Source organism: Lytechinus pictus, chromosome 15, assembly GCF_037042905.1.
Source record: "Lytechinus pictus isolate F3 Inbred chromosome 15, Lp3.0, whole genome shotgun sequence".
NCBI classification, from domain to species: Eukaryota; Metazoa; Echinodermata; class Echinoidea; order Temnopleuroida; family Toxopneustidae; genus Lytechinus; species Lytechinus pictus.
This window is the reverse complement of record NC_087259.1, coordinates 10,821,668-11,093,968: the sequence shown is the minus strand read 5'-3', so window position 1 is coordinate 11,093,968 and position 272,301 is coordinate 10,821,668. Positions and strand designations below refer to the sequence as shown.

Here is a 272,301-nt window from a genome sequence, read left to right as displayed (position 1 = left end):
TGAGGTATTAAAAAAAAAATCAAATTTAACGTTAGAGGACGCGAAATTCCCTAGAAAGCCAACAGCTCAAATAATATTCACATAAACCTAATCAATTCCCATACCGCGCATGCGTTACCTATAAATTTCTCCGTTGTCTGCACTTACATATTGGTGGCGTCATTCAGACAAAATAGTGTCCGGAACGAGGACGCACAGCCCTCGTTCACCTTGTGTGCGATGAATAATATCAAGAAATAAAATTCGAATGCATTCATTAATTATTCGAATTACTACGTTCGTGTAATAGAGAGAGTGAGTACATGTAAATAAAAATGATTAGATAACAAAGAAGGTCTGAGACATGCATGGTAAAAAAGCCGGTTGTTTGGCCTTCCATCGTCGTCGCCCCCTCTGGTTTCCGTGAGCCCCATCGCCAATTTTCTCGTCAAACTCGGCGAGGTTGAGCGTGAAAATGAAGAGAGTGCGGACCACCTGCCCCAGCCGAGCCCTCAAACGAGCGCCGACAAATTGGGGACGGTTACCATCTACCCAAGACCGATAATAGGGGAGGTTACTTTCACCTCTATCTCTGCATTCTCTTTCTATCTCTTTCGCCACATCCTGTATCTTTTTCTTCACCCCTCTCTTTCTTTCTCTCTCTCTCTCTACGCTTCTCTCACACACAAATTTACAATAATACGCACACACACTCTCTGATCCCGCTCCCATTCTCACTTCTTTAGTCAATCGTCCATCATTATTTTTTTATTTAGCTTGGCTCCTTATACTCTCTCCATCTCCATTACCCTCTCTCTGTCTCTCTCTCTCTCACTCACACGCACACACCACCCCCACACACCCACACTCTCTCTCTCACACACACACCCACACTCTCTATCTCTCCCACTCTCTCCGACTCCATCTTGCCTCAACCTCTTCTGTTTCTCGCCCCGTCCCAAACATGACAGAATGTTTGGGATGGCTATTAATTAGAGCACACCGCATGATTGCCCCGCATGCTAAGCTTGCTTGAACATCGCGATTGGCCTTTTCGCATTCAATGAAGTCATTTGGCACGCGACTCCCCACACCGATGATGTCTTAACGATCTTAAGTTTACCCTCCTTCCATTCTCTCCTAGGCTCCCACAAGGAGGGAGGACATGATGCAGAGTTTGGTAGGTGAGAGGGGTGTGACATCGTACCCCTCTTCACGCTCTTGATGCCGATCTCGTCAGTCACCCGTCTGTTCGAAATATTTACTCACATCAATTATTGTTTTCCACTTTATTTTACAAAATCTCAACTGGTTTGCTCCCATCCCAATAAATGCAACCATATCTACCAAATATGACTTTTAAATGATTTTCCCCTCTTATATCTTATGGCATTAAGTTCCATTTCAATTCTCGTATTACCAAATGTTCGTAAAAGGTTGAGTGAACACAATAATTCGCATCTGCATGTCTCCAAACACGTTTTTCTTATATACAAAGTCATTCAGATAGAGACAGAAACTGAATATAAAACATTCAAATAAATAAAAGAAACTAAAAATGAAAACCTATCAATAAATACTTAACCCTTTTACATAGCAAGAAGAGCAATATAATGATAATAATAACATAGGATTTGTATAGCGCACGTATCTACCTTGATAGGTGCTCAAGGGGCTCTTATATTACCCCGGCTAACATAACGTGGCTAAGCTAGACTACCGATTCCGGTGCTCACACACAGCTTCTTGAGGAAACATATGTGCCCATTTACCTCACCTGGATCGAGTGCAGCACAATGTGGATGAATGTACCCAGTCACATCAACGAAACTGCGACTCCAAACCGACGAAATTTGTTAGGTTATTACCAATGACATACCATCGGTCGGTTTGGAGTCGGTTTCGTTAGTGTGACTGTATAGCCGACGCACCCGTGACATTTGGTACGGCACGGGCCACCACCAAGTCTCTCGGAGGGGACCTGCATGGGGAGCATTCATCAACATTTTCGTCCCATAGGTTGTCAGATTTGACAATTTTCTTGATTTTGTTTGGCTGTGGAGCACGGTTACTATGGCAACTTTCGGAAAAAAAGGACTTGTCGTATAAAACGTCCGATAAGTCCTTTCTTGAATCGCTCCCAGAAGCTGTATCTCCCTACTTGGCTCTGTACTTGAGAACCAATTCATGGTCTTAGCAGAGGTAACCACTATTTTAATCTGCAATATTGCTTTGTAATATTCCATATTGGAAAGATAAAAGAAACTGAATTGAAAAATGAATAGATAATACGCTGCAAAAACGCAGGTGTTAAATTAACACCATTCTGGTATCTATATCGGTCCACACCAGAGAAGCGTTGAAACAACACCAGTTAAGAATCAAACCGATATTGGTTAAACACTAATTGGTGTTGCTAAAATGCCAAATTCGTGTTAGCCTAACGCCAAACCGGTGTTGTTTGAACATCTCTCTGGTGTGGACTGATATAGATACCAGGCTGGTGTTAAATTAACACCAGCATTTTTGCAGTGTACACAGGGGAGTATTGACTCGGTCTAATATACCCTTTTCGCCCCCTCTCTGCACCCCTAACTTGTCCCTTTCTGTATCTTTTTCCGTCAATGGAGAAAGCTTCCTCTCTACCAGTCCCCGATGTAGATGATGATGATGATGAGGGTCTGTGCTCTGGCTCTTGCTCGCTTGAATCAGGACCATTCATGCGCGGAGCCAATTAAGTTTGCCAAACGTTAAACTAATAACTTCGTGTTATCTGTCGCCTTTAAAGCCACCGTACATTTGTCTTTCCCTAACCTTTAATCGCCAACTTCGATGCACTTTTGCTCGCTTACATCATCATACCTCCGTAATTCACTAAAGTGTCGCTTAGCTTTGGCTCGTCTTCGTTTTTGGAGAGTCCTCTTTTTATCACAAATGACAGGAAATTAGAATACCATCCCGTGATGTTAAACCAGCAATTTGGCCGATAAAATCAGGTGCAAGTCACGGTAAGAAATATATTTACACCTAGCTCTTCCAAGGGGGAATGGTCTGAAAAATAAACCAAAAGAATATGTCGGAAATACAAGCCCCCTCCCACAGTCTAAACACAAAATATAGAAAGAAGTATACATACATATATATATATATATATATATATATATATATATATATATATATATATATATATATATATATATATATATATATATATATATATATATATATATGTATATATAGCTACATCAATAAATAATAGAAATAAACCCTGATGATAATTCTATTAATACATAATAGACTTAATATTATTAATATTGTAAATAATATTTAATATTTCCGTCGTTGTTCCCCCTTCCCCTCTCCATCCTTTTCTCTCTTCTCTCTCCTCGCATCTATCCCATTTAACATGTAATATGTTTCATTCGTTAAAAAAATAAATGAAATAATGAATAAATGTTACCGTCACGAGTTCATTTTCATGTTTAATTCAAATGTCTACAATGTTGTAGCTTGCATTTAGCATGTATAAATTTAAATCCAACGAATACACTGCCTTTCTTTGACTATTAAAGCGAATGTGTTTACCCTCAATCGCGAGCTAGCTGGGGCGAAGGTGCTCAAAAAGTGATCAAACTGACTCGATATATAAATCGAAATGCAATCATCATTCCGTCGAAAACGATTGACACCTTCTCAAATACTTCGCTTATACACGGCCCTATCCACATTTCGCGTTCCATTTATCTCTATGACTGACGACACCTTTCTCATTAACGCGGTCTATGTCAGTATCCGCTGTCCCAGCGGTGCGCAACACAATCGCCAACTTACACGCTATTAAAAGCAAGCGCGCAGGGCACACTTTTTGCTCTCGACGTTCATTCAAAATGGCAGTTGCAGCAGTGCGAACGCTCGTCTGAGGGTGAGCCTCAAAAGGCGCTAGCTCGGAAAGGGGTGAAATTGAAAAAGGCAACGGACCTTTTAAAAAAACTGGCGCTTGTTGGGGAGAAAATGAATTGAATTCTTTTAAGCATTGAAACCGAGGTGCTAGAATAATTTTAGAGCAATGGTATTAACATTTACACATCGCTGATGTCGGCTCAGATAGAATGGGAGATATACAGTCTGATTGCCACTATATATATATTTTTTCATAACTGTGCTAACACGAACTGTAGACGTCAACAAAATGTTTCAAAACGATTGAAATAAACGAACTTCGGTGCTCGATTAATCCAAATGTCATGCAAGGATGAAGCCTAATTATAAATGGAAGATTCATCACTTTTTTTTCATTTGTTTTGTCGTTAACAATTTAACCCGATGGGAACATGAATTCATCCAAGTCTATATATCCCCATTATAATTGTGCGCTTCTACTATATTACTATTCTAAAAAGTCATTTCCTAAATCTTTTTCTTATATTCTTCTTTCACAGTAACCATGGTAACAGCAAAATTAATCACCTTGTCTAAGTTGTATACCTATTGGATACATCCTTCTTCATTATAAGTGATGGATATTGTTAAAACTTTAGAAATATAATCAAATCATATAAATAAAAACAGAAAAGGTAAATTGTTTAGACAATAAAATACAGGAAATCGAACAGTGCTTTACAATGTAAAAACATTTGATTTGATTTTAAAACAATTGACGAACAATCCATACAGTGGATCAGATTGCATGATTTGCGTTGTCTTCTTCTTCTTCTTCTTCTTCTTCCGAGTTTCCTCCTTCTTCTTCTTCTTCCTCTTCTTCTTCTCCTCCTTCTTCTTCTCCTTCTTCTTCTCCTTCTCCTCCTTCTTTATTATTGTCTTTCTGCCCTGCCCCCCCCTCTTTCTCTCCCTTAATACTCGGTCTAACTCATAATACACCTTGGCAATTATCTGCTTTCGTAAACCACGATAAATAAACCCGGACAAAAATAGTAGTTAAGAAGTACAATTGCTATTACACACTGAGTAGTAACACATAACAGCATGCATTGACAATAGTACATCGCCTGCATCTTGACCTCTTTATTGCTAGTCATTTAAGGGTTATAATTACAGGTTACAAAACCAACCACATAACCGTTATTTGTTGCATTGTCCCTCCTCCAGAGTCGTAATGATCTGTTCTCTAAGTCTAAAGAGATCTATTTTATTTCCTCGTGTTTGGTTATTGGTCACAGCAAAAGCCTCATACGACAATACAAAACGTTTAAGAACAAGACAATTGAAATGGTTTGTGTAAAGCCTCGATACTCGTTTTATCGACGAAATTACCCCCCTTTCACCTACGATTCTGTATTCACTATTAGGCAACGATACACTTTATATATGAAAAGGGAGAATATTGAGTAGCTGGGATGAAGGGGGGGGGGGGGGTTGAGGGAGAGGGAGGGAATTTTGAAGGGATGGATAGGTAGGAATGGGAGGATACGGTGGCTATATAGGAGGGAACTCGAAGAGAGAGAGAGGGGGGGGGGTATTCAAATTGTAATCTCAGAGAGAACGGAACTGTCACAACATAGCGTTCCATGAGATGTGCTTCGGCGACAATTGCTCCGCTGGAAAATCTGCACGTTAAGCCAAACATACTAAAATCTAACCTCCAAAACTAAATAAACCTTATCTTTACATTATTCTGAACAAAAAAAATCGATCATAATCCTAACCTTAACCCACTATGCTCTCTGAGATATCAAGACCAGAGCAAATATCGCAGGAGGAAATGTCGTGTCTGTCGCAGGAGCAAATGTCGTGTCACGCAACATAGAGAACTATTTATGATATAGAGCAGACTAATGCACCAATACAATGCTGTGTCAGTGCCTCAGTTTTTTTCAAGTAGACCTAAATAGATTTTCCGTCAGATTCGAAATGGAAAGGGATTGATACAGAATTAAGCAATGAGAATAAGCCCGGGGGGGGGGGAGAAAAGAAACAACGGAACGCGTGCAATGTTGAAATTAGCGAGCAAAACACGTCAACTACTTGTATCTGGAATAATATTATTCGTGGAAAACTCAATTTTTATTAGTATATGTTCCATTTTAAAAGCAAGGTTCCCTGACAAACTGCCCAAATCTTAATTTTCATAATTGCGACTTAAACGAACAAAATACCGTAGTTATTGCCTCTTTTTTTTCAAGCAGAAGGCTATTTAGAAAACTTAGCATGGGGTACGAGCAGTCAAGATTCAGGGGGGTGTGGAGAAAATTAATGATTAAAAAATATTCAAGTTTATGAGCCGGTCATTATTTTGGTCGACTGAAATAAAAAGTCTATTGTGGTTTTTCCAATTTTCGATATCGTTATTCCATCAACCGCCCCATTCACTTATTACGAATCAGTCTGCCATTATGACATTAATGCGGATTAAAAACCAGCGAGGGTGACTCGATGTGGGCCCCCATGCTGCTTCGAGGGGACAATTTAAAATTCATAATCATTTTTTAAAAGTTACGATGAGTGCCCAATCAAACAGATCAATCATAAGAGCTTTGTAAGACACCCATAATCCGTGAAAATCTGTCTGAGACCAGCTTTATTCCAACTTTCGGCCATATGTTTCGAAATGATCCAAATAATTCGAAATACTGCGAAGTGAGAGATAGGGAGGTGGGGGCATGGGCGGGATGCCGAAATCTGTTCGTGTAGTGTTGCTTTATACCTTTTTTAGCGAGGCATTGGATAGAACGAGCGGGGAAGCGCCGGGGACGTCAGTCATCTCTGCGGGGCTTAAAACATATCATTTGCCAGTACGAAAGGCTTGCAATCGCTCTCGTTTAATTCTAATTACAGTTATAATCCTGGATTGTGATCCCTCTTCGTTTTACGCCTGCCAGCCTACACCGAAGCTCGTCCCAGCCTCCCTTGCCGTGTGCACCCCGATCCTCGGACAATAAACCAGTCAACAATAGCTACGCCGTCCATTGATCATTGGACGAGAGTAACAGCGCCCCGCCCGCTCCTTGCTCAGTCGGCCAATGGCAACACCAGATGGCAGCTCTTGCATATGCATGACCAGTAGCACTCGACCAATCGAATACCGAGCTCGTCAAAAAGTAATCAGCTCTATGATTGATACGGATGACAGCTATCGATGCAAGGGGCAATATGTCTCTGCTGTTTACACTATAGCATGGCTGCATACACAATAGAGGAGTGGTAGATATTTTGAAAGGGACCTAGACTCGTCCACTTCGGGTATTATCGTAAAGGGATTAATAAGAGAAGCAATGATTGGAGTGAATAGCTTTTTCGGTATAACGATCCACTCTCTCTTCGTATGACACAGACCACCGCCTCGTACAATCATAATTTGCGACACCTTACCTTGAGGTCACTTGGAGTGAGCCGGACGGACCCGCAACCCAGCCCAAAACCCCTCATCTTTCAAACCAATTCCTCATCCTACTCCCATCTCTCATTAATTCCCAAGAATTATCATTTGAATTATCGCCATCACCATCGTCACACCCCCTGCATCCAATCGCTGCAGCCTGGCACACATTAAGACTAAAGCCTTTCGACACCGACTCTCTCACTCTCCCACTCCAACATCGCCCGCTTCTTCAAGTATCGAAGCATTGATCTTCTCAATCGTATCGTGATCGAAGCTCATAACGATGTACGCAATCGTCTGCTGCACTGGGGATAATTGAATGCAACGCCCACTAATTCGCGGATAAAGGTATACGACGCGTGGAACCCTTCCATAACACTGCCGCAAGCCACGGAAAGACCCGGGCGCCCTCTCGTCAATCCAGTCCCACCATCACACCATACTTGGTTTTTTTTTCCTCTGAGAGGTATACTCATACTAGTGGTTGGCAGGGATTCTTTCGTGACGTTCTTGGAACCACTGAGAAGCTGAAAGCTTGCCAACAATCGTCTGCCCTTTCGCCATCTGTCCGAGAACATCGCTTCGAATTTAAACGGTGAGTTAAAAATCATTAATCACTTACATTACTAAAGCACACTGATTGTGAAATGAATTTCAACGTTGTTATGTTATATTCACGCAATGTTTTTATGTTCTTGTTGACTTCATTTGATTTCCTAAAGCAAAAAACAACGACACCTTATCTGATTGGTAAGCGAATAAGAACAATATGCTTTCATGAGATTTGTTTGCTCTGATTGATAATAACTAGTATAAACGAGGGTCGTGCCTATTACATTTGTAGAGCCGTTTTTTTTAAATATCATTGGACAATGAAGATGTGTCAAATTATCAATTGTATGAAATATTTTGTGATTATATTCTAATAAGTATTTATCTTCTGTTTCTTTTTATTTTTTCAGGCTTTACGCCGATGAATCTCTGGAAAAGCAGCATTTGGCTTTGAATTTGGTTATCTTTGGATATCAGAAGCCAGTGAGCACGTCGTCTCATTTTCATTTAGGCAACAATAAATGCTGCCTGATCCAATGGAATCATCTGCGGAGTCGCCACTCCGGGAGAATTTAGCAGCAACTTCACCGGGACTGAAACACAACGGGAATACCGCAATCGCCATGCCTCTGGCAAGCCCCACAACAGGAAATCTGAACAACAATAATAGCAACTCGACCCGGGACGAGTGCTCACGCTGCAGCTCGCCAGCCCCTTCGCCGAACTCTTGCCCCGCCAGCCCTGCGCACAGCAGCAGCAGCGACGCCGGCTCGGTGCCGCCCTCTCCCACGGCTGCACCAACACACGTCGGGTTCTCGCCAGCAACCACCCACCACTTACCACACCGGCAACACAAACACATCCACCACCACCACCATCACCTCAACCTCAACAACAACAATAACACTTTCAATCACATACGATCCAAGCACGACGCTGGGTCAGAACTGTTCCTTGGCAAGACCCTGGATTCGAATCCCTCTCATCAATTTGGACTACCCCCTCACATCCGACACCCGATGTTATCGCAGCCGAACCTACAGATCCCCTTACCGGTCCGTAACCCGGTGGCTGCACCCCCGTCATTTCTCATACGAGACATCCTAGGCGATATCAAAACGCGGGAAACGAACTCGAGAACTGAGGCAGAAATTCACGGATTCGACAGGCGATCGGCATTCCACTACAGACACAGTGATATCTCATTACAGCGTGCTGATAAAGACGATAAGGACATTGATGACGACGTGGATGACGAGGATAGGCATAGTGAGACGACGTCATTGAAACGATCGCTATCATCAGATGACCTCAACGATTCGAAGTCGAAAGACGATTACGACAAAGGTAAGTGTACAAACTTCAACTGATTGACCAAATCTCACTTCTATAATGTACACATTTCCCTTCTCCACTTTCTGTATAACGTCTACAGTATGAAATATTGAAGTTTATAAATCATTTGTATATCTGTGATTACGAACATGAGTGAGACCAGGGGATTGGAAGTGACACTAACAATTCACTGATAAAACTATGTACAATAACATGATATAATCTGATCGGCAATTATTAGACCAGTTAACAATTCCCTGAGTAAACCATTATGTTCACGTACTGTTTTTGTACACATTATACACTGGATGACAAGATGTTCTTATTAGAAGAAAAAAAACTAAGTTAATATATTGAAATTGACCGCAACAAACGTGCATCCAGAAAAAAAGTTAATGAACAGCAGTGTAACATATTGGATTTTAAAAATTATAGATATGTATTACACACAGACGAACAGAGGCCGCAAATATGGGATATTACTTTTAAAAGATCATGCATTGTTATGTATAGACATGGTAGACGTAAAAATGCTGAAATGCAACTGTTTTATGTTCAGCGGATTTATAAAATGACTTTATATTCATTATTATCATGTATATTACATGGAAATATATAAAAGCCATCGAGTGTGATCTTCATTGATTGCCTGTTTCTGAAATACGAGTCGGTTTGAAATTATAGATTTGTTGTCAGGAACTTCATCTTTATCGAAATGTATTTTAAGTGAATGCATATTAATCGTTGATATATGGTGCTTGTAACATGATTATAGGATTAATTGGGAAAATAATGCTATTGATTACAATTTCATTCATTAAACACCACATATTTTACTTATTTGAAAAAAGGCATATTGACTTCATAATTATTGATAAAGGAGAGAGTATAATTAAGATGGAGCAGAAAATGATCGACTGCTTATTGTAGATAACAACCAACCATATTTTTTTGTTCTTGAAAAGATATCCCTAATTGACTATGCGCAATTTAAAATGATAATTATTTATAACCTGCTATCTAAAAACCATGGTGAAGTTTATAGTTGAGTAGATGATCATCAGACAAAAATGTTTGTTAAGAATTTTAATTAGTATGTCCATAATTCAGATTTGTGGTCAGAGTTTGGGTTATCATATCAGAAGATGAAGTGAGAAAAATTTGCAGCCCTTTCTCGCTGCACAGACACACTTCACAACTTCCGGGAGCCGATGTGTTAACTCACAAATCCCAGGAGTGTGTTCGCATTTCACTCTCCATTATAAGCCGTTGTATACGGCGAGGGTAATGAGAAAAGTATATACACTTCCGCAGCACAATACTCACCGGGCATGCATTTTGTAGGAGGCCGGTCTCGCCTCAGCGGCCCGACCGCCCGCCTGCCACTTTTCGTGCCGGTGTATAGCCGGAAACCTTCAGTTATATATGATTGTATTATTGTGCGCAGTATTACAATGCAAATTTACGAGTTAAAATCCCGAATACCGACAATGCTTTGTGGCCAATTGACGTATATAGATTAACTTTTAGATTTATATCAAAGGATAAGCACATGAATGAAATGCCCTATCCAGTCCTATTTGTATTTCATTATAATAATGAAATGAGCATAACTATGAATATTCAAAGACTTTCCATATAGGCCGCAAGATGCTATTAAAATGAATGTCATATCTTTAGCACTCATTTGCTCGGATTTCGGTGTCTGTACATTATATTTCCCGACAAAAACTGATATTTATTTGAGTAAATTTCTTTTTACACTATCAATGCCCTCATCCAACGAACAAGGAACATTATATTCCCCCCCAACACGACCAATTTAGTTCAGTGTATTGCTTTTTAACTTGCTATAAAAGTTTGGAACTATATTGGCCTATCTTTAATAATTTTCCGCCTCAACTGCCCTTAAAGCAGCTTCCTTTCAGCTTTTTATTTCTGTTATCTTCATATGATCTTTCCTATAATTCTCCAATGGCAAAACGGTTGCACCCCTTGGTAACCCCGTTGATAATTAGTAGGGAATAATACAAAAAAAATACTAATAACAAAGTGATTTATTTTGTAATCAATTTATATTTGGAAAGTTTGCACGTATCATTACATAATTTTATATATTGTTGTATCATTATTGCACTATTACCACTGTGATGATGATGGTTATTATTATTATTATTATTATTCGTATTATTATTATTATTATTATTATCATGATTAACCATTATCACTATTAACACCATAATCATCATCATCATTATCATCATCATCATCACCATCGTCATTATATTGTGTAATTGTGCGACGTATAATAATGAACGAATAGATTTATGGTATATCATTTTATACAGTTGGTTGGTATGAAGTATTCATACATCGGTATGCTATTACATTATGACGTGGTATCACGGCTTTCAGTGAATATATCGCATTGCTTTAAAAGGCGTCGCCATCTGTCGTTTAATTTAATGTACTATCTTCCAATGCAGTCATTATACATTCAAAAATAAATTTAATCATTTACAAAAGCCTTCAAAATATATATCAAGGTGTTAAATGGGGTGCAAAGGCCTATGTAGTATGCTTAGCAATTGAGTCTTTGAACTCTTGTGGGAATGCTCCTCAGGGAGAGGAGAAAGTGCATAATTGTATGTGAGCATGGCATGATCATGCCGACGACCGGTGTACGTCTGTAAGACATGTTAGAGTCTTCACGATGTCGTTCCGCTGTATGTACATGATTAAGTGCATTATAAAAGTGGAATATTATCATTACACATTCGTCACAACTTGACAAATCGTTAACATACATAATTTGATTTGTGTACTATTTTTAAGACAAATCAAGGAAAATTAGTTTATAAAATTAACTGTTCTTTTAGGGAATAATCGAAAATTGTTCACAACTTTATTGCGAACCACCCCCCTAACAACCTGTTAGTCATTTTTCAGTTTTCTTTGTTTCTTCTTCATGTTGTTTTCCTCATTTTTCTTACACTTTTCTTTGTCAAGCATCTTGTTTTTCCTCATGGAGTTCAGTGAGTTTTTGGAGATACATACGTTAGTGTGACAAATAGAGGGTCTAAACGACAAAACACAATTCAACGGGTTATATTTCTAGTTTTATTACAAAAAAATATAAACTACCCAAAGACAACCGACTTTATTCGTATGTCAAATTCTTAATGACGATCAACCTGGCGATCGGGGGGGGGGGGGTGCTTGTAAAATGTCATGGACGGACGTAGACCTATTACATAGGTTTTGAACCAAGAACTAGTTTTTGCTATAACACTGAACCACGAAACCTTAGTCAATATTGTGAAAAAGTGTGATCCTGACAGTGTTTCGCAAATTCATTGAATATTACATCCATTATGGATATCTTCGTCAAAACATCTAATGTATATTGTTATTGGTTTATATCTGTATATGGAAATCTTGTGGTCATATTTCTTTATATTTTCCCAATTTAAAGAATAAAATAAAGGCAACAATATTTATCTACAGTTAGTGAGGATTTACTGTTTGGCATTATCGCATATTCATGAAATATTTCACCCATTATGGATCTTTTCGTTAAAACGTTTCAAATTATTGTTATTGGTTTATGTGGAAATCAAATCATAATCTATCGTTATCTTTGCCAAATTTAAAGAATAAGATAAAGACAATAATGTATCTACAGTGAGGATTTACTGTTTCGCATATTCATTGAATATTACATCCATTATGGATTTACTCTTAAAAAATCTAATTTATTGGTATTGATTTATTATGGAAATCTAATCATGATCTATCTTTATTTTTGCCCAGTTTAAAGAACAAAATAAAGACAATAAAACTCCAATTAGTGGGGATTGACTGTTTCGCATCAAGTTCATGAAATATTACATCCATTATGGATTTATTAGTTAAAAATCAAATTTCTTGTTGTTGGTTCGTTATGGAAATCTAATCACGATCTATCTTTGTCTCTGCCCAATTTAAAGACTAAATTGAAGACGATAACATATCAAACAATCAGTGAGAATTTTAATGACAACTCACACTCGTGAAACCGACTCCATATACCGACCAAAGATAATGGGTTATATCCAATGACATGCCATCGGTCGGTTTGGAGTCAGTTTCTTCGGTGTGACTGTACTACGGAAATTCCGTGGACTGTAGCATTGCTGAGTATCGTATCTTTTTATGTTGCTTCTTTGTCTTCTTATTGTCTCATTGTACATGTTCAAAGTTTCATCTCTTCTTTATTGCGCATTGTTTCTTCATAATTGGGACTCCTAATGATGGTTCCCTACCCACATTCATCTTCGACAGAGGATAAAATCAGATGAGATGAAACCGAGACCTTGGAAGTTTTTTTTTAATCAAAACTGCAACAAAACAACGCCCATTGTCGCATTTCGAGCATGAAAGCTCGCCATGCATAGTTCAGGCATGTCCCCCTTTTCAAAACTGTACTACCACACGTCATTACACATCATTAGAAATAACATGAAATAGCTAATAGCGCTGACGAAGCCGCGTTAGAAAGTTTTTTTTGATGATCGAACAATCTCCCCCATGCATGCATGGATCGCTACAAAATGTTGAGGATAATACGAACCAGCTTTCTCATCAACCATAATTACGTCCCAGCAATGTCGCTATTGTCCAAAGACTTATTCTTTTAAGTTTTGGGGAGTTGTACGGTCATTGTTTGCAGCGAAAGATGCGTGATATTCACATTTTTAATCATAATATTGAACAATATAAGTGTATATTATTCATGGTTTATGACATTAGGAGATATCTATACTGATCGTTTATTTGGGGGTTACCAACCATGTAAGAAAGCTAATCGGCACAGCAACAGTGTTTGATTGGTAACTTTTTATAGAATTCAAGTATAATTAAGTAGTATTTTGATTAATGAAAGAAGGGTTTGTTATCAAAAGGGCTTATTTTCTTAGGATACAATGGATTCGAAATTGAATTGTTATACATAATCATGATCTTACTCTGGGGGAATGATTGAATACACTAAACAATGCGCTGCGGCTTTGGAATAGATGTTTATATATATACCACGGCTAAATATAAAGATTTTTAAAAATTTAGAGTTAAGAGGTTTTTTTTCTACAGTATAAAACCTTGCCAAACATGGCAACACGAATGCAGAACCTGCAGATTCAGAGTCTCGTGGCGACTGGCAAATCCATTAACATTGATCCCGTTTCACAAATACTAACAATAATTATCACAACTTTATCATGATAGTATTACCATGGTAAACCTTATCGTGATTGGCTGCTGAGCCCTGTTACCATGGTAATTACCATAATTACAAAACATATCATAATTGTGTGGTATTTTCTTTTACAATACGGGTGCAATAGAACACCTTTCTACGTTATATAATTATTAGTCATGTTTGTGTGGTCGGGTAAAATCGCCCGCCCCCTTTTTTAACTGCCCAAATTGCCGCCCCATCTATTTATCAAACACGATGCAACCATATTATATAGTTGGTATGGTTGGATAAAGTTAAACATGCATACCGCTGAATTGTTGATTCCTTAATGAAACCTGTGCGTTTACCTTTTTCCAAATTATTCTCATCTTTTTTAATCATCATCTTTTAAGGTATAATAATGCTTGTATTGTCATTATTTTCAGAGAAAAAATAGGAAACACAGGGCATTGAAAAATAACAAACATACAAGCCTCTCCTTGTGTAATTTACCAGCCGTAACATCCCAGTACAATGGACGGGGGACATAAACAATAGGACTATATCATCAATATGATCAAGAAAATAAAATAATCGGAACAAAGACTCAACTAATGTGACCTTGTAATTTGCACAGTTTCTGCTTTTGGTCGCAATTAAAATTAATGTTGCCATTGAAATCGCATTCTAAAGGATTATTCGATACTGATTAAACCAATTAATAATGCCATGAGCGCAGTCTAGGAACGAAAGGCAAATTTTGCACCCCCCCCCCCCGATGATTTAACTTGTTATTTCCTGCCAAGGGATTTGTGTTTAGATATCCAAAAAACAGAGGGCTAGTAAAATATTCTGAGAGAGGGGAATAAGAGATTGAATAAAAGCGGTAGTTATTTTTATTTTTTCAAACGAAGTAATGAAATGATTACGGCATTTGGAATTAAGGGGGGGGGGGTTAAAGTAAGACGGTCGATGTATGTGATTGAAAAGATACATGCAGCGGTGATATTTTCCCCCATTTTTGGGCAGGGGGAGGGGGGCACTTTGCCACCTATCCCTTCCAACTGTTAATCATAAGGTTATTAACATGATTAATGACTTTACAAACATTGTAAATGAATTAGTTAAGAAACAGCTTACTAGTACCATAAAATAATCTTTCAAAAAATACGTGGATCAAATTTGAAAAGAAAAATCAAACTATGGCAGAAATGGCAAATCTGATAAAAGTTAATGACGATTGAGCAGTGACGTTTCAGTGACGTAACTATCCGTTATGAAACCATATAACATTGAATGAATATAGGTCTAACTAAAACAACAGCGGGCCTATTGTAAATTTATTCTTTAGATCATCGTGATTATAATGTCGTTTGATAGGTTTAAATTGGTAATTTCAGTGCTTATCCATGAAATTAAAACGATTTTCATGAAAAGGGTTTGTGTTGGATAACATCCGTGCATAATAGAAAATGTTCACTTATTACATAAATTGCAATCACCGCCTTGATGAAATTGATGTTGAAGAACAATCATCGCGCCGTGGGCTGTCGATAAGAGTGACAGAACCGAGAAAACGCGTTACAAAATATCACCAGCGGTGATTCTTACAGACCTAATATGTGAAATTGGTAGGCTAACACAATTAAAATTAGTGCTGCCTGCGTAAACTCTTCACTTCCAATAAATACAAAGTCATGGCGTAATCGTCGTGTATTAATATCGTTAACTGGGTTTAATCATCTCGAATCAATAAGCTTAATTCCTTCCTAATTCACTAATCACTCGTAATTAGATATGTTAAACGAGTGCAATCATTTCCTTCCATTCGAGATCTGTCCATTATTTGGAGCGCTGGGGCGTGTGTCAAAAGCATCGTGCCGCTCGGCGTGTCGTGTCCCGGCCGGACTGGCTGGGGCTGCTTCTCGCCAGTATGGTGTTAGGGTTCGCACGGCTTCGCACACTACTGCGTCGGATTAACGACCCACTTCTTACACCACGATGCACATCATACAGGTCCTTAAGTTAACATGGTATTCATATTTCGTTCAAACAGATTGAATAGGTTCCAGCCAATATTGCGAATGATTTTCTTTTAAAACCAACTTAATTAATCATGTGAATTAGGGTTGGAGCGTCGTCATTTATAATTCATTGTTCCTTCCCCATTTTTTTTCTACCGTATAATACGTAACAGGGAATTAAAGCTCTATTAAAGGACAAGTCCACCCCAAGAAAAAATTAATTTGAATAAAAAGAGAAAAATCCAACAAGCATATATAACCCTGAAAATTTCATCAAAATCGGATGTAAAATAAGAAAGTTATGACACTTTAAAATGTTGCTTAATTTCACAAAACAGTTATATGCACATCCTGGTGGGTATGCAAATGAGGAGACTAATTAATGACGTCATTCACTCCCCGTTTCTTTTGTATTTCACTATATGAAATAGGGAATATTCTATTTTTCTCCTCATTGTCAAGTGAAACAACGACTAATTCCTCCCTGAACATGCGGAATGAGCATTGTTTAATACTGTATGATTCAGTCAAGCTGGTCCTTATTGTCAAATCTATAAAAAAATGAAATATTGTATAATTCAAACAATAAAAAACAAAAGAAATAGTGAGCGAGGGACATCCTCGACTTTCTCATTTGAGTTGTGCATATCACTGTTTTGTGAAAAATAAGCAAAACTTTAAAGTGTCATAACTTTCTTATTTTACATCCGATTTTGATGAAATTTTCAGCGTTTTGCTAGTTTGGTTTTTTCTCTATTTATTCAAATCAACATTTCTCTGGGGTGGACTTGACCTTTAAAATGCAACATTATTAACAATCATCACTGCAACAATAATTGCTCGACAACAAATGTTGTGTAATGTCACCACTTTTATAAAAAACTTGTGTTTCAAAATACCAGTTGATATCAAGACATTATGTCACCGCAGTCATAAACTTAACTGATAACAAACTAGTAACGGGATCGGAAATGTTTTTTTTTTTAATAATTATGGGGACCGCTGCCAATTGGCGTATACATGGGTGATGGGGCACCTGCCTCCCCCATCGAAAATTTTCCCCAACAAACAAAAAATAAAGGAAAGTAAAAGCCTGAGCTATTATTAAAAAAAAACCTAGACAGTCCAAATCTATCACCAAGGTAGATGATCAAACATTTTTGCCTGCTTGCTGACTTTTGATAATATTTTGCCCCATACGCCGTTTCTTGCTCAGTACACCGATGAAGATGATCATGATTACGATGATGATAACTATTGTTTTTTCTATTACTATTATTATTCTTATTAATAAAATTTGATCGAAGCTACCTCAGTAAGTGTGACAGAATGAGAGTTTCATTCTTCGGTGATTAAACTGGAAGTGAAGACGATTGTTCTTCTTAGAAAAACCTTGCTTCCTTCATCAAAGAAATCATAGTATTTCGTGCTTGATATTCATTCAAACGGCATACGATATAGTCCCCATTGCCCCATGTTGTGTTCATTCCAATGCAAACATTCAATTCATAACACCAGCCCACAAACCACTCTTCAGAGACTAGCACACTCAACGCTCGTTAAAAACGCAAAAGGGGTCCCCATCATAAATTAACCTTTTAAAGACCAAGAAAAGAGATTTCTCCCCCCTTTACTCAAGACTGAAAATCGTGAGCCGACTCTTCAAGATGATTTCCGAGCCATGAGTGTATCTTATGACGATTAATACCAATTTGTGAATGCATTATTTACTGTCTAACGAGGCGGTGGGAGTCGGGTGCAGCGAGGGCGTACGGCGGTCGCAAAGCGCCAAAAGGAAAAGAGAATAAGAAGAAGAAGAGGAAAAAGTGAGAGATAATAAGTATATTGCGATCAGTCAGTCTGAGTGCTATGGGTACCTATGGGTGTCGTTCGGAAAGTAAACACCATCAAAATGATGACAAATCATAGTCGTTAGAGAAACGCTTTAAACTCTACAAATTCAAACGGGGGTGACGATAATGGGCGCTGTATAAGCCAATGAACGGCGCGGCGGGTGGGTGAAGTTATCGTTATAGAAAGCGTGACCCTCCGACAGATCACATCGGAATGCTAAATAGGATTATTAGAATCTGCTGAACTCTCCAAACGGTCCGACTGAACGTCTTAATTGCTTCGATAGATCAGACTGAGCATTATATCAGTGACTGAGAAACATACCTGTCTTTTCCCCCCTAAACGCAACCTGCAAGCCGAACCTCAAGACAATTCCCTCCTTGTGCCTTAATCACATTTATTTTTCGCGCCACAATTTTCTTTTGTCGTCACCTCAGCCAATTTTTAATGAACCTTATAAGATGCCAATTTGCTGATAGCAGTTTAACATGCCATGGTACTATCGCCTGTAAATGCCGCTAATTGCCGTGTAAATGATACCTCAATATTGTCAGGTAGTTGACTGCTCTAATCGTTGAGCAATTAAGTAATTATTGTTCTTTAAGATTGTTCATCGTGTCATGATGATGAAATTAATGACTGCCTAAGCCCCTTGCTTAATTAAGTGCGATGTACAACGCTTGTTAGACAGGTAAAGGCCTAATAATTAGACTGCGTCGAACGTTCAACCGCGTGCCTCGATATACCCCTCCCCCATCTCCGATTATTCCCACCGAATAAAGAGGGCCATGATTACATTATGGCCATGGTACAACGTAATCACAATATTTATTTTCCCATATAGTATAAACTATTTGATGACGAGAAATTATATCTCAAATCCTGAGTGATCACTGCAATTCGTCACAAATCTAGTAACATCAAATAACTTTTAGTCACAAGGGTTCATGACCACCCCACCGTCGGCCGCATAGCTACGTCACTCGAACGGTAGACACCTCGCGTGACAAAGTGTTACCTATCTCTTGACATCTTTAGAAATCAAAGGTTGTTAGGGTGGTGCCAAACAGGCAGGAAGCGGGGGTCATGGGGCGACCGCCCCTTCATTTTTTTTAGTAGTGACAAAATAGAAAAAGAGGAGAACATTAAGAAAAGGGCACCGCCCCTAAAGATTATGTTCTGTCTCACACATTTTAATCTACAACGTTGCAATTGTGTGAATAGCTTTCATTTATTCTCATCTATATTTGAACTACTTGTTTTAATTGTATTTATTAGTCTCGAGATTACGATCACATAAACTTAAATTCTGTTTAATTGTCGACAATGATAACAACAAGTGCGTGGGCTTTGCTGAATGACAGATAAAACTCTAAGATAATGACGAGGGAATCGATGAATAATAATTGATGAGTATTTACGATTCATTAAAGGTTAATTCGTATACATCTTGATGCTTCACGTAGTGTTATTGTATGTGAAGTTTGTATTGATACTCATTATAATAGCCTTAAAATGACATATTTCAATTTATGATAATTTTGATCATGACGAACAGTTGTATCATTATGTTACAAAAAAAATTGTACGAGTGAAAATAATGGTAGTGTGTTAACATTGTAAAGATAGCTACAATGCACTCTTTACCCTTTCTCATTTTGTCATTTTTTTTCTCACTCTCCCAACCTCTCTCCTTCTCTCTCCCTGACGTCCTCTCATCAAAATGATTATTTCCATTTTCCTTCTCTAACCCATTCTCACTCTTTCTTGTTTCTTTCTGACCCCTCTTTCGTCTCTTTCTCTCCCTCCTATCTCTCTTTGTCTTTCTTCCATCTAATCCCACATGCATTGTCCCCTCTCTGTCTGTCTGTCTATCTATGTCTCTCTCTCTCTCTCTCTACTCCATCTCCTTCACCTCCTCCTCCTCCTCTCCCAGATGGAGACGCAGATGACTCCGAAACCGACGGAACGTCTGGCAGCAAGACTAAGAAGCCCCGCAAAGCACGCACGGCGTTCACCGACCACCAACTCAACACACTCGAGCGAAGCTTCGAAAGACAGAAATATCTCTCAGTGCAGGACCGGATGGAGTTAGCAGCTAGTCTCAGTCTCACAGACACTCAAGTCAAAACGTGGTATCAGAATCGAAGGTGAGTTTCATTTGCGAGTAACATCATCCTAAACTCCTTTTAATCTCATTTTCAAGAAATAAAATCGCATCATTTGCATGATGACGAGAATAGTTTGTTTCATGTCTTCGACGCTTTATCCATCGAATCTCTATTTAGGGTCAATGTGAAGAATAAAAAATATTGAAATAAAACTATATATGTAATATGTAAAAAAAACAAAAAACCTAAGAACAAAATAACAGTCCATGATTTGACACATATCTATTGGGCACTGCATGTATAATGAAATCATCTAATGAAGACACGCACATTTAGGCTTAGGGATAGAAGAATTTGCACAAAAAGGACGATCAACAATTATAATGAGATAAGTCTATACAAATTTAATCTTGAAATAATTCTACAAAAAATACTTTGTATAAAACGCAATAACAGAAAGGGTTTGGTGATAGCAGCGGCGTCAAAATGGGTGATTAATGTAGGCCTACATTATTGTTTCGTATCGTCATATATTTTTGCGCAAAATCCCCATCCCTTCTCTTTTCACACTATAAGACTTTTCTCTCTAGCTTTTCTAAAAAAAAAGTATTGTACATCTCTAACTCTTCGTTTTAAAACCATGCATCCCCTAAATACTCCATTGAAAACCGTTGATCTGTTGTTTAACCACGCGTCTAGCTCCAATATGCAGCGATCATTATCTCTCTCGTTTAGTATTCATCATATTCATTTCTCTGGGAGACGGGGCACAAAACGATCCGATGAAGTTTTGGTTTGATATCGAACGATCGAGGTCCAACGGCGCGGATGTTATATGTGTTTACGCCTCTAAAGCGATTCGCCTCAACGGATATCTTATAATGCAAATTAACACAGAGTACGACAAAACAGTCAAGGAGAAAAATCATTCAACATGAAAAAGGGAAATCTTAGAAAGATTCCCTGTTTTTCAGTGATAAGAAATCATCAGCAAGAAACGATCCGTGGCAGCGGGTGTTCAGAAGATGCCCTATCTATAAATATTTGAGCTGAGGTGGCGCTCTTTAACTTAAACCTACAATGCACCACCATTATCATGATTATTCCTCAAAATCAGATAATTTATTATCCTGGGCGAAAAGGGTTTTTTAAAACAATGCAAATCAAACAGCATCAATCACTTTTGTGCTCGCTTACATAATTCGTTCTTGAGCAGTGCTATCATAGAGGAAATACAAACTAATTGTGGGGGGAGGGTATAAACGGATTTTTAAAATGAGTAAAAAAAATATTGGACAAAACAAATAAAAATATCAGAATCCCTGACGTTCAAAGGAATCGTTCGCTGCTACTGCAAATGAAACGGACAGGGGGGGGGGGTGAGATGGGGAACTAAAGGGTGAATTGAAGAACAAGGGTCATACATATAAGAGAAAGAAAAAGGATTACAAGTGATGGGGGAAAGGAATAAGCGTATATTTCTTAATGCTAATCATGGCAATCGGAAACACTTTCAGGCAAATGCTGTCATTGGTAAAACACTTTAAGTGAGTATCAATAAAACAACTCTGATTTTTATAAGAGAGTCCGTGGGATAATTATTTAAATATTCATATGCTCCATACACTCGCGATAGACGCTAGCATTTTATAAATCTTCTGGAGCTCGTCGTCTATCTTTCTCCCAGTGTGTCCTTAGCACAATCAATATGCCCTGAAACGGTTCTTAAGTCTTCGACTACCGGTTAAAGCCCGAAGCCGTTTGTAATCATGACCGCTTGACAGTGCGATCATCGTAATTCTTTATAATCCTTCCTGACTGCAAGGCAGGATCTTTCTTCTTATTAAATGAGGGTTTCGTTTTTTGTCTCGTTGTTGACGTAATAATTATGAAAATGCCCTTTCTGGATAGTTTCGTGAAGTTTTATTTTTGTCTTGACTCCTGGTTTTCACTTCGTTTTGCGATATCTGTATTTCCCTCCTGCCTACATCCCATTCCTTTTATATAATAATGATGATAATATTAATAATAATAATAATAATAATGATAAAAAACAACTTAATCCTAGTCACATCCTTGTTTTTTTTTTTAAATCCTTTTTTCATCTTTGTCTCTCCATCTATCTCTTTGCTATTTCTTCCTTTCTATCAATCTTCCTCTTCCTTTATCTCTCTTCCTTCTTTTCTTGTCATTCTCCTAAGCTTTCTATATTCTATCTTTCTCCTTCTTTGTCCCTCAATCTCTTTTCTGTTTCCATCTTTGGTCCATTCTCTCTCTAACCTTACTGTCATTATCTCTCTTCCTCCCGTTCTGCGCCCTTCTCCCAAGCCCCCGCCTCGGGGACCACGACCTTAAAGTTTCCGGATTATTTCTTTCCTCCATTCAAAAGTTACAAATATTTAATGAAATACTGAAAAGGAGAGATTTTACATCTAAACAAGCCATGAACATGTATTTTACTTTCTAACGCTACTGAAGCGGAAGTCTGTATTTAAACCATTCTAGAAAAAAAACTTATACTATTATCTTCTCTGATTCGATATGACCCTTCAGGCTATATTTAATACCCTTTTAAACAAGAAAGGTTATACACTTCATGTTGGAATACTTGGAAATGAACTTTTATTTACAAAAAAAACGGGAAAGAAGGAGGTGTCTTGTATCCGGATAATTGCTCATAACAGGCGTCATTTTTTACATCATAATGATAAAAAATCATACAAAGAAAAAGAAACAATATATAAAGATTACAAAGAAGCATTTTTTTTTTATTCATCATGTTTGCGAAGACAAAAATATAATGTATCTTGTACAATGTCTCTAATCGCATATTTCCGAAAACAAGTTATGATAACAAGGTTATGTGCTATACTTCGGTATAAAACACTTAATATTATTGGTTTCTGATAAAATCAATTTCAGGCCCTTAGTCTAAGCATGATTATGGAGATGGAAATTCGGGTTTTCTTTTCAAATTTTACTTTATGTTCTTTTCCTTCAAAAGGAAAATATGAGACTTAACATCCGTCCTTAACCCTCACTTAACATAAAAACAAAATGAATTCATGCTATAAAGAGTAAAGGCCCAGTATATCGAAGTAAGGAAATCTATATTGGTAAAGAGAATTCCACAATGAAGCATCACTTATTACGTGGATCCCTAAGTGGGAAAATTAATAAAAAGAAAAGAGACAAAAATGAAGCAGAAATCGTGATCATTGCCTGTTCTAATCGTCTTTACTTAGTTTCTTAAACATTGACACGATCAGCAACTTGACTTAGATGGCAATACGGCATTGGCAAATTCGCGTCAAGTTTAAATTCAACCTCTTGAATCAGGTTAATGTCACTAATACTAGAATTATGATAATTAATCATATTAAATATATATATAGCCACCTTTATGAAATATTTAATGCTGTTATAAAAAATATTCATATCCATTTCTCCAATTGCATTAAAGGGTGGTTGATAAACCTACCCTGTTAAAATGTGTAAATGCCAATTAATTTCCAACTACTGAGCACACGAAACGTTTATCAACGGGATACCCAATTAACAAACCAATCTATTCGTATAAAACTTCAAAATGAATCAACTAAAGTGCAAGACAGACAATTACATTGTTAGTATTTTGAATGCAGATCACAGCGTGTGTAATTTCAAAAGCTATACATGCTTATTTTCACCCATTTGATGAGCATTGTTACTCGTAATAATAAGTCGGTTAACCGTTTTACTGCCTTTTTGTTTTTCTGCCGGGCTGCACAATTTTGGGTCACAAAAATCGTTTCTTTCAAAAACAGGCAAGCGACAAAATTGAGGTTTATGCGATTAATGGAAACAGAGAAAGAGAAGGGGAGAAGAAAGGGAGGGGGGTACTCCCATACCGATTGCTGAGGATTTCAAGTGCAAAACGGGGGCGCAACAATTGTCAAAAACAGGGCTTAAGCGGGGAACAAAAAGGTGCTCCAAATCTTTTCTAAACCCGTTGGGGGTACAATTACTTTACGCCTCGATAACAATAACGGGTAACACAAACAAAAACAATGTACCCCCATAAGCATTTCCTGCACCTTTTCTTCTGCCGAATATTTTCGGGTATAAAGCGGGTGTTATAAGAAGGGAAAAAAGTGTTTTTGATTAAAATGAAAAATATGACAAGTCGATGTACTTTGGGGTCGGACTTTGGATCTTGCTCGGGTATCTCGATATAATAATGATCCTTAACGTCTTTCTTGCTGTTGTAGTATATCTCATTCTTATGTTTTTCATTGTTTCGCAGTAATTAAGGGTTGATTATGTATGGCTTCTTATTCCCGTTCTATTAGAACAAAAAATATAAATAAAATCACAAGTTTATATAAAAAAAAAATAATGGGGAAAATCAAAACATGGAATGGTGGCCTTACTGCATTCTATCGACATTGTTTTACAGAGGGTATGGGATAAATTATTAATTTTCTAATCGTTTTCATTATTTTGTTCCTACATTCTTCCAAATTGCCTTTTGTTGTGGGCTTAGGAAAGCGCATAATGTTGTATTTTATCAGATATTAAGCAATTAGATATTATTAAACAACGACTATTAAAAATATCCTTTAAAATAAATTATGAGATTATATTTTGAGGAAAGTTTCCGGAAATGGCAATTAACAATTCATCTCATTTTTTCTCTCTTTTTTTTGTTATCTAGAACGAAATGGAAGCGGCAGACGGCCGTTGGTCTGGAGCTCCTCGCCGAGGCCGGGAACTACTCGGCATCGATGCAACGCCTTTTCGCACCTCCGTTTTACTACCACCCAACGCAGGGCATCGTATCGAACCTTGATGGGCTGTACGGGTTACAGGCGGGCCAGCGCCCCGTACTCCCCCGCCTATTCTTACACGGGCTCCAACAGCACGTCAGTCATCTGCCACTCACCCCTCGCCCACTTCATCCTCATTCTCATTGACCTCCGCGTTGACGATGAGTCCAAACAAACGCGACGTCGATGTCAACGACATGACTTCGATGACGATCATGACTTCGATGACTTTTCACTTGCCGAGGCTCGTGGATACCGTTTCGCTATGTAGGCGATCGATGAAGAAACGAATACGGTTTTTAGAAGTGTCAAAGCGTTTCACTTTATATTTTAGGTCAAGACGTAAACTAATTTATTGACTGTCAGTCATTGTTTTGACGAAATGAACATCTCAACGTTTTGCGTCAGTGAAGAGATTGTGACGATTCATGGACAGGTACGGCAGCAATCATATCGTTTGTCTCCTTCATTCGTTTACAACTTTGATGCCGAAAATAGTCTGTCAATATCTGATTCAACAGGGGACTGGTGGCAATTATTTTGAGGCTAAAACGGGAGCCTTATCTAGTGCGTCTATTTTCGCCATAAACTGCTTCGTCATCATGCCATCCGCGGTGTCCAAATCAGCACAAGTGACTTAAATTGTGAATGAAAACAATCATGCATTATTAAAAAGTTGTGACCTCATCGATATGATTCGGAAAATGATAATGATAGTACTTTGATTGTTGATTGTGAAATCATGACTTTTTGACATTACATGTATCAGAAGGAAACAACATACATTCGCATTCAGACAAGAATAACGCAGGAAGTGGCAATAACAATTATAGAAAAGACAACAGTTTCAACGACTTGTAATATTTTGGATCAATAAAAATCATAATCAGGATTGCATTTTGATGCGATTTCGATTCCTACTTATTTCTACCATGAGAGTAAAAGTTCTGACATGATGACAGATGATAAATCCTATTTCGCTTCACATGTTCATCTAATTATCATTCCATTATTTCGGGCTACTGAACTAAATTAATCATAATGAAACAAACACGAACACCTTGATATTAATCGTTAACTCTTAGTTTGTTCAATCGAATTTGTTGTGTTGACTAGTTTTAATGTTGAAACTATAACAAATATAGTGTTTATCAGAATTAAGGAGATGGAAACCTCTTCTCTTCAAGGTGTTAGTGTACAACTGGCTCTTAGCATATCATGCTTTTTTTAAGTGTTTTTTTTATTTATTTGTGACTTATACCTCGGTCACATTTGCTATACGGCGGCCGTACGGCGATTCAAAAACAGCCGTTTTATTCAAACCACCTATATCATTATGTAGCTGGTACAAAAAATGTTAAAACGGCTGTTTTCAACTCACCGTACGGCCGCCGTCGAGCAAATGTGACCGATGTTTTACCCTCAGTGTAATTGGGTAATTACAAGTTAATTAATTCATAATTATCGCCTTATTCTTGGTACAAAGACAAAAAATTGTATTTTAATATTGTTCTTGGCCTGCCAAGCTGACACATATAGGCATGGCTGGTATTGAAGGAATGCACAAGCTTCAAATCTCGCCCAAACAAAAGAAGGAATGGGGTAGTGGGCGGGGATTCCGAGGGGGGGGGGGGGTGTACCACGCATAACTATTTTAACTTCTTTCAAACCAAGGCGCATAGCATGTGACAAATTAATGGATACTTAATGGATATATATTAATATGCTTTGAAGCCAGGGTTGCCACAACTCACTGTTTCTTAAAAGCAGCTTAAAATTGAAACCGCGTGATGAAATTGAAAACATTTTACTGAAGGACAAGGTCACACAAGGATTAAAGAGATTAATGATGAAGCGATGCTTCGAATGCCCCTAGATATTATCAAGGGTGAAAAATGTGAGATGAACAAGAAAGTTTTCCTGCTTTCAAACAAAGTAAAGTTAAATAGTTTTAATGATGAAAATACGCGACTGAGTGAGGTTTAAATCCTTACTATAAAACCGAATTCCCCTCTTCAACTTCCAGTTATTGTCACTTTTGTCGTTTAATTTGTACTTTCAGCCTTTTTAATTGTACGTAATTCCTTTCGGGAGAGAAGTCTCGCTATATTCGAAAATAACGAGCATTCCCCCACAATCTCGTCTATGGTTCTCTATTAAAGCAAAGAGCTAGCTGTTAAAACCCCATGATCGCATTTGGCCAGAGCTAATAGCATTAATAATGGCTCATATAACTTAACATTGGCGCTGTCTAATAACATGTTTCATTGACATTTCAGATCCCAGCCGGGCAGAAAATACCATGATTTCTGTTCGCCACGGCACAAGTTCTCCTAATACTTTTAATGTGATTAGGAACGTACGTTTTGAGAACGCTGGAAATACAGTTAAGCATGGCGCGTTTGAATGCATTGCGCCGTCAATGTAATTCCTAACAGCACATCAAAAAAAATATAATAATGCCCTTCTAATCCCCATCATCATCATTTACACCTAAAGTGATCTTTGGAACGAGTTTCACAGTCTTATGTGAAATCAGGCATGATGAAGCGATGGCGGCGTGGGCTAAGTGACTTGGACTTCACCAAATAGTGAAGGCCCTTTCCCACTGCTGGATTTTTTGTATTTTTTTTTAAAGGCGCGCAGACCCCTGATTTCATCGTAATAGTATATGAAACTTTTCATCATTATTTTGTAGGTAATGATTCTCAACGACTCAGTGCTGCGTATAAACCTTTTGAGTAACACTTGTAGAGGTATATCAGCGCCACTGGCAAATATTCATTAACCTTTTGTAAAGAGGGAAGTTATAGAAGTATGAAAATATCGAAGTGTTCTATAAACTATTGGGTGGCTCTGCGTGGCTTCTTTAGGGAAAACAAGAACAAAAACAAAAAGATTTCGTGTTCTGTGGTAATACTGGTGTTCATAACAAGGCATTACAGTGTTAAAGTTTAAGGACATTATATTTCCACGGCTTTTGTTTTATTGAGGAATTACTACATTTCATAAATCATATTTCATAGTTAACTCTTTGGAAATCTACACGGTATACGTGTACACATTTTCCATGTCATTTCGGTCCAACTTCTATTCTACATGACCCCCCAACATTCCTAATTTCATATTCCATTTCTTGCTGTAAAGAGGTCTTTCTTTGTGATTTTATGATCCGTGCAATTTTGGTCCTCATTTTAATCTGGTCAAAATATTGCCACGACGTCACTGTGAAAAGAAAACACAAAAAAACGGTTTATAGTGCGATCTTTAACAAGTACGAAAATATTAACAGATTAGAATCACACTTTCGGGTTTATAACAATCAGCATTATTTCCATGGTAACTACCAAAGCCCCAGTGGTTTTTGTTATTGAGTGCAATAGGCAGAACGAGGGTGTTCTACGCACAATCTATGACTTAAATATGTGTTTAGAATAACGAATCTCAATGTTCTGAAGTAATGGTGGAGTAAATGTATAGGCCTAAATGGGTTATTATTGAAAAAAAATTAACAAGCTAGGGTCTGGAAAAAATTATGAACTGGACATATAGACTCTTGATTTCAACCTATTATGTGGTGTTTCGCTTTGGAACTATTAACAACAATTATCTTATATAGGAACGTGTACTATTCTCTTATAGAGGATTCAGATGCTAACATTTCAATTCCTATTGAAGGTTTTTTTTCTAAATGGAAGATTAACCGATTATGCGTCACCATTCCAAGTTTACATTTCCATGTCGCTATCGATATCACTATCGATATATTGTTCGATATTTTTTTATACTTTCAGTTAATGGTTGGATAGTATTTAAGTATAAAAGTTATATTCTGTGACATGATGGTATTGATGAGTTTTACTTGTGTTTCTCCATTCATAGAATGGTTACGTGATATATTTATATGTGATGAACAACATATTGTATGTGTATATACTTTGCATTGTAAAGATAACATAGTGATCTAGTTCTGTACAAGGATTCGGAGAAGAGCCCGGTTTTTGTATAAAATTTTGTGATGGTATTATTCTTGGTTAAGTGTATAGAGAGATTCGCTGTTTTCTCCCCCACAATTTTACCAGCTGTACAGTACTAAATATCTAAATTAAAAACTAATTTAAATGAGAAATAAATTGCCCAAGAGGAGTGTGGTATTCTTTCGGGTTGACGAGCGACGAGTGTCATTGTGACGTCAGAGATGATGAAGGGTGATGTATACATGGATCAGGTGATAATGCTGGTGGTTGTCAGATGATGAAAATGACTATTGGTAATATTGGCATTGTTGATGATGATGTTGATGACGATGTTGATAAACGATGACGACGAAGGCGACGACGATAATGATGATAAACGATAAGTGATGATGGTGATGATGATGACGGTGATGATGGTGATAATGATGACGATTATGATGATGATGATAATGGTTGGTGATGAAAATGATGTTAATGATGATGGTGATAGTGATGAATATAATGGGGATGATGATGATGGTGAAGATGATGACGATGGTGGTCGTGGTGACGATTGCGACGATGATGATGACTGTGGCGAAGGAGACAAAATGAAGGACAGTGTTGAAGATGCTGGTCATGACTGTGGTGTCGATAATGATGATGGTGATAATAAATAAGGAGGAGGGGAGGAGGAAGGAGAAGAAGAAGAAAAGGAAGGAGGAGGAGAGAAAAATGTGAAGAAGGATCACGAGTGGAAAGGAAAGGATGGGAACGCGAGAAAAGTAAAAGGAGAAAAGCAGGAACTGGAGGAAGGACCAAGATCTAATGAAGATAATGGCAACCATTAAAAAGGTTACTCTTATCGATTTAAGCAAAAGCGCCATCTACGGTAATATATGGAAGAGGAGAAGAAGTCCAGCATCTTGAGGTAAAGATATAAACTCGAGAACAAGACAGGCAAAGATCAGCATCAGGGAAATCAAGAAAACAAGGAAGGAGTGCATATATGGATTTTAAAAGAAATTCTTGTTGAAATTAGTGAAAAAGAATAGATGTAATTGAATGCTATAAGAAAATGAAAGCAAGGATAAATTTATTTCATTTTCATATAAACTATTTCTGCAACTTTTCACATACAAATTAACAAAGAAAATACAAAATAACAATATATCTAACAATCAAAACAATAAACAAAGTTCTATTTTCTATAACATCACCATTTAAGATGGTTGCAGGCGTTGTCACTATACTAGAATAGAAGGAACACACAAATTGGAAAAAGAAAAAAAAAGAAGAAAGAAGGTAGTAGCCATATAAAACATATATCTAAGTATAAAATAATAACATCGATTTCGTAAATATACTACATGTCATGTGAAACAAATCAAGAAAATGGAGTGAGCATGTATACTCTGTAAGTACTTTTCTCAGCTTCATGTTACGTAATGAAGCACTTATTATTTTATCTATCCACTTGAAAATAAAACGAGGAGTGTCACTTATTAAAGAATAATAATAATTATAAAATAAATAATGTAGTCCGGTTAGATGACACCAAGGCCTCAATAAAAGACTACATATGTTATCTACCCGATCGACAAAATATCATACATGTACATATTAATACCGATTGTTTTCCCCCGTTCACAACGCTGAATAATATCTCACTAAGATCTCAAAACGACAAGACATGGAAATTTGTTTCAATTATCCCACCAAGAGGGGGATAAAGATCAGTAATTTCGCTTGGAAAATTAAAGATGGTTTGATAATGAATTACTAATATCTTGTTATACATCTAGGCATAATAGAATCTTGTATTTTCATGGCCAATTTACAAAGTAAAAGAGAATAATTGGTTCTCAAAAGAAATCGGGCTTGAAACGTGGGCCTAATGAGTTCTCCACGTGAGAACAAAATGGAATTAGATTACATTTCGGCCATTTGCTTCGATGATCGTTTGATAATCCATTTAATCTATATATCTATTGCTGCTGCTACTTCTACCTAGTACTACTACTACTACTACTACTACTACTGCTGCTGCTGCTGCTGCTGCTGCTGCTGCTGCTGCTGCTACTACTACTACTACTGCTACTACTACTTCTACTACTACTACTACTACTACTTCTACGACTATATACATCTACAAAATAACAATGGCAACAAAGAGGTCGGATTTACTTACTCATCCACTCATTAAATAATACAATCTTTTCCCCGTTTATTTCTTTTATTAATTCACTTGTACACCTGTCCCTTATTGCTCGCTCCATTCCTTGTTCACCCACTTGTTCATTCATCCATCCATCCACCCACCCATCCATTCATTCGTACATCCATTCATTCATTTTCAGTCATTCCTTCATTCATCCATCCATTCATCATCCACTTGTTCTTTTACTCTTTCATTCCATGCATTTGTTTATTCATTCTTCATTTATTCTTTGTTCATTCATTCATTCATTCCTTGTTCCTTGTTCATCCATTTGCTTATTCAATCATCCATCCATCCATTCATTCATACAATTCCCATTGTTTGTTTGTTCATTCATTCATTCCCTTATTGTCATCATGTATCCTTCTAATTCTAGTAGAATCCATGTTGACATCAATTATACACGACCATCAATTCTTCAATAACAATTTTTAATCAAAATCAATCTTTTCAAAAACTATTTATTAATCCATTCAAATTCTTCCAGTCTATCAACAGATCTTAAATGAAACTGAACAGACACATATTTTTATATGTTTATGCATGTAAAATTGTACTTATTTTTAAGTATTCAAATTCACAAGAAAAGAATATTGTAAGAATGGAAGACAATACATAAATTTCAATAAATAACAACATGGTCATGTTGTTTTTAATGGGATTATATGGTCTACAAGAATTTGGTCTCCTTTTAAGATTGTGAAATATCGCATGGATCTAAATGCCACTTGGTCTAATCATTACTTGGTCTATCATTTTGTTTAATGCCTAGATAGTCTAATGCCCAGATAGTCTAATTCCACTTTTCTACTTTTTTTTTGCACTTTCTCAATTTGATCACCAGTTCAATCAATCATATAGACTGAGTGGTATTAATTAGACCAAGTGGGTCAAAGATGAAATGGTTATAGCGCAACTGGAAATTAGACAAAGTGGTAATTGGGATATATAGCAATTAGACCAAATCAAGGGTAAAGTACCGAGTGGAGATAAAAGGAAATTAGAAAATCTCGGAGAAGACCAAATGGAAAAAAAGACAAAGTGCCAGTATACCAATCAGGAATATACCATCTTTAAGTTGACGAATTTGCGGCAGAGTCATAACAAAACTTGTGGCACTTAAACAGATCTATGATTGAATCAAAGTGATATTTTTGTTAGACTCTTAGTAATCAATCCAAACACTGTGACATTATCTACATATCTTTGATCCACATGTTATGTCACATGACCGGTAAATAGCATATATTATACCACTTACAGATAGTAACCTAATAATCCATAACCATTTGCTATCTCTTCATCAAAAGATAGGTTCATATATCATGTAAAAAATTGCACGATTTGTCCTGGATTTTGGGATTTATTTGTACAAAAAACATGTTTCCTTAATTCCAGTACGACTCACGTGGAATGACGCACTTGTATTCAGTAATACATCAAAGGCTTTTAACTTAAAATGAAGATAATTATACAGTTACCAAAGATAGTGATTTATCTCTTGATCGATATGATGGTTGATGACGTCTTTGCTGGATGTAAAGTGCTACAACGGCAATGGACATTGCATTTTGTCAAGAAGCTGCAATTATACTAAACGAAAAACATATTTATCACTGCTTATCATAAATGAAAGTGAACAAATCGTGTCTACAGGAATTATTTGTACAGTTTACATTAACAATGTTATAATAATTAGAAGAATTGTGCTGGAAAAAATTGTGTTGGCTCAGTTCGCAGAGCATCCGTCTCACAACCGGGAGGTCAGGGGTTCAAACCCGCTGCGTCAGAACAAAAGACGTTTCAAGATGGGAGTTGCTGCTACCCAGTTTGGCGTTTGACAATTAAAGGAATAGAGCCTCGTCAATCTGACGCTACACAGCAAATGAGTGAACCAATGATGCTACCCACTCACTTATTGTTGTTGTATTTACAAGTGGAGTTCCCAGCTTTTCAAGAAAACAAAATTCCCTGATAATTATTCAAACCAATTCCCAGTTTTGCATGTTTTCTAAGTTGTTGCAGTGAATTACATGTATTTTCACTATAAAAACAATCATGTAAAACTAATTAGTACCACCATAACCAGTCACTCAATGGATGTTGTTTTGATATGCAACAAAATATAACAGAGTCTGACTGACTACCATGCTTTAGACTTTTGGGCCGATCAAAATTCCCTGGTTTTTCCCTGATTTGAGGTATTTTTTTATCACATTTCCTGATTTTTCCCTGACTGAAAAAAAAGTAAAATAATTTCCCCTGATTTCCCTGATGGGCTGGGAACCCTGATTTATAACATGAAATATCTAGATCTTTTCCCCATTATATTGTATAACATGGTTTGACTCCTTCAATATGTGGCATTGCCACTATAGCAACCTTATTTTATTTAATGAAGATGGTTCCTAGTACCTCAGTCACATTCACGCTACGGTGGCCATATGGCGAGTCTAACACAGACGTTTCAACATTTTTTTTCCTACCAGCTACATATAGGTGGTTTGAATAAAACAGCTGTTTTCGACTAGCCCTACGGCTGACGTAGAGCAAATGTGACTGAGGTGTTAGTGTCAGATCTGCACAAATAAACAATTCTACACTTCATATAATACAAAGGAAATAGCGACATCATCAACTCGCTCATTTGCATATAATCCGTATTGAGCATACCGATAATAATTGTTTTGTGAAAAATAAGCAAAATTTCAAATTTCACCAATTTTCTATTTTTACATCTGGTTTTGACAAAATATTCAGTGTTAAGCTTAGTTCATTTTTCTCCCTTTAAAACCCACTATTTATTGGGGCTAACTTGCCCTTTTCCAGCCCTTTCTACTTCAATTAATATAACTTATTTCTCTTTTTTTCCCAAACAGAGTTGGTGTGGTTTGTGATTACTTTGAAAAAGAAATCTGTGATTGACATATTGGGCCTGTATTCTGAAGTATGGTTTAACGTAGGCCATGGTCCAACTCTACGTTATAATTATGGGAAGCCAACATGTTTGAAATTGCATTTGAATTATACCTTTCCTATTGTGGTCTAGTGGTTACGACTCTCGTCTTTCAATCAGAGGGACGTGGGTTCGAATCAAAGCCATGCCATGTTTTCCTTCAGCAAGAAATTGACCCACATTGTGCTGCGCTCGACCCAGGTGAGGCGAATGGGTACCCGGTAGGAAGGAATTCCTTGAATGCTCGAGCGCCCGGTCAAGGTAGCCGCGCTAATGCCGGGGTAATAATAACATTATCATGTTGAGCAGGCCCCGCTGGGAGAACAGTTTTTAGAACTGAAGTGGCTACCCTGGAGAAAATATGATGTTATTATTATCTTTACTTGGGTCTTTCCTCATATTTTAATGATGAGAACTATTTCAGTAATCATTCTCAGTTAGTTATGAATGATCTGAGTGTCAAATCAGCTGACAAATCAAACTTGTACTGTTGATCATAGGTTTCACGATCGGCTATCCATAGTTAAACCACAACTTTCAAGTGAAGTTTAAATCAAACCCAACTACAGAATACGGGCAATGGTGTTGAGTACACGGTTGTCAACCAATTTCTCGGAAAAATGCAAATGCGTGACATTGAAAAGAGGACGCAACTTTTGCACATGTACTAAGAAATGCGAGAATAAAGTCGCTTTCACTCTTGGTACTTGAGGTTTCTTGGAATCACTGTTTTGGGTGTGGTCGCTCCTATTTTCCACATTCTTTGGGCGTGGCAGTTTCTCATAAAGTTTGAATTTTTCTCAACTCATCATTATTTCCTTGGGTGTTATCATTACTCCAATATATTGAGATTTCTTAGAAACTTCATCACTGATTTTGCCACACCCATATTTCTTTGGGTGTGGCTATTTCTCCTGTAGTTTGAGTTTTTTCAACTCAAAATTATTTGGATGATCTGTGTAGGTTTGCATGGTGGAGTTTATAATGTGGAGAAGGTTTACGGTCACCATGTGTAATATGAAGAAGGGAAAACAAAATACAGGCAGAAAATTGAAATGGAAAGACGAGAAAGGAAGAAAAGTGGTAATTAGAGGTATTCTTTTTTTTTAAGTGACTTAAGTCCTGAAAAGGACTGTAAACCAGATGAGATGAGCTGAATATGGCTTGAGTAGCGATGATTTCAGTAGAAGTAGGTTGAAGTGAAGAGAGGTTACTCGACGTTTCGGGCAGGCTGACTGTCCGTCTTCAGGACAGGATAGAAGGACAGATTTCACAAAATCTTCATCACTGTTTTGGGTGGGGTCTCTCCTCTTTTCCATATTTCTTTGGGCATGGACGTTTTTCCTGTACTTTGAGTTTTCTTAACTCTTTCATATCTTTGGGTGTGGTTATTCCTCCTGTAGATTGAGATTTCTCAAAATGTTCATCACTGTTTTGGGTGGGGTCTGTCCTCTCTTCCATATTTCTTTGGGCATGGATGTTTATCCTGTACTTTGAGTTTTCTTAACTCTTTCATATCTTTGGGTGTGGTTATTCCTCCTGTAGATTGAGATTTCTCAGAATGTTCATCACTGTTTTGGGGTGGGGTCTGTCCTCTTTTCCATATTTCTTTGGGCATGGATGTTTATCCTGTACTTTGAGTTTTCTTAACTCTTTCATATCTTTGGGTGTGGTTATTCCTCCTGTAGATTGAGATTTCTCAGAATGATCATCACTGTTTTGGGGTGGGGTCTGTCCTCTTTTCCATATTTCTTTGGGCATGGATGTTTATCCTGTACTTTGAGTTTTCTTAACTCTTTCATATCTTTGGGTGTGGTTATTCCTCCTGTAGATTGAGATTTCTCAGAATGTTCATCACTGTTTTGGGGTGGGGTCTGTCCTCTTTTCCATATTTCTTTGGGCATGGATGTTTATCCTGTACTTTGAGTTTTCTTAACTCTTTCATATCTTTGGGTGTGGTTATTCCTCCTGTAGATTGAGATTTCTCAGAATGTTCATCACTGTTTTGGGGTGGGGTCTGTCCTCTTTTCCATATTTCTTTGGGCATGGATGTTTATCCTGTACTTTGAGTTTTCTTAACTCTTTCATATCTTTGGGTGTGGTTATTCCTCCTGTAGATTGAGATTTCTCAGAATGATCATCACTGTTTTGGGGTGGGGTCTGTCCTCTTTTCCATATTTCTTTGGGCATGGATGTTTATCCTGTACTTTGAGTTTTCTTAACTATTTCATATCTTTGGGTGCGGTTATTCCTCCTGTAGATTGAGATTTCTCAGAATGGTCATCACTGTTTTGGGTGGGGTCTCTCCTATTTTCCACATTTCTTTGGGCATGGATGTTTATCCTGTACTTTGAGTTTTCTTAACTATTTCATATCTTTGGGTGCGGTTATTCCTCTTGTAGATTGAGATTTCTCAGAATGGTCATCACTGTTTTGGGTGGGGTCTCTCCTATTTTCCACATTTCTTTGGGCATGGATGTTTATCCTGTACTTTGAGTTTTCTTAACTCTTTCATATCTTTGGGTGTGGTTTTTCCTTCTGTAGATTGAGATTTCTCAGAATGGTCATCACTGTTTTGGGTGGGGTCTCTCCTATTTTCCACATTTCTTTGGGCATGGATGTTTATCCTGTACTTTGAGTTTTCTTAACTCTTTCATATCTTTGGGTGTGGTTATTCCTCCTGTAGATTGAGATTTCTCAGAATGGTCATCACTGTTTTGGGTGGGGTCTGTCCTCTTTTCCACATTTCTTTGGGCATGGATGTTTATCCTGTACTTTGAGTTTTCTTAACTCTTTCATATCTTTGGGTGTGGTTTTTCCTTCTGTAGATTGAGATTTCTCAGAATGGTCATCACTGTTTTGGGTGGGGTCTGTCCTCTTTTCCACATTTCTTTGGGCATGGATGTTTATCCTGTACTTTGAGTTTTCTTAACTATTTCATATCTTTGGGTGCGGTTATTCCTCTTGTAGATTGAGATTTCTCAAAATGTTCATCACTGTTTTGGGTGGGGTCTGTCCTCTTTTCCACATTTCTTTGGGCATGGATGTTTATCCTGTACTTTGAGTTTTCTTAACTATTTCATATCTTTGGGTGCGGTTATTCCTCTTGTAGATTGAGATTTCTCAGAATGTTCATCACTGTTTTGGGTGGGGTCTGTCCTCTTTTCCATATTTCTTTGGGCATGGATGTTTATCCTGTACTTTGAGTTTTCTTAACTCTTTCATATCTTTGGGTGTGGTTATTCCTCCTGTAGATTGAGATTTCTCAAAATGTTCATCACTGTATTGGGTGGGGTCTGTCCTCTTTTCCACATTTCTTTGGGCATGGATGTTTATCCTGTACTTTGAGTTTTCTTAACTCTTTCATATCTTTGGGTGTGGTTATTCCTCCTGTAGATTGAGATTTCTCAAAATGTTCATCACTGTATTGGGTGGGGTCTGTCCTCTTTTCCACATTTCTTTGGGCATGGATGTTTATCCTGTACTTTGAGTTTTCTTAACTCTTTCATATCTTTGGGTGTGGTTATTCCCTCCTGTAGATTGAGATTTCTCAAAATGTTCATCACTGTTTTGGGTGGGGTCTGTCCTCTTTACCACATTTCTTTGGGCATGGATGTTTATCCTGTACTTTGAGTTTTCTTAACTCTTTCATATCTTTGGGTGTGGTTATTCCTCCTGTAGATTGAGATTTCTCAAAATGGTCATCACTGTTTTGGGTGGGGTCTGTCCTCTTTTCCACATTTCTTTGGGCATGGACGTTTTTCCTGTACTTTGAGTTTTCTCAACTCTTCTTTATTTCTTTGGGCGTGGTTATTATTCCTGTAGTTTGAGATTTCTCAGAATGGTCATCACTGGATTTGGGGAGGGGTCTCTCCTCTCACTCATGGGTGGGTCACTTCTCCAGAAGCTTAAGATTTCTTAGAATCTGAAATCAACATTTGGATGAAGTCTCTCTCCTCTTCGTTATTTCTTCGGGAGTGGTCGTTTCTCCTGGAGCTTGAGTTTTCTCCTCTTTTTCTTGGCATCAGCTCTCTGTTTCTTTGAAGGCATCAACATCGATTCATCCAGGCCGCTATCAAACTCTGAAACACTACTCGTCTTCATAGCATTCCTAATTTGGGGAAAGAAGAAAGGAGAAAAGATATGTAGATAAATGTTTTATTAACAAAAATCAAGTCATCATAGCAACAAGACTAAAACGAGGTGTTTGTACAAGGTAATAATGATTAATGATACAAAAATAATTGAAACAAATACAAATCATTAATGATTAGTAAAAAAAAATAATGGTAATATGGTGAATAAACAATATTAATACAGTAAATAAAAATCATTGGAAATAAAAACCACAAATAACCCGCATAATCAAGATAAACCCATTAGTAACGTGAACCCCCTTCAACACCAACCCTATACAATTTTTTTTTCATGCAAATTTCCAATCTTTTAAAGACATGCTTTATCCAACTTATATTCATATTCAATTTTTGATAAATGAATTTTTAAAGAATCAAAGAAGTAATGAAAATAAATACAAATGTTGCTGATGAGAAGTATAAAAGCTGAAGAATTCAGGCTTGAAATACTCCATTGTACCAAATGAATATCATTACAGGTTTTTTTTAAGTCTCCAAATATTGGCGCTGAAATATTAATCAATCATATTAAAATTCAAGTTTCGAATTTTAAATTTATAGGTTGCCCTTGCTTAATGAATGGTTGCCTTGTTGCTGTTACCAATGTAAGTTTGGTGCCCAGAAACAATTGTGATCAAATCCAATTCTGAAAACTGAACACAACTTTATTGTTGTATCTTCAGAAGCCAGCACTTGGGGCTTGTTTGACATTTTGAATAGCATTGAAACAAGCTCTTGCCGAGAAAGTTTGAGTGGAATAATCTCAAGTTCATAATTTTCTACAAATCCTTACTTCTCTCTCTCACTCTCTCAATCATAAAGTAAACTTGAATCAAACTTGCCCCTCCAATACAATCAAATTTCACAAACAAATCTATTTCCTTTCCACCTTAAACCAAAATTTTCACCAAGTATTGGAAAAATTCAAGAATCCCAAATGGATGCATCCCCTATCAAATGCTGCAATATGTGATCTTATACAGTATATCTGCCAAATACTCTTCCATCCCGGCCTCTCTATCTCTCTATTATCAGTTTGTCTATCTTTCTATCATTCTCTCTCCCTTCCATTCACTTGTCATGCAATATCAATATCTGTCTCTTTATCTTATTTCCTTCTCTCTCTCTCTCCCTCTCTGACCAGGCTATTCCCCCGAGTGACTTCCCACCCTCCGGCCACTGTTAACCTGAACCAGTGGTTACCGTTCACCGCGGTATTGGTGTCAATTGTTGCCCTTAGTCCCAGTCTCTCTCTCCCAAAGTGCGACAAAGGCAGCTCCTATTGTCCCTACCTTGTAAACCTAAACGCCACTCCACAAAGCCCGAGTAATCCTATGCATAAATGTAATGCGCACTTTTGTGAGGAATAAAAGTATGAAAGGCAAAAGAGGAAAAGCCCCTCCAGCAACCATCTCTTGTTATGGTTCAATTTCCACTTTTTTTTTCCTTTCCTTTTTTTTTAACGGAGAGGGAGTCATAACACGAATCAGGTGTGTTGGTAGTACACTTCAGAAAAACAGAAGGGAGAAAACTTCGGGCCGAAAGATGAAAAACCCCCGAAAACCGGACGAGAAATTTCTGCGTAGGCTATACCTGAAGAAGTTGGATTATCTCCCGTGCTGTGTCTTAGTATATTGCTTACAGCCTCCAGGCAGAATGCAGGAGAAGATAAAACTGCAATTGTGAGTTGCGTCAACGTTATTGTGAAATCTGAAGCACAGTTATACAGCAATCCTTTTGATCCAAACATCTACGCTACACAATGGATAGACAAAGGAGAAGGTATATATTATGACTTTATGTAAAAACTAATCTTCTTCGGCATCGAGCATCAAGTTTAGATTAAACAAAAGCAATCCTATACTCCTGGCGATGGCAAATAGAAAAGTTGATTTCAAAGCGCGAGAATGACAGTGAGTACACACTAATGATAGTGTTACACATGTTGCATTTCAAATCAAATATTTCCTCGGAAATGGATCAATTCTGAGGGATTTTTTTTTGGGGGGGGGGGGAGAGGGTAGTTACTAGTTAGATGGAAAGGGAGAAAAAAGAAAGGAAAAGTCTGTTTGCTTCAATTCAAATGTAGATGTGTTTCTTTTATTGTTGTTTGTCAGTTTCCTCCCCACCTCTCTCTCTCTGCTTCTCTTGCTCTCTTCCATGATACAGTGAATATCCCCCTTGAAGATTTATCATACATCAGTTTTGCAGTATTTTCGAGAAATGAGGAAGAAAAAGAGGTCGCACAAGAACAGTAAATACGTTTTTTGAGAATCTATAACTAATTAATTTGTTGCAGGTCAACTGACTTTTATAGATTAATTATCATATTAGTTTCAAAATTATTTAACTAATTAAACCAAATGTTTATTTGAAGTTCAAAAATTAAACACACACTACACACATATCAGACAGAAGAAAAGGCCTTCATAGTGGACGTTTTTCACAAATCATATGAAGAAATATCAGAAGTGCCAAAGTCTCCTTTTTATGATCTCGTATTTATTCAACAAAATAATTTTGAAAAGTACATTTATATGTCATTTTTGTACTTCACAAAAAAGAAAATCTGGTAAGTATTCATACTTTAGTAATATTTAAGGAGAATGGTGTTAGATAATACAGGAAAAAGAGAGACAACAAGAGATGGAGAAGATACATGTAGAAAAACAAGCATATGGGTACATATGAGAGGAAAAGCAATAGAGAGAAAAAAAGAGAGATATATGGAAAGAGAATTGTAAAGAGTTAACAATAATTATTTCAAATATTGAAATATTATCACAAGTATTAAGATATTTTATCCACATGTATGTAGAAAGGGTACCAAACTAAATGAAATACCAAAGAGTCAAAGCAATGCAGGGTGAAAGGTCAGATTTAATTACTTTGAATATCCATCCTATCACAATAATATTGAAAACATAAACAACATCATTTTGCCGAGAAACAGAGAATTACTTGCAATCACGGTTGAAGATGGTGATTTACCGGTTTGTGGATCTTTCAAACGGGTACTTGACAGGTCTTTCAATTGGAGGCCCTTATTCTCAATAGGAAAGGAGCGGGATTATGGGAGTTTGGGGGTAACAGACGAATAATTAGAAAAGTGACATGTGTGAGGGGTACGGCACACAGCTGTTCCAACCAGCCCCGTGTTGTTCTTGCGACTTTCTTGCGTCAGGTCTCGCTTGCGCCCTGGCAAATTGGAGACAACTCCAAGTTTCAACTGAAGAGGTGAAGTGAGACGTGGCTTTGGATTTTTTAGAAGCGGAAAAGGGACTTGCTTTGTCGGAGTTGGAGCTCTTAGACGTGGTCCTAAGCTAGCCTGAGGTTGTCCGTAGGTACGTGGGTTACGCAAACAAAAGAAGGGGGCTTGGACGTAGCGCAAAAACCACCGTGGTGAGGGGATACAATAGGAGAGGGGGAATATCAGGAGCTAATCTCTCGCAATCTGTTATCATTGAAAGTGACATTGATGGCAATAGAGGATGGGAGGGTGTGAGAGGAAAAGAGAGATATAGAGTGAGAGAGAGACAGAGATAAATAGAGACAGAGAGGGAAATAAGACAGAAAGAAAGGCAGAGATGGGGAAGATGCAGAAAGGGGAAAAGACAGAGGAGAGAGAGAGATTAAGATAGAGAGAGAGACAAACATACAGGCAGAGAGAAATACAGGGAGAGCGAGCAAGAGAGAAAGAGGGAGAGGGAGGCAGACAGACAGAGAAATATGGGGGGGGGGGAATGGAGAAAAAAATCTGAGATAAGGAAACTATATAAGAGAGATGAGAAAGGAAATAGAAGTAAATGGAGAAAGAAGGAAGGAAGGAAGGAAGACAGACAGACAGACAGACAGAAAGAAAGAAAGAGAAAGAGAGAGAGAAAGAAAGAAAGATGGAGAAAGACAGAGGTAAAGGGTAAGGAAAGAATGCAATTGGTGGAGGAGGGAGAGATAAAACTAGAAATTGACGGAAAGAAGGTAAAGGAATGGGAAAGCTATCTAGAAAAGGAGAAAGAGAAAAAAAGGGAGAACAGCACAAACGAAAAGAGGTATATTTACAATGTAGGAGCACTAGGAAACATAGAGAGAGGGGCGAGAGGGTCACAGCGATGTAGCGGGGTGGGGTGTAAAGTGATGGGATATTGGATGTAAAAGATCTTTGATTTTTTTTTTTTTAATACAAGATTATAAATTATAATTCACACTCATTAGAAATAATAAAAATGGTCAATCTACAGAACTTTACAAAGAGAGAACTAGGGATGAATGGGAAAAGAGACAAACAGTGGGAGAAAGAACAAGAGAAAGAGAGAGAGGGAGAAAGAGATGGAGAGAAAGGGGATGAGGGAGGGAAAGGGATATAGAGAGAAGAAGAGGGAAATGAAGAGAGAGAGAGGAAAGATATGCAGTGAGAAAAAAATTACTTACAGATACAGAAAATCAAGAGCATCAGGCAACAAAAGAGTGAAATAAATAAGAAAACATAAATTAAAGAATAAGTAGAGGTAATGAGTAAGGAATAATGGCATGATTGTTAGTTTCTCTATGGCAAGCGGTGGTTGAAAGGCTCCTAATCGGCAAATGATACCACGGCATAAGGGCACCGGGGAGTGTTGAATAGATGACTAATGGCATGATAACAACTCTCATTTGTCATGGGGATCAGAACTTAAACGCCGCTCTACCCCTCCGACGACGTCTCCACCAAGACCCAGCAGGAATCGCATTGAATGGCCAAACCCCGCGATTAGAAATGACTTCATGAATACACCGCACGCAGTTCCCACAAAACACAAATCCCCGCCACGGAGCAATTCCCGTTGCTATACCCCAAAATTGGAGACAAAATAGCAACGCATCATCCCTCGAGAGCGCAAATCCGCTAAACTCGCTGAATTTGCTACATTCGTCCGACGGAGCAATTCTCGCTCTGTCAGAAAATTCTTGAAATACCTTTGAGCTATGATAAAGCAGATATTATCTGGTTATCACCGTCATCGCATTATGCCACTTAGTTCCTGCCCCGCATGCTGCTGCCGTCGACGACGACGGAAGAGAGAGAAACCACATGAAAAGAAAAATAAATCAAGTCGTTGATAATGAATATTGCACTTAAATACAAGCGCTCAAAGAGAGAAATACCACCAAGAAGGTGTGTATGGAAGCAGAATTTCAATGCCAAATTAAAGTGAGTGTTTTGACAAGTTGAATGCGGATGACAAACATGTATTGTGAACAAGAGCACCATATACTTCAATCTACTTTAATCAAATCAAACACACTATCAAATGAAATGAGACATATTACTCTTTACAACTATGCATGCAGGATCGCAGGGAGGCAGAGAAAAAAGGAAGAAATGGGATGTATTGGCCATCTAATTTCCTGAGGATCTATTCATTGCATTACAAAAAGGGCTATGTAACTAAAGTAAAGGTCTGTCCAAAATTTCCTAGACCAGGGCAGCATTGTCCTCTCCAATGTGATTCTTGACCTACTCAAATGCAGCTTTGAAAAATCCCAGCACAATGGTGTAATTTTTGTCAATCCAATTACAATAAAGTATATACATCAATTTCCCAACAACAAAAGTAGATTGATTACTATTGCATCTCATATTTTGGGGGGGTTCTTCTCCTCTTTTTTTTTCTTCTGCTTCTTACTACATGTACTATGCCCCTCCTCCTCCTTCTTTTTCTACTTCTTCCTCCTTTTATTTTTCTTCTTCTTCTCCTCCTCCTCTGCCTCCTCCTCCTCCTTCTTCTTCTTTCCCTTCTTCTTCTTCTTCTTCTCCTCCTCCTCTGCCTCCTCCTCCTTCTTCTTCTTTCCCTTCTTCTTCTTCTTCTTCTTCATCTTCTTCTCCTCCTTCTTCTCCTCCTCCTCCTTTTTCTTCTTTTACTTCCTTCTTCTTCTTCCCCTTCTCCTCCTTCTTCTTCTCCTTCATCCCCTTCTTCTTCTTTTACTACCTTCTTCTTTCCCTTCTCCTCCTTCTTCTTCTCCTCCTTCTCCATTCTCCTCCTCCTCTTCTTCTCCTTCTTCTTCTCCTCCTTCCTCCCTTCTTTTTCTTTTTTTTCTTCTTCTACAATGACTGCTTGATCAACTGGTGAGATATCTAGTTTTCAACATTAAAACTTAGGATGAATACCAGTTTTCAAATAATGGAGCACAAAAAAAATCTCTAAAGAAAATGTAATATTAGTGTTCATTTCCAATACAACTAGAAAAATCTAATACATCATCTTACTCTGTAATACCAAGTATTCAAACTTATTTGAGAGTGCAAGTGAAATTGGATAGGAATTAAGTTTCAGAGTATAACTGATACCAGAAGTTAACACGAAAAGGGTATTTTTCTTAAGCCTCAAAACAAAACAAAACAGAATTTGAAAAGCGGATTCAATGGAAAGTGAAAAAAATGCAACAGCAAGAACTATCCGATGCCTTGAAAATTGAAATGAAATACAGTACCTATCACTTTAAAAATTCACTAATGCATAAAAACGCTGTATCACTTTGTCAGCTCTCATTTCATACTTTTGTAAGGGGGAAAATACAGCATTGAACAGAAGGCATTTAACAAATTGAATTACGACATTCTAAACCGTTGCTCTTTGCGCAAGCTATCGTGTATGTGGTCGAGTGTGACTGCAAAAAAAAGAAAGAAAAACCCCAATCCTTTCCTGCTATAAAGTTTATTTAGATGGATATATTCATTGCTGCTTTCAACATGCTTAACGAATGAACGCACATGGAAAATTGCCTTTTGGATTAAACTTTTATTTACCATTCAGTATTCTGATGGTTTCATTCAAGGTAGAGCTATCATTATGTACCGGCTAATGGCTTGCTCTTGGGGAAATAATTGTCATGTAGATGAAAAATGAAAATAGTTTTTAAAGGTACATTCTAAATTTCTAGGATTTAAAATAAATCCATAATGGCTGTGAATGGCAACCAGCCGAAAATTAGATTTATTTTGAATCCTGGGGGATTTAACTTTTGATCTCAAAAGATTTAGATTCAACTCTTTTTATCAATTATTCTAATGCCAGAGCAAGAAGATGTGTATTACATGTTTTTAGAAGATAGTTTTGAAGATCTTAATTAATAGGCCATCCTCATCTCAAAACCTTGAATGGTCAAATTTAAGGTAGATATAGATCTTTCTATATCTTTTTTTAATATTTTTTTTTAGGTAGATATAGATCTAGCAATTTTCCATTGACAAATCATGGAAAAATCAAGGCTAATCTCAGAACAGAGAAGGGATTTAAGTCTTTCACTCGGATGCATACCTGGGGGTGTTATGTAATAGACGCCGGCATGTCTGGGAGGTCTGATATAGGAGAACAATAGTTAGTAGACTTCCAACCAGAAGTAAACTGCGTGTTTTCACTTTGAAACATGTAACTTCACAGTTATTTATTTTGGTTTAGTAATCAAGAGACCTGTTAAGAGTCTAGGAATGGGGATTGTTGGAAATTAGAACTGCGAAAACCCAAAGTAAATAACCATCACGAGTTCGGTCAAATTTGTGCTGTCTGAACTTTTATTGCATTAGTCCGACGGGCACTCATGACAGACGCAATATGCAAGTCAATTGGCCTTATAAATGCAAATTTCGTATTGATTCAATTTCCCCATGATTTGTCAATGGCAGGGTGCTTTAATATAGATCTAGATATATCTAGAACTAGATCTGGTACAAGTCATTAGAACCAGTTATAAGTAAATTTCCTGTCATCTAAAAACTGGTCACATGATACATTTCAGCCAATCACACATTTGATTTGGAGCCATCTGACCATTTTATAAAACTTCCTATATTTCATGTACAACTTATAGTAGCAACAATCTTTTACCGAGAAAGACCAAGTTCTCTACTGGAATCAGGAGACTGTTTTCAGACATGATTTTTTTTTGCCATCACTGCCAATAACAGCCTTTTAAAGCTGTCCTCAAATTTGTCAAATTTTGAGATAAAAAGTTTTATAATAGTATTGCTTTCTGGGAAGGGGGGGGGGGTGAGAGAAATAAATTGAGAGAGAAAGAGATGGAGGTAGTTCAATGCCTTGATTCTGATTTCAATGCACTTCAACAAAAACAAACAAACAAACAAACATGTAAAAGGAAACAAAATTTATTTTGAAGCAAGAATGGATTTGAAGATATCAAACAAAGTACTATAATTTGGCAACGATACCATATTAGCGTTGTTCCTTAATGATATGAGGCATCGCAATGAGAGTTGTTACTTTTAATATCAAATTTGGTCAATTAATAAAAATTGCATTATCCTGTCTGAACAAAGTGGAATTTTAAGCTTCCAGTAAACAACACGATTTCCTTTCCCTATGAAATTTGCTTGAGTGAAAATCATTTTCTTTTGTATCGATACAGGCTATCATCCTTCCCCAAAAGAAATTTTCCAATATGCATTATCCCCCTCCCCATCAATACAGAAAACCTGTGGGAGATTTACCCACCATCACAGCAAATTAACAAAGTAAAATGGTAGAGTAATTACATTCAAAGCCATTACTGAACGCACAAATTGACAACATCAAAAACATATCGCGACAAATACAAGCCTCCCGAGAATCTCTCAAAGGCACTAACACAATTAGGAATGGCTTGTAATTGTACACTTCTTCTGAAGTAATTTTTATCTCAACTTATATTCAGCAGCAATCGCAAGTAAATCTGAGAGGAAAGCTGTGAAAAAGAAAATTGGTCGTTGATTCTTTTGACAGTTGTATTCATTGCAATTATAATCCCCTTTGGAGAAAGCTTTCTCTATCTCTTTATCCATGTTATCAATTTTGTTGTTTGTTCGGTTGTAACATCACAGCCCCCCAAAAAGGAGTAACATATATCAAGTTGAAATCAGAGTTTGGGAATCGCATTAGGCTTGCCATAGTCTTGTGATTGAGGCCCTAATTAGACTTGCCATAGCCATGTGATCGAGGCTCACATTAAGCTTGCCTGAGTCATGTGACTGAGACAGAGTGTTTTATCAACATTTGTAGTCTGACAAGTTGACGACTTTCCCTGATTTCGATTGGCTGATAACGGAGTAAGAAATAATTTGTTGTATTTAAGGAGCTATTTTTTTTCTACACTTGATTAGAGCGACTGTGGAATTTTTTGTGCTATTTCTTTAAAATAAGGGCTACTTTTTAGGGGTAACATGCAATAACGCTGCAAAGCAAATATCATTATTCTGCCATTGTTATAATATTGATTGTCTCAACAATCTTGAATGCTGTTTGTGTCAGATCTTCGGATGACTCTAGAAAAGAAAGTCACCCAAAAGCAAGCATTTTGGGGGAATTTTAGGGGCGATTTGGGCTGTCATGAGGGCAAAATCACCTGTTGGCCTCAAGTATCTCCAACACTGGCTGATAAACACTATTACTATGGTAAGTGCCAGATGAAACAGACTTTTTTATAGCATCCAAAAATTAAGTCCTTTCATCACATACCCCCATCCTGACTGTTACATGACAAGGAAATTGACATTATCTGGCAGCTACTGGAAGACAGACACTTGTACTAATAGCCAATTGATATTGAATTTTTTTTAAACCAATGTGGCAGTGTAGTTGTCCACTTGTTTGATAATTTTGGTGTCACTGGCCTTCCATATTTGAAAACTTTATCGATAAAAACTCTTCCTAACATTGCAATCTAAGGAAGGTGGGGGGGGGGGGGTGGTAGGGCGCTCTCCAGCCTTTTCCCAGAGGAACCAATATGGCAGTGTAGTTGTCCACTTGTTTGATAATTTTGGTGTCATTGGCCTTCCATATTTGAAAACTTTATCGATAAAACTCTTCCTAACATTGCAATCTAAGGAAGGTGGAGGGGGGGGGGGTAGGGCACTCTCCAGCCTTTTCCCAGAGGAACCAATATGGCAGTGTAGTTGTCAACTTGTTTGATAATTTTGGTGTCATTGGCCTTCCATATTTGAAAACTTTATCGATAAAAACCTCTTCCTAACATTGCAATCTAAGGAAGGTGGGGGGGGGGGTAGGGCACTCTCAAGCCTTTTCCCAGAGGAACCAATATGGCAGTGTAGTTGTCCACTTGTTTGATAATTTTGGTGTCATTGGCCTTCCATATTTGAAAACTTTATCAATAAAAACTCTTCCTAACATTGCAATCTAAGGAAGGTAAAGGGGGGGGGGAGGGGAGGAGGGCGCTTTCCAGCCTTTTCCCAGAGGAATGACGGTAATCACAAATATTATTGTGGGTAAGTTCTTACTTTACACCTTGGTAGAGGAATGAAGAAGCTTCCATTGTTCCGGGTTTGTTTCAACTTGCCCCGGGCAACTGGGAACTATCCAATGCATCCATCCTCTTCTCCCAACGTACAGTAGATCACGAACATCATCCTCTTCCAAGCGTCTCCATTCCCCAAACATCCCATTCAATTTGCAACTTAAATCCTCAGGTGAATCCAGACTTCATTGATTAAAAAATACATATTCTTACTTGGCGCACAACATTGCATATTCACTTTGTTCTTTTTTCCTTTCTTTTTGGCTAAGTGCCCTTCATCGTCGCTGCTATTCCCCCTTGAAAACCACCTCATAAGGATGATGAAGCAAATTAGCAGATGGTTACACAAGTGTATTGAGATGAATTATATTCCTGTGTCATGTTTTCTTTGCCACTTTAAAGTGTATATTTCCATTTTAAGGCCTTCATTTCCCTTTCATTTTCCCCTAAATTCTCTGCCTCCCATCTCTCTGGATTTCATTGCATAATATATAGTTCTGAGAATACAGCAAAATATAAATATATATCCTACTGCAAGGCCCTAATTTCAACATAGAGATGTTCATGATAGTGTTATTAGACCTTTGTAAACTTTCTTCCTTTCCCTATCCTTTCTCAAATGCTTATTATGTCTTCTCCTCTCCCCCCCCCCCCCCTGCTCTGTCTGTATGTACATGTATGCCTTGTCTCTTTGTGCCACCCCCCCTCCCCGCTCCACCATTCTTCCCCTTCCCCCTTCTATTGTATATAAAATCTTTCTAAAGCCAACTTGTAAAATTGGGATCATTGGGTTCATTTTCAATTGGTCTAATGCTGATTGGTCCAATTACCAACTCGTCTACTATCATTTGGCCTGCCATCAGTACATCCACTATCCACTAGGTCTAATTGCCCTTTTGTCCATTCACTGTTTCATCTAACAACCAGTTGGTCAAAATAGCCAATTATTCCATATACCATTTGGTCTAATTGGACTAAGAGCTAATTGGGTGAAATTAATAAATAGAAAATTGGTATTAGACCAACTGGTTATGAGACAAAATGGTCATAGATGAACTGGTGATTAGACAAAATTATTATTGGGCCAAAGGGTTATTGGACCTAATGGTTGATAGATGAAATATTGATGGATAAAGTGACAGACTAAATGAACGTAGACTATGTAATCAATGGATGAATTGGCAATTTAGACAAATCTTCAATTTACCGATCATTGTGTATAATAATGATCCCATTCATCGAGTGCCTTTTCTTTCAATGCAAAGTTTCTCTGTTCAACTCCTTAGCTATAATGTTGTTTGACAAGATATTTAATCTCAACCAAAGTTACATGTAGTACCCCTAAAGGTCAAGTCCACCCCAGAAAAAGGTTGATTTGAACAAATAGAGAAAAATCAAACTAGCATTTATAACACTGAAAATTTCATCGACATTGGATAAAAAATGAGAAAGTTGTGACATTTTAAAGTTTCGCTTATCTTTCACAAAATAGTGATATGCAAAATTGACTGATATGCAATGAGACACTTGATGATGTCCTCCACTCACTATTCATTTTTGTTTTTTATTGTTTGAATTACACAATATTTCATTTTTTAACAGATTTGACAATAAGGATCAACTTGAGTGAACCATATAGTATTAAACAATCCTAATTCAACATGTTCAGGGAGGAGTTGATCATTGATTCACTTGACATTAAGGAGAAAATTAGAATATTTCCTATTTCATATAATAAAACACAAAAGAAATAGTGAGTTGATAATGTCATCAGTCTCCTCATTTGCATACTGACCAGGATGTGAATATAACCATTTTGTGAAATGAAGCAAAACTTTAAAATGCCATAACTTTCTTATTTTACACCCGATTTCATTGAAATTTTCAGTGTTAAGCTTGTTGGATTTTTCTCTTTTTATTCAAATCAACTTTTTGTTGGGGTGGACTTGTCCTTTAAAGAATACCACACACTATTTTAATTTTAATTTCAGGATAAGATACGCTCCCAAAACAAAGCTTTACTGGGATCTCAATTCTCAATTGCACTTTCTGAAACACTTTGGAAAAAAATAATCCATCAATCTACCACCAACTCTAAAAAAAGAAAAAGGGAGACAAAAAAAGCCATGAACATGTCCATGAATATATTAATTCCTTAATTATACTAATCCTCTACTTTCCTTTTCTCCTTTACCTCCATAAACAAACCATTTATATCCAAAGCTATTACTGTTATTGGTACGGACAATTTAGGGACGTCAGTGGCGGTTTCCGCACGAGCGCCAGTCCTATACCCTTGCCTGCACCACAAATGTGGGTGCGCTGCGCATGGGAGACCACTATTCAACGTTAAACAATGGCCACTGAGCACCAACAATAGAACACCAATCTGTAAATGTTTTTTGGCCATTCTCTCGTTCAACATCAGAGAATAACACACACTCCTCAACGGCACCCACTTACATCACCAGGGTCCCACAACACAAAGGTTAGCGATCAATCATACGCTTGATTTTCACGATTGACTGTACATTGTAGTCAATTGAATCAATCGTAGAAAAAATGTTCTACGATCATTGCTAAGCCTCGTGATACGGGCCCCTGAACAACCGGTACAGTCAATAAAAGAACCTGTAAAGGACGGGCCATTAGCATATTACTTGTTAAAACCAATCACAACTTGTCCCTCAAAAGCGATCCCCACATCGTTTCCAAATCAAATGAATTGCTTTCGAAGTGGATTGACCCTGAATGCCTTGCCTATGCATCTTTTAAGACTCAGCCGCTCGCATCGCGGACTCTCATCAACAAATCCCGTTCAATTTTAATAGGTGGTAATCTATCACCAGCAAACACACTTTCAAGAATCCTCGACAAGGCCGATACGACAATGCTCAATCAATCGTGTCGAATAATTTCAATTAGCCTCACTCCGATTTTCATTAATCTGTCCTGTCTTTGATTTGGCGTTTGTAGAGTTAATTGTTTGTAATCTGCCAGGCTCAATTAAAAGCAGCTCCACGCAGAAGGACATTCAAAACAATAACCATTGAGAAATTGTTGACAAATTATTTACGATATTAGTTGATGAGGATGTTTGGAGTAGGGAACAAAACAATCAGGGATTGGGATCAACAATAAACTATTCTATTAGCCTGAGTGTCTGTGGTCCTTATGTCTCTTATTGGAGGAATAATTAAAAGCAATAATGGCAAAAAGCATTCCATGGACAGTGTCTTGTTTCACAGAGAAAGATGAAAAGTCCATGGCAGGGTCCCTCTCTTTAGTTCACCACAAAACAAGTCACCTTGGAGCAGTGTTACTAAAACACCCCATCATCGATGCAAGGATGTGATAATTGATTGAGTCATTTTTATCCGTCACGTATAACACAAGAAATAAAAATACCAAATGAAAGGATAGTGCCTGAACCTAAAAATTGCTTCATTTCCAATCTATTTTGAACACAATATACTAATTTATTATTTGCATACTTAACTCCAGGCCCAAAGTACTCCTAAACCTCAGAAAATATCCTATACAAAATTAATAACTTTACCACACATATCTGAGGTGGCATTAGAACAAGATCAACAGGGAGAGGCTTAAACAAGCTATTCAAAATCATTATTCCAAAACATGACAGATATATATTTAAAAAAGTATTAATAACGACTTTTCATAAAGGAAGGGGGGGGGTAAAGCTTCAACCAAATACATATTTGCCCCTTGAATACTCTCAATGGGCACAATTCCAAAATATGACAGAAAAACATACAAAAACTATCAAAAAGGACATAATGAAGGTGGTGAACACACATACATGATTATTTGCCCTTTGAATCCTTCCCCATCTCCTTTTCTCTTCTGAATGTAAAAAAAAATTAAAGCATTAAAGTGGTTTGAAGGCCTTTGATAGTCTGATTTTTGTTTTCACTAAAGGGCACATTTTTACATTACACCAAATATTGGGCAAATAAATAAAGTACAACAAATCTCCAAGGCCAATGTAAAGGGCATCAAGGCCAATCAACAGGACATCCATGGTCAAGGCCTTTGATGGTTTAAAGGGATGGTCCGGGCTGAAAGTATTTATATCTTAATACATAGAGTAGAATTCACTGAGCAAAATGCCAAACATTTCATCAAAATCGGATAACAAATAACAAAGTTATTGAATTTTAAAGTTTAGCAATATTTGGGGAAAGCAGTCGTCATGAATATTCATTAGGTGGGCTGATGATGTCACATCTCCACTTGTTCTTTTGTATTTTATTATATGAAATGAGGTTTATTCAATTTTTTTCCTCCAAGAAGTAGAAAAATTGGAATGACAACTGATTTAGTGCATTAGATATTTATTGCTACAACTAATTTCATTATAAGGGAGACATATTATTCACACAAGTATGAAATAATGAAAAAATTATGATTTTATGTAATAACATAAGAAAACGGAAAGTGGAGATGTGACATCATCAGCCCACCTAATGAATATTCATGACGACTGTTTTCACAAATATTGCTAAACTTTAAACTTCAATAACTTTATTATTTGTTATCCGATTTTGATGAAATTTTCGGCATTTTGTTCCGTGAATTCTACTCTATGTATTAAGATATAAATATTTTCAGCCCGGACCATCCCTTTAAGATGACCTTGGATTATTTCAACCCCTGCATTTGATGATGATGCACAGCATTTGTATAGTGCCATATATCTGTCAAAGACATTCAAAGGAGCATTTTTGGAGGAGCCAGCCAATCTGGGTCGCCTAGAAGGGCGCGCACACAGAACTGTGACCAGCAGGTCTCTCCTCCCGATATAACTGATTGGGGGGGGGGGGGATGCAGGCGGACAACTACACCAGGGTTTCCCACTTCCCTTTTTTCGAATAGTGCAGTGGGTTCTTAATGTGCAAAGGCTTGCACACCTCCCTTAAAGTTTGCGCACCTCCCCTACATGTACATCTTGTCCTATTCTCTCCCTGTCTTCTTCATAATTTTTTTGGGTCTTTTTAAGCTTGAAAAAAAGAAGATCTTCAGTCTTATCTAATAAGGCCTCCTTCACCCTCCGACCCAAACCCCTTTTAAACTCTAGAATAAACATTTGAATGGAAAGAAAGAGAGGAGGATCACTTGCAAGACAAAGAGTTTTTTTCTCAAGAAATTATCAGATCATACATGCAACATGTATCTCTATTTATATATGATTTAATATCATTTTCATCAACAATAATGACATTCTAATACCATAGCAGGTAAGGGAGAAATAATAGAAAATGTTAAAGTATATTTGCCAACTGGCATTAGATTTATTAGATAAATTGAAATTTATAAATTTTACCGGGCATTCAAAAAGTTTATTAAAGGACAAGTCCACCCCAATAAAAAGTTAATTTGAATAAAAGGAGAAAGATCCAACAAACATAACACTAAAAATTTAATCAAAATCGGATGTAAATAAGAAAGTTATGACATTTTAAAGATTCGTTTAATTTCACAAAACAGTTATATGCACATCCTGGTCGGTGTGCAAATGAGTAGTCTGATGACGTCACCCACTCACTATTTCTTTTGTATTATGAAATATGAATTTTTTAAATTTTATCCTCATTGTCATGTAAAAAAAACAAGTGGAATGCCTCTGGCGGTCTCACCTGCATCACGCGATTCAATATAGTAGCAGTGCTAACTTTGAAAACTACTATAAAATATTTATTCACAAAAAACACCATTCATATAATGATACAATACTACGTTCATTGACATTTGACCTTGATCATGTGACCTAAAACTTGTCAGTGATACTTGATTACCCCTACATGTATATCCACATTTTATACACTCTATCTATAAACTTTGAAAGTTATGACAGCAATCTAATGATTACCTCCAAAATGGCCAAAGTTCAATGAACTTAAATGACCTTTGGCATTGGTCATGTGACCTGAAACTTTGACGGGATCTTCAAAGATACTTGATTACTCTTATGTCCAAGTTTCATGAATCAGATCCATAAACATTCAAAGTTATTATGGTAATTCAACAGATACCCCCCATATTGCCAAATTCATTGACCTTTGACGTTGGTCATGTGACCTGAAATTCGCAAAGGATGTTCAGTGATACTTGATTACTCTTATGTCCAAGTTTTATGAACTAGACCAATAAACTTTCAAAGTTATGATGGTAATCCAACAAATACCCCCAATTTGGCCAAAGTTCATTGACCCTAAATGACCTTTGACTTTAATCATGTGACCTGAAACTTGCACAGGATGTTCAGTGATACTTGATTACTCTTATGTCCAAGTTTCATGAATCAAATCCATAAACATTCAAAGTTATGATGGTAATTCAACAAATACCCCCAATTTGGCCAAAGTTCATTGACCCTAAATGACCTTTGACCAAGGTCATGTGACGTGAAACTCAGACAGGATGTTCAGTAATACTTGGTTAACCTTATGGCCGAGTTTAATGAACTAGGTCCCTATACTTTGTAAGTTATGCTGTCATTTCAAAAACTTAACCTTCGGTTAAGATTTGGTGTTGACGCCGCCGCCGCCGTCGGAAAAGCGGCGCCTAGAGATACATGTAGTCTCACTCTGCTATGCAGGTGAGACAAAAATCATTCCTCCCTGAACATGTAGAATGAGCATCATTTTAAAAATTTATGATTAATTCAGGTTGGTCCTTGTTGTCAAATCTGTAAAAATTGAAATATTGTATAATTCAAACAATTAAAAACAAAAGAAATAGCGAGGGACATCACCGATAATTGTTTTGTGAAAAATATAGCTAAACTTAAAAATGTCATAACTTTCTACATCCGAATTCGATGAAATTTTCAGTATTATGCTTGTTTGGTTTTTCTTTATCATTTCCAATCAACAATTTTCTGGGGTGGACTTGACCTTTAACATCATATAAATTTGTTCATTTATTTTCTTACCTTTTACTTTATTCTACTCCATTCAAAATCTTATTTTAAAAAGGGGAATTCAACCTTTATTGTTTGAAAGTAAGATGGTACAGGGAACAAGATTGTACAAGTCTGAGAAAAGAGTCGTAAATCTTTACAAATGTGGGAAAAACATAATGATATATCCTGATGCCTTAAGTGGGGATGTACAACCAAAACCTGTCACGACCTACATGTACCTAATAAAAAATTGGGATTTCAAGATTTACTCTGGACAGAAAACAACAAATTTTCAACAACATAATGCCATCATTGCTTGATTTTGTAATAAAATCTTTAATGTCTAACCTGCCAGAAAAAAAGGCATGTATTTAATATGTATATATTTCTCAGAAAGATCGTATATAAACATAGATGTACAGGTAAACGCACTACCCTCTGAATATATCAATCTGTCAACCTACTTTCACTCCTCGTAAATAAATAAAATACGTTAATGCAGCCATGATCAGGACCTTAATGATTAGAGGAATAATCTCTGATATATTTATGATCCCAAAGTGAACAATAAAATCGGTGGTTATTTATAAGCCCGTACAGTTTCACTTTAACTAATTGATGCTTTTAATAATGAAGCACTTTGTATGCAAAAGATGAAAGGACATGCATGCTCTAAAGTAAAAACCTTAACTCAAACAATAAGCTACAGTATTCATAACCTCTTAAACTTTTCATTAGTTTTGTAAAATTCTGGGAAAATAATGAGTTTCCTGGTTTGAAAAAGGTGGCGAATATTGAAGTGTACACGACAGTTATTATTTTCCTATTGCACTTTCTAGTGCTTATCACGTTGTCTCTCTAAAAGAACTTTAATATGGCTCATCTCTGGAAGCGTTTCATCAACATTTTTCATCTGATAAGTTGTGAACTCTGACAACTTTCCTCGATTTTGATTGGCCGAGACACTCAGTTCCTATGTTAACTGTCGGTAAAACAAGAATTGTTGGATGAAAAATCTGACAAGTCTTTTCATGAAACACTCCTCCGGTCGTCAGATTCTGGCTTGCACACATACAGTGCATACACATCTCCACTCCCTGGGGAGTACTCCAGTTTTCAGTATTTCAGTAATTCAGTATTCAATGGGTTAATACAGCTCATCACGGTCATCGGATTCTGACTTGCACACATACAGTGTATACACATCTCCACTCCCTGGGGAGTACTCCAGTTTTCAGTATTTCAGTAATTCAGTATTCAACAAGTTAATACAGCTCATCCCGGTCATCAGATTCTGACTTGCACACATACAGTGTATACACATCTCCACTCCCTGGGGAGTACTCCAGTTTTCAGTATTTTAGTAATTCAGTATTCAAAAGGTTAATACAGCTCATCCTGGTCATCAGATTCTGACTTGCACATACATGAATACAGTGTATACACATCTCCACTCCCTGGGGAGTACTCCAGTTTTCAGTAATTCAGTATTCAACGGGTTAATATAGCTCATCCCGGTCATCAGATTCTGACTTGCACACATACAGTGTACACACATCTCCACACCCTGGGGAGTATTCCAGCAATGGGCAGTCAAAAGCCAAAATTCAGAACCACTACAGCTCATACCAGGGGCGGATCCAGGATTTTCCAAAAGGGGGGGGGGCACATTTTTCAGAAAAAAAAGGGTCTTCACCTTCAAAAGGGGGGGGGGGCACACTTCTGTTTCAACAGCATTTTTACATTACAAATTTTAATTTTGCTTGTCAAAGGGGGGGGGGGGCACTGTCCCGCTGTGCCCCCCCCCCCCCCCAGATCGGCCAGTGCCTCATGGTACACATACAACACTGTAATTGCAAATGAGGGCTAATCGTGATTCAAGCAGTCCAAATTCTGTCATAAAATTCTTATTTTCAGTTCTGAGTAGATCACTAATCACAAGCGCATCAAAATTCAAACCAGTATGACTGAATAAGTTTGTAGAGAAACCAATAGTAGTTCATTCGACCGGAAGATCACATTCTGTGCCCCAGGGGTCGGTCCTTGGGCCACAACTCTTCAACATCTACACTCTTCCTCTTCAGGATATCATCAAAAGGCATAATCTCAATCACCATATGTATGCTGATGACACGCAAGTTTATTTTTCGTGCTCTCCTACACAAGAGGAAGTTGATGCCTGGATTGCTCGTGTTGAAGCCTGTTTAAGTGAAATTAGGAACTGGATGATGGAGAATTATTTGAAGCTAAATGATGACAAAACTCAGTTTCTTATGCTGGGTTCTAAGCTCCAACTCACCAAGCTGACAATTCCAAATTTGCATATTGGTTCCTTATCGATTATTCCAGTGGATAAAGTTCGAAATCTAGGAGTAATTTTTTACTCAAATATGACAATGGAATCGCAAGTATCATCGAGTGTTAAACTTGCGATATACAGTGTCCGCAATCTCCATATTGTTCGCAAATATCTCACTAAAAAAGCCGCTGAGCAGCTTGTTCATGCATTTGTTACTTCTCGCATTGATTGTTGTAACTCTTTGTTGTACGGCATTCCCTTGTCTCAAGTAAAGAGGCTCCAACTTGTTGAGAATGCCGCTGCACGTCTAGTTACCTATACGCGGAGGTCTTCCCATATCACACCAGTCCTTAAGTCCCTTCATTGGCTTCCTGTTCAACATCGTATCACCTATAAAATTCTTCTGATAGCATATCGTGCGCTGACCTTCTCTTCACCAGAATACATCTCATCTCTTCTTGATTTTCGCAAACCTGGTCGCTCTGGTCTTCGCTCTTCTAAGACTTCTTCTCTCGATCTCTCTATTCCCAAAATCAGACGGTCATGGGGAGATCGTGCATTTGCATCAGCAGCTCCCCGTCTATGGAACAATCTTCCAACTAAACTAAAAGACTGTAGATCAGTAGAACATTTCAAGGCCAGTTTGAAAACTTATCTAATGGCCAAATTGTAAGTTGTACCAGTAGTGAGTTAAGTTTATTGTAAGCGCCTTGAGCACCCCTAATAGGGTGGATATGTTTTGCGCATTATAAATGTCTTATTATTATTATTATTTACCTTTAATATTCGCTCGACAAAAGGGAAACACAAAACTTAAAGGTCAAGTCCACCCCAGGAAAATGCTGACTTGAATAATTAGAGAAAAATCAAACTAGCATAGTGCTGAAAATTTCATCAAAATCGGACGTAAAATAAGAAAGTTATGACATTTTAAAGTTTCGTTTATTTTTCGCAAAACAGTGATATGCACAACTAGGTGAGTCAGTCGATGATGTCCATCACTCACTATTTCTTTTGTTTTTTATTGTTTGAATTATACAACTTTTCATTTTTTATAGATTTGACAATAAGGACCAACTCGACTGAACCATATAGTATTAAAAAATGCTAATACCACATGTTCACGGAGGAATTAATCGTTGTATCTCTTGACAATGAGGAGAAAATTAGAATATTTCATATTTCATATAATGAAATACAAAAGAAATAGTGAGTGAGTGATCTCATCAGTTCCCTCATTTGCATACCAGCCAGGATGTGCATATAACTGTTTTGTGAAATTAAGCGAGATTTTAAAATGTCATAACTTTCTTATTTTACGTCCGATTTTGATAAAATTTTCAGTGTTATGCTTGTTGGATTTTTCTCTTTTTATTCAAATCAACTTTTTGTTGGGGTGGACTTGTCCTTTAAATACATGGCTATTTTCATATTTTGTACCACCTAACATATTTTGTACTACAAAAGATTCACTTTAATAAACAACTTCTTATTGTGAATTCAAATAGTCAATTCAACTCACTCAGATCAATTTTCAGTCGTAATCATTAATGCATCACCATTAGTTGATTAAAGGTCTGATTTCATCTAAGAGTCATTGAAATACTGAATGATAATTTTATGTCATACTTTTAACTTTAATTCATATAATACAGGGAATAATTCCCTGGTATTGTATCGCAATTTGCTCCACAATTTTTTTATGACTGATAAACAAAATTTCCTTTGTGTCTACAGATTTTTACATGGGACAGTACAGAACATAGTTTGAAAGCTTTTTTAAAGGCATGATAGCTCAGTTGGTAAAGCGGGGGTTTCGGATTCCAGTGACCCGGGTTCGATTCCCAACTGGTGCGCTAGTGCCCTTTGGTAAGGCATTTATCCTCATTATTAAGCCGTTGGTCCCCTGGTTGCTTGTTCACAGGCTTTCATGCTTTCTTAATAGCAGTCAGGTAAAAAACCTCGGTATATTTTCACAACTGCCGGTTTAAACCAGAAATGCTAATGAAATATGAGAAGTAATGTAATGTGTCCTTGCATTTTGTATGCAGATTTAAGTATGGCCTCTTGATGCTAAAGTGATTAAAAATCAGCAACTGCTATCAGGGGAAAGAGACCTATTGTATAAAACACATCAAATTTTCAGCACACATACTTTGCATGTACAAAATGCATGTGACAACGTCCAAGGATAATGGAATCATTCATATCAATACTTCTCGGCATTTTTCTTCTTTTTTTAGTCATTATTATTTGAAAAGTTTGTGATTCAATAAGTTGATCCCTCAATTCGAGAATGGAATTTGTGATTGATTGAACTTACCAGTAATGAATCTCCATTGAACATTGAAGATTCAAGACAGGTTTCTCTATAAATCCTGGTTCATATTATCTTTGGCATAGGGCTCAATTTGTTAAATTGAAAGTACTGAGTTAAATACCTGGGTTTTTATTTACAAGCATTGAAAATATGGCTTAATTGCTAGGAACTGTTTAAAGCAGAAAACACTGATATCAAAGTTTTTTACATATAATTTTTGAAAATAATACAAAATGAAAATGATTTGATGGCTGAACACTGAATAATAATGGCGGTCCTGCATCAGTTTCAAATGAAATAATAAAAGAAGAAATAAACAAAACAACTGTATATGAGACAAAAATAACACAGATTTTCAACTCTAGTTATGAAATTATGAATTCATCCAATCACGAGCATTGTAGTAACACAGTGCACAAAGCGTAAAGGAGAAAAGCAACATGCTAAAAGCTATATTCGACACTGTTTGGATAAAATGAAGAAATTCATTAGAGAGGTTTTGTATTTACTATGGGGAAACTCTCTACAACAAATCGATTCCTTTGAAAATGCAATTAAAATCATGGGCAATGGAGAGGCTTTCGTTGAAAGTTTGTGGACTAGGACAGCAGATCATCCGAAGACTTGCACCGGACAAACGATTACACATATGTCGCTGTCCAGAGTCTAGAGATTCCGGTGCTGTCCCAGTCCACCAACTTTCAACAAATGCCTCTTAGCTCTCCATTGTGATTTGACTAGCATTTTCAAAGGAATTGGTGCGTTGTAGAGAGTGTCTCCGTAGTAGAATGCGATAAGTCTGGAATAAGTATTTTAAAGGATGCAAAACCTGGCTGTTACTTGTGAATGTGCAGATTATGATCATGGTTTCATTTGAGTTGTATTTTCAATTCAAAACTCACCTCTTTCCTACCTCCTCCTCTTCTTTTCTTCTCATCCTTTTTCCCTCTATTCCTCCGTTTCTTTCTCCCTTTATTACACTTCTCATTCTCTTTCTTTTCCTCGTCTTCCTCCCCCTCCTTGTTTCTTCTTCTCTTTATCATTCTCTTCTTCCTTTCTCTCCATCTACTCTGTATTCTTCTCTATCGTCTCCTCCCATTCTCCTTCTTTTACTCTCCCCCTTTTCTAACCTTCTTCTTTTCCACCTCCTTTCCCCATCTTCTTCGCCTCCTGCACCGTATGTACAGTACATCTCCTTCTTTTCTTCCTCCATTTCCTCCCATTCTGCTTTTTCTTCCTCCTCCTCTCCAATCCTCCTCCCCTTCCTCCTCCTCCTCTCCAATCCTCCTCCCCTTCCTCCTTCTCCTCCCCTTCCACCTCCTCCTCTCCCATCCTCCTCCCCTTCCTCCTTCTCCTCCCCTTCCTCCTCCTCCTCCTCTCCCATCCTCCTCTTCCTCCTCCCCTTCCTCCTCCTCTCCCATCCTCCTCCTCTCCCATCCTCCTCTTCCTCCTCCTCCTCTCCCATCCTCCTCCCCTTCCTCCTCCTCCTCTTCTTCCTCCACTTCCTCCTCCTCTCCCATCCTCCTCTTCCTCCTCCTCCTCTCCCATCCTCCTCCCCTTCCTCCTCCTCCTCTTCCTCCTCCCCTTCCTCCTCCCCTTCCTCCTCTCCCATCCTCCTCCCCTTCCTCCTCCTCCTCCTCTCCCTCCTCCCCTTCCTCCTCCTCTCCCATCCTCCTCTTCTTCCTCCTCCTCCTCCCTTTCTCCTCCTCCTCTCCTCTCCCATCCCCTCCCCTTCCTCCTCCTTTCCCATCCTCCTCTTCCTCTCCCATCTCTTTAACCTCTTGCTCTTTTCATCCACTTTATGCCCCCCTTTCTCCCAAGGCATCCCCCTCCTCCCAAAAATGTTTGTTTACTGTAACCCGACTGGCCTTTATCAAACATGCCAATATTAATTTTTTCATTTAAATTTGCCCCCCCCCCCTAAAAAAGGTGCCAACCCACCATAATTTTCATTGTTTTGCTTACTTTTTTATTTTAAATGGTGAATCATCCATTACTTAGGAAGGGTAAAACACAACAGACCGATCTGGGTGTTTTCCCACCTCTGTTAAGGCAAACAAAAATTTTTATAGGCCTTAATATCATCAGTATCAATCAGAAATTTCAAATTTCAGTAGTACACAAGAAAAAAGAGATGATGAAAATTAAAAAAAATGTACATACACCAATATTAATTTCAAACAGAAAACAAAATCAATAAAATTCTAGTTTCACAGCTTTGTGAAAGCCCCAGAAAAACAATGTAGAGCTGCCGAACAGAACAAGAACGTTTTAGTATTTTTAATGGCAAAAAGAAGCTGCTGAAAACTGCTTATCTAATAAAATAGAGCCAATGGAGTAAATTACAAAGTCAAAAAGGGTCCTAAGCTTTCGATCCTAACAGAATCTTCGTCGGAGGCAAAATTTTGCCTCCGACGAAGATTCTGCTAGGATCGAAAGCTTAGGCCCCTTTTTGACTTTGTAGTTAGTATTTTAAAGAAATACCATAGCATATCACATAAAATTGAAACTTTAGAAATCAGTATTTTGCATATAACCATCAATATTCTCATTTTTCAGTACTTGATACCGAAAAATCAGTGCTACTTGGTAGCTCTGACAACGAAATAAAGCAATGTACACTTACTGTTTTCTCTTGGTACCCCTTGAATTGCTGTTGCCTATCCTCTCATTGATGTTAGAGGGCGCTTCACGTAGTCCAAAGCTCTTGGCAGCATGACCTAGATGAAGTTTCTTGATATGAAGGATGTGTTTGAGGGATGATGGATACGTAGCGTACGCTCGGATGAAAGAGTGGAATGCTGTAGAGGTAAACAAGAACATAATTTAACTTTTAATTTGATTTATCTTTTGATGATGTAAATATGAACATATATTTTGGTCAGCTCAAGACCAGAATTGCTATTCATTCAAGCTTTATGCTTATGATAGCTTCCCCTTACATTCAAATTATTTGTGCTTATTAATATGACTTTATCTGTTGTTACTAATATGTAAATATCACGTTTGTAATTTGACCAATAATATTGTCTGTTGTTTATTATCACTATTGTAAACTTGTAATTATAATTTATCAATAAATATAACTGCAAATAATTTTTCCTCTCTTTCTAGTGAAAAAAAACCTTCTAAAAAATAAATGGGATGAACATTTCAGGATATGATCTCTGTTCACACCTTTCTCATCTGTAATCCCTGGGTGTGTAAAGGGCTCTAAGGACCTTTTCAGAAGAAAAGTAAAAACTGAGAAAAAAGGCACTAAATATCAAAAGTAAAAGTAAATTTTCACACAAAATCATTAGATGAAACAAATGATATATGGTCCCTACACATTTGTAAGATCAGAATGTTGGATGATACTCGAATATTATCCACATTACTATACCTTTACCAAAGCATTAGATAGGCTTTAAATTTCATAGCAAAACAATACACCCACTTGTCCTCCCTCCCTTATCCCCATCCAGCGAGGGCAGTCTTCTTCTCTCCACAAACTTACCTTTCCTCGCTTGCTGGGTGTGGGCTGTACTACTCAGGACATGATTCTCATATCTGAGTTGCAGGTTGGTCGCTGCTTCCTCAACGGAGCGTTGCATCTGACCCTTGAACTGACCGTGGATGAAGTCCTGAGCTTCAGAGGTCATCAGGCTGGATAGGATATCATCCAGAGGCAGTTCGTTGATTCTAAAGATAGAAACAGAAACCATAAAGTTACTTATATGGGGTATCACCCTTATTTTCATGAGAGCAAATAATTATGAAATACTCTCTGGGTCCCGTGACACAGAGGTTAGCGAGTGATCGTACAATTGATTGTAATGATTCATTGTACACTGTGGAAACTGCAATCAGTCGTTGAGACATTGTCCTATGATGATGGCTATGCTCTGTGTTACGGGCCCCAGGAGACCATTTCATGGAAGTTGTTAGCACTGACAAGCCGTCATAATCTGACAGCTGCCATAGTAAAAGTTGGACAGCAGTGCTTCTCATCTAATCATGACCCAGAAAAGTTTTAGACCTGAAAACTCTCTGGAACTGGCTGGAAAATGCTTATGAACTTCACTGTATTTTTAAAAGCATGTGCTGAGGTATTGAGACATTTAACAATTAGTGGCCAGTAACACAAAGCTAAATTTTCATACTAAATTGCACACAATGATCAAATATACTGGCCCTATGATTAATGACTAAGCATTGTGTAACCGGGTCTAGGTGATGCAACGGTCCTTGCTATTATTTTGCCAGGGGAGCATTTCACGAACCAAATAGTCTGTGATTTTTAGCACTGACACCTGTTATAATCTACTAAAATGCTTGTATCTGATTGGCTCAGAACAAGTTAGCCAGTGATAATCACTGACAAAACGCTACATGATCAGTCCCCTGGGCTCCATAACACAAAGATTAGCAATCAATCGCTAAATGGACTGACAAATCAAGATCAATGTTAAATGCGATTTTGGTTCAAAATACTGACCAGGAACCAATCAGGAGTGTTCTTTTATATTTGCTATTCATCGCTGCGCTTTGTGTTGCGTAGCCCAGATCTCTCTTAGAACATAAAACATCCTACATTATTTGCAAAAGGTCAAGTTGGACTCCGCTATTTGGGAGAATATCCCTGAAATGTACAAAAGACTGGACTTTTTAACTCTGTGCTCAATCAAAATCATTTTGCAAACATAAAAGAGTCACATTCCTGATGCAAGGATCCAACTATTTTTATAGATGGTTGGATGCCTTACGGAAATAAAGGAATAAAATTTCACAAAATGATTGGTCACAAGACCACCCAGTCAGCTTGAGGTAAGAAGTTTGAGCAATTGTTGAGGCTTTGTTTTAAATGTCAAAGCATTCATCAAACAAAAACCATACTTATGAGTCATGACCGATGATATACAAATAATTAATGTTCTTTTCATTCGTGCAATGGACAAAATACTTCATGAGGTGAAAGATGAAACGATCCATTCAACGAGGCGTAGCCGAGTTGAATGGATCATTCATTTCATCTTTCACCGAATGAAGTATTCTGTCCATTGCACGAATGAAAAGAACATTCATTATTTGGTTTATACATGTATGACACCTAAAGAGAGATTATTTTCATATGAAATTTATCAATTTTGATTCAAAATATGCTTGGTCAGTTGATTGTCGCGTACATACAACATGCGCGCTGAAAACACCTTACTTGTAGTGCCTGTAGCAGTGCGTGCATGAAATGGACAAAATCGTATGGATCCAAAATTGCACGGTTGATGACGTCATTGCAAAATGGACTGAATGATCGATATCAAACAACCAATCAAATGATAAGGATCTACATGTATCTAGGTGTCATATAAAGCTAATTATTGACAAATCAAGAAAATACAGCTAACTACAGACAGATTCTCTGACAGAAATTGAGAATCATTATTATGAAGGGTGAAAGTTCTTCATTTTCCCACAAATTTGAGACAGTTGGCAAGCATAACACATTCCAAAATGTTCCACTGATCAATCAAATATATAGGCCTATCTATCTCAATCAAAATTTAAAATCTATATCAACTAGCAAGGGAAGATGAACTAAATGGATTTGAAGAATACTTTTTCGAAAACTATTACCTGATATGTTGTTCTTCTAGTATCCTGATATAATCTACTTCCGATGGAGCTAGAAATAGAAAGGCTTGTCCTTCTTTGCCGATCCTAGCCGTCCTTCCGACACGATGGACATAATCAGCCGCTGACCCCGGTATGTTATACTAAAATCAGAAGATATTAGTGGCATGAGTAGGATTGCAGTAGAGTGTGATGGGTTTCCGGGTACACCATGTATTCTTTCATGGGCATATGTTGGTCCTGAAAAGGACCATCCAAACTAGACGTTTCGACAAGTGTGTTCTTGTCGACTTCAGAAGAATTACAGGAGTCGCCTTCAGGGGTGGTGGTAGGCTATTTTCATAGGAGGTGGTGGGGGGATGATGGTCTGTCTACCTGACTGCTAAGAAATGTATGGATGCTTGTCGTACACAAGCTAATGGGAGGATGAATATGTGCAACATTAGCAACACCGCCCACGCACCATCCATGTACCGTTGCCCCCCCCAAAAAAAACCCACCTAATGCAGCATCAAGTTTGCAAATCTTGACTGGTAGAATTTGCTAGACGTGTTTCAACCTTGGTCAGGGAAATGGAAAAACTACCATAGGATGAGTTACATAGGTTCTTTGTCGCTTCTATGCTTCACCTACCACAGCCTGCGGGCAAAAACACCATTCTTGATCAAGCAGGAATGACTTCTTGAGATCAGTAGCGGTTTGATACAGGAACGCGTAGGTAAGTTTAACTTGATCAACAAGGTAACATGAACATGAACTATAGGAAGTACATTACATGAACATATACATGTATAACCTCATCACCATCTTGATTCTTCCTCTTCATCTTCTTCACTATTTACCTCCTCATCATCATTATCCACATTATCCTACATTTTACAAACAGACACAGGATTCCAAACCAAAGTTGAAACTGATTTTAATTAACCAAAATAATAGACCACATCGGAAAACACGATCCAAGGGATAAATATTGTCCCAAGGAAACTATGGTCCAAAGGGGGAAATATAGTCTCAAAGGGGAAATACATGTATGCTCCCTAAGGGGGTAATAGACATGAGGTCCCAAGGGGGGGGGGGTATGGTACAATGGGGGAAATATGGTTCCAAGGGGGGAATATAGTCCCAAGGGCAAAATTTGGTGCCCATAGGCAAACATGGTCCCAGAAGAGATATATAGCCACAAGGGGGAAATGTGGTCCCAAATGAGAAATATTGCTGAAAGGGAGAAACATGGTCGAAAAGGGGGAAATATCATCCAATCCTTTGTTCCTTACCTGTACAATCCATTTGACCTTCGGTAAATCTAATCCCCTGGCGGCAACATCCTGTGAGAAAACAGAGAGGCAAGAGAGGGAGAGGTGACAATTGTCACTTGGTCCATTTCCAGTTCATTCAATACCCATTTGGTCTAATCCCATATGATGAAACATAACCCAGCAACAGTTTTCAGACACGGCAAGACAAATTACAGTACCTACATGTATCAGGGACTAGGTGAGTGTTTCATTAAGCTGTTCGTAAGTTAAGAGCGACTTTAAGAACGACTGGTGATCCTTTCTTTTAGTAAATGGTATACACCATTGGCGATGGTTTAGCACGTAAGAAAGGTTCACCAGTCCTTCTTAAAGTCGCTCTTAACTAACGAACAGCTTTACGAAACGCCCCACAGGTAACCAGGGGGCTGCAGGCCCCCCTCAACATTTTTCCAAAAGCGTGCACCAAAGAGAAAGAATTACCACCCGATTGTGATGTTTAGCATGGTCAGCACCCCCCTCCACACTCTCTCTTAAGCCCCCACCCCAACTTTCAATACCCATTCCGCAGCCCCTGCTTATGGTAATGAATGCTCATTGTACGCTTCAAAGTCTCAAAATGTGTCCAACATTGCAACTCGACAAAGTAATAAAAGTGCGCCTTAAAACATATTATTTCTAGATAGATGGTACTATGTTATTCTGTTGTTAATATAAAAAATAATTTCATCATTCCAGACAAATCTTTTGCAAGAACTTATTGCAAATCGCAATGACTCTTTAAACAAATTGCAGTTCCTTCTAACCCCCCCCCCAAAAAAAAAAATAGCAAGGCTAACAATGATACTACAAATCATAACAAATACACATCATATACGGTAATAAATTTTAGCAAATGAGGTATGTTAAAAAAAAGAATACACATTAAAAATAAACAAAAAAAGCAACCCCCCAAAAACAAAACAAAAACATGACTTACTGTACATAGGAGGACACCTTTCCTTGCTTCACTGAATGCATGGTACATCTTAATTCTTTCCTGTAAAGAATATGTAGAAAACAAACCAAACATTTTTTTTCAATAAAAGTACTGATATTCATATCGTCATATTCAAGATCAGTACAAAGACAGGAGTTGCATTATAGCTCACTAGATTTTTTTTAAACATTAGTAAATGAATGCAATCAAAATCCAAACAACCAAAGATGACTGGCAACCAGCACCGAACCACAAAAGGGAAGAACATTAATTACTTTAAATCTGTGCCCATTATCTGTCCCTACCATGGTATAAAATGTGAATATAATTTTTTTCAAATGATGTAATTACTATACCTCTTGAGACATATTGCCATGGAGTTTGAATAATGGCATCCCCTCTTTCTTTGATGCTGCCCCATCCTCTCTGAGAATGGAACATCCCTTGCAACTCTGGAAGAGGGTGTAATGAAAGTCGACTGATTCACAACTTGAGAGGAAGACCAGCATCTTACATCCGGAGGGATTCTAAATATATAAAAAAAGACATTTTGAGAAAATGTATTCATGAATTACAAATAGAAATATTCAGAATCACTATGACAATCTAAGTATACCAGTAGATTGAAGAAATGGCCACAAACAAATTTCACTTGAGTAAATCTTTAATCTTGAAAATCAGGCAAATGTCTATCATTGACTTATCTCCTTATACATGTACATGTACAATGTAGGCCTACATATGAAAGAGATTGTCTTCATAGAATAACACTAGTCTATAATAATATTAGGAAAATATGTGTAAATACATGTATATGCTGAAAGGGAATCTAATTAGTGCTGTAGCCGAACTGCCGAACCAAACGGAAGTTTGCCGAACTTGGCACTTCCGAACCGGACCGAACCGAACACAAAGGCCTGGTTCGGTGGTTCGGTAAAAAAAAAAAGGGACATTTATTTTATTATATTATATGAATTCAAGCGGGTACTACATATATTTAAATATAAAATGAAAAAAAAAATATTGGTTAGTGATTGTGCACAATAAGAATTCCACACAAAATATTTTTTAAATCCACTATTTAAGCTCCCATCTTGTCTTTGATTGAATTGTTATCAACTTAAGAATATTTTATTAACATGAATATATTTTTTCTTCATTAAATGAGGGGACATTTGAAGCTAAACTCGGTATAAAAGTGTGGTTGAATTACGTATTGCCGTAATCGATCGTGATCGTAATCGGACCCAATTGTTTTCTATTTAATTAAGAAAAAGGACAAGACATAAATTCATTCCTCGTAAATGACAAAGTATGACAGCTTCGGTCTCGTCTTTGATTGAATTTTTATCAGTCTCAATTTTCTTATTACCATGAATTTATTTATTTTTCTCATAAAATGTGGGGACATTTTAAGCTAAACTCGGTTAAAAGTGTAGTTGAATTACGTATAACTGTAATCGATCATGATTGTGATCGGGCGTACATGTAATTGTTTTGTATTTAATAATAGAAAAAAAAACTGACATAAATTCATTCCTTGTGACTGACAAAGTAATGGTAAAGTATGTATATTTCACCTTCTGAAATATACATATCAATATTAAAGATAAATAAATAAGAGATGAAGGAATGAGGTTAGAAAAAACAGAAAAGATAAAAATTCAAAGCAAATCAACGCATGTTCCCTGATTGTGAACCGGAAATGGTTGATAAGAAAAGTTGAAATAGGAAGTCAAAACAACCTGCTCTCAGTTGCTATTATGCTGGTAAAATTCATATTCCGAATTTGAAATGTTTTTCCATTGTCAATATTTTCTAAAAAGTGGTTTAATCTGGTCATTTACTGAAAATGAAATGATAAATTTTCAGTTCCGTCTTGGTTCTGACGATCAACGCCGAGTGATTTCATAACACTAAAATACACAGTACAGTCCCATGTACTCATTTTTGTGTTGGAAATATGTTTGAAGTCACTCTAGTGTCGATCTTTCGGGACCAAGAATGGACTGATATTTTATCTTTTTAAAGTAATTGATTGACCAGATTTAACCACTTTTCAGAAAATAGGGACTTTCTAAAAGATTTCATATTCTTTGGAATGTGAATTTTACCAGTATAACAGTTGAGTGGAGGTTGTTTGTCTACTGTTCCGACATTCCCGATTAACACTTTCCAATCGGAGAAGCTGCGTTTGCAATGGCATTGTAATCGATCATGATCATATCTACATGGAATAATCAATGAACAAAAAAATATTCTGTTCTTTGTAATTCTGTTTCTGTCCTCATTCTCTCGTTATCAATATTATTTTCTTTGTTTTTTTTTTATTCAATTTAAAAATGAAAGTAGAAATGACTCTTATTTCTGGTTTCAAGATTGAAATAAATAAAAGAAAGTTATGCAGCAATTTTTATAACCATTCTTTTTAGAAACAAAATTTATTATAAATATACGACAGAATTCATTATGATAATTTATTAGAGGGTCGGCAATCCCTAGTTTTAAATGTTGATATTTTAATTGCGCATTTATTGCCGAACCCCGAACCGAACCAATGTTCGGAAAAAAATTGCCGAACCGAACAGAACCCGAACATGCCGCCTGACTTGCAGCACTAAATCTAATTCCAACAAATTGTTTGGAGAGGCACAACTATGTAGCTTACTCAAGTGAGCTCTATGAGTGTTCAACTATCGATTACAACTTAAAAATACATTTTTTTAATGACTTTGTCTATCATTGACAATTTGAGTTATACTCATTATTGAAACTGGCAATTATATTCTGCACATTAATCAAGGCTCTCACTATTTTTTTTCACTGTTTACAAGCCGGGAAATCTATACAATTTTCCAGGTTGCCAAATGGCAGCTTAGGTAGACTAGTGATCCCTGAACCATTGATATCAAACGACTTCAAATGCCAACTGCTTCATTTGATTTCAAATCAAATGATTGAAGCTCACAGAAATCACAGTCAAACTTTGCAAAACTTTTTTCAATTACTCAATCTTCTGATGGTTATATGAACTCATGCCGCAGAGAATGAAAATCAATATTAAACTAACAATGCTTAGGTCACACGGCCAATTACAGTAGCTGCGGATGCTAATACCTACATGTAGTTCCCACTGTCACAATTTGCGCAACGATTAAAACGGCGGTCTTGATCGTGGAGTAATTGTCGTGATCTTATCAGATCAGTCGTTGCAATAAGTATTCATCGTATAATTTTTTTAATGGTTCAAAAAATTTTGCGGTCAGTTACGAAAGGCAAATCATGGCATAAATGGTCGCAGTGGGGACTAGGTGTTAGCATCCGCAGCTACCGTTAAGTGGCCGTGTGACCGAAGCATTACTGAAATCCTGAATACCTTGAATCTGCCTGCTACCAGAGCTGTGAGTGCAACCAGTCGTAACTTGCTTGGTACAATGACAAACTGCTGCTTCAGGCGTTCTGGAACGGTAAACTTCTCTGCATCGTCCTTCTCTCCTTCTGAGCCATCTTCGGCCTTCATCTTAACCGTACTTTTCGTCCCTTCTCTTGAAGATGAAGCTGTATTTGTTGTGCCTGACTGGTCTTTGGCGACGTCGATGAAGACGGGATCCTTCAAGGTGATGTTGGCAAGTCGTTTCACACCTACATATGATGACGACGATGATAATATTAATTATCATTATTATTAAACTGGTTCATAACGAGCCCAACACTTACTTTATGAGAAGTCTCTAATTTTTGCATCAATAAAATGGGTGTATCGGTAAAAAAGAAACCAAAATTTTGCATTATCAACATTACTTAAAAAAAAAAATTATTCTCATGTGTTTGAATTGAGAATTAATATTTGTAAAGAGGGAGGCTTTTTAACAAGAACCAACGCAATTTTTCAGAATAAAATGGTGAGATTATTTTACACTTTCATTTTTTGTTTGTATTTATTCATCAATGCTTTGTATATTAACATGTATGTTTTCAATGAGAATGTGGAAAATAAATTCAATTCAATGCAATTCAATCTTAATTGTTTGCATATTACAAAAAGGTACCTTGTCAAAAGTCAGCTGTGTCCTTTAAATGGAAATCCAGCAAGCAGCCTTTCATTACCACTTCTCATGCTTCATCACAGACAAAACAATGGGGAATGCAAGAAAGCCGCTATGAAAAGACTCACTAGTGCCTTTATTGCGGGATTCCTGCTATTAAGACAAGACACAGACTTTTGGCAAGGTACCTAATGATTACTATGTTCAAGCATACCTTCTGAAAGTGTAGCTGACACCAAGACAGTTTGTTTCTGGTTCTTGCACTGCTCATTGATAGCATTCAAGATAGTAGATACATCCCTCTCAAAACCAAGATCTAATAACCTGTAAGAAAAGACATGAAAGAAGATAATAGTTAGTCGCATACTCATTATCTTTCTCTTTCTGATGCTTATACAAAAGTCCTAAAAATTCATACTATGCATTACCACCCTATTTCTCTTTACTATTCCTCCTCCAACTTTCAACATTTTCAATGATCCTTATCAACAACACAATCATAATCATCATAATCTTCATCATCATCATCAACATGACCCACCACCACCACCACCACCACCATCATCATCATCATCATCATCATCATCATCATCACCACCACCAACACCATCAGCGTCATCAACACCATCATCATCATCATCACCACCACCACCACCAACACCATCATCAACACCATCATCATCATCATCATCTTCATCATCATCATCATCACCATCATCATCATCATCATCATCACCACCACCACCAACACCATCAGCATCATCAACACTATCATCATCATCATCATCATCACCATCAACATCATTACCATCATCAACTTACCTATCGGCCTCATCCAAGACAACCCACCTCACTCTTGTGAATGTAAGAGCTTTGGTAGTATTAATATGATCTACCAATCGACCAGGGGTAGACACCAGAATGTTGATTCCTTTCCTTATTCTTCCTTTCTCTGACTTCTTCTTTTCTCCTCCCATCAGTACACCCGGTACTATCCATTGAAATGGCTGGTATAAAAGAATAAAAACAAAGATAAGTCTTTTTCATTTCTAATGTCTTAAAAAGGTTCCTTTAACCAACTTATTATAAAAAATTTAAAAAGAAAATCACAGTGTAATTTCTTTGGAAGAGCTCAAATAAATATATAAATAAATAATAATGGCTAAATAAATTTACATCCTGGAATTGAATATATATCTGTGAGTAAACTCTAAATTTGAAGGTAACAACAGGCATAGAAATAGCTTTTCAGCAAGCATCAGTTCTTATATTATAAACAGCATTTCACAGTCACTCTTCTGCAATTTCCTCCATTATCAGAATTCAAAAACATAACTACATCTGTATAAGTGATATCATTTCAGAATCTCAGCTCTCCATCTTAAATAATGAAGCCACTTTGTTATGTCACTGAGAAGACATCCCACTGGATGCAGCACTCTGTCAGCCTTGTTTTGTTTTTTTCACTCTGCTCAACATTTTTGTTTTTCCTTTTTAATGGAGATCTCGTTGCCCCAGCAACGATCTACACATTTTGTGTTGCAATAGAAAATTACTTGAAAAAATTTACTAGAAATAAAATACCATAGTCAGGGATGACTTACATGTACATGTAGGTAGCATTTCATGAAAGCTTTGTCAGTGATTTTCACAGAGTGATTCGCTCTTAGCCAATCAGATACAAGGATTTTAGTATCTTACAACAGTGGTCAGTGAAAACCACATAACTATTTGTTTAAGGACATACTTCCCTGAACCACCTACAACACATACATCAATAAGAAAACACAGAGATGAAAATGATAGAACTCACCTTCACAAGCTTCACAAGAGTCTCAAAGCTCTGACACGCCAGCTGTGAAGAAAACAAAATTAATTACAATATAATTTGATTATCAGAAATAACACATTTTTTTCATTGGCAAATATGAAGCATAGTTCATGAAAACTGTTTAAAGCCCTTGACATAAGCCTGTCCACATAAACAGTGAATGCTCTCATCTGTATTTTTCTTTTAAAAAGGGCATAACAGCTGCTCTGCAAAAACTAATGCCATTATCAAACATTATCGGAGAGCATTTGCGTGCTAGGGGCAGGTGTTAGGCACTTCATACAACAAGTATAATTACATGACATATCATTACTATTATTTCATCATTTCTATATTAACAATGGGTAAAATGCACATCTGTATTATCATCATTACTGCCCTCTTTCCCCCTCTCCATTGATCACAACGGGTGATTTGAGATTGGATGTTGGTGCCGATATTGATGATAGCATGAAACCGGCTGACTTACTAAATGGCTCCATCACCAAATCATAAACTGGTATTACATACAGTACCTCATACTAAGATTGTCATGACTGATTGGTCAAACTACATCATGTGACACAAAGCAGTTACATCTATCATCGATTCAAGGCTTCGACTTTCCATCAATTTCTAATATCATCCCTGTGATAAATGTTTCCCTCAGAAGCAGGCTTCCTAAGGAGTTGCTGCGGCTAGGTACCATACTCACATCCCACCGGCTCAACGTGCTGCAATAGCTAGCCATGGCACATTTGAGATGTCAGCACACACATTTCTTTTTATCATACAAAGAAGGCATATTATTCGATGGTATTATAAACACTGATTTTTAAAACAATGCTTACCTCTCTTGTAGGGACCAGGATAAGAGCATAAGGTCCATGTAACCTTTGAACTTTGGGTTGTAAACCTTGAAGTTGCTGCACAACTGGAACAGCGTACGCCAAAGTTTTTCCTGCATATTCATGAAATCAATATATATTGTCTCTTAAGGTAAGGTTTAAAAACAACTTTGTCTACTTTCCATTTAAGCTATTTTTATAAGGGAATTGCTGTTTTGGTCCATGTTTCATTCTACCAAACATGTTATTGGTCTAATTGCTAGAAGATCTACAGTACATTTAGTTATCGCTTGGGCTACATGCACTACAATGTATGCAGACCTGCCAACCTCTGGGAATGAAAAATTGTATTCTGTGATAAAAAACTGTATTTAATAATAAAATGCGCACTGCTATGCAGATAGCAGGCCTTGCCAACATTTAAAAATAAAAAAAGGAGTCCCAATCGCAACACTCAAGCTGCATGCAAGCTAATTAGATGCCATAGTAATATTGGCAAGCATCATTTGATTCTGGAGTAATCATGTCACTTGGCCTAAGTATAATTTGGCCCAATTATCATTTTGTTTAATGCAGGCAGGGCAAAACCCAACCCAAGTATAAAGGACTAACAGAAAAATTGAATGACATTAAAAAAAATAGTAGAGAAAATAGTTGTGGGCAAGATGAAGCAATACCATGTGGAGTGTGTCTATTTCAGTTTTAATTAGAAGTAGACCAAGATGTTGTAGATCTTGGGGAGTTCTTTAAAACTGGTACACAGGGGAAGGGGTAAGAAAAAAAACAGGAATACATGTATTCCTCACTACCTGTTTGTGACTTAATACGTGTCTTTTCCAAGGAGTAGAGTAGGAATAGCTCTTTGTTGAACAGTGGTCATCTGACTAACCCAAGATTCTAAGGGGGTGGGGGAGGGAGAGAGTGGAGGGGGGGGGGGGGGACAGCAACAGAATTCTCCAAGTTATCTGTCGGTGTTTGTGATTTGACAGGAGTGATTTGTCCCTGGAGTAGAGTACAAATAGTTCTCTGTTGAACAGTCATCATCTGACAAAACCCAAGATTCTAAGGGGAAGCGGAGGGAGGGAAGGGGGGAGGGATAAAGGACTAAGTTTCATGATACCTGTTCCTGTCTGTGATTTGTTGAGAGTGTCTTTTCCCCTGCAGTAGTATAGGAATAGCTCTCTATTGAAAAGTCCTCAGACTAACCTACGATTGTAGGATTCTAACTGGCAAGGGAGGGATGGTTAAACTGGACTAAGTTTACAATTACCTGTTCCTGTTTGTGATTTGATAAGAGTGTCTTTTTCCTGGAGTAGAGTAGGAATGGCTCTCTGTTGAACAGTCGTCATCTGACTAAACCCAAGATTCTTTTCGATGTTAGATATCTGGCAGAAACAACACAGTACAATACAAGTTAATCAAATAGGCCTACATTATTACAAGTGGAATGCCTCTGGCAGTTTCACCTACATTTTATATATATACAATTCAATATATCAGCAGAGCTTGTTTTAAAAACAATTAATTTTTCAAAAAATGAGAGATAAATAAAGAAAAAAAATCACTTGATAATAAATAAACCCTAAATTGGTAAACATCAAACGACCTTTGACATCTACTAAACTTGTTATTCATTTCATATCATTTGAAATATATCAAAAAATCATCATACAAGTTTCATTTGATTAAATTGAAGATATCCTTTTTTAAAGAACATATCAATTCATATCAATATTAATTGATCTGAAATGACCTCCGACCTTGAACAAGTAACCTCAAATTGTAATCATCTAATTTCTGATAACTGTTAACCACAATATCCATGTTTAACATTTCCACTTCACTTCCTGTTTTGCATATTTCCTTGAATGCAAATTAAACCTTGTCTTATGCCAACCCCCAATTCTTACACACACCTGACGTACAATCTTGGCATTAGAAAAACATATATCTATCCTATTGCAAGACTTCATTTACAATGTATGAAGTGCAAAAATGAGAGTCCCAATAACTACAGTATGTCTACATTATAATAATTTTATGAAAGATTGTTGGAAATTTACATTTCCCTAAAATCTTCAATATTTGACCAATAAAGTATCAAAACCCTAGCTAATTTGGCTTTTAACAAAGAAATCTGACGCACCAAGTTTGTCAATTTGAAACACCATCACAAGTACAATTTGACTCAGCACTGTGACCCAAGTCTTTGGTAAAATCCAGCAAAGTGCAGATGAATCTCATTCAGCTGGCCATTATTCAGCCATATTGAAAGCCATTTGTAACACAACAAATATCTTCATGAAACACTCAAACTATGGATATATAACTCACCATGAAGGAATGCAGTGGTAGTTCACTGAACTGTGTTGATGAAAAGATGGCCTCCTTATTTTGGGTGACATCATGGCTGTCAAAAAAAGAAAGAAAAAAAAGCTTACATTTATTACTTTAATAATTACAGGGGTTTATCATCAGGGGGAGCATCTCATGAAAGAAATGGTCAGTGATTTTCAATGACAGCTGTTATAAGTTACTAAAATCCTTGCATCTGATTGGCTCAAAACAAATAAATTGGTAACAATCAGTGAATATTTGCTTCATAAAACACTTACCTGAGCACTGTTGCATAACAGTTACTATTATGGTAGCTTTGCCATCCAATGGTAACTACCATGGTAACATTGATCAACAGCCAATCAAAATCAACGATTCAATAAAAGTTATCATTGAATGGCAAAGTAACCATATTTTAATGCAACGGGGGCCTGGCCTGATTTTTTTTTACAATTGATCATCATGTAACTGATCATTCACAATAGTCAATCAGCCCGTAGATCAAATGCTAAGCTTTAGATTACATGGGGGTAATGAATATGGATAAATTCATTTCATGAAAAAAGCAGTTTTAAAATGGCATATAAAAACTACCTGTAAATTTGTTAGTATGAATATATATCACACATTACACTTCACTCTCTTTCTTTCTTTTTTTCTCTCTGTAAATTTCTATAATGAAACTTACAGTACTACTAATAAAAAAAAATGGGTAAAACAAAATATGGGGCAAAAAGGGTATTAGAAAAGAGAAGAAGAAGAAGAAGAAAGACAAATCACTATCCAAGAGGAAGACAATCTACAAAGGTTAACAAAAGAACAAAATCAACTTACACATAAACCTGAGGTATTTCTGGGTTATGTCGAAAGAGAGAAGAAATGATGTTGTTCGAGGGTTGACCAGAATGTTTCTCTTTACTTTCTCCATCTCTTTGTCTCGCACCTTTGCCCTGTGATTTTGTCCGGTTTTCCCCACTGGCTTGTGAAAAGTTAAAACTGAATCCAGATCCAGAGTTTGCATTCTTTGTAGCTTCGGTTTCATGTGCTCTTTGAATTGAGATGTTTTCTTCTCTCCTCTGACTAGTTTTGAATGGGGTCTTCTTCTTTTTCCAAAGAGTTTCCTGAGGAATTGCTGGCTTCTGGATCTGAAGACAAAGACAGTTAAAAAGCTAAGAAAAAGTTTTTTTGAGCACAGTGACAACTGACAAAGCCTTTCAAAGGTAAAACTTTAATATTTGTGGATTTTGTACAATATGGTTATTGAAAGACCGACTTCTCTGGCAGTTTTTGTCCATGTTATTGAGGTCTCAATGCCTCTTAGAATGTTAGCTATAGATCTAGATCTTTGCACCTTTTCGCAAATGAAAAACAAAATGTTGAACTTGAAGACACGAACCGACAAAGTTTCAACTTCAATTTTTTTTTCGTTTGTGACACAGACATGCATTTCTGTTTTCTGGACTAGACTCTCGCTCTTCACACAAATCCCTTTCTCACCATACCTGTATCTCAATCTATCCTCAATTCATACAATATACACAATGCCTGGTCATCTCACACCGAGTCACTATTCAATTCCCTGCCTAAAATCTCAACTTGTCATGTGTGCATTTCTGCATACACGACAAAATATTCTACGAATGGGACTGTGATGAATAACTGGAAAATCGCTACAAACAAATACAATTTTACAATTAGGGCCTTCATGCTTCAGGCGTAAATACTAACCTGTTTTTTTGTTTCAACACTCGATACGAGATTCAAGACTAACCCGCTGTCACTACCTGCCATTCTTAATGAAAATTATCACAAATTTGGTTACGATTTCAGCAAACGTGCATAGGCATAGCTGGAAAGTTGAAACTTGTTCTCCGTATTGCGTAATCTCTGCTTGCCCGCGATCACGTGTACCGGTATGCTAAATCCGCTTCTATCACCGGCGTATTCAATTTATTTCTTAGCGCAAGTAAATAAGCTAAATCACGTTTCCTTGAATCTTCCATTCAAATAGCACATGAGCTAATTCATCAGCTTCATCATCGGGGTGGCCAAGTGAAGCTAAACAGGAGTACGGTCGGCGTAACACTGACTGGTCACTGGCGGCAGATAAGATTTGGAAATCAGGTGGAGGTCTAATGTTATAATTTTTACTACTTGATTCTTGAAAGAATGACTTGAGTCTTGAGAAAAAAAGAGGCAACTGACATATGATTAATTGATGACTTTTCCTTTGCTTCGAAGAGTGCTGTGGACTTCAAGTTCAAGTTCAGTGTCTTCACCGGCGTTCGGCGTGCAACGTGATCAATGCGTAACTAAATGATAAAATTCATGAATTGAAACTAAGAAACTTAGGGCCTAAGCAAGAGTAGTCTAGATCTTTCTAAGTGACATTACTTATTAGCAAGCATGCTAAGGCCTAGGGCAGTAGGGGCAGGGTGTATGAGCTGCATGAACTCTGTAAAACTAAAAGTGTCGGCATAAAAAAGGCGCTGATTTCAGCCTGCCACAAAAATGTGATCTGAATCGATATTTTGCCTCTTTTGTCATGGATAAAGAAATTGCAAACCCTTTTGGGGTGTGTTAAAGATAAATGCCAGTTGTGGTAACGATCTCAAAATGACTTTACAGAATCCAATACAAAATAGAATGACCACCGAAGTGTCTGTATGAATGAAAAATATGTGCCAAAGGATCCTGGAAGAAATTGTGTTATTGCTGAGAAATAAGCAAAATAAGCGCAGATTCGGGCACTTCCGTCGGGTCTTTATTCCAGCAATAATAATATACACTGTCCCATGTGTGCCTATCTGTGTAACACTAACAGCTCTCTGTTTATTCTGTAGGGGGAAAATGGATTTGTGTGTGTCCGCCCCTTTTTAACTAGGCCTACACAGCCTATAAAAGTACCCAGTATTTCATTCTTTTTTCCTATCTTTGATCTCTTGGATTTGATGAAATGTTACATTTCTGTCAGTCTTAATATTATTTTTTTATTCAAATCCACAAAGAAAATGTGATTTTTTTTAAACTAAGAAAAATAAATATTTCCTCCATGCAGACACCCTAACTTAGTGATATGTGCACGTTTGACTTTGAGTCGAGTAGAACTTAGGAATCCTTGAAGCAAAATCGAAACAAAAAGTGAAAAAAAAAATCTGGCCTGAGGCATGACTTAGTGATTAGAATAGGGCTTGTAGTTATATGACTTATTTCAATTGTTATTCCTATTAATTTTTGGCTATTTCTATGTTTCAGCTGTGGTTGTCTTCAGAGAAGCCGTCAGACAAGAAGTTGTAGCCCGCTATAAAGCAGTCGTGATGTTGAATTCCGTAGCTAGAGTTGGACTCGAACGATGCCTATCAACAGGGAGTTTTGGAAGCCGACAAACTTTAAGGATGAAATTATGTCCCATCATTAGACACGGAACTACTTTGATTAACCAGGAAACGATGACCTCATCCTCTTCATCTTTCTCTGTATCAAGATGGGTAAAAACTCTTCAAAAGGATCATGTATTTTGTTCCACAAAAGATGCTTCAAACAAAGAACTGAAAAGATGTTTTTGTTCAAGACAAACAGACGACACCTCGGCAGCTGCAGCCAAGCAGGCACTTGGTAAAATTGAAGGTAATTGCCCCACCTAAAGTTTGCCAGCAGCAGATATGCAACTGCATTAACAAACTTATCTGGCTATCCAGTTTTTGTCTCACCTGCATAGCAGAGTGAGACTATAGGCGCCGCTTTTCCGACGGCGACGGCGACGGCGGCGGCGGCGGCGGCGACGGCGGCGGTGACGGCGGCGTCAACACCAAATCTTAACCTGAGGTTAAGTTTTTGAAATGACAGCATAACTTAGAAAGTATATGGACCTAGTTCATGAAACTTGGCCATAAGGTTAATCAAGTATTACTGAACATCCTGCCTGAGTTTCATGTCACATGACCAAGGTCAAAGGTCATTTAGGGTCAATGAACTTAGACCATGTTGGGGGAATCAACATCAAAATCTTAACCTAAGGTTAAGTTTTTGAAATGTCATCATAACTTAGAAAATATATGGACCTAGTTCATGAAACTTATACATGAGGTTAATCAAGTATCACTGAACATCCTGCATGAGTTTCACGTCACATGACCAAGGTCAAAGGTCATTTAGGGTCAATGAACTTTGGCCGAATTGGGGGTATCTGTTGAATTACCATCATAACTTTGAAAGTTTATGGATCTGATTCATGAAACTTGGACATAATAGTAATCAAGTATTACTGAACATCCTGTGCAAGTTTCAGGTCACATGATCAAGGTCAAAGGTCATTTAGGGTCAATGAACTTTGGCCAAATTGGGGTATTTGTTGAATTACAGCCATAAATTTGAAAGTGTGTTGGTCTAGTTCATAAAACTTTGACATAATAGTAATCAAGTATCACTGAACATCCTGTGCGAGTTTCAGGTCACATGATCAAGGTCAAAGGTCATGTAAGGTCAAAGAACTTTGGCCACGTTGGGGGTATTTGTTGAATTGCCATCATATCTCTATAAGTGTATTGGTCTAGTTCATAAAACGTGGAAATAAGAGTAACCAAGTATCACTGAACATCTTGTGCGAGTTATAGTAGTTTTCAAAATCAGCACTGCTGCTATATTGAATCGCGTGATGCAGGTGAGACGGCCAGAGGCATTCCACTTGTTAATACATTTTGCTAATGTCTTTTTTCACTTTAAAAGTTCAAGAAAATTTATAACATGTTGCCTTTCTTGGCCATTGGACTTCTTTCTCGAAACTAGCCTACTATAGTCCTATATTGTATCACTGGCTTTGAGCATATTAATGATGTTCAGTTTCCATATTTGTTGAAATTATTGAGACAACTGGATCTTTGATTGACTTTCTTCTTACTGATTTCTTTTTTATCTGACATCTTTATGATCAGTTTTTAAGGTTTTAATTTTACAACATTTCAATATAATATTTATTTATTATTTCATCATTGTACTGTATTTTCAATTTAACATAGATGTTTTGAATATTTTCTCAAGATATTCAATTTGCAAATCAATTCCATTTGAAGATAGCAGGATTCCCCAGCACACAAGTTCAGCTGAAATTGTTGTTGTTGATCACTTTCATTTTGCTACAGGGAAACTCCATCTTGCGTTCACATGTAACGTATGTGGGATGCGTACAGCGAGGGGCATCTCCAAGCACGCCTATGAGAAGGGCGTGGTCATCGTCAAGTGTAACGGATGCGATAATAATCATCTCATTGCTGATAACCTGGACTGGTTCAAAGGAGCAAAAGGGGCAGGAAGGTAAGCAAACTGAAAGAAACTTTAAAAGAGAAAGAAAGACTAATTGTGGGAGGAAACTAAAGATGCGTCCTACATAATTATCTTATGGAGATGAATTGGGCGGGGGTTCTTCTCTCAACAAAGAGTAATTAAAGGTTATATCTGGTTTTATGGATGATTCTTTTTTATTATTATGTTCCTAATCATTGGGAAAAGATTTGGTGTTTCATTATTCAAATTTGATTTTGTTAAAGATTTAAGACTATAAACTTGAATATTATGTTTGTGTGTTTTAGCATCATTTTTCAGGCATGAGAGCACTACTAACTAATAAATGAGACGTGGTCCCCAGTAATCTCCACATTTGGTCTACATTTATGAACTGCACAGGAAAACTCCTGTATATTGCAAGCAGTAGTGGACCGTGACCCGGAGGAGACAAAGCATTGGGGGGGGGGCACTGTATTGTTTGTGAACAATGCTGTGCCCCCCAATGCTTTGTCTCCTCCGGGTCACGGTCCGCCACTGATTGCAAGCATTTATATTTTTTGGTGTTGTTGGTTTTTTATTTCTTGTACAGGAATATAGAAGAAATCATGGCTGCCAAAGGCGAAGAGGTACGATCTCAGCTGACAGAGGATGACATATTGGAAATTTCAGGCCTTGATAACGATGCTCAAACTGATATAAAATCATGATGTTGAGATTTTTGCATCATTTACTTGAAGCAAAAAACAGGAGGACATACATTGTATCTTGATTTTGGAGTCACTTTGCAATTTTGGTATAAAAATAATCAGTAGCACTGACAGAATGTGAAAAACTGAAAATCATTTAGTCTTTAATAACTCAATTCACTTAACTCTTTAGCAAAATGAAACTTTCTATATCTCAGGAGATTTGCTCTGAAGAAAACCATCCACAAAGTCCTTTGTCAACCCTTAACCCTATTATAGACTGGGCTATTTCGATGCCTAAGAAGACTGGGGGGGGGGGCTGATTCAGCCCCCCTTTTGATCTCGGCCGTCGATCGCGACGAAAATTGGCACGCGTGTTACCCATGGCATTATCTACAAAACTATAATATCAAATTCTGCGATCTCATCGCTCATTAATTATGCTTAAATGCTAATTAATGCGTAAAATCATAAGTTTGCTCTAATTGATAAAATAATGCCCCTAAAATGCTAATTTTTTTCTCACATACTCTAGATAGGCATCTGATCACATTTATTTTTCAAAAATTTCAACATCACATTTATTTTCTTATGTATTCTATTGTTTTCTAAATTTCTTATGTATATCTCTGTTTTTTGACTTTTTGTTTTTAATTGTTTTTTCAATGTAAATTGTCGGGGACTTTATTTTGACCACAAAAAAAGATAAAATTAATTGATTTTAAGCAGTAAAAGGAAAAATAATGATACATTTATGAATTTTGGCTAAAAACACTACTTGCATTGGATTTGTACACAAATTCACGTTTTTTTGTAATTTTGGGTCTGCATGCACTTACAAAATGTTGCGTTATTTCGGAACCGCGTACCCGGGGGTCACAATTTTGGTCTCAAAAGTTGCAGGAGACTTGAAAGTAAAAATTCAGCGAGGGACGCGGTCAAAAAATTTCAAGCGGCGGATTTATCGCGAAAAATGTCAGCCCCCCTCAGTCTTCTTAGGGTTTATACTAAACCTCTCTTGGAAGATGTTATTTGGATAGACATAGAAGCATTATAGGGTGTGTTTCATGAAGCAAATATTTAAAGATTTTCACTGACTAATTTGTTCTGAGCCAATCACATGCAAGGATTTCAGAAGCTTATAACAGTTGTCAGCTAGTGAAAATGAAATAATCTCCAGTCAGTCATATTTTCCAGGTCGCTGTCAGAGTTGTGATTGTACAAATCATTCTATGGAAATACAGGTCATTTTCACGTATGAGATGCATACATCATACCCTTTGGAAATACTGGTAAAAGAGGGCACACTGTTTATCAGGGCAATCTTGCATACACGAGTACCTATATTAACATACCTGTACCTCGAAAACAATAAATTCTAGATGTTAATTGGAATAAAGGAGTTTTCCTTTGATGCAATCAATCACAGCTCCTTGTACTACCAGACCAAGATCGCCTACCTGTACCACAATTAGAGGATGGTTAAAGTCATTGGGTGATTTCAAGTTCAGTGTTGAGCTTTTGGTGTTGGTGTTAGGTCAATTTTAACACAAGTATAACGCCAAACATAAAGTGAAGATGGTCCTGAAAAGTCACTCACTAGTTGTTGAGATGTCAATAGTGTGATCTGGATCAGTTTTATAAACTCAGAATAGGAGCTAGGGAAAGCAATCCAAATTCCAACACCAACGCCAACACTGGACTTGAAACCACCATTGTGGTCTACAATCTGTTTAGTCCAATCATTTACCTGGGCTAATATTTATTTCATTTCGTCTACAGCTAGAATAAATTACCACTTTCTCGACATATTCCCCCATTTTACATGTATCTAATGACCACTTAGTCCACTTGGCATATATTCAGTTAATCACATCTTCACCTAGGCTATACTTCAGTTATAGCAAATGGGCAGTAGAAGAAATAAACAGGGCTTTGAACATTGACATGTGTAAATATATGTATGTATATTTTGTAAATTCTGTATAAGTGTAAATGAAAAAAAAATCCATCCAAACTTTGTGTATTTGCTTTCACCATCTGCATTATAAAATGTCATCAAGCAGCAGGAATGGAAATAATGTTTTGACTTGCAGCTATTTTCATAATTCTGAAATCCTACTAATATGCATTTATCCTTATCAAGATGTTTAAGACCTACATGTTGATTACAATTAGTGTTGGATACATGGGCATATTGTCACATGCTATCAATGATTTTGTTAATGAAAAAAAAATTTGTCTGAAAATATGAGGACATTATGAAAAGAAAACAAAACAAATACTGCCACCATTTCAATGTTAAATTCTTTTTCACATTGTTGTTCCAGATATAGATTATGGATCTGAGTTTCGAAGTCGAGTATTATCAGAAAAGAGAATGGGGAAGTGAGGCAGAGAAGAATAGAGTGGTGAAATGAGACAGAAAGAAATAAAGTGAGAGAACCTTTAGATCTGGAGATGAGAAGAAAAAGAAACAGAAAAAATGCATAAATCCGTACAGTCCCAAATTCACAGCGGTCCTTGGATTATAAAAATATGGTCTCACACGTTCAAGGCTTTCTGATGATTTGGTTACAAAAGTATTAATCATACGATTTCCATTATCACATCTTTGGAGTTTTTAAATTTAAACCTTTGTGAATTTAGGCTGTGAATTGAAGAGAGCTGACAGAGAGAGGGGGGGGGGTGTGTCTTATAAACTGATTCCTATCTACATGTCAACACAAGGATCACCCCTTTCCAGTTGGCAATGAGAGAAAACCCCAGAACGTGAAATTAAAGGGGAATGAAACCTTTGGAACAAGTAGGCTTGTGTCAAAACAGAAAAATCAAAGAATAAGAACAAAGAAAGTTTGAGAAAAATCAGACAAATAATGAGAAAGTTATAAGCATTTGAATATTGCAATCACTAATGCCATGGCGATCCTCCCATTGGCAATGCGACAAGGATGTGTGATGTCACATGTGAACAACTTTCCCTTTGATGGACTATAAAATACCCCAAAATGTATCTTTATGTTTTTTCTTATGGCAATACAAACTCTTTATCCATGATGTATTCTTTGAAAATCTGTATTGCATGCCCTCCTATAGAAAGAACACATGATCTACGGATAGATGTGATGAAAAGAGGCAGTTTAAGTGAAATATATATATACTAAAGTAATGGGGAGAGTTGTTCACAAGTGACATCACACATCTTTGTCACATTGCCAATATGAGGATCTCCATAGCATTAGTGATCGCAATATTCAAATGCTTATAACTCTCATTATTTGTCTGATTTTTCTCAAAACTTTGTTGATCTGTTTCTTTAATTTTTCTGTTTTCACGCAAACTATCTTGTTCCAAAGGTTTCATTCTCCTTTAAGTGTAAATGGGCGATTCCGTAAAATGTGTATGCTCGACCCCCTATATGTGAGACCTTCATGAAATATTCTGTCTCTGATTTCTTGTTCTTTCGACAGTCTGTAATGTTCTCAAAGGACCATGACTTGGTCAGTTTATAAAGTGAAGTAAGACTTAAGAAAAACAGGTTGGATGTACAAAAAGTTGTTCATTTTATGGAATTGCCCAAATGTAAATACTGTGGACCCATTTCTCATGTGATAGATCAATTCGAATCAGACTCCTTGATTTTGATCTTGAGATCATTCTCAGTTTGAAATTGGTTTGAATCTAATTGAACTTTTTTGAAAGATGGGTCCCAGCAATGGCAGAAACTATGGCTAATGCCCAGCACACACTGTGCGATCCGATATGACACAATCTTATAATAAATCGCATTTTGCATTATGATGACATGATTTTGAAGTGAATTTGCTTTTATTCCGACAGGGAGATTTGAACTCGACTCGCTGAATTCCGACTTCAATAGTCCTACCACTATTCTGAACTCGGTACTCAGATTTCATTAGTTCGAATGTTCATATCAAATGTGATTACAATTTCTTTGAAATTTGGATCACAACAAATCGTATAATGTGCGCCGGGCTTAAAGGAATGGTCCGGGCTGAAAATCTTTATATCTAAATAAAATTCTTTATATCTAAATGAAAATCTTTATATATAAGTTAAATTCACTGAGCAAAATGCTGAAAATAAAAAAATGTTTCATTATTTCATACATGTATAAATGTGTCTCCATTATGATGAAATAAGTTGCGGCAATAAATATCTAATGCACTTAATTTATTGTCAATCCAATTTTTTTAGTTCTTAGTGGAAAATTTTTCAAAAAAACAAATTTCATATAATGAAATACAAAAGAACAAGTGGGGATATGACATCATCAGCCCACCTAATGAATATTCATAAAGACATGCCTAGAACTGTTTCACCAGAATAATGCAAATCTTTAAACTTCAATAACTTTGTTATTTGTTATCGGATTTTTATCAAATTTTCAGCATTTTGCTTTGTGAACTTTACTCAATTGAGATAAAAATATCTCCAGCCTGGACCATCCCTTTAAAAGGTGAAGAGGGGAGGGGGATGTTTTAAGGAATTTACAATCAATTGCAAATACATCAATTACAATATTCATCAATTTGTTTAATAGACCAATTCAAACTTCCCGTATCAAGAAGTAGATCCACTATCAATGTCAAAATAACAATTACTAGCTGGATTTATGACAGATTTAAGGGCCTAGAATAAACTTGCAATTGATTCAAAATTTCTTGCCACATCCCCCAGACTGCAACTTCTGAAAAATCAAAGCACTGCTTGTTGACACTAAGTTATTTCAAACACATATGGTAATACCTACACTTTATTTACAGCATAATACTAATAGTACATGTTCCATAACATTAAATGTCTCAATAATATTCAAAATAGCTTTGCTGCTTTTTTTTGTCCTCAAAATATACGAGAAAAGTTTTATTCACTCATTTTGAGGGATCTACCGGTCGTCTCAAGAAAAGGTTACAAAAAACTTGGCATTTCTTGATCAGTATTCATAATTTTCTCATCAAGGCAGATAAATACATAAAGCCTATTTCTATTATGTAAATTATAGTGTTTGCCTTTAAAACCTCTTTCAGGCTTTGGTAATGTATGGTCAAATACATGTAAGTCCACCCCTGAAAAGGTTCATTTGAATAGAGAAAATCAAACAAGCAAAATGCTAAAAATTTCATCATGATCAGATGTAAAAATTGTGACATTTCAAAATTCTGTTTATTTTTCACAAAGCTCTATACATTTATGCAACACTCAGTGATATGGAAATGGGAGTTGATGATGTCACTCACTCGCTGTTTCTTTTTTTTTTTTAATCATACATTTTTTTATACAAAATTTTGGTTTTTAAGATTTGACAAGGATCCCCTTGATTGAACCACAAAAGGTAAATTCAATGGCAATTCCACATATTCAGGGAGGAATATTTTTCATATTGCAATGAGAAAATTAACATATTTCATTTAATAAAATGCAAAAGATATACTAGTAGTGGATGATGTCATCTGTTTTCCTCATTTGTATATTTAACAACCAGGGTATATACCTTTTTTGTGAAATTAAGTAAAATTTTAAAATGTTATTCCACTTTCTTACTTTACATCTGATTTTGATGAATTTTCAGAGTTAACATGTAGCTTGGTTGACTTTTCTCTTTATAAAAAACCCCAGCTTTTTGTTGAGGTGGACTTCACCTGGACTTTGATTACCATCTCACGTGTAATACCAATCAAACCTTTTTCATCAGTTAGTTCTTTGTAAAATTACTAAAAATTTGAATTTCATCTCTGAGGATAAAATGTACTAAGCACCCTTTGAGGTCTCCTTGGGAATGTTTTTATTTTTCTTTTTAAAAATCCCTTCAAACATCTAACAACAATTATTTTTAAAAATCATGTTACTCATGGAAATGTCATTCCAGCAACAACAAAAAAAAACTTTGAACAAGTTTAGTAATTGCAAAGCAAAAAGCTAAATATGAAAGTTATATCCTAGAATTTGAAGCTCATTCCATGATTGAGAAGTGGTTTTAAAATAAAAGGAGTTTTTATTGTTGTTTGGATACAAATTAAAAAATCACATTTTTTTTATTTATCCAAACCTTTTTTATAGGATTTCATATACAAATTATTTAAAGAAAATCAAGATTGATTCTTTGATCATGTGATTGGGTTGTCCATGATAAAAAAGAGATGTCTTTAGACACGTGCTGCCCAAATTTAGAGTCATAAAATGACTGCAAATACATGAAGTGCTTTTAACTTTTTATGGCCTCATTAGGGCTCATTACGTCTACGCCCCCCCCCCCCCCTGGGAGTATTATGGCTCAAGTGATCAATTGCACTCCAGGAATGAACCATTATATTTCAAACAATAACAATAACTGAAATAGAACATGATGAGTATTTGTACCTTCAGTTGGCTTGTGTCATGTACAAAAAATTCAGAAGGGCAGGGGCGTGTTGCATTTAAACACTCCTTTTTCTGCAACACCTTTATATTAAAATTCAGAAGCAAATACAAAATTAAAAGAACGATCCTGTTGCGAGATGATTCCATCAAGATCATTCCCAAGCTGATGTGAAAACAGGAAACCTGATCTATCTCAAGGCATCTTGACGATGCCATCGTCCAAGCATACCGGAAACATCTTAATATCCTCCAGCAATCCTCCAACAATCATGGAACATACTTCTTCCAGTTTCAGAATCATAACCCAAAGTTTCTTTCAACATCTCAATGTCCGTTCAAATGATATTGCTTGAAGCTAAGGTCACTGTTTGCTCTGCGTTGCTTCTTTCCTAGCAGCATCCTGTAATAACTGTGTGTCGCACTCGTCTGCCGGCAGCTGAACGTACCGCACCACCGACCCTCGGATGAAACAGTTCTTCACGGAAAGCTGCAGAAAGGGAAATAGGACGCAATGGGTGATATACAGTGTAATAATAATGTCATATTTTACCCAGGGTAGCCACTTCAGTTCCGAAAAATGTTCTTCCAGCGGGCCCTGCTTAGCATGAGGTTAACATTACCCTAGCTTTAGCATGGCTACCTTGATCGGGCGCTCGAGCATTCAAGGAATTTCTTCCTACTAGGTACCCATTCACCTCACCTGGGTCAAGTGCAGTACAATGTGGGTAAATGGCTTGGAATCGAACACACGTCCCTCAGATTGAAAGACGGGAGTCATAATCACTCGACCACAACGCCCCATATATGAAATTCAGTGTTGGTGTTGAAGACCATGCATTGCCTTCCATACAATGTAACTCCAAACATATAATCTAAGTTTACAAAAACTGGAACAATTAACATTATTGATAGCTCAAAGCCAAAAGAGACTTGTCCTTTGACCAGTCCAATTTTTATTTTGGTGCTGTGCTGATTAAAAAATTCTGTCCAAATTACATCAACACCTAAACGTTAACACCAAACCTGAAATCACTCAGTTCTAAGCACAATTAAAGGGAAAGTCCACCCTCAAGAAAAGTTTGTTGTAAAAATAGCAGAAAAAATAATATAAAACAATATAATAATAATAATAATAATAATAACTAGCATTTAGTACGCTCTCCATAGTTAACTATATCACAGCGTTTACAAACGATTTAAAACAAAAGTACATAATAATTACAATACAAATACACGCAAAAGAAATTAATCGGAAAAGAGGTATGTTTTTAGAAGTTTCTTAAATTGATCTGAAGAGTTTGATGATTTAATGAAAGTGGGGATGTTGTTCCATTCTTTAGAAGCAGTAACACTAAATGTGCGATCACCTGTTTTTGTACGAGTTTTGGGTATGGCAAGCAAATATGGGTCTTTAGATGAACGGAGATTAGGGCGAGTTGGTCTATGGGAAGCAAGGCTATCTTTGATATATTTTGGCATCTGGTTATTAAAGGCTTTGAAGACAAAAAGAAGTAATTTAAAGACAATTCTCTTCTTTACAGGGAGCCAATGAAGAGATTTAAGTAAAGGGCCAGGATCATGACGTCGGTCCACCTTAAAGATAATACGGGCTGCCCAGTTTTGTAAACTTTGTAGGCGCTTCAAATACACTTGGGGAACAGATGTTAATAGGCTGTTACAGTAATCTAATCTGGACAAAATATGACAACGAACAGCACTGTGGCAGGTTTCTTCAGTTATGTACTTTCTTATCTGCGATATGTTTCTTAGATGGAATCTGACAGATTTACATAATTGATTAACTTGTTCTAACATATTCATATTACAATCAAAGTAAGCACCAAGGTTTCTAACAGATTTGGATGATACAACAGTAGTAGAACCAATACCAAGGCTAACATCACTAAGGGAACGAAGGTTGTGACTTGAACCTATGACAAGAAATTCAGTCTTTCCTTCATTGAGTTTAAGTCTGTTAAGAGTCATCCAACTACAGATGTCTGTGACACAAGCACAAAGAATCTTCTTCGCTTCATCTACACTGCAAACCTTAGGATCAAATGTTACGTAAAGCTGTATGTCATCAGCATAAGTATGGTAGAAGACATTATGATGGCGAGCGATGTCTCCTACAGGTAAGGTGTAGATACAGTAGCCGATCGGCCCAAATACAGACCCCTGCGGCAAGCCTATAGAACTCGCACTACACTTAGATGACTTCCCACCTATTTCTACTTTAGTAGTCCAGTCTGCAAGGTAGGATTTGAACCACTTGAGTGCAATACCGTTGACTCCTAACCTGTTTGACATACGAGATATCAAAATTTGCCTGTCGATGGTATCGAATGCTGCTGATAGATCAAGTGACAACAAAAGTGCCACATGACCTTTATCTAAGGCAAACATTATATCATTTTTCACCTTCACTAGAGCTGTTTCCGTACTGTGGTGTGGTCTGTATGCCGATTGGTGTTGCTCAAACAGGTCATTATCAGCCATGTGATCCATAAGTCTTCGACATACAACCTTTTCAATGATCTTTCCAATAAAACTCAAATTGGACACAGGTCTATAATTGGAAAGACAGTTCCTGTCGAGTGATGGCTTTTTAAGAAGTGGTCGTATAACTGCAGTTCTCGCTGCCGCTGGAAAGTTTCCTGATGAGAGCGAGGAGTTGACTATCTTGGTTATGATGGGAAGAAGATCTTGGATGTTTTCCTTCAAGAACCATGTAGGAATGGGATCCAGGCTGCATGACTTACTTGCAGAACCCTTGATGATTTTCAATATCTCATCTTCAGTTGTCAGATCAAAACAGACCATAGGAGATGATGAAAACGGTCTAGATTCAATCGAGGTCCCGGAACATGAAGTGATATCCCCAAGACTTTCATGAATCTTTTCAATCTTGTTGGTAAAGAATGTAGAAAACTGGTTACACAAGGTCTCCGCACAGTCATGGAAGGGAAGACACATATTCTTTCTGTTCAGTAAATAGTCCAATGTCCTGTAGACTTCCTTGGTATCAGAAGAAGAAAGTGCATGTCGAAAGAAGGACATCTTTGTCCTGCAGATCAGATTTGATGTTTCACGCTTTGCAATTAGATATCTATCATGATCTATTGCAGACTTGCTTTTCTGCCACTTCCTTTCAGCTCTGCGCCTTTTCCGTCGAGAAAGATGGATCTCCTCGGTGTACCAAGGCATTCTTCTACGTACCGCACAGGTCCTTTCTGTCGATGGAGCCAAGGAATCAATAAGACCACGCAGCGTATCATTGTACCAGTCAAAACTATGATCAGTATCCTTATGTTGTGAAAACTTCTGAGTCATCGTTTGAAGGGAATCTCTGAATCTGTCCCTATCAATTGCTTTATAATTACGAGAGGTTCTTGTGATCATCTCTTGCTGACTGACAGGGATTGTCAGCTCCAACCTCACTACAGAATGGTCAGACATCAGCATATCTTGCACGCTGCATCTCTTGATTATTGACTCAGATTCTCTGGTGAAAACAAGATCCAGTGTGTGTCCCCGCGAATGGGTTGGACCAGTAACATGCTGATGTAAGCCGGCCGCTGATATAGCCTGGAGAAAACCATTCACATCTGTCTTAGTAGGATTGTCTATGTGGAAGTTGAAATCTCCAAGCAAAATTAGTTTGCCTGGGATTACATACATATCAGTCAAAAAGGTATCAAATTCACCATATTGGTGAAGGTTTGAGGAAAATCCATTAAAGATTAAGAAAGTTATAAGAATTCATGGTTTTGGATTTGTGACGTCATAAATGAGCAGCTGCCCCATATGAAATGTAATATAAAATGCATAAATTTGAATTTTTTAATGGTTCATGATGACTTACATGTATTTTTGTTTCCTTTTTAGAAATGGATGTGAAATAATTTGTCTATTAATATACTGAAGGAAAAGTAAAAGCTATTTTCAATTTTCTGAGAAAATGACATTTCCTTGACAATATTTTACCATATGACATGGAGGAAAGCTGCTCGCATATGACGTCACAAATCAAATACTTAAAATTCTAATAACTAATTTATTCTTTTATCGATTTTTGTCAAACCTTCAGCAATATTTCATCATTTTCTGCTATTTTTACAATTAACTTTTTGTCAGGGTGAACTTCCCCTTTAAAATGCAGAGAACCAGCATATCTCTTTTAAGATTATTTTACTGTGTTTGTATCAATCTAAATTCTAAACTCATATCTGCTGCAAAAGTTATTGAATTGTCTCGACACCAACAAGCATTAATTGTTAAAATCTCATCAAAATTATAGGACATTTATTAAAATTTAAATATTGAGCACTAGAACAGGGCAATATTTCATGAAGCTTGCAAGCACTGACAGGTCATCTTTTTTTTTCTAATTGAAAAATGAGCTGGGGGTCGTCGTATTTTTATTTCTTCAATATTTGAAAATCCAAAAGGGATGGGGGCGCTGACCCTGCTTTCACCCATGTATTTCTTGGTGATGACATAAACTGACTCACCATATGTGGATATCTCTCCTGGTCTGTCACTGATATATCTGTCAGCTTGATGTTCAGAAACTGATCCACAGAATGGAGCGTACCACCGATACTAAGAAAAAAATTAATTTACAAGTAGAGGTCTATTGCTAGATAAACAATTAAAACTTATGTACGCAACAGTTGACAAATGTAGTTGTCCCAACGTTATGTGCATCATCATAATTACATAGCCTACATGTACATGTATGTACCTGTTCATCTACTTTGAAATCCTTGCAGAGATGATTTCAAATCCAACTGATCTAATTTGTTCAAATTTCACCAAACTGCAACTCAGTTATTTATTGATTTACATGTAAGACCATGGCCAATGATTAATTCAAGCACAGCAGAACTTAGGTCACCGTCATGCCACTTACACCACATCTGATTGGCAAATTTGTCAGTGACAAATCATCTCATCATCCATTGCAGCTCTATTACTGAAAGTGCAGATATCCCCAATGTGGAAACCCCTATTGCATCTGATTGCTGAAGAGCACATTTGTCAGTGACAAACAAGCTCAATGGGCTGTTTGCCAATCAGATGCAAGGATTTCAATGGCTTGTAACAGAGTCAGTGAATATCCTTGATTATTTGTTTCATGAAAAGCTCCCCAAGCCTACCTGAGGTCATTCTTGAGCTCCACTATCACATCTTTACCAACCAAAGACTTGAAGAAAGAATAGAACAGCTGAAATAAAGGCACAAGAAACAAGAACAGTTTTAAAACAATGTTACAATGTTACAGTTTTAAAATGTTACAATGACAATGAACACATATTGATTATTGGAGCTTGTATTTAATTGTGAGCATAATTATCAAAACATGTGTAATTTAATTAAAAATTGTCTTGTACTATAGAGTTCTAGAGTAGGGCTAACCTGCCCAAGATTCGACATATCAATCTTTTTCTGCTTTTTTTTTAAAACCGGTATGTTGGCTCAGTTGCCAACAAAAAAAATTGCATTGACAAACGCACCCGACCTCTATTGGATTTGGCCACATGTTGGCACTTGACAGGTGAATGAACTTTCCTAGATTTCTTGAGTGGAGAAATCGTCATAAACAAAAACAATCCTGAATGTTAAACAGGAACGATCCTTTCTTTTTCAGACCGGTGCCTCATAGCAAGATTATAGGAAGAAGGCAAACTTGTCTTAAAACATAGACAGTGAACTGGGGTGAGGAGTGGGAAGGTCGCAAATTCTATTTTTACAAGCACTCTCAATTTTTGTAAAATTTCTGTCTTGGGGACTAACATTTGGGCTAGTCTATCCCAGCAGGAGAAAGTGAAAAATCTGTCCTCTTAAGCGATATATCGCGATATTAAGGAGTTAGGATCAGCAATTAGATGGCGCTATCGCAGATGAACACAAAATTTGTATGTGTGCATTGACTTGCTTTTCAATGCGTTGCTATCGATATCATTACTTTGTTTCCCCCTCTGTGATTGTACATATAGATCTACCCTTGTAACGTATGGGGATTTGTGGCGGTGTCGAATCCGGCTGGATATCAGCGACAGCCAAATTTTGAGATTTACATGTAACTCCGAAATCTAATCAAATCCGCTCAAGATGAGCTCAAATCTGTCGATAATTAGACAATGTCAATGACAAAGTTATTTTTATCAATTTTCGGCAGGCCCAATTTTCTACTAAGAACAAATCTAAGTATTTTTGTCTTAATTTCATTTATGATCAGGGCTCTACACCCATCTCTGATCATAATCGTAAGCTCCGCCGTCCCTGCGCAGCCTAGCCTTGAGGATTCAAAGCTATGCGTGGCCAGGGGAGATGGAGCTGGGCCTGTTTTATGAAATGGTCTTTGGTAGAACCGCTCTACAAAAGAACGAGATCAATCTCTCAATTGTTTCACAAAGCCGATTTGGGCAATACAAAGAATGGACCTTGGAAAGATAACTCCAGACATGTCCTACGTAGGCATGACCTTCTTTGCACACCGTCGGCATTGATAGAAAATGCATTTACGGCAAGTTACACTGACATATCACCATTAAACCTTTTTTTCGGGGGGGAGGTCATTCGATTGAACTCTGATGCATTTAAAGGGCATTTTATCTAAGATGGTGCCAAATTATTTTTTATATGGGGGCTGTCATCAATTTCAAGTTACGTTTTGTAACTTCTCTGGGGTAATCTAGGCCCAAATGATTTTTTGTTAAAATATGTTTTCTTTTATTTTAGGACATTTTCTCCCTCTTTCCCCACCCCCTTTTCCAGTTTTTTTTTCAACCAAAATGAAATATCGAAATATATGGTAATCTGACCCCTCATCATGCTCATGCTTTATCATTATATAGATTAACAACACCATAAACACATGAAAAAAAAAAAAACACCAAAAAAGAAAATATGTATGGTGCAGAAAACATGACATTCAGCAAAAAAAACACGATACAAAACTAAGATGTTACTAACTAAAAGGCATAAGCGATTTTGTGTCTTGCCCACTTATTACATGTATGTGAACATGATGAAAATATCCAGAAATATTGTGATTTGCGAGGGTACGCAACAGTCACTAGGCCAACGGAATTGTAAATTTTGTATCGAAACTTCATTGTGAAATGACTGGGATGGAGTAACACTGGTCATAAGACTATAGAGTCTTGCACGTAAACTTAAATGTTGACCTCAAAATGAACGTAGTACTACTGCTCATCTCATCATGACAATTGACATGAAACAGGCCGGTGGTGGTGATGCGTGATGTGGAGCAGGGGCCTGTTGCACGACGAGATGAGCGATACGTAGGAACGTCCTAGGACCATTCTTCCGAGATAGGAAGATTGGCGACAAATCAGCGATTTCCGTTTCACGAAGGCAATCTTGTCTTCCAAGTCCGCGACATCGTTTGATATCGATATTATCAGAAAAATATTTAGTCTTCATCGTCACCTAAACCTTTTCTTTCGAAATGACGCCTTTTCATAAAATCATTTCAATTAATGGAGATCAAATAATTTGTTGTTTATTACCGATAGTAGAATGATGTATGGAGCTTACTTTATGAGGTAAAAGGAGAACAAAAATTAAAGATTCTCAAACATACCTGGATAAAATCGAAATTTTCATTATTTCCCCTATCTAGAACACGGTGTCCTTTTAAGGACACCTTTCATTGATATTCCAATGAAAGAGACCCTTGTCCGAAAATAAAAATTGAAGTAACCAAGTATTGTATTATATCAATATTCTGATTTTTTTGTAGAATACTCATCTAAAGTGATAATTTTGCAAATTATGCTTTAAATGTTATTTGTTGATGTAAAAATTGGGTTTGAATGGAGTAAACAAAATCAACGTGTCTGATTGTATGAGACTAAAAAGAAAACTATGAGAGGCTGCGTGTGAAAAATAAAATTTATTATTTTATTCATCAGATACATTGTATAACGCAAGAATACAAATGTGAGTGTTTAGAGTATAAACATACATTTGCATGAACATTAAGTTTAAGTAACCAAGGACAATAAAAATATGGAACTTGCTGCAAAGATATCAAGTGGGTAAAGTAGCTTAATAATAAAACAGAAAAATATGTGAAATCAATTGAACGGGGAAAAATATCATTTACAGAAACAATGCTAAAATGACAATCAATCATAAACGTTTAAAGTTGATAACTTTATGGAAGTTTACAGTATATAACATAAGCTTTAATAATATAAAGAAAAGGATATATGTTCAAAATTTCAAAGTTGAAGCTAAATGAACGTAGTTGCAGTAAAACACTGATTTTGTGAGAAAGTCTGTAAAACCAAGGTAAAGTATTGATATATCATCGTGGATCTAGATCTGGTACAGTTACATAAACTGAACTTTGTGAAATCATAATATCTAGCTAAAAAACGATCACACTGAAGATCGCCAACACAAATAGGCACACGTGGGACAGTGTATTATTATTACTGGAATAAAGACCCGACGGAAGTGACCGAATCCGCGCTTATTTTGCTTATTTCTCAGCAATTACACAATTTCTTCCAGAATCCTTTAGCACATATTTTTTATTCATACAAACAGACACTTTGGTGATCATTATATTAAATTCTGTAAAAAGTCATTTTGAGATCGTTCCCACAACTGGAATTTACCTTTAAGGAGTCAAGACATCATTGCTTTAATTATGGCCTATACGTACCCTACGATGAGCCTTTTCGTATGGACTTTCCACAAGCCTGCCTATTTTAGGTACAATGAACTTAACTTTATTTGTAATGATTGTGATGGATGGATTCATAAGCTATACTTATAGGCCTAATATTTTTAATCCTATTAGTTATACCAGATTTGTTTTCATTCACCTTAACACCAATTCAACAATTTTAATTGATTGACATCAAACTCAGCAAAAATAATCATAATAAAGAAAATAAATTAAATATAAAGAAATGATTTAACATGTTTAGTAACATCTCAGTTGTATTGTGTTTTAATTTAATTTAATTTATTTTTTTGCTGAACATTATAAACACATGTTTTATTTACCATACATATTTTTCATAATATTTATCTAATGATAAAGCATGGGGGTCAGAGAGCTTGCTGCCAGTTTCGATATTTCAAGTTTGGTTTTTAAAAAAATGGAAAAGGGGTGGGGAAAGAGGGAGAAATTAAATGTGAGGAAATAAAAGAAAGCATATTTAAAAAAAATATTTGGGCCTAGATTACCCCGGAGAAAAATGACCTGTTTTGAAATTGATGCCAGCCACGCGACTTGGCGCCATCCAAGATAAAATGTATCTGAGTGCAATCGAATGACCCAAAAAAATGTTTAAAGGTGATGTCAGTGTGGCTTGCCGTAAACGCATTTTCTCTCAATGCCGACGGTGACGGGCGGTGTCCAAAGAAGATCATGCCTACGTACATGTAGGACTACCTCGAGCGATGTTCGTGCAGGCTCCACTCCACTTCACTACCGCTACACTACGCTCCACCTACCCGAACATCGGGACGGTGAACCAGTTCGGATATACCGAGTGACAAAGGTGGGATCAAATGGTAGTTTAATGTAAAAATTATAGAAAAAGAATATAACGAGAAAGAAAAATAGCTTTATTTCTTACTCTTCACCCTTATTTCACTCCGTATCTATCCTCCGGTTATCCTCAAAATTGGTGATTTTGGGCCAATATCTTTTTCTTTACACGTATTATTCACGGCCGATTTCAAAACATCGCATGCGATCGGTCACAGGTCAAACAGTATAAATATTTATATTATATTGGATGGCTCAGAAAATCCCAGAAATATTCCAAGAGTTTGGGAAAATATTCTACAAATCAGTGGAATATTTTTCCAAACTCTTGGAATATGGCGCCAAGTTATTTTTATATGGGGGCTATATGTCATCAATTTCAGGTCGTCTTTTTGCACGGGGTATTATGTCCGGGGGTAATGTAGGCCCAAATATTTTTCTTTTATTCTCCCTCCGTCCTATCCCCATGCACCCCTTTTTAATTTAAAAAAAAAATCAAACTTGAAATATTGAAATGGGCGGCACCATCTCTCTGACCCCTCATGCTTTCTCATCATTTATAGATAATTAAACAACATGAAAACAAATTTCTTTAAAAGAAATTATGTAAGGTAAAAAACGGGTTTATAACGTTCAGCAAAAAAAAAAAAAAAAAAAACAAGATACAAAACTAAGATGTTAAACATGCTAAATCATTTATTTATTTTGATTTCAATTTCATTATTAATTATTTTTTGTGCTAGTTTTAATCAATGAAAATTAATTGTTGGATTTGGGCTAACTTGAGATTTGTGAAACAGTGAAATAAAACAAAAAATCTGCAGTAACAAAATAGCTAATTGAATTTAAGATACAGATTAGGCCTATAGCTTATGAATCCATATCAATAAAGAAAAGATTATGGAAAGTCCATACGAAGAGGCGCGTTTTTAATCGTAGGGTAGGCCCCTTTCGGCCCCTATGTCATGTTAAAGCAATAATGTAGTCTCTATACTCCTTAACTTTGAAATGTTGAACATATATATTTTTTATATTCTTAAACCTTATATTCTTAAACCTTATATTCTTATATAAACTTCCATAAATTAAGTGATCAACTTTAAATATGACCAACGTTTATGATTGTTGTAATTTTTATCATTATTTCTGTAAATAGTATTTTTTCCATTGCGGATTGCACACCCTTTTCTATGTTTGAATTATTATTGCAAAGCAAATTGCAGCAATTTTCATATTTTGCTTGTCTTCGGTAACTCATCATGCAATTGAGGTAACATGTTTATACTCTAAATTACTAAGTCTAAACACTCACATTTGTATTTCTTGCATTATATCTGACAAATAAAATAAATAAATTAGATTTTTCACACGCAGCCTCTCATATTTTCCTTTTTAGTCTCATACAATCAGACACTGTTGATTTTGTTTACACCATTCAAACCCTATTTTTACCTCAACAAATAACATATTAACGCATAATTTGCAAATTTATCATTATATATTTAGTATTCTATAAAAATACAGAATATTGAACTAATACAGGGCTCGACACTAGCGCCGGTCCGACGGTCCCAGACCGGTAAAAATCACTGTCGGACCAGTAGATTTTCAGAAATAGCAAGATTTACTGGTCCGACATGACCAGTAAAAAATATCATTGTCGGGCCAGTAATTTTTCCAAAAATAGCAAGATTTATGGGTCCGACATAAACAGTAATAAAAACTATTGTTGGGCCAGTAACTTTTTCAGAAATGGTCAAATTCCCTAGTCCAACTTAAATTGACTCAAATTGCGAACCATTTTCCTCCCGTTAAATTCTGGCATTCACACACAGAACACACACAGAATGAATCGCATGCAATTTTTGATAGGGTAACATACAGTGTACACGTGGCTAGCCAGCCACACAGCCCACATGGTAAATTTCCTACTGGCTGCACGAACGAAGCTTGGCTAACCTCTGGCAGATATCTCTCACAGAACTGTCAAAATTCACATTTCACACTAATGAAAAGCTCTTATAATGTCCATATTTCCTAAAAATTTGCCAAAATTGGGGTAACTCTGTCATTTGTAAGCAGTAAAAGGAGAAATTTTCACTTCTGTTTTAGTTCAAAGAGATCGGGTTTCGAGTGATATCGTCTGAATACATGATAGCCCCACATATGCATTTGTGTGTGTGTTGATCCACTTGGTTTCTTTCGTAGCTAGTACTAGTATATTTTAATTGAGCCAAAAAGAAACTGATAATTTATTTATGATGATAGTTTTAGCTTTCTTCCTTTGTTTTCTTTCAATCTTTCTTTCCTTCTTTCTTTTCAATCTTTCTTTGTTTCTTCCCTCTCTTCTTTTACTGTCTTTCTTTTTTAATTTTCCCTTTTTCTTTGTCTTTTGTTCTTTCTTTCTTTCTGTCCTGTTAATATTTTTCTCTATTTCTAATGCTCTTTCTTTTTCTTTCTTTTTTGATTTCCTTCTTTCTTTAATTCTTGAGTCCATCCATCCTATATTTATCTCTTCTTTCTTTCTTCATTTCCTTCCTTCTTTTCCCCTTTCTTTCCTTCATTCTTTGTTACTAACTTTCTTTCCTCATTCCATCCATCCTTTCTTTACCCTTTCTTGTTTTTATTCCTTCTTTCAGCCCTTTCTCTTTCATTCCTTCCTTTCTTCTTTGTCTTTTGTTCTTTCTTTTTCCCCTTTGTTCCATCTATCCTTTTACCTTTTCTTTCTTCCTTTTATTTACTGCTTGCTTCCTTTCCTTTCTTTCTTTGAAGTTTGGTCTTTCTTTTTTGTTCTTCCTTGCATTTATTCTTTTACTTTTTTTTTTTTTTTTTTATATATTGCTTGCTTGCTTCCTTCCTTCTTTATTCCTTCCCAACATTCCTTTTTCCTTCTATCATTTTCCCTTTTCTTGATTTCTTCCTTCTTTCAATCCTTTCTTTCTGTTTTCCTTCTTTCCATCTCTCCTTTTACCCTTTCTTTCTTTTTTTATTCCTTCTTTCCTTCTTTCTTTCATTACTTTGTCTTTTGTTCTTTCTTTCTATATTGCTTGCTTCATTTCTTTCCTTCTTTCCTTCATTCTTTTTTTCTTTTGTTCTTTCTTTCCTTCCTTTCCTTCTTTGGTTTTTTTTTCCTTCCTTCACATTTTTTCTTTACTTTTTTCTTCCTTCGTTTCTTTTATTCTTCCTTTTTTCCTTCTTTCCATCTCTCCTTTTACCCTTTCTTTCTTGTTTTATTGCTTCTTTCCTTCTTTCATTACTTTCTGTCTTTTATTTTTTCTTTCTTTATTGCTTGCATATTTCTTTCCTTCTTTTTTTTTTCTTTCTTTCTTTCTTTCTTTCCTTCCTTTTTTTCTTTCGTTCTTTCTTTATTTTTGTTCTTTCTTTCCTTCCTTTCCTTCTTTCTTTCTTTTTTTCCTTCCTTCACATCTATCCTTTCTTTACCTTTGCTTTTTTCTTCCTTCCTTCCTTTCTTTTATTCTTTCTTCCTTTCTTTCTTTTTGTCTTTCATTCATTCATTCCTTCATTTTTTTTTTTGGGGGGGGGGTAACAAGAAAGGACAGCAAAATAAACTCACGCCTTTTTTTAATGTTTTCTTTATTTTTTGGGACCAGTAGATTTTAGGTTCGGACCAGTAAAAAATTGAAAAACTGGGTATCTACTGGTCCGACATGAATAGGTTGGACCAGTAGAAAAAAAGGGTTAGTGTGGAGCCCTGACTAATAAAATGTCGAAATTACTTAGTTAAATCAATTTTTAGGTCGGACAAGGGTCTCTTTCATTGAAATATCAATGAAAGGTGTCTCTAAATGGACACCGTGTTCTAAATAAGGGAAATAATGATTTCGATTTTATCCAGTTAGTTATGTTTGTGAATCTTGAAAGTTTTTTCTCTTTTTACCTCATAAAGTAAGCTCCATACATCGATTCTACAATCAGTAATAACTAAAACATTATTTGATCTCCTTTTATTAAAATATATGATTTTATGAAAAGTCGCCATTCCGAAATAAAAGGTTCAGACAAAGTTCAAGTTCAGGTGACGATGAAGACTCCGATTCCGAATACTATCGATATCAAACGATGTCGCGGACTTGGAAGACAAAATTGCCTTCGTGAAACGGAAAGCGCTGATTTGTCTTCAATCTTCCTATCTCGGAAGAATGGTCCTAGGACGTTCCTACGTATCGCTCATCTCGTCGTCTCTAGCTGGACTCCTGGACCTGGTCCTGGATAGCCTGGAGGCGTCTGGGGAGTGAAAGACTTATACTGTACGTATGGTCACTCCCCTAACGCCTGGCACTGTGTCCTATACTATCCTACACACCGAGGGAAAATGCAACTATAGAAATGCGCCAAACTGCTAGTTATGTTTAGATTCTAGCTTTAAAACTTATGTACATGGGTAAAAATATTGGTTGGCAACGTTTGGCAAAAAATAAGTGTTCATGGATTTGAAATGACGAATAAATTAATATGAATAAGAAAAGTAGAAGAGAGTTCACTTACACTTGTTGACATCGCCATCTTTGATCCTTTTAATTGCAACCTAGTTACGTGACGCGTATAGAGGGCGGCAAAATCATGAGCGTTGCTAGATTAAAAAGTGCTAAAATGTCCCGCTTCAACCACTGAACTAGAAATACGTGGAAGCCGTGTACACCCAAGCAAAACATCGCTGGCGAACTCGATAAGTCACATGACCGCCGCCATTTTGCTAGGTCAATTGTTCGAGAACGCGCCGCGCCGTAGAAGGCAAAATGCAATATGTTTTCTCTATGTATTTCTAGTTCAGTGGTTGAAGCGGGACATTTTAGCACTTTTTAATCTAGCACCGCTCATGATTTTGCCGCCCTCTATACGCGTCACGTAACTAGGTTGCAATTAAAAGGATCAAAGATGGCGATGTCAACAAGTGTAAGTGAACTCTCTTCTACTTTTCTTATTCATATTAATTTATTCGTCATTTCAAATCCATCAACACTTATTTTTTGCCAAACGTTGCCAACCAATATTTTTACCCATGTATGGTAGTGTATCCTATTGCCGGACACCTTTATTTCAGTGCTTTAAAAATGACAACTAGAGAAAATACAATCAAGAAAAATTCGCACTTGCTATTCCAAATATAATGAAAATTATTTTATATTTACGAACCATTTTCTTTGCATCGCACTTGCCGCATACCCCTCCACGAAAAACTATTATTTTCGTGCGCGACAAATTACATCATGATTCCGGACGCGCTCCGGACGGGTAAAGATATCCTTGATTATAATGATGTGAGAATAAATTTCAGTGATTTATTTCTTCTTATATCATATCATGAATAAATTCTAACTTTTTGTTTGCTTTTTTTATATCGAATCTGAGCAGATGTTGGTAATAAATTCGTGTTTGATAACTTAATTTATTTTTTATTTTTTGGTTAGCTGCATGTTTCATGGCACTTTCCAGTGCTCGTTCGTATCGTGACGCTCATCAAGTTTTATCGATGCGCAGCCGATCGTCGACGGCTCTACTCACGGTAAACCTCGCGCACGGTACCTTGAGAACTAGCCGTCGACGATCACCCACAATACACCTCACCTGATCATCATTCGATCGAAGGAGCCGACGAGATTGAAATTAGGCAAATCAGGCCCATATTTCCGTTAGAAAATATATCAATTCATTCAATTGTTAATGCAAAACTATGTTATATGATATTTTAAGCATTTTCTGTCATTTTAGAGATAAATAAGGTAGAAATTTGATTTTTTTCGCCTTGTTTTTGCAATCTTGTTCTATGTATTGATCTGTGAAAATGAATTGCGGAAGTCTTACGGTTCGAAATTGTTTTCGAACGCATTTATATGCGCGTCCGGAATCACAATAGTGTCCGCCCAGGTAAAAAAACCAGTTGAAACCAGTTGAAATTTTAACTGGTTTCAACTGGAGTCAACTGGTACCAGTTGAAACCAATTGGCACAACTGGTAAACTCCCACCATGCCAGTATATTCCAGTTGAAACCCATTGTCCCAACTGGACATGCTGAAAACATACAAGTTTATTCCAGTTGAAACCAATTAACTATACTGGTATAAATTAGTACACCAGTTAATACCAGTTAAAACCAATAGGCCTTTCTGGTTTATCTACCAATAGATTCCAGTTTAAAACCCATTAGCCAAACTGGACCATTTGATGCCAGTTGGAACCCATAGAAACCCAATGGGTGTATATACCAGTTAATGCCACCTTAAACCCATAAACCATACTGGTATATCATTAAACCAATTGATACCAGTTAGAACCAACATGCATTACTGGTATACCTACCAGTTGATTCCAGTTAAAACCCATAAACCAAACTGGATCAGAGTGTTCCAGTTGGAACCCATAGACCTCCCATAACCCCACTTGAAACCCATTAACCATACTGGAATATCAAACCAATGGATACCAGTTAGAACCAATATAGGCATTACTGGCATATCTACCAGCTGATTCCAGTTAAAAGCCATAAACCATACTGAAGCAGATTATACCAGTTGGAACCCATAGACCTCCCATAACCCACTTGAAACCCATTAACCATACTGGAATTTCAAACCAATTGATACCAGTTAAACCAGCATACATTACTGGTATACTACCAGTTGATTCCAGTTAAAACCCATAAACCAAACTGGAACATATTTTACCAGTTGGAACCCATAGACCTCCCATAACCCACTTGAAACCCATTAACCATACTGGAATATCAAACCAATTGATACCAGTTAAAATCAACATACATTACTGGTATACTACCAGTTGATTCCAGTTAAAACCCATAAATCAATTAAACTGGGACATATTTTACCAGTTGGAACCCATAGACCTCCCATAACCCACTTGAAACCCATTTACCATACTGGAATATCAAACCAATAAATTGATACCAGTTAGAACCAATAGGCATTACCAGTATATATCTACCAGCTGATTTCAGTTAAAACCCATAAACCAAACTGGAACAGATTATACCAGTTGGAACCCATAGGCCACCCATAACCCACTTGAAACCCATTAACCATACTGGAATATCAAACCAAATGATACCAGTTAGAACCAATAGGACTTACCAGTTGATTCTAGTAAGAACCCGTATATACATATATAATATATACATATATATATATGTATATTAGAGGCATAGTGGTAATGCATTGTACTTATTTCCAACAGAGTTTATATATATATATATATATATATTATATAAGAACTATGTTTTCATACCTTTGTTGTTTTATTTGTCGCTTCTCTTAAACTGACTTTTGAAATATTTTTGTAATTGTTGATATCTGCAGTAATCATTCAAATTTCTTATCCGACAAGTCACTGGCTCAATATAGCTGTAACCCACTTTACATTAATATTTATATTTTTTGTACAGATCATATTACTTCAAAGTCCTCTTATCTTTGTTTTTAATTCCTTTTGAGATAATTCTTTATGATTATCATTCATGAATGTGTTTCCTATAACTATTATTATTGTTACCATCAACAAAGCGTTACTTTTCTAAAAAAAAAGCAAGTATTATTTCATACAATCCACTCTTTAATCTACATGTATTGTTATTCATTCAACATTGGTTAAATATATATTTATGTGAAAATGTTCATTATGTTAAAGGTATATAGTACATTTAGCCTACTCCCAACCTTTGCCCATTCCTGCTTTTGACATTACTCCCCCCCCCCCTCCCTGTATACTTTTCTTTTTGTATCCCCTTTCCAATATTATACATTAGTATACTTTGTTATTTTTTTGTTGCTTATTTGTTTACTGAAATTTTGCTCTGTACAAATTCATGTAATTCAGCCTTTTACCACAATAAATGCCATGCATTTATCCATCCTATACACAGCTCGATTGAGGATAAGAGGAAAAAAATATCTACATAATAACTAACTTAATTATTCTTTATGTTAATTTTAATATTTCCACCTTGAAAAGTTTCATTAAAGTATGTGGTTCGATATCACCATATAACTTAAATCGAAACATGTTATTCTCAGTGAAATTTTCTAGTTTACATTAAAAAAATTGTTATCCTAGATATTTGTTGCGAGAAAAAAATTTCTTCCTATTTAATCCCTTTTTTCTAATTTAAGTTAAAGAGGACTATTTTACACTATTTTTACAAATCACATAAAAATTAATGTATTTTTCTTTTTTTAACTCACTGATATTTTAAAAATATTTTTGAAGGTGAATAGAATAGCTATTTTTTTCTATTTATAACGCGCATATTTATTGCTAGTTTACAACCTTGCCATGTTAAGCAAGGCTATCTTTATCTTTCAAATAAAAAGAAAATAAATAAAATAGAAATAAAGAACAAATATTAAGCTAATTCATTCTTAAACTTTCAAAGAAAAAAAAAGCTCCATGCAAAAGCAGAGGCAAAATCGTCATTTCTTGACTGGTTGCCAACCAAAACCAAACAAGAAGAAATTTGTATGTTAAGAAGTTCGTATTTCTATTTTAAAACTTCTTTCTTGCTTTAGACCCCCCCCCCCCCTTCGTTATTCCTTCAATCACCGGGCGCGGGCGGGCCTGCGCATGCGCACTGAGTGCCACTGATCGCTATCGTCCGTATAATTATGCAAATTAACCAGCGCCGCCAGGCGCCAAACGCAAACCGCCAATCTAATTTGAATTTGAAAGAGCCATCTTCGCCGCGCCGTTAATTTGCACCGCACTTTTATCGAGTGCTAGTGCGATAAAGAAGGGTAAAGAAGGCCGTTTTAATAATAATTCAACCACTGAAATCACACGGACCAGATTTGGACAATGACTTGAAAGCTAAGACATTCGCAGTAGGCTCTACAGGTAAGTTAACAATTTTCTATGATTTTCTTTTCGTAGTTTGTTAAATGGCGCGGCTCGCAGCTAGCTGCGGGGCTAGCTGTAACGTTAGAGTTCGTCAGGACATCCTGTTACTGCCCCTCAGCGCTGCCTGCCGGCCGCGACTAGCCGGGCGTGGATGTGTGGCTGCCATGCCGGTGCAAGTCTGCGCACATACATCATATTGACCTTACGATTTGTGTTAAGATTTAACATGAATTTTGTTTTTATTTCACAAAATCTTTCAGTTGATATTGTTCCATATATTGTTGTAAGTAAATGAGAGAGATATGTGATCGAATGTGAAACTGATTTTCTTGGTCTTGGAAAAAATCTGAGACTCAGCCAGTTATGATTTTCAATTTCAGATTTAACATTATGATAGTGGCCAGCGCCTCGTGTCTGCGCACCAATCACTTTACACACGATTTGAGGATTTTGATGAGATTTTGAAATGCCGAAAATCGAAATTCATTATTTTTTCCACCATTTTAAGAGTCTGATTTTTTCATGAATAGCTGTTTATCACTTTTTGACTGTGTATTTCAGGAGAGAGGGAGACCCAAAACCACCTGGAGTCATACTGAGCCTCGAGGAGGAGATGAAGTCAGTGAACATGACCTGGGGTACCGGTAGTTTCCAGAAGAAGGCCCAGCTCAGAACCGCCAGGACTCAGGAGTGGAGATCCGAATACTTCGTTGCTGCCCTCCATATGAGGAGGCTGTAAGTTAGGTAATTCAGATGTCAAGTTTTCTTTTGGGGTCTTTGTGTATCTTCTATTATGAGAATTATGGAAAAGAGATGGTGATTTAATGGTTTTAAAGATGTAAAATATGAAATTCTAGCACTTTTTTTAGGCCTAATATGAGTTCGGACACCCTACTTATAATTTTTTTTTGAGGAGCGCGATATTTTTGTACATGACCCAAGCCTAGTTTCACCACAGATTAATTAATAGCTACACAGCTGTTGCATTTACAATTTTAATAACAATCTACAACAATTGAGCATTTTATAAAATTGAGTGTGTCTAGGAAAGCAAATTCGGAGGCATAAGGAGAGCCATTTATTGAGCTCCATGGAATTATAAACATGAAGGACTGATCTCTGCGACATCGATTTCAGAAGTATTCCCAAGACCAAGTGAACTTACTCATTTTTTTAATAAATATGATGATGTGCTGTTTATCATTATAGTTGAATCATTGATTCACAATCCCATGTATTTTTCTTAATGTGCAAATGGAATTTTACAACACTCTGTAGTAACCCTTGCCTGCCTTAGGTGTAGACATGTATTGCTATTCACTGTAATATAGACGTATTTTTATTCACTGTTCACTGTACTGATTATTTTTCTCTCCATTGTTTAAAAAAAAATTATTCAGATACATCGCATCTACCAGCAAAGAACGTGTGCCAGTACAGGGAAGGAATGTACCTGTCGCACGTGAACTCTTCAGAGGCAGTGAGGACAACAAGATCTGCAAGCAAGTGATCCTTTTTGTAAGAAAATTTCCAATTTGTACATTTCACAATTAATTTTTTTTAAAGCCTTTGTACACATTTAGAGTATCAAGGCTTACAAAATGTAAAAATTAAATGTTTGCCCAAAAATCATTATGGGAAAGGTGGATTTCCGAGGAAAAATCAAATCTATCTTTGTTTACACAGTTGTACGAGCAACCTTATAGGAGGCTTGTCTAGGCTCTGTGATGAAAATACAATGTAAAAATTGATTCACTATCCCATGTATTTTTCTTAAAGTGCAAATGGAATTTTACAACACTCTGTAGTAACCCTTGCCTGCCTTAGGTGTAGACATGTATTGCTATTCACTGTAATATATACGTATTTGTTATTCGCTGTTGTTCACTGTACTGATTATTTTTCTCTCCATTGTTTTTGAAAAAAATTCTTCAGATACATCGCATCTACCAGCAAAGAATGTGTGCCAGTAGAGGAAAGGAATGTACCTGTCGCACGTGAACTCTTCAGAGGCAGTGAGGACAAGATCTGCAAGCAAGTGATCCTTTTTGTAAGAAAATTTCCAATTTGTACATTTTACAATTAATTTTTTTTAAAGCCTTTGTACACATTTAGAGTATCAAGGCTTACAAAATGTAAAAATTTAATGTTTGTCCAAAAATCATTATGGGAAAGGTGGATTTCCGAGGGAAATCTATCTTTGTTTACACAGTTGTATGAGCAACCTTATAGGAGGCTTGTCTAGGCTCCGTGATGAAAATACAATGTAAAAATGATAAAATTATCTTCATGGAGTCCTCTCGGCTAGCCAGTGACATGGGCCCATGCCCATCAATTTTAATTCATACTTTTGCATAACCAAATGGCGTGAATTTGGAACTGGAAGTATAATTTCAGATTGACCTCCGAAATGAAACGTGCACAATTAGTCTGAACTAAAATAACATTTCCTGAATTTTTTCTTAAATCTGGAGGCTGAAGTATTTTTTTATCTTTGAAATTAAATTGGTTCTCGTTGTTTTTTACCTCTGACTTACCAGTATGTGTGGGGGTACCGTAGAAGTAGAATTAAAGGGATGGTCCAGGCTGGAAATATATCTCAATAAATAGAGTACAATTCACAGAGCAAAATGCTGAAAACTTGATCAAAATTTGATAACTAATTAAGGTTTTGAATTTTAAAGATTTGCATTATTCCGGTGAAATAGTTCTAGGCATGTCTTTATGAATATTCATTAGGTTGGCTGATGATGTCATATCCCAATTGCCCTTTTGTATTTTATTATATGAGATTAGGTTTATTAAGATATTTTTAACCAAGAACTATTGACAATTGGATTGACAACTGATTAGGTGCATTAGTTATTGACGCAACTTATTTCATTACAATGGAGACGCATCATTTACACATGTATGAAAAAATCAAACATTTATGATTTCATCTAGTAACATAAAAAAAAGGAAAGTGGAGATGTGACATCAGCCCACCTAATGAATATTCATGACGAAGTGCATACAACTGTTTTCACAAAATATTGATAAACTTTAAAATTCAATAACTTCTTATTATCCTATTTTGATGAAATTTTCATCATTTTGCTCTGTGAATTTTTAGATGTAAATATTTTCGGCCCGGACCATCCCTTTAATCCTCGGATAAAATTTTGTATTTCATTTTTTTTTTTGCTTTGTCTTGCGTTTTTAAACATGTTCTGGGAACTGCTTTTTGAAAGTTGTCAGCATTAACGAGTTGTCTTTTTCCGACAGTTACCATAGTAACAGTCAGAGGCCAGTGCTTCTCAGCCAATCAAAAGCAATGATTTCACTGAAATAGTCGGCACTGACAATCATGAAATACCCATCAGATGTTAGCAGATAATGTGCAACATAGACTCCTAGATACATATGCAAACATACATAGTCTAAGTCTTTATTATTAAAATAAATGTATAGGTATAAGGTCGAGGCAATTTCATCTCTGCGATGTCAATTTCAGAAGTATTCCCAAGACCATGTGAACTTACTATACATGTTGTAATAAAAATGATGATGTGCTGTCTATCATTTATAATTGAATCATTGAAATATGGAACTTAGAGAAGTTTCACTATCCCATGTATTTTCTTTATGTGCAGATATAATTTTACACCACTGAAATTTTGTATTACGGTATTCACTGTACTTATTATTTTTCATTCCATTGTTTTTTTTTTCTAATCTTCAGATACATCGCATCTACCAGCAAAGATCAAGTGCCACTACAGGAAAGGAAGGTACCTGTTTCACGTTTCCTCTTCAGAGCCAGTGAGGGCCCCAAGATCTCAATAAATAATAATTAAAAAAAGACTCCTTTATCATTCCTTTAAAAATAGTACATATTATTTATTGAAGGTAAATGCTTAGATGCATTATATTCAAATTTTGTCTCCAAGCTAGCATGTAAAAATTGGATTGACTACATATTTACTGTGTAAGTTAATGATCTTTGCTGACACATAATACAAGAATTATACGCAGCATGTTACAGTTTGTAACATAATTTTCTTTCATTAAATTCCTAGTTTAAATACCATATAGATGTTTTTTGTGACTTTTGTCATTCTCTGATGTTTTTTGGTACAGATTTCAAGAGACTGAGGGATTGATTTACCAGAGCAAGTTTACAGTCCAATCCTGTTATATTGTGCATGTGGAAATTAACAAGGTTTCAATACAATGCTACAAATTTACCGTGATTCATTTCATCAGTCCTATGTGCAAGGATAATTATTTCACTTGTCCATGCACATTGTTATAACAGGAGTGGACATTCAATGTAAAGATAATTGAAGATAGTTTATAATTGAAATAACCGCCTGAGAGGGGGGGGGGGTGTTGGTACCAATATTCTAATGTGTGTGTGCTCAAGGAAAACGAAGGAGTGATTATATGAGAAGAGTAAAAGATCGGGACTGTACATATCCACATGATTCATTTTTGTTTATGCTATACATTGCAGGGTGTTTCTAACTGGTACCACTTGACAATTTATGTTTCCAACTGGTCCTAACTGGTGCTTCCAACTTGTTCTAACTGGCACCAGTTGACAACTGGTGTTTCCAACTGGTTTTAACTGGCACCAGTTGACAACTCATGTTTCCAACTGGTCCTAACTGGCACCAGTTGACACCTCATGTTTCCAACTGGTCCTAACTGGCACCAGTTGACAATTTGTGTTTCCAACTGGTTTTAACTGGCACCAGTTGACAACTCATGTTTCCAACTGGTCCTAACTGGCACCAGTTTACAATTGGTGTTTCCAACTGGTTTTAACTGGCACCAGTTGACAACTCATGTTTCCAACTGGTCCTAACTGGTACCAGTTAGGACCAGTTGTCAACTGGTACCAGTTGCTAACTGGTACCAGTTAGGACCAGTTGCCAACTGGTATTTCCAACTGGTACCAGTTACAATTTGTCAACTGGGGCCCGTTTCTCAACACCATCATAAGTCTAACTTCTTGACTAAATCGGAGATAGTGAGCTACTTGTCCGCTAACTGTTTCACGAAGCCCTCTTTACCAAGATCGGGTACAACAACCTCACTAAATATTTATGACACCTCCGAACCTGTCTTAACTTCTTTCTTAATGACGTAGTGGCATCACGTGGGTAGACTATGACATGCGAAAGTGCCTAGAAATTCTAAAATTATAAACTTACGTAATCAATCATAGAGGTTGAAATTACATCACAAAACAAGTGGGTTAATGCATTCAATGATAATTGTAATACAAAGAAACTATAAAAACTGTTGGTAAACGCCACAAAACCATTAATTTTGAAATAGTAAAATGATTTAATCGATAAAGATTCTACCACGTCAGGCCATCCATAACTGAACTCGTATTTGTTGTTTTCAGACCCCTATTAACAGTTGGATGAATTCTATCTCTAATTTATGCATATAATTTGTCCAATATCGTATCTTTCGGTATCAATGATTAAAAATGTTTCGTTAAACTATATTTTGATGACGTTTGGAATCGTAAAAGTCCGTATAATTATCATCATTTTACAAAGAAAACCGTTATGGTTTACTTTCGTAAACTATCAAAATTGGGTCTCCCGGGGGTACCCATCTCAACGTCCACAAGTGATTTTTTAGTCATGAAATGAATTATTCATAATCTAATTTTCTCTGCAATTGAATGCTCCAGTCTTCATGGTCTAAGTATGTATGATGCATAATTCACCTGTGCTATTATTTTGAAAAGATTTATTTCCCAATTCATCGTAATATTTGCAATTTTGTAATAATTTTTCTTTTTGAAAATTATGCTATTTTGTGGCTAAGGCTACGTCTCGTCTGCTCTTTTTACCGATAGTATCGATATCAAGGTATTCTAGTTAGGAAGCCTTTCGAGAAACAGGTTTAGTAAGATTGGAACTAACTCCGTGGTTGGTGGATAAAGATATGACTAACTTGTCCATGTGTTGAGAAACGGGCCCCTGGATTCCAGTTGATTCCAGTATTGGAATCAACTGGAATCCAGTTGATTCCAGTATTCCAATTTCCATATTGAATCCAGTTCGCTAACTGGAATCAACTGGTACCAGTACCAGTTGGATGAACTGGTCCTTAACTGGTTTTTTGACCTGGGCGGTAATACAATACGTGACTATACATAAGTTTTAAAGCTAGAATCTAAACATAACTAGCAGTTTGGCGCATTTCTATAGTTGCATTTTCCCTCGGTGTGTAGGATAGTATAGGACACAGTGCCAGGCGTTAGGGGAGTGACCATACGTACAGTATAAGTCTTTCACTCCCCAGACGCCTCCAGGCTAGTCCTGGAGGTGTCTTTCAAAATTTTCTTTCCTTTCCAACTGAAAAGTGAAGGACCATTCTTCGTAATCGTATCGCCCAAATCGGCTTTGTGAAACAGTTGAGCGATATCTCCTTCTTACGCAGTCGTAGAATGGTTCTAGTTCTACGAAAGACCCTTTCATTCATGCAACAGGCCGCCTAGCCCTGCTAGGCCTAGGGCTAGGCCCCTGCCTGGCCTGGCTAGGACTCAGGAGCTAGGCCGCATGCCGTATGGTATACTTTTACACTACAGTACAATAGGTACGGGAGCTACCCCAGAGTTTCGGCCGAAATCATAGACGATGCCCGCTGAAGTCACATCCACGGTTGAAGAGGAAAGACTGCTTCTCTGGTATCTGCACGAGTTTACAGATAAATAACGAAATAGAAAGACACACAATTTAAAATTATTGATTAATTAATATATCAAGTATAATATAAGCTTAATAACATACCATATTTATTCCTAAGATGCGAAATATTATACAATAAACTTGAGTTTGCCGCGGGCTTAGTGTCTCCGAAAACGATTGCTTCACGAAATGCGCGCATGCGCATCCTCTAACAAAAAAATATTCTGAAAAAGTGGTGCCATCGATTTTTTGCCTCCACAAAATGGTAGGATTTCACGCCTTTTCAGAAGTGATTAAAGAATATTCTTGACTGTAAGTATGCTTCAATATTTGATTCGAGAAAATATGTGATAGAAATAATATTATGTTCGATTTCTTAGTTCAATAATAAACTTTTTTTGTAGCCCATTTTCAGGAAGCAATCAATATTTATAATGGCCCCACGTACTGACAAAAATGTTGGTGAAGTACATGTCCCCATCAAATTCAGCCATTGCATTGCCTCGATAGATCTAATTTGGAAATCTAATTTTCTTTGATTCCTTACAATGGGATTGCTGAGATGCTTTAAAAATGAAGATATCAATACAATAGTTTTGTTCCATGTTTGCGAACTTTCTTGCAAAAGGGATTGTCTTCAATTTTTTTTAAAATGACAAAACCAACTCACTGCGACTGCATTGCCATATGATTTGCACAGAAATCGAGTCGTCGACATGTTAGCGGTTCCCTTCATCTGTCAGGGGTCCAAGCGTAATGCGAAAGCAGCAACTTCTGGGTTGCATGTACAGCTGATCTGCATGCACAATCATGACATAAAAGCATTTTGAGGGCGAGTGATTGAACGAATTTGAAACTGTATGAAATCCATGTCTGCACACCTAACTATTTAAGTTAAGATTTAACATGAATGTCTTTTTATTTCACAAAACTTTTCAATTGATAAAGTTCTTTAAATTCTTATTAGTAAGTATGCCAAAAATCTCATAAAAATTTGAAAGAAATCTATAGGAGCCTAGTATGATTTTCTTGGAAAAAGCCTCGGCCAGTCATTTTCAGATTGAAAAAAAAAACGGTGCCCCTGTCTGCTCACACTTCACATTATGCACGACTCGGGGATTTGTGTGAGAAAGGCTGCATTTTGAGGCCGTAACATAAAATGTCGAAATCATTATTTTTCCACCATTTTTATTTGGATTTTTTAATTACATGTACATGTGTAAACTTCTAGTCGTTGCATATCTGACTGAGAGTTACTTGATTTTCTTCTCAGATATTTTAAACAGTGATGCATTCATGTAGATCTTGACTGTAGATCTTTATTTTCACTTCTGCTCACTCACTTTGCCAGGAGGCTTCTAGAGAGTAAAAATCATTTACTTACAAAGCCAGGGATTCCATCCCATTCATCTGCATGTACCGCCAAAAAACCTGAAACTTTCGCCCCCGAGATTTTTACTTTCATTCTAAAAGATCTAGCCCTAAATCATGTAAATGGGATACAACTTCTTATCTGACATTTCTATTCTATCAATTTCATTTTTAAACAAGCATTCATAAAAAATGAGAAAAATTTTATGGAAAGACGGGGGAGACTTGCCCGATGTTTACACCGCCATCTTGTTTCATATTGTTCTTCCCCAATGTATGGACGCATACATGTATTCTCACTGGGTACAATTACCTGGGAAATATTTGCGAAGCTAAGTTAGCTGTCTAGATTTGATGATATTTTTTGTGGCTTTACAGGTGCAATTGAATTATGGCTATGAGCGCAAATTTGTGCCCCACGCCTGCTTACCACGCTTACATTTTAAGACCAGGGGCCCGTTTCTCAGTCTAACTTCTTGACTAAATCGGAGATAGTGAGCTACTTGTCCTCTAACCGTTTCACGGAGCCCTCTTTGCCAAGATTGGATACAACAAACTCAGTAAATATTTATGACACCTCCGAATCTGTCATAACTTCTTTCTTAATGACGTAGTGGCATCACGTGGGTAGACTATGACATGCAAAAATGCCTAGAAATTTGACAATTATAATCTTAAGTAATCAATCATAAAGGTTGAAATTACATCACAAAACAAGTGGGATAATGCATTCAATGATAATTGTAACACAAAGAAACTATAAAAACTATTGGTAAAACGTCACAAAACCATTCATTTTGAAATAATAAAAATAATTTAATGGATAAAGATTCTACCACGTCAGGCCATCCATAACTGGACTCGTATTTGTCGTTTTCAGACCCCTATTAACATCTGGATAAATTCTATCTCTAATTTATGCATAGAATTTTTCAAATCATATGTTTCAGTATCACAGATTTAAAAAGCTTATGTTAAACTATATCTTGATGATGTTTGGAATCATACAAGACTGTATATATTTATCATAATTTTAGTTTTTTACAAAGAAAACCATACATGTATGGATGGTTTACTTAAACTATTAAAATTGGATATCCCGGGGGTACCCATCTCAGCGTCCACGTGTGATTTTTAGTCATGAAATTAATTATACATAATTTAATTTTCTCAGCAATTGAATGCTCCAGTCTTTATGGTCTATGATGCATAATTTACCTGTGCTATTATTTTGAAAAAGTGTATTTCCCAATTCATCACAATATGTGCAATTTTTCTCATAACTTTTCATTTTGAAAATTATGCTTTTTTGTGACTAAGGCTACGTCTCGTCTGTTCTATTTACCGATGGTATATCAAGGTATTCTACATGTAGTTAGGAAGCCTTTTGTGAAGCAGGTTTAGTAAGATTGGAACTAACTCCGTGGATGGTGGGTAAAGATATGAATAACTTGTCCAGGTGTTGAGAAACAGGCCCCTGATTCTCATTGAGTGACTGTTGCCAGTGACAAAAATCATTAAATGGAAATACTTTTTTACATAAGAGCTTTGGTGTGATCAGTTAAATTACAATAAAAAAAAATAGGAACATACAAGGCATCTTAATTGGAGATTAACTTGGCAGAATTTGTAAATATGCCCAGCCACCATTAAATCTACCAGATCAAGTGAATTAGACATTAGATGAGTTGTTTTTTTATTAACTATTGTGGAATGTAAATTCAGCAAAATAAATGCTCTTGTTGTTGTTTATTGAAATGCTGTTTATTGCTATCATTTTGTAATTAAAAAGTACTATTAGTATTAGCCATCAAGAGCAGGATTTGATCATGTTTATTTAGTCACATTGCAGCATAGTGTTTTAACTTGTACCTCAGACCTCTGTTCTAAAGGCTTTCAACCTCCACTCTACATCTCCAAAATGTACACTTCATGTCGATCTATATTTTTTCGATATCCTAGGTAGGATTTTTGCCAATTTAAGGATTCATATTTTTTTTAAGACGGTATAAAAAACTACAAAAGTTGTTCGTTCACTCCCCCCCCCCCCTTCTCCAAGATACATGTATCTGGTACCCGCTCATATTGCAAGTGATAACTTCATGTTTATTTAAGTTAGAGCGAAAGTGGAATCAGAATTTGGATTGGTAGATTAGCTTCTTACATGTTGTAAATCAAATCAGTAAAAATATGAAAATTCGAAACATACATGTAACATAACAAAGCAAACGAAAATCTCCTTTTGTTGTCAAAGAAGAGCCTGATTAAATTGCAAGCATTTTGATAACTTGGGAATTAAATTCAGAGACTATTCAGGTAGGCCTATGTGTTATTGTAATTTGACTCAACCTTTTCTTGTCTTTTACTTCCCACCACCCTCCACCCCTGCTCTCCCCCCCCCCCAAAAAAAAAAATGCTTCCTTTTACAGTTATTCCCAGTGTTGAAGTTCAATGAACACAGCAATGGCAGGTGCTCAGCAGGTCTTCGAGACACAGCCCCAGCAGGCCAAGTTTGTCTACATATCAGATCGCCATCCCAAAGACACTCTTGAAATGACGAACATTCTTCGCAAGCAGCGAGAACTCTGTGATGTCGTCATCAATGTCAACGACAAAAAGATATACGCACACAGGATAATCCTGTCGGCCTGCAGCCCTTACTTCCGAGCCATGTTCACCGGGGAGCTTGCCGAGAGCCGACAGACCGAGGTGGCTATCAGGGATATCGATGAGCGTGCAATGGAAGCGTTGGTGGACTTTGCCTACACGTCCACAGTGACTGTCGAAGAGAGCAATGTACAGACTCTGCTTCCTGCGGCTTGTCTTCTTCAGCTGTCTGAAATCCAGGAAGCCTGTTGCGAGTTTCTTAAAAGGCAGCTTGACCCTTCAAACTGCCTTGGAATCAGGGCGTTCGCAGACACTCATGCATGCAGAGATTTGCTCAGAGTTGCTGACAAGTTCACCCAACATAAATTTTTGCAGGTATGAAATCCCAAAACTACAGTGTATTATCTTTATGCACTGTTCTTCTCAAGTCTTGTGTTATGAAATTGATCTAAACTGAACAGATATTGACAAGATTTAACTGTGAATAAGATATTTCCAGAGTACTTTTAGCTTCTATTTGTTTCTTAAAAATTTGATATAAACCCCTTTTACTACAGTAAAGTTATTTTGTTGTTCACTTGTCTCGTTTGATAAGTTCAAATGCATTTGCCTAGTTAGAACTACATTTAGAAGTGCCTTAAAACAATGCTAATGAACAAGTACATAATGTAAATAACTTTAATGAAACATACATTTACATGTAAAGGTTAAATTATTTCTGAAAAGCATGACATTTATATGGTCCCATTGCAAAACTTTATGTTAATCTGAACATGATTCTACATGTATTTCTATCCTCAAATTTACCTGAGCCTTAGTCCTTACCTTAAAACCTTTCTCAATAACTACACCATCACAAACCTTACCCTAACCCAAATCTAAATCAGGGAACTTAAGAGCAGAAAAATTCAAAGAAATAATTATAATTTAAGATTTAAGAGTTATGCTAGCTTGTTATTCAAAATAGGCTTTATATTGCAGGGCTTTGATATTCACATGAAAAAAATGAGTTAATTCAATTCAAAATTTATTTCAATCAATCAATCATAAAAATACAGGTATATATACAAATTAGATAAAAACATGGGATTGGGAGCCCCTGGAAGTTTTCATTTAAAAAACTTGAGGGTGGGGCACCACCATGATACAATTAAATACAAATAAATATAAGACATACATAAAGAGTAAACAACAAATAACATTGAAATACAATTCTAAAAAAAAAGAGAAAAAAGAAACAATGGGCTAATAAGTAATTTAGGGGAAATAAACAAACAAACAAGAGGTACTAATTATAAATCATAGTGACCTACACTATACTATTGGTAGGATTTTCATACTGAGAGAAAAATTCAACTTTCTATGCATCAAAGAAGTTGAATGAAAATATGTTGTGTTTTTTGTTTTGTTTTTTAGGTCATGGAAAGTGAGGAGTTTATGCTTCTTCCAGTCAATCAACTCATGGAGATCATCTCAAGTGATGAATTGAATGTACACAGTGAAGAACAGGTTTATAATGCAATCATCTCATGGGTTAAATACAACATTCCAGAAAGACGAACCCATTTAGCAGAGGTATGCTATTTATTGTTTAATCCTAACCAGACCAGGCTTTTTGGGTGTTAGCTGAACGCTGTGAAAATTTGCATTGTAATAGTGTGGGATGTAATATACAAGGCTATATGGTTAATATTTCCAAAATCATTAGATTTTTTAAAATATGAATTAATTATGCGTAAATCATATTCTTTGCTCTAATTTGCTATAAAATGCTCATTGAATGCTAATTTTTGGTGTAAATATTCTTTATACCATTGCTAACAATTACAAATTTCTTATGTTTTAGGGTTAAACTCCATTTTCATGCAATCATCTTCTGGGTTTAAAATACTTTAGATTCTAAAGAAGATGTATGGTACATGTAGTTCAAATTTCTACCTTATTCATTAGACTTTTCTTATGCATTCATCTCTTGGGTTAAATATAATATTTGAGAAAGACGAGCACATTTCGCCGTACATGTACATTAGTTCAAAATAATTTGTACGTTATTTATCAATAAAGACTGTTCCACTTTATATGTTTGTCATTTTGCCTCCGACGAAGATTCTGCGAGGATCGAAAGCTTAGGCCCCTTTTGACTTTCTAATTTATCAATAAACTCAATTTTCATGTAATCATCTGGGTTTAGAATAATTTGTGTTCAGAGAGAAGATTTATGGTACATGTAGTTCTAATTTCTTCCTTGTTCATTAGGCTCTTTTTTATGTAATCATCATGTGGGTTAGATATAGCCAAGGAGTTTGGCAGTATCTCCCTACTCCAGGGGGGCGTTTCATGAAAGGACTTGTCGGACGTTTTATCCGACAACTCTCATTTTATCCGACAGTTACCATAGTAACAGTACCTCTCAGCCAATCAACATCAGAGAAAGATGTCAGATCTGACAACTTGTCGGATGAAAATGTTGATGAAACACTCCCCTGATGTAACATTCTAGAACAAAGAGCACATTCACATTTAGCTGAGGTACAGTAGTTCAAAATATTATAAGTATGTTTTTAGTATTAATGTTAACTCAACTTTCACTTTTCCTTACAGGTGTTACAACACGTGAGACTCCCTTTATTAAATCCCAAGTTCCTAGTAGGAACCGTTAGCTCTGATCTTCTGATTCGGAGTGATGAAGCCTGTAGGGACCTGGTCGACGAGGCCAAGAACTACTTGCTCCTACCCCAGGAGAGACCACTAATGCAAGGTCCAAGGACCAGGCCTAGAAAACCTATCAGATGTGGAGAAGTACTCTTCGCAGGTACGTTCCTATTAATAAATAATAATACGCAACATCTAAGCACTGCGTACTATTACCCCAGCTTTAGTACAGCTACCATGATCGGGTGCTCAAGTATTGAAGGAATTCCTTCTAATAGTGGGTACCCATTTACATGTACTACATCTGGGTGGAGGGCGGCAAATTTAGATAAACGCCTCGCCAAAGGATGTAAGAGTATTGATGGGATTTGAACCCCTGGCGTTGTGGTTCAAAATCTCGGCCAAAAAAAAAGTCATCACATCTTCATGGAAAGGCATATTGATCCAAATTATTTGTTGTTAGACTTTTTACCCACCATTTTGAGTACACTAGACAGTTCACATTTAGTTGGTATGATTTCAGTTTTTAGTATGGACATGTAATGTACAGGAAACTTCCGCTAAAACACTCATTATTTTTATCAACGGGAAAACCTCAAGAAAAGGCTAATTGATTAAATTATAATATTGTATTTATTCAGTTGGAGGGTGGTGCAGCGGTGATGCTATCTCCAGCGTGGAAAGGTTTGATCCTCAAAGCGGTGAATGGAGAATGGTGGCACCGATGTGTAAGAGACGCTGTGGGGTAGGCATCGCTGTCTTAGATGATCTACTTTATGCTGTCGGAGGTCACGACGGGTCATCGTATCTCAATAGTATAGAAAGGTGAGTTATTACTTCACAAGAGTTGTAGTGAAGTAATTATGAGTTGCAAACAAACTTACAAATATTGCTGCACCCATATAAAATGCATCCATATGATAATGTTATGGACCGATAAATTCAAGTTTGAAAATTGAGATATCCTGTTCAGCAATCTATTTATTTATCTAATCCCACTTGTTTGATTAAAGGTTTGAAAAGTAATATGCGAAAGTTTTAATGTACAAGTAGCTATAGGAATTTAGTTCTTTATATTGTTGATTTTCATATTTGGTGACACTGAATTCCTTATCACCAGTCCACTTGTCACTTTAAAAAAAATCACTTGCAGGCACTGGTAAAAAAAATTACTTCACAATCGGGCCTAATGAAAATAATGATGATAGTAAGGATATTAACTGAAATAGCAGGCATTTATTTTGCACGTTTTTCCATGCCCTTTATCATGAACTTTATGAGATAATATGGTCAATGAGTGTATGAAACGATACGCAACAAATTAATGAAACTAGTGAAAGCTAAGTAGGATCATATTTTCAACATCATTATTCACAAACAATATTTTTAGTGAAATATTATTTTGCTTTCTCATCATCAGATATGACCCACAGACAAACCAATGGAGCAGTGATGTAGCGCCAACTAGCACTTGTAGGACGAGCGTGGGCGTGGCAGTCTTAGATGGTTACATGTATGCAGTCGGAGGTCAAGATGGTGTCTCGTGTCTAAATATTGTAGAAAGGTACATGTACGACCCTTCTTAATGTCATTAACATTCAGGGGAGTGTTGCATGAAAAATCTTGTCAGTGATTAGTGGATGAGTGGAGGGAGGGTTTGAGTGAGGGTTATCTCTGTGAGTGCGAGGTGACTCCGGCCACCCCCGTCGTTGGGGACTTAACCGTATTTAAAACCTGGATAGCTGACTGAGGCACAGTCATGACCCCAAAACGCTTTCCTTAACTATTTTTGTGTTGTATCCGGGTTCTTGCAGGTATGAACCCCATGCGAATCGATGGACAAGAGTAGCTTCAATGAGTACCAGGAGACTAGGTGTGGCTGTAGCTGTCCTTGGCGGCTTCCTCTATGCCGTAGGAGGATCAGATGGCACATCGCCTCTCAATACAGGTAGGTTCCTATCAGGGGAAAAAATTACATGGGGCTTGGGGCAATTTTGCCTCCAAAGTGCTGAGAAGCCCTAGAAATTCCCCATTTACTGCAGTGTTAAATGTTATCCAATGTTGCAGATTTACGCAGTAGGCTGTGAACAGTAGCCTCTGAAATTTTAAAATGAATTTTTTTCCTAGTTCCTATCCTGTAAGGAGCTGTTATTAGTTTGAAGATTTGAGTATGGAAGGCCATCGATGCCATAATTCTTTTCTCATCATTTCAAAAGGAAAATACACACTCTCCCTTTAGCTTTGATTCGTCGAATTGAAATGCCGAGATGCATTTACAGCAGGGATGGAGTCCAGGGGTGGTATTCTGAAAACGTTCTTATCTTTGTTCTTATCTTTTATCTTATCTCACTGAGATAAGAAGACGCTAAAATCATTGCAAATCGGTATTCTGAAAATCTTCTTAATGCGTTCTTATCTCTGTAAGGACTGCCTCCTTCTTATCTTCAACACGCCCATTTTAAGGATATTACCAATCAAAATGCGCTTTATATTGGCAGTTTAACCAATAGAAGCGTTCCTTATGTGAAGAGAATATCATGGGCGCTGCGCGTACACTGTTTCTGGCGCATTGCGCGAAATAGGCATTTTGTACGCAATGACTGATTTTATTATTTCGAGACGTCCACGTGCACAAAATAAAGAAAGAAAAGTAAATAAAGCAGGTACGAATAAAGAATAAAATATGAAGAAAGAAAGTAAGTAGGTATTGAAGTAAGAAGACAGAAAAGGGTCAGAATGAAGCAGAAAAAAAGATGAAAGGAACAAAGCAGAAAAATGAAGAAAAAAAAGCAAGCGAAATAACTTAAAAAGAAAAAAGAATGAATAAAAGAACGAAAAAGAAGAAAGAACAATTATCAATGATAAAGTGAAGGAAAAAAATAAAGAAAAAATAAAGAAAAGAAAGAATCTAAAAGGAACAGAAAAAGAAAGAGGTCAGACTGAAAATAAAAAAAAAGTAACAAGGAACTGAAAAGGAAAAAAGTTTGAAAAAAACAAATGAAAGAAAGTTAGAAAGAAAAAAAAAGAAAGAGAGAAAAAAGGGAATAAAAATGTAAAAAGTGAAGAAAAAAAAAGGAAAATGAAACAAAGAAATAAAGATGAGAGAGAAAAAAATGAAAGGAAAATTAACGCAAACATGAAGACTACAAAAACATAAAGGAAAGAAAGCTAAATTCAAAGAAAGAAAGAAAGAAAGAACAAAAAACGAAAAGGGGAAATAAAAAGTTAGGAAAAGAAAACCAAAAAAAAACATCAATGGAAAGAATAAAGAAAAAATTAATAAAAGAAAGACAGAGAGAAGAAAGAAAGTAAAGACAAATAGTAAATGAAGAACGAACAAAAAAAATGAGCGAAATAAAGAAAAAAAAGACACAAAAGTGTCAGAAAGCGGAAATAAAAAAAAATAAGAAAGAAAAATTAAGAATTAAGGGAAGGAAGAAAAAGAAAAAGGGAGAAAAAGAAAATCAATGATAAAAAAAAGGAAAGGCATATATAAAACGAAAGCCTTATTAAACAAAAAATAAGGAAGAAAAATAAAAAGATTACAAATAAATGAAGGAAGAAAGAAAGAAAAATGAAAAAGAAAGAAAAGGAAAGGAAAGGAAGAGAAAAGGGGGAAAGCAGTAATAAAGACTCAGTAAAGTAAAAAAGAAAGAGATAAAACGAAAAGGGAAAATAAAAAGGAAGAAAGATGAAGTATAAATGAAACAAAGCAAAAAAAAAAAAATTCAAACAGAATAAAACAAAAGATATAATTGAAGAATGAAAGAAAAGAAGAAAGACGGACAGATAGAAAGGAAGAAAAAGAGAAAATAAATAAAAGAAAAGAAAGAAAGAAGGGATAGAAAAGAAGAGACGGGCAAAATAAAGGGTGAATTAAAGAAAGGGTGGGAGGAATACTTGTGGGTACTTGTTACTACTAGTGGCCATCGATTTTGAGCAAGAAAAAACGCGGACATCGTGAGATGTGATAACCCTCTAGCTATCTTAAATATTATCTTAAATATCGTGAAAGATAAGAAAGAAAAAAGATAAGAACGTTTATCTTATCTTTATTTTGTTCTTATCTTTTAGCGCGCTTTTGTATCATATGCGCGAATTATAAATTTACGCGCTCAGCATCGATGGAAAGCAAGATAAGAAAAAGATAAGAACAAAAGATAAGAAAAAGATAAGAACAAAAGATAAGAAAAAGATAAGAACGTTTTCAGAATACCAATTTGAGAACGTGACGTAGATAAGAACAAAATTAAGATAAGAACGTTTTCAGAATACCGCCCCAGGGCCCTATTGCATAAAAGTTAGAATTGTGGTAACTTCGCTATCTTATGGTAACTACCATGGTAGCATGGCTCAACAGCCAACCAAAATCAAGGATTCCAAGGAGTATACCACTGAATGGCAAAGATGCTATTGCAGTAACTTTTATTGAAGGGGACCCAGGTCAGGTAACCTTGGTCATGAGGTCGCTTGAGAAAAATTTCTCTTGTAGACTTACGTGTACATGTAGGACATGGTCCGAGGCCTTGACTCCATGTACAATTTCAGGAGAAATATAATGGTATTATGATCATGACTTCAGCTCCTATCTCCCTACATTAAAAGGATTTACAATTTCATTCAAAATATAATTTCTTATCCTTCCAGTTGAAAAGTACGATCCTCGAACCAACAAGTGGACCCCAGTGGCCCCCATGGGTACGAAGCGAAAGCACCTGGGATGCGCAGTCTACAATGATATGCTGTATGCCGTGGGCGGGAGAGACGAACAGACTGAGTTGAGCAGTGCGGAGAGATATGATCCTGTGACGAATACATGGAAGCCTATAGTGGCTATGAACTCGAGGAGGAGCGGGGTGAGTGAATTCTTTATTCAATAATTTCAGGGCTTGAATTGATCCAAGTCCATGGCTTCCGATGCCCTCAGAAGTGGCCTTGATGCCCTTACAATTATTGTAGACCAATGCCAAAGTAAGTGGCGTTTTTGCCTGCAGTCTTGGTGCCCTGCAGTAACTTTTTATTTAGAAGAACGTAACCCTAGCCCTTTACTCTTGATTTTCAGTTTTCTCAGTGATGCCATTTAATGTGTTCTTGTTTTTATGTATAAAATACCAGTGAAGCTGCCTTCATGTAAGGCAAATTTTGGGGACCACAGAAATCTTTTAAACTTAAAAGACATTAAAAAGAAAATGACTTCAGAGACGTAAATATCCAATGTTTGCATATTGTTCTGAAAAAAGGTTGTTTTATTCTAGACACTTTTTTGGTTTATAAGGTTAGACATTAGCAGAATTTATTGTATATTATTTATATTAACCTTTTCATTATCACGCTTTCATCACTTAAGTGCAGAGATTTCACAATACACCATGTATTCTTCAGTTCTGAATAGGACCACCCATATCGGTACTCAACATTTCGACAAGTACACGTATGTTCTTGTCATTTTTAGGAGAATGAACATAAGTTGTAAAAGCACTCTTTATACTGTGTATATTCTGTCAGAGAGCAGCGTGCACAGTGCCTTACAGGGTAAATGTCTAAAGCCAGGGTAATAATAATATCCAAGTCTTTTGGAAGCGCATAGGGACGTTATGACGTAATGTGATATGCGCTATACAAGAACTGCATTATTCTTATTATTAATGTCTCTGATTGACTGAAAATCATTGTTATCTATTTATTTCTCACTGTCACTGCTATTATTCTCTAGGTTGGTCTGGCGGTAGTGAACGGTAGGCTGATGGCTGTGGGCGGGTTTGACGGGACCACGTACCTCAAGACAGTCGAAGTCTACGACCCGGACACCAAGTCGTGGCGTATGTGCGGTAGCATGAACTATCGTCGATTAGGCGGCGGCGTCGGGGTCGTCAAACTTCCCCAATCGGAATCCAACGTATGGTAGCACCGAAACTCCTTGTGATCTTGTTTTCTATCCAAACGTGTGTTATGTAGGTAAAATCTGTGAACGTTAGCGCAGTATTACAGGTCATAAGAATCTCAGAAAGCGTCTACCTGGAAGCAAATTTCTTGCAACGGCCTGGAGGATTTTTTTGCCCGAGGTCCTTCCATCATTACTCTGAAACGAGGGAGGAACATTTGTGAAACAAACTATCAATTGCAAATTTCTTATTAATTGCAAGACATGTGATTGATTTAGGGACCTAAAATTGACTTACGATTTCATGCATTGCTCCTACGTATAGTTGATACGGATTTTCAGTTGTTACACTGGTGCAAGGAGGGAACACAACTATTGATTCCAAAATTCTTATTGGTTGCAAGTCCTGTGATTAATATTAGGATTAAAGTTATTGATTGCAAGTTTCATGTAATCCCCCGACAATAGTATGACTATTCCATCCATCATTACACGAGAGCAAGGAGGGAAACATATGGAACGAACAGCATGCTTTTAAGAAGCCAGTGGCGTATAGTCCTGCAGTGTAGTTGTTTTCCAACCAGTCAAGTTTGAAGATCTTGTGGATAACAGGTTAATATATGTAGAAGCACATGCGTGTTTATGTACCTCCCCAAACTTGTAAAGGTACCAACATTTATTTTCCATGTACAGGGTTTATCGATAAAAAGGAAACCCAACCTTCATGATTGATAGTGACCAAATTATCAAATTGATGATTATGAAAACTTATATGTAATCGTGGAGAAGTGTGACGTATCAGCATTCAAATGACACCAGAATTAGGTTTCTTTGGATGTGTAGCACTGAGCACTATCGTTAAAAAAAGTAGTGCAAAATAGCAGATGGTTAACTTTAACTGCACATTGAACAAGTTTATTGTGAGCATTCATTGATGCATGGCTCTAGAAGCGTCATGCACTTTAGGAAACAGGATTTTTATTATCATTTACTTTTTTTATATTTCTCAGGAAAAGATATGAAAGTTGGGTTTCCTTTTTTCTGTTTCACCCAATAGAGTAGCAGCTAGCATTCTTTGGCTCACTTTAACATTTTAAAAGCACAGAATTCTTTTTTTGACACTTGAAAAGCACACAACAATATAGGTTCTCTGAACCATATGTATCTGTTCTTAGGTTTTTGTCTCACCTGCATAGCAGAGTGAGACTATAGGCGCCGCTTTTCCGACGGCGACGGCGGCGGCGGCGGCGGCGGCGGCGGCGGCGGCGGCGGCGACGGCGGCGTCAACACCAAATCTTAACCTGAGGTTAAGTTTTTGAAATGACAGCATAACTTAGAAAGTATATGGACCTAGTTCATGAAACTTGGCCATAAGGTTAATCAAGTATTACTGAACATCCTGCCTGAGTTTCATGTCACATGACCAAGGTCAAAGGTCATTTAGGGTCAATGAACTTAGACCATGTTGGGGGAATCAACATCAAAATCTTAACCTAAGGTTAAGTTTTTGAAATGTCATCATAACTTAGAAAATATATGGACCTAGTTCATGAAACTTATACATAAGGTTAATCAAGTATCACTGAACATCCTGCATGAGTTTCACATCACATGACCAAGGTCAAAGGTCATTTAGGGTCAATGAACTTTGGCCAAATTGGGGTATTTGTTGAATTACAGCCATAAATTTGAAAGTGTGTTGGTCTAGTTCATAAAACTTGGACATAATAGTAATCAAGTATCACTGAACATCCTGTGCGAGTTTCAGGTCACATGATCAAGGTCAAAGGTCATGTAAGGTCAAAGAACTTTGGCCACGTTGGGGGTATTTGTTGAATTGCCATCATATCTCTATAAGTGTATTGGTCTAGTTCATAAAACGTGGAAATAAGAGTAACCAAGTATCACTGAACATCTTGTGCGAGTTATAGTAGTTTTCAAAATCAGCACTGCTGCTATATTGAATCGCGTGATGCAGGTGAGACGGCCAGAGGCATTCCACTTGTTGAGTGTTGGAATTAGACTGATAGTTCTAGCTGGTACTGTATCATTAACATCAAAATGAACATACTGTAGATTTAAAAAAAAACTTCAGAAAGTATTAGTTTTTATGGAGAAAGAGAATAAAAAAACTGTACATTGCAAGCCATGTACATACATGTAGAAAAGAAAGAGGAATTTATGTGTAAATATTGTGAATAGATCACTGGAAAATTACATGTATTCATTATCTTCGTATCAAAGAGGAAAACAAAAACAGAAATTTGTACCGAAAGCAGTATATTTTTTTTTCTACAAACCATGGACAATCTTATTAGATAAGTGGTGAAATATTGCAATTTTTCGTAATTGGATGTGGATAACAATTCTGTATTTTTTATTTGTTCTTGCTTTCTATCTCTTCCATGCTCTTTTATTTGTTAAGATTCCTCTTTACTAAAAGTCCCAGTAAAGAATGTTCAATTTATTTCATAGACGTAGCCATGCCAAATGACAAAATATATTTCCTTTGCTTTCAATGAACCAATTATTCAAACTCATTACATGAAGTTAATGTTCCTGCATGTCTGAGAAAAATCACCCAAAACTCTCAATAGAATCTAAAATCACCCAAAACTCTCAAAAGAATTTGCAATTTTCTTTGGCAATGTACAATTAAGTAGCATAAACATTTTTCCCATATCTTTGTGATGGAACCTGTTTCTAATGAATTGGGTTTCCACTGGAGTTTACTACTGAAGAAGTATGCTTTTTTGCTTTTACCCCTCAGACCTGCAATGAAGCACAAATCTCTGTTATGATCATTAAGGATTTAGACTTGCTTAGTATGATGCACACAATGTACTCATTTGTTAAGAACATGTTCGTTTTTGTGCAATAACACTAATCTTAGTACACCCTTCTTTCACCATTTACATTTAAGTGTATATTGATGTTTTTGTATTTATCTATTATTCCTTCGCATTTATATACTGTATATGTGTCATCACCCCAGAACATTTTCATTTTGTAAAATGTTTTCCTAGGTACATGTATGTGTAGAGTAATATTCATGATAATTCACTTAATTATAAGGCATTTATAATACTTTATAGCGACCACCTGTATAGGACATCTCTCTATACACTGGATATAGACCCTTTCAGAATGGTATTACATGACAAGAATCAGTCAAGGGGGGCTCTGTTGCTGTTGCATAAAAGTTACTGGTACTGTTTCTATCCAATGGTAACTTCCCTGAAATTCTTGATTTTGATTCGCTATTGGGCCACGTTACCATTGGATTGCAAAGTTACCATAATGGTATCTTTCATGCAACGGGGACCAGGGCCCCGTCTTACAAAGAATTACGATTGACCCGATCGATCTCAAGTATACGGAAATCCATCTACGTCATAATTTTTTGTTCAGGAAATATGCAGTGTCCTTAATCAACAAAGAGAATCAAACTGAATCTTCAAGAGAATGACGAATGTGTGAAATATACACCATATCTAGAAAATATTTTGAACAAATTTGCATTTTAGATGTTGACGTTGCTGGCCGTCCATAGTTGCGATTGATAGGATCAATCGCAACTCTTTGTAAGAGGGGGCTCCAGAATGACCACCTGCTCACAAAAACTTTCCCATCCTCCGTTGGGCTGTCTCAATAGATTGGATTCGCTGTACACGTTTCTTTTAGCTTACAGATTACTATTTCCAGGTCATGGGATTCATTCAAGCCCCTTCCAAGTACATTGAATATGATGCACATTCTCCCCTCCCTGGGGAGTATGTCATTGAGCCTGTGTTAGCTGCTCATGATGCTGGCAAATGCAATTACTTACGCATGTATATTCTTTTTAGTCTGCAAGCCGTTGGTCCACTTCTCAGGTAGTCCAAGGAGTACCACATTGGCAAAACCCATTCGGTCTTCTTTCAATTTGGTCCAATTGTTGTTTGGTGTACATGCACATTACACCTTGCCTTTATACAAACACACAGGCCCGTATTCTGAAGTCAGGTTTAACTTAGACTAGGGTTTAAAGTTGTGGTTTAAGTATGGGAAGCCAAAAGTATCAAATTTTTTATTAAGTTGTACGTTTCTTATGTTTACTGTGCTCTTTCCAGATTCATCGATGGTGAAGCCAATAATCTTTTTATACTTCCTAGACAATTTTGAATGATTTGAGAGCCAAATGAGCTGAAGTATGATATCTCTACTATTAGTGATTTATGTAACAATTGGCTCGCCATACTTAAACCACAACTTTAAACCTGAGTTTAAGTTAAACCCGACTTCAGAATACGGGCCACATAGTCTAATTCTCATTTAGTTCAATACCTATATGGTTTAAGTTCCCTTTGTCTACTAATTATCTTGTACTCTGTCAAATGAGTATTTTAGTCAGACGTTGTTCAGCTAACCATGTAGACTAAAGTCTATGTGGCATTAGATCAACTGGTAAGTGGGCTAAATGGTAATTAGACCAAATGGTAAGTAGATGAATAAGCTGTAGACAAAATGGGACTAGACCATTGCAAATTAGACCAAATGTAAAGTGGTTGTAGGCCAAGCAGCAATCTCCCAATAGATTACATGTATTTAGTAGGACCATTTCTCCCTTTAATCAAATGTCATCAGTCTTTTGAAAAGCTGTTAGACCTAGGTACACAGTACATGTAGGATCACCGTTTAATCTCATGATGGCTTCTATTTTTGTATGTGTTTTTTTGTGTGTGCAAAATTAAGCATTTGTTGCCCTTTGATAACCCAATTCTTGCATTCTTCCATAATTATCCTGATATAAAACGGTGAATTCCTCTCAGGAAATATTGTCTATTAATCCAAACATATGTGAATTTATTGAATTAATGTCATTATAATGTAGTTTCAATTTTTCAATTTTGTAACCTGAAATATCAAAATATCTTATTCCCTTAGTTTCGCACCTTTAATAACTTTATTGTGCTTGTTTGTGGTATACTTTTCAGCACTTTTTTTTGCTGAAAACTTACTTAAAGCTTTAAGGCTGAAGAGTATCCATTCCATGTCATATTTAAAACAAAAAGAAAAGAAAATTGTGGAAATGTTTATTCATTAATTTTCATGTGAAAATGAGTGCTGCTTGTAATTTTGTTTTTAATTTAGACTGAAAATAATGAAAGTAATTGATTTGTTATCGAAAATAATTGATAAAACAAGTATAATCATTCATAGGGCTACATGATATTTCATACATTGTATGTGGGTATTTGATAATGTCCAGTTGTCAGGAAACAGTTATGTATGGCTCACAACTGAAGCCTGTGCGATGGTTTGGACGTAAGTAGGTTAGGGGCCACTCATTTACCCTTCCCTTTGGACCCGAGTGTACACATCTAAAGGTGACATAGTGACAGTATTAGTTACCCCTCTCACGAGTCTACATCCTCCCCCCCCCCAATTTCTCTTGTATTTTTCTTTACTACTAGTACTTGGACAATCAGAGGAAGAAGTGTCACCTCCCCCCCCCCCCCCACCCTCATCCCTGATAAGACAAGAATAGAAAATGCCCCTACCTTAACCACCCCTGAGAAGATGAAAATAGAAGACGCTCCTAACTTAAAATAGTGTAAGACTACTGAGCGGTTATATTTCTTATGAATTATGATCATCAAATAATGTACATGTAGTTAAGATTTACATTTTAATATGAAAGATGTGGAAGAGATACGTGAACTTGTCAAATACCAATTATTATTTTGTAATTTTTATATACATGTATTCTTCATGGTTAATCTATGGTACAACTGAGGTATGAAGTAAAAAAAGTTGAACATGTACAAATTGTAAACGTAAATGGCCTCAGGTCAGGCTTTAACTTAAAAATTGCATCCCTGCTTTAATACAAGAAACATTATGTTGTGACTGTTGAATTATCAAGTCATTTATCAAATTTATTTTGTATATCTTTGTTCTTATAAACTTGCCAAACTTTTCCATTTTGTTTTACATATAAGAACCCCCATGTAACTCTGATTATTAAAATTCACTTCTGCATTTAGTGCATTGTTATTGAGCCTACATTTTGATGCACTGTGTATTGTATATGTAGCCTATATAATTATTTATTTACATGTATCCATTCATTTATAAACTGAGAAATTGACTAGTCAATTACAAAGATATTGGAGACTGTCTTATTGTGAGTAAACAGACAAAATATCTACTACAGGTAACTTTGCCTACAATGCATGTGAAAATAACCGACAACCCGTTTCCCTTGATCCTCTAGTGACATAAGTCATCCCTCCAATCTTTCATCCATTCTGAAAGTTATTGCGCACCTTGTCAGTAGGGAGTGTTCGCACTGCGATGCAGAACAAACTCAAGAACATGGTAAATGCATTGAAAATGTCCGTCAAATGACAATGAACAGCTGGGCCCCGTCTTACAAAGAGTTATGATTGATCCAATCAATCGTAACTCTATGGAAATCCATCGGTGCCATAATTATTTTTACAAGATATTTGCAAAATGTCCTTTGTGAACAATTCATGGATATACATTCATACAAATCTTTTGAAGAAACATGCATTTTATATTTTGACTTTGCTGGCCTTCCATAGTTGCGATTGATCGGATCAATCGCAACTCTTTGTAAGACTGGCCCCTGGGAGGTCTTTGTCGAAAATTGGTGAACCTGAACAGCGGTTTCCTCCTAAGTTTCGGAGCCGACATTTGTCCAGAGTCCAGGAAGAAACTGCTAGTTTGATTCATTGATTTTCGACAAAGACCTTTTGGTTGCTCTTTGTCTTGAAGGGCATTTGACAATACATTCTCTATGTTCTTGAAAGTGTTTTTCGTCAGGGTGCGAAAACTCCCCCAGTGTCTGGTCATGGAAATCCTCATTACACCGTCGTTGATATTGATATGAATTGACTTAATAATACGTGGAATGTGAAATGTACTTGGGTCATTTTTGGACAGATAGAGAAGCATGATGTTGAAGATAAATAAAGATATACAATATGTATAAAATCCATGTTGTAGGTCTGGTATATTGTCCAAGTTTTGGTCATTTGGAATTATAGAAGGTAATTTGGGATCATTGTACAGGAGAGGGTAAGAGAAGAGAAGGGGGGTAGAGCAAGAAAGAGAGAGAGAGGGAGGGAAGAGGAGCAGGGGAGAGGAAGGGATGCGGGCTAAGAAGAGAGGTCTAATGTTGCAAAAGGCCAGTGAAGAGAAAAAAGCTGTAATCAATATAAAAACCATACCATTTACACTCAAAATTTCACAAGGAATACATTCTACACTTTATTCTTTACAGAATACAACATACAATTTTACAACAATCACACAGATTTTTTCTAACACTGACGTAACATTTGCAATATCATCAAGATCTTTTGAGGTTGATACCATGGAAGTAATTACATTAAAGAAGTTTACAAACCACCAAACATTTAGTCTCCATGGGTATTGCATAAAGCTGAAGTTACAAGGGACAACAAGATTGGTGATCCTTTTTTAGGAACTAAATCAACTTCAATAGAAATCTGGCGTGTATCATTTACCCCAAGAAAGGATGACCCGTCGTTCATAAACAGCTTTATCAAACACCCACCTGGTGTGTTTAAGGAATTTTAGATTTCAAACAGTAATAGCAATGTTGTCAGTTTTCATTACCTACATGTATTCAATACCACTTGGGAGTTTAACAAAGCTTTTGGTGAGTTCTGAGTGACTCCACAAATTACTTTACGAATGACTGGTGATTCTTTCTTCTGGTAAATGATACACACCAGCTTTTAATTGGTGTTGATGTAGTTCATAAAAGAGGGTCTCCAGTCGCTCGTAAAGTCACTGTTAACTTACGAAAAGCTTTATGAAACACCTACCAGGGGGCTGTTTCATAAAGCTGTTTGTAAGTTAAGAGCGACTTTAAGAACGACTGGTGGTCCTTTCTTGTGGTAAGTGGTATACACCAAAAAAATGTTCATTGACGATAGTTTAGCGCATAAGAAAGGATCACCAGTCGTTCATAAAGTGGCTCTTAACTTACAAACGGCTTTATGAAACACCCACCTGGTTGGAAAGAATGACAAAGAAACATGTTATGCAGGACAAGGTTCAGTGGCAAATTTGGGCATGGTGTTCATTTTGTAATATATGTGGCACCCACATGCACCTGATACCATCATGTGAATCGTAACACATACCCTGACCACATTCAACACAGTGGTTTCCAATGCGAATCTGTCATCATGTTTAAATATGGAATTCCTTCTCTGTTTTGGAGTACTTTTAAGCATCAATCTTTCCTAGATGTCAAAGTGTTATCACTACCATTAACACATGTTGCAATCTTTTTTACAATTTCAGAATGAAGGAACAAGCATTTAAACGAAAATGAGTCATCACTGATCTTTCATGCTTTCACTCACTATCATAATGCAATTTCCTCTTACTTTGACAATGTCGAGATCAGACTTCACATGGTAAGAGATCACCACTGATATTGTCAGAGACAAGTATTTTTATACCTTTACCGTCATCGTCCCTTACATCGAACATTTCCTTCGAGTCATCCCTTATAGGTGATTCTACTAAGCTGTGTTAAACTAAACATTCACAGAAACAACTGCAGTATACAAGAGATTTTAAATCATCATCATAGTCTCTCACATACAAATCTCCACTTTACTGTAGGTGAGCTCTGCTAAGCTGTGTTAACACATATCGTCACAGGCACCATTACTTTCAACACATCAGTGATTGTCTTTCTTTGGAGAACTGCCGCATACTACCTCTCAGTTATTCATGTGACAGCATACTGGTTCCTCAGTGATGATCTTTTCAATGCGAATGGGTCATCATTATTGTGGTATACAACCAACTCTCTACTATCCTTTCATCTGGTCTCTTCCATGCGAATGGGTCAACATCATCAGCACGAATCACTGCTCAATGATAATCTTTTCTATGCGAATGGGTCATCATTATCATATACAACCACCTCTCTACTATCCTTCGGTCTAGTCTCTTCAATGCGAATGGGTCAACATTATCGGCACAAATCACTGCTCAGTGATTATCTTTTCTTTGCGAACGGGTCATCATTATCGTGGTATACGACCACCTCTCTACTATCATTCGGTCTGGTCTCTTCAATGTGAATGGGTCAACATTATCGGCACAAATCACTGCTCAGTGACAATCTTCTATGCGAACGGGTCATCATTATCATAAACAACCACCTCTCTACTATCCTTTGGTCTGGTCTTGGTAATGCCGCCAGCTGAGGACAAAAAAAAGGAGTTTTTAAATGCTTATGGTTTTGAAGTATAAATCAATGGATATGACAAGAAGACATACATTGAATCAAAATAAGTGAACAGATTAATCAAATGATAATTTTTTTATTTGATCTACATCTACCGCCTCTATTTTCTGTTTTGATCTCATCCTACATGGTCTAATCCTAGTCTTGTCTACTTTCCTTACTAACCATTTGGTCTAATACCCAATTAGGTTATACCCATTTCATCTAATTCCACCTGGGCCCCGTAACACCAAGGTTAGCCATTAATCGCTAATTTGAAAGAACAATTCTGATTGGTTCCTAGTCAGTCTACTGAGCAAAATGCGCATGCAACAAGGATCTTGATAGATTTCATTTAGCAAATAATCGTTACAATATGTGTTATGGGGCCCTGGGCTATCAAAACTTAGTCTACTTAAAGGTCAAGTCCACCCCAAGAAAATGCTGACTTGAATAGGAACAAATCTCATTTTCATTCTCCAATGCCTGAGGAATATTCCCATCTTACCTATCTTTATACAAGGTTAGTTTGTACTTATTCTGAACTGCACCAAGATGAGACTTCCTGATCATGGCTATCATTATGAGCAAATCACAATTTCCAATCTGAGGAATATTTCCAATCATTTTACACGTAGGGGAAGACGGGGTAAGTTGAGCATAGGGGCAAGTTCAGCCACCACCCCCAGGCTAATAATGAATGAGTCAGACATTGTGGTGGTGTCATGCATTGATGACCCATTGCATAACCCCTAACCCCACCACATTGTTTTCAACTTTGAAACAAAAAGTACTTCTTTAGAGGGAAAAATACAAATTTCAGCCAAAAAAGCAAAAAAGGGTGTGAAATAGATCAGTGCTTTTTACCTACACACATCTTTCAATATAATAAAGAAATAAGAACAATATTGTTAGTCCAGGTATGGATCTTCATTCTGGTCATAGTCTTTTACATGATGGATGCATAAGAAATGTGTGGATGTGAAAATATCGCATTAAGTTCGGACTGGGGTACTTTGAGCCAGCCAGCTAACATGGGGCAAGTTGAGCTATGGTAATTTGTATGGTAATGTATAATATGAAAAAAAAACCTTGAAAAGCCATTGATATGCAGGCAGAAAGGTGCAAATTCACATGACAGTTCTTTTACTTTTAGAGGATGTTAGTATTTATAGAGAATTAGCAAGTGAAAAAACTTGAAATAAAAATTGACATGCTGGTTCTTCCCGCATACATTTTGTACATAGTTTTTGTGGCTCAACTTACCCCACAAGGTGGCACAACTTACCCCACAGATGGGGAAAGTTGAGCCATTTGACATTGGTTTTTTCAAAGGTCACAATGAATTTCAGTGTGGGGGTAGAAAGTTATATATAGGTGAAAAATATTTCCCAAGAATCAAATTTAAAGGCAAGGTACTTATTTCTACAATATTATTAGTCATATCAATATATATATATAGTCTAACATGCAAAAAGTGTCACAACTTACCCCGCCTTCCCCTACCTATCTTGGTCCGAGGTAAGTTTGTATTCTTCTCGGCTGCCTCAAGGACCACTTGGTATATGGCCATGGCTAACCTTAGAGCAATATCAATTACATTCTCCACTCCCTGAGGAATATCCAAACCATCTTACATATCTTGTTCCAAGGTGTGTTGGTATTGTTCCGGACTGCCTCAAGAGCAGTTTACTCCCTTGGTCACAGCTACCCTTATGAAAAATCTCTCTCATTTTCCACTCCCTGAGGAATATCTCCAATCATCTCACCTATCTTGGTCCAAGGTGAGTTGGTATTGTTCTGGACTGCCTCAAGAGCAGTTTACTCCCTTGGTCACAGCTACCCTTATGAAAAAATCTCTCTCTCATTTTCCACTCCCTGAGGAATATCTTCAATCATCTCACCTATCTTGGTCCAAGGTGAGTTGGGATTGTTCTGGACTGCCTCAAGAGCAGTTTACTCTCTTGGTCACAGCTAACCTTATGAAAAAAATCTCTCTTATTTTCCACTCCCTGAGGAATATCTCCAATCATCTTACCTATCTTCGTCCAAGGTGAGTTGGTATTGTTCTGAAAATCCTCAAGAGCAGTTGGGTTCCTGGTCATGGTTACCCTAAGGAACAAATCTCATTTACATTTTCCACTCCCTGAGGAATATTTCCAATCATCTTACCTATCTTGGTCCAAGGTGAGTTGGTATTGTTCTGGACTGCCTCTAGAGCAGGTTGTTTCCTTGCAAAATTCACCCTCAGGGTCATCCCGTTCACCATGTTTCCATTCATCTCTTCACAGGCCTTGTCTGCTGCTTCCACGGTGTCAAATGTGATGAAGGCACGCCTACATAATCATAATCAACAAATGTGACAAATCACAAGGGATGGTTTCCCATAAATTGCTAAAATACTATGGTGTCTTAAAAAAAAGGAAAATTAGCTTATCTGAGACCATAATTCCTCTTCTTCATACTGTCGAACTTTGAAGTTGTATAGTTCAATAAAAGAAAAGATACAAGAATTTCTCTGACACTAGTTTTTGCAAACTGCTTAGAAGTATCCCTGAGATTGCCATGTGCACATTTCATGCTTGAATGAACCCAAAACTTCATACCTGGTTTTCTCAGTCTTTTTAAGCTCTGTCTGAATATCTTCTGCATCCAATCAAGTACTTGTGAGGTTTATTGGTATCAATTTTGACAAGTTATATATATCAATTTAAAGCTCAATGAAAATCTCAAAATTCATATTTGGCTAATTGTTGGTTGTGGGGTGGATGGTCATTAGTCATATATGAATTCTCATGGTGTCATAATCATATCTAAATAGTTTTTCATAAAGTTCATAAGTCATACTTGAATTTATACACAACAGGAGAGCATTTTCAGGTGCCGAATCAGATTGTATCTTTTAATTTACAATATAAAATATATACATATACACAGATAAAAATTTGAAATTTCAGGAGAATTAAACAATTCAAATATGAGACAATAAATATCATATACACTGTACTGACATTGACAAGTCTGAAAAAATAAATCTAATAAAAGAGATACATAACATGAGGCATTATCCAAGCAAATGTGGAAAAGGTATATTTGTGAAAGCCAACTAAGCTTGAAATAATTAGATACCCATAAATACGCACTATAATCATAATAGACCTGTCTCACAAATGACTGGATTCGAATGCAAGGACTGCACCAAGCACAAAAGTACTTTACTCCCTTGATTTGATGACCCTGAGTTGGGGCTCCCAGGAGTTCATGGTCTGACAACGCGTAGGTGTAAAAGGAGTAGAAGGGGAAATTAATTGAACAGATCGCTTACCTTCTTTCTGGTTCCAAGGCCAGGTTTGCCATTGTACCAAACTTGCTGAAGGCTTGCTTACACAGTTCCTGACTGATTTCTTGTGCCGAGACAAAGATTGTGTGTCCTCGCTTTCTACCACCAAAAGAGTCTTGATCTAGAAGGTAGCAACAAAGATCGTTACAAAGTTTAAAAAGATTGTGTCCTCGCTTTTTACCACCATAAGCGTCTTGATTTAGATGTATTTGCCCACGGATTTTCATCTCACCGGAAGCATGTACCAAATGACGTCATTTAAACACGTTTACAATCGTGGTTCTGTTTATACTTCCCCAGAAAGCCTGATTCTTGTCAAACAACGTTTACAAACGCATCTTTTTGTGAGTTTATGATCGGCTCATAGACCACTTCAAGTCTATGAGAATACATCCATGGAACTTGACTCACAGTCAAGAAATGGTAAACGTAGTAGAGGAAGACCAAGATGTAAATGGGACAAAACAGTGAGGGAGGCATTTGGTACCATGGAGAAAGCAACTGAATGGCTCAAAACAGACGGTTGTACCACGCTGCCGTAAGGGAAGCTACGCTCTGATTAGAGTATGCTGTGACATTGACGACGAACAAAGAGTGTTATAAAGTTTTTAAAGATTGTGTGTCCTCACTTTCTACAACCAAAAGTGTATAGATCTAGAAAGTAGAAAAGTTAGAATATTGATTGTGTTTGTGCTTTGTACCAGCAAATGTTCTTATGTGTGTTGTGTTGTTTTTTAACCTAATAGGATATGAAAACAATGTGGACGCAAAGTTAAAATATTGTGTTTCAATTTCTACCAATAAATAAGTCTCGATATGAAAGGGAGTGTCAAATTAAGTTCCAAAGTCACATTTTGGTGTGTCCCAAATTTCAGCCACCAACGTATTCCATGATCTACTTGGTTAAATGTCAAACCTACCTTGTTTTACTTATGATATATTTCATGACCAATATTGTAGTAGTCACATCCCAAAACAGTGAGAGATAAATAATTCCATTATTACATTTAGCCTTTTTTTTCAAATACCACGCAGATATCTTGGCATACACAAACTTGTTAATGGCAATCAATAATTTATCAACTTGTGTAAGATTAGGTATCAAAAACTCAATCCAATACTAACATCAAAGACTAATTTCAAAAGCCTTGTTATCAATTACAAATGCAAGAACTCTATACAGTGCGTATCAAAAAAAAGTTTACACTTTGATAAAGCCCTGGGAATTAAAAAATTACATGTGGGTAATTTTTTCACAAACAATCTTGGGTTTGGGTCTCATCTATCCAATGAAAGTAAAAGTTTTGATATATTGTTACACTTGAGTGAGCACTGTCCATTTTTGTAAAGCTCGCAGATATCTGTTTGCGCAGAAATGCTTGTTTTCACGCCGTGTCAAGGGGAAAAGGCAAAATCAAACTTACCCTGCGAAACATTTCTCATACATTTCCCTTGCACTTTTCGTTAATTGAAATCAAATGGATACATTCAAACAATTTTGCCACCCAAATTAAATTTTTAACACTTAGTAAGCACAACCTTTACCCTTTTTGTGCCAGCTGGATCTGAGGACATAACTGAATCTGAGTAAAAGTTTATATCGGATATCTCCAGCATTTTTTCACTAAGTTTTTATTATTTAAAGTGGGTTTACATTTCATTTTTCATTTAATGCTTGTTTCTCCACACTGTTCTCAAGCTTGACAATGATTAACAAAATGTAAATCAAGCCGGAGCCATTTCATGTAAATCACAGCTCAGTGTAAAGCAAATATTGTCATGATGGCCTCGGTGTGTGGGGGAGTGAGGTGGGGCGCAGTGGCACTCTTCGAAGTGTTTTGGGCAAGGAAACAATTTAAAAAAGGTAAAAGATATCTTCAAATCAATTTTACTAGCTAAATTCCATGTGTGCTTCATGATTAAGGTCTACTTTTATTTGCATAACTATTTCAAAATTCTGCGCAAATCATTTTTCACTAACTTTTCAAAAGTAAGTGGTGCTCACTCAAGCGGAAATATTTTTCGACAGTTATATCATCATTTGCTTAAATGGATCTGTACCAATGTTAAAATGTGGAAAAAATCTTCAGGATATTATAAATGTATCATTTTACAGGATTTTTTTCTAAGTGTAAACTTTTTTTGATATGCACTAGAGTTTTATCCTCAGCCAATCACAGAGCATCATTTCAGTAGGTTGTCACTGTGGCTTGAAACTTGTCTCTCAGATATGTTATGGGTATATGACATGGAAGCCTATATATTAATACCAGTACAGTTTGAAAATCCATTGCAGTTGACAAAATGAATTATTGGATGACATTTTATCAGATTTTTCAACTTACTGGTATTTGTCTAATATACATTGCTGCATCTTTCCTTTTAAAGTTAAATCAAAATAAGCCTTTAAAAGTTGAAAACTTGCCAATTTGCATGGGGAAAACGATACCTCTGACATTCCATCATAATGCCAATTTGCAGATTTTAGTAATTATATTTCTAAAGAAAGATTTGCATCTGTAACTAATAAATACTGATGAAAAATAAGAAGGCACATAATCTATAAAATTCTTCTCATGAATATTTTACAATTATTCAACTTCTTAGGCCATTGTAATGAAACCATATTTTACAATTATTCAACTTCTTAGGCCATTGTAATGAAACCATATTTTACAATTATTCAACTTCTTAGGCCTTTGTAATGAAACCAATGAGACCAAACCATGTATCTCATACACTTTTTTTCTCAACATTTTTAATTAGGCCTCTGTATAGAAACCATTTAGACCAAACTATCAAATGAGGTACAGAAAGTTCATACTCACGGAATCCACGTTTCTCATCATCAAGAGTTCCGCTACTCACAAAGCTGAACATTACAGGAATAAAAATATGATAAAAAATGAGACAGTAAAGATTTTTTTTCTTAAAGGAGAATGAAACCCTTGAAACCAGCTGAATCCATATCAAAGAGAAAAATCAAAGAAACATATTGTTGAAAGTTTGAGGAAGATTGAATGAATAATAAGAACGTTATGAGCATTTGAATATTGAGATCACTAATGCCATGTAGTTCCTTCTATTGGCAATGCGATCAAGATCTGTGATGTCACACACGTACAACTCCCTCATTACTTTAGTACTTATTTCACTTATATTCTCACTTTTATAGAGTCTATCACAAGGTGAGGTGTTCTCTTTATGAGAGGACAAGTATAGAGGTTTCAAAACATTATATCATTGATGAATCGTTTGTCATATGATTAGAATGAGCAAAAAGAGATGTTTTGGGGTATATTTTCAGTGTCCAAAAGGGGAGAGTTGTTCATATGTGACATCATAGATCTTGGTCGCATTGCCAATGGGAGGATCTCCATAGCATTAGTGATCTCGACATTCAAATGCTCATAACTCTTCTATTGCTAGTCCTATTTTACTCAAACTTTTGTTGATCTTATTCTTGATTTTTCTGCTTTCACAAAAGCTAACTTGCTCCAAGAGTTTCATTCTCCTTTAATAGTAATACAAGCAAACAAACATATACATGTAAATGCAGTTTAGTGGACCACTGAGTTGGAACTGAAAATAGGCTAGGAAAAATATTGATCCTTATGGAAACGTTGACTGCAGAAATGTGTAACTTCCCCGAGGATTTGCAAATGGAACACTTTTTCAAGAGCCAACTGGCAATCTCACATCACAAAGCTGGACATTACAGGAATGAAAGTATTTTTTAAAATGAGATGACCGAAATTTGGGAAAAAATTACAGAGATTACAATGAAGCAAACAAACATGTAAATATGCAATTTGGTGGACCTGAAATTAGGCTAGGATAAATATTGATCTTTATTGACACATTGGTGACCAAATTTTGTAATTTCCCCCTAGGATTTGCATATGCAACACTTCTTTCAAGAGCCAACTGGCGATCTCACATCTCGGATGGCATTGACTTTACTTTCAGAGACATCAATCTTATTGCTTATTTGTAATTTCAGTAAATATGAGAACAATAGAAAACAGTTGAATCACTTCAGCATTGCCTATTATCAAAGCAACCTCTGAAATTATATACTCATTCATTCTTTTCAAGGCATCTGGCTATAATAATAGGGCAGCGAAATGGGATGGGCATAGATGAAAATCTTTCTTAATGTAATCAAAATTTGCAATGGTACAAGTTTCAAAAAATGAAAAATACCCTACGTAGGATCATAATTTTCATCTCTGCTGATGTTGATACATCTACCATACCTGTCATAGAGACCCTTCTTAGGAGAGTCGACGCCTGGTGATGAGGACCGCTCTCCGGGACCCCGCAGACCAGATTTAGCATCATCAAATGGTTTATAAGAAGGTGCAGCACTGGGAGGCTTGTCAGGATCTCGACGATGTCTTTCTAAGTTGCGGGACCTCTTGAAACCTTTCTCTTTGTTTTCAGGCCTGGACAACTTGGATTGCTGTTCAACAATATGAGAGAAGGCAAATATAAACCATCCATTAGGTGGAGTATCTAAGTGTGATGTCATCAATTTTCACTTCTTGCATTTCAGCATTTTTGATACCATATTTTGTTAGCGCATGATGAAAAATCCCCACTACAAAAATTTTGTGGGAATCGGCCCATGGGGGCCTGAGATATGACCTCATGAATACATAAGGAGCCCCGTTGAAGTCAGAGTATTATTGGCCTGGTTCTAAATGTTAGGAACTAGGCCAATAATACATTGACTTCAATAGGCTAATTATGTATTCATGAGGTCATATCTCAGGCTCCCATGGACCTATTCCCACCAAATTTTCATAGTGGGGATTTTTCACCATGCGCTAACAAAATATGGTATCAAAAACGCTGAAATGCAAATAGTGAAAGTCGATAACGTCACACTTCGGTACTCTATAGGATGTCATCACTTCGGTACTCTATTAAATGCAATATATTCTTACATTTTTATTTTGTTTTCTTGGATGCAAAACCAGTTTAAAGGTGCTTCAACCAATGAAGCTTTTAGCTTATGTTGTAACACCTTTGTATGTTCATTATTTACTTGTGTTTCATATATATATTTATATATTATCTGTGTATTCTTTTACATTGTACATTGTGAACATGCATGAATAAATAAATAAATAAATAAATAACAATGAAATCACATCATCAGCAATAAAATGGAGAAAACAATAATTATGATGATTTGATAAAAACAAAAACATCATACCCCACAACTAATAGTTTTTCTCCTCCTCCTCCTACTACTACTAAGTACTACTACTACTATAATATAACTACTTTTATTTCTACTACAACTTTACTACTGCTATTTTTGCTACATGTACAAACAACAAAGAGCTATAGTAAAGAAATGTTCATAAAAGAGGTAATGTACATTAACAGTAGGTGCATCCATGGCTTTACATTTCATTGCATGGAGATTTTCACAATGTAACTTAAATTCCTAATCCATCAGGTAACTTCCTTCCTTCTCCTTCCCTTTCTTACACTTAATCTCCCTTAAGCTCCCTTGTCTGTCTCCCTCCCTCCCCCCTCCCTCCCTCCCTCCATTCCCTCCCTCCCCCCCCCCTCTGATTACCTCTCCCTCAAAACAACATACTCTACATACCTGAGCAGCTAGAACCTTCTTTGCAAGTTCTCTTGCATCTTCTTGACTTGTTTCAGCAGCTAGAATAGAAGGAAAATACAATCTAACAAGTTCAGCTCACATAAAATATCATTGGTTTTACAGAAAGTGCAATTTTCAAAATGATTTCTGAAAGTTCCAACATTCCAAAAGTGTAAATGGAGTCACTAAAAATTACAGTGACATTAACAACATAAACATACTTAAAGGGAAATGAAACCTTTGGAACAAGTTGGCTTGTGTCGAAACAGAAAAATCAAAGATTAAGAACAAAGAAAGTTTGAGAAAAATCTGACAAATAAGGAGAAAGTTATGAGCAATTGAATATTGCAATCACTAATGCTATGGAGATCCTCCCATTGTCAATGCGACAAGGATGTGTGATGTCACATGTGAAAATCTTTCCCTTTGATCGACTATAAAATACCTCCAAAATGTCTCTTTTTGCTTGTTCTTATGGTGATACAAACTCTTCATCCATGATGTATTCTTTAGAAATCTGTATTACATGCTGTCCTATAGAAAGAACACATGATCTACTGATAGATGTGATAAAAGAGGCAGTTTAAGTGAAATATATACTAAAGTAATGGGGAGATTTGTTCACAAGTGACATCACACATCTTTGTCGCATTGCCAATGTGAGGATCTCCATAGCATTAGTGATCACAATATTCAAATGCTCATAACTTTCTCATAATTTGTCCGATTTTTCTCAAACTTTCGTTGATCTGTTTCTTTGATTTTTCTGTTTTCACACAAGCTATCTTGTTCCAAAGGTTTAATTCGCCATTAAATTCTAAAGTTTATATCTTCAAATATATGCTCCATAGTGGCATATGGATGAGTGACCAATAATCTATTACCTGCTCAGCCTTCATAAATTATTATCAAAATTTCTATTCAAGGCACTGAAATGATGGTTCAGTTCTTTTCAGCTAAATTGTAGCTTTATGACCGAGTTGGCATCTGTTTTTATTAAAAATAACTGATACATGTCACTTCAAATATATTCCACAGGTATTTTCATGCTGTAATATATTTGATTCATTTAATCCCATCTTGGTTAATAGATAAAAGTATAGAACATATGTGGTGGACTACAAGTAAGTGACCTATATTTGAGTCAAGTATTCTTACGTCTTTTTGCAGCTTTCGGTTGAGGAGTTGTTGGGGTTTGAGGATGTGATTTGCTCTGTCTTAGTTGCTGAATCAGCTTTTTCTGTAAGAAAAAAATAGAAGGCAAATGGTAACAACTGGTGTGGTAAGAATAGACCACAGATAGAGGCATGATACATGTAGCTCCCTTATAATTGACGAGAGTTGGGTTGGAGGCTGTGTGTATGAACACTCTATTCACACTTGTGCATTGATCTATGTATGGATGGATGATCATCATTGTACAACGCCTACTTAGCTTGTTGTAAGCAAGCAAATGGGAGGCTGAATGTCAAACATTCGTACCGTTGCACACAAGACGTACCATCCAAAATGTACCGTTGCACGGCTTTAGGAGGTGACGTCACAATACGATTTAATTCATTGCGCTCAGTAAAATGAAGTTGCAATACGCGTATAAGCCTGCTAGCTAAATGCGCAATGCTGCCCAAGGTCATGTGCGCTTGTGGGATTTTGCCTTTTCATAGATTACTGCAGGGAAAAACTCTTGTTTTTTCCGTATTTTCGCTTAATTCTGAGGCGTTGTACAACACAAATAGCGAATATTCTTATTCGCACAATGGTGCGTGATTTTGCATTCGGTGACAGAAAGAGATGCACTATTCAACTTGGCTAACTCCTCGTTGAATAGAGCATTTTTCTTTCACTTCATGCAAAATCTCGCACCATCGCACTCATGCCTATTCGCTATTTGTATAATACTGCATGATCAGGCCACAGAGATCCCAGACATAACATGAATATAGGAAAACTGCAAGCAAACGTAGGGGGGGGTGATATTCAGGTCACAGAATCTATTTATAGCACTCAATTCCCATAGTAGTTATCCATGTCTCGTGGGGGGGGGGGGCGGGGTTGAAAAAAACTGTCCTTGTATAAAAGGACAATTTCAACTCATCAAGGCATGATCTGTCTTGGTTTGTAAAGGTACCCTTTGTTTTCTGGGACTATCATTATTTTTGGACCAGCACCTCTGATTGATGGGTATGTTTTTCAAACTGATGGAGTATAAATCTGATGTGAATTAGTGTAATTGTAAAATTTGTTTCATATCAAATTATTGGATGAAATATTAAGGACACATTGAAAGAAAGCATACCCCATTAAAAGTTGTCTCATTAAAAAAAACATAATGAACGGGATCACCTTCTTTTCCAGTGCTGATGCTCTGTATTCAAATGGTCCATTACTCTTAGAGACAATTATTATTATTTTATTTGGCATTTCAAAAAACATAAAGAATACAAACAGATCAGAGACAAGATCAATCAAAATTGTACATGATAGAGAAAATAAGACCTGGATGAGAGTTGGAGAGGCTGCCTGGGTATGGAAAAGGCTAACTTAATAGCCATAACCCACATGTCTTCCTCCCCAAACCTCCCAACTCCATCCAGGTCAGAACACTAATGGTAAAAATAAAATGAAGATATTTAGATTCGGCAAAAAACATTGCATTATCATTATTTGTAAAATAAATTCAAAATAAGCTCATAAACAATTGTTGTACGATGATGCAAAGAAGGAAAGAAACCTAAAAAGCAAAAGATGTGATCATTAGTGTTGATCTCACACAGAGCCCCTTTTATTAGAGTTGGTATCATTGCTTTGATAAATTCAACGAATTTCAAGTTAACAATATATATTTTTTTTTCATTCATATCTAGAATCCTGTCTAAAATCTAGGTTTTAATCTACCCAGAATAGATCTAGAGCACAAATACCCAGATATATGCACTCTAGGCGACACCCCAATACTTACCCGTGCTAATAAACTGGGACTCCACTCACGCGCGTTTGGGCCTCCCTAGCTTAGAACTAAGCACTAATATCACCTTAAAAACTAAATCTACAAGGTATGTATAATCTATTTACAAATTTAATAATGTTTAATCGGTACTCACCGGTTCTTTTGTTGCATTTTCAGACCATTTCTCACAATTCTTCGTAAATATTTGCGGCAAATTTTGTCGCCATAGACAGCTTAGCGTCCATCTTTATTGATAAATGGAGCGCCCTTTACGATAGTTGTTAATGCCGCGGAGAAATCGTTAGGCATTTTGGCCTGTGTTCAAGGCGTTCTTTCTGTTTTATTTTTTATATTGAAGATTGTGCATTTGTTGAATAGCGCCGTCTACGTCAGGTATGAGATCGAGTGTATAAATACACTCTTCCAAAATAATTATGATTCCGACCTGGCGCTGTTTAACTTCAATCTCTTTCACCTAAATTAGCGATGAATGCTAGCATTATAAAATATATATTATTAACGTCTGACGAAAAGAATAACCAACCGATCAGCTGACGAGAACGCGAATCACGTGATCTTCATATCAGCTTCGATCGCGAGTCAGAAGAGAAGAGCAGCTGCCCAGAAAATCAGGAAAAAGCCGTGAAAATGTAAGTTCCCCTTCATTTCTTTCATTTTTTGTTGTTGCTAACGATGCATTTACACTATAAAATTATAATTTAAATAAGAGAAAGGAATTATAGCTTGTACTTGTGATATAATGTTTAAATATCCTGTTCTCAGAGATTTCTAACCAAAAATACTACTGATGTCGCCTATGAGGTCCATACATGTAATGTTGGACCTCATTGGTACTAGGAGTGGATATATGCAGACAAAAATATCCAATCAATTTGTTAATCCATTTTGGCATTAATCGAAAGAAGAAAAAAATGTTCCTCAAACAGATTTTCAAATGAAGTAGATGCTGAAGAAAAGTTCCAGAAAAAGGGAAGGGTACTTTTCAGCCCTGCGCAGACATCGCTTACAATGAATACAATCACTCATTCAATGAACAAGGTTATGAAATCTTGCAGTATTTTTGTCCAATATCATTTTTTTTTCATAATCCATAATAATGCACAAAGAAGAATTGTACAGGAAACCCGCGCATGCGCGATACGCTCGTTCGATCGCCAGCGTAGTGCGTGACGTCATGTTTCATTCACAAATCTTGAGATGTGATCTCATTGGGTGTTTTGGCTCTCATTTGCATATTTTCCCATAATACAAAACCTATGTAGTGCGAGAAGTTTCTCTGCGAACCACCGATCAACCTCATACTAAACACGACATATTTCCTTCAAGATTTCGAGTTGAAAATCTCATTTTCTTCATACGGTGTAGCTACATTACCTCGGAAAATCTGATGATATTTTGCGGACTTCTCGTCATTTGGTAAGTCATATTTTTGAAGATATTTACCGTCGAGTAGTGAAAATCGCATGACTGTGTTCGTTGTTTACTGTGTATCAATGTGTGCAAAGTGTATGTTAGCGACATGTATGGGTACAAAGCGACATACGGAAAACCGTCTACACCGATGTTGATTTTGTGGACTGTTTTGTGGTGGTGTTTGTGCTAGCCCGCATTGGTGTATTTTAAGCATGGCGAGCGTTGCATTGTGATCGGGCTTCGCTCGGGTGTTCGTGAAGGGCCGTGGAATGCGTGTGGAGATCGGCCATGCGGCCTTGGGGCGTGAATGTAATGAATGGCAGCTGCACCTGTTGTTTGTATGCCTCTGAAATTGAAGCTCTCTGTCTATTTATGGCATGGCGAATATCCTAGTGTTTTAGGAATATAAGTTTGGGCATTTTATTTGTTGGGACTTTCGTGATACTGATTTTACTTTTAAAACTGGACACTGATTTTTTTTTTTCGGTAAAGCCAGGGACAATCAATGGAATTGTTGAGACATATGATAATATCATAGAGCTATAGCTCTATGATAATATCAATAATTATAGACCCTACAGAAATACAGGAAATTAAATTGAAAAATAATGCAAATTATAATCACTGAAGTGCGGATGTGTACCAAATTGATATGGATGGAGATTGATTTTGATTTTGTTTCCTTCAGTATTTTTTTTTTGCAAAAATCAAATATTTTCCTGCCCTGTTCTTTTTCTTATCAATTTTTTTTTATCTTTGAATGACCAATTATGACAGCAATAAATCAAACTCAAAAGTTCAAACTATGGTCTATTTTCATTGTATAATCTACAGCATAATCCGAAGATGACGGACACTGATTGAAAGACTGTATTTCACAAGACCCAAAGGACAAAGGTCGAGAGCTACAAGTTCATATCGCATTTTACAACTGCTCAAGAAGGTGAAGGATTTGGGGATCACTAAATCAAGACGACGATATTCGGATATAAAAACAATTTTATTTTTATATGAGATAATCTTTCAACTTTATTTTTACTTAAAATTGAAGAAGTGAATAATCTTTAAAAATTATGAATATGATGCTGAGAAGGATCGAAAACCATTATCTGTCAACAATGATGCACTGTAAAAATGCTATTATGTATATATGGTCATAATGTTCTTGTGATTTATTTGTAATTAATTTATGTATTATGTTGTTTCACTGTTGAAAATAATTCAAACAATGATTAATATGTGAATTGCATAGTAGTTTAAACATTTTAAACAAGTGTTTAAGAACTTTATAAACAACAAAGTTTAAACTCTAATATTTAATCATCAATAAATAAAGCATGGTTGTTTAAGATTTTGAACACTTGTTTAAACTGTTTAAACTACTATGGGATTCACACAGTAAACAGCATTGTTTGAATTATTCTTAACATATAAATATAAATTATATATATATATATATATGCTCAATAAATTCTTATGCATTAAATTTGCCTTCAATAAGAGTTTCCAGTTCAGTATGAATTATACAAAAAACATGGAATTCTGGAATGACATTCACTTTCACGGAATACATGTAAAACACTGTTCATGAAAAATATAATGAAAATCATCAAAAATAAATTAAAGCCAAACTGTAAAGAGTAAGCCAACCCCTATATCATGATTTCTTTTAATAAAGATTTAACAATTTGCAACTGCATCAACTTTATTATTTTTATATGTCACTATAATACCCCAGTCACATTTCCCCTACGGCGGCCGTACGGCAAGTCGAAAACAGCAGTTTAACATTATTTTGTACCAGTGTACATATACATGGTTTGAATAAAAATGAATAAAACGGCCGTTTTCGACTCGCCGTACGACCGCCGTAGAGCAAATGTGACTACTATACTAAGGACGTCAACATTTAAAGAACATCTTTTAATGGAAAACTGGAAAGGATTGATATAAAGTCTAACGAAGTTACTTAAAGCCAGATTTATTCACATATTGATCAATAAATTTACCCCATTCTTTCTACATCTTTTGAAATTGTGATTTAATTTTCTGAATGCGTGTTTTGGTTCTGTCAACCATTGTTTTTCATGTCTATGACAGACTCGTACCTCGGTCACATTTGCCGCACGGCGAGTCGAAAACAGCATTTTTATTCATTTTTATACATGGATAAACCACCAATATGTAGTACAAAAACAATATTAAAACGACTGTTTTCGACTCGCCGTATGGCCGCCGTAGAGCAAAATAATGTGACTGAGGTATAAGGACATAGCCCCTCGGTCCGTGAAATCCCAAGAATAGATCAATTGTTCCGAGGCTTCCAAATAATTAATAATTCATTAGACGGGGTCCCAAACTTCTCTTTATAAATTGAATGTTTTTCAATTTCGGATAAAATTAATATAACTTTCATAATTAATAGCTTTCTGTTAAAGTTTATAATTCGTTTTTAAGATGAATTATAAGTATTTTCATTTGTTTCAGGGGCGGATCCAGGATTTTTTTAAAGGGTTTCAACCAAAAATAATTAAGGGGATTTGGTCTTCACTTTCTAAAGGGGGGGGGGGCACGCTTCTGTTTTAACACCATTTTTAAATTACAAATTTATTAGTGCCTCTCAATGGTGGGGGGGGGGGCGCACTGGCCGGCTGTGCCCCCCCCCCCCCCCGGATCCGCCAGTGATTTTTATTGTTCTTTCATTTGTTCACCCATGATCACGAATGTTTTCATAATGCATACATGTACCTCACGATTTTTTTTTAAATACGATTCTAAATGTTATGAAAATAGTTCGACAGGCCTAATTTTTTTTGCATACCACACTCATGGAGCTACTGTTGCTACTCTGCATCAGCGTGTAGTGTGCGAGAGGGGGGGGGGGTAGGATGGTCGCAAAGAGCGATCGAGCAAAAGAGAAAGTGGTCCATAAATGAAGAGGGGATGTTGAGAATTGAGATCATGTGTGTGTGTTTGGGGGGGGGTGTTCGAAGCGAATGTTGTCACTGCTGATTACGATGATGGTTGATTAATCTTTACATCTTAATTTGGGCGATTTTGGAAATGTTTTCTTGTACTGGGGAGAGGTGAGTGATTCAGTAAGTTTCCATAGAAGTGCAGTTTTAAAGTTACAGAAGTCTAGGGAGGCGCGATAGCTCAGTCGGTAGAGCGGGGGTTTCGGATTCTGGTGACCCGGGTTCGATTCCCAATTAGTGGTGCGCTAGTGCCCTTTGGTAAGGCATTTATCCTCATTACCAGGTCCCTCGGAGAGGACCTTAAGCCGTTGGTCCCCTGGTTGCTTGCTCACAGGCATTCGTGCTTTCTTAGCAGTCAGGTAAAACAACCTCGGTATAACAAAAGAGGATTTCACCCAATGACGGGAATTCGGGAAACACCATTTTCAAGCAATACTAATTCGATCACGTGCCATCGGCTTTAGGGCCGAGTGTTCTTGTTCACATTCCAACTATCATTTCATAAATAGGCACTCTTACAAATTAGGCCGATGCCGTTGTAAAGATAACTATTTTTGAAGCGTTATTCAGATATAAAATATATAAAGACAATTGAAATTGAACAATTCATCGAAATTTCCAACGATATTCAAATAAAAATAGTATCAACTCGTGTAGAGATAGGGGTGAACAGACGAAATACATGCTCCTAAACGTTCAGACAAATCAATTAACATGATATCTATATCTTTCGATGAATTGTTCAATTCCATCAGAAATATGCTTCATGAAGTCTTGTCAGATTGTTGAATGTGAACTTCTATTGGAATCTGTTGAATCACGTACCCCTCCCGATCCAAGGTATAGATTTCCCAATCACCATAGATAACATACGGTTACATATATGGTATCTTATTTACATTGTTAGGTACTGACGATATCTTCATAAATACATTCACAATTATTTCATGAAATGTCACCATTGCCGTGGCTGTGACATGTTAAAGCCTGAAAGCTATTACATAAAATATTGTTTGCACTTTGATATAATAGAGGTCAGATATATTCTTGTCATCTAATATAAACATTCCATTATTATGCACCATGTTTCAAAATGGGTAAGAAAATTACATTACCATCGGCATCCAGATAATTAGTCCATGATTAGACCAGGGAGATCGGAGTCTACCCCTTTTTTGGAATTTCTATTTTCTCAGCACATCGGAGTGAGGAAAAACCACCAAAAACCCTATATTGGTATTAAATGATAACCATTTATTGTAAACAACGTTTAGGACTGAGGGAATTGGGGGAGATGGTATGGGGAGGGAGAGTATTTCATTTTCCAATAAAATGCAAAAGTATAATATTTTCGTGAACATGAACGAAATAAACAAAAAGTTAATAGCTCAATATCTTTATTGAATTGTTCAGTAGAACAATAATACTAGCTGTAATAATGTTAAAACATTTCAGTCATTGTAATTACATGTGTTTCTTCAATCTCAATATATTGACAATGAAAATAATTTTTTAATATAGAAAATATATTTTATATGACTATTGTGAATTTTAAATAATCCCATTTTAGATCGTTGATTAAACCACCTTTCTGAAAACAATCACTTTGATATATCATGTAAAATCAATTTTAGACAAAAAAATATTTTCTGTTAAAATTGATTTCTAAGATTCCTGTCTGAAAGTTGATGAAACACCTTAGCTCGAGTAGAAATGCATAATACAAAGATATTGAATACTCAAACTCTTATAATGATATTGTCCAGCAAAACAGAAAATTGTCAAATAGTTAATGAAAAATAATTGAATTATAAACCAACAATTAAGTCAAATAGAATATGAAAATTATAACACACAATCACGTCACATTCGTTCTCACTCTCGTAGTTGTACGATGGGGAGGGGGGGGGGGGGTCGGGCGTCCGGACACTATATTTTTGAAGCCTTCTTTTTGTCTTTGCATTACACTAAAAGTATGAATTCAATGGTTGTAATCATCTTGTTCTCCATAATATTTCCTAATATCTTGTACTAAAAATTGATGAAACTTCGCTTGTAAATTTTTCCAAATGACTTTCTAAAATTGATCGTCCGGACACACAACCTGTCCATACAACTGGGTAGACTCATGCTAGTCTAGAAGCACTCCCACACTCCAGACAAAGTGTCACAAGTACATGAATTCTCGTAAGCACACAGAAAATACAACTTATAATATGCTCTAATAAAATGTAGTAATGTACTGCCTTTCAGGGTTCAAACATCCTACAAATACACTCTTTTATAACATCAAATGATTCTATTAAAAAACAAAGTTAATTAATGAAGTCTGCGCCGAGCATCTAATCATAAGGCAGGCTACCAGGAAATTCATCTATCGCGGGGGCAACGCAGAATTCAGTACAGACAAGTATACATGTACATTATAAATACGCTGTGCACTGTACTCTATGCAAATACAATTTATGCAAGCGACCTTCGGCCTTGCGTAACCCGATGAAAACCACATGTTTTGCTTAGACTTCGGACACTGCCTGCCGAAGTGCCGATATCATCCGAACATGCGCCCGAAATCTACACGCTGGCATCTTTACCCGACAGAGTGTTGTGCTCCGTGAGTCAGCCGATCGCGCGGTGTAAAGATTCTCACACACAGCGCTGGGCGAGGAAGGGAAGAGGGTCGCGCGATCAGCCAATCAGCGTGCAGGGAATCCGTCTACTGTGTGCCTATGGGGAAAGTTCTTCGTGTAATGCAGACTACATAGGCCTAACTAAGAAGGTAAGATGAAAACACCATGCCATTTCAAATTGAAATAAAGCCCACTGGCACTGGCTGCATTGGCATTTCAAATTCCAAATTGTTCCATTAAATTAATTTCAAATGGAACAATTTGAATTTTGATTAGAATTTAGATTTTAACGTTAGAATCTTAGATTTCGTATAAAATTATTTCGTGAAATCGCATGGAAGCGTTTTATCTGGACCCCAGGTATCTCCAAAGGCAAAGAAGTGGAAGGATCAGCTCATAGTGAAAGTTTCATGCGTCGTGCCTTGATTTTCCCGTGCACGGCCCGGCGGCGCGGCATAATGAACCCTTATTGCCTATTCATTAGCCTATTGGCTTGACTGAGTTCAGTCATCAGTGCGACTTAAATTTGTATAGGCCTAGAATTTACAAACACAAATTCATATGTATGGGACAGTATGATGAGTTGCGATTACCTTCTTCCTTAGTTTTGCGAACTTTTTCTGGAGCATTTCCTCTTCTTCTGTAAGTTTATTAGAGTAACCCATAGTAAAATAGAGTACGCATATAATATGAAGATGGAAAATCCTGAAAAATCCTGTAATAAATTGGTGATTTACAACCATTCGCCGGAGATGAAGGTCTATGATGACGATACAGCTGAAGTTACCGACTACTTGCACGGCGTACTAACTTGTCCTTGTATATTTTCTTCCTCCGGTCTTCGGAGATCGGCGGCAAGCCGCAAAGTTCGACTATTTACACTTTGTCGTACCGTCAAAGATTCTACAAACAAGGGGTAGTATCTTTGGACCCGTGTATGCAAAACTATATTTCCCGTCCACATAGTTCTTTTATTTCTTTTATTGTGAGACCTAGACTTTTTACATGGTAGTTTTAAAAAAAATAACAAGATAAAACAAACTTTCAACACAACAAACATAGAATTAAGGGGTTACATATAGGATTGAAGGATTCAGGTTTTAAAAAAACTCACACAAAACTGATGACATTTTGAAAGAAAGAGGAAAGCTTATAAAGAATAATGCCGGGAATAAAGCTAATAAGCTATTGCCAGAACAAATTATAGGATATGATACGTGTAAAGAACTTAAATAAGATTACAAAACTAAGTCTACAGAAAAAGAACAAAGGAAATATACAAATAAGCAATATGAGAGAAATAATAAAGATATAGATATTAATATTTTGAAAGACATATTAAGACAGCGGCAATCGAAAAAGAACAAGAAAATGATAGGCCTATAAAGATTTTTACAAAGGGAAAAGTGTTGAGATTGCAAAGTAAAACAAGAGACACTGGCGTACCTAGGATTTTCCAGAAGGGGGGAAAAATTTTTGGAGGATATTTCGTCCGCGAAAAATTTAGACAAGCCCCGGCCCCCCCCCCCCCCACCAAAAAAAAAGGTCTTCAACCACAAATAAAGGTTAAAAAAAAATTGACAAGCAAAAAAAAAGGAGAAAAAAAAGGTCTTCAACCACAAAAAAAATTGCACAAGCAAATTTAAAAATAAATAAATAAAAAGGTCTTCACGTTCTCGTCAGGGGGGGCTGGGGGGCAGGGTTACGTCCCCTGCATGAGTTGTGACTCGTCAGGGGGGCAGTCTTCCCCCTGCCCCCCTTAGGTACGCTAGTGACAAGAGATCTATAGAGAGAAGGGTGTGTACAAACAACACAATGAAATGAGTAAAATACCAATCCAAAATTAAAACAGGGAAAATTGACGTCAAAACAAAGGGTAACTCATTGTATAGGCCCTACATGATAATTTATTTTGCACTTATGATATTTCAAATAGTTTCAGCGTTATGTGATTTAAATTTCACTGGCAGAACTTCAAATACGTTCCACACTATAGACCACACCATAGGAATTATATCAGGTAATTGGATTAGCAATTACATGTACATTTCTTTTTCTTTTTTCGGATGCGGATCCAGCCAGACGTTTTTTTTTTCTTTTTTCTTTTTAATGCCAGCAGTACAGTTTGACCGCAACTGAGTCAGCAATTATATAGGCCAACTTTTTTTTCCACATCCAAAATCTTTGACACGAAAAAAAAAAAAATAGGCCCAATAAAGGCCGGGGGGCAGTCAAATGTATTGCTGTACACATGCGTGACCAAATTATTGTGCAAAATAACCCCCTAAACAAGTTTTTTTTCGCGGGCTTCATTTACACATTTTGGCTCCTGGATCTAAACAAGTTGTCGCCAGAATATATGACCCCTAAACAAGTTTTGTTTACTTGCTAACAATTAAGTTTATAGAAAAACCTTATTCATGGGTATTGCTTACCCCCAGTGCAGTTAGAGAATAGGCCTAAACTAATTAACACTCTAAATAAGTGTCATCCAAAATTCACCAGGTAATAATAAAAAAACCCGGGGAAATGCTAAGGGGAAAAAACATAACTTATACGTTTGGCTAGTCTTAAAAAAAAAAAAACTTTGGAAAAAAAATATACTCTATATACGTTTGACCCCGCGACTGACCATTGACCACTAGTCTTTCAAAACCACAATTTTTTTAAATCTGTGTTTTTGATACCTTTTAATAACGAGCTAGTGCACGCGTGGCCCTCGTCCAAAGCTGACAATGACGATGACATTTATTCCCATGTCACCCATAGAGTATGGAAGTACCACTTGCATTAAATCCTTTGGCAGTGAGGGTGAAAATTACGTCCCCAATTCTGAGTTTTATTGTTGTTGTAGATAGTGGTGATATTTTTCTCTCTTTTTTGGGGGAGGGTGTATAGTGATCGGGACCACCCCCCCCCCCCTTATTTGCATGTATACTCTTTTTAAGGCAATCAGGAGATTGGGAGCCGGGACGGGAACCCCTTTTTGTTGTTTTTAAAACAATTTATTCTCAGAACACTTTTCTGCCCCCTGATTCCGGCACTTGTGGAAATCTGGATCCGATAGCCCTTATTATCATTAGAAAAAAGCCATTTGCTAACTACCATTACTATTGCCATAAGAAAAAAGCCATTTGCTAAACCATTACTATTGCCATTAGAAAAGAGCCGTTTGCTAAACCATTGCCATTAGCATTTTGCTATAAAGGACAATGAATTGCATGGACTAAGCTGACCATTTTTGAGGTGTTTAATTATAATATTGTTTTAGTTAGTTGCCCAAATATGGAGAAGTGTGTGCGCAGCGCTTTGTAACTGAAAGGAAAAGGCGACATATCAAATGACCTTTGGATTGGATTAGAAACTGTTGACTGTTGGACCAAAGATCAAATAACCACTTGGAAGGTCGCAAAGGAAATGACAAATTTGGCCTTCAAGTTGTCTGTGATCGTGACCAGAATGAGGAATTTTAGAGACAATTTTATGTATATATTGACCACATCCTTAGATCCGGCCAAATTTATTGTTTATTGTTATTTTTGGTCATATTACCGACTTTGTTAATCATGACGGTCTTTCTCTTTTTAATTGTTTCAATAATGCATTCAACATGTTTAATGCTGCGTTTGCCTTTCGCGGACTTGAACTTATTCATTGATGGTTGGTATGCTATGGATCATAAGTACCCTTTTTTATATTGTAATAATTGTATTTAAAAAGTTTATGCCATTGGACCAATGGATCTCCGAATCCTGAATAACACTACCTACTTGTGTATATCTGAGAGAGATAGAGAGAGGGGGAGGGGAGGGGGGGGGGTGTGGAGGTAGTGGCAGGTGCGCGCTTTACTTTTGCTCTAGTCATATCTCAAACTTGTGAAGATAAATTACATAAAATCTCTAGATATATTGCAATTAAACGGACTTTTTATGAACACAGAAAGGGATGTATGCATATATACAGACCAGGGTATATTGATGGAGGGAGGGGGGGGGGAGAGGCATAAAGATGTCGTCATATTTTTTTCTCAATTGAATTATTGAGATATTTTCAGCTTTTTACAGAGTTACACAACACAGACCTCTCGTTAGTCATCTTCCTTTTATCTTTATTTCACTTTATTATTGGTTTTTATCTTATTCCTCTTTTGCCCCCATTTTCCTCCTTCTCCCCCCCCCCTCCCCGTGGTGCCACCGTCTCTGTTTATAATTCAAATATTGATTGATTGATTGATTGTTTCGCATTTGTTGAATTTATTATTTTTTCACTTCAATTTCAACAAACATTTATAATGCAAAACAACAAATAATCTAGAACAAAAAAGAACCAACTGGAAATCAAAGCTTGGGCGCGAAGGCAGACCTTTCCATGTAAATTACTTGAAAAATGTTGAAGAAAGTGGGAAGAAAACAAAACAAAAACGGAAAAACATAACATAGGGTATGATGAAATAGGATTAAAAAATAATGAAAGAATCAGGACAATGATGGGAACAAAGTAAAAAAATCGTTATATTCAATGGATTTGCATTGGCACTGCATGGCCTTGATCATTATTGACGTCAGTCGCTGTGGTCAATCTTTTGTATGTCAATGACAAAGATTTAAAGCTTCATTGTTCAAAAATCTGTTCAGCAGCCTTGAATCGTTCAATATAACGAGAAATAGTTAAATTCCGTTTTCATTGTCGCCGTCATAAAATATATTATTTAATCAGAGCCTATATATAACTGTATTATGCAAACCATTATACTGACATTCTTTTCTGGAGGAGCCACGATGGCATCTAATGTCATTTCCAAGCGCGCTGAAAGGTCGTATTATTTTCAATTAAAGGACACCATGATTAAAGTAATGGAAGATGAGTACAACGAAGATACAAACAAGAAGGTAGGAAAATTATTTCACGCAGCAAAAACTTGGTTTACACAGTAAAAGCGTTGTTTAATATTTATACAACGCTGTTTACTATATGAACTTTCAAACAGCTGTATAACAGTTTAAAACAAGAATGTTTAATCTAGTGAAGATTAAATATTGAAAATGTTAGTTGTTTAAGATTTTAAGCACTTGTTTACACAACTACTGTAAAGGCCAGGGGCGGATCCAGGATTTTCCAAAGGGCGGGAGGGGCACATTTTGCCGAGGAAAAATTTGACAAGGAAAAAAAAGTTTTTAAGAAAAAGTTAAGGACATTTCGTCCACAAAGAAGTTTAACAAGCAAAAAAAAAGTCTTCACTTTCAAGGGGGGGGGGAGGCAGTTGTAAAGTCCATAGATTAAACGGATTTGTAACATTGTAAACAATGTTTTTTTTTCTGTTTAGATTTATAAAGTATAAAGGACCACACCGGTCATTTTTACTCCGGAGTTTGTTTCCAACGTCATCTTTTGTAAATATTTTTTTTAAGAATTCAAGTGTTCTTCCATACCAGCATACCATGGCTTGTTTTTCTGACTTTGTGATCCATGCATAATCAGGGTATAACAGTTAACTCACTCGGTTGATGGGCTGATCATGTGTTGTTTAAAGTTTGAATAAATGTTTATACAGCAATGCTTTATACATTTCTAAGGTCTTTGCTTAAAATTTGGAAATTGCCTATAAATTTTGTAAAATATTCATGCCGAAAACCAGGGTGTATATTAAGTTTTGTTTATTTTTTTCACTTTATACACGTCTAAGCAATATGCATGCATAATATAGGTCCAGACTAATATTATGTTTGGGCTTACATTGACCGTGCGAGAAGCCTGTTCTATTTTGAGATTGAAAATAGTATTTTCAACCAAAAAACACAACACACACACATAAATCAATATTCGCCTTAAATCGACTTTCTGAGGACCTGTTTTGATGAGTGGTGCTAAATAGTTAGTGAATCTGCCAGAAAAGTGTTCAAAATTTTCCATCTTTTAGATATTCAATTGTGAAGTCAGGTGATAAAATATTACATTCAATGTATTTTTTTTTGGGGGGGGGGATCGCGGGACATTGTAGCATTGTTGTCTATGTTCAAACTCAGCATAAAGTTGTGCATTTTCTGGTGGGGTTCACTAACTTTTTAGCATCACTGTACGCAGAAACCTTTCTGGCATAAAGAACCAACTTCCTTAAGGGGCAGGACATGACTTACTCGTCATTATACATGACTGTCTACAGTCTGAAAAATGTGAGCGAGAGAAGTGAGAAAGAAACAAAAATCATATTTTTTGGTCATAACCCAGTCTATTGGAAGGGCGGACGTAGGAAGTATGTTAAAGTTTCTTAATACAAGTGCCGCAGAGCCAGGGGGCGGGGGAGGGGATGGGGTCTTCAGCCCATCTTTTTTCCAAAACCATGTTCAAAAACGTAAAAATAACCACCTGATTGTTATTTTTACACGGTAATCCGTTTGGAGCATCTGTTTAAAGTAAAATAATTCTACTCTGTGTTGAAGATTTGTAAATTTTGTTTTAATTATTTTATTTTTGTCTAAAAAAGTGTATGAAATATAGAAGGTGCGTATAAAGCAGAAGTAATATAGAGTAGGTGATTTTCTTTTCTCTCACTTGCATTAAACTTGTCTCAAACTCACAAACTTAAGGTAAATAACAATAAAATGCATGCGAAATTTAAGCAAATAAAAGGACTATCAAGAAACAAAGAACAAAGTAACCGAACAAGTTCAATTTGATATCATAAATCATAAAACAATCCCTGTATTAGTAAACATTTACACTTTTCATGAACTCGTCCTACTTCTACTCTGAAAAAAAAAGAACACGTAAAAACGTGGTGACAAAGCCGAAAGAAAATATGAAATGAAATAAGAACAAAGCAAATAAAGGAACACAAATAAGAATATTAGAAAAATTAGGTCCACTTATCTACTGGACTTTGCACCAGTCGTATCAGTCAATATTCAATACATACCTACTGCACACAATCAAAGAATATTAGACTTTTATTGTAATCTAGGTATATGACGCACGTTATAATAGTCCGGATAATAGTTCATTCAAAATAACTGTTTTGAATCCGCGTCCAATAATATGCACACGCTGAGATAAATTCTGCTAGGAAACTTTCTTTCTTGATCCCCTGATGAAAGGGACTTAGAGACTATACCTGTAGTAAACTAAACTAGGTTATTTTCAAGTACATTCCTGGAGGCAAAATGACATCTGATGGCGTTCCCAAGCGCGTTGAAAAGTTATCATCTGGTGATTTCCAGTTGAGGGATATATTGCTGATGGTGACGAAAAATGAGTACGACGAAAATCACAACAAAGAGGTAAGGCAATTGTAAATTCATTTAGATTATTACACTTTAAAAATAAAAACCAAGTGCCTGATACACTGTAAATATAGCGATGTATGATTTACACCTGTCAATGCCAGTTGGTGTTTTAAAGGAACACATCAAGCATTCCATGGTGCTAAGTAAAAATGGCAGAGGTAAAAATGGCAAAGGTAGGCCTAATTATGGCTGAGGTGAAAACGACAGAGGTAATAATGGCAGAGGTAAAATGACAGAGGTAAACATGGCAGAGGTAAACATGGCAGAGGTCATATTGGCAGAGGTAAAAATGGCAGAGATAAAAATGACGAAGGCAAAAATGGCAGAGGTAAAAATGGCAGAGGTAAATATAGCAGAGGTAAAAATGGCAGAGGTAATAGTGGCAGAGGTAATAATGGCAGAGGTAAAAATGACGAAGGCAAAAATGGCAGAGGTATATATAGCAGAGGCATAAATGGCAGAGGTAAAAATGGAAAATGTAATAATAGCAGAGGTAAAAATGTCAGAGGTACACTGTTAGAAGAAACAGAAGATATTACAGAAAGAAATAACCAAATCATTCTGTAAGTTGTGATATCAGGAGATATTTTTTTTACAGTTTTTCTATAATTTCACAGAACAAGTCTGTTTAAAAAAATGAGCAAACAGTTCTATTACAATAAATATGTAAGGTTACACACACCACATACCATTTTTTTTGTAATTTTACACAAATGCATGTAAGATTTCACACTAAGAAATCCCCGTGCAAATGGGATGTACAATACGTGCGTACACCTCGCAATACCATCGATGTGCAAGTTAGCTCTTATGCGAGAGTATGTGTCTGTTGTACACCCCTGGGGCCGATTGCACGAAAGGGTCTTTCCAAGGACCGTCTTTCGTGTCGCCCATCTTTTATGATACGCCATGTGAAACGCATTTCAAATAAATTATCTGCAAATACATTTTATTTGTCCGTTAAAATAAACAAAATATTTGTTTATAAAATGATCTGATATCGCATGAAATTACACAAAATTTGATTTAAAAGCAAGCTTACGAATTTTATTTGTTTATTATAAATTTCAGAAACACCCCGCTTATAGCGCATCATAAAAGATGGGCGACACGAAAGACGGTCTTTGGAAAGACCCTTTCGTGCAATCGGCCCCTGTACTCTTTGCGTGCACCTCACCTGTCTCGCTAGTAGACGTATGGTATAGATAAAATTAAAGTTGATTTGTGATCGAAGATTACCCAAAATAACAATGCACTAACGCCACACTTTACCTAAGTGAAATGATTTGTTATATGTGTAATATCTATTTGATGATAATTGTTTCAAAAAACACATTTGATTACGTATACATTTGGAGAAACAGTAAATAGAACTACTTAAATCACAACCATCAGCACAAGTAAAAAAAAAAAAAAGAATTTGATCATGCCGCTAGAGACCTCATCTGGTCTCAGCGCTTCTGGCATAGCGGGAAGAATCTTGTCTACAGATAAAACGCTGTGAGTTCGAGTCCCAACTAAGGGATCTAAAAAATCGATACAAAAAGTGAATGGACCGGAAGTCTGGACAATCTTTTTGTTATTTCAGGTGGGGGTATGCACCAAAAGGGGTAGACGTGTACACCCTCTAAGGTGCAGATGGACACCCCATATAGGGGTGCACACTGTACACCCCTATTCGGGGTGTACGTGTGCACCGCTAGGGGTACTCGTATAGAGACAAGCCTGTGCACCCCTAGGGGTGTAATATCGAACCCGAACTTCTTAGTGTGTACACAGTGCAGTAAGATTATAGGTGTTCTCGAGACTATGCTGCAGGAATCTTTGTTAATTTAAGTAGAAATTTTCTAACAGTGTAAAAATGGCGGGGTTAAAAATGGCAAAGGTAAAGATGGCAGAGGCAAAAATGAAAGAGATAAGGGGAAAAATGTTTTCACTCCAAAATGAAAGGGAATTTTGTGTAGATGGGGGACAATGACAACAAAAATGATTTATTCCAACTAAATGAATTTCATTTAGGTCAGAAAAAAAATTACAACAAAAAATAATAACAATTAGATAAAGTTTTTCCTGCTGTCCAAAAATAACGGAGATTTGTGTCAAATGTCTACATTTTACCATACCAACCTAATTTCCAGGGGGTGCTGCTTGAGTACAAAATACCCAACAGCACCCCTGCTTCCAATGGATATATGATCATCAATGCGTTTTTTTTTCATTGTCATATTGGATGCAGTGTTAAAGCCCCCATCACACTTATTCGGAATCAGCATGCAGGAATCAAGCAGAAGCTGGAAAGAAAAAAAAATATTCAAAAAATCTAGAAATTTTTGGGAGGAACTTATGAATTCACCAAACTGGAGTTGAAATTCAGTAAATTGACCAGGTGAATCATCATACACTAGTCAAAATGAACCGCAATGGAGTCAGATTGATAATTCGTGCTACGTTCTTGGACATTCTAGGGGCATTCTAAATACCCTGACTGCATTCTGAGTGCATTCGAAATATTTTTGTCATTTCTTTTGGCCGTCCCGAAGGTTTTGGTCATGTTCAAAACATTCGAGGGATATTTTCGAACGGTGTTCGAAGTAGATTTAAATGACCAACTGGTGGTCAAACAATAGTCCTTTCATTCAGGCCAATTCTGCTTGATTCGGAATAAGTGTGATGGGGGCTTAAAGGTCCAGTGTCTTCTTTTATTCAAAGAATCTGAACCAGACACTCGATCGACCCCAAACTGGTTTACCAGGCAAAACAAGATTTATTATTAATTTTCATGAATTACAAATTCAGTGCCGAACCTGTCGGAATGCTTGTTTATTGTAATTCAAATATTTAAAAAGAATAGTACAGACAAAATATGTAACCACAATCGTTCGTGACAATTTGAACGTCCAAGCTTTCTCTGTGTTTTCCCCCGCCCCAAAACCCGCTCTGTCTCTCCAGCTCTCTCATGTCTACTCTTCCTCCTTTTTATAGGTAAACCTGGCAAAGCTTTAGATCAAAATATTTTGTAAAGTGTCCCTCTAGAATGTTTTCCGCCCCACTACGTCACTGTACATACTGGATTTTTTAAACAGGGTCTTGCCCTAATCAATTATTTTTGAATAATATTTCAGCTGCTCTGTTACATTTTGTTCATCATAGCTGTTCCCAGGCATCTTTTCTTCTATCTTATGTAGTAGTACAATAATTGACATTGAACTCTTCGGATATTTTGACTTATGCATTTTTACATTAATTGTACTTTGTTTTAGTTTATGGGTGGAAAAGTGAGTACTAGTAAACCCAAAATCTCAAGTCTCATGATGATTAGTATAGAAATGGCAGATGCGGTGCTACGAGGGGCAGGTGCATGGCAGTTATTTTCTTAAATAGTGATAATGTTTTGTCTTTGTTTTTTGATAGGAGAGGGAGATGGAGAAACAAAGAAGAAAATGGGAAAAGACAAAAAGAAGAGTATAAAAAGAGAGTTCTTGTACCTCAATATTACCCGGTAATTAAATTACAGAGTAATTACTCTCATTACTTGTCAATTACTTTTTACTGTGCATGGTGTAAGGATAATAAAATGGAAGACTCAGCTCAGTTTTTTTAAGTAGTAAATTCACAATGGGAGTTAACCTATTCTTCATATTGCATGACCCATGAATGTAGAGTATAGGGGGTGGTTTACACTTTTTAGGAACTGGTATCAAAAATTCATTACATTTATAGGATATAATACAACAATACAAGACTTACGACGTCTCTTCAACCTGTATTTCGAGGGCAATTTAGGCACCCAACTTATTATTATCAGTCTATTATTTTCACAGTCTGGATATATATTGAGGGGGAGTAGATATAGGAGCCATTTCCTCATTACCATTTGCGCAAGAGCAGATGAAGGTAAATAGATGGTTTAGCGGAATAGTGCTTTACATTTTTTAATGCTTGTTTCCCATCAAGGAATAGCAACAAATTGTTCAGTCATGCAGTGTTGTTTGGCACGGGAAAATGCTTGTCATTAAAATAGAAACTTTCTCAAATTTTGAATAAGCACAACCTACTTAAGTCGTGTCCCTTAAATTGGTCTTATATAAAAGTAACATTTTTAATTTAACAAACATGAAAAAATGCAACAATTGAGTACCTATCCATCTGAAGAAGGGGATTGTCGTTTGAGGAAAGTTGCTCGAAAGCTAATTACAAAGTAAAATTGCAGTAATTGAGTACCTATCCACCTGAAGAAGGGGAAGGTCATTTGAGAAAAATTGCTCGAAACCTAATTACGAAGTAAAATTGTAGTAATTGAGTACCCATCCAGGCAGCTGAAGAAGGGGAAGATCGTTTGAGGGAAGTTTCTCGAGACCTAACTACGAAGTAGTTCATAAACAGGATATAATTTCCTTAAGTCCATCTGCAGCGCATGACTAGACAATTAGGACTCGTTGATAACTGAATATAATGTCCAAGAAGCGAGCCAATACCCAATCAACTTTTCTCAAGAATGAAACCTCAAAAGGACTATTTTCTTGCATTACTTCATTGATAATCCATTTTGCGTTCTGACTTATGGATAGTGCCTATCAAACTATTATACAATGAAACAACATATTGCAATACATATTTAGATATCCTTTGAGATGCGGAGGCGCGATGTAGCTCAGTCGGTAGAGCGGGGGTTTCGGGTTCCGGTGACCCAGGTTCGATTCCCACTTGGAGCGCTACTGCCCTTTGGTAAGACATTGATCGTTATTACTAGGTCCCTCGCAGAGGACCTTAAGGCGTCGGACCTCTGGTTGCCTGCTTACAAGCATTCATGCTTTCTTAGCAATCATGTAAAAATTCAAGATAGGACACGTTACGTATGTAACGTAATCAGGGTGTCCAAAACACTAAAATTATGAAAAAAGGGTATATGTTTCGCTAGGAAAACTACGTGTTTACGGTCCAATTTGCGAGGGTATAAAAAGGCTAAAATACTTTATAAAGAATGTACTTTTGGCCCCGGGGGTCAACCAAACTCATAAAATTCGCTTTTAAAATAAATTTCTAACAAAACTATCGAATCACTAGTATCAGATTTGAAGGAAAATTTGAAGAAAAAAATGAATACTGTATAGAGAATCTGTATGAAAAATGTTCAACCTGCAAGTACTTAGAAAAATACATTCAGAATTTCAAGTACTTTAACTCTCCTACATCCCACGATCATACATTTTTAGAGTTTATATACAATGGTGGGTGCATTCTTAATTAAATATACAGCAATAAATATTCCTCTTGGAATGTTTAATCATTTCATATAAGCTTCAATTGTTCTTTAGATTTTCCAACTTTCGTCGTAGCGTGAATATCAGGTCGCAGGTCACTTTCACAGGACATGTTTATTGTGATATTTGTATTTCATCTGATTAGCTAATGAAATCAGTATGAAAGAAATGAAGAAAAACGATGCCTCAGGTGTCTAATTGTTCTAATCAGAAGCGGCGGAACATCAGGCTCGGACAAAGAAAGTGGAGGGGCACCTTTTGTCTGCCAAACAATAGGTGCACCTCTATTTCAATGTATGAGCCTGACTTTCCGTCGCCTCTGGTTCTAATCTTCTTTCAATAGACATAAATGAAGCCATTCAACACCACTGAATACCACGGAATTCTGAAACTCATTACTGAAAATACAAAATATAAGACTGCACGTACTGGTCGGATATAATCCCGACCTTTCGTTGGAGAACGCGAACGCTTATTTACGACGGTAGTTGATTTTGGAAGAGACTTTTGGGCCCGTCGTCATGGTTGTAAAACTCTGTCCTGCAATGCAAATTGTGTGACATGAGATTTTTTTTTCGTTTCGCATCTGCAACGGAAACATTCAATATGCGTTTTGTATGCAAAATTCTGGTTGCTACTATGGTAACAGCGATATGTCCGATTTAGGACGACTTTCCAGAGCCACATTTGGTTCCTCCCAGAGCTCGAGAGGCCGCCCGGGGGGGGGGGGCACTTCCATTGACGAGTGGATACCAGGCGCGACCACGCGTAAAAGGGGACAGAGTGGGCAAGTACGTTACGTATAGGCCTATGTAACGTTATAAGGGTAAAAAAAGGTGTTTAAAATACGGAAAAAGGGATAAAAAATTATATTTCCAATATTTGTAAGGTTTCACAAGCCAAATACTTGTTAAGAGATGCATTTTCATAATCTGGAAAAGACTTGCTTCCCTTGTTTAGGGTGCTTTTCGAAACCCCATGGTCGCGTGCCTGGTATCCACTCATCACTGGAAGTGGTTCCCCGGGAATTAGAATATAATCCCCCATTTCTGGGGAAAGTAAAATATAATGCCCATTACATTGTGTGCTAGAGGCATATCGCTTGTGTAGAAGGAATAAACAAAAGAAAAAACCCGCAAATTCGGCTGAATTAAGTTTAGACGTATAGGCCTATTGTATATGCTGTGTACAAATCAACGCATGCGAAATGGTTTCGGCTGGAGAGGTGATCTGACCCATGGAATCAATTGCCAGTGATCCACCATCCACATTAAATGCAATATCGATTCGATGGACTGTAATGATCTATATCTAAGACTTAAATTCAGTAAGTTTTTCCTCACTCAATATGTACTCGATTTGTTTGAAAAAACACTTTCTTATCCATGTTATAATCTATTGTGGGCCCTGCATTTCGAATATCTCCAGCCAGCTGTCATAGTAGAGGCTCGCCGCCGGCTCATGGGGGCATATGATGACCAGACGTACATTCATGAAAACGGGATTTAATCTCGCAGCATGGTGCGGGTGTCGCGTGAAAGAATTTTGCACACGTAAAGCCGATCAATAAGGCCTGTATCACAAAGCTTAGCAATGAATGTAGAACAGTTTTCTATGATTGATTCCATTGATTATAATGTACAATTAATCGTGAAAATTGAATGTACGATTTATCGCTAATTTTTGTGTTAGGGGACCATGATGTTACCGTCCCTGAGGTTTCCGAAAGGTGGCTATTTTCTGTCAGAGTGTTCTGTTGGGTTAGACAATATTAAGAGCTTATAAAAGTAGCTCGCTCAGTATTCAAATGTATTATCACCAAGCAGACGTTTATTATGTGCAAGATTACGAACTTCATACCAAAAGCGAGGATATATCAACTGCCTTGATCTTGACTTATGAATAAACGGCTGTGGAACAGAGTATTTAATCTAAAACATATTTGTATGCACCAGAGATCACTGTCAAAATAGGATCCATTGGCTGAATTGTTTTGTCTTTCTCATTTGGGCGATGGATGCACTTGTGGAATTAAAATGATTTTCTCATTGTTTCTACTATTCGTGCTTGAAGGAACCTGCAGTGCACTATGTTTGAAGGGTTGCGACTGCGAAAGGCGGGGATCTCGGATCGATGTAGCATGCACAGGTCTTGACCTTGAGAGTATTCCGCAGGGACTACCATGCAACACCGGTGTCCTTAACTTACGGAGAAACTTCCTCACGACACTAAGGAGAGAATCATTCTCATGCCAACGAAGGTTGGGTATGCTTTTACTGTCAAACAACCAGCTGCGCTTCATCGAGAAGCAAGTCTTTGATGATGCAACAAAACTTGTGTTCATAGATCTTGACTCCAACTTTCTCCGGAATATCCCATACCTTGGGTCATTACCATTCATCCACGTGATATCCATCAGACGGAATTCTCTGGTAGAATGGCATGAACAAACGCTTCGTAGTACACCAGAAATGCACCTTTCAACACTTGATCTGGCATACAACAACCTCAAAAATCTTCCCATAATTCCCTTTAAAGTCTCCTATCTAAATTTGAATGGAAATGCCATCAAGGATCTTTCCACGCCAAACTTTGAGTATCCAAGAGCTGTAACAGACCTGGAAATTTCTTTCAACAATGTTGAATACCTTGATAAAATACAAAAGATGGACGAGCTGAAGATACTCTCATTAGAATACAACTACATTAGAAGTATCAGTGACAATGTATTCACTCACTTACCTAATTTAGAAACTATCAAACTTAGGTATAACAGAATTGTAGATGTATCTCCATTTTGCAATATGCTACATATCAAGTTCATTTGGTTACAATACAACCGGATAAAATTTTTAGGTAGGACAGCATTTACTAACACTCCAAATATAGAGAGTATTGAATTACGCGGCAATGATATATCTAAGTTGCTAAACATTGATTCGCTTAGTATACCAAAAAGTTTCATTCTATCCTCTAACAACCTGGTAACATTAGGCACATTTTATGGTAGAAATACTTCAAATATGGTCGTTCTCAATGTTGATGGAAATAATATGCGAAACATTTCAACTCTGTTTACACCAAATTTATAAGCGCTATACGCTCAAGACAACGTGATTACTGATGTTGAATTTCCTACCATTGGTCATCAACATATACATTTCATCAACTTACGTTTAAACCAAATAAAGAATCTAACAAATTTTGGAAATTTGCCAAATATGAAGTGGCTTTATCTGGATTCGAATACTTAAACAGCATGGAATGATGACTACCTGATCAATTCACATCAGTTGCTTTTTCTGTCCCTGAAAAACAACGCCATTTCAAGACTCTCCAACTTTACAGCTTTGCCGAGACTAGTTGAGCTAGATTTGTCAGGAAATACGCTTCACACCATAGAAGACTTAACCTTCGTATCCTTACCAAAGCTTGACACTTTGAACCTCGCCCAAAATAAAATTTCTAGCCTAAGCTTTCTTGATGCCATTACTTCACTTGAGAAGTTGAATATAAGTCACAACAGACTAAAAACAATCAACTCACAAGATTTAACAAGCTCATTCAATCTCAAGAGTTTGGACTTAGCTTTTAACAACATCGTTGAATTTAATACACCTAACTTGCGCTCTGTCCAAAGGCTTGACATTAGTCATAATCAACTAACAAACTTAGACCTCACTTATCTCTTTAATGAAAGAAAAATAAATCATCTGAATATAGAAGACAATAGAATAAGTGAGATTATTGCCACTTCAGCACTTCATATAAACATTAACAATAATGCAATCGGCGCTTCAAATCTATCGTTGTTGGCAGGCAGCAATATTTTTGCACGCAACAGTAATCTGACAGATTTCAAACAGGTTAAGATTTTACCGACTTTGATTGGACTTTACCTAAATAAGAATCAGATTGTTTCAATACCCGATTTCACCTTTAGATTAGCATCCTCACTCACATTTCTGGAATTAGATGATAACCATATAGTTGATATATCTTCTTTTGCCTTCTTCGGTCTCCAGTTTGTTATGATAATGAATCTAGAAAGAAATCTTCTTGTCTACCTTCCTTCTGGGTTGTTTTCATACATCGGAGAGCTAAGATATCTTCACTTAAGTGGAAATCCTTTAATACGCATTTCGAATCAAGAATTCTCGGCAATACATGGTTTACGGGTCCTGTTCTTTTCCTCCATACCATATTCAAATATGACTATAGAATTAGTGCAAAATATTCCAACGTTACAAAACCTGGACCTTCATGGAAATTTGGCTTTTCGAGAGTACTTCGGGGGAAACATGAATATGCATGAAAACAAAACTTTAGACTTCTCAATGCTAGAGATGTTAAACCTGTCTTCATTAAGTCTTGGGAATCACTGTCATAAGATGTTGACGAAGACTTTGTCGCTGCTTGATTTGTCCAATAACACATTCACTTCTGTCCCCAAATATTGCATACCAAATAATAGCTTGGCATACACCCTCGTTCTGTCCCATAATAGAATAAGAAGCATATCAGTAGATTCATTCGACAACCATCAGCAGTTCTGGAAGCTAGATTTGAGTTACAACCATATTCTGTTCTTTGAGTTAGGCTCCTTACAGCATCAGACATACTTGATGGATCTTTATCTTGAGGGCAACCAACTCGCAACAATTGATTTGGGCTATCGAACCTTCCCTTTGAAGCCAATCACAATGTTCTTACAAAACAATCCTTGGTCATGTGATTGTGACTTCATCAAAACTCTTTTGGCCCTACGCCCAACAGTGGAACCAATAAAGCCCATTAAGTGTCTTAAACCAGAGTCGATTTTCTTCAACTCTTCTTTGGCTGATCTGATTGCCGAGGACACCTTCGTCTGTCGACCACAGCTCTGCTCTCTACCATACCAAACTCTACTTTCATTTGTGGGTGAGAAAATGATTGAGCTACCTTGCCCTATCTTCACATCCGACAAGACTTACTGGTCGGTCACGTTTCTAGGGCGGGAACCATCCTCTAGTAAGGACACCTTACCATATGGGGTTTCTATGCTCCCTCATAATGCTCTACATATTTCATACGTTACTAAAAACATGAGCGGTCTTTACACATGTTGGAGTGAAAACAATGTCGGGCGAACCAAATTTACAGTAGATTTGATTGTAGATGACATGCCGGGGAAGGATAACGAGGAGAGGTCTAGCAATCTTTCGGCAATGTTAGCCCAAAACTGGAAAGATACACTTCCTTGTGGTAACAAATCTCTATCTAAGAGTAAAGGTAATACTATAATGGAATCATACAGTGTATTGTTTTCCTCAAATTCATTCGCTGTATTTCATCACAGTGTACAATTTATATTTGAAAATAAGTGAAGCCTTAACTTCACTATAGGTCCATTATCTCCCCATCTCTCAACTTAACAACATTAAAAATAATAAATCAAAAGACGTTAACGAAAACTTCAATTTATTGACTATCCATTTAGAAAGAAACACAAATATATATTTTTTAAAGAAATATACATTTTGTATGCCTATGTATATATATTTCTTTCTTTAGATAGTAAAAACTGATTGATGCTAACAATTAATCAATATGACCAGCAATATCTTAGTACGACTTGATTTTTCGAATTTTGTTTAGAGTTAACTTAAGTATCTCCCAAAATATTGAGAAAAAAAATCAAGAAAAAAGAAGAAGCCCGTTAATCGGGATACGAACGAGATCAGATAATACTTAAGTTCATGTGGAATTCACGAGGGTTAATTTGGGAGCCATTACTGTTCTGGTACATAGCATCGACTGTATATAAAATTTTTGTACGAAACAACATTCTTCAATTGATAATTGTATTGATATTTTTGTTCTATGATTATACTGCCTCTTTTCTCTCTATCTTAGTCATCTTATTTATTTATGATGTAAATAATGATACGATGTGAACTTTCGCTGTGGTCATGTGAATCATGTAACTGGACTATTGTAAAACATAACTTATTGTCAGATGTTTATTGTCTTTAATATTTACTCACCTTTGGAACATGAGCACAATGGACATGGTGAGCATTTTTTAAATCATAACGTAGAGTAGTTTGAGAGGTCACATTTGTTTGGGGTGTCCCTGCTGGATAGAGTACAGTGTCACACAGTGTGATCACAGTGTGTTCACAGTGTGGACTATGTCAAAATATTATTCTCACTGTTAAAATGCTCACATTCAACAGGTGAGTGTGGAGATATTTCTCACTGTGGACACCTCGACAGTGTGACTGTTCACAGTGTGTTCACATGGTCGACTAGGTGAATATGTGATTCACACTGTTGAAATGCTCACATTCAACAGTGTGAAGATATTTTCACACCGTGGACGCCTCGATAGTGTGACTGTTCATAGCGTGCTCACATGGTCGACTAAGTGAATATGTGATTCACACTGTGGAAATGCTCCAATTAAACAGTGTGGAGATATTTCTCACTGTGGACACCTCGACAATGTGACTGTTCACAGTGTGTTCACATGTTCGACTAAGTGAATATGTGATTCACACTGTGGAAATGCTCAACTTCAACATTGTGAAGATATTTTCACACCGTGGACACCTCGATAGTGTGACTGTTCATAGCGTGCTCACATGGTCGACTAAGTGAATATGTGATTCACACTGTGGAAATGCTCCAATTAAACAGTGTGGAGATATTTCTCACTGTGGACACCTCGACAATGTGACTGTTCACAGTGTGTTCACATGTTCGACTAAGTGAATATGTGATTCACACTGTGGAAATGCTCAACTTCAACATTGTGAAGATATTTTCACACCGTGGACACCTCGATAGTGTGACTGTTCATAGCGTGCTCACATGGTCGACTAAGTGAATATGTGATTCACACTGTGGAAATGCTCCAATTAAACAGTGTGGAGATATTTCTCACTGTGGACACCTCGACAATGTGACTGTTCACAGTGTGTTCACATGTTCGACTAAGTGAATATGTGATTCACACTGTGGAAATGCTCAACTTCAACATTGTGAAGATATTTTCACACCGTGGACACCTCGATAGTGTGACTGTTCATAGCGTGCTCACATGGTCGACTAAGTGAATATGTGATTCACACTGTGGAAATGCTCCAATTAAACAGTGTGGAGATATTTCTCACTGTGGACACCTCGACAATGTGACTGTTCACAGTGTGTTCACATGTTCGACTAAGTGAATATGTGATTCACACTGTGGAAATGCTCAACTTCAACATTGTGAAGATATTTTCACACCGTGGACACCTCGATAGTGTGACTGTTCATAGCGTGCTCACATGGTCGACTAAGTGAATATGTGATTCACACTGTGGAAATGCTCCAATTAAACAGTGTGGAGATATTTCTCACTGTGGACACCTCGACAATGTGACTGTTCACAGTGTGTTCACATGTTCGACTAAGTGAATATGTGATTCACACTGTGGAAATGCTCAACTTCAACATTGTGAAGATATTTTCACACCGTGGACACCTCGATAGTGTGACTGTTCATAGCGTGCTCACATGGTCGACTAAGTGAATATGTGATTCACACTGTGGAAATGCTCCAATTAAACAGTGTGGAGATATTTCTCACTGTGGACACCTCGACAATGTGACTGTTCACAGTGTGTTCACATGTTCGACTAAGTGAATATGTGATTCACACTGTGGAAATGCTCAACTTCAACATTGTGAAGATATTTTCACACCGTGGACACCTCGATAGTGTGACTGTTCATAGCGTGCTCACATGGTCGACTAAGTGAATATGTGATTCACACTGTTGAAATGCTAAAATTGAACAGTGTGGAGGGTTATTGGGCATTATGTTCCACACTGTTGGATACTGAATTCTTTCTAGTAGGAAAATTATTCATCCCACCTATATACATGTACATCTGTTTTATCATTATCATTAAAAATGCCATAACTAGTTTTTGTATAACACAATCATAACATATTCTTACTAGAATCAAACGAGATCTCATTTATAAATGCAGATAGTATTAGCAGATTGCTTGCTGAGTACGAGTATTGCATCTTGATAAGAAAAATCGTGTAATTCATGAACATTATTTGAAAATTCATCATTCTACGAAGTGTGTTATAGTCATATGGTGTGACTGTAATAGGTCTCCTCCAGTGATCTGGAGAAAATAAACATCAAATTGTCACAAGAATTTAATTATATACAGTAAATATATATCAAATTATTATTATTATGTTAATTGAAGGAAAAGTTTAGGGGATGATATCGATCCATGGTATCTTCAAAGATAATTTGAATGAGAAAAAGCTCGTGAATAATACCATGTAATAGGTCCATGATAATACCTATGATCATTATATGTACTTTTTGTAATTCAACAGTGGAGTGTGCCTTCAAGTAGTATTGAATATATAATTATTCATAAATCATGTCTCGTGATTTATTCTTTTTCTTTAGACATTCTAATGCCATACGCATAGCAGGTCGTAGGTATATCGTTGAACTTAATACCAATGTTTGTTATAACCTCTGCCAATTTGGGGTGATACTTGTCAGGGTTGCCTATTCGTCTATTTCTAACTCGTCCACTCATCACATGGTCTACCTTCATTTAAGTCTAACGCCATTCTGTCCGTCAACATTTCGTCTTACAATGATTTGGTCTAATCATCACCTCGGCTAATCACCAATTTGTATCATAACCAATTGGTCTAATATTCTTTTTATTTTCATTTATTTCGACCAATTAAGCATTTAGACCAATTAGACCAAATGGGATATGGACTAAATGGCTATTAGACCAACTGATTTGTGTAATAAAAATAATTGTGTAATTATTCAGATTTTTATTTCACTTGTTACCCGACAAATTTAATCATTTTTTCTCAATTTAAATAGTATATATTCTCAACAATATTATGCAACTTTTATTGTGACCACGGTGCTTTTCTAAATGCAGGGCTCCTGGCTTAAAGCCGGGAAAACATTGATATGTATAAAACATTACAAAATTCAAAATTAAGATCTTAACTTTGCATTAGTTTTGCAAAAGCAATACCAAAAATACCGTGTATATGAAATAAACCGACAAACGAGTAATCGCTATCGCAGTTACGGAAGAGAGCGCAACTTGAGCACGTGGCGACAAGTAATGTCGACAAGGGTCATTATTTCAATGCCACACTAATTAGACATATTCTTTAGTAATTTCATTCCTTGCTCAGTTTCTGTGGCTAATTGAATTCGATATTGTAATCGAGTGCATGATATTTATCTCATTCATTTTGTTTTAATATGTTATGAAAACGCCCTTAGCATTTTAACATATTAGAAAGCGGCTAGAATATGACTTTCGATTATCTTATGAAGATAGACCTGGATACCCTCAGGTAAAAGGCAAAGCTGATATGGATTCACATTAAAAAGAATGATCCTCTGCTTTTGCAATTTATATAGAATAACAAAGAAGAGAGAATATTAACACTACCAAAGTGGCCTTTTTCAAGGCTAGGATTATTCTTGTCTACACCAGAACTATTAATACTTTGCATAAACATATAAACCTTAATTGCTTTCTTTCTTCAAAACACATCGCCCTGAAAAGCGGGGTGCTGGGGTGGCCAGGATTTGTTTTTAAATGTTAAAAGGTAGATCATTAAGATTCGTTTGAATAAATTATCACACAACCGAGAGTCACAAATTGCGGGTTATTGTTTATTATTTTTTATTATTATTTATCTTTAAAAAAATCACGTAAATATATTTTAACCTTTCAGTGCTTACACAGTAAAAAACGCTGTTCAAAAGTTTCAAACAACGATGTTTACTATAAACCTTAAAGTAGCTGTTTGAACGGTTTAAACAAGTGTTTAAAGCTGAATATTGCCACATGTTTGCTACTTTCAGGTCTATTTTAGTTGTTGCGATGAATAAAAATATTTAATCACTCCAACCACACTTCGGGGGGGGGGGGGTGAAATTAACTTCCACGAGGGAGGTGGGTATTTAACCAAGAAATTCCAACGAGAATGCCCTACAGGTTCCTATATGTCTCCCATGGTAAATACCTCTGCTGCGGTATTTGGATCATTTATTTTTTGGAAGCAATAGAAGATGAATTTAAAAAAACGCACACTATACAAACCAACAAGAAATATTAATTACCAGTAGATTTAACCGGTAGAAGTTTCCAAAGGTTCGACCCGGTTCACCAGCATTTGATCTCCACGTTACACCAACAGAGTATTACATAATGTTGGGCTTATCTATTTGTACATCTCATTCAAACGATTAACTGTAAGCAGCCATTGTGATTTATTGAATGCAAGGAGAGGGCTAGTGTATTGGTCAATGAAGTGTGAATGAAATTGCAAAGAGCTTCAGTGTGTGACCCAATGGAAGTATTAGAGTGACCAGGTGACTGAAAAAGACCAGAAATGGATCTTATGCCGGACGAATAAACAAGCACGTTTGTAGATATATACATTTATTTGCGAGCCTGAATAATTCAAACGGCAAGGAAAAACTGTTCTTGGTCCACTGCCGGCCGGGGAAGACTGACCGGTCGCATATGGAGTGATCACGGCGTATAGGCCTATTAAAGAATTTAAATGTCATGGCTTCTCAATGTGATGTTGCGAAGCGTGCAGTAGACGGATCCACTTCCGAATTTCTCTTGAAAGATATTGCGATTCGTGCGTCGAAAAATGAATACGACGAAAATCACAATGAGGAGGTAAGCCAAAGGAGAAAAATAATGGTTGAAACATTATTTGTCATCATAAAGGCCAATCATTTTATGTGAATGCAGCACCATCTAGCGAAGTATAATTATACTGATAGGCTGATAAGCAAAGTGATATACCGTATGCAGTTATATGTTAAAATGTTAGTGAACCTCACCACAAAATGCAATCCTTTGTGCTGAGTGTTAGAATGTAATATGATTTCACAATGATATAACTAAGACATGGCATGGCAAATTCACTAACAGTTCTAGCGCCAGTGTGTGTGTGTGTTTGTTTATTAATTGTGTGGGTGTGGGTGGTTAAACATGTACGACAGTTAATTGTCAACTCGTTCTTTTAAAAATGTTGTGAAAGAAATGGGGTAAATTAAAGAATAAGATAATTATTATGGGGCTATAGTGAGTGTGTGTGTGTGTGTGTGTGAGGGAGGGTGGGTGTGTATGTAAGTGTCCCATTCTTATCAGAATAACCATTTTCCTTGTCTTTTGGGGATTCAGATTACTACCCCGAGGAAATACGATACGACCGTGGCCCCTTTGCCTTTGAGCAAGGCATTTAATCGACTAGTGCACAATTCGGGGGCACAATTGTATCCTCCTTTTGAATATAGGCCTATATATCCATTATTGCATTATTTATTGGTGCCATTGAGTCCACGTGTTGTAAAAACCAAAAAATACTAATAATGATAATATTAATATGCAATGAAGATGAATACAAACTTGAAAAAAATGGTTCACTGATCTGCATTATACCGCACTATGGGTCCCAGTAACCAACGTTAATCTATGTTTGTTACCTAAAGTCAGCAATAAAGTTCGATCGGCCTTTATTAGCTTATCACAAATCTTATTTCATTGTAGCCATTTTCATATAACGTTTTCCTTTTATAAAATGGTCAAAACACTTTACGTCACAATATAATACCTTTTAACACAAACCTAACATGCTGTTTTAACCCACTCTTTTGTTGTTTTTTTTTTCTTAAAAGGGTATAATAAACATGTCGACTGCTCACAACGAGTCGGTACGAGAGATCATCACTGAAAAGGTATGTTTAAATATTCCACTTTCATGATAGAGAGAAAGGTGAATTATGGTACAATCTAAAATATTATGTTGAATTTTGCCCGTACGCCATATCTGGCCCCCTCAATTTTTTTTCGGCTCATTACGCCACTGCGTACAGCTGACGGCAGGGGCGGCACCAGGAATTTTTGAAATTTTAATTGGGGGTGGTAGGGGGACGACTTAAAGATGACATCAATAATGGAGCTGTAATTGTAAAGAGGGGTAGCGCCGGGATTTTTGTATAGTGCTTAAGGCGACACCATGCAAGCTTGCCTGCCTCTCTTTTTTAAATCTCAATTGAGTAATAGAGGACTTTCTAGTTCAAATTCAAACTAGAAAATCAGCACTCGTAATGCAGTCACTAAACAAGCACTGTAAGTGCTGAATTAGCACATCATTTTTTACAGTGTATACATATATATTGCCAGCACATTGATATATATATATATACTGTATATACATACATATAAACCCCTCAAAAAGGTTTGCAAATCTTACTTTGATCGATAATCCCTCCTTGGTTTTAGTCAATATTAACGTGTGATTGATATTAATGAATAGATCATTTAATTTTCTTTAAAATGATACCCTACATGATAATGATTATGGATCACATGGAGGTGCAGTGCCTAGAAATGTGGAGCAAGGTCAAAACAACACAACCTTGAAAGTCACTGTTCTTTTTTCCGTGGTGATGAGTGTGTTTCTTGCACCTAAACATCAACATGGTTTGTGTCGTAGTTGGAAATACACATGCATGTTTGTTTGTTTGTTATGTGTTTGCTTGTGCAGAGGAGTGTTTGATTCCATGTTAATATTGATGTTAAGGTGCATGAAAATAAATAAATTCAATTCCATGCAGATGAACCAGAAAGACCTTCAGACTTGGGACCATAGCATGCTTCCTTACAATCTCGAACGAAACGGAAGCAGTCGCCTCCGGAGAGCCCTGTCGGATTTCCTATCAACGTTGAATGGTCAAAAAGCTCCCGGAACGCTTGATCCAGATAAGGTATTTCCCTTTTCCGTCTGTTTTGTCAGTGTAAATCCTATTCAATGCAGAAAATATTAACTCATTTAATATAGCATCTTTTCCTTATGATTACAAAGCGCTGCATAAACACCACTCCATGTTTGGGCCACATTGTCCTCTTAGCAAAATAGATGGGATTTAATGGCTCAATTGTGGCAGTATATATATGTAATGCGTAACCTTGTTTTTTTTTAAAGAATTCAAGCATGTAAATTAAGAACTTTTTAATTGACACTTAATGCGAAGAGAGAGAGAGAAAAAAAATGTTTTAGTAAAATTTCAGTCGACCGCTATATAGAATGACCCCTCATAACCTTTGCTCTCAATGTTCAAAGAAATTTTTCTTTTCTCAAGATGTCACACAAAATTGTTTTTTCTCCTTTTTTGTGGGGGGTGTCATATTTTGCTTTAAATCAAATACAGGGAGCAATCGTGGATTCTTGAAAGGCGTTGAAACTGCTCTTCTTTAAACGAAAGAAAGTTCCTTGAAATAGAAAAAAAATAAAGATAATTAAGTAAACTTCATTTATTTGACCCCACCCTCCACCTGTGAACGAAACAAATATTCCAAAGTATAGTGAATTGAATGCGAATTTTTGTCCTTTATCAAAATAAGATTTTCCTTTCATAGATTGAGAATTTTTCTTCATCACAGTGACATGATTGGTTCTTGAAACGGTCAGAGGTCGGAAAAAGACAGAACAAAAAGGATGTTAAAGAGAATGGGGGCAGTGAGAAATAACAAGTATGATGATAATTGAGGCTGGCAGTAAGTCTCCCTTTTCAGGTTATGAAATATCTAGGGGTTTTTTCGCAAGCATTTTTAAGTAAATATACTCAATTCATCTCATCGTCATTTTCTTTTATTCTATAGTTCGTCATCGTGAATGGAGTGACGTCAGCCCTTAGTGCAATGGCTTATGTGTTATGCGACCATGGGGGTAAATATGATAACATATAATAAATATTATAAATACCTTTATTCAGTCATTATACAAAAACACAGAACAATCTGAAATTATATCAAATATATTTGTATACTTGTTTGTTTGTATCAATTTGACCACTTGGCTGACCAATCGACCAAATAGGGGACTATGGGACTTTCACAAAGGCCTGATATAATGACAAATTCACAATTTCTATAACAAATTCAATATCAGCCAATAAGATTGAAGGATTTCAGGAGCTTTAAACCGTTATTGCAAATTTATTATTAGAACAAGTTTTATGGAACTGGTCCCAGAAGTGCGATGAAAACCAGGCGTGGTTCTAGACTAACAAATTTTGCGGGCATTGCGGCCTGAATAATGTATACCAGATTGTTTATTTCGATCATTTAGTTTCAATTGTTTGTAAGTGAGCGTAGCGATCGAGTCAAAAAAAGTTCACGTATGGTAACATTATTTTATTACACGAGTCATAGCCTACTCGAAGTTCAGCAAATAGCTACAGATGCTGTCCTTTTCAAATAAGAATTCGTCATCAATACATGTAAATTTCATCAAACGGGTCTATGCTGCCGCTTTTTGTCTAATGTAAAAAGGGAGAGACAAAGAGGAGAGACAAAGAGCGAGAGAGGGGGAGGAGAGAGGGAGAAAGAGAGTGAGAGTTAGAGAGAGATGTAGATTTGAGATACAATAACAATTGTAATAAAGGTAGCACGCATACAACGTTAATACAGCACTTATGCTTAATTCTTTCAAAAAAACAGATACCATTTTGACACCATCTCCGATGTACGGAGCAATTCCACGTGATCTAGTGGTTCAGAGCGGAGTGAAGACTTATCCCGTGTATGTAAGCAGTAAGGTAAAAACGATTCCTCGAACATCTTGGTGTTTTAAGGTTTCTTCATCTTTCTCTTCGTTTAAAAAGAAATTATACTATCAGCCTAAGATGGAAGAAACCATGCATATACAACAAGACAAGATAATTTTATATTTTGTTTGACAGAAGCGCGGATTTTGAATTTTATTGTAGTCCTATTTTATTTTCATTATGACATTTGTGTATCATTTAACAATTTGATATATCCTTCACCCAAATCGCTATGTTTGTTTGTTTGTTTAATTAATTTCAATACGGGATATAAAAAAACCCTGCCGTTTGGCTGTTTTTAACAAGCCTTATATACAAATCAATACAACAAAACAGAAAGATAACCAAAATTAAGTTCAACATAAACATAATAACATTATTCAAACAAAAAATATAAATAGTTAACTAAATATAAATATGAAATTAAATCAAGAAATATAAAGAAATCATAAAATTCAAGAATGAAGACAAAAAAAAATTATTTTTGAAACTGTGATAGTGTAGATCTTGCTCTGAAAGATTACGGTAGCTGACTGAATAAATGTCTTGCAATGTTGATAGTACTTTTTTTATACAAAATTCGTTTGGGGTTTTGGCAATTGTAAATCAAAAGCAGAATTTCTGAGATTATAATGACACTTTAAAATTTATTTGAGAAATGAAGTACGTGTGGAGTTTAAGTTATTGACATTTTTGAAGATGGATGACTAAGTATTTTTTCACCTTGGCGTTTAAACAATCAATTTTAAGGGCTTGATAGAAAGCCTGTCTGTGATATCGACAATCTACTTTAAGAATCATCCTCATAGCCATATTCTGAAGAGTTTGAAGTTTCTTTATCTTTATGTCCCGAATTAGGTTTTATCCAAATTGTGCCACAATTCTGATCATTGTACAAAATTAAAGCTGTGATCTGGTCAATGTATGACCGCGCCTTCCTTAGAATACTTCAGATGTTTGCATTTTGAACCAATCAATATGAATTCGCACTTATCAACAATTAACATGAGCTTATTGTGTGACATTCACTCACATAGCATAGCAAGTCATACATCGTTAATCTTATTATCGAGTTCTTCCGGATCTTTAGAAGCGTAATATAAACAAGTGTTATCGGCGTATAGCGAGACAAGACAATTTCCTATAAAACAAGGTAAATCATTCATATAAAGAATTAATAAAAATGGCCCCATTATACTTCCCTGTGGGACCCTTCAAAGTACTTCACTTTCGTTGATTCGTTTCCATTGATAACGGTTGATTGCTTAATTTCTGTGATGAAAATATTATATAAACCAAGATCAAGAATGCTCACTATAAGCTCTTAATTTTTCATTTAATATATCAATCACACCACACACAAACGCACCCAAAATTACACAGCACACACACACACCCCCACTGTCAAATAAACACCAAAAACACAACACATCCGCGCACACATCAACCGCTCAGTCACTTAACTCAGTTTAGATGCTTCTCTATTATCTTTGGGGAGAAATAAGAGTTACGTTTTTGTTGCCACCTTTCTACTAAATATCATTGTCACAAAGCCAGCGTTGAAGTTTAAATTTCGAATCTAACAATAAGGCCTTTTAGTAAGTCAGTATCCTTTTAAAAAACTGAATCCCAGTTTCCTATTACTTTTAAAGGCAGAACCCGATGGAAGAAAACCGTGGGAACTTAATGTCGATCTTCTAGAAGCAGGCTTGGAAAATGCAAAGCAGGAGGTATGTTAATCGAACCTTTTTGTTACAGGAATGGTCCAGTCTGAAGATATTTATATCTCAGTAAATACAGTAAAATTCACAAAGCAAAATGCTGAAAATTAATTTTGATCAAAATCGGATGATAAATAACAAAGTTATTGAATTTTCTATAGATTTGCATTATTCTGGTGAAACAGTTCTAGACATATTTTTATGATTATTTATTAGGTGGCTGATGCCCCACTTTTCTTTTGTATTTTATTTATATGAAATTATGTTTATTCAAAATAATTTCTACCAAAGCTAAAACAACTGGATTGACAACTCATTAAGTGCATTAATTTTATTGCCGCAACTTATTTCATCATAATGGAACACATCATTTACACATGTATTAAATAAATGTAAACCTATCCCTTTTCTTATGTTATTACTAATAACATAAGAAAAGGGAAAGTGGGGATGTGACATCATCAACCCATATATTCGTGACGATGTGCATAGAACTGTTTTCACAAAATATTGATAAACCTTCAAATTCAATAACTTCGTTATTTGTTATCCGATATGGATGAAATTTTGAGCATTCAATTTGCTCTGTGAATTTTACTCTATTCATTAAGATATAAATATTTGCAGCCGGGACAATACCTTTTACAACCCCAAAAGAGAGAGATAGAGAGAGAAGTTATGAGAGAGAGGATGAGAAAAATGACCAGATGGAGAGAGGGGGAGAGAGGGGGGTGGGCACTGAGAACGGCAATCGGTCCTGCAGCCCTTGACAATACTTTTTCAGGTTTAGCTCCAGTAATACCAGTACCTGCAGGGAAAAGTATTTATAATTATAACCATAAAATTATTATAATCATCGCTTTTATTATTACTATTGTTACCATTATTAATATAACCATCATTATTAGCATCATTAGTACTATACGCCTTCTACCTATAAGACACTATTACTACGACTACTACTACTACTGTTACTACTACTACTACTACTTCCTCTACTAACATTACTACAATTATCACGCGTTGTTGTTATCAGGGACATAATGTCAGAGCTCTTTTGCTGGTAAACCCTATCAATCCTTTCGGAACAGTGTACACAAAACAACAAATGTTGGACTACCTCGCATTCTGCAAAAGGTATGTTTTAATCGATTTTATCAGTTTAGGATTTCGTATAAGTTCTGTTACTAATTGATATACTTCAGCATATCTTACTTTTAGGGAATCATAGTCACTAACAGTAAGACACAAGGATGTTTTGATAGGGGGTGTAGGGACCTGAGAACAAAATTTGGAGAGAAGGTGCTGGTTTTGGAAAAAAACATGAAAACTAAAAAAAAAAAAGAACCCAAGCACCCCTCCTCCCACGGCCAGGGGGTGGGGAATGGCAAGATGACTTAAAGGTGACCGTTTGATTTAAATTGAAGAACAGGGGTAATCATATTACATGGTACATCTCCCCCCCCCCCCTCTCCCCTCTCTCTCTTTGTAATTCTTCTTTCTATCCTTATTTTCTTCATGTTTTCTTTTTGTTTCCTTATTTTTTCAGTACTTGGAAATCAAGGGGGGGGGGGGTTCGTTGTCTTCTTGTATATAGAACACCGCCTATAGTCATTAACCCTATGTCAGGTGGACATGTATGCATTACATTGTGAACTATTTGTTGCCAACTGCGAAAACGGCTTGTTAAGCATGTTAAAGGGCAAGGCCACCCCAACAAAAAGTGGATTTGAATAAATCCAACAAGCACAACACTGACAATTTCATCAAAATCGGATGTAAAATAAGAAAGTTATGACATTTTAAAGTTTCGCTTAATTTCACAAAATAGTTATATTCACATCCTGGTCGGTATGCAAATGAGGGAACTGATGACACCACTCACTTACTATTTCTTTTGTATTTTATTATATGAAATATTCTAATTTTTTCCTCATTGTCCTGTGAAACAAGCTTTTATTTCGTCCTGAACATGTGGAATTACCATTGTTTAACATTCTATGTTTCAAGTTGGTCCTTGTTGTCAAATCTGTAAAAATTGAAATATTGTATAATTCAAACAATAAAAAAACAAAAGAAATTCTCTCAATTGCATGTGACTAAATTGTGCATATAACTTTTTTGTGAAAAATAGGCGAAACATTAAAATGTCATAACTTTCTTATTTTACATCCGATCAGCATTATGTTTGTCTAATTTTTCTCTATTGACCTTTAAGCATGTTAAGAGTTATTCATGCTTTCTGAAATGGCTGCTTGTCTCTAAGTCTAAAGATAGGGTAACAAGTAAAGTACGTCACACTTCACGTAGTGGGCGTAGTATCATAATATTGCATGATCAAAGTATTACATCCTAAGTAAGGATTCTAGTGACTATTTTTGCTAATTCTTCTTAACTCCACATACAGGCATGATATACACTGCCTAATCGATGAGATTTACAGCGCAAGTATCTTCGAGGAATCAGCAGATAGTTCCAGTGTATTCACCTTGAATTCCGAAGAGCTACCGGACAAGGAGAAAACGCATGTCGTCTGGGGAACAGCGAAGGTAAAGCCCATGATTATTATTCCACTTTCATTGTGCTTATGCAAAGTCCGTACAAGATTTAAATAGGATGCGTAACGTGTAAAAATAAATCGTCTTAATTAATCTGGTAAAATTTTCTTGAGAAAAAAATAAGATTATTCCTCAAAAGGTGACATGCTGTCTGTTGACAAGAGCGATAAGTTGCAAAAAAATGAAATAGAAAAGGAACAGTATTTTTGATGAAAAGGCAAAGAGACAAAAATAAAATAAAGAAAAAAATACGTTCAGAGGATTTCCGCCCCCTCAGCCTCACTTAAAAGTGAATACATCATATCAACACTGGTCTTTAGAGAGACTTTGAGGGCATCTTTTGTAAAGCTCTACCGCAAGACAGGTATCGATTCATTTGTTCTGTATTTTTAAATAGGATTTCGGAATGCCAGGTTGTCCGTTTGGAGCGTGCTATACATGGAATCCCAGAGTTTTAACTGGTCTCGAAAAACTAATTGATTTCTACCAGATCCCGAGCTTCGTTCAAACGGCAGTGGCAAAAATGCTAGAGGATAAAGGTAAGGATTAATTGTTTCTCACTGCATTCCAAGTCGCATCCGCATTTATCGTATTCATCTGGGGATTAACCCATGAAAGAGCATGTCGGATGGGTTTTTTTCCGGCGAAGTATGTTTATCTGACAGATACCATAGAATATATGCTACTCAGCCAATCAAAATCAAGGAAAATTGTCAGATCAGACAACCTGTCGGACAATAAATGTTGACGAAACGCTCTCAAGGCTTAGTCGAATGTCTTGATGTGCCTGACCAGGAATTTATTTAAACGGCCCAATTTAATTCATAATTCATTTTATTTCTTAGAGTGGCTGAGATGGTATCTTCCTACGCACAATAAGATGTTGCAGAAATCTTCCACCACAGTGATGGAGACGTTGGAAGAGTTGGGTGTATCGTTCGTCAGACCAACCGCTGGGTTATTCATTTGGGCAGATTTTACAAGTGTGAGTACAATTGCCCCCGGCCCCAAGCCTCTAGCATTATGCCCCCCTTAAAATATCATGTTACGGATACTAGTGTACCTCTATCTAGAAGAACAACAAAAGGACAGGCACCATTTTGTCTTCAATGAACAGCGCGCCATTTTTTTTATTTAAACAATTATGATGTAATTTTGTGTCTATTGTGTTGCTATTGTGTAAATTTTGTCAATGCTATTGTTTTTTGGGCCATTCTCTACAAGCAGTTTGCCTTTTTATGGTCCAAGCCATATTTTGTAATACTTATTGCATAATTATGAACACTGTATGATTTGATTAAACATATTTTTGTGGTTGGATAAATTGAATTGAATGCCCTTCTATATAGAAAGATCTATTGATATTCTTTCCTCAAATTCTGACCCCCGTGTCGTAAACTTGTTATGATGACAAATTCACAATTCTGTCACATATTTACGATCAGTCAATTAGATTCAATAGCTTTTAACTGTTATTGCATTTTTTTTATTATAACAAGTTTTATGAAACGGACCCCTGGTAAAGATGTATGTAATTATTCCACGTCATTATTCCACTTAACATGACATAATATTTATTTCCTAAACTGTTACGGTATTACAGGAATATGTGTTTAAGTAGGGATCTCATAAAACAAACAAGAAAATAATATCAAAAGGTATATTTTAAGACTATATATCTATAACACATATTCAGTGAGAGACCACATACACTGTGTTGATCAGTTCTCTTCCCGTTTGAGAACTGCTTTAAGACGTTTGTTAGAAACTGTCTTTCATTTCTATTTGAACGCAGATCATCGGGGACGTCAACAAAGACACTGAGAAACAGTTTGCTCTTCACTGTCTTGATCACGGACTGGCAATCGCACCAGGGTCTGCCTTCGTTTACAACGAACTCGGCTGGGCTAGACTAGTCCATGCTCTACCAAGAGCTAAACTTATCGAAGGTAACAGCCATTCAACGTTTGATTTTTTTCTCAAGTCATCAAAAACACAAATAACAAAAACGGTGTGTTGTGTAGCTATATACTGTATAGGCCTACCCATGCAGGCAATGGCGTACTGAGAGGAACCCTGACATGGCGCATGGGACAATTTATTCAATAAGCAAGCGAGCAAATATTATGACCTTTTCAAAAGCAAATTCGATTGAGTTTGAGTAATAATATTCGAAAAAATATATTATAAATTTCCTTCTCCATTTTTTTTTCTAATTTTTTTCTTGGTCGTTATTTTATTTTTATTTTTTTTAAATTAATTTACTAATCTATTTTTTTTTTGGGGGGGGGGTCATTAGGCCCCACCCTATGGTACGTTGGTGTACTTAGGATTTGAAAATACTGTTGGACTATTAACTGATATATGTGTTCTGATTGATTCAAATCTTGTCACATGACCTCCAGTTGACTGTATTTAAGTTGTTGCAAAAGACTGACGCGGGGATGAAAAGTCTTATGTATTGTAATGATTACCACTTATTGCAATTAAACATGAAAAATGTATCATATTTGTGACCAGCGGAGATCACATTTGGAGGGTGGTTCGACCTACTTCGAATCGAGAAAAGGCCCCTTTTCTGAAGTCTAGTTTAATCTGAACTCTGGTTTAAAGTTGTGGTTTGACTATGGATAGCCAATAGTGTCATAAATCTCTATAAGTAGCAGGTCAATGTATCAACTCATTTTGCCTCAAAACATTCTTAACTACTTCAGAAGGATAAATGAGATAAAGTTCTTAATAAGAAGAATGTTACATGTTACATTGAGTGCTTCAAAATTTTGGAATTACGATCAGATTACATAAAACATTAAAAAGCAGATGAATCATTCTTTATGTTTTTCTCTCAATATATATATATTTTATATTTCCTATGACCAGCAATGAAGAGGCTCAAAGAAGCTTGTGAAACATTCCAAACAAGGTACACACGTTGAAGATTTGGACCAAGACTCGAATCGAAACGCTACAGATTGAGGCGCAGATGGTAGAAAATTGACCAGGGGACGTATTCCATAGAACACATAGATGCACGATTGTATGGAAGACATTGATAATTCGCACGTTTTGATAATAATGATAGAGGATTTGTATAGTGCACGTATCCACCTTGCTATGTGCTCGAGACGCTCCTATATTACCCCGGCTAAGCTATATACATGTAGTCTACAGATTATGGTACGCACAGCTTTTTTTGAGGAATTACTTCCTGCCGATACCCATTTACCTCACCTGGGTCGAGTGGATAAATTTCTTTCTGAAGGAAAACAAGCCATGGCTAGGATTCAAACACACGACCCTCTGTTTGAAAGGCGAGAGTCAGAACCACTAGACCACGACGCACCCGACGCACGCTTCGCCCTCTTTGAAAAACATGGAAACGCACATTCTACCTTAAAACGTATTCCGATACAGCGTCTCCTTGTGATGGAGTCTCTCAAGGGCACGAACTTGGTCCACTTCTGATCCTCCACTCGAAAACACGTGGAATAATTAGGTCAAGTGTGTCCCAGAGAGGTTCCCATCCGACCCTTTCTGGATAACCTGTGACTTGGTATATTATCATTATCTATGTAGACCTATGTAAGTTCAATTACTCCTGTGACCATGGTGACGTACATTCTGCGCATTGTGTATGTATGATTTATTGTATACCAACACTCAATGGGGAGGGCCTTTAAAATACACTGTAAATTATTAATATTTATTCTACGCTTTTCCAAGCATTGCTGTTTGCGTTGTTAATATCTATATTGTTAAGTTTCCTTAAAAAATTCGATGTCATATGGCTATTAAAGTGCTGCACAAACTATTATGTTCTTTATGATAGTACTTTTAATGTTGTATCTACTATGTTGTATAACAAAAAAAAAATTAAGGCGAAATTGCATTGAAAACATGTTTGCATGCGTATATGTATAAGTTGACTAACACGTGTACATGGTGCTGCTTTATAGAACATTCTGAAGGGATGGGAAGGGGATCTGGCACCAGCGGATATATAACCATTGGTCTATTACCTACTGAAACTGGACTGTTCCTGTAAAAAGTCTATAGCAAGGAGAGTCAGAACTCTCAGAATAGTCAAAAGAATTTTGAAGCCAGGAAACATGGTGGTATTACCTTACCTTACCGCTGTTCCTTCTCTTTAAAGAGGTTGGATGTCATGGTTTTCCATCTGTCTCTATCCGGTGCTATCTTGCAGCATTCGTTTATCTTTCTGCCTGTCATCTCTTCAATATTTCCAAGCCAGTTTTTCCTTTTGGTGTTAAATGCAGTAAAAGGTTTGCATGTATATGCAGATATATACTCTTCTCTCCCCCTCCCTCTCTCTCTCTCTCTCCCTCCCACTCTTACATACCTCCCTCAGTATCCTATTTCCACATTGCATGCACAGTAACCTCCTCTGCCTTCATCTCGTACTACATAGACTCTCGTACCTCAAACGCACGCACTTGCTAGCATTAGGAAGAAGCTTGTTCTGTTCTTAGCTTCGTTAATACAATATATATAAACATGTGAGAAATTATACATGAACGACAGCTGTGGCAAATCTTGTATTAAATATATTGTGAAAGAAATGAATGAAATAGAACAGAGTATGCGTAGCTTAAATCAAGGTTCCCCAGAGCTATCTGCCCTTTGGAAAAATTCGTGATGTCGCGATGCATCTGCCGGGAATCGAAACCGGGCCCCCAGCTTTGAACGCCGGTGCCTTAACCACTAGACCACAGAGACGGGTTAGTGGCTAGGACGTCCTCGATCCGATTGACCGCCAGATAAACAGATTTTCGACACCATCAATTCAATTTTCTTTATAAAGTATTATATATATATATATATATATATATAAATTTTGTAACAGACAACAGTGTATATATATATATATATATATATATATATATATATATATATATATATATATATATATATATATATATATATATATATATATTATATGACACCTAGATAGATCCTTGTGATTTGATTGGTTGTTTGATATCGTTCATTCAGCCCATTTTGCAATGACGTCATCAACCGTGCAATTTTGGATCCATACGATTTTGTCCATTGCACTCGCGCACCGAGACTGCAGCTCATCCACCAGCAGTGCGCATGTTGCAATGACGTAACAATCAACAGACCGAACTCGCACTGCATGAGCATGTTTTGCATTGATTCATGAATTTCATATGAAAAAAAAATGGACAGAATACTTCATTCGGTGAAAGATGAAATAATGATCCATTGAACTCGGCTACGCCTCGTTGAATGGATCATTTCATATTTCACCTCATGAAGTATTCTGTCCATTGCACTCATAAACATTCATTATTTGTATAATATATATGCGCTTAATTTGATATCATTACCCTGGCTTTAGCCCCGCAGCCTTTTACAGCGCGGTGGCATTTCAAGGAATAAAGTCCTGCAGTGTGTGTGTGTGTGTGTGTGTGAGGGTGTGTATGTATGTATGTATTTATGTATGCACATGTATAATTGAAAAATAAAACGAAAAGTTATTGAGGAATATTTTTTACTACATACACCTATATAGTTTTGGAAGCATGTTTCAACTAGGGAATTGTTAGATAGTCAATGACAGTTGGATAAAATAAAAGAGGAACTTTACCCCCCCCCCCCTCGCACACACCCCACAAACTGAAAAAGTCAACATTTTCATTTACACCCATTAGCCATGTGACGGCCTATGTTGATACCTTGATTACTCGTCCACAAAAGCAGACAAATAATTGTTTTCATGATCGGGCGGCGAATTGCACGTAAAAAAAAATGTATTGCCAAATCAAGGAATAAAGGGATTTCTTTCCAACAACCTGGAGCGCATGGTGCGTGGACAGATTATATACTTCACCTGTCATAAATAAAATATTTTAAACATTCTTCATGGGCGAGCATGGAGTACACATTGTTATGACAGTGCCCCTACCTCGGTGACACAGTAGGCCTACTTTAATTGAATTGTCTTCATTTTGAATTTAGTAAATAGTAGCCCTATATGCCTGATATAATAATAAGCCCCCATATATAACACTATGACCGTAGTGAAATCTCCATGGATTTAGGCTTGTATGAAAACTAAACATATTTGATCTCTGTCTAAGCGAACTTGATACGAATTATGGCTATACAGTGTGGCTACTCAACCATATTTCATTATGTGATATTTTGAGACAAGTTGCGGAGGAAACAAAACAGAGATAATTGGTTCAAGTACGGTACGATTACTCTGTGTGAGTTGTGTAAAAGTTATACCAATAACAAGGGCCCTGTCTTACAAAGAGTTGCGATTGATCCAATCAACCACAACTATGGAGAGCCAGCAACATCAACATGTATTATGTGTTTGTTCAAAATATTTTCTAACTATGATGTTTATTCATTGTTTTCGTGAAAATTAAGTGCTGTGCTTTTCTTTGTTAACAAAATTCCTGTGGGAAATATTATGTCATTGACTGATTTTCATAGAGTTGAGAATGATTGGATCAATCTTAACCCTAATTCTCCCGGGGGCCATAATGGCCCCCCTCCCCTCGACAATTTTCGCGATATATCTGCTGCGCAAATTTTTTTGACCTCGCCGCTCACTGACTTTTTACTTTCAAGTCTCGCGCAAATTTTGAGACCAAATTTGTGACGCCCGGGTACGCGGTACGACATTACGCAACATTATGTAAGTGCATGTCAGACCCCAAATTGCTCATAAACGTGATTTCATGTAAAAATTCAATGCAGATTGTGTTTTAGCCAAAATTCATAAATGTATCATTATTTCTACTTTTACTGATTAAACTTAATTAATTTTGCCTTGTTTATGATCAGAATTAAGTCTGGAACGATTTCCATCGAAAAACAATAAAAAAACAAAAAGAAAAAAAACAAGGAAATACATAAGAAATTAAAAAACAATAAAATACATAAGAAATCGTTCTTGGTACCAGAATTTTTTTATTCACAATTGTTAGGAATGCTACAAAGTATATTTTCAAGAAAAAATAGCATTCTAGGAGCTTTATTTAGTGAATCAGAGCAAAAAGTATGATTTTATTAATAAATTAGCATAATTAATTCATATAAAATAAAAATATATGAATTCAGTGAAATTTACCAATGCAACTGCGTAGATTACGTCATTCTCTACCATCATGCAAATTTTCGTTGTGATCGCGCAATCCGCGGCTGAGATCTTAAGGGGGGCCATAATGCCCCCCCCCTCCCCCCCCCCCCCGGGAATGACAAGAATCAAAATATCCCGGGAGATTTAGGGTTAACTCTTTGTAAGACGGGGTCCAGGTGTTGCGGCTTGATTGGGGTAGGGGCGATCGCCCTTATGTTTTTTCAGGTAGTGAGCAAATAAAAAAAAACGAGGAGAGAGAAAGGAAGAGTCCTTAAGAAAAATAAGATGTCAGTGTCTTGCAACTATTAAATGACCAAATAATTCCCCCCCCCCATTTAAACTTCCCAAATTGCCGTCATGTCAGTCACTATTCCACTTAATACCACGCACACTTCTCCAGCCATCGTCAATGCCATGCAAATGCATCATATCAATCATGACGAGAGACTTGAATTTTCGTTTTGTGAAAAGAGATAGCGTGATCAATTCAGAATGTACATCTTTTATTCTTTCGTGACCTTCAATCCAATACATTGTTTTGTATCTGGGAAAAATCATTTAAACAATACTAGTGTACTTCTAATAACACTAAAATGGGAAGTCCACCATGACAAAAAGTTTATATTAAAAATATCATAAAAAATATTGGTGAAGGTTTTTGGGAAAATCCATCCAAGATTAAAAAAGCCATTAGATTTTTGTTTTCATTTGTGACGTCTAATGTGAGCAGCTTCCCACGTATCGTGAACTTAACCCCCACTCCTGAGAGAAGAGAATCTTTTAGTCATGAACCTTTAAAATTGAAATTTGTGCATTACATATTATATAATAGATATAGCTGCTACTCGTATCTACTCGTATATGGCGTCAAAAATCAAAAACTTTCAATCCTATTAACTTTCTTAATCTTTGTGTTCTCAAACTTTTACCAAGTCTCCTTTACTATTTTGACTGGTATTCTTACAACAAACTTTTCGCCAGGGTGAACTTCCCTATAATGACGCACTTCATGAATATATATATTCTTTCTGAAGAATTAAAGACGAAACTAGTTAAAGTGGAATATTTGAGCATTCTTTGACTATTCTTCATTTAGTTTGATTATATATATGTTTATATAATATTACCTGGTCACCAAACTTATACACGTCTCCACAGTTATATGATATTTTTGCACGGCAAACTATATGACAATTAAATCACAAACGAATAGGTAAATAGAAAACTGCGTGCATATTAGATAACAAATACTCATTCAGAAAAGAAATAGTTATCTTTCTAATGATCCGACCCTTTAGCCGTGTCCCCCTTTTTTTATTTGAAACGTAGGCCTATATTTTATCACCCCAAAGCCATATATTTATTCGGTATGATTATAATCCTTTCAAGATAACATACTGCATTAAAGAAAAAAATGAAATGTTTCAGAAGATAGAGAAATCTTGAAATCTTGAGAAAAAAATATTGTCATATCCGATGTCTTTTCAAATAAAAATCATATCTCAAGCTAAATTGTTGTTATATGTGATGTCTTTTCAAATGGAAATCATATCTCAAACTAAATCTCAAGCGAACAGGTCATCAAATTATTTCAGTATTTACTTCTTGCCAAAGAAATGATATTACCGTGCAGATTTGATCAATCTCGTAAATAGTTCGGAACGATGTGCGAAACACGTAATATAGGCCTACATCTGTGTCAAAATCATATTTCTTTTTCGATTAATCGACGCGCTTGTAGAGGAGAATAGTTCTGAAAAATATTATGCCATGCTTTTGGTCAACAAAAATACATTTGACATAGACATTTCTGTCAAAAGTTCAAACAAATTTTCCATTATTGAGCAAGTCCATTGAACCATATTGTATATACATAATTCAGCTTCGGAGCGTAATATCGGTGATACAGATATATTTATGTTATATAGTGCAGTGACACTGGCAGTACAAGGTCATTTGTCAGTGTTTGGATATAACTGTAACATGTGAATGCTGGATAAAATGCCCTCTTTACCAAAATGTCATCAAGTATACCTTATTTTAAGGACCAGGGAATGATGACAGCTTTGGTGGCTTGATATATACATGTTAAAAGCATGAGTACCGGTAAGTATAGTCCTTAAAACATTTCTTAACTGGCTGCAGTTTGTGGCTGATTACCTGTATGAACTTTAGAGTTTGTTGACTGTTCTTATTTGTATTCATTGTGTAGAATGTTCTCATCGGGATTCGTCTGTCACTCCTTAATTTTTCATTTCATTGATAAATGCAAAATGCAAAAATACTCCATTTGTTACAATAACGCAAAAAAAGATTGACTGTCGGATGTCGTTTTTTTAATTTTAGGAAAGCATATTAAGATGTCTTTATTTAATAGTTATATTGTACAGGATAAAAATTTGCTTAATTTTTTTTTTCTCTCTCTCTTTCTGTTGAGGGGGGTGTCGTTTGATTAATGTATTTGGATGATGTGCAATTTGTAACATCCGCTATATCTAGATTTTCTAGAAGGAAAAAAATCAATTTATCATGATAAGTAACGTGTTTTTTTTTCTGATACGCAGTAAAGGCACAGAGATGAGTAATCAAACTTGATAATCCTCATTTGCAAATGGCCAATGAGCCCATATTTCCGACCCTCTTTTGGTCTTCTCCTAGGGGGTGGGGGCAGTGGGGCAACCCCATCAAAGGGAATAAATAGAGGGGGAATAAAAGAATGAATAATACCCAAAAAGAGTATGATAAAGGGAGAATTAGAGAATGATACTACATATGATGATAATGATAGTTACGTTTTAATTTTCTAAGCGCTTCATACATTGTAATTATTGTTACCCCGGTCATAGGATCCATCATTATACAACTCCCAAAGAATGTTCTGTAATCTGATTTGTCCCATTCGGATCACATGATATTCAGCGAATTGCACTAAGGCATCCACAATGCACTATCCTTCACTCTGACGTTATACCAAATGTACTAGCTATCCTGCACTCTGACGTCATACCAAAATGCACTATCCTGCACTCTGACGTGCGAGGTCTGGAATTATCTAGAATTATCTAACGTTAGAGTTTAGATCAAAATAGCATTCGGGGCAACTCAGTAACATGGGGGAGGGGGGAAGTTGTATAAAACAAACAATGCACGCATTCTTGAGCATAGAGGACCTAAATGAACTCTGTGCTAGACTCGCCAAATGGATATACCGCACTCGGTCCTGCGGACCTCGGTGCGGTACTATCCATTGGCTCTTCTCTCACATCTATATTATTTGGCCCTTCATGCACGCGCTTACGTGCATTATTTATATATACTGTTTTACACATACAGTGTACCATCTCCCTCCCTGTGGAGTATCCTGGCCAGGCAACCGTTTATCGGTGCATGCCAATCTGATCGCATTATTTTAACATCCTTTCTGCATGGTACCCAATTAACACCTGGGAGGAGAGTGACAAACGTGGATAAATGCCTTGCCAAAGGACATTAGCGCCGGGTTGGATTCGAACCCTCGATCCTAGGTTTAAGAGTCAATTGACTGATCCACAACACCACGACACCTCCGTTATGCAAATGAGAGAAGAAAAAAAAATGTTGTCATATTTGGGTCTTCCTTCACAGCCCCAAAACCCACTATTGCGCCGTGCCGCGGCCATTTATCTTTATTTTAGATGAGTTGGATGCAGGCACTGTGATCTTTTGAATTTTCAGCAGATTCGAAATAGAGTCTAGCAAATGAGCGGAAGGGGGGGGGGGGTAGAAAATAAAAATTCGACCACTCCCAGCAGGCCTATCGATGAAATCGATGCCCGATGCAAGCTCTGAACTTGATAGGCCTAACTATCCCTCGATTATTTGAGGCAGAGAGTAAATGCTGAAATCATGCCCCTTTTCAATTTTAGTATTAAAACATATGTGGCTTTTTAAGGTTGATCATCACATGAAACTTGTCCCCTTCTCTTCTTTCCTCTTTCTTTTTTCTCATTCTTGTCTCTTTTTCGCTCCCCCCCCCCCCCAAAGTGACATCGGGTCATGTGTCCTGTTACCCACTCCCCACTGTTGGATGTATTACACCACCCCCCTCACGCACACACATGCACACACACACTGAAAGAGAAATCACAAAACAACATATAATGCGTTGTGAATGTATTAATGTTATTATTTTTTTGCCAGTGGTGGTAGATCCACCAAGCCAAGCTGTGGATGGCTCCCACCGTCGTCGATGGTGTCGACCATCGGGAGGATTCAAGCGATGGTTGATCTTAGCAGGTCTGTTCACGGTGACCTTCCTAGAAGTAGGATCAGTCAGGACACTTTCCCTCTTCCTTGATGACTTCACATTTCAGTTTGATGTCAGTACTTCGTACATGGGGGCAATATACGGACTCATCACGGGCCTGCCATATTTTTTGGGTAAGGCAATTATAGTGCATAGTAATGACTATGGCAGTTAAAAGCATTACATTGGCTTAACATAATAGATAACACGCATTTATAAACGCTTGTGAGTACAAGGCATAATAGAGAAAGGGAGGGGGATGGGGATATTTGAGTGAGTGTGTGATGTGGGGTGTGTATGTGTATGTGTATTTGTCCGGGCATAAGCCTCGTGAACTGGAGGAGGGTGGTTCAATTCTATTAGGCCGAGTTATTCATTTCATTTAATTCTATTTTTTCACTTTTTCAACGAAATGCATGGGGAGAGGTGAAAAGAAGATAGAAAGAGCTAGCTGTGTGCATTATATGGGTGTATGTGCGTGTGAGTGTGTGTGAATGTTGAAGAGGAGTATAGGGGTCGCATAACTCTTCGGGAAGTGGGAGGGTGCTGGATATGGCAAAATAAAACATAACTCACATTTGTGTATAAGTTTATACTGAAAAGGTGTGCGACATATGCCTCGTAAAGCCTCAAAAGACTAAAACACACTTTTACTTATCTGTAAAGGACGTTCGGCTGTTAGATACATCTGTTCCTAGACATGACTTCTACGAACGGCACGAACATGTTCTTTTACAGGTCATCATTTTTATTGAAATTTGAAATATGATAAAAGGGATGCTCCGAACTGGAATGTTTATTATCTAAATAAATGCTGAAGATTTCATTAAAATCTGATAACAAACAGCGAAGTTATTGAATTTTAAAGTTAGGCAATATATCATGAAAACAATTATATTCACGTCGTCATTAATATTGATTAGATGGACTGACAATGTCACATCCCCACTTTCATTTTTTATGTTTTTCTTATGTTATCACCTTAAATCATATTTGCTTCATATTTGTCATACATGTGTGAATGGTATGTCTCCCTTCTAATGAAAGGAGTGGGAGGAGTTGCAGCAGTAAATATCTAATGCACGTAATTTATTTCAATATTTTTTTTCTTGAAGGAAAAAATGAATAAACCTAATTTCTTTTAATAAAATACAGAAGAACAAGGTTAGTGGGGATATGACATCATCACTTTGCTCATTGATTATTCATGAGCATGATGAAGACATGCCTAGAACTGGAACCAGAATAATATCATTCTTTTAAATGCCCTAACTTTGTTATCCCTTGTCTGATTTTGAACACATTTTCAGTGTTTTGTTTGTCCGATTTTTCTTAATCTGGTCAAATCAATATGTTAAGCCTGGAATACCTCTTTAAAGTTTATTCTAGTGCTAACTGATGTTCGTATTTAATAAACAGGGCTAGTAATATTGCAAAAGGAACGATCATTCCCATGAAAATTATAATATTATACAGGGATGTCCGGGTGAACGAAAGGCATCTGTCCCTTGGCTAACAGGCAATGGGTAGGCCTTAAACAATCCTACTGACAACATGTAACAAATGCCTTTAACCATTTTAATTGACTGACATTGATCTTGATCACAGGATTAATCAACATACTTCTGCTACGCCATTTCTCCATTCGGCAACTCATGATAGTTGGTGGGACACTGTCATCAGCGGGACTGATCGCTGCCTCATTTACCACAACAGCATCGCAGATCACTGCATCTTTAATTGCATTTGGTAAGCTATAGTCTCTAGTGAAGTGATTCACTGCTCATTATAATATCTGAGCGAGGGGGGGGGGGGGGGATGACCAATAGCTGCATGCCTATGTATGCCAATTCGTCTCAATATACTGCAAAAACTCCGGTGTTGATTTAACACCAGCCCGGAATCTATAATGTCCACACCAGAGAAGCATTGAAACAACACCAGTTTGGAATGAAACCGATGCTGTTTTAATACTAATTGGTGTTGTATAAACACCTTTCTGGTGTCGGACCGAAACGAAACTGGTGTTGTTTAACATTTCTCTGGTATGGACATACATGTATATAGATTCCGGGCTGGTGTTAAATCAACACCGGAGTTTTTGCAGTGTACCAACTCGTCTACTATCATTTGTTCTATCATCAATTCGTCCACTATCCACGTGGTCTAATTGCCATTTCGTCCACTCACCATTTCGTCTAATAACCAGTTGGTCCAATAGCCATTTAGCCAATAAATCAATTGGTCTAATTGAATAAGTGTTAATTTGGCGAAAAGAATGAATTTGGGTATTAGTTCAACTGGTTATTAGACGAAATGGTCATAGACGAACTGGTGATTAGACAAAGTGATTATTGGACCAAATGGTTGTTAGACGAAATGTTGATGGACGGAATGGCATTAGACTAAATGAAGGTAAACCAAGTGATGAGTGGACGAGTTGGCAATAGACGAATTGGCAGTTTACGTATGCCATAAAGGACCAATCATTATGTTGATCAAATCTATTTTTTTTATAGAATCAATCGCAATTTTTGGTACTCTTCTTGCCATTTCGCTTCCAAATAGTTGTACCACTGCATGATGTAGAAAAAAGGGGGGGGGGGCTTGGGGACATGCCCCCAAAGATTCACGACCATTAAATAAGAGAAAAGGAAAGAAAGAGAAAGATAAAGAGTGAAATACTATAGTACATGTCAAACTATCAAAATATGAATTTTGTGTTTTTAATTTTTTAATTTTGCTCGCTAGATTTACTCGATAGCACCTTTTATTAACTTATTCTCCATCTGCTGTATCTGGCCCCTCAATTTTTTTGCTCATTAAGTACGCCACTTATCGAGGTTTACAATTTACTGCATTGGCCCGTATTCTGAAGTCAGGTTTAACTTAGACCACGGTCTGACTCTGTGCTAAAATTATGGGGACCTAAAAATTCAGAAATTCTGTCTTTATTGTAAATTTCTTATGTTTACTATTTTTGTTTCCTTTTGCTTTCATAATGAAGAAAAATACTTCAGTTATCATTCCCAGACAATAATGGACAATTTCGGTGTCATATGAGTTAATAAATTTAATGTGTACTATTAGGGATTTGTGCCCCAATTGGCTTTCCATAGTTAAACCACAACTTTAATCCAGGGTTTAATTTAAACCCGAGTTCAGAATACGGGCCATTGTGTCTAATAAAAAAAAAATGTCACTGTATAACCATCTTGACCCGGCAACCTGTATCTGTATTATTGTTTGATTATTGCTTCTGTTTGTCTCAATCCAATGCAGGTTTAGGTTACATGTTCATCATTCTGCCATCTCACTCCTGTGTCCCTGACTATTTTCCTGATCATTTCGAGATTGCAACGGGTATCTTTTCATCAGGTTCAAGCGTCGGTGTCATGTTAATGCCTTGGATTTTTGATACCATTATCTATGCGTACGGATGGAGGGGCGGTCTCCTACTTCTTGGTGCGTTTACCACCCATTTTATTCTCATCGGCTCACTATTACAACTGACCCACCGAAAACGCCCGAGACAAGATGATCTTACTCATCGCGATGCCGAAGATTTTGCTCATAGCAATGTCAACTTTGAAATGGATTTTGTTGGTGACAAGACTACTGAGAGCGAAGCCTCAGTGTACGGCCGTTCGGAAGAAATAGTTCACAGTTCGAACGCTACTCCACAAATAAAAACAGGACTTCCTTCTAATTCAACCGATGATAAAATGAAAATAAATAGCGAGAGTAGTTATTGTGATAGCCACCAGCCAACGACACGTGTCAATGGTATTTCGACAGTAAGAACTGAGACGAATTCGAAATCTCCTTTGGAAGATAAGAATAAAAAAGTTTCTACGCCTAGTCTTTCAGAGGTGAACGTGGACGATGTCGTTAATGACGGCGAAAATAACAAGAAATGTTATTTTCATACTTTCTCGTCCCCCGTAAGGTTCTTCAAAAAGCATCCCCTCATGATCGCAGTTTGTGTACAAGTCTACATTTTTGCTCTTACATACGGTACCTGGCTTCTCTTTACCATCCCCAACGGTCAAGCCAAAGGCCTAACTGACCTGAAGGCTGTCCAACTCTCAATCGCAGGTGGAGTTGCCAACTTTTTCGGTCGATTCTCTTGTGGCTTCATCACCTCAAGAAACGTCGCACGAATCGAAGTTTGGTACATGATTGCGAACATCGTTTCAGCAATTGCATTCTTCGTGAACTATGTGGCTGATTCCTTTTGGTTCCTTCTGGTTCTCTCCCTAATGTTTGGATTTTCGATCGGTTTCAAAATTCCTGCACAATTTACTCTTGTGATGAATGCTGTTGGAGAGAAACGCTTCAAAACAGGGCTTGGTATACTCTACGTGTGCAGTGGCTCATCCTTTCCGTTCCTTGGTTTCGTTGTAGGTTTGTACAGATATTCAAGAGTTTTCACACCACGACGCAGAAGGAACACGGTAAATGTATTGAAAATGCTGGTCAAATGACAATGAATAGCTGGGAGGTCTTTGTCGAAAATGAGTGAACCGGAAAATCAGTTCCGTTCTAAGTTTCGGAGCTGCAAATATGTCGTTTGTCTAGAGTGTTCATGGGACTACGCCACTGTTTTGATTCGCCAATTTTCGACAAAGACTTCTATCTTGCCCTTTTGTCATGAAGGGCATTTGACAATGCATTTTCTATGTTCTTGAAAGTGGTATGTGTCGCGAAAATTCCCAATTTATTGCTACATAACTCTCGGTTTATGTTTCAATGATACTTATGGTGCAGTCACATCTGCGAAATCGACTCCAAACCGATCGATGGTATGATACTGGAAATAATGTAACAGCTTTATTCGATCTGTGATCGGTTTCTCCAGAGTGACGGTGGCATATGAGAGAGTAAAACGTATCCTCCAACAAATTAAATACATAAGATTCAATGTTCAAACTTTGAAGAATAATTTATTTTTAATGCTATTGGGTTATGTCCCTTTACTTGAGGATCAGATTAATAATTGATGTTTACCAGATTCAAATAGGGCCTACTAAAACACATCAAATAGAAATATGCATGGCCTTACGGAGCCAGTAATGGGAGCAAGGGTATACATTACCGCTTTGAATATTTTGTTTTCTTTGTTCGTTTTGCAACGAGAATTCATATAGCTTATACCCATATTTCAATCTCGAATTTAATTTCGAAAATTAAACTGAACGGCCAGGTGATGTATTCTACGTCTTTGGTCCCTCGCTTTCAAATCTGTTTTAAGCATTTTACATTAATGCGTACGACCATGATTGTATGATTTTCAAAAGGACTTCATTAACATAGAGAAGTAACAGTTAACAGTTGTGAAACATCATGAACTCATCAAAGAGTAAACATGGCATAATAGGGTTCGTGAAATATATGTTATACAACGTTCGTATAAAATAATGTTCGTGGTTCAAATTTCGTTTCAGGATCCATCTTTGACCGCTTTCAGTCGTATAATATCGCATTTTGCATCATGGGGGCACTGGATGTGTTTGCTGCGATTCTTATCATATTCCCTGTTGCCTGGCAAAGATTTTACAAAAGAACAACTGACTGATATGCATATGGAATGCACATCGTCCGGATCTTCTCAACAATTAAGGCTTTTTGAACTGAGATGCGCACATAATTCCAATCCGATGTGATACACCGTACTTTACTTAAACCCCAAACCCGAATTTATATAAACTTTGAACTGCCATATGGATGGATGGAGAAATAACATTTTTTTGAGAATCAGATGCATTGTAGTAGAATGGGTTAGGATTATATTCACTGAATATAACCTACCCAATGTCCGTAGTAAGTCACAAAATAAGAAATTTTCAGATGATGTCACGAATGCTTTTTCGTTTTTAGATAAACTAATTTTTTTTTTCAGTTTCAGACTAACGGACATCTAGGTATATACATTTGTTATGTTATGAATAAAGAAACTTCGGAATAACAGACCTGAAGAACGGCGGGCGATCGGGGGGAATAATATTTAAAATCATAGTTTGTGTTTTCTTAGCAGTAAAGTCAAACAGACATCCTCAGGGAAGTCCCTTTATAGTCCTACATAATTCATGCCCTTTGAACTTCCTTGGTATGACGGTTGTTTGTACTTTGTACTTATCTTTACGGCTGAGTGTGCATTAGGATACAGAGTATCCTACTATTCATTATGTGCATGAAAGGTTTTATTCCTTCCGCAATTATAAAATCGAAGGCAATTAGTACTGTTATGAATGTGGAATAAATATCATTTTCGATTGTACTCCATACTTCAGTAACTGAAACTGTTGAGTTCATTAGCAATGGCAGGAATCTTCGACCCACCTGAATTTAAGTGCGAAGAATGTGGCATTGGTGATTCTACACAGGGGTATAAAGTTGTAGAGAAGCGTCACCTGTGTCCAACTTGTGCTCGCAATCTGGCCAGCGCCATCCTGGCTGATGCATCACATAAATCTGTTCAGTGGCCGTGCCCACAACACAGTCGAAAAGAAGTGGAACTGCTCTGCTCTGAATGCAAAGAGGCAATGTGTTCAACTTGTGCATTAACTTCTCACCATGGTCACCGGATGCAAGACATCGAGAAATTCTTCATCGAGAAGAAAGAAGTTTTGAAAAGGGATGTTGAAAAGATTTCTGCAAAGCAAATCGAGAGGAAAAGTTTTCTGGATAAGATAGCAAGCCATTCGCAAGAATTGGATGATCATTTGAAAGACATCAGGGGGAAGATATCTGTCACGTTCCAGACAAAGTCGCGTGATCAAAAAGAGCAAAGAGGGGTACAAGTGGCCAGGATAAACAAAGAATCAGATGAGCTCATTAGGCATATCAACGAAAATCGTCGAATGCAGCTCAAGGAAGTTGAAGGAAAATTCCACAATAAACAAGAAACACTAGCAAAAGACCAAGACAATGTTCTTGCTGAGTTGAAAGTTGTCGAAGACAATTTTGTCCAGATGGCGTCAAAAGTGAAAGCGTCAACTGAGGCCACTAACGATCAGCTGGAGAACACCGCTGCACTTGCGGAATCCATCATGGTCGATTGCGATGGGAAAGCTTTCCATGAGAAGATCGCAGAGTTTCACGAGAAGGGTATGGACAAATTACCATGTTTCGATCATGATCACCTGGATAAATTGTCGAAGATGGTTAGAAAAATACGTTTCAAGAGAGTGGATGACATTCAAACCATTGGAATTCTAGAGGGAAAGAAGACTTCCTATGACTTGGTCAAGACTGTAAATCTTCCATCCGATGTCAAGGAGCCATTTCTTCTCGGGTCGATTGACGAGCAAACGGTGGTATTGCGGAATGGCATTGGGTCCATTCTGTACTCGGTAAACGTAGATTCTGGATCGCTGGAAACACTGATGACCGAACAGAAGTCCAGAGGCATTTGGGATTTGGCAGTTTTTACTCTACCTGACAATTCGAAAGGTTTTGCTTACAGTGATTTCAATGCCGGCGTGCTAAAAATCTGTAACAGAGACGGAACCGATGAAAGGGATGTAGGCCTGGCTCTTCCCGACGATGAAGCCCGCTTTGCTTTCGTAACTGTGGACAGGAAGGGCAAACTTCTCGCTGCTAGTCACAATATTGGCGAAATACATGTGATTAACCCCCAAACAGGAGAACGTCTTCGCACTATCGATGATCTCGGATGCACACCGATAAATGGATGCGGGACGCTTTCAAATGGAGACATCATCATTCTCTTTGGAAACTCCAACATCTGCAAGATCTTTCGAGCAACAGGGGACGTCCGGATGACCCTAGCTCTTGCTGGCTGGAGCAGAAGAATAAACTTTCATGTGGGTGTAGATGATATGATCTACGTGACATATCGTAAAGAATCTGGGGAGTCAGCATACGTGAGCTATGTCAGTGTCCTCTCTCCTGACGGGGTTTTGGTGAAGGATAAGGCAATCGAGTTTCCAACATCCTATCTCCATCGCTTTAACCCGAGATGCATTGTTCCTGCCCCCGGAACTGTCATCATTCTAAATGGAAATGTCCTCCTTGTTTACGAGGAGACACCTGGAGTTGATGATCTCCACCACTGACCAGACATGCCAAACAACACGGTATATTGCCAATTCGTCTATTGCCAACTCGTCCACATGGTCTACTTTCATTTAGTCTAATGCCATTCCTTCCATCAACATTTCGTCTAACAACCATTTGGTCCGTTAGCCATTTGGTCCAATTATCACTACGTCTAATCACCATTTCGTCTAATAACCAATCGGTCTAATATCCATTTCATTTTCATTCATTTTGCACAATTTAACACTAAGTCCAATTAGACCAAATGGTAAATGGACTAAATGTCTATTGGACCAACTAGTTATTAGACGGAATGGCATTATACTAAAAGAAAGTAGACAATGTGGATATTGGACGAACTGATGGTAGACCAAATGATAGTAGAAGAGTTGGCAATCGGATGAATTGGCATTAGACGAATCGGGAAAAAAAACCAACACATGTTGTAGGCTACTGAAATGGAGATTCAACCTAAACAGCAAATTCTCGAAGTCTTTTTTTTAATGATGGAAGATGATCATGCTGATTTTGAAGGTTTGAATAACTTTACACAAACAATGATTAAGTTATTAACTTCTGAAAGATCAAATCACTATCTATCATACTATTTTTAATTATTATTAAAACGATATTCATAAATTTAAGATTGCTACACTTATGCACGCAGTTAGATATAGATATGCTCCTATTAATATCATCAATCTTTTTCAATACAACTACGACTTTCACCGATACAATACTCGCTCTGCTAATAGCTTTCATTACCCTAAAACAGCTTCAACCTTAATTCTGAACTCTTTTAAGTTTACCGGGCCACGAATTTGGAATAATCTCAATGTATGCCTTTTTTCATGTTCAACTGTTTCTTCGTTTAAATGCAAACTCAAAAAGATCATTATTAGTACTTATTCCTAATTTGAATTCAAACTCACCTCATTTATATATGTATTATTTTTGTTAATGAATGAACCAAGATGATGGATGTTCGGGTGTGCTTTTGTGTGTGATGATGACGATGTGTCTCGGTGGATGTGTCTGTGTGTGAATGAGCATGTTTCGCTTCCCCCCCCTCTTCATCTGATGTGTACATATATTAATTACTGTATTCTTTGGAGGCTTCTTATTTTCAAGTGTAAACTTTTTGTTGCCCTCCTTTTCTTGTAATGATATTTCTATATACGAATGTACAATTTGATGATGTTTTATTATTATCAAGAATAAATTGAATTTGAATTGAATTGAATTGAATTTTGAATTCTTAATTGGCTGCATAAATGATATAGGGTGCCTATCTTATGTTCTTATGTAGGATATACGAGTGCCAAATCTGTAAAATATCAACTTTTATAAACGATAGTCAGAAACACATTTTTTTTTCTTTTATGAAAAGGCGAATAAATATATTCATATTTAAAATATGTATATTTTGTAAATTCACAATTACTGCCTCGTTAAAAAAAAAATCAGCATTATACTAGTCTTAACCGGGGATAATTATATTTTATGCGGTTTCATTTTTATAAAACTGAATAAATAAAACTGGGCGAACAAATCAAAATCTATTTATAATTCCTATTTGCATGATACGACGAATATATCCCGTTTAATTTCATGAAATATTGTTTTAATATTCATTCATTTTCTATGTTTTGTTTATATGTATTTCTGTACAGAAAGATATATGTTAATATTAAATATTTATACACGGGCACGGCGCATATAGCCAATTTTATTACAGTGGCAATGTGATAGGTTCGCGGTGAGACAAAACGTATCTGTAAATACATTTGTTTCTCGACAACGGAGTAAAATATTAATACAGTAAAGAGAAACTATATATATATATATATATATATATATATATATATATGCCTATATCATTCTAGTTGGTGTATATCATAAAGATATAATGTGAAAACGTTTAACATTCTGATCAGGAATCATTAGTTGAGTTTTCGAATGGATGTTAATAAGTATTTAGATTACTTTATTCCCATCATCTAAATAGCTTTGATTGTGCAATTATTGACAATCCACGAATAGGGAAAATTTTCCTCAGGCCAGAATCAATCAGCATTATTCATTTTCTGTGGCATACATAGATTGATAAAAATAATTCACCTTTACCTATCTGTAAATACCAACTCTCGCATTTTATTATTTGGACTTCGAGCTTATGTCTATAGGAATTAGAACTGATCCGTTATATCAATGTATCTGAATAGAATGATCCATCCTACGATTTTAAGTTTTTTTTAGATTAATATTCGCATTTATTCTTCATTCATGTACACTTTGCATTGTTTTGATTTTTAATAGGATACATAGGTTTAAGGGCCTTTTCACATGTGAATTTTGAATCATTGTTGTAATGGTCGATGATTGCTATTGAAATCGTGACTGTGATTAGCGTTCGTGATTCTAATCATGTTCTAGTTCGGTTTCACACGTGCTACAAATTCGTCATTAGCCTTATTTTTCACTGGAATCATCATTCAAATTACGATTTTTTTTTCACCGTGTGAAAGGGCGGTCAAAACTAAACAAAACCAAATCATTCTTTTAAATGTATACTATATAAATTATGGCCCCGCAGCGGAGAGCGGAGGGACCGTTTGTGAAAGGCAAATGGCCTTTGATAACCTACAACTCATTCATAAATTTTGAAACAAGAACAGATTAAAATTTCTTACCACCCTTTCACACGGTAAAAAAGTCATAATTTGAATGATTCCAGTGAAAAATAATGCTAATGACGAATTTTTAGCACGTGTGAAACCAAACTAGAATCACGAATTCAATTCTACTCCGAAGGTAAATTCCAGTTAAGTTTCACTCAAATTACGGTACGAATTTTCCGTGTGAAAGGTCCGATGAATCTATAGACGAATTGCAATCATCATTACGGTTTATTTCCAATTCGTCTCGTGCTAATTCGTCCAATTGCCAACTCGTCTACTATCATTTGGTCTAAAATCGGTTCGTCCAATATCCACATGGTCTACTTTTATTTAGTCTTATGTCATTCCGTCTAATAACCAGTTGGTCAAATAGCCATTTAGTCCATATACCATTTGGGTCTAATCGGACTAAGTGTTAAATTCCGCAAAATGAATGAAAATGAAATGGATATTAGACCAACTAGGTGTGAGACGAAATGGTCATAGACGAAATAGTGATTAGATGAAGTGAGGATTGGACCAATTGGTTAATGGACCAAATGGTTGTTAGACGAAATGTTGATGGACGGAATGGCACTAGACTTCTTAAATGAAAGTAGACCATGTGGTGAGCGGATGAGTCGGCAGTAGACGAATTGGCAATTTACCATCATTACAATGATGATTCAAGATTCACGTGTGAAAAGGCCCTAAGACATATATTTTCGCTAAGAGGCTAGAAAATGCTACCGAAATTTTTTTTGGTCCTTTATGATGTTTTGAATAATGTACTTTCTTTCATGTATCAGTTATACAGAATTCGGTAAAGCATTCACGCATTCAGATAACATGAAATATGAAAACAAATGATATGCGTATATATTTCTTCTTTATTCAAGTGGTTGGCAAAACTTTTACGTAATTTTTAATTACGCGATATTTTGTTACTTATACTTATAACATGTACAAGACGATTGTGCACAGATGTGACCTTAATAAATGGGTTGGAAATTAGCATGACTGTTCTGATTTTGTATTTTCTCTCCCCCCCCCTCTCTCATCCCCCCTCCATATCACACCCCCCCCCCCCCTCTTGACAACATCTATTCTATCTCTCTCTCTTTCTATCACCACATGTAGGCCTCTAATAGAGGCCCTCTATAATCATAATAGTGTTCCAATTATCTTTTTGGGTCGGACCTCCTTGGTTCGGTTTCTTTCGGGGGTGGTTAAACGGGGGGGGGGGGGGGCTAAGAGGTTCTATTGAAAACGAAGAAAGAGAGGAGGAAAAGGAAGAAAGAAGTAAAGGAGAGCAATTAAACATTTTAAAGTGAGAGCGGTATTTGCAGTAAACATGGTATACAGTGCGTCCCAGAAAAATAAATAGTAAACGAGAATTATCAATGATATATCATAACTTAGTCACAATTATAATAAACAACTTACGTATCATCGTAAAGCTTAGAATCTCCACTTTTACCTACCCAGATGATTTTTAATACGCGCATGAGTGCATGAGTAAACAATTTGAATAAAGGATACCGAAAAGTAACTTGTAGGGGGGACGGGGGGGGATTAAATTTCAAAAAGGAAATCACAAGTATGTCTGTAATTGATATCTTGATCACAGAAAATGGTCATGATATAACAGTTTTGTCTCTTTGAAAATCATTAAAGCTTGTATTTCCATAATTTCATTTCACAATCACAGAATCTCTACTGTAGCTATCTTACGGTTAACAATTTTTTTTGATGGGCCGACGGTCAACAAAACGGAGAGTACGTTGAGTAGCTTGTAAAACGTCTTGATATAATGATTTTATTAAACTAAAATCTTGAATTCTTCCATTTCAAAGTGTATATTATACACACACACACACTTTATATTTATATATATATATATATATATATATATATATATATTAATGAGGCAAAGTGGTAATGCATTGTACTTTGTTCCAACAGTTTATTTTGAATTCCAATTTTTCGACGTTAAACATACGTCTTCCTCAGGGATACAATAAAGCTCACAGAGACAAGAACTGAAATAATAACATTCATGATTGTGGTAGTCATGGAACCGCGCACAAAACAGCATCACCATCATAATAATAATAAAAAAGCATATTGCAGGCGCAGGATGTAAAAATTATCGCGTGAGGATATCATTGTTACGTAACAATCACTTATTATGACGCCACCACAATCATGAAAATGCAAGAATAGAAAGGATAAAGGCTTATAATATATCAAGAAAATAAATTACGATAAAAGGAGGTGACAATGGCCTCCCATATATATATATATATATATATATAACTCCTCAAAAAAGGTTTGGAAATCTGAGTTTGGACATTAATTTCTCCCAAATCCCAGTTATGCACAATGCCGCATATTGGTATCATTCAAAATATTATTTAATTGTCTTTAACATGATACCCTATACATGATACTTATGATTATGGTTCACATGGAGGTGCAGTGTCTTGAAATGTGGGGCAAGGTCAAAAGTTGCAAAATGACACAATATTGAAAGTCACTGCTCTTTTTTTACCGTGGTGATGAGTGAGTTTCTCAGCGGTTTCTAATTTTGTTTTCATGCACCTTAACATCGACATTAACATGGAATCAAACACACCTCTGCACAAGCAAACACATAACTCGTAATGCCGATTCTTAATGTAGTCCCGCCCAAACCCAATACCGAACTCTTCAAACAATCCTTTAAATACTCTGGTGCAAAACCATGGAATTCTTTTCCAAATGAATTGCGAAATCACCAAACCTTCACCTCGTTCAACAGAAATTATAAACAAAAATATTTTTGAATAAGATTTATATTACTCTTTAATCACATGTTTTTATACAATGACTTGAATAATTATGTTTATTTTGTATTATTATTGATATGTTATAGTTACATTCTAATTTTTTTTCTTCTTAATATTCTCCTTCTTAATATTCCTTTCTCAATATTCTTGCATTTCTTGATTGTCTCATTTCTTTCTGACACCCATCCCCTCTATTTTCGCTCCATCCCTGGAGCCGGTCGACTATTACTCAATCCGCCATCGTTCCTATTTCTCACACACTCTAATGTTTCTATTTCTCAGACATCCAAACGTTTGTTTGTACTTCCAAACTCCACTTGTCACATATAAACCTTAATTTTTTGTCGCACTCTTCATTTTTGCTACATTGTTTGTTTGTATCTTATATTCACTTTGTTCATGAATATTGAATTTATTTTACTGATTATATTTTGTCCTTCAGGACCATTGTGCTGATACATGTTTTTATCCTGAATAAATATTAATAACAAACAAACATACAAACATGCATGGGTATTTCAAACCACGACTGAAACCATTTTATATCTCACAGATCTCCATGTTAAGGTGCATGAAAACAAAAGAAACCGCTGAGAAACTCGCTTATCACCACGGAAAAAAGAACAGTGACTTTCAATATTAATTGTGTCATTTTGCAACTTTTGAATTTTGACCTTGCCCTACATTTCAAGGCACTGCACCTCCATAATGAACCATAATCATATCATGTAAGGTATCATTTTAAAGAAAATTAAATGATTTATTCATTGGTATCAAGCACACATTAATATTCACTAGAACCGAGGAGGGTTTATCGATCAAATTCAGATTTCCAACTTTTTTTTAGGGGTATATATATATATATACTACTTGTAGCACGTACACGACCAGTCAAAATAAAACATAACGTCAAATTATCGATGCGAGTTGGAATATTTTTCAATATTATGTCGGAATATTGGTGTCTTTTTAATAGTAAACATGATTCGTATCTAACTAAACAATGAATGTGAGCGCAAAGAGCAAGCTGGAAATTATTGAGGTCCTGAAAAAGGAACATTTGAAAAGTCCCTTTTTAGGGATTCATATAGAGATGATAGGTATCTCCCTAAATAAATCCACCTAAGGAGAAGAATTTTCTATAGGCCTACCTATTTTTACACACTTCTAAATACACCAGAATATAGGCCTACAATAAAAAAAATAGCCATAAAGGGCCTTAGGGGCCTCTGTATATAGAGCTCCTCTTCAAAGAGGTTTTGCTCAACTGACGTACAACGAGACTTCAGGCAGCAACGTTATCTGAAGATGTCAATTTATTTTGTTTACCCATGCATTAATCTCGATCATATGGCGCGCTGTACGTTTTTTGGGGTACGCCCCCCCCCCCCCCATCCAACGAAAATTCCGCCCCCCTAGCTGATTCGACACGCTCTACGTTTAATAAACACTATTTTCCCCTGCTCCCTCCCCCCATTTTCAACTTTGTTCCGCCGCCCCTCTCTCATTACGAATATGACGCCGTTTATTTTTATTCACCGGTCTGCGAGCACAGGCGCAGGCGCCAGCACAAACCCTACGGGCTTTACTGTAAACAGCCGATTACTTCAGTCAAGCTTGCGGAGGGTATTTCAAGTTGTCTTTCATGGACATGGTAATTATATACCTAAATTTGTGAATTGTAAACGAGAAAGTACTGTGAGAGTCATTAAATTAGAGACGTGTTGATTATTACATGCTTGATGATGATATTTGTGCTGTTTTTGACCTACGCTGATGACGGCCGAGTAACTTAATTATGATTAGAAGAAGTCCCAGTCCCATGCATTGAGATTTATGACGGTAGAGTCGTACCGGTACCGTATCTTGCCTCTCTTTAACCCAGGGAGCCCAGGGGCTTACCGTGTATTTTACCATACTCACGGGACTAGGGTGATTTATGGTCTAAATATTTCTCCAAATGAATTGTGAAAACAGAAATTATGCACTTACCACGATTATATGGATGAAGGTCTAACGAGTGGCAGTTTCCTGACACCTGGGCACAGACTGGAACCTCAAAAAAACGAAAAGTTCTCTCCTTCTACCCAGTCTCGATCGGCCATTTTGTTACAATTTTTAACAAAAATGACCGATCGAGACGGGGGTAGAAGGAGAGAACTTTTTGGTTTTTTTTAGGTTCCAGTCTGCCCAGGTGTCAGGAAACTGCCACTCGTTAGACCTTCATCCATATAATCGTGGTAGGCCTAATTGTATACTTTCTGTTTTCACAATTCATTTGGAGAAATATTTAGACCATAAATCACCCTAGTCCCGTGAGTATGGTAAAATACACGGTAAGCTCCTGGGCTCCGGCCCGCTGTGCGGGCCGGAGCTCCCTGGGTTAGCCTCTCTTTAGCTCTTTCTTCCTCCGCTGTTCGGAGATCTCACGTTAGATCGGCGCAGGTACGTACTTTTGCAAACTTAGGTCTGGTTGATGTCAAGTCTGGCAGGGTTGAATGCAAAAAGGGTTGCAGAGAATTAGAAGTAGATCTAGACCCACTCACACAACATGCGAGGTTAGTATACTAACCTCGCACAACACATGTGATTTCATAGTGCATTTTGACGTTTTCATTCATCACACGAATGTGAGGGACTAAACTATGCCAAGCCTTTCAATATTTGTCCACTATGTTAATCTTGATCGTATGATTTAAGTATATTTGAAAAAGGAATTATAAATTATTTATTAAAGTGTTTTTATCGCTTACCTCCAAATCTCAACCAGGATACTTCGTTCGATCCGTCCTTGGTCATCCTCATACTGCGGTGGAAATTACGCAAACAACAATCGAAATGCGAAATTTTCCTATCGAACATTCTCGATTCAAGTCGTGGGGAGGGAGAAAGGAAAGAAAAGAAGGGAAAGGAAAAAGCGAGAAAGGGAATGGAGGGGGCGGGAAAGGAAAGGAGAGACAATGAAAGACAGATCAGGGGAGGGGGAAAGGTAAAGGAGAGAGAGGGAAAAGGAGACCATAAAATAGAAAGAAAACAAAAGAAAGGAAGAGGGGAAGGGAGAGGGAAAGAAAAATGGAAAGAGCGAGAAAAGAGTAGGGGAGGGAGAAAGGAAAGAAAAGAAGAGAAAGGAAAAAGCGAGAAAGGGAATGGAGGGGGCGGGTAAGGGAAGGAGAGACAAGAAAAGACAGATCAGGGGAGGGGTAAAGGTAAAGGAGAGAGAGGGAAAAGGAGACCATAAAATAGAAAGAAAACAAAAGAAAGGAAGAGGGGAAGGGAGAGGGAAAGAAAAATGGAAAGAGCGAGAAAAGAGTAGGGGAGGGAGAAAGGAAATAAAAGAAGGGAAAGGAAAAGCGAAAAAGGGAAGGGAAAGGGAGAGAAGAAAAGAAGGGAGAACGAAAATGGGGAAAGGGAGAAGGAGAGGGGATGATGAAGGGGATAGGAAAATGTCAAGTTTGAAGATCTGAATATTAACACTAAAACAAAATTAGACTCCCATGTTTTATTTATAAAAATACCATCTTTTTCATGATTATAAAGGTTCAACGTCCCTGTTCTAGGTCTAAACTTCAACATAAATCTACTGGCGCTTCGCGCTTGAATTCTGGAGGTCATTCCTCTTTTAAAAGTATAGGTAATCTGTCGGACTTTTCAAATCCCAAATTTAAATCTTAAGCGCAAATGCCCTCGCATTATTTTTCATTTAGATACAGTCCTGTCATCAATATCAAAAACTCTAAGCGCGAGCTTCGCGCTGGCATCATTTTTGTAAGTGACATTTATGATGTTGTTCATATTTTAAAAATGTCAATTTGTTGAGGTTTAAATGTCCAAAAGTTCAGCGCTCGCATAATTTGTAAGGTAAATAGGCCTACCCTTTTAATTGTTATACAAAGGCGCTTATACAACGTCCAGAATGCAGTTTGGAATATTGAAAATAACTATTGGTCCCGCTATTTCTGCCCGTGCGACAAGCATTTATCATTTTGAATCATGAGATTCACCTTTAAAATATGATGAAAAAGTATCGTTAAGACTGAATTAAGAAAAAAAGAAGCTCACGTTTCACGCTCGCATTTTGATCCGTTAGCTTGTGATAATAATGGTGACTTCGTTAATATATCTTAGCGGACATGTCCACCTTTTGGTGATTCAAGAAAAATAAACACAACACACAAATAATAATAGAAAACGAACAAGAATAGAATAGATAGTTACCTATCCCACTCATGAATTCTTATTTAACAGTCCCCAAAACGTCTTTTTTTCGTGTTAGCTTATTTCATATACATATATATATATATATATATAGGTCTCCTCATCATGGTTATAAAAAGTGCTCAGAATGTTTTATTTTCAAGTCCTTGTTTCAGAATTTTCAGCTCGGGCAGCTCTATCGCATTTTGATTACTATCCTGTTGATTTATTTACTTGAACAAAATATTTAAAATGTCCAGCTTTTAGAACAGATATAAAAAAAAGGTATTCACCTTTGATCATAGATGAGGAAGAAGAAAAAAGTGCAAAAAAATAGGAAACAAACTAACGAATTAATGTGACATAATTTTTCTTCATTTCAAGGCGACTCTTTACATTTCATCATCGCTGATGGCGCTACAATAGAAAATACCGCTTGACAGCAAAAAAAAACCAGAAAGAGGAAAATAATGCTGAGCGTCTAAATGCAGCTAGCAGTACAAGCTGCAGAACTGTAAACAAACATCTTGTGAATAATATCGCGCGCCCTCTTTAAGCAAAAGTTTACAACCACGATGACCCTGCGGTATCTACGTGAAAATCACGAGAAAATGCCTTTTTTTTTTCTTAAAAACACACCAAAGAGAAGACAAGAAACGATCCATATGGTTCGGTAAGTGTCATAGCACAATTAGAAACATTATTTTATTAAAAAGGAATGGCATAGTTATTTTAGTAAAAAGGGTGTGAAAAATTCGCCTGCACCATGTGCATATGAATCCTTCGCACGCGAGATGCATTGATCCCATGAGTGATCTAGACCTAGCCTTGAGGACTTTGTCACTCCTACCAGTCCTAGTACCAATGAGGTCCAAACATTACATGTATGGACCTCATAGGCGACAACAGTAGTATTTTTGGTTAGAAATCTCTGAGAACAGGATATTTCTATATTATATCACAAGTACAAGCTATATTCCTTTCTCTTATTTAAATTATAATTTTATAGTGTAAATGCATCGTTAGCAACAACAAAAAAATGAAAGAAATGAAGGGAACTTACATTTTCACGGCTTTTTCCTGATTTTCTGGGCAGTTGCTCTTCACTTCTGACTCGCGATCGAAGCTGATATGAAGATCACGTGATTCGCGTTCTCGTCAGCTGATCGGTTGATTATTCTTTTTGTCAGACGTTAATAATATATATTTTATAAATGCTAGCATTCATCGCTAATTTAGGTGAAAGAGATTGAAGTTAAACAGCGCAAGGTCGGAATCATAATTATTTTGGAAGAGTGTATTTATACACTCGATCTCATACCTGACGTAGACGGCGCTATTCAACAAATGCACAATCTTCAATATAAAAAATAAAACAGAAAGAACGCCTTGAACACAGGCCAAAATGCCTAACGATTTCTCCGCGGCATTAACAACTATCGTAAAGGGCGCTCCATTTATTAATAAAGATGGACGTATAGCTGTCAATGGTGACAAAATTTGCCGCAAATATTTACGAAGAATTGTGAGAAATGTTCCGAAAATGCAACAAAAGAACCGGTGAGTACCGATTAAACATTATCAATTTATTTAATAGAACATATTTTATGACTACAGTTTAACAATTTCTAGATAATATTGCTTAGTTCTAAGCTAGGGCGGCCCAAATGCGCGTGAGTGGAGTCCCAGTTTATTAACACGGGTAAGTATTGGGGTGTCGCCTAGAGTGGACTTTGTGATGATATTTTTTAATATTTGACATAGACTATACTTAGGGTGTCTGAAGCCACACTGAAAAGTGTCAGCATAAAACAGGCTAATTTAGGGGAAAATATGGCACATTTTTTCGGGGAAGTTCAGGCTACTAGAAAAATGTGATCTGAATTGATTATTAACTTGTGTTTGGCATGTATGGAAAGAGAAAATTCAGGGGCTTCTTCTGACAGTATATAATTATAACTATAAGGACAAGTTTATTATATGATCATTTTAAATAAGGATTTAGAGATAAATTGCAAACCCTTATTTTTGTGTGTGTTGAAATTGCCATTTCTCCATGCGTTTTCTATGGGAAAATGAAATTTCTGTTTTGCACAATTTTTTTCATTTTGTCGCAATTTTTCATTGTGATCTGGTTTCCAAATCTTTATAAAAATCATACCATCAGATAGAGCATAAAAAATCCTATTGGACACTTTATGGACAAGTTTTTGGCATTAATAATAAATTTATAACAGCTCTCGGAAGCTAAAAATTTGGATTTGTGTGTGTCCATTTCTTAACTACACAGTCTATGGCAGAGAAATGCTGAAAATTTACCCAATTTCATTCTTCTTTTTTGCAGCCAATAATTGGATGTTTTTCAAAAATGTTACATTTCTGTCAGTCTGAAGGTCATTTCTCTTCAAATTCACAAAGAAAATGTGATATTTTCTTGAAATAAGAAAAATAATTTTTTTCTCCAGACACCCTACTATACTAATGAGTCAAAGCCTCGACTTTCCATAGTCATACTCATAGACGCATAAGCGAGACCTTCACACCCTGATGGATTTCCCTTGGAAATCCATAGTTAGAGGGTGAAATCGGTTTGTATGGGTGAATTTTATTTAAATTATACTAAAATTCAATATGTGATTATAAATAATTATTAGTATTATGATAACTATTTATAATCACATTGTCATTAAATTTTAGTATTTGTTAAATAATAATTTTTTTCTATAAATTGTTCTTCAAAACGGCATTTTGTAACATCGCTATTCAAAGGTACGTCATAACGAAGTGGTTCAAGGGTCAGACCTATTGTATTTGCTTTGTTGACAAACGGATCGAGGGATCTACACGAGATCGGTCTGGTAAAGAAACCTCTCATTTTTGCCATTTATAGTGATATGATTTTATTCCTTTATACGATTTAGGCGTATGAAGGTTCACAGATAAATAAAATTCACCCGTACAAACCGATTTCACCCTCTAACTATGGATTTCCTACTAGGAAATTTACCCAAAGTAAACGTTAAGAGGCTTTTTTCTGTAAATCAAACAGGCGTAAAGTAGCTTTACTTTTAGGTTATGACGTAGGGGGATATATAACTAGCCCTTTGCTAAGGATTTTTTTTGTCCTGATTGCTACCATTATTGCATACAATTCAGGCCTCTACAAAAAAAAAAATCTTCACTTGCCCTGTCGGGCAAGTGATAAAAAAATTTGCTTGCCTGATAGAAAAAACTGCTTGCCCGATTTTTTTCAAAAATTCTTTTGCTCTTAATTATTCTTTTCTGTCCTGGCTGAACTTGATTTACTGGCGCTGCCCTTGGCATTTCTTTTCCTTGACTCTTGTTCAAGTTGTTCTGGTCGCCGATCACGACGACAAAAGTCGCCTATTTTAATAGTCTGACGACTCATTGTTTATTTGGTTTGAAGTTGAAGCCGAGTCCTGGCCAGGGTGACAAGATTTCACAAAATGAAATACAGGACAATCGACAAAAAAAAAGATTAAGAAAGAAGGCTACACAGTGTTAGACTTGTGAAAAAAAATATACAGAATTGGAAGGGAGGGTGAACGAAAGAATGAAGGAGAGAAAGAAAAGAGATAAATTGGGAAGAAAGAAAAAAAAAACTGAAGGGGAAAATGAAGGAAATAATAAAAAATATAAGAAAGTTCTAATAAAAGAATGAGAGAGAGAATAAAAATAGATAAAAAGGTTTCCATCATTCTTTGAATTTAATATAGAAAGAAAAAAAAAAGAAAAGAAGGGAAGATGAATAAATGTGTGAAAGTCAAAATACAGAAGAGAAAGACAAAAAGAAAGTAAGAAAAAAGGAGGAGGAAAGAAAGAATGAAGGAAAGAAAATGTTTCCTTCATTCTTGGAAAGAAAGAAACAAAGAAAGAAGAAAACAGGAAGGAAGGAGGGAAGGAATGAAGGAAAAAAGGGAAAGAAAGTATAAGGGAAAAGAATAAGAAGGACAAAATGAAATAAATAATGAAAGAAAGAAAGGAGGAAAGAATGAAGGGAGACCAGAATGAAAAAAAGAAGACAAGTGGAATGCCTCTGGCCGTCTCACCTGCATCACGTGATTCAATATAGCAGCAGTGCTGATTTTGAAAACTACTATAACTCGCACAAGATGTTCAGTGATACTTGGTTACTCTTATTTCCACGTTTTATGAACTAGACCCATACACTTATAGAGATATGATGGTAATTCAACAAATACCCCCAACGTGGCCAAAGTTCATTGACCTTACATGACCTTTGACCTTGATCATGTGACCTGAAACTCGCACAGGATGTTCAGTGATACTTGATTACTCTTATGTCCAAGTTTCAAGAGAAAGATCCATCAACTTTCCAAGTTATGATGGTAATTCAACAGATACCCCCATTATGGCCAAAGTTCATTGACCTTTGACCTTGGTCATGTGACCTAAAATGCGCAAAGGATGTTCAGTGATACTTCATTACTCTTATATCCAAGTTTTATGAACTAGACCAACACACTTTCAAAGTTATGGCGGTAATTCAACAAATACCCCAATTTGACCAAAGTTCATTGACCCTAAATGACCTTTGACCTTGATCATGTGACCTGAAACTTGCACAGGATGTTCAGTAATACTTGATTACTATTATGTCCAAGTTTCATGAATCAGATCCATAAACTTTTAAAGTTATGATGGTAAATCTACAGATACCCCCAATTCGGCCAAAGTTCATTGACCCCAAATGACCATTGACCTTGGTCATGTGACGTGAAACTCATGCAGGATGTTCAGTGATACTTGATTAACCTTATGTATAAGTTTCATGAACTAGGTCCATATATTTTCTAAGTTATGATGACATTTCAAAAACTTAACCTTAGGTTAAGATTTTGATGTTGATTCCCCCAACATGGTCTAAGTTCATTGACCCTAAATGACCATTGACCATGGTCATGTGACATGAAACTCAGGCAGGATGTTCAGTAATACTTGATTAACCTTATGGCCAAGTTTCATGAACTAGGTCCATATACTTTCTAAGTAATGCTGTCATTTCAAAAACTTAACCTCAGGTTAAGATTTGGTGTTGACGCCGCCGCCGTCGCCACCGCCGTCGGAAAAGCGGCGCCTATAGTCTCACTCTGCTATGCAGGTGAGACAAAAACCATGGAAGGAGAGAAAGAATGAAAATAAAAACGAGTGGAAGGGAGAAGGAATGACGGAAATAAAAAAAGGAAATGTAATAAAGAAGGCAAGAGAAAGAAGGAAAGAAAGAAAATGAACAGAGAGAGAAAGGATCAGGAAATAGAAATAGATATGTAACAAAAAAGGGCAAGAAGGAAGGATATTAAGATAGAAAAGAAAGAAAGAGGAAAAATTTCAAACTTCAAGCAAATAAAAACAATCCAATCATATAACAAAAATCCTAATGATATTTGATGTTTTTTTTATATTAAAAAAAAAAAAAAAAAAAAATGTTTTAGAAATGAATAAAATATGGGACGTCTGGTCACCCTGGTCCTGGCCGAGTCAGTCCGAAGCTTGCATGCATTCAGCGCGATCTAGCTCGAGAGTCGACTGGCTCGCGATCGCTCGTGTACGTTCGTCCATGTACTGTAGCGCCGATGTATTAAAGCATGCGCTCAGAGGGCGAGAGAGGGGTTTCCCCAGCTAGCTCCTTCATCGATTAGTAGCGCATGCGCACAGTGTAGTTTAGAAAGTAAGATGGCAGCCCCCATCGAACGGGACCGCTGGCGATAAAATGTCGGTAAATTGGCGCTGATTTGACATGTTTCCACTATTTTTTTACTGGTATGACATTGTATGAGAGATAATCGGCCGATAATTGCAATATGTTAAACTTTACTGTCAATTTATCTTTTTCATTTTTCAAAACAAGCACTTGCCCGATCGGGCAATTGACTTTGAAAAATGCTTGCCCGCACGTCAATTTCACTTGCCCCGGGCAAGAGGGCAAGCGGGTTTGTCGCGCCCTGCAATTTAGCAAGCTTATAATAGACGCCATCCACCTTTCTTCCCATTCTTTTAATTTTTCAATCCTCGGCAGCCCAATCGTATTAAGTTCCTTTTTTTTCTTGTCCCTTTTCTTCATAATGATTTTTCAATTTAGCTTTTGGCTCTACCTTAATTTCCCGTTTCTTTTTGCCTCTTTCTCCCATTTTCCCACCTTGCCTGTGCCATTGAGTCATATCTTTTGATTTTATATCCCTTTCTTGTCAATCCTGCTAATGTTAATATTTCAGGATATTTTGTACTTTCTCAAATGTTCTTTCGTCCCTTTTCCCGCTTTCTTTCTATTTTCCTTTCTTTGTGTCCCTTTCTTTACACTTTTTCCCTTTCCCTTTCCTATTTTTCTTTCTTTCTTTCCCTTTTTCTCTTTCTCCCTTTTCTCTTTTTCCCGTTTTTTTTTTTTTTTCCCGGTGAAATCTGCCAGGGGGGGGCAGCTTGCCCCCCCTGCCCCCCGCCTGTTACGTCACTGAATTAATAAATGATTTATACCCTACAAATGCCTCCTGGATACTCCAAAAAGGTGTGGCCGGTGTGTAAACTTGCAACTGTTGATGCATGACAAACCTCCTCCATTATCCAAAACTTTAAAAAATGATGTATTGCAAACTTGGTATTGATTTATTTGTTTAACTTGTATTGTTTTTTTTAACTTGTACTTGCAGTTATTCAAATGACTTTCAATGAATACAATGGAATGCTCTCACATTTTGAGGGAAGTGGCATCACTATCCAAGAATGCCAACTCTTGGAGGATGAGTAGTGGAGAACAAGTTAGTTATTTGCATCAAACGCTTCTAGCCATTTCCAATATTTTAGATTATCAGGAAGACAAAATGCATAGCTTGAAAGCTAGACTTGGAGAGAAGACCTCTACGTGTACCAGTGAAACTTTTAGTGCTGGAAATTTTGAGTCTGGATATCCGAGCACCATTCTCCAGCTGTTCACCCAGCGTCTAGCCCTTCAAGCTAAAGTTCCTAGCGGACCCCGCCCAGTTTCCTCACAATCCTTGCTTTTGAGAAGAGACCAGTTCAATCATACAGATGACTCCTCCATTTGTGAAATTCTCCTTGATATTTTATCTGCTCTTGACCATTGCTATCATGATGAGTGGAAGCATTCGCTTGAGCAAAGACAAACCTTGGAGAAGCGAGACACAGATAATGACCCATTCTCGGGTAACCTCTCTTTTTTTGATGAACAATGCCGTGAACTGCTGGTTCACCAAATGAATGCTGTAAGTGACAGGTGTAAGAGGTTGGCAGAAGAGGAGGTAGCAATAGCTACAGCTGTCCAGGCATCCAGAGATGCAAAAGAAAGATTGCTTGCAAAGGATAGAAAAAGTGACAGAGGGAATATGAGTTTTGAAGAATGTGCATGGAGGATCAAAGAAACGCTAGCTGGATATGAAGGTTAGAATTACAGTCAAACCTGGCTTAGCAGCCACCTGTCGGTAATGCTGCAGTCACATTTCCCCTATGGCGGCCGTGCGGCGAGTTGAAGACAGCCGTTTCATTCATTTTTATTCAAACCACCTATATGTACAGGTGTAGCTTGTACAAAATGTTAAAACCGCTGTTTTTGACTCACCGCACGGCCGCCGTAGGGGAAATGTTACTGCACCATTTGTGAAACCCAGTGGCCTCCAAATGTGTCTGAATGGAATAGTACCTATCTGTATAGGCCACTGTCCTCGGTGCCCACTTTTTCTGTTTTCTTTGGGTGGCCGTTAGGACAGACATGAATGTATCTCAATGTGATTTAGTTTTATCTACAATTTTGCTTCATTTTTGTTACTAATGAAACCAAGATCAGTTTCTTGTACATGCATGTAGAATTAAAGTTTAGAGTTCTGTACTTTGTATACAGAATTGAGGCTGAATCAAGGTGTTTCAATGCGTTAAAACAACCGTTAAAAGCACAAAATTTTCCTATTTAATAAATGATATAATTTCAGAGAGCTTGAACAGAATCTTGCATGATCTATGGGTTTGGACAGATGATCAGGGAATTCAAGTCTTAGAAGAAAATCACCAGCTGCTAATCACACCAAGGTATGCAATTTTTAATTCAAGTAAAATTATAGAGTTATGTTACGCTGGCTGGCACATGGTTAAAAAAGATTAAACAAAACCGGACAAAACAATAATTCAGTTATGAATTTCAAAAGTTACAAAAATATAATCTTTACTGAGATGGGAATTTAAAATTGACTGTGTCTAATGTCATTGTGGGGAATGGTTCAGATAAGGGACACCTCAAAATTTCTCTAAAAACACAAAATTAAACAATTGTCATCTTTACCTAAAGTTTCACACAGAATGTAATTTTCTTTTCTTGAGGTCCTATAGCAATATTTCCCTAGGAATTTTCTCTAAAGATAATTTAATTGGGAATTCCTAATAATTATACACTACAAATGGAAGAGTATTCCTTACCATTTGTGAAGATCTGCTCACCTAATTGCCAATTTAAGATCTACATAGTGATCTATTTTTTTTCGTCAAAGGGCCATAAATGCTTACCTACCTCCTTTACACTTCAATTTATTACCAAGCTTGGATTCACCTTCCATTACATTGTTCTGTAGCTGTCAGATATATTGCACTTTTAACTTTCAACCAGCATTATAATAAAAAAAAAATGATATGTGCAGTTCATATATATATTTATTAAAGATGATGATAACCTGATGATACAGTAACAATATGAGGGAGTAGAGTCTGATGGTGACTATACTCTGAAGATGAAGATAAAGTAAACTCTGCAAACTGATGTAGTGTTATAAGTTGTGATCTTAAAACCAATCTGTAGAGGTGTTGTGGCTCTGTGGATAAGTCTCCTGACTGTGAACCACAAGGTCTGGGGTTCAAATCCCACCGCAGCACTAGCGTCCTTTGGCAAGGCATTTATCTACATTTGCCACTCTCGACCCAGGTGTAGTAAATGGGTACCCGGTAGGAAGAAATTCCTTGAATGCTCGATGGGCCCGATCAGGGTAGCCGTGCTAAAGCCGGGGTAATAGTATGCAGCGCTTAGAAACATTTGTATTAAGCGCTATATAAATGTTGGATATTATTATTAACCAATCTCTATTCTGACTGGAGTTCATAAATGAACCCTTTTTATATTGGTTGATCAAGACATCCTGCTGTTGGTCAACCTTGAGTAAGAGCTAACCAAAACAATCTCTACATCATAACTTTACTCTGAATTGGGGGGAGTGGACCTGTTAGTGAGAAGAAGGGGGAATGTAGTGAATAAGAAACCCATAAAATGTGTGTGCGTCTGAGGTTTAGCTAGAAGAAGAATAAGTAATACTTTCTGGAGAAAGATGGTGTTGGTAAGCACATAATTTTTCTGTTATACATCCTGTAGAAGTATTGATTTGTTATTGAAATTGTGAGATAGGTCTTACCTGTTAGTGAGAAGGGGGAATGTAGTGAATAAGAAACCCATAAAATGTGTGTGCGTCTGAGGTTTAGCTAGTAGAAGAATAAGTAATACTTTCTGGAGAAAGATGGTGTTGGTAAGCACATAATTTTTCTGTTATACATCCTGTAGAAGTATTGATTTGTTATTGAATTTGTGAGATAGGTCTTATCTTCACATACAGGGTTCCTAAAGTCATGGAAAATCCTGGACAAATTTGTGGTCATGGACAGTCAGGAAATTTGGAAAATTTGTGAAAAGTCAGGGAATTGCATTTACCTCTTGGCTATGGCAGCTTTCCAGTTTGTCGTGTCTCGCAACTCTCATACTCTATGATCATACTCTGCTATTATAATTGGTGATCATGGTTTCCATTTTTCCCAGTTTTGTGACATCCCAAATTCTACATGTGCATAACTCCCGGGACATCACAGGAAGTCATGGAAAGCAGCAATTTAGTCATGGAAAAGTCATGGAAAAGTTATGGAATTATGTTTTCATATTTCTGTGGGAACCCTGACGTAACAACATTTTTCTTTACCCCTAAATAGATGGGTCAAGAAACTCTTGATATTGGCTCTTGAGTTTCAAGGTCAGAGGAGCAAAAGTCTTTCAGCAGATGTTATTGACAGGCATAACAGATTACTCAAGGTGAGTATGGCAGCTATTATTGAATGGCTGGTTTGTATTCTCTTATATCAACTGATTCAGGGGAGTGTTTCATGAAGAATTTTTTTGTGAGGGATTTTCTCTGACTAATATGCTCTTAGCCAATCAGATGCAAGGATTCTGCAGCTTTCATGAAACACTCCCCAGGACAAGGGCACCTTATTTTCTAGTTTTGACCAGTGACTATTGATGTACACAGCCTTAATCCTATTTTAACTGGGCTATTTCAGACCAGCTAGGGTTTTGCTGGGGCTGGGGTCAATTTGATCCCTCTTCAGATCTCGGCGCATAGAGCCATATGTAAACTACAAGACAGCATCGTACAATTATCAAAAGATTGATTTTTTTTAATACTTTAAAGTAAAATATATTTTTGCCTTTAACTCACTGACTATTTATAGAGTGTTGTTTTTTTGTGAAAATCTTTATTTTGCATTTCTAACAATTATCTATAAAAAATTGGCCCCTCCCCCAGTTGAATTAGGGTTAAAAGAAGACAGCTTAAACAATTTTTTTTAATGAGCCCATTCATATTGCATCAGAATCATTAGTCAAATGTAGATCCTTTGAGGCTCGTTTGGATACAAATGTTCTTTCCATGTCCCTCAGCTGTCATCAGACTGTTTCGCTGCTCTGCCTCTGCCTCTACAAAGCACACTATTCCAGTGGTTATGGGAGCAGCCAAATGGACCTACCCTCTTCAAGGAAAGTGCAGTCGTCAATGTTGAACGAGAACTGACACAAGTGTTCAACAGACTGGTGACGGGGTCTACGGATGGCCAACTTTCAGAGGTTAGAGATTTTCTTCATCATTTTCCAGTAGGGTTGCTTGTAGTCACTAATTCCTATCGTTTTTCCTTAGACCACCTCACACTGTCAGGACTGAAAGCTATAGGAAAATAGTTTCTCTAAAACTTATCTAGATTAAAATCACCAACACAGTGTTACTATTGCTTGGTAAAAGAACCCCCCCCCCCTCCACAAAAAAAAACAAACTCACACACACACGCACATGCAATTTCGGTGCAATGCTATGCTTGCTTGTTTTTCTTTTCAATTTCCCAGTAATCACATTTTTTTCTACCAGAATCATTAAACATTTACTTTTTTTATCTTTTATTTTGGGTACCGTTCCGGCATGATCTCTCTCTGCTTCGTCTCCTTGAGATTTTATTTTCAAATAAGTTGATCAATTATAGTCAGACCAGATAAATCGATGAATCGTCATTAATGTGTTTCAAGTATTCCGTGAGCCAGCACATAAACCTGTCGTACAATTTTCTTGTCCACAATTCATAGATCATCAGCTATAGGGAGAGTTAGAGGGATCCTTGTACATGTTAAGCCATATTTTATTCAAACCACACAAATCATTTTTATTTCATATTTTTCTACATATATTTGTTTTGCAGAGAGCCAGAGAGATCTGTAGCATAGCCCTTCATTGTCCCAGCTCTACCCTGCAAAAGGCTATACAAGAGGCTGTCCTAAATGCGGAGGCAGGCACTTTAATTTGCAAGGTAATACTTTCTTTAGCTTTATTCCTACAGTTATATTCAGAGTTGCCACCTATTATGTTTTTATTGTAATTATTACCATTTAGCATTTTTGTTTGCATTGATTATTTGTAATTTATTTATTTATTCATTCGTTTATTTTTAGAAAGTCATATCCTATTGAGGAAAATTGTCTCAATGTGTCTCTCTCTATTTCATAAAACTTACACTAGTTTAGATAATTGGATGAATGTAGTTTCAGATAACTAGACCAAAGGTCATTTGTGGGTCAATATTTCAAGTGACAGTTTTGAGGATCACTGAATACAGCTTCTCATTCCCTTAGGTTGGAAGATCCAGTTTTAAAGAGTCTTGTTGAGAAATTCCTGTTGCGTTATATACCATTCACAACTGGAATTTAATTGCTACTCCTGGGGGATGTTTCACAAAGATTTAAGCATGACTTAGAGTAGCACTTCCATGCCAATGATCAATGTGCAGTAGTGCATGTCCTCTTGGCATGATCTGACCAATGCGGTCATGTATTTTATACCGCACGGAATGTGGCATTTAAGTGCGACTCATACTTAAATCTTTGTGAAACACCCCCCCCCCTAGTCCCCTAAATATTTGTGAAACGCCCCTAGGTTCTACGCCATATGCGTTTCCTGGTAGATCTCCAGCTTGATGGGAGGCCATGTTTCCTCACAGAGCTCAGCAAGTATGTCAGGACTCTTGGAGGGAGACAGCTCTCATCATCGGAAGAAGTTAACCTCTTCAAGTTTGCTGATAATATCATGCAGGTAAAGTCCTCTTTTGTATTTATATATTTGTTTTGCGTATTAAAAAAGGGGAAGTCAAGTTCTTTCATCAGGGCCCTTGAAATACAATACACGAAAACATTGCAGAATGCATTAAAATTTACTAATGAAACATAGTAATGACATTAGCTACGATAGAAAATCTGCATGTTAAGCCAAACATAAAACTTAACTTCCAAAACAAAATAAATCTATTCCTAATCTTTACATTATTTTGAACCAAAAACGCTATTACATTCCTAACTCCAACCCTATGACGTCTGAGATATTTTTTAAGACCAGAGCAAATATCGCAGGAGCATAATTATGTTATGTCACCTTTTGAATAATACAAATTAAAGACAAAAGGATTGACACTGAATGTTGGTAAAAAAACAATTAAATGCTAAAACTATTAAAACATAAACAATAACAAACCTTGCATTAAAAATACCTAAAACTTTATACCGATATAATGATGATATCTGTAGAATATTTAACCACCAATTGTGAAAATGCTCTGGTTGCTGAGAAAGAAGAAGTAAAACTAAGAGGAGAAAAAGGAGGGGGGGGGGGATTGTGACCTCAGTTGTTATTCAGCAGCATGTTTGGCTCAGTGGATTTGTCTCTGGACTTTGAAACAGAAGGTCGTGGGTTCAAATCCAGGCCATGGCATAATTTTCTTCAGATCCACATTGTGCTGCACTTGAGCCAGGTGATATAAATGGATTACTGGCAGGCATTTAGTCATAGAAATACTTAATTATGAAAGGCTTGCCGCACTAAAGCAAGGGTTATATTATATCCATGTCCCTTTGGGGGCATATAGAGATGTTACATGTAAATGGTAAGTGATACATGTATGCACTATACAATAATTAAGTATTACTGATTGTTTAGATTCTGGTTTTGTCTTTTTATTTCAGAACTACAATCCACCAAGCACCCCAGGAAATCCTGTCACCTGTCGGCCCCTAGTCCATCCTCTCCACCTGGCTAACTGCTGCGTCTGGCCCTTCCTTGGTCCTGGATCACAAGACCAGACCCATAGGCCTGGTCCTGGACCTTCTTCTCAGTTCCTAGTTCCAGGATCTGACTTTCAACAGAAAGCCATTCCCAAGCATATCACATTAAAGTTCTTGGACCTTGTGATGAAGAACAGCTTATTCCCAACAAAGGAACAGGTATGAAATGTTTCTGCCAGTCATTAATGAATATGTGTCACAGATGCCCCTCCCCCTCCCCATTTTATTTTGTTTCTCTTGGTAAAGATATGAAGACAGAACAGTCCAAAAGTACAACATTCCATATGTTTTGTCATTCTGACTTTGTAGCTTATTTTCGTTCCAAAGAGAATAATCAGTGATATTTTTGTGAGCAAAATCAAGTCTTATCATTGATTCATAAAGCCAAGCCAGCTATTCTTACCACTTTGTTGTGAGTGTGGTGCACACATGCATGTGACGCACAGGCCAACCATTTTTTAGACTCGCATTTTCAACTTTTAGTTAGTGAGGACATTCCATTACAAACCTCTCAACCGTTCTAAATTTGGATGAAAGAATCTGAACTTTCATCATTTAGAGCTCTTTGTTTACAAAGGAATTTCCTATTCTTTTCAATGGTTATATTGTGCACTCATGTAGGATACTCAATTTTTTTCCTGTTTTTGTGCAAATTCAGCCGTTTTTCAATCATATAGATTTGGGGGCTGTCTTTTATTATCCATCGCAAAATGTTCAGATCCTTTCCTTCCACCCCTTTATTCATTGACAGGGGCAGGGTGGTATTGATATTAGTGTGTGCTTTTCTACCATGCTGAGTCTTTGTCACGTATTACAAGACTGTACTGTCTCGGAGGGAGGAGATTTCCCATCTAACTTGCTCATCAAAGAAATGACCTCTGACCTTCTAGAGCGACTTTCTGCCTACGTCCAGGAGGTTCATGCTGGTAAGTAGCTCTGCTCCAACACTTCTTTCAGACCCTTTAATCATGCTGAATTTGGGTGGTATGAATCCGAATTCTTATCTTTCAGGATCGTCCAATCTGTTTAAGGTGATCAGCCACCCAATAAGATGTCGTCAGTCAGGGTTCTCTGGTGATTGCCAAAATAGTAATTTGGTAATCGAAAAGCAAACATTAAAAAATAGCCTATCTGAAAGAGTAATTTTACTTTGTACTGTGAAAATTTCAAGTTGTGAAGTTGAATAAAAAAAACAAGATACAAGAGTTTCTTTAACACAAGTTTTTGTGGATAGATTGAAAGTTTCACTGAGAATGCACAGGTGCACACACCTCATGCTTGAGTGAACCCCACACTTCAAACCTTGTTTCCTAGATCTCCTTATACTTTGAAGCTCTTCCTTTAGTTTCTTCTGCATTCAATCGGGTACCTGTGTTGGTTATTGATCAATTTTGATGAGTTACAGTGTATATATAGCACTTTAAAGCTTATAATGTGCTTTTTCAATCTCAATTTTCAAATCTCAAAATTCATTTGTACAGCTTATTGTTGATTTTGAGGTGGCTGGTCACATGTAGTTTTACTGTGCACTCCTACAGGAAATGCAATTTGTTTCCTATTTTTGAGTTAAATCTTCTTCATTTTTCACCCGGTAGGATGCGAAAGATATTGTATGTTTGATTTTGCCAGCGCCATAATGAGGCTGCGATGAATGCAAGGAATGCTCCCCAGGGAGTGGAAATTGTGCACTTTTCGTGCGGGATTGAAATGAATCCAATGACCGGGGTAATAATATGCTGTAACGCGCTTTATAAAAATTGGCTATTATTATTATTATTATTTTTCAATCAGAAAGATCGGGAGGTCTACTTCATGAGAATTTGTGAATATCAAACAGTCAATCATCATGAGGCTTCCAATGAATATGCTTTTCGTTTTTCAGCATGATGTCATAATGAAATTAAGTATAATACTAAAAAGATTCCATATAGTAAAAAATTGTCTATGAACATTATTTGATATGGTTAACAAGTATTCGGGGAGGGGGGTGATGTAACATAATATACTAGTAATGTTGGTATAACTGTGATAATAGAATATCCAAATATGCAATATTTTGCAGCCATAATGCCAGATATTCTCCCCTTAATGATAATATTCCACACTGACAATGATATGCAACACTTAGATCGTGCTTTAATGTTTCTAAGCACTGCATACTATTACCCCACATACATGTAATACTTGAATCAAATGTCATTTCAGAAAACTTGTCACTATGTGTAGAATGGCTGGTAGACGAGGCGTCACATCTAGACTGGACCATAAGGCTCACATTACATGGTCTATTCTCCAATGCCGTTCCTTCCTGTCATAAGGTTTGTTCAACATGGTGGTTGATATTCTAGCCAATAGTTTATCTTACAGTATGAATTGATGATGGGTAGCTAAAATGTAGAAGATCCTTTGACCCTATGTTATTCTTTCTTGGTTCATGCTTGAATAGTCATTTACAATATTTGTACTTATAATTTACAGACAGTTCCCAGCAAAATAAAACTTTAAAATTCAGTATATTAAACTGGAGGACACCTTAAAGTGAATATTGTCTTGAGTTTTCCCAAAGATATTAATTGCTATCCTACATGTCGGTTCAATGAATGAATATGATAATGATGAGGATTTGGAGGAGGATAATGATCATAATGATGAAATTGATGGCGATAATGGTTCTGATGGTCATGATGATGATGATGATAACGATGAGGGTAATAGTTATAATGCTGGTAAAGATATTGATGATGATGATGGTAATGATGGTAATAGTGATAATGCTGGTAAAGATATTTATGATGATGATGATGATGTTAACGATGATGGTAATAGTGATAATGCTGGTAAAGATATTGATGATTATGATAATTAAGATAATAGTGATAATGCTGGTAAATATTTTGATGATGATGATGGCGATGATGGTAATAGAGATAATGCTGGTAAAGATATTGATGAAGATGATGGTGATGATGATGACGATGGTAATAGCGATAATTCTAGTAAAGATATTGATGACGATGATGGTAAAAGTGATAATGCTGGTAAAGATATTGATGATGATGATGATTATGATAATGAAGGTAATAGTGATAATGCTGGTAAATATTTTGATGAAGATGATGATGATGGTGATGATAACGATGGTAATAGCGATAATGCTGGTAAAGATATTGATGATGATGGTGGTGATGATGATGATGTAAATCATGATGATGGTGATGATGATGATGGTAATAGTGATAATGCTGGTAAAGATAGTGATGATGATGACGATGATGGTAACAGAGCATGCTGGTAAAGATATTGATGATGTGATGGTGATGATGATGATAGTGATAATAATAAGGATGCTGTTGCTGCTGTTGATGATTACAATGATGAGAATAACTGATGATAAATGACATTTCTCTTTTTCCAGGAAGTATTTACCTGTATAGAAAAGGTCACAAGCTCCATGCACCCCTCTCAGCCAATCACAGAGTCTGTACCATTGTACACAGTATGGAGTTGCTCGTTGATTGCATTTTTTCAAGGTGCCAAGATATCATCTCAGTTATCAAAGCAGTTTGTGAAGGTAAAATTCTGTTCAAACATGAATTCATGTAGTTCAACCAAAGCAAAGTACCAACGCCATTGTGGATTACTGCCCTCTGTCAGGCAGGGTTACATGTGTATCGATATCAATATTCAAATCAGTGATCGATATCATCAGTCCTTAGCCAAACAGCTCTACCAGAGCTAACAATGTTATTAAACTTGAGTTAAAAGACCATAAGATTATTGTGATTGGCGTCCAATCATTTGATAGTGTAAGTATTTTTTTATAAAACAATTTTGCTGATCGTTGAGAGCTGTAAAAAATCTTGTTCCTCTCTCTATCCGCCCACACAGTAATCTCGCTACTTTAATTTTCTTTCCCGCTCTTTTCTACCTGGCGATCATCTTCACTTAAACTTGTACTACAAGTCCATAATTTTATAGCGTTATTGATGACATTTCTTTTTCACTGTCTTTATGTCATTCTGTATACAGTTCTGTCATTTATGTCACGTTGATCTAGAAGTAATGTTCATTGTAAAATGTAAGCAAAAATTCACTGTGGACAATAAAATGAAATTTGGTGTAGGAAGGTAACCACTGAATGTTCAAGCACCTGATCACAGTTGCCCTGCTAGGGTACTAGTATGCAGCATGTAGAAGCATTGTATTGAGCATTATATCCGTCATGATTATAATCTGAACAGGCAATTGGTCTAAACCTGGTAATGTGACCAAAAATAGTTTCAACCACTGTCACAAAATAGGGAAAAATACCATGAATCCTGACGTCTGATGTCACAAACCGGGAATAGTACCCCAAGCTGTAAATAATTTTAAAAACTATCTAAGGCTTGGTGGGCGGGGCTTTTATCGATTGCATGGAGATTGTAGCATGGGCGTACACGCATCGATCAATGTCTTTATCAGTGCACGACAGTCCCAGACCAGCAAAAATGGCTGTTGGGCCAGTAACTTTTCAGAAATAGCCAGTTTTACTGGTCCGATATGACCAGTAAGAAATACATATCAAACTGATACAAATAATATTTTATCCTCTTAATATGTTAATTATAAAAATGGCTCCCCAAAATTGAGAAATGGCTTTCATAAATTATGTTGTGTGTTTGTGTTCTGTTTGTTTGTTTGTATGGGATGTTTTGGGGGGACGATAAAAGAATAAAAGACAGCAATACAAACTTAGTCTTTTTTAAAGTTTTTCTTTTTTGGGGTACCAGTAAATTTTAGGTTCAGACCAGAAAAAAATGGATTAACTCTGGGTATCTCCTGGTCTGACATGAACAGGATGGACCAGTAGGAAAAAAGGGTTAGTGTGGAGCCCTGTCTTTATGAAATTTTATGAATAGTTTCTCTTTCGAAGACCGGGATTCCTTATTGTTCATTCAATTACATTCCCTGTCTGTTGTATTTAATGATAATACCAATGGCGGATATAAAACCAAATATATACGGCCTTTGATCAGAGGTTTAGTAAAACTATGGCCCTCTCAGTGACGCCAATGCGACTATTTTCATTCTGGGCTGTGCCCCTCGGGCAAATAGTCACATTCTGACGTCACTTGGGGACCCATAGCTCCTATCACCTCTTCTAACAGTCGTACATATTTGTTCACTACATGTATATAAATGTTGCATATTATCTTTCCTCTACATTTTAGAGTTTATCTAGAACACTCCTCCCCATGGCGTCATCTTCCCGAGCGGATTTCAACCGAGCAGTTTGCCTTGGATTGGCCCAGGTTCTTCCTCGCAGCAGCTCTCCTGAATGGCTGACACTACTTGAAACGCTTGATCTTATGAGGACGGAAGGACTGCTTCATGTTTCTTACACGTCACAATTCATGACCAGTTTACCTCTGTGTGATATTACAGGTGAGCATTGGGTTGCATCCAAACATCATTTTGGTTGAAATTTAAAAGCATTCTGGGTCCCGTCTTACAAAGAGTTATGATTGATCCAATCGACCTCAACTCTAAGGAAATCCATCAATGTCATATTTTCTTCAGGAAATTTGCACAATGTTTCTTTGTAAACAAAGAGAAGCACTCTGAGTTTTAAAGAAAACAATGAATGTATGAATATACATCATAGTTTGAAAATATTTTGAATGAACATGAATAATTGATGTTGATGTTTCTGGCTCTTCATAGTTTGTGGTTGATTGGATCAGTCGCAACTCTTTGTAAGACGGGATGCTGGAGGCATTGTTATGTCCACAGAATGCTCAATGAGATGAGTATTTGCTTTAATACGGGACTGCTTTATGGAGAGTTAAGGCGGCCTTCATGTGTTGCATGCTTCGGTCTGCCTGCTAGATTGTCCCGGGCACGTGGTTAACAGATTTATCAGACAAACTTTTTTTCAATTTATTTTTATTTCCTTTTAAGATAGTTAATGAGTTTTATTTCATCCAAGAGATCAGACATTTTTATATCAATTCAATTCAAACTTTATTTCAATCATAAATATACAGGTATATACAAATTTGATAAAAACATGGGATTGGAAGCCCCTGGAAGTTTTTATTTAAGAATATCATATACAATTAAGAGATATTTGTATGATATACCTACCACTCATTCCTCCTTTAAGCAAATTTGTATACTTTCAACAAAGTGTATTCATCCGGTTAACCCGTTTAGAGATTAGAAAAACTTGGATAGCGTTTAGTAGATATTTTCCTTTTGACAGCTAGGCTGGCAGGTATGACATCTTTCCTCAATGCTGATTGGCTGAGAATGAGATTCGCTATTGTAATTGTCAGATAGACCATCCAATAAGTCCTTTCATGAAAACGCGCCCGAGATGATCCATTTAGTAAGCCTATGAGAAAGAATTAAGATCAATTCTTGATGTGTAAATCAAAACTTATACTTATTCTTTTTAGGAAAATCTTTGGAAATTAGCATGATTTCTTGAGATTTTTATCTTTTGTGATCATCAAAAAACTACCAAATATATATAAATTATAATAAAAATGATAATACTTATTTACCCAGGGTAGCCACTTCAGCCATAAGCTGCTTTTCCAACAGGCCCTGCATAACGTAACATATGAGCAGGAAGAACCTAACTAATGTTAAAATATTACTGTATTCATGTGCAGTACATTTCATTCTTCTCTGATAAAAGATATTTGACTTTTGGTAATTGATTTTTCCCTGGAAATTTGCCAGCAGTAGAATTGATTAATCATTCTTGTGAATGATGAATATTGTTAAATTGTGTCTTTTTGTGTGTTTTTAATTTTACAGTGTGCCAGCATCCTCTCCAATTGAGTCAAGTCTTTACGACAGTGATACAGCTACTGAGTGGAGAGGGCTTCTCTGATTGGTTAAGAGATGACCAATGGCAACACATTACCAAGACATACACTAAAGTTATGAAGGCAAGCAACTTTTCTTATTGTATTATTTGATAAATGTGGGTTATATTTTCACATGGAAGGGATTATAATACTCTGAACACTCCAATAGCTAATCAAACCCTTATATCTGGTGTATTGGAGATGATGATCTTCTTTTTTTTACCCGATTACTAAGAATGCATGAATTTATTTAAGCAAGAAATTATGGTTTAGGATGATTAGGAATGATGGTTTAGGTCCTTTCCAGGGTTCAAGATAATGCCATACATGAAGGACATGAGCACATCTACTAAGGTGTAATCTGGTGACCCAGTAGGTCGATATGGTGCTTGAAAATTACCTCCATGGTATTTGCTTTAATCTTCAGTCAATATTACCCATTTCTTTTTTAGACATTTCCTTTTCTCTACTTGCAAGGTACATTGTATTTTCATTTCAATTTGGATAGACTGAAGACTCTACATATCTATACCATTCCTGGGCTCCCATTGAATAAAATTTACTATAATGGTAACTTTGCCATCCAATGGTAGCTACCATGGTAACGATGTGCAACAGCCAATCAAAATCAAGGATTCCTTGATAGTTACCATGGGATGGCAAAGTTACCATCATGGTAAATTATATGCAATGGGGCCTGATAATGTACAACTTGCTGATAAAGGGACATCACACACAAAATATATATCTATTTTTGATATTGCTGGTCTTATAATTATTATATGTTGATGATTTAAAGATTTGAATGACCTGTTGCCCTTCTCTTAAAAAATATGCTTAACTGCAAATCTGATGCATATCTTGAAGCTTAGCATTAATAACCTGATCATTTATTTTGACAGAAGATCTTATACAGTGCTACAGAGAGCATCCCGTCAAGTGCATCAAGCTCCGCCCATTCTTCTCAAGTCTTCCTGATTGGCCAGCTCTTCTGTCAATCATGCGTGGTCTCCCAGTGCGTCCCGGAGTCGGCCAAGGAGCAGCTCTTCGTCTGGTCTCTAGAGCTTGCCATGAGGGTGGAGGAGCTTCTCAGTTGCCATAGCGATGAGGATGACAGTGTTTCCATCCGAGATGCAACATACCAAGAATTGAAGACAGTTATTAGAGCCATTAACTGGCTTCCCGAAAGTGGACAAAGGTCGACTCTTCAACAGAAAGTGACTGCACTGTTGTCAAAATGTTAAATATCGGTTACCTTGACAGTGATATTACTGATGGAACATGAGTAGAAGTACTGACTGTCTTTCAGGTAGTGGGAAAGCATTTCATGAAAAGGGAGTATTTCATGATGTTGATCAAACGTTCCTGTTGTCATCCCGACAGATAGTGACTGCATTGTCATCAAATTTTGAAATTATCGGTTCACTTCACACTGATACCAAAGATAATTATAGCATAAAAATGTGAGGACACAAATGAAGTAGAAACATCAAATGGGTTTCAGATTGTTGGAAATCTTTGATTTCTTTAAAGGGTGTTCTTGCACTGTCCTCAAGATGTAATTGGGAAACTTTTACACAGATGTTGCAGTAGGGCAATTCCATAAAATGGTTAATCTTTTATTCTCTGCTCTATCCTGCATGCACTGCTCGAGCCATGTTAATTTGAGAGTTTTTACAAAATTTCTTATGAAAAAGAAAACAGATCAGTCCCAGAAGGTCTCAGTATCGGAGGACTAATTTATTATTTTATGGCATTACCCTATTTACCCTATATTCAATTATATTAGGAGGGGTGACCTATGGATCATAGGCCCGAATTCACAAAGGTGATTTTGAAAACCCACAGTTGAGTCCATGGTTTATGCAGATTTCCTGTATAAATTACGCTTATTTTACCACGTATATTAAAAAATGTCCAATGCTGATGCGCGCTTTTGTCACAGTAAGCCAAATTGATGCCTGTTGCCGTGGTTATCCACGCCATTTTATTCATGAGTCCACTGTTTTTATTCATGAGTCCACTCTTCAAACAGTGGACTCATGAATAAAGTAGCGTATCTAACCATGCTAACAGGCGTCAATTTTGCGCACTGTGACAAAAGCGCGCATGAGCATTGGACATTTTTTATACACGCACCCGATACGCGTTAAATTAAGCGTAATTTATACAGGAAATCTGCATAAACCATGGATTCAACCGTGGGTTTTCAACACCACCTCTGTGAATTCGGGCCATAGTGATTTAGTATGATTTTTGCCTCCCAGGCACAGGTGACACCAAACAAATAATATCTTTGAAATATTAAATATTTGTTACCTTGACACAGATATTATGCATGATCACAGGTCAACGTCACAGGTTTCTACATGAAAGATGCAGGACAGTTCTACTTTGTTGTTCACAGGGTTGGTACCAAGGTATTATGGAGGAGGGGAAGAAAGGAGGGGGGGGGGGGCAAAATGACCTTAATGTAAGAAAATTGTTTTCTCAATTGAATAATAGGGCCATTTTAGAGTTTCACAATCAAACTGTCTCATGTAATTCTCTTATATAAAAAAATCTTTTTCTTACACCTTCATTTTACTTTCTAAAGTTTTTTCTCATTACCCTGAAAACTACTAGAGGATTTTCGCTCCCCCCCCCCCACGCAAATGACATTACCCCTGGTTGTTCAGTCAACTCCTGGCAATCATATTCATTTGACTTCTATTTATGGTATAGAAATTTAGTAGGTGCTTTTACACCATTTTCCAATCTGGATATTGTTCATATTTTGTGATAATGTACTTGACTGGTATTTTCTTCATTGGGGAGGTGTGAAAACTCCCAGTGTCTTCATAGGAAAAAGAAAAATCAAACAAGTTAATGGTGAAAGTTTGAACAATATTGGACAAACAATAAGAAAGTTATGAATTTAAAAAAATATGTAATCACCTGTAATCAGAGACTTCAAATTGGCCACATTTGTGATGTCATAGTAATGTAATGCAAGGACTACTCTTCTGCTTACTCCAATATATCAAATGGCTAAAATATCATTTTGTAAGAAGTTTTTCTTCAAATGATATATTTTTCTTTCATGAGGATATAAAACTGTATGCTACCTGGGTTAAATTGTGATTACTGCCCCAGGAGATTAGGTATTTTGGAGAAAGAATCAATATCCTGATGATTAAGTACATGGTCTATGGGAAAGTTGTCCTTGTCATTTACTTACCCAGTTGCCAATTTGAAAATTACATTAGGGATCTCAGTTATGAAGCAGCCATAAATTTCTCATTGCATGTCCGATTTCTTTCAAACTTTCACCATTCTTGTTTTCTTATTTTTTCTCTTTTCCAACACATTTTGTGACCAAGGTTGGATTCCCTTACATTACATTACTACTACCTTAGCAGAAATTTTGTTAGTAATTGAAACTTACTCTGAAGGAAATTGGGAAGTAGTAGAGGAAAGGGGGAATAAGATAGAAACAGGAGAAGGGGAGAGAGGGAAGAGGAAAGAATAGAGAGGGTTTATGTCCAATTCGTCTCATGCCTATTCGTCGAACTGCCATCTCATCTACTATCATTTGGTCTACTCACCACATGGTGTACTTTCAATAAGTCTAATGCCATTCCGTCTAATAACCAGTTGGTCCAATAGCCATTTAGTCCATATACCATTTGGTCTAATTAAACTTAAGTGTTAAGTGTGCAAAATGAATGAAAAGAAAATGGGTATTAGACCAACTGGTTATTAGACGAACTGGTGATTAGACGAAGTGATGATTATACCATATGATTAGTGGACCAAATGTTGATGGATGGAATGGCATTTGGACTAAATGAAGGAAGACCATGTTGTACATGTATGTGGATGAGTTGGCAGTGGACAAATTGGCAATTTACCGAGGAGAGGGCGGAGGGGGGGTAAAAAGGATGATAAAGAAATGGAGGGGACAGGGAAAAAGTTGAAGTAATGGGAGAAAGAGGACAAGAGTAAGAGAGGATGAGGGGGAGGAGGAAGAGAGGGAGAACAGAAAGGAGAAATAGAGGAATGAGGTGAAGAATGAAAAGTGAAAATATTCACAAAATTGTGCCACCACCAGATAAAAGGTGCTTTTGAGTCTTGTAAACTCATGAAATTCAAAATGCTAATACGCTACTTGTAACTATGATCCGATATCATGTGCTAACAGGTAATTCGTATATTAAATTTTGACAATCCATTTTGATTTGTGTTTATCCGTTCTTGTCTATTTGGTACATTTTACATGTATGTTTGAGAGCTTTTTAAAAGTCTGAGAAGTGAAAGCCATTTAATAATGAAAAAAAAAGTATAAGGTACAGGTTGGTTAAAATCTGAACACACTTAAAAGTTATGAAGAATTTCAAATAGGGCGAATAGAAGGAATTGAGAACTTCAAGTCCATTCCAACAAAAATTTGACTCAAATAAATAGAGAAACATCAAACAAGCATAATGCTGAAATTTCATCAAATTCGGAAGTAAAACTAGAAAGTTCTGACATATAACAGTCAACCGTTTAAGCCAAAGATGGGTAATATGCAAAATAGAGAGCCGTGATGTCACACACCATTTCTTTTACACTTTATCATATGAAAAATATGATATTTAAATTTGACAGTAAGGCCACTCTTAATTTAATAACAACAGAATTTCCAATTCCAGCAATTAAAGTTGCATACTCATTCAATTCTTTTGTGTTTATCATTAAGGAGAAATTCACTCCTTCAAATCAATAATTTTACCTTTACTTTCAGCATTATCTTTGATTTTCTATATTCATTCTTAATATTTTTTTTTGCTTGTTTTTGGAGTACTTTGTAAGGACAAAATTCTCACTCATCACACAGTGTTTATTTTTTTTTTTTTTTGGGGGGGGGGTGGCATTTATACACGTAAGTACATAAACTTGTACACTGACTGGCTTACTAATAAAAAATATTAAGATCATTATTTGTTTCAAGGACAAGTCCACTCCAACAAAAAGTTGATTTGAATAAAAAGAGAAAAATCCAACAAGCATAACCCTGAAAATTTCATCAAAATCGGATGTATAATAGTTATGACATATTAAAGTTTTGCTAAATTTCACAAAACATTTACCGATATATGCACATCCTTGTCAGTATGAAAATGAGGGGACTGATGACATCACTCACTATTCTTTTGTATTTTATTATATGAAATATCTAATTTTCTCCTCATTTTCATGTAAAACAAAGTTTTATTCCTCTCTGAATATATATGTTGAATCGCCATTGTTTTAACATTTTCTGGTTCAGTTAAGTTGGTCCTTATTGTCAAATTGGTAAAAAATGAAATATTGTATAATTCAAACTAAAAGAATAACAAAAGAAATAGTGAGTGATGGACATCGACTCTCATTTGCCTGTCACTGAGTTGTACATATAACTGTTTTGTGAAAAATAAGCGAAACTTTAAAATGTCATAACCTTTTTATTTCACCTCCGATTTTGATGAAATTTTCAGCATTATGCTTGTTTGACTTTTTATTATTCATTCAAATCAAAATTTTTCTGGGGTGGATTTGACCTTTCATGAAATGCCTTCCAAGACATCAATAGAAAACACATATTGCAAATAGTATCCAATTTGCTTTAAAGGCATAGATTTATTATTTTTGTTTCTTCCAGATCCACAATAATTTATTCAATATACACGTAATGCACAGCATCACATTTTATTCAAAGGCACATTCATAAAATAATACTTCGAGTCGACATTTAAGAAACTGCATTTGATACAAATTAAATTACAAGGCCTTGTTTATAAACACGATTAAGCTCAGCATCATTTTCATAACTGTTCATAATCTACCTAATGAGTAAATTTATTCCCAGGGCTTTAAATGTGCATTTTATGCTTCAAGTCTCAAAAATTGTGCAGATAGACTCGTGACTTTTTTGTCATATTTTTTATGTCATGTGTCTTGTCTTGTTGGACGATATTATTACTATCCACACAACTATGAACAAAATATTTTGTGCTAATAGAGCTTGTTGTAATTTGCCCAAACTTATGAGACGAATTTGATCGGTCTGCATCTTTTGTCGCAAATCTTTTGTGACAAAATGATTAACTCTGCAAAATATATCTTAGTTTAATAATATCCCATTGACTTTGCACAAGAAAATGTGGCTGAGCTTTTTCATGCAGTGTCTGAATGAGCCTCAATTCAAATGATTGCACAAATGAGCAAAAATATCATCAACATACAAGGTTTTAAAACAATATATCATGTACAGGTTACTTATCAATTGTATTTTTTAAATGGAGGCAATTTTGTCAACTTTTGCTTTATCTTTTCTTTTAAAAGTTTACAAAATTTGTGGTCCCATATTCTGGACTCTGGTTCAATTCAAGCCATTGTCCAAGTCTGTGCTAAAATTATGGGAAGCATTTTGAAACTTTACACTGCTTACACATGTATGTTACATGCACGTTAAATTCTTGCGAATGGTGAAGAAAAATATCATTGCCAGATAATTCCAGATTATATTGTTTCTCATGAAATGTGATAATATATTGAATATCAACTGTAACCGACCATTCATAGTTTGTTTTAGATAACAGAATTAGACCTTGCTTTAAAAGTTAAAATAGAGTTCACAATATGGACCAAGAAGTATGTATTTGGTATCATAAAAAACAAGAAAATGAGATACATGTAGAAAGGGTGACAGATGAGAGAAAGAAAACAAGAGGCTATTAAATGAAATAAAGACATGTACATCAAAACATTGCAAAACAATCTCAAATCTGAATTTAGATTAACATTAATATTTTTTGGGGAAATGTATTCACCAAATTGAACCTTAAAACAGGTTTGAGAAGATTTGTATTCCTGATACTGAAAGTTCCACCCAGCTTGCAATAATACATGTACATACATCGTGCTTGGGTAAACCGCAAACTTCAAATCATTTTTTTTCTGTATTCAGGGGTGTGAGTGGTCACAAATAAAAAGATCTGAAAAAAGCTGATGAGTGTTGAAAAAGTCTGAAAAAGAAAGAGCTCCCATACTTTTTGCACAGAGGAAAGCCAAAATTAAGCTGAAAATAGAAAAAAAAAATTCTGAAATCAGATAAAAATCTGAACTCTCACACCCCTGTGTATTCTTTGAAGTTTTCACTGAAAGTGTTCACACTGAATGAATTTAGACAAGCAATATATCATAAAAAGCTAGGAATTAATTGTTTTTCAAACTGAGTACAATCATTTCAGGAGACTAGTGGGTTTTGAGGCAGCAGTCACATTCAATGTAATAGCTGCAAAAAATACTTTATCTGAAACTGATTGAATATAGTGGCAAATAATCTGCCTTGAACAGGCGCGTAGCCAGGGGGGGCGGTGGGGGCGGTCGCCCCCCCCAAAACGTCCCCAAAAAGAAAAAAAAGAAGGGAAAAAAGAGAGGAAAAAAGGAAAAGGGAAGGGAGGAAAGGAAAGAAAGGTAGCTTTGTCGGTTTTTTTTTTCTTTTTATTCTTTATTTTTTTCTCAAAAGAGAAACTCCTTCACTCTTGCTCTAAATTTATATATAAATTTTGCTTCCGCGCTGCGCGCGGTTAAATGACAATATTGCAGTTCTCCTTTGTTTCCCTCACCTTTTCTCTAACCCTGTTTTTCCACCTCAACTATATGTTTCTTGCCAGTTAAAGTTCAAATGTATACATTAGGGCATGGAATTAGAGTAAGGTTATGCCGAAGTATATATATTTTTTTTCAAATTGATCGCTCAACTTCTGGTCGGGTCATCTCCGGGCTGATAAAATCTTTATATCAATTTCTGCCGTCACCTCCATTTGCCAACTTCTCCCGCTTTTCAGCTCATTACAAAACAACTATAATTTGGGGGCAAACAGGTTCCTAAGTTTAAAAAGAGGAAAGTATAAAATTTGTGTCGTATTAAATTTAAAAAAGTACAATATTTTTTTTATCAAATTCAATTAAACTTCATGTCATTTCCCTGCACATTCATCTCCTGTCCTGTTTTGCGCCCTCAGTTTGAAATTTTGAATGACACTTAGGTTTCTTTATAATTTAAAAATGAAGCGCTTCAGGATAAGTCAAAGAAATTAGGCATCCTTTTTTTATATAATTTCAATAAATCACTGAAGTTTCAACTTTTTGCGCACTATTTTCCTTGTAATGAAGTTCAATAATCTTAGGAAATCAATTGAATTAGAGCCGATGGGGTATTAGAGATATCTGCATTTGATGAAATGTCCGCCCTTTGAAATTTCAGAGTTTTATTGCTCTGCGCGGGGGAGGAATATCTTCCTCCCGGCATATACACTTCTTTCCTCTGTTTTGCGAGTTAAAGATATGCACTGTCGCTAAATTGTTTGTAATCAAATCTGATCTTTCCAAGGGAAGTATTCAATATATTTTTGAGAATACCCTTTTCTCGGGACCCTTTTCATGGCAAAAAATTGATAAAACGCTTTAGCTTCCGCGCTTCGCGCGGGGTTATTATGATTTTAATTTCCTCCATTGTATTCCTTTTTGTGCGTTCACAATCACTTGAAAACAAGATTCAAAATCACAATATAGTAAACTGAATTGGAGCTGATATAGGTACTAGAGACAAGAGAGACGGCTCCTTTTCATTTTAATTTATGAAACACCAAAAGCTTTGCACTTCGCAAGGGAGGGGGAAACTCCCCCTCCCTGCACCCACCCCCCTAGGGAGCGCGCTTCGCGCGCTCTGTAAGTGTTGGCACGCTTCGCGTGCATTTACCGCCCCCTCCAAAATGAAATCCTGGCTACGCGGTTGGCCTTGAATACTAGTACAAAGATACATCTGACTGCAAGATCATCTTTTAATAAAGTCAGTATACAGGATTCTTGTTGAAGTTCAGTTCAATTCCAATCACCATAACAGATTTCTCACTGTCATCACTTTAGACCTACAGCTCAATATGCAAATTGATTGCTGGCCTGCTAGTATGCAAAATTCAACATTTCGGTGCATGTTATCAAGTGCAAAGTAGTAGTTTCCTTACATGAATACTGAGACTGAATGAGTGACTGAGACTGAGCGCGTAACAGCGGCTCTTTCCTTCCCTGCACTCTTTCACCTTTTACTGTTTACTTTGATTATATTTTAGTATTCAGAGTATACCAGAACCTTCTTTGAGTGGTCTGGACTTGGCTGGACCATTTTCATTGCTGTTCTTCACAAGATATAGAGCTCTGTTCTTACACATGTAATTTTCATTCTTGTACATATATTGTATATTGTTTTTTATATTGGTGAGAAAATAAATAAATTGAACTTGAACTTCAAAATAAAATCCAAAAAGGATTGTAATTGATCACACTCCTAATGTTAGTCAGTCATTTGTCATAGGGATTGAAATTAACCTTTTTTTTTTTTGGGGGGGGGGGATATTTTCACTTATTATCATGATATGATCCTTGATCAGCTGTTTACTTATTTATTTGTCAATCCTGGGGGGGGGGGCAAACATATCGATTTGCACTATTGGAAAGCACTATACAAACATTAAATATTGCATAAAAATACCATTACACATACAAAATTTTTTCTATTTTTGCCCCCCCCCCTTCCGAAACATGGATCGACGCCCCTGATCTCGTGTTTTAGTTCCACGTATCAATTTGTAGCCAAAATTAGAGTAACTTTATTTTAACTTTAGAATCTGTCCTCTTATTTTTCTAGGTTACAATCTAGTATTGTAGCTGTCACCAGTGTTACGAGGTGTTCATAATAATGAAGTGAGCCATCTTCGGCGTAAAATAAAGTAGGATGAGTTATGGAAAACAAAATTATGATGTCGGACTCGATGATTTCGGGCTTGGTGAATGACGATTGTGATGGAATGGACATGGTGGGTGGTTTTGGAATGCGCTGAAAGGAAAGAGATTGGTACCTCGTGACAAGTGGTGGAGAACCCGGGCATCTGCATTGCTTGATGGATTATTGAAACGGAATCAAGCTTGTCTTTGACTTTGTTTACACCCCATTGACTTTGAGCTTATAATACACGTAAGTCTATGGAAATTTCGTACTCCGCAGTTCTTGGTCACTGAATTTGAGTTCATCAGTTTAATTTAAATCTTACTGTGTTATTATGATTAAAAACATGACAAATCAATCTACATGTATGAGACCTGTAAGATCTTGGACGTTAAGAAAACGCAGACTACGAGCTATCACCCACAGTGTAATGGACAATCAGAGCGATCGATGTATGTCTTACATTCTTGCGTCCCTTGCCAAGCGCCTAGATGTAGAACATGATACATGGGATCGGCATCTGCCATTTGTACAATTTGTGTACAATACTACACCTTGTTTGGATAGCACTGGATACCCTCCTGCTTTTCTAGTTCATGGACGATATCTCAGATCGCCGCTTGATCACAGCTTGCCTACTCTGCCTGAACCCCCACGATCAGCACAAGTGTACGTGGCAGAACTTTTACACAATTTGGAGTCTGCTCGTGTAACAGCTGCAGAGGTGATGAAGCAACGTAAATCAACAATGACCACTAAATCAAAACCAACTAAAGCTCCATGTTTTCGAGTAGGTGATATGGTCTATCTTCATCGCCTGGTTGTCACATCTTCCACGCAATCAAAGAAGCTGTCGTCTACATGGCATGGACCATATTATATTTGTGAGTTTATTTATCCATGTGAATCGCCTTAAAATGGCAACAGAGCGAATGCAGGAGTCGTCTGATCAATTGCCTTCTGAGGAGCCTGACCAGCAAGAAGACTCAGCACACAATGCTCCTCAGGAAGACTCACACATTTCTGGTGAGAACTTGCCATCACCTGTACAGGTTGACGATGACACTGGATCATGTAACCATTCAGCTGGAGAAAGTAGTGAGAGGCTTACAGACAATGTCCAGTCTGATGTTGACCATTCTGTACAACTAGGACATATCTAAGGGTGACAGTGGGGATCAATTATACTATGAAATCGAAAAGATTGTAGGACGGAAATTTGTTAAGGCTACAGGCAAATGGCTGTATCGAGTTAAATGGCCGACTTTCTCTCCCCGATACAATACTTTGGTCAATTTTGAGGACCTCAATACCACGTGCCAGAAGTATGTGAAGGCAGCAGGTGGTAAGATTCCTATTCTGAAGAGTAGGAGAAGGTAATGTGTATTTAGGTGTTGATTCAGTTATTGATTCTGGATAACCAGTTGTATTCGATCAGGGGAATGACCTAAAATGTTCATTTGGTTGTGTAAAAAAAAAAGTGGTGGTTCATGGACACAAGCAAATACTTACAACTTACAAGTGTATTTATTATGTAACCCTTGACTAGAGATGCTGTTGTGTAAAATTTGCATCATTACCCTAGTCTTGTGTAGTGGTTTTGTTTAGTAAGGGTTTACCATAATGTTTATTGTTTACAGGTTAAAAAATGTATATATGCGAACGCTTTCCTGACTGACGACGCAGTCACAGAATGGATAAGGGAGCACCCTAATACTAGATTAAAAAAGTGGCCCTCAAAATGGGATCAGTGTGGTGTTACTCAAAAAGTACTTGGGGCTTAGCATCAATATGGGACTCGTTCAAAAGAAGCGTCTTACCAACTACTAGTCGACACAACCGAGCCAGGCCACCCCGTACTTCAATGCTGTGATGCCCTTCTGGCTGTTTTCTTTGATAAACCGCATGATTCATGTGAACGATAATACAACTGAAGTTCCAAGAGGTGCGGATGGATTCAACCCCTGGCACAAAGTGCGACCCGTCCTCGATCAACTCAACGATTCGTTCAAGCGTCACTATGTACCATCAGAGAATGTAAGCATAGATGAATCCATGATAGGAATGAAGAACAGGATCGTCTACATTCAGTATATGCCGAACAAAAGACATGCCAGGTTTGGCATAAAGAAATTTTAATTGTGCGACTCGAATGGCTACGTGTATCACATGGAGCTATATGCCGGAAAAGATTTTGATATTCGGCATGACGAGGGCCAAGCGCACGGAGTCGTCATGACTCTCATGAGCAAGAGCCATCTCCTGAACAAGGGGTATCACTTGTATACCGACAACTTTTATACGAAGCCACACCTCGCAGAAGTATTGTTTCAGAATGATACATATCTTACAGGTGGGCATAATCACTTTATTTTTCCATAAATTATTATTAATTTACTATCCATACAACGTTATTTATTTATCTTTTTTTATAGCTAAAGATACGTTTTTGTGAAGTGTTAAGCTTGATTTTAATGATTTGGCTTACCTGCAAAAATTTGAAGAAAAAATTAATATTTTTATGTTTTAGTTAGCTTTCCCTAGCCTCCTTTCTCTCACTAAAAACAAGCAGCATAAAAATGTACGTGTACGTCTACCGTCAGTTCATCCAATATCCACATGGTGTATTTGCTATCATTTTACCTGCTTCCGCGGTCTTCTGTGTTTGATATGCAATAGCATCCTTTGCTATGGATTTTGTCATCAGGAACATGCATATAATGTCTTAATTTACCTTCTCTTATTGCCAATTAGGCCAAGTGAGTATTGAATCTAGGAATGACCGATTTTTGTGCAGTACCCCATATATTGGATTTTGTGTCAGCATGGTCAGTTCTGCTCTACTTTAATGTGCTCATGTGCTTTCACTTTCTGGAGTCATAACTGTGGAATGTGACCTTGTGGTCTGCAAAGCTGTGCTTGAGCTCCCTTCCCCTGAGTTGATTTTTTATTTGATCTTTCCAGCACCATGTCACCCAAACAAGCAAAATCGGACACTGCTGAAATTGCCCGTGTTGTTGGAGAATTGGGATCCAATTCTGATTTTAAGCAGCTGTTGCAGGTAATGGTGAAGGAGGCTGTAACAGAGGCTATCTCTTGCCTTGCAGCAAGGCTTGAGGAGCAGGAGTCAAAAATCTTGGAGCTAGAGATGAAGGCGAATGCTCAAGCTGCTGAAATAGAGAAGCTGAGGGAGAGGGTGGGAATTGAATTTTTTAATCAAATAGGTAAATTAACTTTACCTCAGTAAGTTAATAACAAATTATTACCGGTAATGCAACAAGAATGCAGTACATGAAGTTGAACTATTTAATCAGGCCTGGCACAGCCATAGCCTATTGTCTCAATCAGTGTGCATTTACCATTTTCAATCTTGCAATGGACTGTCAAGCATTGGTGTAAGTTCTGGGTGTAACATTTCTTGACCTACTGAACATGTTCAAGGTTGTGATTTGATGAGCTAGGTTTGATCATGGAGATTTCCCTGGTCAGATTAGGGAATTCCCTTGTCAGATTCTGGAGGATCAAAGGGAGTTGATATGCTAGACAGTACAGAACATACAGCATTCCTGCATGCAAACTTGGAATTGGGCTGAAAAGCACCACTGTTACATAATAGATTGTGTATTAAAAAATGCTGAAGCGAGACCAATGAAATTTTTAAAGAAGTTAGAACATGAAATTAACTTACTAGTTCTGCACATTTAATTCAGAATAATACTGAATTTTAGAATTAATTCAGCCATTCATCAGAGGGACATTTTTGGGGAACGCGCTGTATAGTTAATGGTTTAATCATTTTACATTGTTTTTAAAAAAAAGGTAATTCAGTAAAATATGTAAGTCAAATAACATCAAGATACTTTTACAATTATGTTATACATCATGGAGGATAAAATTAATGGTGTTTTTTGGGGAAAATATTTTGAAAAAGAATACAGACTAGAATATTTGTTTTGAAAGAAACTTGCTAAAAGTAAAAGAAATCATTTAATTTCAAATTACTGTATAATTTATTACATGTGAAATTAAACTTATGTAAATGGAGGATAATTAAAGATGCAAATTGTAATACTTGTCATGAAGAGGAAGACACAATACATGCATTGATAACATGTAAACTGAATCAAAGTTTTTGGACATATAATTTGGTTGATTAAAAGGGTCTTTAAAAAACATGTTATTATTGATGCCAATCTTTTGATAAAAAGTAATGAGCACAAAGAATTAGATATTATTATATTTTTGGACTGTGTACAAATCAATTTTGTTATGCAATTACAAGGGAGTAAAAAAAAGTTTGAAATTTCTATGAGCATCTGAATTGCGTAAAAGACTTAAAATTAACAAAAATTGTACAGACAAAACTTTGTATCGTCTTCTGTATGAATTATTTGATTATGTTTGATGTTTTGATGTAAATGTGAAATGAAGATACAGATGATTAATATATGCTATTGAAAGAAAAAAAAAGATTATTTTTTTCTTTGGACTTAATCAGATGCAAAAATAGTCAAAACTCTGCAAATATTCACATCATCTGCAAAAAACCGCTTCCTACAAACACACAAATTGACTCAAAGTGCTCTCAAATCAAATTTATTTTCACTCTTTTCAAAAATCACTTTCTATGACTGGTAAGAGAATGTAGCCAGTGAGCACCCTCTCAATTGTAGTTTTCAGTTTGATTCTTCTTGAATCATTTTATGAAATCATTGCTCTCCAAAAGTTTTGGCTTTGATATTCAGATTCTAAGTTTCCTTGTATTCCTTGTTTAGAGCCTGGAACATTCTCATTTTCTTTTTCCTTTTTTTTCTTCAGAATGCCCTTGCCATTGCTAAAGGCATTGAACCACAGGGTCTTGGCAACAAAGCAGATGTTATGTGCATCTTTGTACAGCACCAGTTTCTATACAAGTCAAAGACTGCGCCTGAACCACTGCTGATTTGTGATGCACCTGATTGCCTGTTAAAAGGCAAACCTCAGAAGAAGGAGGACTGGGCAAAACGTGAAGTCTGTGGTGGCTGGATGCATTATAAATGTGTTGGACTGGAAAATCCACCACCACCCAGGACAGACTACATTTGTCCTTTTTGCCAAGCAAAGTTCAAGTAGAGATCTGCAATGATTGAAGGGGAAGTCTGGTTCAAAACTACAATTGGTGGTGACGTGAAGGTATTAGCAGTCACAGCGTTATGATATAGTCGCAAATATGCCTTTTTGTATGTCCTTTGAAGCAATGCCATTACAATGTACAATTGGTTACTAGATATAGAAGTATAAATGTCTACCTTTTTTTATCATTTAACTGCTGTTATAACAAACCAGTATCCTTTGACATATATCTCGTTCGTTTGTTTTCTCCATTTTTCAGATGATGAACAAAATGTCTCAGAAACGGACAAGAACCAAGACATGTGGAATTGCAGCCAAGCCTCTTGGAAAAGCGAAAAGTAAGTTCATCTGTTGCGATAAAATAACTTTTACTCCTCCCTAGTCAAAGTAGGTGAAGGGGGGGGGGATGAAATTAGTATGAATGATCATTTTTGCATATTAAACCAGGTGATTATTCATTTGTTTTCTTTTCATGTTTGTTTTGAAATATCAGGATCTTGGAATGTTCACAGTTGCAACATTGATTGATTACTCACATGAATTTACTGTGTACATGTATGTAGATTTTTTTTTAATGGAGATGCAAGTCCATCATTACTTTGGTCTTGTCAATTGATTTTGTCACATGGAATTAATGAAGGTAATAATGAAATAAAGTGAATATTTGTTTGGTCTTTTTTTTCCTTTGAATAGGAATCCAGACATTGCTCTCCCACAGTTTGGATAAACCCCAAATTAAACAACAAGATGCAGCAACACAGACTGTCCTGGAGACCAAGAATGTTGACCAGGAAGAAGGCAATGATAATGAGGAAGCTGAAGTGCTTGAAGACGACACTCGCAAAGATCCAGATTACGAGCCTGACATAGAAGAGCTACATGAAGAGATTGAAGAACGTAAAATGTGAGTGTTTTAATTTTGAAATATTGGTATTCTTATCATTTATGATGGATATCAGCATGACATTTTCACTCGGCAATATTTTATTTATTTTTAATTTCTAACAAAAAATGTCTATGTGGAATCAACAATATGGCAGGTGGCATTGATGACACTCAAATCAGTGATGGGGGAGACAGGGGGTGTTATTGAACAATAATAGACAAAGGAATTTCCCAGAAGTTTGATGAATTATTCATTAGTTTATTAGTATTATGGGTTTATTACAATTAGTAGTCATAAGAGTGGAAATAATTTGCTCTGTATACTCATATCGGTTTACAATTCACTCGCTTTCGCAAATAAAAGATATAATGAGAAGTAACATTCCGTCTGCGATAGCAAGAGTACGATGAAAGTCACTGCCTGTAAACCGAGTCCAGTTTGAACTTTCGAGGATGCTGAATCCGATTATGACATCAGTGTTTCGCATATCCCTGAGGATCATGTGTCGGATTGCAATTCAAAATACCCTTACCATGCAAGTTTTTGAACAGCGAAAAAAAGGCGTGGTAAACCCTAGGACGCCAGATTCAATGCACGCTTTCTTAATGACGTCAAGCGGTCCCGCGCCTGTGGTCATGTGCCCAACTGGCGCGAGAATTCAAAGTTCATCGCGGGTGTTGCTGTGCGTAATGCTATGGAGTTTCAATGTAATTTTATGTACATGTACTTTGTGAATGAACGTGAGTGTATCGCTTACACACATGCACGTGGATAATTTGCATATGTAAACTTAGTGACTCATCACTGGTGTAATCATTCAACCGTGCGTGCGGGTGTATTTTGGATCTGTCTATTTATCATCCCCTGTTTTACATCAATTTTGGAATTATCTTCGGTCGATATATCAAAGTCTGGCGGCTGCAATCACATTCAACCAAACAGCAATGTCGGTGGAAGAAGTAAGTAAGTTCATACATGATATATCATCAAGATGCAATGCAGTGTTTCATGGTACTTGTGTTGAAGTCGGAAGAAACGAAGACGGGACAGCTTTAGGCGGCAGTGAATACGATGGGAGGCCGGTGTGCTACCGAGACCTCTACATTTTTTTCAATGAATTTTCGAGCCGGCCAGACTTTGATATATCGACCAAGGAATGTTTACAACTATTAAGAGAGAATATCAATAAACGACCCGTAAATGATGTCATAATTCATATTGGTAATATGAAAAGAAAGGTTAAGAAAATGTGTAGTAATGGGAGAGGATTCGAGAGCGTTAAGGAGTACAAACGTAGTACAGTGGTTGAACTGGGTCCGTATTGTAGTCAGATTGATGTAACTGTTGGAGACGTGCAATTGGCAATGTGTGGGGAGGGCGATTGGGATAAGCTGGGTTGGGAGTATCTGACGAATGGAATTGCGAATGAATTATACAATTGGGCAAAGAGCCAGGATATGTGTACGAAGCAATTTACACTGTTACTAAGCTACTTTTTTTTATATCGATGATAATGTAAGTGTTCAACATATGTACAAAACAATACAAAATGTTCAATCGACCATCCGCGCTTGCAGGTACAAAGAAGATAAGCTTCATGAATACATGAGAGAAGTATTTGTTGTAAAGGAAAGAAGTAGGACCATTAGTAGTAAGGCAAAAGGGGAAAGTTGTAAATATTGTAGGGGTGAGCGTAAAGTAAGTGATCAAAATGTAAATACATGTAATTCTCGCCTGCGACAAAGACGGTCGGCCCCCCAAAGAAGTAAGAGATTAGCAGAAATGAGAAAGCAAACGAAAGTGATGGAAAAGAAGTATGAAAAGATGGAAAAGAAGTATGAAAAGATGGAAATGAAGTTAGATTCATGTAAGAAAAGATTAGCAGAGATGATGGTAAAGCTCAGAAATGTTAAAAGAAAAGAATTGAGGAAAGGTGCATCACTACAAGAAAGAAAGGCGACGGTCGTTAGGATGGATAAGGAACTACAATTAAACAGGATTAGAACAATTAAACAGGATTAGAATAATTAAACTCGAATGAAAATATGCAAAAATCCGCAATGAGTTGAAAGAGAAAGGAGGCAAAAGGTCTGTTCACCAACAAAGGAGGAAGAATACACTCTGCTACCTACGAAAAAAAAAAAAATTGATGAGAAAAATGCAAACAGAGAAAATGGTACAAAAGCGAAGACTAAAGTAGGCCGTTAAAAAATTAGAAAAGTTGGAAGAAAATGTAAAGACGATGCAAGTAAAATAAATGTACATGTAGATATTAGAGATGGTGCAAAATACAGCGATGATGTAAAGAATGGTTTAACAAGATCTGATTTGTAACTATGGTGTTAGTACACGTAATTGTGAAGGAGTGATAAGAAGTGTACTAGAAAAATTAATGAAAGTGAATGTAGATAGGTTACCAAAACGGACTTTTGCTTGTGTATGTAGAAGGTATGTCACTAAGTCAAGTTCAAATAGCAGAAAAGATGATGAAAGAGAATGAAAAGAATGTTACGCTTGGGGCGGATGGAACAACGAAATATGGTCATCATTTTGGGGCGTTTGATTTACATACAGAAGGAGGCGAAACTTTAGTGTTAGGTGTAAGACAAGGTGTTGGTGGATCAGCAAAAGAATCATTAGACGAGTTAAAGGTTATTTTGAATGATGTTAGCTAACTCTTTCCTGGTGGTAAAATAGAAGAAATAATATGTAAAATAAAAAATACAATAAGTGACAGGCACATTGTGCAAAAGAAGTTCAACGAACTTGAACTGTTGCAACAGTACCGGCGGGAGTTATTACCCCGTGTTGTATTAAAGTTTCCTTGTATTCCTTGTTTAGAGCCTGGAACATTCTCATTTTCTTTTTCCTTTTTTTTTCTTCAGAATGCCCTTGCCATTGCTAAAGGCATTGAACCACAGGGTCTCGGCAACAAAGCAGATGCTATGCGCATCTTTGTACAGCACCAGCTTCTAAACAAGTCAAAGACTGCACCTGAACCACTGCTGATTTGTGATGCACCTGATTGCCTGTTAGAAGGCAAACCTCAGAAGAAGGAGGACTGGGCAAAATGTGAAGTCTGGTGGCTGGATGCATTATAAATGTGTTGGACTGGAAAATCCACCACCACCCAGGACAGACTACATTTGTCCTTTTTGCCAAGCAAAGTTCAAGTAGAGATCTGCAATGATTGAAGGGGAAGTCTGGGTCAAAACTACAATTGGTGGTGACGTGAAGGTATTAACAATCACAGCGTTATGATATAGTCGCAAATATGCCTTTTTGTATGTCCTTTGAAGCAATGACATTACATTTGGTTACTAGATATAGAAGTATAAATGTCTACCTTTTTTTATCATTTAACTGCTGTTATAACAAACCAGTATCCTCTGACATATCTCGTTTGTTTGTTTTCTCCATTTTTCAGGTGATGAACAAAATGTCTCAGAAACGGACAAGAACCAAGACATGTGGAATTGCAGCCAATCCTCTTGGAAAAGCGAAAAGTAAGTTCATCTGTTGCGATAAAATAACTGTTACTCCTCCCTTGTCAAAGTAGGTGAAGGGGGGGATGAAATTAGTATGAATGATCATTTTTTTGCATATTAAACCAGGTGATTATTCATTTGTTTTCTTTTCATGTTTGTTTTGAAATATCAGGATCTTGGAATGTTCACAGTTGCAACATTGATTGATTACTCACATGAATTTAATGTGTACATGTATTGTATGTAGATTTTTTTTTTAATGGAGATGCAAGTCCATCATTACTTTGGTCTTGTCAATTGATTTTGTCACATGGAATTAATGAAGGTAATAATGAAATAAAGTGAATATTTGTTTGGTCCTTTTTTTTCCTTTGAATAGGAATCCAGACATTGCTCTCCCGCAGTTTGGATAAACCCCAAATTAAACAACAAGATGCAGCAACACAGACTGTCCTGGGGACCAAGAATGTTGACCAGAAAGAAGGCAATGATAATGAGGAGGAAGCTTAAGTGCTTGAAGATGACACTCGCAAAGATCCAGATTACGAGCCTGACATAGAAGAGCTACATGAAGAGATTGAAGAACGTAAAATGTGAGTGTTTCAATTCTAAAATATTGGTATTCTTATCATTTATGATGGATATCAGCATGACATTTTCACTCGGCAATATTTTATTTATTTTTAATTTTTAACAAAAAATTTCTATGTGGAATCAACAATATGGCGGGTGGCATTGATGACTCTCAAATCAGTGATAGGGGAGACAGGGGGTGTTATTGAACAATAATAGACAAAGGAATTTCCCAGAAGTTTGATGAATTATTCATTAGTTTATTAGTATTATGGGTTTATTATCATTAGTAGTCATAAGAGTGGTTTTTTATTTTTTATCTATCCAATATCCAACTCCTTTCGAAGCACATGGGGACTCATGACACAATGTGATATGTGCTATACAAAAACTGCATTTTCTTATCTATTATTAATTCAAAATATTATTCCATTCTTTTGTTATGATGAATACCATTACTATATATCATGTGTTTATAACTTTTTTCTGTTTACAGGAATGAGCCAGCTGATATTCTCAATCAGAATAAATACATCGTATTCGAAAACCAACTTCTGGAGCTTTTTAAGCAGTGCAGGAACTGTCATATGCCCTGCAGTGTGAAAAAAATCCAACCAAGAAATTTTGGGAGCCAGTTGAAAATCATCGCCTCATGTGAGGAATGAGAGTTTACAACTTCCTGGTACTCACAGCCGAAAGTTGGAAACCTGTTTGCAGGCAATATATTGCTCTCCGCTGCTGTGGTATTCGCTGGAGGAAGTCCCACGAAAATAGTGAAGGTGTTTTGGCACATGAACCTGAAGGGAGTCTCCTATGCCACCTTCATGGAGCATCAAGGGACTTACCTCCAGCCGGCAGTAGTCCAGGTATACAACAGGCAGCAGGAGGCTCTGTTTGCCCACTACCGAGCCAATGGAAAGGGGCTAACTCTTGGTGGTGATGGGAGGAGCGATTCCCCTGGCCATTCGGCAAAATATGGGAGCTACATGTACACCCTCATAGTATATCAGCAAATAAAGTTCTTGACGTGGAACTAGTGCAGGTAAAGTGCAGGTAATCGCATGTATTGAAGCAAAACCACAGTGACCAGATCATGTCCAGAATGAAATGTTAGATCTGCAATGTTTATAACTCTATTGACAATATTCAGTTATTTTTGTACTTTTCTGTTATTTCTTATTTCTTGTATTTTTAATGTAATTTTAAGTATCCTTTTGATGTTTGTGATTATAGTGACCGCACTGATAATGAAATGCTAGAAGACATGGTTCAGGCAGGAACAGAGGGTAGGACCGTTAGAGGCGTTAAAGGGCCTAGTGCCCTTATAAATCTGTCCCATTTTCCCATATGCTGGGGCTTTGCACCCGACTTCATGCATTGTTTGCTGCTTGGTGTTGCGAGACAATTGGTAGAACTGTGGTTGTCTTCGCCAGCAGTTAGTGAGTGGTATATTGGAACTCCTTGGGTTATTGCATTGCTTGATCGAAGACTGAAATCATTGAGGCCACCTAGCACCATTGCAAGAGCCCCTAGGTGTATTTCAGAGAGGAAGTTTTGGAAGGCATCAGAATGGTATGCTTGGTTATTGTTCTATCCTGTTCCTTGTCTAAAAGGTGTAATTCCTCTCCAATATTGGCAACACCTTGTAGTTCTTGTTGAGGCCTCTTTTATTTTGTTGCAGAAGTCCATATCGATTGATGACATCAATAAATGTATTTCATTTGTACGTAGATGCCAATTACTGTATGGGGCAGCTGCCATGACTTTTAATGTGGTTCATTCTTTAACACATTTGGCTAAAGGTGTTTATCATTGGGGGCCATTATGGACACACTCATGCTTCCCATTTGAAGCAGCCAATTGGCGCGTCAATCATCAACTGCATGGTACTCGAGGTGTGCTCATGCAAGTCATAACTAAATATCTAACAATCCATACATTGCCATTTTTTATTGATAGTCATAATATTTCTCACCATGTTAAAACATTTGCAGGAAATATGCTGAATATTCAAATTCGAGGAACTGGGGAGGAACCCAATGTTCAAGCGTTAGGCTGTTTTGTACTGTAGAAGAGAGAATGGCTCTAGCAGCTGAAGGCTACATAATTGAGGAAAATGATCCAGTTATATCCTTCAACAGAATAAAGAAAGATGGCGCCCTTTTCTATACAGCTTCATTCAGGGCGCAGACAACGACTCGAGATAATAGATTTATTTCAGTTTCAAATGATAGATTTTGTGAGCTCCAAGATATCTTATATTTGAATGACCAGTATGTGTTTCTGGTAAAGTTATTAGTTCTGGAAGAAGACGCATCTTTGAAAGATGATACCACAGACACTAAGATGTCACATGTCTGGCCTTGCACGGGTCAGTCCGAGCTACATGTACCAATGGCTATTTCTGCTGCAGAGGCATTCGGGAATTGTCTCTCCATGAAGTTTGATGATGTGCACTACAGGTATATTGCTGTTTTTCCTAATCATGTATCGATCAATTGACCCGATTTGTGTCTTTACGGCAGTTTGAAACTGAATATTCACTCACGTGATGCTTGTCCATGTATTTTTCATTTTCATTATAAATGCATCTTAGTACATGCAGGTAAAGTGAGACCATATACCACTAGGTTAATATTAGGTTTTTTGCTATTTTTGCAGTAGGGAATGACTGTATATTAAATCAATATTTATGTCTTTACACGGTCAGCATCAGCGTTAGTTATTATGATAAGAGGGACTTCATCTATCCAAAAGAGGATGAGCTGGATGAAGAATCCGATTCTGACTATGAGGACCCCGAGCTTACATTTCGGCTTCAAATTGGGTGAATAATATAAAAGTGTTGCTGCAAGACACAATCTTACTTATTTCTAATATGCCAAGGATCGCCTCCCCCAGAAATTTGGATTGTACAGTAATTTTTGTTGTTGTGCAAATTCATGTATAAAATCAACAAAACAGTTGAAATTCATTAGGTATTGCCCTACGATCTTCAATCTTTGTCTCTGTATGCTTTGTAATAATCTGTTGAATTATGTTTTTAAACTTAACTACTAACCTAAATTTTGCTGTGATTTATATATTACCTTTTACCTTTATCTTTAATTATTTCTAAGCTACTTCAATGAAATATCGTTATAACATTATATGGGAAGACAGAATTTTGATGCCAGAATTCTCAAAGATTGTAATCTTTATTGTATTATTGTTATGCACATTTACATATTTATGTATAGCTCTATATTGATGCTTCCTGGCATTGTGTTGGGAAGTAAATCAGTTGTGTGCATCTTTGATGATACTGCAACTTGTCCTTTTTGTAATGGTAATTTTTTTTTCAAACCTTGTGTTTCCATGTCTTTTGCAGAGAGGATTGTGAAGGACTGACAGAGGTTGGGGAAGAGGAGCATGAGATGGGGGAGGAGATTGAGCTGGAGGACATCACACAGGAGGCACAGTACACAAGGTCTGGTCTCCACCACAAGTCAACGGCTCAGCAAGCAGAAGATGCCAAATTGTTCCTCATCACAGAAAATAGGCTTTTAGACATAGCGAACAAAGCATTATCAAAGTGCACCCAATGTGCATCAAGTCTTGCAGTGAATCTAAGACAGGGAAATGGGAGTGCTGCCTATATAGACTGGGTAATGATTCATTGTTTTTTTATGCTTCTTGTTGCCTCACCAATAGGTCATCCTATAATTGTGGAGTGAATTCTTTTTTTTTTTTTGCTTTGTCGACTTGATTTGGTAATTGTGATTAAAATGATATCTGCATTTTAAAATGTACCCTATATTACATACATGTATAACATGTAACACAAACATTAATTTCCCTGAATGAAATTATAATTTTACAATTAAATGTTGTTTTTATGAAATACTTTCTAAAAGTATTGACTGTCAATCTTCTGTGTGAGGGGAAGTAATTGCTATTCAAATTTTCCTGAGTCAACACAAATTACAGGCAAATTGTTACTTTTTCATGTCACAAGTTAGCATTCTTTCAGAATTTATGTACAAAAACTCTTTTCTTGGTAACAATCCAGGCACTCCTAACAATAATAAATGTATGTTTACCCTTTTGAGTGAGCAGATCAAAGGTTACAAAGTTGATGAATTAGTATCACAGTATCTTACAGATCCAGTATATAAACTTGCATGAAAAGAAATGAAGTATAATTCATGTTACTAAACCAGAACTAATGTACAATGAAATGAGAAAAATATAATTTTTCCGCTTTATATCTTTCAGATCTGCCCAAATGGACAAGTGCCTTGATCCTCACCGGGAACAACTTTCACAAAGTGTCCCTCATGTCAAAGTTTGCCAGACTTAATTTTATGGGGCACTCGATGTTTGCGGCAGTGCAAAAGACATACATATGCCCTGCTGTTGAGGCCCATTGGGAGAATGTAAGGAAGGACATTCTGGCACTCCGGTTGTGGTATCCGGTGAGTCATCTTCTATTCTGTTTGTAGAAAATATATAGCTATCTATCGATTAAAAGTGGATGGTTTGCTGATTGAAGAGTATTTTTTTAAAGTCAAGTCCACCCCAACCAAAAGTCCATTTGGATAAATAAAGAAATATTTCAAGAAGCATAATTATTTTTGTCAAAATCAGATGTAATAAAAGAAAATTATGACATTCCAAAGTTTTGCTAATTTTCACAACACAGATGATAGGTAAACACCAGCACTGATGAATTCACAAACTCACTGTTTCTGTTTCATTTATTTAAGAATTCATTAACCAGGAAGCTGATCCTTGTATGCTGATAGATTGCACTAGTAACTGCTATTCTACATTTTCATTTAGTAATCAAATTTTTACATTTTTTCAAATAATATACAAAAGAAATTGTGAGTTGTCCTCATTAGTCTCTTCAAATGCTTCCCTACCAAGATATTCATATTATCATTCATATGATTTTTGGGGGGTCTTTCCTAGTTGAAGTTCCAATTCTTGATTAATTGTTCGGCATTGTGCTCATTGATATTTTTTCTCTTTGTATGGCAAACACAAATCTTTGTAAGGGAGGACTTTCTCTTTGGGTTAAAAATGCTCATTACTTTTTACTCTACTTAGACCGTTTTGTTTCTCTATATTTGTTTTACAGGTTTTTGCCTCAGGGTCAGGAGCAGCATTCCAATGATTTCACCTAGGAGAAAAATTGTGAGCTTCGGGGACTGGATACTAAGGAATTTAGAATGTAACCTTTCGACTTTGGACCCATCATATGATGTTCGTGTGCACGTGTATCCCGGAGCCAATATCAAGAGTTTAAAAAACAGTCTGAGAACTGACAATCCTTTTTTTGAATTTGGAACAGATTTTGTCGTTCTGCATGTGGGCACAAACAATTTAGAGAGTGGATTGTGGTCTCTTGACTGTCAACACTATTTTGAATTGTATCAGACAGTGAAAGAAGTATTTCGGTCAGCAACAGTGATTTTCTCAAGCATTCTACCCCGTTGGGACCGACAAGATTTATATGAATTGTCATTGATTTACAATGAAAACTAGAGAAACTTTGCCATGAAGTTGAAGTGCTTGTTCTTCAGTTGTTGTGAGGATTTCAATCATACTGATGATGCTTTCTCCCTAGATGGATTGCATTTAAATAATTTTGGAAAGTGTTTGTTCGCGAGTCGTCTCAATGCATACCTAACCAAATTGACCACTCCAAAACCCAATTCAGACTACAGCCATAAAGAATGGCAGAACACAGATTTGGACTTGTACATCTACATGTACAAGAGGCGAGACAAGTGGGTCACAGAGTACCTACACGAACAGTCGCAGAAAGAAGAAAAAAAAGAGGAAAAGAAAGTCCATTACCGAATCTGAGGATGGATATTTCACCCCAAAGAAGGTCGCTCACCGTTCAAAAAAAATTATGTGTTATTTTTAAAAATTCGTTTTTATTGACAAGGGAAAAAATAAGTGATAATCACAACTTTGCAATGGTTCAAATGATCATTGTAATCAGGTTTGAACATTGTCATTCTTTGTCTTCTTTAAAATTAATTGATATTTCTTTGTTGTCTTTTCAGGCGACGGTAGGAATGACAGCCCTGGCCACAGTGCTCAGTTTCTAACATACACCATCATGGAAGATACATCGAAAGATGTCCTTAATGTCCAATTTGTAGACAAAAGAGAGGTTGGGGATAAAGCCCTTTAATGGAGATGAAGGGCTTCAAGGATAGCCTTTTGGATCTACAAGACAGTGGCCTGAATATCCAGGAATTTGTCACGGATGCCCACTCTTCCATTGCCAAGTTTATGAGTATGTCAATTCTGTTTCTATCATGAGTGTTTTCATTTTTTTTTGTTGGTGGGGGGGGTCTTTTCATTATGTACCCTCTTTTGATTTTCCATTCTCATTTAGTTTGTATCTTCTCCACTTATTTGACATCATAAACCTTCGTAACACTGAAAAATTGATATTTGTGGCCAGGATCTGCCCGTAATTCAAGCTATGTTGGGGAAGTTACAAATTACAAAATCTGCACTGATTTTAAAATCGATTCGTCTCAGGCTTAATTGAGAACCGATATTTAACTGTGAAAAAGGATGCAAGAACATGGGTTTGAGTGTGAGTGTGTTTGTAAGAGAGAGACACAGATACAAGAAGCCGAGAGATGGATTGTGAGATGTAGAAAATAAAAAACTGTACAGATAAAAAGAAACTCTCAATGAAGCATGTTTGAATGCAACTGATATTATGCAATTAAAATCATAAATAATTGTCAGCATGGAATAAACTAATTTTTATTGTCATGTTTATTTGCAGACACAAAGGATGATTTGAAGATGCCGCTGGCCAGGGCATTAGATGGAAAGGATATTAGTTCCCTCGATGTAGAATCGCCCTTGGGAAGGGGAAAAAGGCAACATGTGCCGAATATAAAGTTTACCTTTTCCGACTCCTCGGACGAGGATGATATTCATCAGGTTCCCTTGAAGAAGGAAAAGGTTAGTGATAATCTTGCATCTTATTTTGACATCAATGGAAAGCAAAATAATTGGACAAAAAGAATTATGGTAGATCAGACACGAAGATATTATGAGCTCTTGAAGATGAGAATCTCATCGTCTTCCTGTTGGTTTATTGGTTATTCTTTCTTGTTATTGTGCAATGGAAACAAAGTACTAGAAATATTTGTGGCTTTTTTACCAAAGCATACATACCCTAATGACTTACCATTTCCTCTTTTCTCTTGCATACACCAGCTCTTGACATCAGATGGGGACTTAGTCTTGAGGAAGGAAGCCCTCGGTGACCTGCCAATGTCTTCACCGAGGGCTTTGGTGAATGCCCTAATGGTAGCTGCATTTTCTAAGGAGGAACTGATAAACCATTCATTGGCGGGTACAAGGTGTAACCTGTACAAGGAAGAGGGAAGGCCCCCTCTTCCAGCAGGAAAAGTGGCAGCAGTCAAAGGTATGTGTACTTTTCAAGGAATATGAGATTTAACCAGCAAAAGTTTTGTTAACAAGCAATTAGTCTTGAGGAAGGAAGCCCTCGGTGACCTGCCAATGTCTTCACCGAGGGCTTTGGTGAATGCCCTAATGGTAGCTGCATTTTCTAAGGAGGAACTGATAAACCATTCATTGGCGGGTACAAGGTGTAACCTTTACAAGGAAGAGGGAAGGCCCCCTCTTCCAGCAGGAAAAGTGGCAGCAGTCAAAGGTATGTGTACTTTTCAAGGAATATGAGATTTAACCAGCAAAAGTTTTGTTAACAAGCAATTAGTCTTGAGGAAGGAAGCCCTCGGTGACCTGCCAATGTCTTCACCGAGGGCTTTGGTTAATGCCCTAATGGTAGCTGCATTTTCTAAGGAGGAACTGATAAACCATTTATTGGCGGGTACAACGTGTAACCTGTACAAGGAAGAGGGAAGGCCCCCTCTTCCAGCAGGAAAAGTGGCAGCCGTCCAAGGTATGTGTACTTTTCAAGGAATATGAGATTTAACAAGCAAAAGTTTTGTTAACAAGCAATGAAATTCATAACCTCCTGAAAGCATAATATCTGTGCTTTTCATTGACATCTTGGATTTCATCAATTAAGACTGCTGTCTTGAACACGTTTTACAACAGTTCAGTTTGTTTATTTCCATTGGAGTTTCAGGTGATTCCCCAAGATAGATTGCTTGAATGTGTTCATTGACCAATCCAATTAATATAAAATATTTCTAATGAAATTAATGTCAGCTAAAAGCTAATTCCTATACTCGTCAATGATACCTTTGTTAATTGTATCATAATATCCAGATCTTGTACAGTACATGTATCACATTATGATGTATTCTCCCTATGTTCTTCCAAAGAGAGTATTGCCCAAGCTAATTTACAAAAGCACTTGGAAGATGTAATAAGATAGCTTTGTGAATAAGGCTGATTCTCATTCAGGTAATTAGTTGGCATATTTTTACCACTCAAATCTGAATCATGAAACAGGAGTGCTTTTTGCATCCTCATGGTGCTTAATCTTGAACTTAATCTTAAAATTTTCTCGGGCACACTGCCTTTAGTGATTGCATGAAAAAGAACCAGCTATGATTTTTCACATAATTACAAGACAATCATGTTGAGTGGTACATGGCTCAAGAAACCTTACTAAGATGTACTATTTAAAAACATGTGTACTGTCAGATATTAGTTTTAGTGCTGGTAAATAATTTGATTATCTAAACAGATTTTTTTTAAGTTAGTTTTCCTTACTAAACTAAACATTGTTTTATCCATGCTCTTGTTTCATTAGTGCCCTGTGTCATAAATAGCTACAACTTTCTAGTGATGCTACTAACTACTCGTTGGGGGAAAAAATGGATATTGTTACTCAAAACAAATAGAAAGGGATTATGCCACTTGCTAATGACTAATAAATTAATATATTTAATGCCTTTGTCTCTGATTTGTCTGCTTTAAAAGTTTTATTGTTCATGTACCTCTTTGCAGGGCGCGACAAAACCGCTTGCCCGGGGCTAGTGAAAATGACGTGAGGGCAAGCATTTCTCAAAGTCAATTGCCCGATCGGGCAAGTGGTTGTTTTGAAAATGAAAACGATATTACAGTAAATTTTAATAATCTTTTGATAAATTGCAATTATCGGCCAATTATCTCTCATACAAAATGTCATACCAGTAAAAAAACAGTGGAAACATGTCAAATCAGCGCCAATTTACTGACAATTTATCGCCAACGGTCCCGTTTGATGTGTAGGTGATAAAGACGCAAAATTAGCAGGAGGTTCATGAATATTCATTACCACCTCCGATACAAGTTTGTAATGAATATTTATAAGTTATATCCAGCTCAGCTCGTATGCGTGCGTACGTACGTGCGTGAAGCCCTGCATGCTTATATTGGACATACAGATTATTTATACCAAACACACGTGTACTGTTTCCTCATTTGCTATATAGGGACCGATACAGTACGGTATACATAGGCTGAGAAGTTCAAATCATGGATTGTGATTCCGACTGGAAGAAATTGTGGTCACCCATAACGAACGATGGCCTCAAGGGATGGGTGAACACAATCCCAGAGGCCCTGGAGATCGTCAGGCGATTCGAGGTGGCATCGTCCATATCCTATCTCGCCAACTATAAGTGGTATCAAGATAGCGGCTCAATGTGATTGGTGCCCGGTGCCCGGTCCCGCCCCCGCGAGACCCGCAGCAGGAACAGGTAAATAGAAACTTCTAATACTAGGCTAATACTAGTAATAGATCTAGTAATATTACTTCTTCAGGCCTAGATCTACTTTAGTTTTATTTTTTACTAGTCTAGACCTAGATCTAGTCTACATGTATGGCTATGCAAGGAGGAGTGGCCAACTTATTCCTAATCACAGAAGATAGGCTTTTGGACAGAGCCACCAAAGCCTTATCAAAATGCACCCAATGTGCATCAAGTCTTACAGTGAATGTAAGGCAGGGGAATGCAAGTGCTTTTGCAGAAAGGATTGTGAAGGGCTGATAGAGGTTGGTGAAGAAGAGCACAAGATGGGGGAGGAGATTGAGGTGGAGGATCGACACCCCACAGGAGGCTCAGTATACGAGGTCTGGTCTCCACCACAAGTCAACAGCTCAGCAAGCAGAAGATGCCAAATTGTTCCTCATCACGGAAAATAGGCTTTTAGACATAGCGAACAAAGCATTATCAAAGTGCACCCAATGTGCATCAAGTCTTACAGTGAATGTAAGACAGGGAAATGGGAGTGCTGCCCATATGGACTTGGTAATGATTCATTGATTTTTATATGATTCTTGTTGCCTCTCCAATAAGTCATCCTATAATTGTGGAGTGATTTTTTTTTTGCTTTGTCGACTTGATTTGGTAATTGTGATTAAAATATCTGCATTTTAAAATGTACCCTATATTACATACATTTACATGGAACACAAACATTAATTTTCCTGAATGAAATTATAATTTTACTATATTAAATGTTGTGTTTTTTATGAAATACTTTCTAAAAGTATCGACTGTCAATCTTCTGTGTGAGGGGAAGTAATTGCTATTCAAAGTTTCCTGAGTCAACACAAATTACAGGCAAATTGTTACTTTTTCATGTCACAAGTTAGCATTCTTTCAGAAATTATGTACAAAAACTCTTTTCTTGGTAAGAATCCAGGCACTCCTAACAATAATACATGTATGTTTACCCTTTTGAGTGAGCAGATCAAAGGTTACAAAGTTGATGAATTTGTATCACAATATCTTACAGATCCAGTATATAAACTTGCATGAAAAGAAATGAAGTATAATTCATGTTACTAAACCAGAACTAATGTACAATGAAATGAGAAAAATATAATTATTCCGCTTTATATCTTTAAGATCTGCCCAAATGGACATGGGACACCATTCTGGTGTTCCCAGGAAACCCTCAGGGGATCGCACATCGGGGATTTGAAGTTGGCAAGTGCCTTGATTCTCACCGGGAACAACTTTCGCAAAGTGTCCCTCATGGCAAAGTTTGCCCGACTTAATTTTATGGGGCACTCAATGTTTGCGGCAGTGCAAAAGAAATACATATGCCCTGCTGTTGAGGCCCATTGGGAGAATGTAAGGAAGGATACAATCGAAAAACATTCTGGCACTCCGGTTGTGGTATGCGGTGAGTCATCTTCTATTCTGTTTGTAGAAAATATATAGCTATCTATCAATTAAAAGTGGATGGTTTGCTGAAGAGTATTTTTTAGAAGTCAAGTCCACCCCAACCAAAAGTCCATTTGAATAAATAAAGAAATATTCACATCGGGGATTTTAAGTTGGCAAGTGCCTTGATCCTCACCAGGAACAACTTTCACAAAGTGTCCCTCATGGCAAAGTTTGCCCGACTTAATTTTATGGGGCACTCGATGTTTGCGGCAGTGCAAAAGAAATACATATGCCCTGCTGTTGAGGCCCATTGGGAGAATGTAAGGAAGGATACAATCGAAAAACATTCTGGCACTCCGATTGTGGTATGCGGTGAGTCATCTTCTATTCTGTTTGTAGAAAATATATAGCTATCTATCGATTAAAAGTGGATGGTTTGCTGAAGAGTATTTTTTAAAAGTCAAGTCCACCCCAACCAAAAGTCCATTTGAATAAATAAAGAAATATTCAAGAAGCATAATCATTTTTGTCAAAATCAGATGGAATAGAAGTTATGACATTCCAAAGTTTTGCTAATTTTCACATAACAGTTATATGCACAACACAGATGATAGGTAAACACCAGCACTGATGAATTCACTAACTCGCTGCACATTTCCGTTTCATTTATTTAAGAATTCATTAACCAGGAAGCTGATACTTGTATGCTGATAGGTTGCACTAGTAACTGCTATCCTACATTTTCATTAAAGAATCAAATCTTCACATTTTTCAAATAATATACAAAAGAAATTGTGAGTTGACCTCATTAGTCTCTTCAAATGCTTCCCTACCAAGATATTCATATTATCATTACCATTCATATGATTTTTGGGGGGTCTTTCAGAGTTGAATTTCAAATTCTTGATTAATTGTTCGGCATTGTGCTTACTGATTTTTTTTCTCTTTGTATGGCAAACACAAATCTTTGTAAGGGAGGACTTTCTCTTTGGGTTAAAAATTATGTGGTATTTTTAAAAATTAGTTTTTATTGACAAGGAAAAAAAAGGGATAATCACAACTTTGCAATTGGTTCAAATGATCATTGTATTCAGGTTTGAACATTGTCATTCTTTGTCTTCTTTAAAATTAATTGATATTTCTTTGTCTTTTAGGCGACGGTAGGAATGACAGCCTGGCCACAGTGCTCAGTTTCTAACATACACCATCATGGAACATACATTGAAAGATGTCCTTAATGTCCAATTTGTAGACAAAAGAGAGGTTGGGGATAAAGCCCTTTAATGGAGATGAAGGGCTTCAAGGATTGCCTTTTGGATCTAGAAGACAGTGGCCTGAATATCCAGGAAGTTGTCACGGATGCCCACTCTTCCATTGCCAAGTTTATGAGTATGTCAATTCTGTTTCTATCATGAGTGTTTTCAACTGTCATGTTTCTGTCAATAGGGCTAAAGTTGGACCAGCAGTAAATAACTCTGAAAGAAAACCTTGAATGGGTTAAAAAAATGTATCAAAAATTCATTGTGATATAACTGGGATTGAATAACAAATTCCTACCCCATATGACATTGCCAAGAAAAAAAAAAGTATCTTAAGTTTGAAAAGTGGCATCTCTAATCCCTAGGTATACCCATTATTCGAAAATCGCTGTGAAAATCATATACATGAAATTCAAATCTATTCTCTTTCTTTGACCACATGTTGCGGCTAGGCTGAGAAGGGATGCACCACACATGATGTCCATCCATTGTGTGGATCGCCTTTCTCTGGGGGTCTCCCAGGCTGCTGAGCAGATAGACAAAGTGAGAAGATACAACCGGATGCTGCAGCAGTTATATAGCTTCTATAGTACAGGTCCTGTCAGGATGACTGGACTCAGAGAACTGCAGAAAGGATAATCTTACCAGAAAGAAAATCAATATGACCACCAGGTTGCGGCTAGGCTGAGAAGGGATGTACCACACATGATGTCCATCCATTGTGTGGCGCATTGCCTTGCTCTGGGGGTCTCCCAGGCTGCTGAGCAAATAGACAAAGTGAGAAGATACAACCGGATGCTGCAGCAGTTGTATAGCTTCTATAGTATGGGTCCTGTCAGGATGACTGGACTCAGAGAACTGCAGAAAGGATAATCTTACCAGAAAGACCACCAGGTTGCGGCTAGGCTGAGAAGGGATGTACCACACATGATGTCCATCCATTGTGTGGCGCATCGCCTTGCTCTGGGGGTCTCCCAGGCTGCTGAGCAGATAGACAAAGTGAGAAGATACAACCGGATGCTGCAGCAGTTGTATAGCTTCTATAGTACGGGTCCTGTCAGGATGACTGGACTCAGAGAACTGCAGAAGGGATAATCTTGCCTGAAAGAAAATCAATATGACCACCAGGTTGCGGCTAGGCTGAGAAGGCATGCACCACACATGATGTCCATCCATTGTGTGGATCGCCTTTCTCTGGGGGTCTCCCAGGCTGCTGAGCAAATAGACAAAGTCAGAAGATACAACCGGATGCTGCAGCAGTTGTATAGCTTCTATAGTACGGGTCCTGTCAGAATGACTGGACTCAGAGAACTGCAGGTTAGTAATATTTGTAAACTCGACATGTTGGCAAGAATAATAGAATTGCAGAAAGGATAATCTTACCAGAAAGAAAATCAATATGATTTTCTTATAAGTTAACATTTTTGTAAGAAGCTCGTCAGTATTTCCTGATTTCCAGACACAGAACATTTAGCTACACCATACGTGTATGTAGCTCAACGACCAACATAATGTAGGGATAGTCTTCATGTAATGTGTTTCAAGACCAACTGTCCCAGTCATGTCAGATGTTGCCACCTGCCAAGTGTGGCACTAATACAGAGGGAACATGAAATCACCAACCACGCTTTTACATCAAATTTTTTTTTCTATTTCGAATATGGGAACTGTCAAATATTCATCTCGAACCCCCCCCCCCCCCACCGCCGACAACAAAAGACATCAGCATTTGTACGTGATGTCACAATTCATGTCACGTCAAGTAACCACAAGTTATATACTTTCTTTCAATTGATTCCTTTTTTTTTGTTTTCTGTTTTTTAAGAAAATTCTGGAGGATCCCGTCATTAAGCTGAAAGAGCCAAAAAATGTCTGCTGGTTGAGCCATTTTGCTGCGGTCACGGCAGTAAGGAGGAGTCTCAATTCATTAATCGCCAGCCTGGAACAAGAGGCTAGAGAGAGAGACGATGTCTCAGCAAGTGGATTGCCACGAGAGGTGAAGTCCTTTGACTTCCTGGCATGCACAGCGATGTTGTTCATGACAAACTTATTGATAGGATAATCGCAACCTAGAGGTACGGTTCCCAGACTCGGAGCTACTGAGGGCCTTCGAGGTGTTTGGAGACACTGATGACGATTTCGACATACATGTACGTGAAGGCAGCAGTTGTCAGGTATTAATAAGACAGAATTTTTTTTTTTTAACAAGAAGTTATTAAAATCGTTGATGGGCAGAGGCCACCGACTGTTTAGATACTATTACGCCTTCGCCCACTGTGTATGGTTGATCGAGGCAATATTCCTTTTCCAATTCAGGTATTTTATCTGGAAGATTTAGCCTACGGGAGTTATTTATCAAATAACCAACCAAATCAGACAATGTTGCCATAGGCAGTAATGAATATCGAAATAGATGTACAAAACATGTTTATCACAAATAAGGAGTTTGCGATCGTTACAAAAAAAGGGGAAAATATATTACAATAATCTAAGGCTAAGTTGAGTTTTTAAAGAAACTCCTGGAGGATCCCGTCATTAAGCTGAAAGAGCCAAAAAATGTCCGCTGGTTGAGCCATTTTGCTGCGGTCACGGCAGTAAGGAGGAGTCTCAATTCATTAATCGCCAGCCTGGAATGAGAGGCTAAAGAGAGAGACGATGTCTCAGCAAGTGGATTGCCACGAGAGGTGAAGTCCTTTGACTTCCTGGCATGCACAGCGATGTTGTTCATGACAAACTTATTGATAGGATAATCGGCAACCTAGAGGTACGGTTCCCAGACTCGGAGCTACTGAGGGCCTTCGAGGTGTTTGGAGACACTGATGACGATTTCGACATACATGTACGTGAAGGCAGCAGTTGTCAGGTATTAATAAGACAGAAAATTTTTTATTTAACAAGAAGTTGTTAAAATCGTCGATGGGCAGAGGCCACCGACTGTTTAGATACTATTACGCCTTCGCCCACTGTGTATGGTTGATCGAGGCAATATTCCTTTTCCAATTCAGGTATTTTATCTGGAAGACTTAGCCTACGGGAGTTATTTATCAAATAACCAACCAAATCAGACAATGTTGCCATAGGCAGTAATGAATATCGAAATAGATGTACAAAACATGTATATCAGAAATAAGGAGTTTGCGATCGTTACAAAAAAAGGGGAAAATATATTACAATAATCTAAGGCTAAGTTGAGTTTTTTAAGAAAATCCTGGAGGATCCCGTCATTAAGCTGAAAGAGCCAAAAAATGTCTGCTGGTTGAGCCATTTTGCTGCGGTCACGGCAGTAAGGAGGAGTCTCAATTCATTAATCGCCAGCCTGGAACGAGAGGCTAAAGAGAGAGACGATGTCTCAGCAAGTGGATTGGCACGAGAGGTGTAGTCCTTTGACTTCCTGGTATGCACAGCGATGCTGTGCGATGTGCTGGCAATCATGGTACACCTGTCAAAACTGTTTCAGGTATTAATATTCGTTCTAGTTTATATTTTTACTAATATCAATAAGAATAAAAAGATGCTCCTGTTTGGCATTCATTTTGTGATCAACATAATGTTCAACAATAATTCATCATGATCCGATAAAGCATTTGTCGGGTGTGAAATTATAAAGGCCACATGTAATATAAAAAAATAACTATAACAACAAGCCTCTCTTTGCTCCTGCATAATTTCGGA

At 36.7% G+C, this 272,301-nt stretch overlaps 12 protein-coding genes and 1 long non-coding RNA gene across 25 annotated transcripts; 10 read left to right on the top strand and 3 right to left on the bottom strand.

The window, feature by feature from the left end:
• Positions 1-6,771: 6,771 nt before the first annotated feature.
• Positions 6,772-9,531, top strand: LOC129278335 (GATA zinc finger domain-containing protein 11-like). The gene is made up of 2 exons (XM_054914532.2): positions 6,772-7,910; positions 8,278-9,531. The coding sequence occupies exon 2, from the start codon at positions 8,389-8,391 to the stop codon at positions 9,235-9,237; it is 849 nt and encodes a 282-aa protein (XP_054770507.2). The 5' UTR covers positions 6,772-7,910; positions 8,278-8,388; the 3' UTR covers positions 9,238-9,531.
• Positions 9,532-20,238: 10,707 nt separating this feature from the next.
• Positions 20,239-29,343, top strand: LOC129277262 (barH-like 1 homeobox protein). Its single transcript, XM_054913463.2, has 2 exons — positions 20,239-20,448; positions 25,106-29,343. Exons 1-2 carry the CDS (start codon positions 20,384-20,386, stop codon positions 25,362-25,364), a joined length of 324 nt encoding a protein of 107 aa, XP_054769438.2. The 5' UTR covers positions 20,239-20,383; the 3' UTR covers positions 25,365-29,343.
• A 32,951-nt stretch (positions 29,344-62,294) lies between these two features.
• On the bottom strand, positions 62,295-79,852 carry LOC129277746 (probable ATP-dependent RNA helicase DDX31). Its single transcript, XM_064110455.1, has 16 exons — positions 78,932-79,852; positions 78,038-78,348; positions 77,201-77,276; positions 76,137-76,251; positions 74,870-74,979; positions 74,022-74,063; positions 73,031-73,215; positions 72,423-72,532; positions 71,539-71,804; positions 68,519-68,689; positions 68,163-68,222; positions 67,205-67,255; positions 65,931-66,070; positions 63,814-63,998; positions 62,772-63,115; positions 62,295-62,611 (listed from the first exon to the last, which is right to left on the bottom strand). The coding sequence occupies exons 1-15, from the start codon at positions 78,992-78,994 to the stop codon at positions 62,937-62,939; spliced, it is 2,064 nt and encodes a 687-aa protein (XP_063966525.1). The 5' UTR covers positions 78,995-79,852; the 3' UTR covers positions 62,295-62,611; positions 62,772-62,936.
• LOC129278333 (DNL-type zinc finger protein-like) lies at positions 78,819-85,115 on the top strand. Of its 7 annotated transcripts, XR_010295877.1 has the most exons (6): positions 78,827-78,919; positions 79,215-79,493; positions 80,459-80,830; positions 82,342-82,513; positions 83,073-83,464; positions 84,169-85,115. XR_010295877.1 is itself a non-coding variant. In XM_064110458.1 (5 exons), the coding sequence occupies exons 3-5, from the start codon at positions 80,521-80,523 to the stop codon at positions 83,188-83,190; spliced, it is 600 nt and encodes a 199-aa protein (XP_063966528.1). In that variant the 5' UTR covers positions 78,861-78,919; positions 79,215-79,327; positions 80,459-80,520; the 3' UTR covers positions 83,191-85,115. The 7 variants fall into 7 exon arrangements, 5 of the variants coding, with proteins under 5 accessions (XP_063966529.1, XP_063966528.1, XP_063966527.1 ...); XR_010295876.1 differs by having other exon boundaries at positions 78,819-79,493; XM_064110458.1 differs by having other exon boundaries at positions 78,861-78,919; positions 79,215-79,327; positions 83,073-85,115.
• Positions 85,116-87,914: 2,799 nt separating this feature from the next.
• LOC129278331 (U6 snRNA-associated Sm-like protein LSm2) lies at positions 87,915-103,618 on the bottom strand. The gene is made up of 4 exons (XM_064109990.1): positions 103,601-103,618; positions 94,713-94,780; positions 94,065-94,155; positions 87,915-90,037 (listed from the first exon to the last, which is right to left on the bottom strand). Exons 1-4 carry the CDS (start codon positions 103,616-103,618, stop codon positions 89,912-89,914), a joined length of 303 nt encoding a protein of 100 aa, XP_063966060.1. The 3' UTR covers positions 87,915-89,911.
• A 4,156-nt stretch (positions 103,619-107,774) lies between these two features.
• Positions 107,775-112,317, top strand: LOC129256340 (uncharacterized). Its single transcript, XR_010295926.1, has 5 exons — positions 107,775-107,957; positions 108,522-108,704; positions 109,361-109,478; positions 109,896-110,010; positions 111,685-112,317. It is a non-coding gene; the product is annotated as an uncharacterized LOC129256340 (long non-coding RNA).
• Positions 112,318-114,867: 2,550 nt separating this feature from the next.
• LOC135156885 (kelch-like protein 20) lies at positions 114,868-130,087 on the top strand. Its single transcript, XM_064110665.1, has 9 exons — positions 114,868-114,973; positions 118,462-119,014; positions 120,056-120,214; positions 121,241-121,451; positions 121,933-122,116; positions 122,712-122,855; positions 123,106-123,239; positions 125,939-126,147; positions 127,005-130,087. The coding sequence occupies exons 2-9, from the start codon at positions 118,484-118,486 to the stop codon at positions 127,194-127,196; spliced, it is 1,764 nt and encodes a 587-aa protein (XP_063966735.1). The 5' UTR covers positions 114,868-114,973; positions 118,462-118,483; the 3' UTR covers positions 127,197-130,087.
• Positions 130,088-134,428: 4,341 nt separating this feature from the next.
• Positions 134,429-156,236, bottom strand: LOC129277259 (negative elongation factor E-like). 4 transcript variants are annotated; one of them, XR_010295924.1, is made up of 9 exons: positions 156,007-156,219; positions 146,586-146,667; positions 145,428-145,486; positions 144,061-144,266; positions 142,630-142,673; positions 139,787-139,922; positions 138,634-138,797; positions 135,191-136,437; positions 134,429-135,099 (listed from the first exon to the last, which is right to left on the bottom strand). XR_010295924.1 is itself a non-coding variant. In XM_064110667.1 (8 exons), the coding sequence occupies exons 1-8, from the start codon at positions 156,154-156,156 to the stop codon at positions 136,361-136,363; spliced, it is 918 nt and encodes a 305-aa protein (XP_063966737.1). In that variant the 5' UTR covers positions 156,157-156,236; the 3' UTR covers positions 134,429-136,360. The 4 variants fall into 4 exon arrangements, 2 of the variants coding, with proteins under 2 accessions (XP_063966737.1, XP_063966736.1); XR_010295925.1 differs by lacking the exon at positions 156,007-156,219 and adding an exon at positions 149,770-149,936; XM_064110667.1 differs by having other exon boundaries at positions 134,429-136,437; positions 156,007-156,236.
• Positions 156,237-178,104: 21,868 nt separating this feature from the next.
• On the top strand, positions 178,105-190,734 carry LOC129278330 (1-aminocyclopropane-1-carboxylate synthase-like protein 1). Its single transcript, XM_054914528.2, has 12 exons — positions 178,105-178,699; positions 179,704-179,763; positions 180,646-180,795; positions 181,691-181,757; positions 182,531-182,628; positions 184,290-184,367; positions 185,395-185,495; positions 186,766-186,907; positions 187,314-187,455; positions 187,762-187,901; positions 188,712-188,865; positions 189,797-190,734. The coding sequence occupies exons 1-12, from the start codon at positions 178,580-178,582 to the stop codon at positions 189,850-189,852; spliced, it is 1,308 nt and encodes a 435-aa protein (XP_054770503.2). The 5' UTR covers positions 178,105-178,579; the 3' UTR covers positions 189,853-190,734.
• Positions 190,735-195,862: 5,128 nt separating this feature from the next.
• LOC129277256 (uncharacterized) lies at positions 195,863-203,927 on the top strand. Of its 2 annotated transcripts, XM_054913458.2 has the most exons (5): positions 195,863-196,160; positions 198,234-198,473; positions 199,948-200,088; positions 201,622-202,746; positions 203,787-203,927. In XM_054913458.2, the coding sequence occupies exons 1-5, from the start codon at positions 196,151-196,153 to the stop codon at positions 203,915-203,917; spliced, it is 1,647 nt and encodes a 548-aa protein (XP_054769433.2). In that variant the 5' UTR covers positions 195,863-196,150; the 3' UTR covers positions 203,918-203,927. The 2 variants fall into 2 exon arrangements, with proteins under 2 accessions (XP_054769433.2, XP_063966611.1); XM_064110541.1 differs by lacking the exon at positions 195,863-196,160 and having other exon boundaries at positions 198,098-198,473.
• LOC129278329 (uncharacterized) lies at positions 203,927-210,078 on the top strand. Its single transcript, XM_054914527.2, has one exon. It carries the CDS (start codon positions 204,660-204,662, stop codon positions 206,418-206,420), a length of 1,761 nt encoding a protein of 586 aa, XP_054770502.2. The 5' UTR covers positions 203,927-204,659; the 3' UTR covers positions 206,421-210,078.
• Positions 210,079-213,471: 3,393 nt separating this feature from the next.
• On the top strand, positions 213,472-238,185 carry LOC129277744 (gem-associated protein 4-like). 2 transcript variants are annotated; one of them, XM_064110510.1, is made up of 14 exons: positions 213,472-213,548; positions 222,772-223,519; positions 224,065-224,161; positions 226,091-226,190; positions 226,818-227,000; positions 227,621-227,728; positions 228,352-228,507; positions 229,431-229,688; positions 230,281-230,455; positions 231,735-231,847; positions 232,945-233,100; positions 234,743-234,956; positions 236,340-236,473; positions 237,295-238,185. In XM_064110510.1, the coding sequence occupies exons 2-14, from the start codon at positions 222,790-222,792 to the stop codon at positions 237,634-237,636; spliced, it is 2,766 nt and encodes a 921-aa protein (XP_063966580.1). In that variant the 5' UTR covers positions 213,472-213,548; positions 222,772-222,789; the 3' UTR covers positions 237,637-238,185. The 2 variants fall into 2 exon arrangements, with proteins under 2 accessions (XP_063966580.1, XP_063966579.1); XM_064110509.1 differs by having other exon boundaries at positions 213,473-213,548; positions 237,298-237,721.
• A 10,557-nt stretch (positions 238,186-248,742) lies between these two features.
• LOC129278313 (uncharacterized) lies at positions 248,743-262,055 on the top strand. 2 transcript variants are annotated; one of them, XM_064109973.1, is made up of 11 exons: positions 248,743-248,944; positions 251,004-251,357; positions 251,557-251,635; positions 251,991-252,201; positions 255,069-255,420; positions 255,611-255,689; positions 256,051-256,264; positions 256,741-257,286; positions 259,615-259,891; positions 260,502-260,701; positions 261,370-262,055. In XM_064109973.1, the coding sequence occupies exons 2-5, from the start codon at positions 251,307-251,309 to the stop codon at positions 255,157-255,159; spliced, it is 432 nt and encodes a 143-aa protein (XP_063966043.1). In that variant the 5' UTR covers positions 248,743-248,944; positions 251,004-251,306; the 3' UTR covers positions 255,160-255,420; positions 255,611-255,689; positions 256,051-256,264; positions 256,741-257,286; positions 259,615-259,891; positions 260,502-260,701; positions 261,370-262,055. The 2 variants fall into 2 exon arrangements, with proteins under 2 accessions (XP_063966043.1, XP_063966042.1); XM_064109972.1 differs by lacking the exon at positions 248,743-248,944 and adding an exon at positions 249,308-249,409 and having other exon boundaries at positions 261,370-262,053.
• Positions 262,056-272,301: the final 10,246 nt, after the last annotated feature.

What these genes read in the sequence shown, in the direction of transcription:
- LOC129278335 (XM_054914532.2), top strand. Translation starts at nt 8,389, where the DNA reads ATGCTGCCTGATCCAATGGAATCATCTGCGGAGTCGCCACTCCGGGAG.
- LOC129277262 (XM_054913463.2), top strand. Translation starts at nt 20,384, where the DNA reads ATGGAGTTAGCAGCTAGTCTCAGTCTCACAGACACTCAAGTCAAAACG. An exon ending in ACGTGGTATCAGAATCGAAG is followed by an intron (nt 20,449 to 25,105) that starts GTGAGTTTCATT and finishes TTTGTTATCTAG; the next exon opens with AACGAAATGGAAGCGGCAGA.
- LOC129277746 (XM_064110455.1), bottom strand. Translation starts at nt 78,994, where the DNA reads ATGGCAGGTAGTGACAGCGGGTTAGTCTTGAATCTCGTATCGAGTGTT. An exon ending in TCCTGGTCCCTACAAGAGAG is followed by an intron (nt 74,064 to 74,869) that starts GTAAGCATTGTT and finishes TTTTCTTCACAG; the next exon opens with CTGGCGTGTCAGAGCTTTGA. An exon ending in CACCCAGCAAGCGAGGAAAG is followed by an intron (nt 63,116 to 63,813) that starts GTAAGTTTGTGG and finishes TTACCTCTACAG; the next exon opens with CATTCCACTCTTTCATCCGA.
- LOC129278333 (XM_064110457.1), top strand. An exon ending in GGCACTTGGTAAAATTGAAG is followed by an intron (nt 80,831 to 82,341) that starts GTAATTGCCCCA and finishes ATTTTGCTACAG; the next exon opens with GGAAACTCCATCTTGCGTTC. An exon ending in GGAGCAAAAGGGGCAGGAAG is followed by an intron (nt 82,514 to 83,072) that starts GTAAGCAAACTG and finishes TTTCTTGTACAG; the next exon opens with GAATATAGAAGAAATCATGG.
- LOC129278331 (XM_064109990.1), bottom strand. An exon ending in GAGCTCAAGAATGACCTCAG is followed by an intron (nt 94,156 to 94,712) that starts GTAGGCTTGGGG and finishes TTTTTTTCTTAG; the next exon opens with TATCGGTGGTACGCTCCATT. An exon ending in AGGAGAGATATCCACATATG is followed by an intron (nt 90,038 to 94,064) that starts GTGAGTCAGTTT and finishes CCCTTTCTGCAG; the next exon opens with CTTTCCGTGAAGAACTGTTT.
- LOC135156885 (XM_064110665.1), top strand. Translation starts at nt 118,484, where the DNA reads ATGAACACAGCAATGGCAGGTGCTCAGCAGGTCTTCGAGACACAGCCC. An exon ending in GACGAACCCATTTAGCAGAG is followed by an intron (nt 120,215 to 121,240) that starts GTATGCTATTTA and finishes TTTTCCTTACAG; the next exon opens with GTGTTACAACACGTGAGACT. An exon ending in TATCTCAATAGTATAGAAAG is followed by an intron (nt 122,117 to 122,711) that starts GTGAGTTATTAC and finishes TCTCATCATCAG; the next exon opens with ATATGACCCACAGACAAACC.
- LOC129277259 (XM_064110667.1), bottom strand. Translation starts at nt 156,156, where the DNA reads ATGGTTGTAAATCACCAATTTATTACAGGATTTTTCAGGATTTTCCAT. An exon ending in ACCGAAAGCTGCAAAAAGAC is followed by an intron (nt 145,487 to 146,585) that starts GTAAGAATACTT and finishes CTTCTATTCTAG; the next exon opens with CTGCTGAAACAAGTCAAGAA. An exon ending in TGATGAGAAACGTGGATTCC is followed by an intron (nt 139,923 to 142,629) that starts GTGAGTATGAAC and finishes GCTACCTTCTAG; the next exon opens with ATCAAGACTCTTTTGGTGGT.
- LOC129278330 (XM_054914528.2), top strand. Translation starts at nt 178,580, where the DNA reads ATGGCTTCTCAATGTGATGTTGCGAAGCGTGCAGTAGACGGATCCACT. An exon ending in TGTGTTATGCGACCATGGGG is followed by an intron (nt 181,758 to 182,530) that starts GTAAATATGATA and finishes TCAAAAAAACAG; the next exon opens with ATACCATTTTGACACCATCT. An exon ending in CCGTGTATGTAAGCAGTAAG is followed by an intron (nt 182,629 to 184,289) that starts GTAAAAACGATT and finishes TTACTTTTAAAG; the next exon opens with GCAGAACCCGATGGAAGAAA.
- LOC129277256 (XM_064110541.1), top strand. Translation starts at nt 198,152, where the DNA reads ATGCACACACACACTGAAAGAGAAATCACAAAACAACATATAATGCGT. An exon ending in GGGCCTGCCATATTTTTTGG is followed by an intron (nt 198,474 to 199,947) that starts GTAAGGCAATTA and finishes TCTTGATCACAG; the next exon opens with GATTAATCAACATACTTCTG. An exon ending in TGCATCTTTAATTGCATTTG is followed by an intron (nt 200,089 to 201,621) that starts GTAAGCTATAGT and finishes AATCCAATGCAG; the next exon opens with GTTTAGGTTACATGTTCATC.
- LOC129278329 (XM_054914527.2), top strand. Translation starts at nt 204,660, where the DNA reads ATGGCAGGAATCTTCGACCCACCTGAATTTAAGTGCGAAGAATGTGGC.
- LOC129277744 (XM_064110510.1), top strand. Translation starts at nt 222,790, where the DNA reads ATGAATACAATGGAATGCTCTCACATTTTGAGGGAAGTGGCATCACTA. An exon ending in TATCAAAGCAGTTTGTGAAG is followed by an intron (nt 233,101 to 234,742) that starts GTAAAATTCTGT and finishes TCTACATTTTAG; the next exon opens with AGTTTATCTAGAACACTCCT. An exon ending in CATACACTAAAGTTATGAAG is followed by an intron (nt 236,474 to 237,294) that starts GCAAGCAACTTT and finishes TTATTTTGACAG; the next exon opens with AAGATCTTATACAGTGCTAC.
- LOC129278313 (XM_064109973.1), top strand. Translation starts at nt 251,307, where the DNA reads ATGATTGAAGGGGAAGTCTGGTTCAAAACTACAATTGGTGGTGACGTG. An exon ending in CAATTGGTGGTGACGTGAAG is followed by an intron (nt 251,358 to 251,556) that starts GTATTAGCAGTC and finishes TCCATTTTTCAG; the next exon opens with ATGATGAACAAAATGTCTCA. An exon ending in GCCTCTTGGAAAAGCGAAAA is followed by an intron (nt 251,636 to 251,990) that starts GTAAGTTCATCT and finishes TCCTTTGAATAG; the next exon opens with GAATCCAGACATTGCTCTCC.